This window comes from Carassius auratus, chromosome 12 (genome assembly GCF_003368295.1).
Source record: "Carassius auratus strain Wakin chromosome 12, ASM336829v1, whole genome shotgun sequence".
Taxonomy (NCBI): Eukaryota; Metazoa; Chordata; class Actinopteri; order Cypriniformes; family Cyprinidae; genus Carassius; species Carassius auratus.
The window spans coordinates 10862067-11150424 of NC_039254.1; the positions used below are offsets into that span (position 1 = coordinate 10862067).

Here is a 288358-nt window from a genome sequence, read left to right on the forward strand (position 1 = left end):
TGAAAAGGGGGTCTGTGTTGTTAACAGTGTTGTCATGTAGTTGCTTCTATTTGCAGTGTGACCACATAAGTTGCATCCACAGTGGACAGAATTCAGATGCATAGCTCGCTACATCTGAAAGGGCACAATTGCCTGAAGAGACTTCATTAGTACCGAATCCTGCGCTAATGTAGTGAATGGCAATAGTGTCTGTGCAGTGCTGTGTTCTCTGGAGGGCTTTTGTAGGACACAGCAAATGATCCCTTTGCTTATTGCTTCTCTCCTGGCATTAAACGGGAAATTAATTAGTCTCATTATGACTCTCACAATGATAGATAAGATCTGGCTCTTGGCTGTTTGCAGTTACTGTCCCACAAAAGCTGAAGAAATCTGAAATGCAGTCAAAACATTTAAACTCACGCACTCTTTCAACCAGGTTTCGGGTGTTTTTTATAGGCTAATATATGTGTGTGTGTGTGTGTGTAGATACATTTAGGTCTGAATATTTATTTTGTTTTATTAAATGTTTATTTTATTATTTTATTTATAGAGCCATTTAAACTTGGATGAACCTTTATTTTATTGATTTTTATTTTATTTATAAAGACATCCAAACTTAGTTTAAACAGTTTATTGTCATTTTGAATAAAATACAATTTATATATTATTTTCTGTATTAAGACATCCAAACCTTGTTAAACCTTGCAACCAAAAAAATATTTTATTATTATTTTAAATAAAGATTAAGAAGGAACACATATTTATATATATTTTTGTATTGTTTTATTCATTTATGACTGCCATCAAGCTTTTACCCTATAGTTTACCAAAGTTTGATGAGTGCATGGCAATAAAAAGTGTTAAGCAGCAGTCAACAACGGTTTAATCAAAATTCATAAACTGGCTTCCAGCTCAAGAAAAAAGAGTAGATTCTTCATTTTTTACTGCAAGAAGGGTTTAAAAAAACACCATCCGTCTTGTTGTAAAACCACAAATTTACGTTTGGCAACCCTTCCTGGTTGAGTGGCATAACATGTAAATGAACATGCAGTTGCTTTCCTCCAAAGACAACCCAGCTTAATGCTCACTTTAGTTTTTTTTTAGTAAAACTCATCAGCTTTTTCCAAACTCAATTGAAAAGCAAATTAAACTTATGTCCAAGCTTTAATGTGGCCTGTAACGACAGTGCCTTTGTTCGTTTACCCCCCTTCCTTCCTTCCACTCATTATACCTCCAGCTGCACATATTTCTCATCTGCTGTTAGCCTCTTTTTGTTCCTTGATGCCCTCAACGTTAGACCAGGAGGCGCAACTCACATCCCCAGGAGGCTATAATGCTGTGGTTGCCATGGCTACATGGTGACACCGGGGCGTGGTAATCAAATATAGGCGACTGCTCTGGATTTCAGTTGCAAATGTGTGCTTTTTTTCCTTCATTTGCCTGGACCGTGTCAGACCTCACGCCCTCCCCAACCCCCAACTCAACCTTGTGTTCTTAGACTTGGTCTGTCACACTCCTCCTCATTTAGTAACCTTCGTCTCCTTTGTAAAAGATTTAAGTCCGCAGAGCAGCCGGTGGGCAGTTAGGGCCCCTCTGTGCATTGACAGTGATGCTAATGTCAGGCAGTGCCTTGATGAGGAGAGCTCACCCAGTACCATAGCCTGTGTCATTCTGATCACAATAGCCTCCATTGTGTTGATCACTCCTGTGTGAATAAACAGGGTGTGTTTAATTGAGACTGTAGGGTGTGACAGTGGCATGGGACGAAGTCCAGACAGCACACTGTGGAGCTTGTGTGGCGGCTTGTATGTATGAATGCCTGTATGCCACTACCATGTAAAGAACTAAGAAACAGAAGCCCTGCTGATATCTTATTCATGTTTAGGTGCTTGTTTTTTAAAGGCCTATGTGAACATAACTTACCTAAAGTTGCAGCTATTTACAGAGTTTTTTTTTGTTTGGTTTTTTAAACTCTTAGGGTCTGTTTGTTTGTTTTCACTTTCATTACAAAAGTGATATCCAAAAGTTGAACATGTAATGAGATGATTCAGATTTTTTTGGTTAAGAATTCAGTTGCCTCTGTATCTGCGTTGCAAGTGAATGATGCAACAAATCAGAATACTCCTCTTTCAATGAAGTCCATTCACACTACAAAAAGAGTCAGTTCAGCAATATGCGTCTACACTGAGAGCATTTGGAGCAATGCAAAATCACGAATACTAAATATGTGCGAATACTAAATAAATATTCTTTCGTGAGCATAAGATGAGCAAAAATATTAAAAGTTCCATGCTGTTCCCTTTGCTTGTAGTGCAGAATGGGTGTAAAACATTTAATTGGTGTAGTGTTCAGTGACAGATTAATTCAGAAAATTCAAGCCTAATTTCTTGTAATATTCATAAATATATGCAAATATTGTCATTGATTGGTGCATAGTGACCGAGTTAAAACTGTGTTCCATTTAACAACCAAATTTTGTCATAAAAAGCACCAAAATGTTGAGCCTCAATGAAAAACCAAGGCAATTTAATGCCAAATGGATTTGTTTCTAAACTGCTGCATCCTATTAAAGATGAATCACAAATTATTGTAAATGTTTTTGGAATGTTAAGTATACAATTTTTACAAGTTGTCGAGAAGTTAACAAATGGGAAGCATTTTTGAAATTTAGGAGTGCAAATGTACATTGCATGTTTAAATGGACTTTGGCTACATTGATCAGAAAATTGAAAACATTTTTTCTGAGTTGAGTTTTGAAATGTTTAATATTTAAAATGGAAGGTGATATGAAACAACAAACTCAGGCATTGTACATGTGGTGTCTTTACTGCTTTGGATTATGGCTTTCAAGCTTCCAGGACCCTTGCAGCATATGAATGTGTTTAAGAAGCTTGAGCTTAGAAACGTGATTCAGAATTGTGGAGGAAACTAGCCATGAAAGAAGTAACAACAACAGGTTCTTTGTACTGTATGATCTGTTTTAAAGTTTCTTAAAGCTTATTGTGACTGGAAATAAATCCATTAGTTTGTCAGATGTTTCTGAAAAGTAAAAAAGCAGTTAATCTCCAGCAATTTTCTTATAAGGTTAGGTGATCTTACTGCTGGGCTTAGATTTCACAAAGCAACGGAGATGCACTGGGAGTCCTTGAGTCAGGACTGATACATGACAGACCAATACCAAATGCTTCAGGAATCAGGAAGGAAAAATCTCTGCTTGGTTTTCAGCAGAGAGCTCCAATTCAAATGGCTGTTTAAGCATGCTTAAACACGTAGAAGACCCCTTGATCTCCATCTCCAACTGTTTTATTACAGATGCACATGCTCTTCCCGTTGCTCTGTTCTGCAAACATCAGCAGTTCAATACGGAATAAATCCTCCTTCAGATTTTGATGGCAATTCGTTTATGAATGGTGGGGATGAAAGAGAAAAAACGGGTCGTTGTTTATAAAACCCTTTTAGATTTATGAAATTTCTTTATCAAATTATGTTTTACACATTAATTTTCTGGATTCCATTTTAATGGTTTCACTAAATAATAATAATCAAAGCATCTCTAATTAATTTATTTTATAAAAAAAAAAAGTATTTTTCCTGTTATTTTTCATATAAATTAAGTTGTCTATATTTTAGTAGATAGTAGATTGTGTTTAACAGGCAAAAGAGTGACAATCAGGTCCACACACAGAAGTTTAGAAATTCTACATTGATAAAAAAAAAAACTCCACTGGTATCGGATTGGAATCAGCCGATAGTCAGAATTTTCTGGATCAGATCTGAAAGAAATGGTATCGTTGCATCCCTACATATGACCCCTTTAAGTGTATTGACCTACTTTTGATGTATCCATTTAAATTTGGCATGTTCCATGATATTCTGCATTAAACAGTAAATTCAATTTTTATGACAGGATTTCGCGATTCGGTTGGGTTTTCTGTATCGCGAATATCATAGGGCCCTAGGTGCAAAGGTGCCCGTACTTTTTCCTATGAAGGGCTAAAAATCAAAACATGTTTGAGGGCTGTGGGCTTAAAGTAAATGTTGCATTATATCCAAATATATCATATTTAAAAATAGTAATTTCAATGGATCCGATCCACTTATGGGCTGCGGGCCCACTTTGGGCTTCTCTGGTTTAATGGATAATAGGATAATAGCTCATAGCACAAATCTTTTTGGCATGAAATAGAAAAATAAGGATGATTTTTAAATCTTTTTCATCATATTGTGACCAATTAATTTATGCTTACGTTTAATTTTTTATTTTTTACCTCGTCAATTACCTCATTTTAATCTGAAACTGCAGACTTCTCTCTGGTGATGAATGCCGGGCTGCTCCATCACAGCGTGGAAGGATCTGCCTTTACTTTGATTTCATTGCAACTTTAACGTCAAGTCTACATAAAATATTCTGGATATTTGTCAGTGACATTAAATAAATGCCAAAAGTTTCCCAGAGGGCCTGGTAATTAAAAGGCTAATTAGTTGTATTTCAAAGCTACACCTCCCATTGACAAAAGTTTACTCGTAGTCTGTTTGGGTGTATTTCTGTTCAAAGTAGTTTAGACTGGGAGAGTGTCAGCATTGTCTGTCTGTGTGAATGGAGGGTGAGGTGATGGGCTGATGAGCCTGTTGGAGGAGAGTTAGATTTGTCTTGCTAATGAGAGCTGCCATGAGTGCATGGATCAGGTCTCTGCCTGGAGCAGGATGGGAAGCAGACAGCACTAAATGTCCTATGAAGGACATACTGCTGTCGTACCTGCCCTTGAGTGCCCATGGAGAAAGACATCCAAAGAGGATGCTATTGGAAAACAAAACAGCATGTGGATGCACTACAGGAGCATAATAATGTGCACAAGGTTGACAGATGGTTTGATTTCAGGGCTGCATGAAATTGGAGAAAAACTTGGATTGCAATTTTGTTTGTTTGTTAGTATGTATAGTGCAATATGAAAAAAGGTAATTTTCAACAGATCATTTAAATAGTTATATTTGGAAAGAATTCAAAATTCTGTAACGACTGGGCTGATTTTGTAGGAGAGTGCACTTAAAAAGATAAAGTATTATTTTAAAGTACAACTGTAAAATTACAATACTAATATTTTACCTTCATTTTCAGTCCTTAAAGTAAAACAATTGAACTTTTATGTTTGTGGATGACCAGCCGTTTCCAGAGTGAAGCGTGGTACTGTGTTTTTGTGCACACTGAAACACCATATCTTTGAAATCACGGTGAATATTTATTTCTGCATTATATAAAATGTGCAATTAAGCGCATTATGAAAATATAAAATTTGGGTATTGTGCACTTTTTTCATTCAAAAGTACTGCTTTATGAACAAAAGTGCAATAACATTTGGTTTGAAAAAACTTTAAACTAATGTGCTTTTTCTACAGCAATATTCCTGTATTATAATGTATTTATGGTGCTTTAAAATGATTATGCTCTATTTTGGTTGAGACACGTGATTAAACCAATCCCAAGCCAGTACTGATCAACATCCCAACCCCTCCTGTGAATAATGAATAATGATTATAATAATAATAAAAAATACAATCATTTTGAAAAACCTTCTGAGATTTAAGGTGATGTTAGATTTATTTAAACATTTGTTTCTTATTTGGTTCCACAGTGTTTGCTGATTTCAGTGTATTTAATCTGTCAAAATTTTATTTTATTTTACATCAAGGTGTATGCCGTGCCTCCAGGCTTTCTCTGTTTTACTAAGAAATGTTTCTACTTTTATTTGTTTACTGATTTTCAGTTTTGTACACCTATTTAAGTTATTTAATTATGGTTCCTACAGTTCCTAATGTTATGCAAGTTATTTGCTATTTTGTATTTATTTGTTTTCATAATAATAATTCTGTGTTCTCTTTTGTATTTTGTATTTTGATTTGAATTCAAGCAATTGATCCTGAATTGCTGCTAATATAAAAGTAAAAAAGTTAAATTTGGATTGCGCTTTTAACAAGCTACTTATAACCAAAGGAAAGCAAGGAAAAGAGGGAAAACTCAAATGACCCCCCCCCCCCCCACCATCAACATGTTGTCCCACGTCGATTAACCGGTGGGAAAATTTCCTCACTATCACAACCCTAATGATAATGATTAAAAAAGAAAAAAAAAAAGAAAAGATAGTGACATCCCTAATTCCAGCTACATTAATCAAGAAAGCTTTCTGGAAAAAAAAAAACCATTAATAACATGTTGTACTGAGAAATGGTCATTTACACTCCCTCTTATGCTTCAAAAAACATTTAATAAATAAATAAAACATTATTAAATTATGACACAATTGTCATTATGGAGTGAACTATCCCTTTACCTTTGTCGAAAAGCTATTTTTTTGTTGACACCTTTTATTACAGTTCTCATGTGAAGAGGAAGACGTTTATTTGTGTCTGTTGTGTTCTGAACGGAATGAAAGAGGAAGTGGAACCCCCTCCCTGTGCCCTCCACTCTATTCTCCAGACTGGGAGAGAGAATGATTCAGAGCAGCACTTTATGTGATTATTTATTTATTGATGGGCTGTATGGTTTCCATGGCAGTGGGTATAATAGTGGGCAGAGAAACATTCACTTTCCTAGACACTCAGTCCTCTTTTACTTGAGCTGATGATTTATTTATAAATATTCTGTGTGCTTTTCATGGCTGTCCATTAAAGCCAGTTGCTTAGTCTGTGGCTGGTAGATTTCTAATTGATCTTTGTGAGTTTCTTCAAGCTGTATGGAGCCACCATCACTTATCCTCTCCGTCCTTGTCCGTCTTATTACATGGAGCTGATAACAGACTTGCACATCTTCAATTGATGTCTAAGAATCCTGGAGTGCACACTTTAGTTGTTCTGGTGTGGTATCATCTTGAAGATGAGGCTCATGGTATTCTTAGACACTTCAGTAGACACCTAAGAGGCCCTTAACTCTGTCCTAAAGGGCCTCTTAATTCCCTCAAGAGAAATGGTGCAGGCAAAGAGATTGCAGTGTTGTAGCAGTAAAAGAAATGGAAAACAATTTAGCCATCTAGTATGATGAATATAACAAATTTGACCCAAAATGTATGATTTCCTTGGTTCAGTGGTCATACTCTGGCACGCAATTCCCTTTAAATGTGGATCATAGTTCATCAATGCAACACAGAGGTGATTCTTCATTCGTGTCTCTTTGTGTTTGAACAGACACAAATACACAATATGTCAAAATGCCAGTCTCACCAGTCATTCTCGTAAACGCATACGAGATATAGTTATGTCAACAAAAACACTCGGGAAAGAAATTGGATGTATATCATTGTAGTAGATCCGTGAATCAGCTCTTAAAGGCACAGTGGCATATAAAGACCAGCTGCTGTCTTTCATTAATGTGTCAACAAAACACAGCTTTAACTAAGATTATTCTATATTTAATTTATACAGTGAACACTATGCAACACTAATGTTATTTTACACTTTATCACTGTTAGACCTTATTTTATTTGTAATTTTGTTATAATGTATTTATCTATGTGTGTAATTTGTGTGTTTTTTTTTTACTTGTCATGTTTAAAGTTTTTTAGTTTTTAATGTGGTATTGAAGAAATACTTAAAGTGTGCTATGTAATAGTAATACATGGAAGGCAAACTTACATTGAAATAAAATTATAAAATTAGAGATGAACCGAATGTAAAAAAAATATATATATATATATATATATATATATATATATATTTTGTTGTTTGAGAGAATAAGTGAAAAAAACCTTATAAATCGTACCAAACAATGATGTGATGCCATTAAATAGAGAAGCGCACTAATGCAGAAATCATGTTGTCAGTGAGTTTTAAATTCCATTTTATTTCACTTTACAAATTCACTTCCACAAATTCGCCAGAAAAATTGGCAGGAATAGTAATAGAGCACCGATGCATAGCTGCTGTCAGTCGCTCACCAGCAGGTGGCGCAAGTGGCTGCCGATGAAAACAAAAACAACCAGTAGTGGTGGTTAGTAGAAGTTATGATAATCAGGGCCAGTATCAAGTGCAGAAAAGCTGATGGTGTTTACATGTGTGCTTACTTTGAATGCTTGTGTGAGCTGGAGTTTCCCTCATACATCACATCCCAGGATTCCCCAACGACGCATAATGTGTCTTAATTAACAAATACAGTGATGGAAAAAGACCAAACTCAATATACACCTTACTGATGATGAAAACTATATCTTTATTTTAGTTTTGTGATTTGTTGAACCAAAAATATTTGTTGGCAGCCCAAAATATTTGTCTGAAGCGGCAAAAAAAAAAAAAAAAAAAAAAAAAATATATATATATATATATATATATATATATATATATATATAGTTGTCAATCATCAAGCAGACACCAAATCAGTTAAATTCAAGATTTACAGTTTTTACTATTATTCAAGCTTTTTGAACCAATTAGCATTTTTTATTGACTTAGTTTTTTGCACCAAAAATGTTAGTGTACTTTGTTGCCATTCATTTGCACCTATAATTTATTTAACATTTAATTGAAATATAGTATCCATATGTTGCTGAAATTTTAAGAGGCTTTTCTGAAGTACTTTACTACGACTGGTTTAATTTATCGCATGAGAACATGATATTCTGAACCGCATTAAAAGAAAGTTTACCCAAATTGAAATTTTTGAAACGTTATTTTCAGTTTCAGCCAAATGAAAACCTTCATTTCAATTTCTGCATTTCTATAAATAAATACACCCACCTTTTATTTGTGATTGAGAGTTGTAGTAACCAGTGCCCACTTTCTGTTTCTCTTCAATACCCTTCCCTTTTACAGACCCTCCTGGTTTGATGGGTCCGATAATCGGGATGTCTCCAGATAAGAAAGCAGAATCTCCCGGAGCGCAGGGTGTGTGTGGAGCTGGGACGCTACCTGAAGCAGAGAGTGCTTCCAGTCCCATGGCTACCAGTCTGGACCAGATTGGTCGGGCTGGAGCATTGAGTGTGGTGGCGGGTGAGTCTGAAGATGATGAATTAACCAACCTGAACTGGCTTCATGAGAACCTGCTGCAGAACTTCACGCTCGGAGGTGAAGCGCAACCCATCAACAGCCCGCTGTTTGACATCGAGGGAGGCGGTGGGTCGCCACACAGCAACACCACCTCGTCCACCTCCTCTATCTCTGCAGGAAGCGAGAGAGATCCTTACAAGTCAAAGCCTCCTTTCTCTTTCTCCTTACTGATATACATGGCTATCGAACAGTCACCCAGCAAATCTCTTCCAGTGAAGGACATCTATGGCTGGATCCTCAAACATTTTCCATATTTCTCCAGCGCCCCTACTGGCTGGAAGAACTCAGTGCGCCACAACCTGTCTCTCAACAAGTGCTTCCGCAAAGTAGAGCGAAGCATAGGAAAGGTAGGAATGCAAGAAAAATGGACATCCTCATGTGGTTTTTGTAAAGGGATAATGTACATTCTACGATTGCAGAGAAGTGCAAAACAAATCAAATAAGTCAGAAAACACAACGATATTTAAATTTAGTCATTTAGCAGACGCTTTTATCCAAAGAGACTTACAAGGGACTGGTAAGTGCAAGGGATTTTTAAATAATATAATAAGTGATAAGAAAACAGATAGAATATAAAATGTTCCATATTCCACTATGTTCTTGCCTCAACTCAGAAGAGTTGATGCGTACCTCTTCCAATCACTGTAGCTCGTGTCACCACTATGCTAGCATTTAGCTTAGCACCATTCATTCCTTAGCATCTAAACAGGGATGAATTTAGAAGCTACTAAACACTTCCATGTTTTCCCTATTTATTGACCGTTACACGAGTAGTTACACAAAATTGTATTTTGGTGACACAAAATAAATAGTGGCAAAATTAACTCCCCCTCCCTCTAACTTCAGTCAGTACAACCAATGTGATTGGGCTGGACGATTAATCGAAAAATAATCAAAACCGAAATTCATAACCTCTAACTGACGTAATTTTCCCATTTCGGTTTTTTAATCCTGTTAAGACTTCCCCCTTAAAAGTATCACTAGCGTGTGTGTAGCCACATGACTCTGCTCTCCAGTCAGTGGCATAAAAGCAAAGCGGTGTGAGCGGTGAGCCTTGCGTCTGCACTAAACTTTGTCAGTTGTATTTGTTTTATGGTTTGGACATTCAAGCGATTAGATGAATGGATGTGTATTCTTATATCGACCTGCCATGTTCGCGCAGCTGCATTGTGGCACGAACACTCATATAAACAGGAGCTGTGAAGATCGCGCGCACAGAGGAACACAGAAACTAGTTGTCTGCGCTGTCCTGTGATTTATCCCTAAAGAAGCTTAGAATCTCAAAACTTATTATAGCATGTTTGCGTGCAGCGCACATGAAGCACAAGCTATGGCATTTTTTTTTTAATCACAGGCAAAATTCCTCTTGCAGTGTTTTGTAGGCTGCTGATTTTTGCTCATGTTATTCAGCTGCAACAGAATGTTTTGTCTAAATGTTTGACTTAATTTTTTTTATATTGGATTTTTTATCTTATCGGAATCGAAACTAGGAATCGATAAGAATCAATAAAATTCAAACGATACCCAACCCTAGTAAGAAATGTTATGAACATAGATACAATAACTGCTGATAGTCAATCATATTTACAATACAAACCTTGTCAGTGAACTATTAGGGCAAAAAAAACAAAAAAACAACAACAAAATAATCGTTCAATAATCGTAATCGAGGCAAAATGTTCAATTAATCAAGGTTTTGATTTTAGGCCATAATCGTCCAGCCCTACAATGTGAGGAGTTTTCAGGATTGATGACATTACTGCGCCGAGGTCGAAGTGCTGCAAAATACTCTTCCGTCATACATTATAGTCATAATTTCCATCCGCTAGCATAGTTGTGCTGCACTCTACAGTGATTGAGTGCATGCACTGAGACAGGAAAGGTACGCATCAACTCGTCTAAGTTGAGGGAAGAACATACTGGAATGTGGAAAAACTGGCGTTTTCACTTTAAGGAAACAATTAGCAAATGAAGAGAGTGCAAGTCTAAAAGGGAGAAATGTTTAAGAATAGAATTAGGATAGAGAGTGCTACAGTTAGAGAGTCAAATAAAGATGGATGAGATGTATTTTTAGCCGATTCTTGAAGATGGCTAAGGACTTCTTTGGGATGGCACAATCAAGTGACATTCACTTGCAGAGCGCAAGCTTCTAGAGGGCATATAAGACTGAAGTAATGAATTTAGGTAAATGGGTGCAGAGCCAGTGGTGGTTTTGTGGGCAAACATCAATGCCTTGAATTTTATTTGAGCAGCTATTGGTAGCCAGTGCAAATTGATAAACAGTGGTGTGACATGCATTCATTTTGGTTAATTAAAAATGAATCTTTCTGCCGCGTTCTGGATTAATTGTAAAGGTTTGATAGAACTGGCTGGAAGACCTGCCAAGAGGGCATTGCAATAGTCCAGCCTGGACAGAACAAGAGCTTGAACAAAGAGTTGTGCAGCATGTTCCGAAAGAAAGGGCTTGATCTTCTTGATGTGGAATAAAGCAAATCTGCAGGATCAGACAGTTTTAGCAATGTGTTCTGAGAAAGTCAGCTGATCATCAATCATACCTCCAAGGTTTCTGACTAATTTTGAAGTGTGGTTCCTGAGATGCCCTTTGCCAGTAGGCATGATCGGAAGATCGGGTGGTTAACCGTGTCAAAAGCAGCAGACAGATCAAGCAGGATAATTACTGAAGATTTGCATTCCACTCTTGCTAGTCTTAGGGCTTCAACAACTGAGAGCAAGGCAGTCTCAGTTGAATGTCCACTTCTGAAGCCAGATCGGTTGCTGTCAAGGAAGTTGTTCTGTGTGAGAAATGCAGAGACTTGGTTGAACATAGCTCATTCAAGTGTTTTTGCAATGAAAGTTTGAAAGAAGGGAAACTGCAGTTCTCTAAAAGACATGGGCTGAGGGGGGTTTCTTAAGTAGTGGGGTCATACGAGCCTGTCTAAATGTTGAGGGAAAAACACCACAAATGTATGATCATATTTTGTATTGTACTTAAGTAATGCTCCAATGCCTAAATTCAGTCATATCATTTAAAATTATTTTTCATATAATAGCCAAAGTAGTATAAGACTTAAATTTTAGAAATATACTGGTTGTCGGCTGTAATCGATAAATGGCATAACATAATGTTTGGCTTTATATATATATAGACTTGAAATGTTAATGTGGGTTGAAATAGTTTTTATTTTGTGTGACTGCATAGTCCTACAAGATACGTGAAACTAGCACAGTGAGAACGGTTGCCAGGGACGACGCTCAAATGCAGTTTAGTTGCCATTAAAGAAAAAAACATTTGACCTCAGAGTGCTGCGACTGACCAATCAGAATAAAGTATTCCAGAGAGCCTTGTAATAAATTAGAATAGCATCTTTTCCTGAAGAACGGTTCACACAACATCACTGCGGAGCACTCGCTCAGACGTTTAACTAACTGGGTCAGTGTAGAAAGTAGTGCACGGCTGACTGCAGTGTGCTAACAGGGTTGTCAAGAGGGATATTGGTTTAGGGCGTTTTGAAAACCGCTGCGTTCAAAGCAGGGCACGCAGCCAGTTAAATGAAGCGAGGCAGATGTTTTCATTTCTTCTGCGTGAACCGTAGATGGTGAAATGATTTATGGAATGGTGAGGATGGTATGTTTCATTAACGTGTAACATTGCGTGTCAATCTGTGGGTTTCATATGTCTCAGCCTGGTGTCTGTTGCCATGGCAATGTTTCCTCTTTCCTGTTTATGAACACGGCTAGTGAAGTGAGTCAAGGTCATATTCCCCCTGCAGGACCACACCTCAGACAAAGGGTGATGAGTCCTTTTATTCACGCACACATATCCCAATGCAAACACAATAGGGGCCACCTTTCCACATGGTTCCCATGTGGTCATTATAGTTTCACCATGGCTTAAAATGATTTTACAGATAATGAATGATGTGCTTATGAATGTACAGTGCACCTACAGAGAGACAGATGGTCCTGTTGTCATTTAACCTGAGCTTTCTCCTCACACAAGCATGCTGATATCATTCTTGCTTCTTTCTGTTCTGACACCGCCCCTCTCTGTTTCTTCTAGACCAATGGGAAAGGCTCTCTGTGGTGTGTTCACCCCGAGTTCCGGCCCATGCTGATGCAAGCCCTGAAGAAACAGCACTTCCCGAATGCACATGCCTTCTGCACTCCTCCTGCCTCCCCTCCTAGGTATCAACACTGGCCTGATTATATGACAAATGCATATTTTTCAGACATTTATCAAGGCTTCAGTCAGTAGAAAGAATGCTTGTGTGTTGTTTACTAGGATTTCAGAGAAATACCTGTCATAGGAAGACACTTCCAGTGCAGACAGCTTTGTTAAATATAGTGGGAGTGATTTAGTTATGTGTCATGATGCTCCACTAATGTCTGGTGCAGGCCATCATGTCTAACGTAGGTTGTTTAGCAAAAATGTTGCAGCTTTGGTGCATTACTATAAAATTTATATTCAGCTGTCGGCACAGGTGTGTGAATGTTGCTTGTTCTAAATTTTAATTTTTTTTGTTTGGTTATATTTATAATGTAGTGGTGTGAATCTTTAAGTTCACAGCAAATAAATTCAGTGCACTGATTTTGATTTCAAGCCTTTTTTTCTGATTCAGAACAATTTGTTACACAATTTAATTCAATTTAATTAATGCATTTAAAATAACAACTAAAATGAAATTATTTATATAAATTTTTTTTTTTTTTTTACTAAAACTATGTTAATGTTTTATGTAATTTTCTTTGTTGCTATTAATTTGTTCATATAAAAAAATATGGGTATGTTTTTGTGACATATCAGGACACAACTTTGTATAATGAAATGGGTATGACACAGGTATTACAAGAAGTGGGTGACTTGTGAGGACATAACCCATGTCCCCATTTTTCAAAACGCTTATAAACCATACAGAATGAGTTTTTTTTTTTTTTTTTAGAAAGTAAAAATGCACAAAGTTTCCTGTGAGGGTTAGGGTTAGGTTTAGGGTTGGTGTAGGGCCATAGAATATATAGTTTGTAGGGCTGTGCAAAAAATCGAATGTGATTTTCAAGCGCATCTCATCAGTAAAGACGCTCTTGGACATAAAAACAACAGCAGACTTGTTGACTTGCAGACTCCCAAATGCGATTGGCTTTTGAGAAGCAATTGGGCAGGATTTGTTGTGAAAACCTGGCAACCCTGATCTGAAGATATACTTCTAATTACAGGAGCGTCTTTACTGATGTGATGCGCATGAAATTCGCATTCGATTTTTTCCACATCCCTAACAGATTGTACAGTATAAAAACCATTATGCCTATGGGATGTCCCCACTTTTTACTTAAACAAACGTGTGTGTGTGTGTGTGTGTGTGTGTGTGCGCACTGTATAATAGTACTTTAGTCAAAACCGTAGTTGTCTGTGTTGTACATTATGATAGAGATTTCACCTGTGGTTGCCTCTGAAGCTTGTGATATAACAGATTGTGGTGTAAGACTTCAGTCTAGAAAATATCTAACACTTTCTCTCTGTTCTGTAGTGCCTCGTCTCCTCCTCATCACCTTTTCACATCAGAGCAGTGCTGTGCCCTAAAAGGTTAGTAGAATTCATTAGGTCTCTTCAGAAAATCCATAACTCGGTCATATCTTTTAGACACCATTATCAGATGCATCATCACACGTTGAAGCCTATCACTCATCTCAGCTCTTTTTGTTCCACTCACCCCGTACTTGGTGCTTCTACGCCATGCACATAGATGCCATCTCTTTCCTGTATTTGGTAACCTTAGCAACCAAGGCACTTGTACTTCGAAATTAGAGAGCGACTGTTTTTCGCTCTTGGGTGGAAGTGACTCATTCACTTAAACACACACACAGACATCACATAGTCAATACTTGTGTGCATCAAACATTTCTTTCTCTTCACAGAATGTGATTTTGATGCTGCCACTGCCATGATGCTGTTAAAGTCTGCCTCTGAGCAGAACATTGACTCGTGTAAGAAAACACCATCACATACACCAACACCTCATTTCTGCCCTTTTATTTTGTTTGTTTCTTCTTTTATTCATGTTATACATCAGGTTTATTTTAGTCAAGTCATGCATCCAGGTATTTGTTCACATAATCACAGCAATCATGCACATGTGTAATTGGCTGAAATCAGGGATCATCCAATCCAAAATGTGTATTAAGTCATAAAATGTTTGTATTTCAAATGAAGGATGTTCTTTCAAAGGATTAGTTCTCCCAAAAATGAAAATTCTGTCGTTAATTACTCACCCTCATTTTGTTCCAAACCCAGAAGACCCTCGTTCATCTTCGGAACACAAATGAAGATGTTTTAGATGAATCCCGAGAGCTCTCTGACCCTCCATAGACAGCAACGCAACTGTAATGTTCCCAGGTCCAGAAATGTGGCAAGGACATCTTTAAAACAGCGCATGTGACATCAGTGGTTCAGTCGTACTTTTAAGAAGCTACGCAAATACTGTTTGTGTGCAAAGAAAACCATCAAAACATTGTTTATTCAACAGTTCTTGTCCCAGATTTACCATCTTCCGTCCATTTTGGAGATTACCTCAGAACTTAATCAGTGTTGTTTACATTGGGGATAAAGCGTGTGCATGCTGAACATAACGCTGACTGTGCTGATTACATTCTGGGGTAAGACGGTAACTCAGGGACAAGGCTTCTGGACCTGGGAACATTGCGCTTGCATTGCTGTCTATAGAGGGTCAGAGAGCTTTGAGATTCCATCAAAAATATCTTAAACTTTGTTCTGAAGATGTACAAAGGTCTTCCGGGTTTGGAACGACATGAGGGTGAGTAATGAATGACATCATTTTCATTTTTGGGTGAACTTTCCCTTTAAGACTTTCTGTTCTACTGTTGTTTTTGTTGTTTTCGTAGTTTTTAGCATTTTTAGTAATAAATCAAATATGTTTAAATTCAAATCTGGGTATTAGAGTTGATTTAATGCAGAAAAGGAGTGGAGTAATGGCAATAGGTAACACCTATTAGTTGCTTATTAGCATACATATTAATGATTATTAGCCATGTATTAGTGCTAATTAAGAACATATTAATGCCTTATTCTACTTGACCTTATTCTACATCTCTAATATTACCCAATACCTAAACATAACTACCTTACTAACTATTAATAAGAAGCAAATCAAGATATTATTGAGAAATTTCATAGTTAATAGTTAACAAGTGTTAACTATTCTAAAGTGTTACCAAATCAGCTTTTCCATCAAAGGGATGAATTACATTTTTAAATATATTAAAATAGGAAAACAGTCATTTTAAATCGTACAAATATTTCACAGTATTCAAATAACTGCAGCCTTGATGAGCATAGGAGACATCGAAAACATTATGTACAGTTTTGGTCATGCATCAATTATCCATCTGCTTATGATTTCTCAGACCCAGATGATCAAGAAGGACCCATAGATCTCTCCCGAAGGGACTTGGTGGTTGTGAGTCGGGATCCAAAGCAGGATCACAACTACAGCAGCACCCCTGTCCCGCCCTGCCCTCGCCAGATGCCTCCTTCACAACCGGTCAGCTTCAGTCTGGCTCTACACCACGATCAGGAGAGAGGAGGCGGGGCTCGATGGCCACGCAGCCCGCTACAGGCTCCACTTTTAGGAAAGAGGAGCAGAAGAGATCCTCGTCCAGATGTGGATGAGGAGCTCAAGGAGGCAGCCGGCTCGCTCTTACACCTGGCTGGTATTCGCACCAGTTTAGTCGCCTCAAGACGCAAGAGCAGGAAACTCAGTAGGAAATGAACCCGATTCTGTGACTCCATCCTGTGGCCTGCCCAACCTCTCTCTTCTGGTTTGGTGTATCTTCCTTCTTGTTTGTAATTGTTGGGGTGTTTTCTTTCCTTTCGTCTTTTTAACTGGGATGACGTCCCGGTCCACTCATCAAACATGGCAATACAAACACAGGAGAGAAAAGCCATACTGACATATTTTATGTACAGAAAAAGAATCCAATTTGAATGAACAGCCCACATCATTTGAGTTTAACGGTATGAGAGTTTGAAGATGTTAACCGTAAAAAAACTAAAAAAAAAAAACTTTAAGATTTGCATGCTTCCACTTCTAAATCAACACAAACTTATTTATATGGAAATGAATGCATGGATTTTACAAGCTCCCAAGATCTCGCACTTCTTAACCATAGAGAGAAAAAGCTTAAAAAAAAAAAAGAGAGAGAGAGAAATCTGAAAGTGCCATTGATTTTGGGTCATAATATAAACATTGATACAAAAGAAGAAATGCAATAATTAGTTGACCTAAATATCTTAGTTATTTTATTTTTGTACTGCTGGTTTATATCTCTTGTGGTGGTGACGGCATGCCCCTGGGAGCCTTCTGCTGCCGCTGTTATGATGTCAAAACCATGTGACTCCTCCAGTGCATCCTGATTGGATCAGTTTTGCATCCCCACCCTGATCATTATGACTGGAGAACAGCTGGAAGGAAACAGCTTTTTGTTGCATGCACATCAGCCTCAGTGTTTCTCGGATGCTAGTGATCAGGTGTTGTGCTATTCCACATGCACTGACTTGATTAAATCATTGCCCGTGTGCATATTGCTTGCTTTGAGAGTGTACTAAAAAGCGGCCAATCAAAACAAGAACCTCTTTACCTCTACTATATGATTAGAACCCGTATTTCCCTTTCCTGCTCATTGACTTTGTCGGCGTGAGTGTCACCTCTACCCAAATCAGGCCTTTGTCATCTGTTTCTTGGTTTAAACTGTGTGACGAAGCCTCCAGCAGGGGGAGCTCTGTGAAACGCCACTTCTTTCCATTGCAGCTTTTGAGCTGGCGCTGTGCTGCTCCAGACTTCAGAGAGTTCAGAAGAAACCAGAGACAATGTGAACTGCACAATAAATGCGCCTGCGAGCAGAGACAAAGACATTCTCCCATCGCTGCTGTTCACGGACGCTGGGAGAAAGGATCACAGGAAGTGAAACGGGAGCGTGGACAGTATATTGCTTGACTGTGATGGGAGAGCCAACTGGATGTGAACTGAGAACTGTGCCACTAAAAACTCTCTGGACTCCCGGCCATGTTTAACCCAGTTTTTTTTTTCGTCCCATTTGAGATCGCCAAAGTTGCTGCTCACAAAACTTGCCTGGCTGTGTGTTCCCAATAGTTTGTGTGTTTATGATTGGGTTTTTAAGTGTTTGTTTGAGGCTACATTAGGATTTTATATACCCAAGCATGTGAAATTGTGAACTATAGCTGCCACTTGCCCCTTTACACTGGAGAACCAGAACGTTCTGTTTGAGTCGAATACTTTAAAACTGCCTATCCTTGTGAAGCTCTTTCCCTGTCACTTTAACCATGGCTGCCAATTCGTCCCCTTCTAGCTGTACATAATGCTAATACAGAATGCAAGTATTAATGCAGGGAGGGGAGCCAAGCAGTAGTTTTAGAATTTGAGGCCAATTCTGAAAATAGCTGCCTATGAATTATTATATTATTGTTATTATTAAGATAAGGTCCACCGACTGAGTTGCCACTTCCCTGTCAGTTTTGTCATGTTCTTTTGCTGTATGTGGCAGCTGAACCTGATTTTTGATTTTGTAAGCTAACCTCTGTTAATAAAAGGTTTATAAAGTTTATTTTTGCCAAAGATATGCAATTGTTGCATTATATATGGTATTAAAGAATAAAAAAAGTTTTTTTTTCTTTTACTGATTTAGTGTTTGTTGTTCACTACATCATCAGACTGTAAAGGCACATTTTCAATATCTCTGACACACAAAAGACACGAAGACATTAATTCCCAGTGGAGCTATTATTTAAAATTATTCAAATTTCCAAATTCTGTTGAAATTTTTTTTTTTTTTTTTTTTTTACTATTTAAAAACAAAATGAGAATTATTATTTTATTTGTTTACACTAAAACATTATTTAATCGTTGTTTCTGTAAAATGTTTCATCCAGTTGTAATCTAAGAAACGAAAACTGTTTTATTAATTTTTTTGTCCAGTTTGTCAATGTCAACATTTTTTCAAGCAAACAGCGAGTCAACAAAGAGGTGTTAATCACAGCTCTTTCAGGATCATTCCTCACTGTGACAGGAAGGTCATGTCAAGCGCATTGCATTGTGGGATGTTCTTCCACAAGCTTTGTTCATCTTGGGTAATCTATGCATACATAATATTTGCATACCGTGCACAGTATAACTACCCTATTCTGTAGCAATAATAAGAGTAAATAACATGCAAGTATGCAATGTTTTTTATGACTTGCTTTATGCTTTTGATGGATAACACCGCCATCCAGTGGTCAGTTGAAGACATAGACTGATCACAGAAATACAGAATGATTCACAGTGCTGCTGAATTAATATAGTCATCTTACTTCTCATTGTGGGTTTTGGAACTAAAATGAGGTGACCCAGAGACATGGGTTTTTAAAAGTATTGATTATCTTTATTATTATTATTATTATTATTTTAAAGGTCTAATGATTGCAGTAGCTACTCTCTTCTTTCTCAGTGTGTGTGGCTTTCTTGCTGTCCACTGTTCCCTTGACTTACGGCATTGAACCCCCGGCCTTGATACATGAGCCATATCTTTGTAACAGATACCTCTTTTTTTTCAGCCCATTTGAGGTTTGAGTTCAGGGTGCTGTATTGCACAGCTGCTGTAACTTTCACACACTCCCATCACTCTACTCCAGCATTATTGCAGGTGCAAAGATAAGAACCGGGCCAAGACTTGGGACAGAATAAAACTCACCCCTAACTTGGGCTTTAAACTGGGCCTCAGTTCATGTGAAGCAGAAGCAGACCCTGCTGTGTGAATGTCCAGTAAAGGATTCACTGGAACCTTAAATCCATTCAACTTCAATTTCTCATACTCTCGCAGACATCCTCTCTCATTGTGCAGTTGGTTATAGTGACCTTGCACAAATCATTCCAGTGCTAAAGGACTGAAATATTTGTGACAAGAGGGTGATGGCAAGGGCTATAAATATCTTTTCAGTTTCAGCTTGCATGAGAACTAAAGTAATACAGAAAACCAAACCATCTGAATGGAACTGGAGTTTTTATATAGTGTAATTATTTTTAACATATTATTATTTTTGGTTATATAAAATAAACAAGCATCCAGAACACTCTTAATGGTTCACAATTTCTTTATTATTATTTCTTTAGTTTTTTGCATCAGCTAGCCTTGAAGGGCCTTAAAGTATCCTCTTTTCTGAACAAGTTTTAAGAAACATGATTCTGGAAATTTTGGATGCATAATCACTGTAAATTGATCAAGCTTTTCACTTCAGAAGTATGAATTAATTTGACAATATGTAATGCTGAATGCTTGTTGAAAGATGTAGAGATCTACATTATTCAAGCTAAAGATATCGTCTAATCTCAATTTTTCTGCACTCATCCATGCAGTATTTGTCAAAAGGTAAATCAAGCAGCATCTTGTGAATGGAGTATCTACTTCTAAATTACTTCTAATTATTAAATCTGAATCGTTTGACCAGAGAGGACAAGCACTGTGCGATGGAGTGCGATTATTTGGAGTGCGATGGAAAAGATTAGAAGCTCTCTCCATTAAATAAATAAATCTTAATCGATGGAATAGCTTCTCATTTAAATTAAAATGTTTATCATATTGTCTTGCCAAATATTCGTCTAGTTATGAACTATTTCTTTGACAATTTTTCAGCTTTTGCAGCATTTGTTGCTTTCTAATCACATTGTACGGAAAAGAGCAGCATCTCCTTTTGTAAAAGCAAGCCGAACAGCTTTGGAATAATATAAGGATGAGTAAATTATAACATGATTCACTTTTTTTTAATGCAGTGTGTAACTGACTTGTGCTTCTTGTAGCTTTATGAATGCACAGCAGTGGCTGGCGTAGGTCAGGTTGGCCTGCTTGAGCTCAGTAAACAGCTCTGGAATGGGAAGCTTTCTCAGAGGGTTTTCACGGGTGGCTGTCAGAAGCTTAAGAGTCCTCAGCATGTTTTCTGACAGGATGTGAACAGAAGTATGAGAGATGTCCCTGTAATTACAGCAGCCATTTCAGTGTTCAGAACAGGACTGGATGTATAGCTTGCTGCTGAACTACACAGGTAACAGAGGTTAGTGTGAGTGGAAAAAGGCATTGCTATAAGAGTTTGTGTTGAGGACATCGAGTGTGTGTGTGGTGCTCCAGCTGGTGAGTTGTATTGTTGTTGAAATGAGCGTTGTTCATGCTTACAGAATGATGGGGCCTATTCTATAAAAGCATATGTGTGGATATGACTCAACTGCTGGTTTCCCATGAGAAAGAGAGAGAGGGGATTAGATGAAAGATTAGAGGTTTTATGTGAGATGCTAATTTATGAATATATAAAGGATGTAACTGAACTCACAGTTTTTTAATTTTGGTACCATTGAGTGCATAGCTTACCTCACTGATCCCATTCTGTAGTAATCTCCTGCAATAGTACATAGTACATAGTTTGTTTAAAAAAAAAAGTAATGAAATAACTTTTCTGTTTTAATATATTTTGCAGCGTAAATTCCTGTGATGACAAAGCTGAATTTTTGCCATAATTCACTCCAGTCTTCAGTGTCACATGATCCTTAAGAAATCATTCTAATATGCTGATTTGGTGCTGAATAAATATTTCTCATTAACATCAATAATGAAGACAGTTGGGCTACTTAATATTTTTTGTGACAACCATGACGTTTTTTAAAAACTTTTTTTTTTTATTCTTTGAATGAATAGAGAGTTCAAAAGAACAGCATTTTTCTTAAATATACATACATGTCAATTTAATGTGCTGAATAAAACTTAACTTTCAACTGATAGTGAATACATTAAAAATCTGTTAATTTAATCTCTTCATAATTCTGGTAACTGAGAGTTCCATTTTTGTGTATTGTAAAAATGGAATTATACAAATCATGTAATATTGCCACAGTATTTTTTTTTAATAGTTTGAACAGGTTTTTTATTCACTCCAAGACTAACTATATTCAATTTAAGTGTGTGCATTCATTTTCACCAATTCAACAACCCATCATATTCACTCCTCATATAAAGGAATAATTAATTACACACTAGCACACTTACAGCTCAGTTATGGTGTCTGAGGAAAAGCCGTGACTAGGAATCCTATCTATGTGCATGTTATCTTGTAGATCACTGTAATGAAGATATGATACAACAGAGATTTAACATAGATCAGCTGTACTATATTGCTAAATTATTTTAAAATATTTACAAGTTGAGTTTTGGAATAGGAATCCACCCAAACCAATTGAAAATATACTTTAAAAAATGACTGTAAAAGACTGTAAATAATGCTACAGTAAAAACACTTTACTTACATTTAATGTGCTTTCTATGGACATAAAATCCCTTAAGTAAATTTATTTTAATGTGGACATCTTAATGTCTTTGACCCGTATACATTAAGACCGTGACAACATGAGTAGAGACTTACAATATAAATTCAAGAGCAGCAGAGTTGATCGCGGAGAAATCAGGCAGGAATTTAAGAGCAGTGTTTGATATATGTAGTCCTAAAGCAACACGCGCGCACACATACAGACAAGATTAATCAATGGAATATATATAACTCAATGAAAGACTGAAATTCTTGCGGGAATGTACTCCCTTTAAATTGCAGAACCACAGCATGAGACCAAAATGATTCAGATTTTACTAGAGAAGAGCAATGAAGACAGAAGAGAACTCACAGATAGCATGTAGCTTTGGAAGTCTCCAGAATACATATTTTAGGATCACAAGAATTTATAATAGTACTGTCAGATACTAAAATTATATTTAAAACTAAAACTAAAATTTGTGATTCAGATTTTAACTTACTACTTTTAATAGCTACAATATATTTTTTTGTCAAGAATGTAATTGGATGTAATTTCCACATTTTAGTGCAGCATACATTTATTTCCTTTAGCTCTGTCTGGTTGTAATCTGGTTGTGATGCATAATGAGCACTATTTGTTTTATGATTTCTCCCAAAAAATTACTCACCGAAACACGAAAATCTGATGAAAATTTAATTACCTTCAAGGCCATCCAAGATTTAGATCAGTTAAATTCTTCAATGGAACAGATTTTGGGGAAAAAATAGCAAAATATCACTGGCTGACCAATTCAGTTCACCTTGCAGTGAATGGCTGCCGTCAGAATGAGAGTTCAAACAGCTGATGAAAACTGCACAGTAATCCACAAGTAATACACATGATTACAGTCCATCAATTCATGGACTGATGGACGAAGCAGAAAGCTGTGTGCAAAAAAAAATCCATCATTAAGGTGTTTAGAACTTGAAATCATCACTTCTCGCTTAAATATTTATTAATATACTGTCCATAAAATAGCTTTCTCCAGTTAAAAAGTTGTCTCATCTGAATCAGGTGAGAAATATGAACAGATCAAGCACCATTTACATCAAATGTATGTATATATATATATATATATATATATATATATATATATATATATATATATATATATATATATATATGACAACAGGGATTGGACTTTTTCACTGGAGGGGAAACATTACTAGGGACATTATAAGAGTTTCATATTCTGGCGAGAAGCAACAGTGTAAAGTTAAACATCATAATTATGGATTTGATTCTTACAGACATGCAGCTTCTCAGATCAAGATATTAATTGATAGACTGGTGTCATGTAGATTACTTATGTCTTATTATGATGTTTATGTGATCTCTAAGATGGCACCCATTCAGTGTAAAGGTTATTGGTGAGCAAGTGACGTAATGCAAAATTCCTCCAAATCTGTTTCAATGAAGAAACAAACTAATCTATAAAATGGTTGGCCTGAGTATTTATTATTTTTAAGTGAATTATTCGTTTAAGGGCACTGGAAAAAATCAAACCACTATACAAATACCAACTTAATAACTTAACAAACTTATTCTGAGATTAATAATAATTATAAAATAATAAAAATAATAATAATAATAAAAGAGATTAATAATAATAATAATAATAATAATAATCTTTTAATAATAATAATAAAAACAAAACACTTGTCAATTATTCTGTCCTAGGTTTTGCAGTATTTTAATACTGTGATACATATCGGTAGTGTTTGGGTCACTGTTCCATATGAAAGTCTAAACATATTCTATCAAGCCAAAACTAAGCCAAAAGCCAAGAAGAGTTGTGAGCATTCAGTAGCAGTTTCTCTGGGATTGAATGCTTTGGATTCTTACTGAATGTACACTTCCAGGTTTTAATAGTAAACAGCTCGGTGTCCTTCACTCTTTGCATTCACATCCTCTTCAGCTCATGTAGTTCAGACAAGGCTGCTCGGTGAAGCACGCTGATCTGAGTCAGTTTGATCTCACTGTGCAAAATTAGACAGAAGAGATGTGATTCACCATCCATCAATGTGTTACAGTTATAAATAGTACAGTCTACTCAGAGGTGAGTGTGGTATTATAAGCAATCATATATAAAAGTTGACATGTCTATTTATCATATATCAAGTCATCTAAGTATAGCTTTTTTAATTGATTTATTTATCGCTTTCAATAGATTACCAATCACTTAATTTGTATTAGTGCAATCAAATGATTAATTGTGATTAATCGCATACACAATAAAAGTTTTTGTTTGTATCAAATATGCGTGTGTTCTGTGTATCTTTATTATGTATGTATAAATACACACACATACAGTATATATTTAGAAAATATTTACATGTCTATATTTAAACTAATTTAATTTATATTATAAAGCATAACATATTTTTCTGACATGTATACATGCATGTGTGTATTTATATATACATAATAATAAATATGTTATGTAAATAAATATTTAATTTTGAATGTGATTAATTGCAATTAATAATTTGACAGCATTAACTGATATCGAGTTTAATAAGATCGTAGACTCTGGAAACCTTTCAGCTTTTTTCTATGGGAACACAAACATTCTTTACTTAAATGGAAAGTATGCTACACATTCATAAACCTGATTATAATTTTGACACCAAGCAGAAACAGATTTACTGAAATCCAAACAAAATCACATTTTATCTGTTGACTAATTGGAATGAATTCAGATTTATCCATTTTTTTTTCTAAATATAAAATGTTTCCATACAAATCACATTGCACAAATTCATACAAATTAGTTCCCGCAAGCATACAAGCTTCATTTTCTCATGAGATCAGACTGGTTTAAATTTAAACTATCTCTGAGTGTGAGTGTGAGTGTGTGTGTCTAAAAACTCTTTCCAAGTATATTTGTGAACTTACACCAATCTTCCACTTCAGGAATCTAATAGGTTCTCATGAAAGTTAGTATGAGCAGAATGAGTCACAGCAGAAAGTAGGTCATTCAAGATGCGAGATGTTATGAGAAACGGAAACACAATTACCAGTAGCCTACTTACAGACTGCAAATAATCTATTTACTGTCAAGATTTTTGGTGTAATTCTTATCCCACGTTGTCATTAGTGTCTGCGTGTTCTCCCTGTGGATATTCATTCCATATGCAGACAGCACAATTACACAAAGCGCTCCGGACAAGAATCCTTGTAAAGCATGCAGGAAAGTAAATCTGGTACAAGACATGCAGATATTAAAAATGAGAAAAATCACTATATCTTTGTTAAATCATAATTTGACTGTTTTGAAACTGACGTATTTGTCCCTGATTGAGTTTGGGGAGTGGTTTTCTAAATGGCTGATGTAGGAAGTGTTTGAAAGCGAGCAATGTTTTTATTTTTGTGATTCCGGTTGGTATAAAGAGAAAAAACATCTGCAGCATGAACAATTCCTATGAAGGACTGTTTGTTCTTGCAGCGCAGAGTAGAAAGTCTGACAAGCTGAGGCACACAAACTGAAAAGCTCTTGATGCTTTTTCCAAAATGGAAAAGTAAAGAAGTCTGATGTAAAGAAAACAAAGCATAGACAGGCATAGTGAGGCTCAGAGCACAAAAAGGCCCTGTAAGGCTATCCATCTTCAGATAGACTGAGTTGTACAACATTATCTAAACTGAATGGCAGTTGGTTTAAAACAGAAATAGAATCCACGATTAACCTGCTTGAGGAGTCAATGATGGTTTTATTTCGTCTACACCTTTACCTCTCTATTATTTATTTATTTATTTATTGGCTGGTTGAAATAACAAATGACTTCATGCAATAAATAAAAAAAAAACACACTCCCACGTGACAGACTTGAGAATTTGTATGAGGGACAATAGCCTTGAGATTACAAAAATATTCTGTGTCACACAAAAGAATCATGGATTCTTTGTCAATCACACTCTCTCCAAACCACGATAACCATGCCACTGAGAATCTTAGGTTTTTAATGAGACTGTCAAGTTGTCAGTGTTGTTTATTACTTTCATTATTATACAACAAAATTTTTATTTATTGAATAATTTTGTTTTATTTAAAATAAATGTAAGAAAAGTAGTGAACAGATCTCTAATCATGATTAAAGAATACAATATAGTTCGTTTTGAATAACTAAAAGAAAAAAGCTAAATTAAATTATTTGTTAGCAATAAATGAAAATTGTTCATATTTTGTAGTGACGTTTCATAGTAATTTTTAATATTAATCTTTATAAGGAAGTATTCATTATACTGTTTTATGTACCTACATTATTTTTGGTATTATTTATATATATTATTATACTATTTATTCATATTTTGAAGTAGCTGTTCATTTTAGATTTTCAGTTTTACATTATTTTTATATTTGCTTTTGTCATTTTCCTTTTTTCTGTGTTTGTTTTATTTACGTTTTGATTTTAGAACTTTTTTTTGTTCAGCTAGTTGTTTATTTACCGATTTACTTTATTTATAACATAATAATATAGGAATTATTTATTTATAACATGAATCTAATATATAACATTTATTTCATTTGATTTCAACTCTATTTCAAGGAATGAAAACACATTTTTAAATAGTTTTCAACATCCAAAACAACTACAGCATCAAAATATTTGAAGTGAGGATTCTTATGTGGAATTCATAACTATGTATTTTATTGTGACTTTGTGTGTGTGTTTATACTCACAGAAATGTTGTATTTTTCGGTATATATCTTGGATTCTCATTCAACCTTGTTGCAGAAGAAATAGTTGAACCATTGAATGAATGGTAGAGCATTGCATTTGTAGCGCAAAAGGTTGTGGGTTCGATTCCCACATGTTAGGTAAAAAAAAGTAAAAGTGATAAAATTGTCTGCCAAATGAGTGCACTGTAAGTTGCTTCAGGTAATAGTGTCTGCCAAATGTGTGAATGTAATGTAAATGCATGAAGCAGCTGACACTAAAGTACAGCAGCAACACCATCATCTTCTCTTTCAGTTAGAAAGGTTTTGAACTGAGGCCTTTAGTTCAACTCCAGAGCTCTGCTGACGTCCAGGTGAGTTCAGGGTTGAACCGCTCAGGCTGGTCTTCATTAGGGGTCTGTTTGCTTGGTGTTTTCTGGTTGTAATGGGGTTAGGTTCTAGTGAAGCTGTAGGGAGGTTGATCTCTTTTAAAGAGGCGTTCTGATCCTCTGATAACCTCTCTCCCAAGTAACATCCCCTCCGAATCCTTATTTCTCTCTTTCTCTTATTCTTTTCTTCTTAAAGTGAATGGGGTCCTCCCTATCTATACTCACTTGAAAGCTATACAAAACAGTTTTCATTTTGTAGTTACCAGTGTGTTTTTTCCACACCTTGGCTGCCTTGAAGTTCTATTGGAAAATAATAAAATAATCAATTTAGAGTATTAATTGCTGTGCACTGCTGCTGTGTGTACTTGAGTTAAAGTGTTGTAAGAGCTGTGATTGGAATACAGCCATGACGGAGAGCCGTTCATCTGTGGGCTTTATAACACAGTCTGAATCAATGCATAACCTTGAGGAGCAGTTAGAAGGGAAAGGGTGTTTTTATTACTATTATTACTAAATTCTGTTTCTTTGACCTGAATGTAGAATTCAACTATAGTGGCTTCAAGAAAACTTTTTTTATTTTTATGATATGGTTCCCTTTGAGCACCAGTTTAATTATGACGATGAAATTTCAGTTTAAGATGTAATTCCCACAATACAACTGAAGCTTTAGATGCTTTTGAACGCGTAGAGTTTTGTAATGCCGCAATAATTAGAAACGATAGTGAAGCAAAGTGAATATTTAGGTCAATTCCTGTTTCATTACTACAGAGTCCCAAAAGCGAGAGTGAGGGAACGGGGGAAATGAGACTTGTGTCGCTGCATCTGTTTGAAATACGTAATTAAGCCCTCTCAGCAACATTCTTATTTTACCTTGATGATAAGGACGTGGAGGTGCTAAAAATAGCTGGCTGGGTTAGGCAATCGGAGGACTGTTCCTGTCTTATCAAGCCCAGGTGAATACACAACAGAGCGCGCAGGAAACAACAGAGCTTCTGTAATAAACAAAATGAAGAAGAGCAGAAAATGAATGTGAATGAAAGTGACACATTATTGCACCTATGCACACAGTGCAATAATATTAATAACAATAATAAGAAAAATAAGAATAAATATTATTACATTCATAATATAATAATAATAACAACATTATATACTATTGTTTTTTATTTATATTCAAATAAAATTGTCATTTTAATATTTACTTTAGCTTTTTTTTACATTACTATTTTTTTTATTTTATTAATACAATAATATTAACATTAAGTTATTTTAATGTTCCAGCTTTAAACTAAATGAGAAATTATGTTGCAACTAACTGAAATAAGTTTAGGTTTATGGTATTTCAGAATTTAGATTTATTTCAATTAACAAAAGTTTTAGTTTTGGTTCTAATTTTAGTCAACTTCAATAACCCTGTAAATTACTTGATATTGTTTTCAAACATAAGGCATTTTTAGGTATTTAGAAAATTTTCTGAAAAACAAAAAACAAAAAACGTAATAATAAATAACGCTTACACTGAGAAAAATAAATAAATACAAATCTTACAAATCTTACAAATGGATCCTAGGAAAAAAGAGAATTTGAAAAATAGAAATACAAATAAAGTTAATGTATAAAATAAGAAAATACATATTTGTGGGGTGAAAAATTGGGTTGTATTATTGTACAAACTTTACTTCTCAAGAAAACAGGACAAAACGACTAATAATTTAATAATAAAAAATGTTTTGCATCTCAGCACTGCAAATTGAACTTGACATTGCATTGTCATAACACACAACACGTCAGCAGGGGGCAGAAGAGAACCATGAAGGAGAACATCAACCCTTCTGTGTAGTAGCTCAGGGCGATGCTGTTGTAACCTATTCATGTCAACCTACATTTGTGCAACTGTTCATGTTTGCTTACACCCCAAACCCTGTTTAATATGTTTTGTTAAGCAGAGTAAGATTTCATGTTGATAATTTCGCAATGTTTATGCAAAGATATGTGGTAAAGTATATATATGTATAGTCTGGGGAAATTAACCCTAAAGCATATGCATATTTAAAATGAAACAACCTTTCAGCATTTGGCCTCACAGACAGTCACCTCTGGATGTTGTATTTAGCTTTGAGCCAGCTGCAAGCTGTGATCTGGATGTTCATAGCCTGATGCCTATCTGCCTGGAGCCTTGTGCTATCTGCCTACACACAGCGTAGGCTACGACATTCTGCATTCCTAGTGATGTGCTCCCTTGCTGATGAGATCTTCAATTTTGTTCTCGCTTCCGTGGATACAGTAGCCCCCAAAGATGTAGCATCTGATAATGGGGTTGAAAAAAAAGAGCATGTTTCTGCACAAAAAAGCATCTGCTCGGAGCAACGGTGTAAAGGATAAATGTAAATGAGTATGTATTACAACAAAACAAGAGTCATTTAATTGACGAGCACACGTGTACATCCTCTGAACTTGTCCGGACTGTTCTGTGGTTTAAGGACGAAAAACCTCGCAGATCTCATTCCGTTTTCAAGACCATCAGCAGAGACATATTGTGTCTTTCTGTGGAGACATGATAAGATACGCTCTGACAGCTACCTGATTCTCTTCACACTCTTTCATTGGCAGGAGCAAAAAAGCGCCCAGGGCTCAGGTGTACGGGGGCTTTGGGATAATGAAGGATTTTATAACTTTTTCCCCCTCAAGCATGTCTGAACATAGTGGATCTTGTCCAAAAAGCAGCATGCTAATGTATCAGTATCTGTTGTTTTTTTTCAATTTTGAGGAGGTGTCCGTTAGTAACAAATATGGCAGTATTCTGTATTTTTAACTTAAGGAATAGTTCACCTAAAAATGTAAACTGCTGAAAATTATGAGTTTGTTTCTTCACCGAGACAGATTTCTCACCAATTGATTCACTGCAGTGAATGGGTGCCGTCAGAATGAGAGTTCAAACAGAAAACACTACAGTAATCAACTGGTTATCCACATGACTCCAGTCCATCAATTAATGCATTTTCAATTCTAAAACTGAATGTTTGTAAATAACAAAGCCATCAATTTTTTTTTTTACTTCAAACCATTGCCTCCACATAAAATATAAAATCCTCTGTCTATAATATTATAGACAATATCTTGTCTGAATCGGAAGAGAAGAATGCACACCAAAACAGTTCTAAACAAATATGTTGATGGATTTTGATGTGAGAAGACAACAGGGCATGGATGGATTTTTGTCACTGGACGAAGCATTAATATGGATTAAGTTAAGTTAAAATGTTAAAGCAATGATGGATTTTTTCTTACAAATATGCAGTTTCGCACTTCACACAGTGTTATTTGATGGACTGGAGTCATATGGATTTCTTGTGGATTGTTATACTCAGCTGTTTGATCTCTCATTCTGACGGCACCCATTCACTACAGAGGATCCATTGGTGAGCAAGTCAGTAATGTTCAGTTTCTTCTAAACATCCGTTTGGATGAATAAATAAATACACTCCTTTGCACACTGGTGGCCTGTGATGTTCAGCAAATTGCCGTATTTGGATGAACTGTTCCTTTAATTTAATGTTACCTGACATTGCAAATATGGGAAATTAGCTCTGTGAATAAAATGAAAATAGGGACTAGGATGTCATGCAGGCTGTGACTCACTGAAAACACAGGGTGGCTTTTTCCTTGACGTATTATAACAGGTAGGGATGCTGTTGTGTGTATTGGCATGCGCTGGTAGTGAAGAAGCAGAGGAATATTGGATCTGTGGAATAAAACTTTCGAACAATGGTTGTTTCGGCAGTTGTTGACATCAGCAGATGACATGCAGCAAAACATGTTATGTCTTGGACTGGTGAAGTCAAACAAAGCCAGTTCTTCCCCCCCCCCCAGTCTATTATTGTATTATGAAAGGAGGGAGCGGTAAATTCTTATGAGCGACATACTCCTTCACGCTCTGGCAGTCTTCTCTTTCTCTGTCCCTCTTTTCCCTCTCTCTCTCTCAATCAAACCCATCAACCTCATTAACATTCCACATCCAGGAGCAAACCAAGCGTTCAGCTTTGAGAAGAGAGGACAAAAGTAGCATGCTCTCCTGAGGAAAACACATTGACATTTTGTCAAGTCAGAGTGTTGGTGAGGCTTTCTTCCGTGGAACTGGGTTCGTTGTAAAATGATGCCGTAAGGAAGATTTTCTCCTGTTGTACATCCACTATTTCTTGAAATTTTCTTGAATACTTTTTTAAGATTCCTCAAAATTCCTGTTACTGTAAGATATAGCATAAGCAGGGCAGTGTAGGCCATTTCATTCTACATGTTAGATTGCTTTTGCTTACTCTCACTGTATAAGACAGTATATTGATAATATTCATAATAAAGTTAATTTAAAAATAACTTTCAGACAGAGGATAAGCAGTATGGCAAATACATAAATGAATAGATAGTCCATATACACTCTCTCTCTGTCTCTTACATATGTGTATATGTATATGTATATATGTGTGTGTGTGTGTGTGTGTGTGTGTGTGTGTATATATATATATATATATATATATATATATATATATATATATATATATATTACATTTTTGTATAGTAACATATAATAAATATCATATAATAAAGTTGTCACATTTGTGTATAAACAAGATATGAATAGTAGGTTTTTATTAATTGATAAATGGTTTATGAAATGTTTTATTGAATATTTATGTTTTAATTTTAATTGAAAATGTTGCTTTTTTTATAATATAATACAATATCAGTTTTAATAGTTATATAATATTATATATTATAGTTTATTATATAGTATATTATATATTAATAGTTATATAATATAAGTATATAAATTATTACTATAATAAATGGTTAAAAGTTTTTGAACTTAAAACTAATAAAAATAAAAGAATGTATATATATATATATATATATATATATATATATATATATATATATATATATATATATATATATATATATATGTATAAATGCACTGTGTATAACACATTAAATGGTCTCAGGATGGACCCCAATGTATATAGTTATTAGTTAGATATTTAGATAATATTCTTATTTTTATCTACATAGCACCATAGGACAGTTTCATATCTCTGCATTGTTTGAGTTATGAATGGGTGACATGACAACAGCTGTATGAATTCAGCAGATGCTTTGAGAATCCAAGTCATGGCTGAATGTTTCTGCCATGTCCTTCATTTCATTACACAAGTCCTTCATAGTCATTACCTCTGCCTGAAGGAGGCTTGTTGCTCTTTAACTGCACTCCAGATAATCCTGTTTGATCAGACTGTAACTATGCTGTGTCATTTAATGAATACTAACTGGGCTGAGTTGAGTTTGAACTAAAAAATAAAAACAAACCGTGTCATTACAGATCTATGTTTGGATTTCATTAGCAATTGACTTAAATACAAGGCTCAAGGACTTAAAAGATTTTCAAGCACCTGGTTGTTTAGATGTTAAACAAAGTTAATTTAAGTGAGACCACATGACTAGGTTTTATCCTTGATTCAATGCATACAGAAGCTTACATGATTGCCTTAGTAAATTACCTTGGGATTAGATTATATGACATGCAAGCTGGGTTGTGCATCTTGACGGAGCTGACCGAAGATTTGCGTACATTTACAGGCGGCAGCTTTAGCGCCACTGAGATCAATGACCAGAGGTGAAAACCTCATCAATGCTCACTGGGCAAATGGTGACCTTCTGCAATAATGAACAGCAATCAATTTTACAGCCTCCTTTAAACTAGCCATGGGGAAAGGGATATGCTGAAAAAGCCTTTTTCTGTGAAACACGAGGGGTTAAAAACCAGCTCGAGATTGCATTTGCAGCGGCCGACCTGAATGAATACATAAATCATATAAATCTATGAAGAAGGTTAGGTGGGGTCAAGGCAACCGCAAACATGAAGCGTTCAATATTTCATGACTTCCAGAGTTCTTAGATAGAATTTGTGATGCAAGAATTTGCTTTTGTGAACAGCGAGTTATTGCTTTAACCGCTAAATGTCTTGGTGCACACCTTGCAGCTCACAGTTTTGAACTCCGTAGGATGCTGTCCACAGTCTGCCACACTGCAGGTATACATCTCAGGTGCGTGTTTCTTTGTTTTCCCCTACTCGAATGAAGCTAAAGGTATTTTTTTATTATTGTTTCCTTTTTGCACTGATGTCGATTCGCCCCTCTCCCTTAGGAGGGTACTAATGTTGTTTCTTTTTTTCTACTGAGATGAGTCAGCAAATCACACCATTATTTCACACTAACTTTCCTGGCTATAAATTCAGTTAGACGTTCATAAACTCTCCCTGCTGGCTATTTATGTCTGAGGTGTTTGTGGTGAAACAATGAGCTGCTGAGGTTTCTTGCTGAATTTATGGCCTGCCATGTCAGAGTCTCACATTGAATTGCCCCCTTGAAGTTTGACTCAAGACTCTGTTCTCCTCTACTTCTAATGAAGAGAGCGAGCTGGAGAGCGCTGCCTGAGTTGTTAGTTGCTGTCTCGGTTGAAGTTTGCTGTGCAAAATCTGTCCTCTCGCACAGAAGTAACACAAAAAGTCTCTCTCAAAGAATTGTCTCTGGAGAGAGAATCTAAAATTCTCTCTTAGGAAAGTACAGAGTGTTGCTTTTAACCCCCCATACTTAAAAATAGAAATGTGGGGTTTCATGACTTTGTTATGTGTAGGGAAAGATACCGAAACAAGACATTTGACAGCATCATCCTTCCAACTCAATCCCCCTTTTGTGTTCTCAAGGCAGACCCGGATGTTTGTGTACCCACTTAAAGGAGAAAAATCATTCTCTATTTGGTCTCAATCTTCACTGTTTCTGTGTTAGCTAGGCTATGTCAAAAGACCCATAGGCAAACATCTACATATAATACACAGTATGCTATTACTTACATAACTGTAATATGGGTCCATAAAAGGGTCATTTTATATTATACAGACTGATATGGCAGTCTTCTGACACCAGGGTTGTGCTAGGGCTGTCGCTATGTTAGATTTTCACTGCTTGATTATTGTGGCCAGAAAACTAACAAAAAAACTAAAACAAAAATATGATTAATAATAATTAAGCTATCAGTCAAAATAATATTAAAACTGGTTTATTTTAGTGATACATTGTTACAACCATACACCATTCAGATTTTTTTTCCAATTCAGTTCCTGAATCTGAATTGAAAATGAAATGGTGAACAGAATGCAGAACTGTAATCTGAACTAGGATGCAAGTTAAATTATAAACAGGACTGAAAGAATTTAAATTCAAGTTTATAGGCCTTACAGACTTCTGATTCACATCAGATAGATAGATAGATAGATAGATAGATAGATAGATAGATTTGTTCCATTGTTGCATTTGTTAACATTTAACTATATTACTAATATAACATTAACATAAACTAACAATGGAAAAATAATAAAGCATTTATCAGTCTTAATTAGTGTTGATTCAATAATTTCTAGTGCTCTAGTGGTTAATAAGCAGAACTGCTTGCATTTTGCGGAAGAACATCGTAGCCGGAACTACTTCTCTCTGTTTATATTATTATTATAAGTGTATTCTAGTGATTCAGGACAGGCTAAAAACACGGTTTGGAAAGTGGATTCATGGTGTACTCGCTTATCGACCGCAGCTCTGATTGGTTGTTTCTTACCGGGAGCGTTGTATTTCTGCAAATGGCAATAGGACCACTGGGAAGAGCCAGAGGAACTTGATTTTTTTCACAGATTATCCATCTCATATTCTACTGTCAGGACATAATGACAGGTTTAACAAATACGTAAAAAAAAATTTTTTTTTACAAAAGTTACATACTGCAGCTTTAATGGGCCTAAGCTAACATATACAAACAATAAACAGTTGTATTTTTATTAACAAAGATTAATAAATACTGTAACTTTGTTTTGCTCATTGTGAGTAATATTAATTAGCTACATGTACTTACTATACGGTTATGGTTTGGATAAGGGTTTGGTTTAGGGTTACTTGCATGTAATTCTGCATAATTTATTGTTTTCATTATAGTAAGTACACGTAATGAGAACACCTTAAAATAAAGTGTTACCGTAATTTGTGTCAATCTGTTTGAAATGAGCAAAAAAGGGAGAGGAAATATGATATTTGTTCAACTGGCTCTTAAAGCTTAGTGTCGATGCCGTGAGAGGAGAGCATCCAATGCTTGATCAGGATTAATGCATCTCTCTGGGTTACCTGTGGTCACAGTGTCATCTGCATGTCTGATATTTCTCACGTTACAGGTGTAAATACATTTCCTCACACCCATCTCTTCTTTTAGTACTTCATCCAGATATTTCTCTCTGAATTTAGCATACTAGCTTGTATTTAGAACAGTGGGGGTGTCTCATTAAATTTTCTAAAAATGGTAGGATACTAATAGGAGCTTTATAAAACCATAATGTAAAATGCTGCATAGAGAAAAGAAACTAAAGCTGTTGGTCATTTAAAATATGCATTATGTTAACACATTCTGAGATATTTAAAAAGAAAATAGTTTGTGTTTTCTTCAGTTGAACTATGTTGAGTTCTCTTTGCCACGACTCACGAGTCACAGAGTATCACTTTAAGAATATATATAGCAAGACTTTAAAATTGCAAACTAGATGTTAACTGGTTTTTATCATTTATTTTCAGTATAACTTTATATGAAACACTTTATTATTTTGAGTTGGAAGTCTCAACAAGCTGTTTGTACGGAAACATGATTATGATGATCCTCAAAATGTGTTTTTACTGTTCTGTGTCTTCACCATTATCTGCTTAGAATTATGAAAAAACAAAAGCAAAAAAATTTAATAATTAATTTAATTTAGACACTCTTTAGTGGAAGTGGAACTGCTACAGATACACATTTATTGAAGACAAGTGTCACATTCACATATCACATTTCAAGGAAAGAAAAAAACAACAACACTTGTGTTAAAATTAATATGTTCATTGCATATGTGTAAAAACATATAGTAGATTTCTAACAGTGTTCACACACAGGTACCACAAATGCAGAATGATGTTCCAGAAATGTCCAATACCTTTCTTAACAAGTTACTTTTTCTGCTGGCTTTCTAGCTCTCTTTAATGCTCATGAACATTACAATGTGTTTCATTGTTTAGGTGACAATTATTGTTGATACAGTAATATACAATTTGTGTTTCTCTTGTAAAAGTGTAAACATGTATAAAGAGTCTGACTTATCATGTATAAAAACTGACTGAGTTAACACAAAAATAACTTTGCTGAATTCAATTAACTGCACATGTTACACTTTTTAAATGTATGTCTGATCTTATGCAACTGCATCATTATATTCTCACAGCAGGTTTTCCCTTTCTTAAAATATCTGGCAGTATAGAGGATAGAGAATACTGGTTTATATCTAAGGGACAATATTTTAGAACTTTACGTCCAACGCATGGTTCCATTGCGACTGATGTTTTCCTCCTGTGTTTCTCACGCGTTTGAGGCTCACGGCCCTTTTATCCAAACAAACAACTGCAGAACATCCCTACCAAGACACACTCAATGCTCTACAGAGAGGCGGACTTCAAAGCACGTCTGTCAGCCGCTAGAAACCTCGCACCTTTCCTCTCTAAATGATTAATTCTTTACTCTGTCTCTCTTTTTAATCTGCACGAGCCCAAAACTCCCTGTGGAACAGGAAGGAGCTGAATTTCACTGTCACCAGGAGAAAAAGGACCATTCAGAGCAGACATAACCTTCAAAAGTGAATTAACAAAATAAAATGAAAAAAACATCAGTATTGCTGGAAATAAATTTTGGGATGGACAAAAGCTTCTTTTTTGTTGTTGTTTTACACCGTCTCCTCATTTCTATTCAAGGATGTCAACATATCAGTAGAGCTGACACTATTATTTATTGAGTGAAACGAATGAATAAAATTTCTTGCTGTGACAGACCACATACACACATGCCCTCATAACACAAGCCAAAGCTGTCAAAGTATTCATTAACATTCAAACCTACCCGCTGAGTCGCACGTCCTAACCTGCACACGTTAAAAAGCACCCACACACGAATCACATTTATTCACCTCATCTGTTTTTTTCCCGTCTTTTTGCTCCCAGAGACCCTTGCACGATGCATTAGATTGGCTGTCACATAACCGGCTGGTACGGAGAGGGTGGGACTGCCTGTGATTGATGGCATGAGGATAATGCATGATTGGCTCTATGACTAATGATCATGGTGAGTGAGAGTGACACAGTGGAAAAGAAACATGAAGTCAGGAAATGATTATGACGGGCCGAAACAAATGACAGCTACTCTGACATCACCCACTGCCCGATGACACGCAACAGAGCGATGAGGGCAGTCAGAGAGATTGAGCTGTTGCCTGCCTTCTCTTCTGTGATGAACAATGCACCATTTACCCAGGCTTCATAGCTTCTCTTCACGGTGAATACAAGTGAGCAGAGGTATGTCAATATGAAGTGATCTGTTTACCTGAAGTGATGCATTTGGGTTCATGCCGGTTTCATCAGCTCTGCTCCTAATGCCATACCTTAAAGGGATACTCCACACAACAATAAAAATCCTCTCATCATTTATTCTCCCTAATGCCATCCCATTGTTTCTTCTGTGGAACACAAAAAAAGATTTTTTAGAAAAATAATCCATCTCTGTCAGTGCATCTAATGCAAGTGGATGGGCCCCTCAAAATTGGCGTTTCAAAAACCACTAGGACTCCGGCTGAAAAATCTGCATCTTATGAAGCGGAACGATAGGGGTATGTATGTGTGAAAAATATGAATATTTCCAAAATTTTAAACTATGGACTATAGATTTGGGCCAACTTTCAGCATGTGGTGAAATGTGACGTATGCGTTTTGTGAAACTGGCATGTAAAGTGGCAGTCCTCTGTGCTTCTGTGATATCTTTTGCACTAGTTTCATCAAATATTTTATATAATTTAAGAATCTTCAACTTTGAGGGTCCCATACACATGCATTAAATTTATGGTGACTTAAAAAGCTGAAAAAACAACTTCTATAGAAGAATAAAAAAAGTTATGCAAATGCTCCAAAAGTGTGTGCAGCATGTTTCTGTATTTGTTTGCATTGTGAGTATTTGCAGCACGTTTCTGTATTAGTTTGTGTTCAGTACTTCCAGCATGTTTATGTATTTATTTGCACTGTGAGTATTTGCAAGGTGTTGTATTTGTTTGCATTGTGAGCATTTGTAGCATGTTTCTGTATTTGTTTGTATTGTGAATATTTGCAGCATTTTCTGTATTTGTTTGCATTCTGAGTATTTGTAGGACATTTCTTTGTTTGCATTGTGAGTATTTGCAGCATGTTTCTGTATTTGTTTGTATTGTGAGTATTTGCAGCATGTTTCTGTATTTGTTTGTGTTGTGAGTATTTGCAGCATGTTTCTATATTTGTTTGTGTTTTTTTATCAGCATGTTTCTTTATTTGTTTGCTTTGTGAGTATTTGCAGCATGTTTCTGTATTTGTTTGCATTGTATTTTCAGTATGTTTCTGTATTTGTGCTATGATCACTTTAGCATATTTTTGTATTTGCTTGCGTTGTTAGTATTTGCGACACGTTTCTGTATTTGTTTGTTTTGCGAGTATTTTCAGCATGTTTCTGTTTTTGTTTGCATTGTGAGTGTTTGCAGCTCGTTTCTGTATTCGGAATAGTCACAGAATATCACTTTAATGCATGACTTTTTGTTAAAATAGTAAAATAGATGTAATCTGTTTTTATTAATCGCTTTTAGTGTAGGTTTATATGACTTTATTATTTTGAGCTGGAAGTCTCAATAAGCCGTTTGCAGAGAAACATGATTATGATCCTAAAGTATTTACTGTTTTGTGTTTTAAATTGTGTTTATTTTTGATTTAACAAAATCTCTGCTTTGAAATGGTTAATTGTAATTTGATTAAAAAAAAAAAAAAAACTGTAATTTTGACGCTCTTTAAAGGTGCGTGGCAGATGTACTGCTGAAAGTATCCACATTTATAGAAGTCAAGAAATCACAGTGGCTTTCACACACAGCCCTTTTTGGAAAATTACTGGTAAATTACCGTTCAGAGATGAGGTGTGAACAGGACCTTTTGAAAAATACAAGGAATTCATTTAGCGCAATTTTCTGAGATTTGAAATTGCAGAATTACCAGGAAATTTCCATTTTGAAGTTTGAACAAAGCTTAAGATTACCCATCACTAGTTTGAACCAACACAATCTTATCGAAATTCAAAACTGTCTTAGGTTTTGGTGAATTGTTGGTGAATTCATATGCATTTTTGTGATCTGCAATTCTACATACACTCCAGTTATGGTTGTGTTCAGGAGTGAGGTTATGGGGTGGATCTTCATGCTTAATTATTTTTTTTTAAATCATGTTTTTGTATGATTCACATCATATGATTTACTGTATATGAAATCATCGCCTTTAAAATAGTTATGTTTTCCATAGTATCAATGACACAATGTGGGAATATTTGCATAACTTAACCCAAATGTTCATGCAAAGAAAGAAGGTGTAACTTTTATTCTTGCTGTTGCTGCCGCCGCCATGTGGTGGGTACGCTGTGTTTTGCTCTCTTCCAAAAGACACAACTAGAAATCAGTGGTTAAGTTGAATTTAGGGGGCAGCTGTGGCCTAATGGCTAGAGAGCTAGACTAGTTACCAGAAGGTCGCTGGTTCAAGTCCTGGGCGGTGGATCTATAGCTGCCCACTGCTCCGGGTTTGTGTTCACTGCTGTGTGTGTGCACTTGGATGGGTTAAATGCAGAGCACCAATTCCGAGTGGGTAACCATTCTTGGCAAATGTCAGGACTTTCACTTTACAACACTGTTCCAGTTCAACCCAAGTATTTGAGTGTGTGCAACACATTTTATGGAGGACTGTTTCCTGATCTTGGGAAAGTAGACTACAATGCTGGCTGTTCTGACTCACAGTCTGTAAGTACGTTTACATATGTAAAAGATTTAACACTGATGATTCAAACGCAAGTCTTGAGCAGTGTAGAGTAGCGCTTGTCATTTGTCATTTCTCTGATCACAAATGCAGACATGGTTTCATGTTTATGCAGCACGATACACAACTCAACGTGTAAAAAGACAGTATAAGTCATTATAATCAGTAATTATGCCCCCACTGGATGCAACAAATGCTTGGTTTGTAATGGGTTTTATTGGTTTTGTCTCATCACACCGGTGTCCTGACATTTTATCCTACCCATCAGGCACACACAGCATCACAGTATGTTAACGGGCGTAACATTGCCGTCACACGCTTGAGATATTCAGCCAATCAAAATGCACTGGATAGTTGGCCAATCAGAGCACACCATGGTTTTCAGAGCGAAGAGCTTTTTTAAAAATTGACATGTTTGAAAGGTAGGGCATAGAGGACAAACAATAATGTACATTGTGTGGAAAATAATGTTTTTTTTTTAACCTTAAACCACATAAAAACATTGCATTACATCATATACAAATATTTATGTTATTTTTAGCAACGTCATATGACCCCTATAAAACACCAGCTTATAAACATGTGCCATTATGTTTAGGTCTACCTCAGGAATGTAATTTAGTGTGAGTAGCTCATTATTAGTTAGCTAAGAAAATTTACTTTAGAGAAGATCATAATGCTAATATTGAGAAAATACTGTTTACGGTAATTTGCACAACAATATAAATGCTAGAAATCAGAGCATATTTTTACTTAACCAGTTACTGATGACTTAATTATTTCAAATATATAGCAGTTATCCTAACTCTGTCAAAAACTCTACTGAAGAATTATTACATGTGCAAATAGAGTAAAAATTCAGAGGCTCTTTATACAGTGCATAGAACTAAAAGTTTTTCTCGCATATTTACAATTAACATTTCTCTTATTTGACCATTTTTGATTTATCATCTTGTCGTAATGCATTCTGTCATTTCCTTCTCTATTAAGCATACATCTGATGTTGCCTTGGAATTTGGCCAAAAGCAGGTATCTTAGGATGCAGCATAATTAAGTTGCATAGTTTTTGGAACAGTCTTCGCACCAGGAGTGTGCCTATTATGTCTTGAAATTCTGCCTACAGAGATAACTCAGAGAAAACAGATTTTCACATATGAGACCTGCACACATTTCCTATGATTCTGGCGTTTAACGTCCCAATGCACTGCGGTTGGGTTTTGTTGGATGTTTTCATAGAAACACACACAAACACTGGTAAATACACACTTTAAAGGTTACAGCTGATAGGAAGCCCAATTTATTTTGTGATGGTAGGTGAAGAACATCTGAGCCGTTCATCTGTCAAGCTCCTTTCAAAATGTCAATGTAGTTCCTCAGTCAATCACCTGCGACGGTTGAGGTGTCCCACATGCCAGTCTGCCAGGTACACTCAGTGCATGAGAAGAGCTTCTCTCATCTTTTTGACTGGCTGGCCCCTGCGCTACCGAATCTGAGAGTATTTATTCAAATGTAGCACACAGTCATGCATATCATTGTGTGGACTCAACAGATAACATGAGGTGTGAAGCAGTTATTTGACAGAACTGGCAACATTCCCAACTATTATAAGTACCAGCCAAGTGCAGAGTAATTTCAAACAGAAAATCTTACTGGAGAAACTCTCTTGCATTACAGATGTTTCATTTTATCCTAAACGGACGGTTCAAACACACACACACACACACACACACACACACACACACACACACACACACACAAATCTATCATTCACTCACCCTCATGTTGCTCCAAAAACATTCTTCTTTTTAGATAATATTAAGGTAAGTGACAGAATTTACATTTTTGGCAGTATTCCTTTCAAATGTACATTGAGGTAACTATTGGTCAAATTTTTGGAATATATATATATATATATATATATATATATATATATATATATATATATATATATATATATATATATATATATATATATATATATAGTACAGTACAGACCAAAAGTTTGGACACACCTTCTCATTCAAAGAGTTTTCTTTATTTTCATGACTATGAAAATCATAGAGTCACACTGAAGGCATCAAGGGCTATTTGAACAAGAAGGAGAGTGATGGGGTGCTGCGCCAGATGACCTGGCCTCCACAGTCACCGGACCTGAACCCAATCGAGATGGTTTAGGGGTGAGCTGGACCGCAGACAGAAGGTAAAAGGGCCAACAAGTGCTAAGCATCTCTCTGGGAACTCCTTCAAAACTGTTGGAAGACCATTTCAGGTGACTACCTCTTGAAGCTCATCAAGAGAATGCCAAGAGTGTGCAAAGCAGTAATCAAAGCAAAAGGTGGCTACTTTGAAGAACCTAGAATATGACATATTTTCAGTTGTTTCACACTTTTTTGTTATGTATATAATTCCATGTATAATTCCACATGTGTTAATTCATAGTTTTGATGCCTTCAGTGTGAATCTACAATTTTCATAGTCATGAAAATAAAGAAAACTCTTTGAATGAGAAGGTGTGTCCAAACTTTTGGTCTGTACTGTATATATATATATATATATATATATATATATATATATATATATATATATATATACACACACACACACACACACACACACACACACACACACGCACATACACACACACACACACATACACATATATATATATATATATATATATATATATATATATATATATATATATATGCAGAGTTCAGATGCAAAAACCTCTAAATCCATCAGACTTATTTTCTTTAAATGAGCATTTTTTATTAGGTTCCTGTGTTCACGTTCATTAGTTTCATTTTAAAGGTACTGATAAGGTTATTAGTCAGTGAATAAAATAACTTTTTTTTTTAAAATGTCACTTCAGTCAATTCAGTGATTTTTAACAAATTAGATTTTCTTTTGCGTCAAAACCAGCTAAATCCACTTGTGCTTTTTTCGCAAAAACCTCTAAATCCACCTATTTGGAACAAGACATAGTAAATATTTAAACAATCACTAAAAATCACTAAAAATGTAACTAGAAACACTGAAAAAGATTAGAGCATAATCATTTCAAAACTAAACAGTACACAAACTTCTTTACAGGGGGGTTGAATGTGATCTTCGATTATTTGCAAATTCCACCTGATTTCTCTGCAGTCACCTTTCTGCCCTGTCTGAATAACGACACCCCCCCCCCCAAAAAAAAAAAATCTATATATACACATGTAAAAGAAAGATTCACACAGTATAACCACATTGGCAAAAAATGGCAGTACATTTATTTTAACAATTCAAAAAACAAATGTTGCACAAACATTAAATTAAAAATACATCTATCCAAGTAAGTGCATTAAGTCATTAACATTACATTGACATCAATAAAATTTTAACAATAACGTAATTTCTGATATTTGGGATTTATAAGTTGAACTATGTAAACATTGCAAACATTGATGTAAACAAAGCATATTCGATTCAGTATAATCAAGTATTAAACATCAATATCTGTGCATTTTGTATAAGAAGCTTATAAGACTTAAGCAGTGTAAAGTAATAATTTAATATAAAATTCAAGTATAAAAAAAATCAGTGCAAATAAACAGGTATTCTAAATGTAATTAAAAATGTAAAAGCCCTAAACAATTCCAATATAATGTTCCAATATAAACTGCATATCAGATGCAAGTAGAATAAATTAGATCATTAAATGTAAAGCGACATTAAGATAACAATAAAAATAGTACTTGACCTGTTTGTGAATTAGAAAAAAGCTTACACAAGCAAATAAAACACAAACAGTACTGTGCAATAAGAGGACATCTCTCAGAAACTTTTAGATGCTGTCATTCATTCATCCTCAAGGTCTTGTTCAATGTCCTTGCCACCACCATCACTTGCCAGGATGTTTTCATAGAACTCTTGTACAGCTTTTGGTGCTCCCAACTCACCCAGCAGCTTCAAGACATCAGTCCTCTTTGCTTCATTGACGCAGTTCACATCCGGAAGAAGAGCCGGCTTGAACTGAAACCACTTCTTTCCCCGCTTCAGCACAGAGTGCTGGCAAAATTCACCAGCAAAAGCAGGCTTTAGCCCCAGCTTATCTCCAGAGATTTGCAGCACTCTTGCTTCACTTATTTTGAATGATCTCTGAGTTGTTGTGAACCTGGCTGCTGCCTTTTTGAAGTCATAGCACTGCCAGTCCTTTCCATATTGATAGACAGTGCCATGCTTCAGCAAAATGTTGTTATACTCTTCTGGCAACAGAATTGTTGTATGCTTCCGGATATCTTGCTCAATCCTTCCAAACACTCTGTCAGCTGGAAGGAAACTGTGCCCTCGTATAGGAAAGAAGTAAGTGATGTTGAGCTGGGGGTACAGCTGAGAACACATGGCAAACAACATAGACAGAACATTAATGTTTTTATTCTGGCCGTAGCAAGAGTCAGAGAACAGTCGGAGGCTCTGACACTGTCGCAGATCAACTCCTGCCACTGAGGTGAAGTAGTGATGTAGAGCTGACGCGACAATGTTACTATCCTTTGAGTTCTCATATTCCAGCCAGGTGTACAGATTTATCTCATGCCGACTCTGGGGTTCTCCTCTGCCACGGTGACGGACCACACCGAATACATAAAAGTATACCTGCCTTGAGTAATACGTTTGACAGATGGCAGACCTAGGAAGGACCAGGTTCTCCATTATGTCAAAGCAGACAGTGAATGTATCACCCACGTCATTTAGTGTGTCATAAAACTGACGAGCTCGGCGACGGTGAAGTGTGTAAAGAAGAATCTTGTTCCGCTTCTCTTCTGCAGTCAGATCAGGATCATTGATTGCAATGCGGAATTTGACACACGAAGAGCACACATCTTTGGCAGGATGACCAAAAGCCAGGTTGAAGTCATACACAAAGATGCTCCAGTATAGTGAGTAGGAAACTTGTTGATGATTCTGCTCAAGAAACATCTGATGCATTTTTGCCACACTCAAGTCACTCGGCAGGAACTTTCTCCCAGGTGCACCACGGCGGGCATAGTGGCTTGCTCTACAATTAAAAGACTGTATGTGCTTTCGAACTATGTCCTTCTTTGCAGTTTGTGCTTCAATTTCCCTGGGACCACCACGATGTTCGGGACGTGCTTTGCCGTTCTCAAGCCAGTACTTTGCAATACTCTGAACTCTGTCTTTCTTGACACCTAAAATGAAAATAAACATGAAACCAATCATGCAGGCATATTACCCATATTACACAAAATTTAAAAACATGAATTGACAACAGTTATACAGTTTATTTTTTTGGAAAAGGTCTGCCCATATTAAATGCTCTCCCCATTGTGCAACAATACTATTTGTAATTTCACTTATATTTCTTTGATACCACCCAACTTAGTCCATCCCTATAACTTAATCCATCTATAACTCACCTGCACATACAATGTTTGTTCTATTTTTTATATATATATACATATGTATTTTATATGTGTTTGTATTTTTATTTACTTATTTTTATTTTTCATTATCTGTGTGTTGTTGTTGTCTCTGTTTACTGGAAGCTTTTGTCACTAGAACAAATTCCATGTATGTGCAAACATACTTGGCAATAAAGCTCTTTCTGATTCTGATATCGTTTTTAACAAATTTAGGTAGCCTATGACCATCAATGATAATAATTTAAATAAGATACATGGCATTTAATACTGCAGAGAGATGCATTACCAGATAATAACTGCTGAAAAATAGCCTGTGTAACGTTACTGAGCACGTACTAGAGGAAGATAATTGGATAAACACGGCTTTGATGAGGTAAAACAAAAATTAGAAAAATAAATAAAACACTAACAATAAAACAAATACTAAGCCACTAATGCAAAAATATGGAAAAAAAATATAAACTTGTGATGAGAAATTCATTGTACTTACAGAAAATGCTCAGGAATGAAGCGTGGCAGATGGGAACTTTTGTTTTATCTTCTTTCAAAACGGCATACTTTATCGATACATCTCTTTGCCTTCTTTTCTCTTCAGCCTCCACTTGTTGCCTCCTCCGTTTACATGGCATAGCATCCATATGAGACAGAAGAATGGCATCTTGTTCGACTTTGTCGTTGGTGGAATAGAGCTGTTGTTTGATGTAAAATAAATCAGATTCCTTCAAAGTAACAGCACCGCACCAAGAAGTGTTATGAGTGCATGCTACACTTGCGACCAAGCCATTTCCACTGTATCGATTTACTTTTGCCTTGTAACGGGAAGAGTTTTGAGGTAAACAACGTTTTCTTCTGCCATTTGATGTCATTAGGATAGGCTCATCCATTTCATCGTACTCCATCTTAAAAACGTAAAAAAATCTGAATCTGAATAAAACAAAAACAATCTCCTCAGACGTCTAAAAAAAGCCGTCTCCTCAGCGCGCCGCTATATTGAAACCGCCTGTATTGATTCGCGCCTTCTGATTGGTTCTCGGGATGTAGCGGCTTTTGCTGCCAAAGAGAAGTGGCGTCTAGAGGCTTTTGCCAACAAACTGATATTTCTGAATGGGCTGAGGGTGAGATTTAGAGTATTTGAAGCAAATATATTTGTTGAACGTGTACTATATGCAGATAGCTTTCACTCAATGTCATTATCTCATTTTTGACGGAGGTGGCGTTTAGCGGCTTTTGCATCTGAACTCTTCATATATATATATATATATATATATATATATATATATAGCTTATATATAGCATTTTTTTTTACATTTAAAATACAGTAATATAGTGATTACAGTTTAAAATAACTTACTATTTTATTTTTTTCTGTGCTGGCAAATTTCAGCATTTCAGCAGCCATTATGCCAGAAGACCCCCCCCCCCCTCCCCCCAACAAACAAATAAATAAATAATAAAATAAAATAAAGTATCAACATGGTTTCCTCTAAAATATGAAGTAGCACATGTAATGTTAAATAATTTGAATGCTGCCGAAAAGTCAACTGTGCCATCACAGGAATAAAAATATTAAGATATATTCAAATTGATAAATTATAAATTATAAATTCTAATAATATCCCACAGTACTACTTTTTTATTTTATAATTTTTTTTTACAGATGAAGTAAATCCTTGGTTAGCCTTTAAAAAAATGTAAAGATCTCAATTAACCCAAACTTTTGACTGGTAGTGGATACATTGATTTGGATTTTGATTGTACTCTACGTCTCAGTCAAAAGGCTTCATTGTCAATCCTCACAGGTGCCGGTATTATAATCTAGAACAGTTTCCTGGCACCCTGCCATTCATATTCCATCCAGAGAAATGTCAGGCCTCTGCAGTCTTCTCTAGGGTCAGTGCACGGGTAGACAGACAGCCCAGAGGCTCAGCTGTGCCATCGCCAGCGGAAATAGAAGAGGTCACTCTCTGACCTGTGAAAACACCTGAATGAAGATTTAGAAATCAATGGAACTCTCTCCCTTTGTGTTTTGATGTTTTTTTATTAGGTTTGCCTGAAAATACAATCCACTCACACAGACCACAAAATGTAAGCAAGTTTTCTCCTTGGAGGCTAAGGCTAAATTATGATTTAATATATCAAATATATTGAATAAATTTTTCTGAAAAATCCTGTCATATGCACATAAACTTACAGTCACCACTTCTATTAGCTACTACTAAATATTGTAGAAATTGTAGAATTTTCTGTAAAGTTGCTTTGTAATGATTTGTATCATAAAAAGTGCTATACTGTACAAATAAACTTGAATTGTATTGAATTTAATAAAAATAGCACAAAAATGTAGCTGGGAGCAATAATTATTTGGTTTTGGTACCACTTCACAAGTTAAATTCATTAACATTTATAATTGGTTAAATGAGAGCATATACAATATTTATTCATTTAATGGTAATTTATGAATATACTATTGTTCATTGTTAATTCATGTTCATTCATAATGCATGAAGTTGGCATATGTAGAAAAATATCATTGACCTAGATTAATAAATGCTGTAAAGGTAGTAAAATTGTAAGTTATAAAAACCCCTGAAATGATAACAAATTGAACCGCAGTTCTGTGCCTTTCCAAAGAATAGATGTCTCACTTTTGAGCTCATTAGGCACTGTGGAAGCACGTCATTGTGTAATTTCTTATTTATATACTGTCCCATAACTCTGAACATGAAAATATCCTGCCGCAGTATATCCCTGATCAGTGTGAAGAATCAATTATAAGCTGATGGCATCATCACCATGGCTTTAAAGCCTGCTGTCTTCACCAGAAAACCTACTCAACCCTTCCAGAAGATTTGGTCAAGCCTCAGGCAAACCTTCCCAATTTACCTTTCAGGTACAGCAGCGGGGATGAGAGGATAAAAAGAGATGCACTTCAAAACTGAAGTAGTGCTAATAATAAAGATGAAAAGAAAAAGATGGAAGAAATGACAAGCAGTAAGAAGATGATGTGTTGTACTTGGTGTCCTGGTTTAGCCATCCCTTTCATGCTTCTGTCTGAGTGATAAGCTTTTCCTTTGCCCTGCAGAGAAAAGAAGCCAGCTCTTTGTGTCTATTTCCACGCTGCAGAGATCATGAGATATCCGTTTATGATTAGTGTTCTATGCGGCATTGGCACCAATAACATAACATAAAAAAACCCCACTGAAAATACAAACAGGATCCGCTAGACTAATTGCATTGTGTACGATGATTACATTTCATAAGGCTCTAAACATGTACATTCTGATAATTATGAAACCATCTGGGATGTGGAACCGATCACAATGTAAATACTCTCTTGTTGCTTCTCAGCTCATGCATCGTCACCCCTCTTCACTACTGGAAGCGTGTGATTTGATGGGACGGCTTGCCATTCTGTCCTCTGGTTGGAAATCGTCCAACTGCAGTGATAGGACCATCTCATCAGAGGACAACAGAAGAAATACACAGAGCCCCTGCCGGTAGGCCATCTAGTGAACATAAATTGCATTATTTTATTTTCTTCAATGGTGTAATAGATCTATCTTAAGAAGCTTTGGAGATGGGGCATCATATGGAAGACAGGCAATGTCATCGACATCCAACCGCGTTTGTGATTGCAACGCCATTGGCATGGTACAGCCATCTTGAAATGAGATTGGTAACTGTGGTTCTGGTTGGAAAATCTTACTGTTTAAGTATTCACAATACTCAAGGTCATAGCATGTGGCTCCTTTGCGCTCACATGTTTAGCTTGGAGTTTTAAACTCTATTCTGCTTTTTACTATCCAGAGTAAAGCCATCCTATAATAAGAGTTATCTTAACAGCAACACACATAACTGCCTGGATGTCACGCTCTTGAGAGCAAGACATTTTTGATGGCTTACACAAGAGGTATATCTCTATAGGATCTGTGCTGATGCATTTCATTCATTTTATAGATAGTATAAGCGTAGCTTCATTCTACTTTCTCTGTATTTTAAAGGAATAGTTTGCACAAAATGGACTAGAAAATAGTGTTGGTTGGTTAAATTGCTTAAAATAGCTCCCTTCATGTTCCTCTGAAAAATAAATCCAACAACAGCACAACTGAGGCTGCATTAATGACAGATTTTTTTTTTGAGTGAAATATAACTTTTAATAACACAAATGAAACATTAATTTCAGTGCACTTATAATGCAGTCCTTTAAAGCCTAATGATTTTAGCAATCCTATAAGATTGTGATTGACTCGTATAGGCTACGACAGACGTTACTATAAAATAATAAAACGTCATCAGCATGCACTAATGATAAACAAAAACAGCTTGATAAATCATACTTCAGTAGTTGTATTTTTTATGTGTCCTGAGAAAAGGTTTTATGTTTTAGTGCCATGTCACATTGATTTCATGTTGCATTTTTATTGGTTGTTCAGTGAACGTGAATCGTTGCAGCGAACACACTGCGCGATGATCATGCTTGTATCGTAGATTAGCTTTGGTCGCACGATTACGACAACGGCCATCTTTGAACCTCTCTCGCTGTATGACACAGGACTACCGATTTGGACTACCGATTGTTTCACGATGCCAATCTTTTGTCTGGGACAGCTGAAACTCATGCAGTGTGTCTCAGGCTTTACTCAGCTTGCTTGGCAGCCATCTTGTTACTGCCCAAGGCGGCTATTTTCTATCTTGGCAACAGGAATGCAGCATAGCTTTTATTGACTTGATAAGACTGAAATCTCCTGTTGGCAAAGCTTATGTTTCAACAAGTCAAACCCCATTAAAATTTGACAAAATATTTAGCATGTAAATTCCAGAGTAACAACAAAAAAAGAGGGATCATATCAGAGTATTTTAAGCCTCATATACAGATTTATATTGGAAGGGCAATATTCCTACTAAATACCTCTGCAATTATTTCCAAATGTGCATGTGCATGTGGTCATTTAAATATATATAGTTTTTTCAGAAACCGAATTGTTTAAGATGAATACATGCACTGATTGACAGCTTATGCTTTCTAATTAGACCCAGACTCTCAAAAAGAGAGGAAAAAAATTGATTTTCTCTTCTTTGTATGTTATCATATTTTTGAGGGACAAAAAGGGACCCAGCTTTTTCAAGGTAACACCTTTGAGGAAATTGCCTGCCAAGAGAAAAAAGACAAAAAAAACTGTCCTTGGGTTGTCTGTTCAGTTTGAAAATGAACCACTGAAATGTGGCAGTAACGAAAAACCCACATTGCTCTGGCACATGTATGTTCATCATCTTAAACGATATTTATCATGTAAGATGTATGTGCCGCCATTCATCTACTTAAAAAAATGACATTTCCCAGGTTCATCATCAATACAATGTCTTGAAAGAATTCCCTGATTGATGACCATGTTGCTGAACATTATCTGAGATTTATGAGCTGATTTGACTGAGTTTAAGATGGAGAACGAGACATGGATCGGTCTGACCGCCGCCGGTGATGCCGTTGATGCTAGTCTCGCGCTTCCATCGACATCTCGCATTCACAACCGCAGGCGAGACAGCTCTCCTCCGATAAGGACGTCAACCCCACTCCAGTGCGCTCCGCCACAGCCATGCATGAAATATGACACTGCAGACTGTAATACCACAATACACAGAGCATTCAATTACAGCACTGCCATCACCAAGGTCCTTCTCCTCAAGCCAGGGGCCAATATTTACACCAGCCTGCCTATAGCTGTCCCCCCAGGCCTGAGTTATTGCCCCTACCCTGTGCACTGGAGCACAGATGAGTCTTGCACTCACATCTTCAAAAGCACACAAAACGTCTGCGCCAAAGCCCAGCATACTGATAGCAACCACCTCACATTTAATTAAAAACACACAATTATTTCATAATGATTTATAGAGCTGTCAGCAGGCTGGGAAGGAGATAGAGGAAGGAAGAATACCTCTCATTTTTTTTCTCTTGTTTTGACAGGTAAGGCAGAGCAAAGTCAATTGTTTTTTCCCCTTCCTTTTATAATCTGCCGGGCTCTTGAAGACTTGAGCAAAATGGAGAACCACATCACACTGTGACCTGCTATTTGTATTCATTGGAATTCAGAAGGATATATATATATATTTTTTTGTATTTAGAACTGTGGAAGAAAGATAAGACAAGCTTGCCTTTGTGGCCCTGAGCATATGATGAGTCAAAGAACATAATTATACAGAGATGGGCTTTTTCACAGTTAATAACACAGCTCTCATATCTAAAATTTGGGAAGATGGTAATAATTTTTGCTACTTTCATTCTCAGATCATTTCAGCAGCTTTTGACAGATTTGATGTGTTGGACCTAAAGTAATTAACCCAAAAAGTGAGTGTTTCAAGACTGTGTGCCCAAGATGAGTGATCACTTCAGCATAAACTCTCCCAGTCCTCCACCCTTCCCAGACGGAGAACAGCAATCATACAGTGGCTGGGACACCTGTAACAAGCTAATAAAAAAAAAAAATATCAAAATAAAATATGCAGAGAGGTCGACAAATGAATGTGGCTGGGTGCAGCTAAAAAAGGGGAGACTCAGTTCAGATATCATTGTAAAAACAGATGTTACACACTTAGTAAATGGAAAGTACAAGGAACAAAAGATGCAGAAATTGTTTTAGTTAATGGGTTTTGAGTGACCTCTGCTTGCTACATTAGCCATCTCTGACTTTTTTTTTTTTTGAGGATGACTGTCATTTTCTTTATTTTATTATTGTAAGTACTCCACTGATATCACTCAGATTGATAACAATCTCTGCTCTACTGATGCAGTGAGTAAGCAACAGAATCTCCAATGATCCCTTTCTCGCTTCAGATGTACACAGTTGTCCGTAGAGTTATCTGTCATCGCTGTCAGATAGCAGATGCAGCCTTTGATAAATCATGTTCGCTGCTAAGAGCGTCCACGTTTATTGAACTCAAGAAATCATTGCCTTAGTCACGCCAGCTTCTGAATAAGATTAAATCTCACATAAGGTCACTAAACGGAGCTAGGCAAAGAATTTTAAAGTAGCTAACACTATTTAATCCCTGAGTGTGTGTGATATCCATTATAATTCCAATCAGGTTTGCTATATTACAGTTTGTTACGGACCTCTAGTCTGATTGGACAAGGAGATAATAAAGATTTGAACAAATAAGAAAGCTTTTTAACAGTTTATTTATTTTTCTAAATAAAATAAAGTTACTAGAAATTTTATACAGCATGCATAGCTGCAGCCGCCTCAAGCCCTGTGTATACCAGTGACAGGCCAAGACTGCAAGTTTGGGTATTGGGACAGGCCCCAAATAAGTAGCCGAGCAGGTTGTTTTCCTGTTTTCTCGTAGTTTTTCTCAGTTAAAATGTGACAACAATATATGCCTTTTGGGTATTGCCGCCATTTGTAAGGTATCCAAGCTGAGAATTTCCGTAGTTGGAGAATTGACTTTTTCTGCTTATTGTCTGTTTTCTGAAGTAGCCAACATTATATTCACATGTTATTTAGGGTCAGTGCTATTAAACAGACAACCAGGGAGTGAGTGAGCAGAAACGGGTCATGTAACGTTACCATGAAATGTCTTGCAATCTTTTTATACATCGTTTAATGTAAAGAGTTATTTTATTTCACTAACGTTACTGAAAAAATTAAATATTGTTTTTGGGAGTTTGTACTCAACTCAAGTGGAATTTAAACTGAATACTTCACTAAAATACATTTTACTATTGTTTCTCATTGTTATTTCTTACAGTTTTAAAAAGTACTGACTACACTCTTGTACATTTTAATTTCATATAATTAGGCTGGGTATGACTAAACAGTAAATGGGAGCAGTTAGGAAAAAACACATTGCAGCTGGAGGAGATGGTCAGGTACACACTGAAGGCTGGAGCTGGAGGAGATGGTCAGGTACACACTGAAGGCTGGAGCTGGAGGAGATGGTCAGGTACACACTGAAGGCCGGAGGAGACGGTCAGCTTCACACTGAAGGCCGGAGGAGACGGTCAGCTTCACACCGAAGGCCAGAGGAGATGATCAGCTACACTTGTGTGTGCTCAGAAGAAACCTTACTGCTGTGCCGTAAACTCAGGATGTCTGATAGTTTTTCAGCTATCTTAAAATGCTCCTGAACAGGCTAACCAAGACCTTTATGATTACTAGAAAGTTACAAGCAGGTGAGTTTGACTGAGATTTGAGCTAAATTCTATAGGAAGTGTACTCTAAAGACTAAAGTTGAGAATCCCTGCTATAACGTTTTTTTATTGCCTTATGCTGCTTTTCATGTCAGACATAAGGAAAATTCTCACTTTGTTTTAAATACAGATTTCCACAGAGAAACCATTCAGTGTGAAAGTGTGTCAGAATGTCTTCTACCTACAAACATTATTTAGTATTTGACAGATTATCACTTCTAAGAATCCATGCAAACAGGGTCATCAGAAATGTTTGGCAGAAGAATCAAATCATCTTAACATTATTATTAATTTATTCAGCTTTCTTTGTAGTACATGTCCACTTAAGAAAACGTGTGTTGATGATTCATCATGCTTCTGTTATGGACTTTAAAACAGATTTTTAACACAGCATTGCATTAAAGTATGTATACTGCCATTTTCATAATTGTGTTTTTGATTGTCTCCTTGTTATTAGAACTTATCAGTACTTGTTATCAGCCAAATGAAGTACGGAAAATTGTAAACAAAGATGGTAAGGTTTAATAGTAGAGACTCAAACGATGTAATAATTTACAATTGTGCAAATTATGTGTGCAAACCAATGGTTGACAAAAGCAGAAAATATAAGTGTATAAATAAATAATATTTTTTATAGCCTACTGTAAGCAGGATAATCATATATCCAACGAGTTTGGAGGCAGTGATGTCTGCAGCACGCAACTTTTTGCGTCAGGTAGTATGGATCAGTGTAAATTGTTAATAATCAGTGACAACTTATATAAATTACGGTTCCTAAAAAAATTGCTGTGATTGTCTCGTAGGTTTGCATCTGTACACTTTCAGTTCACTGCTCAATACAAGACATCTTCAAAATGGCACCTCAGTGAGGTCGGAAATAAGAAATGATTTCGAAGCACTATGAATGTATAAATGATGTGTTTATATACTATAAGCAAACGAAACGCGAATAAATTGCAGTTGAATTGAAAGTGGCCCTTTAAGAGAGTCGATAACATACGCTGGAATCGACTCCACTCCAGCGTTTCGAATCAGCTCTCGATTACCAACACTTGTTTCGGTACTTGCACGGTAGGCTACATACTGGAACACGAGTAAACAGATCATCTCTTCATCCTACTGTTATTACTTAAGTGCGAAAAAAACACCACAAGGTATGTTGAAAGATATAGTACGACTGAAATGCAATTTTCCAATCACTTAATCACCTAATGAGTGCTGTGTCCGCGGGTAAATCACTGATAAAACAGCTTGAGATTAACGTCGCCTGGCGTTACGCTATATATTTACCTCAGGAAAGTCATTTGTGCATACAAAGTTTTTTATGACAGCAACTGTGTCTATTTTTGTATTTCTCAAGCTCGGAAAACAGTAATTATAGTGGAGTGGAAGCAGAGCAGGCTGGAAAATTGCTGTCAGTCTTTTGTGTTATAAACCCTTTGTATTTGCTGTTGTTCCTCAGTCACTTCGGCTCAATTCTCTAATGAGATTGTTTTCTGAAAACAATAAGTTCAGATCTCCAAACATTTAGATTCTTTCTCACACCAGACGTGAATTTCTTATTCATTTGAGCAAATTGCATGTGTTTTGGGAGGTGTGTAAAAGAGTAACAGTCTAAGCAGCCTACAACTGGCATACTAAATTCACATGGCTTGTTGATCAAAACTAGTTATTTTGATTCTCAGCAAAATTGTCATACTCTTCATAAGTTAAAAACATTGTTTTTCGATATAAGGACATCACACGCATCCAATCTGTGAGGAGTGGATGCAAATTCCATGAATGTTTTCAGTTTACATAAAGACAATGCATTACACTTTCCTGCTACACTTTTAAGACATGCATTAGAGTTGATGTCCCATAAAACAGTTGTAACAGTTACACTTACAATCGGGGAATAAAAAAACATCAGCCACAGTGATTGAGAAATACAAAATAATGGCCATTTCAGCTCATTCAAAAGTTGTGGACATAAAAAAATCTGAGGCAGACTAGTTCCATCCGTGTTTCCGAGTGAGTTTAAAAAAAAAAATGACCTAAAAAACTATAGCGATTGCCACAGACCCGTAACTTTCCACTATTCCCAGCAGTCCCTCAGGTCAAACCCTGCCGCTGGCATTGTACCCAATTAACTGAAATCATGTTAAATTAGAGCTATGATCAACTGTGTGTTTTGCTGAATTCCCATGTAAGATATTTGGCTCTTGTTCTGACAGCATGAGGTGATAAGACTCACTAGTGGGACCAAAAAATGGAAATGCTAAATTAATGATCGTTTTCAAACAGTTTTTTCAAAGTATTTATGCCTCTTCCACCCTGTCCTACCTTTGAATAAAAAGGTTGTCCCATCCCAAATACACTCAAACTCAGATTAGAGCCATGGTTATAGGGCCGAGGGCAGTATTAGTAGTTATGGGAGCAGAGTGTAAGAATGTTACAATGCATTGAAATTATAAAAGAAGATGAACGCTGAGTGGCATACATTTTGTAGCATTAATGGGGGCCGCAGTGATGTAATGATGGTATTGACAGTGGGGGTGTTTGGAACAGTGTGTATGAAATAAAATGATGTCAACTCACAGCACAAAGACAGTGTTGTGATGAGACTTGTAAATCGTTGCTTTTTTTTTTTTTTTATATATTTGATTCACCAAAAGCTGGTCAAGAATATTGGCATAAAATCTTTATTTGTATAAGCAATATTTTTAAACTCTTTAAAAGTCTAATATCCTGTTGGCAGATGATCATTTGCACAGGCACAGCACAGATGCTGTTAGATAAGTACCTGTGTAAAGAGCTAGTAAAATTCAAGGTGTGTTTTGAGTTTTTCGGTGCTCTGGGAAGTTTGCCTGCTAACAGATCGGTAGGAATAAAGATCCATCTGTTATATAAGTCCATCGTCAGGTTTATTAAATATTGATGCGTGCATTCTGAAGAATGTCTTTGCTTTAGCCCTTATCAAAATGAGAGCCGCACCAAGAAGCTTCTGCATCCGCTCAGCCCTTCAGCCATTTTCACACACTCATTTTCATGTGTCATTATTTTTAGTGAGTGATAATCGTAGCTAGTGTGGTATTCTGTGAATCGCTCCATATTCACATTAGATTTATTTTCAAAACAGTAAAAACTATTTGTACATTGTAAAAAAAGAAAATAAAAAAAGACACGTTTCCCTTACTAATGGCAGATATATAAACACTGACTATGACCAAAGGATAGTACATCTATCTTATTAAAAATAAATTATAAATAAAAAAACAAGGCTACTTGGATAGCAGGATTAGGGTTAAATGTTGAAATGGCTTGTTGAAGCATTGAAATTTGTGACCCTGGTCAACAAAACCAGACTTAAGGGTAAATTTCTTTTTACATTTAAGTTTATACAACCTCTAAAATCTGAATAAATAAGCTTTCCATTGACGTATGGTTTATTAGGATCGGACAATATTTGGCCGAGATAAAACTATTTGAAACTATGGAATCTGAGGGTGCAAAAAAATCAGAATACTGAGAAAATTGCCTTTAAAGTTGTCCTAATGAATTCTTAACAATGTATATTACTAATCAAAAATTAAGTTTCTATATATTTACGATAGGAAATTTACAAATATATCCAAGGAAGATGATGTTTTCTTAATATCCTAATGATTTTTGGCATAAAAGAAAAATGTATAATTTTGACCCGTACAGTTTTTTTTGGCTATTGCTACAAATATATCCCAGTGACTTAATACTGGTTTTGTGCTCCAGGGTCACATATGAGTAAAAATTAATTGAGTCATTTTTCATTAACATGTTATTTTTTGCATACAGCATGGAAATGAGAAACTTGTTCAAGTCCATTTCTGGCACTGAAAACATATGGGAAACTGGCTTTCCATTATAAAGAATATCTAGGTTTAATTGAATATATTTTTAGACCCAGGTAATGAGAGCCATTCATTAAACTAAGCCCACCATAGAAAGTTTTTTTTACATTTACAGAATGGTGATGAATGCTTAATTCATGTTCATATGTCAGGCTGAAAAAAAAAATAGCAAGTTGTGGACACAGAACAGGGCGTTAAATTCAAGGTGCTATGTCACGAAATCAATCATAAAGGACCTTCAAGGTGAAGCCGCATGATGAATGATGTCAGTACTGAAAGAGATGGGGTCTTTTTATATTTCTATCTTAAAACCGCATGTAATATTTTTTAAAACCTTCATTGAAAACCACATTTGAATCCTAAAGCTACATATTCTGTTTTCAAATGTATTGATATTAGTTATATCATCCATGCATATTTGTTCCTGCCAACTTTGATTATGACATTTAAATAAAACCATCACAGAGGTTTTCTCAAGGCCAACTGTGACAAACCTCCAGCCCAGCTGCCCCTCGCTCCCACACTCCCTCTGCAAAGTGTGTTGAAATGAGGCCTGATGAAAAGTCTATGGCGGGTGTGAATAATTCATGAATCATAAATTACAGCGCATGCCTCCCTGTAGGGGTAGTTATTTCACACCAGCTGTTCTGTAGCCTCCTCCTGTGCGGAAAATTAAAGAGAGGCGGTATCCTCAACCGTCCACCATCAGCCGCGTCTCAGCACTGTCCACCTCTGCCAGAGCTTTTATCATGACATCTTGTTCTTCGATACAAAAGGAACAGAATTGTGTGTTTTATTTGTTACGCCCGATCGATAGCTTCCTTCAATATCTGCACACAGCACGACTGGCCCCCTGGGGCTCCCTGCGAGAATTTTTTGTGTGAGCCATAAAGCAGCAGTTTTTTGTTTATTAACATGCCATTATAGTGAAACTAATTACTAAGTGAAACTAAAAAGAGCTGACGCCGAGAAAAAAGTCCTATTCCTGATGTCACACGCAGGTAATTTAAAAAATGAAGTATTTTTGAGTTAACATAAGATGGCTCTTAAAAAAATAATGATTTTAACAAAAAGAAAAAACAAACTGGGACCCACAAAACCCTCTAAAGCCCTTTAATGTGATTTATTTATGTAAAGAACAAAGAACAAAAGCTTTCATAGGTCTTAATATTTTATTTGTTCATTTGATTTTTCAAAACTATTTTTTCATAATAAATCTTCACTTTGAGGTCATCAAAGAATTGTCACAATAAAAACAAAAGAAGGTATTATAGAAAAAGTGTACACAAATAAAAAAACACACAAAAACAAAAAGCAACATTTTATTCAGAATGTCATATATTGTATACCTCTTGTACATTCCACACAGTACAAGATAGCAGAGAGAAGAATGTTTGCAAACACTTTTGAAGGGTTGTTTTTGCTATCTTTGTGCTTTTTAGCTATAATCCAATACTCGGTTTTTGAGGGGGCTGAATTCATTTGTTACTTTTTGAGATTATGATATTGTCTCTCAGTAGAATCGGAGTCCTAAATACCATGCATAATTTGTTTGGTCACTAAGACAAGCAAGAGGATATTGCTTAAACAGTCCAAAATCGTATTTTCCACATGTCCGGTTGCTTTCCAAAACCTATACTCACACTCATCTTTTAATGTCGACACAACAGCAAAAACAAAGAAAAAATTAAAACGAACAAAAAAGGAGTATGTCAAAAAGAATAGATGTTGGAGATGCACATTAAGGGGGGGAAATAAAATCTGTATAGCTAATGGCAGAAACGGTTCTATCGCTATAGCAACACATTAACATTTATTTTCTGTTTTTCCTTTATTTTCGCATGGGATTTTTCTTAAAAAAAAAAAAAAAAAAAGTTTGAAGAGCAGGTATACTGTAGTTGGCATCATCTATATAACAGGCTATAAAACACCACTTCAGCCACAGTCCAGAGAGCACACAGATAGTCTTTGCACCGTATATAAACATGTAATAAGATACTTTACGTGCATGGAGATTTTCCTCAATCTATCCCGAATGGCCCCGGTATTCCTTGTTATCATCTGTCATTGTTTTGACAAACATAAACAGAAGAAAATCCATCAACCTTTACACTTGGATTGATATTTAAGGCCTCCGCAATTCTCTTTGACACCAAGGGTTCTATCCACCAAATGGAAATCAGTTCGGATCCCACAAGGAGCGGTCCTTTCTCATCCAAACGCGCAATAAAGCCATCAGAAAAGGGAGTCAAATACTTTGGCTGATTTAACAATCATAGGTAGCATCTCATTTTAAAGTCCTTCGTTCCTTTTCCGTCTGTCCCATCGGTGAATGTCTGTTTGGATTGTTGCAGGTGGTTTGTCTGGCTTTAGCGGGAAAATGTTCCGGAAACACATATACAGGCAACATAATATGAAATACACTTAATTCTAACCAGCGGCCTTGTCTCTCAGTGATCCACAACTGTAGTGACTATGTGGAGTCTTCTTGCACAGTTCTGTTTCGTTTTGTACACACTTTTCAGCTTAGTAAAGTTCTGGTGTGCTTGGTTATAAAGTATGTTTTCTTGTTGTTAGTAACAGTATATTGTGTCTTAGGTCAAACCAAGACTGTTTTGTCTTTTTCGATGTATTTTTTTTCTCAATTGCTATACACAGGTGGATCTCCCTCCCCTTTTGAATGTAAGTTCGGAGCACAGGATCTGTGGGTTGGTTGTAAGGGGGGGAGAAAGTCTGTGAGATCAGACGTAGTACTCCTTGTCCTTGTTCTTTTTATCTTTTTTATTTTTGGGCACGCCAATGGGCTTTTCTTTGACGGCGGCTCCGTTGGGCTGTGTGGCGGAATTACTAATGTAGTTACGGCTCTCGTCCACGTGGTATGAGCCCTCGTCGCGATTTCGGTATTTGTACATGGCGTAGAGCAGGATTAGGATGCAGAGGGCGGCTGCGGCGACAATGCCTACGACCATGCCCGTGGTGCTGCTAGACTCCCGAATCACCTCCGGGCTGGGGTAACCCTTGGCCTCGGGCAGTGGAGGATGAGCTGTGGACATACAAGAAGGGAAAAGAGAGAGAGAGAACGATCATTTGCAGCCATAGGGATGCTCATTTTACTTCAAATCTAACTGCATCACTTCTTTGATGTTCCATTTATTTAACATATATTGCTCCTAAATCACTGCATTAGGCTTGTTGCGATAGTCGGTGTTACCGGTGATACACAGTGTTTAACCCACCTACCGGTCATAGCACTTGACCACCGGCACCGTCCCCATCGTGTTGAAGTTTTAGCCTATAGCAATAAAGCACTTAATTCAGTTAGTGACTACGTGCCTTCGTAATTTAGCGTAAGCGGAACGAGCGCCGCAGTAAAGCAGCAGGTGTCCGATTTCATTTATCATTTGAGGAGAGTGAGGTGAGCTAACTGGCAAAGGGTGGCGGAAGATCTGGTTTCAAAGCGAAATGCAAAATCACCTATTTGGAAATATCAAAATAGGCTCCCCGTTTTGGCAAAAGTAGCCAAAAATATCTTTGTGTTTGTGCAACAAGCTGCGCATCCGAGAGAGTGTTCAGCACGATGGGAAACATAATCACCCCAACAAGATCTCTTTTGAAACCAGAAATGGTAAATATGTTGGCTTTTCTGGCCAGGAATATGTAAGAATGCAACAAGCAGTGTGATCACGTTTAGTTTCCTGTTGCAATTTAAAATGAAGGTTTTTCGTTTATTGTTTCTCATTTAGCCTATTTATATTTTTTTTGTACGGTGTATGCAGTTAATAGGCCTACCTCCTTTTTTAACAGCTTAACGTGAGTTAAATTTTTATATTAGTTTTTTTGCACTTAAGTGTCCAGTGATTATATGGGTAGGCTACCTTATTTAACGAAGTTTTTGATGTTCGTTCGTTTCATATTCTATGGTTGTGCGGTGTTTTTTTTTTTTTTTTTTTTGCTGAAAAAGGCAGTTACTTTATTTAACGAATAGTTAATTTTTTACATAATTTCTTGTTTAATACTTGCACGATGTGTGCAGTGGTTCGTTTTGTTAATAAATGCACTTTAAAGGTGTTTCATAAGTGCTTTTGTTTAGTTTTTGCATGGTGTGTTAAGTTATTATTCATTTTGCAATAAAGATGTGTGTAATACAAGCGAGTGTCTTATTGTTTTGTGTATTTTTATTAAGAATAAAATAAATTAAGCTATGATTAATTCAAACAAATGCTACTGAATTGCCGCTAATTAAAGTGAAAGTAAATTGAGACGTGTGCACGTCTGCACGACTGCATTTTCGGCCACCCGAAATCCCCGACACATAACCCCGGTGACACCGGGATTACAGTTTTTTTTCACAGGGCGATTAACCGGTGGAAAAAATCCGTCACCGCAACATCCCTACACTGCATATGAAAAAAATTCAGTGTTCAGTTGAATTGAGGTGATCATTTTTTTAAAAGTTACCCTATTTTGAAGACACAAATAGCCTACACAGAATAAGCAAATGTTTAAGACTGATTTTTGCAATGGTAATTGAACAATGTTTTTATGTATATTGTTTATCATATAAAGCGTGCGTGTCTTTTTAGAAGACTTGGATTAAACCACTCAAAGCTTGAAATAATGATTGCCTTAAAAAAAAAAATGAGATATTAAAATGTCTATATGGCAGTATACAGTATGTGGTAGTTTTGCCAGTGGTATTGAAAGTTATTGTTGAAAAAGTCGTCATGAAGTCAAAAATGACCCTATTACTTTTTTTAATGCACATTACTAGTCTTGTGGTGAACAAGTCAAATACAATTAAAAAACTAAAAAAACTAAATGTCTGCCGTCCTGTCGTAATCTTTCATCTAAAACTGAAATTGGCTTCTGCTCTGGAACGGCGTTCTCGCTCTGATGATGTCAGTTTGATGGCTTCAAGAAAATCTTCTTGTTAAGTCGCGACAGGACTCCTGTTTCTGGGTTCAAGCCTCTACTCATTTCACTTGAGCAGATAACTTCATCAGCCATTTATGAGCACAATTTAATTAACATTACATATTTAAGCTAAGCTTTTAAAAATTAGCTGTGCACACTACAGTCTCCGTGCTCACAGTGTCTCAGACACCAATATTTAGTCTGATTCACTGTCTGGCCATCTGGGATTTCAGTACGGAGAAAAAGGTTAGGGTTATAATTCTTCAGTATTACATGACATTGTGGGTGTATATTAGCACAGTTTGTTGTTTTCTTGGAACGTCTAGCAGAGCGTTAGGACATAAAGCGGGGAAACATGACTTCAGAGGTAGCAAGCAGATATTCTTAACAACTCCTATCCAACCGTGAATCTGCTATGAGCAAGGGGTGGATTAGAGGTGCACCAAAATAAAACCCAGCCATTTATTCAATATTCCGTTTCACTTGGAAATAGATCACAACACTGAAGTCAGTTGCAACTTCCAGTTCACGGGAACTTTAATATTGATATTTTTTAGAAATTCCTGTATCGTGACCACCAATTTCATGTAATTTGTCAATAAGATAAAAGTGGGTTTTTTCAAAGTCTATTATCCACATAAATCTTTGATATGAATTCAATTTTTTTTGGTAATTCATAAAAACAATCTCTAGCTAAAAAGTAACTAGTAACTACAGTAGTAGTTTTTGAGAAGAGTAATTGTACTTTTACTTAAACACTGTTCTGACACCAGTACTTTTACTTGTAATTGAGTATTATTTTAGCAATGTAACAGTACTTTTACTTAAGTACAAATTTTGAGTACCGTATTTTTAACCAAGTGAAAACATTACCGTCTACAGCCGCGAGAGGGCGCTCTATACTGTTCAGCTGTTCAGTGGTAGACTACACAAGCAATGAGCAGCATGGAGCGCCCTTTCATGGCTGTAGACGGTAATGTTTCTCTTGGTTAATTTCTCTGTTCATTTCAAATTAATTTTGATAAGTAAGTCGATGAAAAAAAGTGTGACTTATAGTCCGGAAAATACGGTAGTCTTTCCACCACTGCCAAAACTCACTTCAAAACGTGAATGTTTGAAATAAATCCTTCTGTGAGACAATTCTTACACAGAATAAGGCACCCAACATATTTCATAGTATTCTAAGCAGTGATAAAGCTATGTCGATCATTGCATGAATATATACTATATTAAAATGAAAAGCAGAATAAGACAAACTAAGATATTGTAGTATTCGTTTGTTTATTAGTCATGTTGAATAAATAAAAGCAGTTAATTAATAATAAATAAAAGTTGTTTATTCAGCTACTGCTATAGGGATTTCCTGGATTTCTTCCGTGGAGCTTATTTGGAGATTCAGCGCGATATCGCCCTCTAGCCTTTAGACAGAGATTTAGTGCTGATCACAGAACCATGCTTCACTGACAAGATGTGCATGACCATCGCAGCTAATTGCGATTTAATTTTGATGAATCGTGCAGCCCTATTCGGTCAAATATAGCATATATAACAAATATTGTTATAGCGTTCATCTTTTTGTTAATCTATTTATTCCATTTGTTTTTTTTTATTTTCCTTAGCTTTAAAAATATAATTTTAACATCAATATTTCATGTCCATGTTTTTATTGTATTTATTTAGTCAAAAGCCATTTAATTAACTCCATGTTGGTGTCCTCCATTACCTTGTCAAGGGTTAATTTTCATGAATGACAAGCTTTCTGCTTATTATCCCTTTCTTAAAAACCTTAAACCATTTAAGTAATTGTTCTTATTGATTATGAAAGTTAATTTAAAAGTATATATTACTGTAATGTCAATATTGCAGCTTCTTTCACACCAGTAATGATAATATTCAGTTCTGAGCTGACTAGAAATACTAAGAAAGTCAATATGTCTTTGCTAAATTGATTTCTCTCCTGATGAGATTAGATATCCCACTGAGAAACTGCTTCACGGCACAGTACAGTCACTTGAGTAAACAGGATATAAACCACTAAAATGACACCCAGCCTTGCAATATATGTATAGTGTGTACTGCTGCTGAACGGACAAACTTGTACTGTAAGCTTGTGCTAACTAACTTTGCTTATCAAACCGTCGCAAAATATCTGGCTGACACAGAGCGATCAGAATGGATATATTGCACATTTTCCATTAGCCGTGACCATTGAGTGAACCTTGCTTCCTGGCTATTTATTCCTGGCAGAAAGTAGCATGCTGGGTGGAATAGTGTGGTATAGTTTCTTCTGATTTATGTCACTTGGAGAGGGGACAGTAACTGCGAGACAGCGCGGCTGCAGGCTGAGTGCAAATGCTCGACAAAACAACACCTGCGACAAAGCCGTTTACAGCTTAAGCTCGATCCACTGCAACCCGCAGGTGCAGGAAATGAGATGATGACAAAGTACAGCAGGGAATTATGGATGGCGACCTCTGTTCAAACATCTGTTTTTAGAAATGTCGCGATTTTAGGAGGACACTTTGGGGATCCGTAACATGGTTTATCTGAGACCTTCTGAGCTTTGGCCAACATTTTCTTTTTTTCTGTGCTTATTAACAAGATCACTGCATGACTTGTCAGCATGTTTTTCCATTATGTCTTGGATATGCTTTAATTTCCCTATGTATAAGTGCTGCATGGGCCACTGGAGTCTGTAACTATGCCAACTGAAGGAATCCAGATTGGGTTAACCTTTGTGCTTCATTTTTCATGTCGAAAGTGGTTTGCGCAGTCGACTGAGTAACCAGGATGCACCCGCTTCGTGGAGTAATGGGAAACGCAGTATGTGTTACACTAGCATGCTCGCTGGCCTTTTCTGAATTTATACCTCAACAAAATTTGCCAGGTCTCTTTAACCCACACACAATTAAAATAGGGATTATGGGTAAAATAATCAAAGATAGAGACTTTGGCATATGTAACTGCATAAAACTTGCAAAAACGGCACATAAACAGGGTAAAGACTTTAATGTAGTGTAATGAGGTATTAACGTTTGTTTAAAGAGGCAAAGATAGATTATACAAACCTATATTTCAGTGCACACTGTGAATACTTTGATACATAAGCAAGAGCACAGCTCAGGTAACAGCAAGTCCTAACCGGCAAACAAAACGATAAAAGCTCTTTCGAGTTAATCTGAGCTCCTGTTCGAACTAGCTGCGACAAGCGCTGAACGTCACTACATTTTGTCAGACGCTCAGTTTCTATTTCTGCACCATCGTGTTGGATTATTAAACATCAAATATGGATGAGCCTAGGAGAGGTTGTTTTTGGAAGCTGAGAAACATCGGAAATGACAAATCCCTCAAGATCAACAAGGAACACCGCAAAATGGATGGCGCCTCTCGGAACTGCTGAAAATACAAGTGTTCTAGGTTTTACGCTCTTCAGTTTGCCCTCGCTGTTAAGTTTAGCTGTTTTGTTGCGTAAAATTTTTGCATTCAGGAAAATTACTTTTCACTGCAATCATGTTGCGCTTGACACAACGGACACATTATTTCTAGACTGTTTTTATTTTTCTGCTGTAAAATGTGCCCGCTTGGCTCAATTTGTGAGAAATGATACCTTTCGGTATTATAACACTAGTTTTATCAGTGCATTTGGCAAAATGCCAAATCTAAGGATAGTTTCACCCCCAAATTATTGTGAACAGACACTACACAGAAAATGGATTTGTGCTCTCTTAACATGTACCACAGTTGAATAATCTTTCATGGAGTGGTTTCAAACAGAATGATGAAAAAATGGCAAACAACTTTGGAGGAAAATAACAAGTGGACAGTAATAATATAAAAGAAAGATGACTAACCTAACCCACCTGAACTTGGGTCGCATGGGTCAATGTCCTCATCGTCGCTGGGACATTCTGCCGACGCTACCAGAAGATCATCCTGTACAAGAGAGCCACAGAAGAGATGAAGGGTTAGTCAAAAACACCTAGTGACATCGTTACAGTTTTATAGGACTGCTGTGTCATTTAAGGCCTCATGCTGCGAAAGAGAGAGAGAGGAGCGAAAAAAAGGAAATGTCCTTTCCACTGCCACTCTGACATCTCTCACAGGTCCTCTGAGCTTTGACTCACAGGTGTGATCAAAGGTGTCCTAACCGTAAAAGGTCACAACATTTCAACAAAAACGACCGTGTCTGTGGATTATAACACACCAAATCGCATTATAGTACAGTCTGGAGAGACTTCCACATCAAGGTTGGAAAAATCGATTGGAGCAGCACAAACACATACACGCGCATACACAAAAATTTCACAAATCTTTTGACGAATACAATTTAGCTGGCAGTTGCTTTATAAAGACAGTCACACAGAAACATGTGGTGTGAGGAGCATCAAATCCCCTCACATCCTTCCATCCCGCTGAAAACAATCTCATCAAATGTGCCTTTTAATCTGAAATAAAACCATAGGAAGCAAATCTAAAGACAAGCCCTATCTATGACAACACACTGCGCTGAGACGTGCACTACACAACATACTGAAGGAAATCTTGCCTCTGCTCCAGTGATGGTTCCGAAGGGAAAGAAAGCCATGTTGAGATTTCACGGTTTGAATTCCAAAGATGGTATCCGACTGTGGTTTAATAGCTCAGAACGTCTCTCCGTGCAGTAATTCTCCATCAACTATGCAAAAAGGCAGCGAGTTCGACGTTCCTCTCAGTGCTACAGCAGAAAATTCCATCTGACAACGTCGCTTTGGTGGCATCCATTTAGTGCCAGTCTTCACACTTTTCTCTCTCTCTCTCTGCAATTAGCCAGAGTGTGTATACATTTGCCAGCTGGCCAAACGTGTACATGCATGTGTGTTTGTCCCAATAGAAACGGAGGACTAGCTGAATGTGTGTGCATGCAGGGAGGAAAGACATCGATTTCTCTCTGAGCTCACACAGTCTGCCCACAGGCTGCGGGGCAATGCCCACGCCAATCAGGACCTTTCACCATCATCACAGCCACACAGACCACACGAAACAACACGGGATGAGAAAGAGACTGAGAAGAAAGGGTGAGCAAAGTGGGAGTGGGAGGGCACCTTGCACGCTTGTTTCAAAGTGGTTGCTATAACCACATGGTTACCATTTTCCTTGCAGCGATATCTGTTCAACTCCCAGCTCTCAAACACCCTGCAAGTAGGTCAGTGCGGGTGAATAATTTAGATCCCTGACGTTACAGTGCTGGTTTGTGTGCTGCTGCTGGAAGGCTGGGAGACATGGAGGTAATGTATTGCAGCAGGAGTGCACAACAGAGCCCTTGCTAAAGGCCAGCAGCGGCATGTGTCTGCTTGACTCGAGAGAGAGACCGAATAATAACACTGAGGTCCTGGGAGCCACGGGCCGATGCGTGAAGTCATCCATACCACTAGATCTCTCACTCTGCGAGCTGACATGGAAGGGATGAAAGACCACAGCTATCATATACATAGAGATTAGTAGTCAACTGAAATTTTGTTATGCTTTTGATATAAAATGGGTGGGGGAAAGTACAGTCTTTATAATGCATTGGGTTTAGCGAGAGACAACTTAGACTCAATGTTCCTTTTCTTGACATGAACACAGAGAGAAAAAAGGGAGCTCTAGAACAGGGATGAAGGAGTGAGATAAAGGTGTGGGATAACGGTTAAAGATGTCAGCAGGAAACTGAAAACACATGGAGATCCATGAGGTATCACCATTGTGCCGGAACAATCATCTCAAGTTGCAAGTAAAGCTTGGCAACATATATTGAATTTTCACAACATATACTACTGTTCAAAGTCTTAGGGTTGGAAAGATTTTTCAATATTTTTGAAAAAAATCCCTTATGCTCACCCAGGCTGAATTAATTTGATCAAAAATCAGGAAAACAGTAATAATGTGAATATTACAATTTAAAATGATTTATTTTAAAAATATTTTAAAAGGTTATGTATTCCTTTAGTCTACAGTGTCTCATGATACTTCAGAAATCATACCACTATGTTCAAATAACATTTCTTATCATTGTGTAAAAGTTCAAAATCAATAGAAAAAAAGAACATCTACAGAAATGCTATAAATGTCTTTATTTTCATAATTGATAAATTTAATGCAACTTTTGTGAATACGTTTCTTAAAAAAAGAAAAAAAAAGAAAAAAAAAAAAAAAATATATATATATATATATATATGTAATGACCCCTTACTTTTAAGAAGTAGTGTATTTTCAATTATTCTGTTAGCAATATTAAATAAAATTTGAATTGTTTCCTAACTAATGTCATTACACTAATTTTGAGATCGTTCCTTGCATTCCTATGTTTTAGTTTTAACTATCCTTTTCTATTAATTGATTCAAAACTCTTATTTACATATTTTTTTTCCTCATTCAAAAATGTTGAAGGACATACTCGAGTGGAATTTTTTATATATTAAAATACATGTAATAGAAAACATGCCTTGACTAATTTAACTAGATTATTTATGCTTTGAATTTGTAGATCTTGCATTGAAATGTTTCTAATCTATTTGGCAACACTTAGGTTGCAGTTAGGGCTGGATATCGATTCAGATGTCCCGATTCAATGTTGATTCTCAAACTCTCGATTCGATTCTCTATTTTTTTTTTAATGACATTCAGTGAATATAGTTTAAATAACAAATGCTATTGATATTTAAATAATAAAAAAATAATAATAAAATTAAAAACCACAGGCCTGTTTTTTAAACCTATGTTTAGAATACAGGGTCCTTTTTTTAAACAATAATAGGGCCCTATACAATTTTATTCTTATTTTTTTCTGTTAATCAGATGAAGGAATAAAACATTAATTTAATTTATCCTAATCAAATGAAAATTAAACCCTTTTATTTTTTGGCAAAAAAAAAAAAATGCTGCATAACAGAGGTTTACTGTTAAAAAAAAGTGATTATTCTTTTACAAATAAAGATTTATTTATATGTATTAGCAGTAGTAGCAGTAAGTCTTAAGACTGGTAAATAGTAATATATTCTGACATTTAACATTAATCTAAACTTTTATTTTGACGGGTTGCCATGAGGAACTTGCAGCTGCTGCATATGTGATATGATGGTAGTTTTCTCAAGTGAATCGATAAATTGCTAATCAAGAGAATCTCAGAGCAGCTGAAGATGATATTTGTGTATTCATATCATCATAGTGAGACAGCAGAAGCTGAAAACACAGCGAGCGTCGTCCACGCTTTAGTATGCGTGTAAGTTACATCATGAAAAAAAACAGTTCGCTGCGCCATCCCCCATTCATTAATTGATTGCGGAAATCATGGCGCCTTATGCGTGATATCAAATGCTTCTGCAGATTTATAGCATTTCACCTGAGCATTCACACATATGGCTTTGTTCTTGGTTCTCCTCAACAGTATCTCCGCCATGATATGTGCTGTATAATGATAAGATTCACATTAATCAGATCTTGTTTTAAATGTGTACTGAAATAAATACAGGAAAAGATTGCTTCGTGGCTTTTGAGAATTGATATAGAATCAATGTAATTAAAAAAAAACGATAAATCGGAAAATCTTTTTTTATTGCCCAGCCCTAGTAGCAGTAATGGTATCAACCTGTTCTCCAACCAATATGCTTGTATAGTTCGTTTGTCCAAATCCCTGAAATACGACACATCAGAGCTTATACTACAATTGTGCCCATATCGGCAAAAGGTCGTTTTCATATTAATGTTTTGTACGCTTTTATTTGCCTCTGGTTTGCATTTCGTGTAGCTCAGTTAGCAGTCAATATGTAATCATGCTATCATGGGTTCGATCCCAGGGAACAGACGTGCACGAAAATGTATATGCTCAATAAATCATAATTTAGCATGATTTCTGTGAGGGTTAGGTTTAGGGGTGGGGTTAGTTGTGGTCATTCGAAAGAATAAGCCACCTACAGTAGTAAAATATGTAGGAAATACTGTGAGATTAATTTAAAACGGCCACACATTGCATTTAAATAAACGTGCGTTTTGATTGGTAATGATGTTATACGTCAATTCATGACGACAGATGCAACGCGACTAGAGGGCGCTTAACTTTAAAACGTAAATATAGGTCGTAATAAATGCTTGCACAAACAACCTATATGGTCGTTTTTTGTTGGAGGACAGGCTCAATGGTATATATAAAATAATATATATGGAATTAGATTGGGGTAGATTTAAAGCATTTGAATGTATTCATATCTAAAATTACCTAAATTAATAAACTGATATATCATCTAGCCCTAATTGCATAGGGCAGATAGGAACCTGCTAAATGACTACATGCCATTGTGACTGGCGGCTTTACTTGAACATTCTCCACCCAAGCCTTTGTTTGGATCTGAATTTGAATTCATCTCACACAGCTGAGCGCCTGAAACCATCCTTCTCTTTCACTCTCTTTCCTCTTTTGGAAACACTGCCCCTCAGCAAAGTGTCAAAACTCGAATCTAAGTCCTCAGATGTGGCGTTACACAAGCACTTGGGCATGAGGCTGTTTTCTGCAGAAAAGTCACGTATGACTAAGACCGAGCCTTCAGCATCCATCTGCCTGAGATCACCATTCTCCTCCATCCACTGCCCACTCAACAGCTGTGCTGAGGCGGATGAAGGGGACAGAAGCGGCCTACATTATGACTGTCCATTTCCTCCTGCTGAATAACTACGGTGTAGCATGTTAGTGACAGTGGGTATGCTATGAGAATATCATTGACGTGTGCACACAGACACCGCATGCACAGTATTAGACTCCCTGTTTTGCTTGCTCTTAATTACTGCACTGCCAACAGGCACAATAAGGGATGTGACACAGAGCCAAAATGGGCGGGAGAGCAGAGGGAGAGAGAGAGAGAGAGAGTGAGAGACGATGGCGCTCGGTTCACCTGTGAACGCAGCGGGGGAACCAGCTGTGCCCTAATGAGAAAGGAGTTACCTCAACACAAGCTCTCACAAAAACAGACTTTTCAAGCTCCACCTCCATTCAGCCCATTCCAATTACCTCACAGCTGCCAGACTCATCTACATCGACACAAATTAAAAGTAGGACCTGACTGAGCCAGCTGTACATGCCCTGGATAAGACAGGAGCAGGAAGTGGGTGGATCTAAACCGATGACCCTTCCAACCCTAAACTGTTTTACCTCGTGTAAGTCGATTTTATGTTATTACCTTAGGTAAGTGTATCATATATTGTTCCAGTAACACTCATATTCGGCTCTCGCTCTTAATTTTGTAGTCTGTATGTACGTACTGACCCTCAAAACCCTCTAATGGTTCCTTCAATTTCCATCTAAAATAGATCACATTTCTCAAGCCCTTGTTCTGTAATCATTTGCACTCAAAAAACAATATCAATTTTTATAGACGGTCTGAGATGGCCAGGCTCAGACGCTCAAATTCACCTCTATCTCTCCATCTCTTTCAGTCATGAAGATACTAGTATTCCACCACGAATACGAATATCTCAGAACAGTGCACCGTCTGTTGTTGTTGCCATGGTGACATGAAGATTCAGTCTGTTCAAAATGATAGGAAATAAAAAACGAATCGCCTCGGTGGCTCAGCTGGGACCTGCAAAGCAAACCATTGATTTCTCGCTATCTGATTTTCCTTTTTCTTTTTCTCTGTGTATCTTTCCTTCAGCCAGTATGACGGAGAGAATGAAAGGGTGAGAGAAAGCACAAGAACATCAAAGTCTGCCAGCTAACTTAGCTGCACTGCAAATGAAGTGTGAATATTCATAGAGAGGTCCTGGTGCTAAATGCAGCCTCAGTTCGCTGAGAGTTGTGTGTTTAAAATTCTGAGAGCTCATACAATGAATAAAAAATGGCCACTGATGCACTGCAGTATTCTCTAACAAGAACAGTTAAAAAAGAAAACAATTATTGCAAGAAACTCAATGGGGATACGCCTGCTAGTATAAGTATATACAGGGCCTCTACAGTATATACACTCACGGACATCCTGTACATGAGTTTCATTTAGATTTAAAAGCGCTAAAAAAAACATGCAATGAGAGAGCACAGGTTGAATATCTCAGTTTCTCATCTTCTAATGCCGTGCTGAGATGAGTAATAGAGAATCTGGAGCTTTCATTGAAGATGGAAATTAAGATGGCTTCCTGTGCAAGTGTTCACAAATCAGATCAAGAATCATTCTCATTTGGGCAGGCTATTTTAGCACATTCAAAAGCTATAAAAATGCCTTGGTTACTGTTCTCTTAGTGAACGCAACATAAAATCAAAATGAACCCAGTTAGTTCAATGTTTCATTAATGCTAGTACTGTGAATGGTACTTCGGTGCTTTTTATTCCAAAGGAAGCGGTTTTTGTCCTCATAAATATTAATTGTTGGATAATTTTACATAAATAGTTGTTTTCAGTCTGGTTTTTATTTTGGTTGGTATCACACTTTGTTGTCTAGTCAATTCTAGGTGGGTAAAATCAAGTTTAGTCCTATTTATCCTTTTAGTTTCATGTTTCACTAAGAAATATGAAAAAAAGGCAATTCAAATTGACTGTACTAAATGAAAGGGTTTAAAAAAAAATCCAAATGATATTTTTAAAGATAAATAACACTGAGGACTTTATACTACAAACATCAAATATTAACAAAGGCGAATGCATCAAGACTGACCGTATAAGTACTCAAACAACTCTTGACTCACTCTGAGAAGATGTGAGTCACAAGTAGCCACAAGTAACTCCTAGAGGTCATCTAAGTGGGCATAAATAAATCTGCCCACAGACAAAACACGCTGTGACAGACTGAAACTCTAGATTTTATACAAAGAGAGAGAGCGGGCAATCTGCAGACTTCACGCAACACAATACAGACTAGTTGACAGCATACTGAGCTGAACTTTACTGGAGGACAGCACTTGATCTTCACACACTTTTAATGAGGGGCAGAATAAAATGAGATGCAGATCAAAAAAAGGACGGCACAAATGACAGCGTAAGTGGGCATTCGAGATGACCGAAGAAAGCATCTCATTAGAGATGAGAAAAAAAATGTGCATGCCATGATTCGCTGCAACAGATGTGGACATCGGCGACTAACGACGCCGACCACATGCACACTCGCAAAGGCACTGCAACTTTTCTTTCTTTTCCTGTTAACTCTCTCCCTGCTGCCCCAATTGCCCCCCCTCCCTCTCTCTCTCTCTCTCTCTCTCTCTCACTTGCTCTACGTGCAGAGCGCTGCAGACAAATGGTGCATGCCTCTTTCGCAGCATGGATATGACAACATCAAAGACTCTGCATGCGATGATGGCTGGATGGAGAAGGACCATGAGAAAGAGAGACTACCTGGGATGAGGAACAATGCCACCTCGCATCCATGATGGCAGCCTGGCTACACTGTCTGCTTCCTCTACACAGCTTTGCTGTTCTGTTTAGGTGAGAGTTTGTCCTCTCCCCCTCTCTGATTTCACCGTCCCTGCTCCTAGAGCAGTAAAAAAGCCCCACACCAGTAAAATAAAGTCCACTCTGTCAGATCAAAAGTGATGACTGGAGAAGTCCTACTTTGATAAGCAGATAGGGATGATAAATTGTCTGTGCATCAGGAGAGACTATGAGTGCCTTCTGCAGACTAGGAGAGAGAGCGAGAGAGGGAGGGAAGGCGTAAGCGAGGGAGAAGAGAAAACGAAAAAGATACACACGGATAGAGGCGGGAGAGAGGGAAAATACGGTACGACTGCAAGCTGATCACCTGACTCATCTCAGCCAATCGCCATCGGCGCTCGTTTTGAGGTTGCTAAGGGTTTGCTCAGTTGAAGACATTTTTATTACAGCGTTTTTTTTAGAAAAGAGATTGATGTGTGTATATGGAGGGGGAGGGGGGGTTGCACACCTTCTGCCCTGCCATGAAACTCCACAGAGACACAACCTACAATCTAACATCAAACACACATGCACACTCTGAAAATACATTCGAGAAAGGGTACGTTACACAACGGATGGCAAAAGCTCCATGTTTTTATCTCAACCGGCCCTCCTGATCCTCTGGGACCTTGGGTTATTCAGCTCCATCTAAATACCTCTGCCAGCTAAATTAACCAGTTTGAATGCTCGTTTAACTCTCATTCAAATTTGTGCTTTGGGCACATACACGACTACTGAGAAAGGTGGGGCGGAACAGATAAAGACAGATATGTTTTATTCGCACCATGGTCAGTCTCAAAGGACTCGATTTGACCCCTGCATCTGCAGAATCTGTGCACAGGCACGGGCACGAAATGCAACCATACATTATGAATGTGACAGAATTCATGAAAAGAAACAAAAACCGAGCCAAGGTCTTGACGGCGACGCAGATTAGAGATCACAGGTTGGAATACAAATATCTGGTTCATAATAAAGACTACACAAGCCTTTTGTGAATTAACAGGATCGTCATTACCCAAAAGCACACATATTAATACTTGTTTGGAATCTCTGGAGAGAGAGAGAGAGAGAGAGAGAGAGAGGGAGAGCGAGAGAGGGAGGGGAAAAAAGAAACCCATGAAAAGTAGCTGAGCAGCAGTCCATTTTATTACTCGCTTTGTGCCAGTTCAAACAATCGTATTGATTGACTGATTTAAGTGGTCAGTGTAAATGAGCACTGGGACAACAGTGCATGCAGGGCAAGTCACCGGATCCATTAATTGGACAGGAGTGGAAAAAAGGCACAGGAATCTGGACCAGTTTAAATCTATATTTGCTGAACATTGTCCTGACCTCATGATGCAACAGAATGAAATGAGTGGGTACCTCATTAGAGTACACGTGAAGCTTTATGCAGGACTGTTGTATTTTGGGAGTTGTGACACACACATGCACATCTAATTGAGGTCAATGTACAACACTTAAAATAAGATATTTATGATAACTACTGGGTAATATATAGGTGCATCTCAATAAATTAGAATGTTTTGCAAAAGATCATTTATTTCAGTAATTCAACTCAAATTGTGAAACTCGTGTATTAAATTCATAGCGCACACACTGAAGTAGTTTTTAGTCTTTGGTTCTTTAAATTGTGATGAATTTGGCTCACATTTAACAAAAACCCATCTCAACAAATTAGAATGTGGTGACATGCCAATCAACTAATCAACTCAAAACACCTGCAAAGGTTTCCTGAGCCTTCAAAATCTCTCGGTTTGGTTTACTAGGTTACACGATCATGGGAAAGACTGCTGATCTGACAGTTGTCCAGAACACAATCAATGACACCCTTCACAAGGAGTGTAAGCCACAAACATTCATTGCCAAAGAAGCTGGCTGTTCACAGAGTGAAGAGTGAGTCTAGAGGAAGGGTAAAGAAGCTCATTGAAGTCCAGTGTTAAGTTTCCACAGTCTGTGATGATTTGAGGTGCCATGTCATCTGCTAGTATTGGTTCAATTGTGTTTTTGAAAACCAAAGTCACTGCACCCGTTTACCAAGAAATTTTGGAGCACTTCATCCTTCCTTCTGCTGACCAGCTTTTTGAAGATGCTGATTTCATTTTCCAGCAGGATTTGGCACGTGCCCTCACTGCCAAAAGCACCAAAAGTTGGTTAAATGACTATGGTGTTGGTGTGCTTAACTGGCCGGTAGGGGTGTAACGGTATGCAAAAATCATGGTTCGGTACCTACCTCGGTTTTAAAATCACGGTTTGGTTCATTTTCGGTACAGTAAGGGAAAGAAATGCAAACATTAAACTGCAGGTTGTTTATTACTATAATTTTTTTTTTTTTTTTTTTTTTTTTACAATTTTTTTACACTTTTTTAAAATACTTTTTAATAAAAATAAATATAAAATAAAAAAAAGAATAATAAATAAAATACTGCTGCAAAGTTCTTCACTAAATAGAATACTCTGTCACAAACCAATATCATATAATTAAATATAATGAAAAATATAAATAAATAACTATGATTACAGTGCAGCATTACCAATCCCAGCTTGTATGCCTGCTCATATTTAAAAAAATATATATCACTTTTCCAGCATCAACAGTTTCAGTTTTTAGACCTGCTCAGATTTCGTTATAGCGTTGGACCGATCGGAATTAAGAGCAAAGGTCTGTTTAAATGCTGACGGGAGCTGCATTTGAATTACAATCGTTTTTTTCCTAGTTGTAGAGATGTTCACACTCGCTTGATGCCTTTTGAAAAACTTAGACCATTGATACACTAGCATATTGCACCATAATACATTTAGTTCCATAATTTGAGTTGAATTACTGAAATAAATAAACTTTTCCATGACATTCTAATTTGAGATGTTTATAGACTAGTTTTGTGTTCACTTTTGTGATTTATTTTCCTGAATGTGTGTATATACAGTAATGCTGTTTAGGATTAATCGCAATTTAATTGAATCCAAAATAAATGTTTACATATTAAAACACACACACACACACACACACACACACACACACACACACACACACACACACACACACACATACATATATATATATATATATATATATATATATATATATATATATATATATATTATTATTATTATTATTATTATTTTAAAAAAAATATTTACATGTATTTACATGTATATGTTAATATTCATATAATTAATATTACATATAATTAGTATATAAACAACATATTTCTCAAATATATACGTGCATGTGTATTTATATATACGTAATATATGCAGTACACATACATTTATTTTGTAAACAAAAAAAAATATTTTGGATGTGATTAATCACCATTAATCACTTGACAGCACTAATCTATAGCTTTCATTAGAAAACGTGTGTCGCATTCTTTAACGTTCCATCTGGAAACAAAGATACCGTGGCGCCAAACACCACACCAAAAAAGAAAGCCATCGTGTTTACAACTGTGATGACGAGCGCTTATCAGGATCAACTAACGCTGGATTTGCAAAAGTATGTGATTCACACACACACACACACACACACAGACACTGTTTGCATTATTTGAAATCACAAAGGCAAAACAAAACGAATTTAAAATCATTTTCCACATACGATTTCCATACAGTATATATTCCCACTATGCTAGAACTGATTTGTAATGACACCAGAACCACACACTGTAAACACATTGCAGTAATTCTCAGTGAATTTTCCCACAAAGAGAAAAAAAAAAACTATGACCTATTTTGCATCTGATGGAATCAAAAACACTATGCGCCAACACAGGGCATCTATAAATGCATGACTCTCACGTGGCACACGCCCACGCTGCCATTTTCTAGGCAGAGAAGTGGCGCTTCAGTGCCCTCTGCCCATCTCTAGATCTAAAAGATACCCCGGGCTGTTTAATGACATGAACAGCTCAAACAGTAAATGCTAATTTATTATTTAAAGCCCAGCACATAGCCTGACAGCCTGCTGCAGCAAGATCAGAACAAACACACAGGTTCATGGCATGCCAAATCCAATCGAGCCGGACACCACAGCTGCAGATTTGAAGAAATTTCAGAAACAAGACAGACCACATATCCATAAACGAGGTGATGTAACAGGTAAAATGCAGGGAAAGTATACTTCAGAGAAGAAAATCCAAAGAGAAGGAGTGGGACAGAGGATAAGGAAGATAATAAAAAAGCTGTCACTTCTGAACATCAGTCGTGCGGGGGGTAGTCACAAAGGAAATCAACTTCTGATAGAAATATTAAACATCTCATCTGTCAGTCTCAAGCAGACGGTGCATGCATGTGTTTTTTCGAAGCATGTTGGGCTCCTTTGAGACGACCTCAGTTGTTTGTTTGTTATGGCGGCTGTTTGAACAGAAACGAGTAAAACACAATGCTTCTCCTCTTGCTGGCTTTCGATCATTAACGCTACTTTAAAAGCTTATATGCTCAGAGCCACTGTCAGACAATAGCAGAACCAGTTTATCTGAGGATAATCCAAGCTCCAAATGTCATTTTAAGATTAAGTATGCTCACAGAGCAGATCTGAAGCCATTAAATGAAAAAACTGGTCATGCAAAGTATGCTAAATTATTCCAAAGACTACAGACCTCATTTACACTACATACAAATTTGCTGTATTACAAGCAAATCAATTGATCTGCATGAAATACTATTTCCTTCTTAGCTATTCGTTTGTCAAGCGTTTGTACAATAAAAAATCATCTCTATTATCTACAGTGCCTTTTTCTACAAAGGCCATGCTGACAATCTGGGACTCGCAATCTTTTTTAAAGCAGGAAATAAACTGAAAGTTTTAGGATTTTTATATTTTAAACAAAGCAAGATTATGAAATAAAATAGATTAAGAGCTCACTTATCAAACATTAATTATATTGGTCAGTGCTCTGATGCTCTCCTAGTTTATTCAGAAATATATAAAAAATGCAATTCATATAGAAAATGACTCAAATGCTTTGATATGATTGGTTAGCTCAGACTCCTGCAAAAACAATTACATTTGATTAAATATCATAAATAAAATTAATCATACACCACATTACATATTTAACAATTAGGTGACACTACATTTTTTCTTTAAAATTCCTCAAAACCAGTATCATAAATACAATTCTATAACTTGACAGGTGTTTTAAACTAGATTTTCTCTTCATTTTAAATACACCCCCCTCCATTTCTTTCCTGTGATCACTTTTATACACCACTGACCCATATAATGTAATATATTCAAATTTTAATCAGTAAATTTTTCAGTTCCTCCAATTTATAAACTTTTCATATAGATTGTACAATTAGGTATCTACGCATCTCACTATTTCTTAGCATAATGCACAGCAATTTTCACACTCTCAAGCACCACTTAAATTCCGTCAGCCCTTCTTCATTCAGATCTCGGCTAATTCGAGGATGCTTAAGGGGGAGACCTCGACGGACACTCTGGAAAAGTGTTAGGAAGATGGAGAGCCCAAGAAATTCCATTAGCTCTTATTACAGAGAGCTCTCCGGTCTAATGGCCGCTCCAGTCTAATGGGCATCACAAAGGCCTGTAATCAAAGAACCACAAACTCCTCTTTGATTTCGCATCCCTCTCTATCCAGCTTTTATCATTAATTAGATATAAAAAAAAATCCATCTTAAAAAAAAAGAAGCCGTTGGTTTGGACAGCGCAATTGTGCTGAGAGAGAGAAAGAGATTGTAATGGATGATAATGGAGCGCAGATGGCGCAAACTTAGAGAGTGGTGTAGACGCCGCTGTGCCGAGAAGAAAGGAGTCTCAGATTTCAATGGCAACATTTACCATCATCGACGGTGTGCGGAGGGCAGCGAGCCCACCATTTTGTAATGCAATCCACACACAAGGCCATGATAAGCCAACATCACGATTGAGCACTAATAGATCGAAATATCTGTTATTGCACAACTATCGCTTTCACGCGTCGTGCCTGGAGTGCCCTTCAGCAGGGAGGTAATTTAATATGCAAGGCCAGAATCAGTTTTAACCATATCGAATTACGATTTTATTGTTGTGGAAGCTAAATCACAGTGCGTAAAGTCACGCACGAGGAGACGAGACTGAACTGGCCTTGGCAAGCCTGTCAATCACCCCGCTCAGCCTCCTGCTCTGACATGTAATTACAGCGCCACTGTAATTAGAGCTCACTGTCAGGGTCCTGAATGATGCCTCGCGCTTGCCTCGGAGAGAGACAGACTGGCAAGAGAGAACCTGTGAGTTGTAAAGGAGAAAGCAAGTCCACCTATACGGCGCTCATCTTCCCCACTGATTTCCCCCCTGTTCCATTTGCCTGTGGGTTCTCTCTGTTCATAAAGACTTATTGACTGACTCTAGTGTCCTGGCACTCTCTCTCACCCTGAGCCACAGCACATCTTCAAAAGAAACAGGCCAATCACTTTACGTCTGAAAGCAATTGAATTGTGCCGGGCCGAAACCCTTTGGCGGTTCGATAATGTGCGATCCAGCCACGGGCTCGTCTTTAAGCGCCCTGGTCTTAGTCTTGAGGCCTCTTTTGCTTGAGAGAGCACAAAGTTCAGTTTAAACTTGCCTTATTGCTGTCTGGGTCACTTATTGAAACACTACTTTTAATGTTTTGGATGGTGAAAGAGAAACCGAGCGAGTGTATGCGAGAGGAATAAAGAGCGAGTTCGAGAGCAATGATGTAGACGGCCAGTAACAGCACAGAGATTAAACACAACACACGGCCTGTCTCTTGCAATCTAAACGCACCAACAGGTTAAGAATCTTCATGACCTCTTCATGACCTTTTCAGTTCTTGATGTTACTGTAACTGGACAAAATCATTCAAAGCAAGACCTATTCAAATTAATCATTTAGTCCAGTTTGTCAAATGAAGATTAATTTGCTCAGATATCAGACATCGCTGTGATCTGCAAGTTCCTCTCTACCTAAAAGCAACACCTAGCATATTGATAACAGAACTAGCACAACATGTTTAATGGCTTGAGTAATTTCTAGACTTTTCAAAGCCAGAAAATCCGTATTTTAAAGGAGCACTCAGCCATTTTTTCCTCATTGAAAATTTTTACACATGAGCAAACAAATTGGAAAAAAGTTTATGTAAACATACAAAATAACATCATAGGCACTCAAATGGGATCAAGACATGATAATGTTAATAATAATACTAGTAATGTAATAAAAGCTGCTTTATTTAAAATGAAGCAGGGTGCTTCATGGGGGCAGATTTCTCGCACACTTTTGCTTGTGGAAGAAATGAAACGTCTGACAGTAAACAGTACGCTTCATAAAATCAGCGGCAATGCAAACCTTCGTCACTGCATGATAAATCCAAAGTAACTGCCATAAATGTACAACAATCACTGAGTGCATCTGTTAAATTCCCAGTTTATTCCAAGTTTTTCATGAATGCAAAACCCTAGTGTTTTCCCATTCATGTCACAATCTGACAAGGAAGAACAAAAATATACCGAACCCCAGCATCAGCTTTCACAGAATAGTGAAGTAGAATAAAGTGGCCGCTGACCTGTGGAGTTGTGGTCTGCTTGCCCTGCCGGTTGGATGCAGTCGTAGTGGTGATGTCGGTGATGGAGGGCGACGTTTCTGAGCGGTTGCCCGTGGCGGAGGCGCTGGACTGGGGTGTAATAGAAGAAGAGGGCATATCTCCCACCAGCCGAGCGCTACCCTCCACACGTACGTTGGGGTCGCCCTCGGCGGCCATGTTGAGCACTTTTAGGCCATTGTAGTACAGGCCCGAGAGCTGGCCCTGGAAGGGCCGACTGCCCTTCTCCCAGCCTCCGATCTTTATGGTAGTCTGACTGTTGAAGATGGTGAGCTGCCGACCTGCCGGGGAAGAACGTTACAGAAAATACAAGGGTGTTCAACAGCCCGCTCCCCCACGTCATAGAGACGCACACATACACATGCACACGCTAACAAACAGACACGCACACGCACACACACGCACACGCACACGAAAACAGAACTGATGGAAGTCCTGATGGTAAAACACACAACAACCGTAACCTTATTTTCCCTGGGGATCATGAAGCAATAAATTACACTAATGCTAACAGCAACACTGGTAATTTATCGACTGTAATTTAATGGCTGCTGTTGGCACAAAGTAAAAAAATGAAGGGGATGAGAAAGCTGGGTCCCAAAACAAATCAATGGGACTTTGCTAAAAGGACAATCAAATACATACTAAGATGAGAGACAAAATATTCTTCATCTGTAGAAATTACAAATTTCCCCCTTTTTTGTGTGAGAAAATTACTGGTAATCCTTAAATACAGCAGTTTATTGCAAATCACAAAGCCTGTATGCACAGGTCGAGCAAATTTTATTGAGATTGCCTTTCAGCAAGGGCATTGGCAATTAAAATTAATTAGACTGAAATAAGGTTTATGTGAGAATGGCTTTACAACTACATGAGACATTACAAATGATTCATCATGGTTATAATTCCATTGAAAAGGGAAAGCAAGAAAACAAGCAAACTTGGAAAACAAATCACTTTGAACGATTCAATTTGTTACATACATTGCAGCATGCATTCAAGTCTTTTCCCTACTTGTGTGTTTAACTTGCTTGTTAAAGGGACTTCATATCTGATGCCAATAATCATTGAAGCTATTTAAGAGACATTTGCTTCGAGATTTTAACTGTGCACTTTAGCAGCTTCCAAAAGAAATATGTTTAGCATGACAAGATATGCATATATACATTAAATAGTGTGTGTACATCACTATGAATTCAAATAATTTCCACTGTGGACATGTACTTTAATTAGTCATTTAGATTATTACAGCTGCAAAATAACATTATTTAAATAGGTATTTTAATGATGTAAACATATTTTGTTAATGATTAAACTAACTTCAGTTATCAGTATATTACCAGTCCCTTTAACCTCTGACAGGTTTACAAGTACAGTATAACAACACATTATTGAATTGTACAGTGCATATATTACAAACTACATTTGTTTAATTTTTAAACTTGGTTATACAGGGGATTTATGTTTTAGATGGTTTATTTGCTGTGCAAAATATCACTTGCTTATGATCAAATTATCTTTTATTTAAAGTTTTAATCAGTGTTTTTACCTTTGTCGAGTAGCCATTCGTCAACTACTCGACCAAGCCGATATGGGATTCGCTGTCTAGCAATCGCCAGGCGTTCGTTATCAATGTTGCCTTTAAAGTTTAAAGAGACATTACATTGTTAAAAATCTGAAAGGTCAAAGATTAAAACCTACAGTGAGACATATACCTTAACTGTCTGTTTTTTTCTTCTTTTTTTTCCTCTTATTTTCTCTCTTTCATTTTTTTTTTATTTGGAACACCAAGGTTGCATACATAAGAATGATGAAGCTTTTCATTCAAATTAAAATTTAAGCAAACAAATTAACCCTATTTTAATAGAAGCACTATGTTAAATATTCACCTACTCTTCACTCACCAACCAAACTCAATCACGTTTATACACAATATCACTCCTTTACATAGTACATTTACAAAATAGTAATCTTTTAAATCTTTTTAGCAATTTTTCATCTAGTTATACATGAAAACTAGCTCATTTTAATCGAAATATTGACATTACAGTACATTCCAGCGTTTTGCAACCAATTTGATTTTAGCTTCACATTTGCTATCTAATCTAAAAAGTCTATTTTCAGTCATTTTTGATATGATAAATCTCACATTATCAGATCACAATACATTTAAAAACATCAAAGTAGCAGAAAAAACACTCAAAGGATTAAAGCAACAGGAAGATTATCAGTTCATCAGTAATGCATGTAAGATCAGCTCATGTTCATGTTCCCCATGTGAAGTTGAAATTGCTCTGACAAAAGCTTTGACCTCAGAGATGTCTACAGTATATGCAAACATTTAGATGCTTGTTTCGCTACGGTGAGCGCCACGTGATCTCGAGCAGAAGCTGTGCTTAAATGCAGATATTTATGCAACATGTCCAGGTTTAACCAGGTACGGTAGCGGTATTGAATTGAGATTATTTGAAAACATTTACTTCACTCCCATTACGGCCCACACATAATTACCACTCCTGACTTCGCTGGAAAATTCAACATGAAACCTGACTTGCTCAGATTTCCAAAGAGTATAATTACGCCTCACAATTTTTACTCTATGAGCTATTAACTCGTTATTTGTCAATCAGAAAGGAATCTCGCTCTCTCTCTATGTATAAAAATGTTTCCTCAATAAGAAAATCAGCCTGAAAGGCTATGATGTGAGAAATTCAGTGTGAGAATTACCAGCAAATTTCCATTCTAATGTGTTCTCGTTTCTTATATACATATGCACAAATACTGACAGAATTGAAAATTCTTTCATCAAACCTGTAAGACTTGCTTTCTTCGGTGGAACACAAAAAGGAAAATCTTGTAAAAAATATATTGGATTCTCTTTTTCAAGTAATGAAAGTGAATGTGAAATATCCCCATGAAATATCTTGTTATATCTGAGTTAGATCTTTATTCATACTAATTATGTGGAAAATAGCAGCAAAGACATGAGTCAAACAATTTCCTTTTGTGTTCTGCAGAAGAATGAATATCATACAGTTTTGACAAAGCAAGGTGAACAATTTTGACAAATTATTCATTTAAAGCACCAAATTTAAGCTTATGCCACCTCACGTGAGTATGACTGCTCTAGTCGACAGCACTTTTGAGGTAAAGCTCTTTATTCTGTATCTGACACTGAAATGACATGACTAAATTGCTTCTCAAACACAGTACAATACTGTTTTTGATGGGTGATTGCAGAAGAAGAACACCTGTGGACAAGGAAATAAGCCTTCCACAGGGCTGCACGTAAGGACAGGTGGAGTGCTCGACTCTAAATTTGAGTTTGAGAGCGCCAATATTCTGCTGTGAGAGCGGAAAGAAGTTTGAAACTCAGTCCCCCCCTTTCCTTTTACTTTCATTCATTTGTATTTTTTCCCCTTCTTTAATTCTGTCATTTTCTCCCTCCTACCATGTGCAGTCGGGTCTAACTGTGATTTATGTCCACTTGTGCACTTTACCTAGAGTAATCAAGAGTGAAAGGAGTCATTTTTCTCAAATCATAGCTTAAAAGAAACAAGACAAGAAGGGGAAAAAAGCAATAGGAGTTCTTGAAGCGGGATGGTCCAGATGACTAAGGGCAAGTTGTGTGCATGATTGCACAAACACACGCACGCACACCCACCCACTCACACACATACATACACATGCAGTGGTCATGTTCTGTTTAAATGAGGGGCAGTTGCCTGAGGCGTTCTTGGGTAAAGTGAAAATGACTGCCTAGTTAGCTTAGCATGCTAACAGTCTGAACACCCTTTCTTTGTAAATATTAGACATTTTTATTATAATATTTTTTTAGACACTAGGCATCTAAACAATAATAATATAAAAACACATTTCTGTTGTTTTAGATCTGTTCTGCATCCAGTACACAGTGATTTTCAAGGACAGCAACAACATCTCAATTTGTCCCTCCGCCAGTCCAAACCTCACGCTGTGGCCATTTTGTGCCCAGCAGTAGCTGTGTGGTGGTAATTCTGTCAGGAACATTATTTTTTTCTTTTATGAAAAAGGTGTACTTAAGTGCTAATTGCGTCCATTTAAGAATGTCTACAACTGGACATAAAGCATAGGTGATTTTAGATGCTATATAGAGGGTTTCGCCCCTCACCTTTCATCAAAGTGCTTTTAAAAATCTGTGATTTTCTGAGCTGTCAGAACTCTTAAAAGTCTTTCCATCACATTCACTGAAAGTATGCAGTATGTTTCACTTTCAATCCTTCCTTTAACAGTCAGAAACATTTTTACATTAAAGGGATAATTCACCTAAAAATTAATATTGTGCCATCATTTACTCACCCTCATGTTGTCCCAAACCTTTATGACTTTTGCTGAACACAAAATATATTTTCTTTGTTAATTAAGATAAATACAGTGAGTGGGATCCTGTGTTGATTTGGTTTCCATTTAATATAAAAACAGCCAAAAATCAAGTTCTGCAGAAGAAAAAGCTTGATGGCATAATATGAATTTTTTGGTGAAATATTCCTTTCAGTCAGTTTACGAACAAAGACCTCCCTGTTCTACTAAAATAACAATATGCAATACAAAACACTCCTGATGTAGGCTACATTCAGGGACATTTAGATGTTATTTTGATAAGTTTTATTTTATTAATTTTCTTTTTTCAAGTAAAATGGACAAGACTTCAGGGAGATGAATTGAGCAGGGAGTTGAATAAGTTTCACAATGAAAATTCAATTTCTTAGTTTAATACATTCTTTATTGCTATTTGTTATTACTACATTACAATTGCATGACAATCCAGTCGTTTAGGTTAAAGAATGATAGCATAGGTTAAGAGTGGGTGGAAAAATTGCATGCTTTCTTTTTATGCTAAAGCTATTTTAGTTACAGAACTAATCATTCAAGATAAACAAGCTCCCCATTTTGTTCTCCCTCGTTGTCAATTTAAATTCAATGCATTTATTATCTCGTCTAACGCAGAGCAGAGTCAATCAAGCGCTGATTAAAATGAAGCCGTCATGACTAGTTTTCTTTTTTTTTAAATATATTCCAGTGGAAAAGTTTCTTCCATTCTGCCATGGACATGAGATGCATTAGTATTCAGACAATCACTAGCGCACCCCTCTCTAAATCCACAGACACAATGGAAACAGGAAGCTGAGAGAAAATGGCACATTACATTGGCTCCATTTTAACAAGCAATTGTCTTCCACTCCAAATGAAAGACGCTGCTGATATTTGGGTTGTTTGTTTACACTAAAACAATGAGTGGGTCTCGGCGAAGAAAAACAGTACCTCTTTTTCCGTGTCTGTTTCTATTTCTATCCCTCTGTATTCTTTATAGTTCTGTTTCCAAGAACTTATGTGTGTTTCTATGATATTTTTTTAGTGTATAGTGTATGTCCTAGTTTGTCTGAGTTGTTTTAAATACAAAATGCCAACTCTTGGTTTTAGGATAATCCTGTTAAGATTCTTACGGTTCTCCCGATTAAATTATACAAAATGCAATTCTGTGCAACCAGTCAGTGTATCAACAGCCGAATCTAGTGCGTCTCACGATTATACATTTGCATTTTCCCAGCACATTTTGAATTGAATGACAAGCCGTATTGAACGCAATGATGAGCAACCGACGACAGCGGAGCATTTATGGGAAGCATGAGATTTTCCGAGCTTCATTACCACTTCAGTCGTCGAACACTCGACATTTCAACAGTCTATCACGTCTGCTCCCAAGAAGAAAGACGTTTGCGAAGATCGAGAGCAAATAATCTCTGTAAAGGAAGAGATGGTTTAAGAAGAGCTTGAAGGAAGATACAAATTAAAAGACTAATACAGCCGCCTCCTTTTCATCATGATTGACAAACGAGTGCAATGGGATTATTTCTCATCGCTGATCTCTTGTCAAGCTTTTGTCAGGGCTTTTCAGGCGACTGAGAGGCTGGCGAATTTGATAACCCTGGATCTGACATTTTCAGCCTTCTAAAGCCCCAAGAGCAATCATCTCTGCTGACATTTGGAAAGGATACCAGGGTTACCTTTTTTTAACAGTGAGAAACCACAATCACAGACAAAGGCATTTTGTCCTTAACCCTGTGATTCAGACTCTTTTTCCTGAGCTCTGCCAGCCTTTTATTGTTCCCATTGTGAATAGCTGCATGGCTGAGATTGTGTGTGTGTGTGTGTGTGTGTGTGAACATGCGTATAAAGGCTGAGGGCTCTTACCCGTTGGGTAGCGCTCAATGACTGGCAGATCATCCACCTGCAAGGTGGCGTTACCACCACTTCTCGTAAAGCGAACTATGTGGTACTTTCCATCATTTACAAACTTTGAGGTTTCTTCGATGTTTATGTCATCGGTGCCCACATTGAACACCACTTTGATATTGCCTCTTTCCTGTAAAAATAGAGAGAGAGAGAAAGAAAAAGAGGGAGGGAGATAAAGAAAGAGGACTTTAAGATTATATCATAACCATTCTTTTCTGATTCACTCCGCCAACATAAAGTGCTCAGGTTATATGCACTGGCTTATTTTAGCATATGAACATCACATTTAATGACCATCACTCTGTCTTAGCAACCTTGCGGAAGACAATTTTTGATTATTAATAAAGGCTCTCATAGAGAGGCAGCTGTACTCCATCTTAACTGGCAGAATAACAGATGTACCGAATTTATTGAGGACCAAACAAGGTGATAGTTTATCAGCCTGGGCACAATTTCTCCTGACAGCACAGTGCATCAGAAAGATTTACCACTGCTTTAATTCGCCAGAAAAAAAAAGCGGCATTCATATTTAATAACGAAAATATCTATAATTTATGTTTTAATGAGCCCATTACATGAAGGAAATGGATAGCAATAAAGAAACCGCCATGTATTTTTTTCCATTTTTGAAGTTTTGTGATTTTCTTTCGATAATAATTAGTGGGGATATATTTGTTCTGTCTGTGTATATAGAGAGAATACCACGGTTTTAGTTCAGACGTTTAGTAAATCTTACATTAAATCAAATTCAGTGTGTATTATTGCATTTGCAATGTGATATGTAAGTGATAAAGTACAGTCAGCCTGTCATTATGACAAAATAAATCCTGACAGGTTGATCAGGACACCATCATTCAGCAGGAGCTCTCGTATCACCCTAAAGTAGTTTATTTTGGATTAATGACCGGCTGACTGTACACCATCCTGCTCATTACATGATTACTTACCAATTAAAGAAATAAATGGACATGAAATATTGATTGCAGCTGAAATTATTCAATTACAAGAAAGAAAATGCTGAGTGATATGAGAGACGTACTGCAGCTGATGCTTTGTACAATGTTCATTAAACAAGCCACTGCGGATTATACAAAAACATTATACAGCTTTGTGGAAAACTGCAGTTCAAAAATTGTAAAAGATGACAGCTGCACTGTATAACTGCCTGTTGTCTCTCATATCACAATGTATCCTCTTTCTTAACATTTTGTAAAATAATTTCAACTCAATCCCCTTTGAATCAGATACAAAACCCTTCAGCTTCTGATTTCTAATATATATATATATATATATATATATATATATATATATATATATATATATATATATATATATATATATGCATATATGCATATATGCATACAACACAGATGGAATCTGTAATTTTAAAGGGGTGGCATGACTGTTGCAGATGTCAAAGTAAAATTTGCTGTGCCACACATTAAGCCTTGTAAACTAAATAATACTACTTTTTCATTCCTGTTCATGTTCAAAAGTTTTTCAACAGGCCTGCAGGCGGATAACATAATCGAATCACAGGAAATCACAGGAAAAAATAACCTTATAAGATTTTTCCCTCTTGAAATCAGTGCCTCAAGGCAATATGCTGGTCATACAGAATAATGTGTGACAGTCTCAGTGAAACGGAATCTAATCTGTATTCTGATGCGCTGCTTGTCATTTTCAGTGTAAATTCTCATCGATGCATGTTTCTGTCTTATTAATGCAAGCAGTGAGAGTGAAATAACTCTGTGTGGTTCACATCCACACCACTAGATGGCGTCAATCCTTAATGGTTTCCTATTTGATGCAGCTCAGTGGGTGGGATTGTCTTTTGCTAATTACAATCAAACGTATTCATGTGCAAACAATCTTCTCTTATGAAAGCACATGCTAATAATACTCGCTCGATCCACTTGCTGCTCGTCTTATATAAAACAGTAACTATGCCCACTCTATGCTCTCCTTGATGACCTGTGTGCCCACATGCACTACTTAGTTAACTAAAAACTTGTTGCAAACTTGTTAGAAACATTATTACAAGCCTGCACATGAGCACAAGCAATGGTGAAAATTGTTATTTGACATATTTACAACAGATGGAGGCCATTAGTTTAAAAAACTCAAAAAAAAAAAAAAAAAGGCTGCTGTGGGAACTAGTCCTTTCGACTGATTTATTGCAGATTGCAAAAGCTACATGTGGCATTTCAAAATAATGAAATGGGGTGTGTATGAGAAGATCCCTTCGTGAATTCCCCTAATGCACACCTATCTGCCAGAAGAGAGCAAGGAGAGGACAAATCGCAACACCAGACTTCATTATACCCTCCCAGGAGATGTGTGTTTTTGTCTGGATACTCACAAGCTCTCTTTTTCTGACACACGCACACACACACACGCCCCATGTTGTCATCTCCAGCTGGATGCTCCTTCCGCCTCTCACACCCCATAATGAAGACAGATTCTGCCCGTTAGCCCTATCCTCTTCCCATCACCGGGAACAATGGGGCAGCGTCTCCTTCACCCTCCTCTGTGCTCTCTAACAGTATTTCTCCAGGGCCAATCTCTCACTCCCTGCACATCTTTTCAGCTTTGTGGTCAGAGCAGTCATGTGAGAGCTTGGCCCGCCACGCCCTCCTCTAATTGGAGAACGACCTCTCTTTCACCCTTCCGTCCAGGCCATCCTTTGGGTAGCTGACCTCATTCTTCATTCGGGATGAGGCGGCTGGGACCAGCACCAAGGGTGGTAGGCCTTTTGAACTCTCGGAAATGACAGCGTTGACTCAATCACATCAGGCAAGGGGGAATGTGTTAATGGTAATGAAGATACTTTTAGATTTAGTTTTTTACCTATCTTGTTTTTCACATTGATTTAAATAGGATAATCTTATACCATATTGACATAAAAATACAAAGAGTAAGAAAATATATTCCATTTGTTGTTATCAACAAAATTAAGGGCATTAATATTACATTGCAAGGTTTCCCAAACTGGGTTTATGAAGGTTCTGCAGGGGGTTTATGAGTTTAATGAAAAGCTAATAATTGATTAAATGTGACTCTGGACCACAAATCCAGTCATAAGGGTCAATTTTTTGAAACTGAGATTTATACACTGTCAGAAAGCTGAATAAACAAGCTTTCTATTGATTTGTTAGTACAGGAAAATATTTGGCTGAGATACAGCAATTTGTAAATCTTGAATCTGAGAGTGCAAAAAAAAAAAAAAAAAAGAAATAAACAAACAAAAAATTCGAAATATTGAGAAAATCATTTTTAAAGTTGTTCAAATGAAGTTCTTAGCATTGCATATTACTTTTAAATGGAGTTTTAATATATTTATATATTTACAGAAGAACATTTACAAAATATCTTCATGGAACATGATCTTTAATTAATATCCAACAGATTATTGGCATAAAAGAAAAATCAATAATTGTGACCCACACAATGTGTTGCTGGATATTGCTACAAATACACCCGTGCAATTTATGGCTGGTTTTGTGTTCAAGGATCACAAATCATAAGAATGTTACGTTAAAATAAATATATTTTAAAATGAATCAAAATATAACATTCACTGAAGTTTTTTAAATATTTTATTTGTTCATCTGCATGTCATGTGACACGTCACAGAAGCGTGAACATGCAAATGTAATATTTCACTATTAAAATATTTAATCCAATAAAAAATATATTAGGTGAAAGAGAATCAGATGACAAAATATTTGTGCCTTTTTAATGTGTTTGAAAGACAAACACCATCCAAAGTAATGCACGGTAAAAAATAAACGACTAATTGATCATTTAAATAAATTAGTGTATGGTTGATGTAATTAGTTGATGCAATGTTGAAACACTTTTTAAACCTGAAATGATTTTTGTAAATCCAGATGCCACCGAACTAATGACAGATCTCTGTGTAAATGTCCACAAAACTGGAAGACCTTCTGAGTGTCTAGAAGTGGTAGGCTATTTTAGAAAGGAATATTTAAATTATGAAAAACAGGAATCCAGGGATAATCAATAAAATTTGAATAAATGAATGCTATCGTGTACATGGTATGTAATCTTGTAATCCATAAAAAGTAACTGTAACCTGATTACGAATATTTTAAAACGTAATTTAATCTAATTACTTTACGTAATCCAGATTACATGTAATCAATTCTGGAAATCTGTAAGCATTTTTTGGAAAGTTGGAAAAGGGGGCTCAGACTTCTACAGGGGGCTTCTTCGTGCAACTTAAAGTGGGCATAGTTTAAGAGAGACACCCTACGCCCTACATTCAGTCCCAGGTGTGATAGTGTCCCAGATTCGCAGAATTTCTATAAAAAAAAAAAAAAAAAAGAAAGAAAGAAAAGAGAGAAGGCGGCTCTATTATGAATGCCTCAGGGGCTAAACATACTGGAGGGGAGAGCAAAATTGAGCCGTGACACCAAATCCCAGATTATCAAAGAATAACAAATGTTTTGGGTGCTGTGCTCAGGATTCTGTGTTCGGTAAATGATCCCTAAAGCGAGCGAAGGATGGGGTGTCATTTAAAAGGAGGGCCTGGTTCCACACGGCTGCGTCTTGGCTGTTCCTGTCCATCTCAAGCTTCAGGTCACCTCTCCACTGAGGCCTGCAGTGCTGCTCTAAATATAAAGAACTAATACAACTGGATTCTCATTAGACTCAGTGGGGGTTGTTATAGCAACACTGTTCTCTAGGGTTCTCTCGTTTCTTGTAGGCAATTAGATGACAACCACGCTGCCATCCTGATTGACAGAGCATTCATCTACTCTGGAACTGCAGCGGCCTCCTCTTGCCAGACACAAAAATAATTCAGTTGTTCTTAACTTCACAATATGTAGTTTAGAGCTGTACGTTTCTTCTGCTTATAAAATATGCTTGTTATATTTATGACTTAATACAAGACACTACAGGTCATAATCATCACCATACCCCAATTTGCATATTCATAGTACATTAAGTGAATTTTGTATTACAAGTTTTTAAAAATGTTGTTTAAATATGCAAATGAGCCATTACCTATTTAAAATACACTCATTTGCATACATTTGTCAGGAAATCTGAATATTGGATAAAGCCAGGTTAAAAATTTGTTTTGTTGATATATTAGAGATAAGTGTTCTCACAGAGGGGATTCAGAATTTTTTCAACCCTCTAAAAATACTGTCAATAGCCAAAAATAATTATTTTGACCAGGAATGGAATGTAGTTTAGTGCATATTTCTGGTTTGTTCTTGAGAAAAAAAAAAAAAAAACTTTAAAGATCAGTATTGTAATTGAAATTAACAGACTTAAATATATATTATGGAAGGAAGACAAGTTGTGGTGGCACAATCTTAAAATTGACTGGTGCTTTAAAAAAGTGGCAGTTTACCAAAAAAATTAAGCTCTATCATAATTTACTCACCCTAATTGTCATTCCAAACCTGACTTTTTCCCTCTGTGAAACACAAGCTGTCGATAAGCTGGAGCTGTTTTTTTCTATATAATAAATGTCAATGGGGTCCAAAACCACCACATCAAAGACAGTTTCCTTAGTTCCACAAAGAACGGTGCACAACATGAGGGTAAATTATGACAGATTTTTGGGTGAACTATCACTTTAAGCTCTAAATAAATCAATGGAATAACTGATATTAATAACAGGCAGAATGTTCCATCACGAGCAGCCAAACACACACATGCACACACACACTTAGGGCTGGGACGGTTGCACCAGAAACCTGGAAGACAGAAGAGGCACTAATGATGTGTCTTATTTAGGTAAAGGTGCAGGTAGAAGCTTATGGTGTATGACAGAGTATGTGTACCAAATCGGGGATCCTGATCTGCCATGGTATTCAGCTTAAATGAGCTGGTGCATCCAGGAAACTTCAGCCACTTTACATAAAGAGCCTCTCAGTAATGCTCAAGCTAATACCAAGGGAATGCGTTTAATTGGATAGAACACCCAGACATGCAATATCTGCTCTCATAAATAACTTGTGTTTGATATTAGATCAAAATATCACACCGTGTGTGACACACTCCAGAGTGCATGTGCCCTTATGTTTTGAGAACTGCAGGTTTAGTGGAACAGATAAATGTGTTTTGTCCACAGAATAATTCCACTTTGGCAAGCAGTTCTTGTTGTTTCACCCCCTCCTTCTCCTCTCTTTATTTGTGTCTCTCTCTCTCACGCACGCCAGCATTCGCGCACTCTTGCAAACTCTCTTTATCTTCTGGTAAGGACTGGATCTGGTGAGATCATGAATCTTTTTGGCAGCAGAGAATTCTTTTCCAAGTTCTCTAAAAAACGAAAATAGCACTCTGTCCTTGTTCCTCCCGAACCTGAAAACCACATGCTTTCATGGGCGTTGTCTACAGAAGCTATCCAAGACCTCATGCATATTGTCTCCCTACTGCTGAGGGAAAAAACACAAAAGGCATACAAATACAAACGGCGGCCTGAATGCAGTATCTCTCGCAGACAATATCATTTCATATTACAATCCACATATCTAAGGCAGACTGCAGCGCTGCTATTTTTGTAGTGATCCTTGTCAACCCGTCACTGGGCTTCAATAGTAACACGTTCTTTCATGCATTGACTCTAATCTGAAGAAAAAAGCGTCGTAAATATTTTTTTTTTAAATGCAGAGGAACGAGTGGGCTGGGTTTGTCACAAAGAGAGCGTTTAAAAGAACACCTGTCTCTTTTATTTTGATAAATAAATTGAAATATTCGGCTTTCACTTATTCTGCCATCTGTCTTCAGATACTAAAGATAGCAGAGGCATGGTTTGCCATATGGTGCACTTTTTCAAGAAAAAATGGCTGACGAAGACCAAACATTAAATCGTCTGTGGCCAGTCAAACTGTTCTCCACGCCACTTGCAAATTGCATAATGACCTGGCATATAGTTTGACGGTATGTAAAAATGACAGAGTGCATGAATGACTTGTACTCAAATTATGCGGGTAAGTGGATAGAGGAAGCAAGTGTCGCTGAGTTTCGACTGAGAGAAACAAAATGGCATTTTTCCAAAGCCCTGGCTGTTTCTATCTAAGCTGCTGGGTGGAGACAGGCTTAGTCTGCACTGACGGTATGAGGTCAGCAGACACTTTGCTGTCACTCAGAGCCATGTCACACGTCACTCATGTCTGACCAGGTATGTCCTGCCCACTCAGACACAAGTGAAGCAGAAAATCAGCATCTGTCACTCTCTTTCACTTTCACCTCCATCCAAATGTGAGTGAGTGTGCATGCATGTGTGAGTCTCTCGGGCTGTCCGGAGTCACTTTGACTGGAGACATCTAAAGTATATACAACATATACAACAAACTATGGGGAATTTATATATATATATATTGAACGCAAAGAGTGATTTAAAAAAAAAATATATCCAGTTTATTCTTTTTCATACAATGAAAGTGAATGGAACTTAATCTGTAATGCTCTACAACAACAAAAATGCAGCATAATCTTGTCCATATAAACTGTGTTCTATATTATATCCAGTCTTCTGCTGCCGTATGTTTTGCCATACGAAAGTCTAAAATGTAAGTTATGAAAGTTAATGCACTGATCTCTGTTTAATGGACTACATACACCACTGTTGAAAAATGTGGGTCTTTTTTGAAATAGTAATTTAGGCTTTTATTCAAAATGCATGGAACACTTTCAAAAGCAACATTAAAGACTTCTACATAATAAATGCTTTTTTATTTTTCTCACAGTTTCCACAAAAAATAAACAATTATTAAGCAGCACAACTGTTTCCAACATTGATAATAATAATAAAAAAATGTTTCTTGGGCACCACATCAGCATATTAGTATAATTTCTGAAGGATTGTTTCACTGAAAACTGGAGTAATGCATGCTGAAAATCCAGCTCTGCTATCACAGAAATAAATATATTAAATAAATATATATCACATTTTAAAATATATTCAAGTAGAAAATATTAACATTTTTTAGTATTATTTCAAAACATTACTTTTTTTTACTGATTAAATAAATGCAGCCAACATTAAAAATCATACCGAACCTAAACTTTTCAATGGTAGTGTCTACAAAAATGGCATATTGATGCATTACACTATTGGTTCTCTCATCATAAAATGTCTTTAGTGGTAATGACACCACTATAATCAAGACTGTGATAGTATATGTTTATATAAAAAAAAATGTTCATGATTTTTATTTTTTTCTTTCAAAAAATTTAGTCTCCATTCACTTCCATTTCATTCTTCAAAAATTCACACTTTGTGCACCATGGAAGAAAAAGTCATACGAGTTTGAAACAAATAGGGTGAGTAGCAATTTTTGAGTGAACTATCCCTTTAACATGGTCAATGTCATCTCAGCACAAGTGTTCTCTGAAAGCTGTTTCCTTTCACATCCTTTCTCTCCTTCTCTCACACACACATTCCCTATCCCCCTGTCAGTACTACTGTTCACACCTCTGTACCTCTCACTGCTGAGTTAGCTGTGATCCTCACCATTCTTCAATTGGACTGATGTGCTCATTAGACTGCCCACACGCTCACACACACCCACCCACACACACACACACACGCTTACACACACACTTTTGGCATTGAAAGTGTGAGAGGTCAGAAAGTGCTAATGATTTGGTCAAACCCCAGGGGTATAATCACTTGGCTTTGACTCGTTTACAGTCATCATCCATTTCTCTTTCACTCCTGTCTTGCTTGGCGGCTTGCACGGCTGCCACAAATGACCGGGCGGTCCGCAGGGCATTTGGCCATGGGTTCGAGCAGCTGGCAAGCTCATCTTGAGCAGAAGAAATGTATTTAATAGGCCATTACCCCTTAAAATGTGCCGTTATGCTGAGTGAAAGAATGTATACCAATGGGTTTCTTTTCTGTACAGTGCCTGTCTCACCGTTCCTTACAGTTCTCGCTCTCAGTCTTATTTCTCTCTCGCTCTCTCTCTGCATGAGCAAGTGGCTCAACGATTTGGGGTGAACGATGACTAATGATAATCCCCAGTGATGGTGATATGATGAGATTTAAATGAACTCTGTCACAAATGGTTAGGGTCATACGCAGAAATGGGGCGGGGGATTGAGGAGGGACGCCACTGTCTGTTTGAAAAATCAGGACATCAAGGGCCGCTCGTTAACATGGTCAATGATCCTAAGTTAATTCACTTTCAGAAAGGCAGTCTCTGGATAATGATATCCTCCCAGCCTACAGACAGGTTTATCAAAACATTCCGTTACATCACTGAACTGTCTTGCCATTAATGTCAATACTGACATACTTAATCTTGTCAGTGCCTTAATAGAATTTACGAAAATGGCAGGGACATTTTTTCCCCTTGTTAATTATGGGGTAAAAACGGTACTGGATATCTATAATGATTTCAACTGCTTTATGGATGGTTAGTGGTGTAGGTACAGCTAATTTACCCTCCTACACAAGGCTGATTCATTTAGTAAATACCTTTTATGCTGGCTTAGCAGTCATCAGTTCAACAAGCATCAAAAATGGCAGACGAAGCACTGCAGAGACTCCACCAGTCACACATTAGAATTAGCCTAGATATCCACCGCTAATCGCATCAAGACATTAAGGGCCTTTAATTTGCTCATAAACATTCCCTGCCATCCCTATGCCAAAAAGCCATATATCAGTCACGGATGCCTGATTAATTGTCACGCCAATATATGGAAATATATAATCTGTGATAATCTTAATTACAGGCATTATGTAAAGTGTTACATATCTTGGACTTACGCAACTCCTGCAAGTTCATTTTATGATGCATTTCACGAAGACATCACTGCTACCTACCACCTTGCATTCTTAAGTCAATATCTGAGCTGAGATGCGAGGAACACAATGTTCTGATTACATGAGATGGTAAATCATAACCCAGTCTACTGGGCATCTGATATCACAAGCTCTGAGCTTGTGTGATTTTGTTGATTGATAACACATACTGAAACAACATATCCGTGCTGCAAATTTACATAGGGCACAGGGTTCGAGAATAAAATGTATTACAAAAATAAAAACCTTACCAAAATCACTTTTCATTTTTGTCAAGAAATATTATTGAGGACTGCTGTACATGACTCTACTACGAGAGCGTTCATGTGTGCATTTGCCAGATTTCAAGAGTTCAAATCCCCGAATAAGAGCTTCTCTGTTACAAGGAAACATCTTCTGCCCAGTGTTTTATTTATTTTTTGCAATCTGGCAACCATGCGCAGGTGCTTGCTCTTCATTGTGAAAGCACCGCTGACGATACTCCGAAAACAGTGACAAGCAAACTGGAGTTTAGCAATCTTAATGAAAGTGTCATTCAGCCGGTCTGTGTTCTGTCATGAGACCTGGACTATAATGTTTGTGATTGTGTGGTCGCTGAATAAATGTATATACTCAACCGCTGTTGTTTTAATAGAGAAACCTAGGCTATTTCAATATGGAATTATTGTAATTACTATTAGGAATGGTATCGAGCTTACACACACATATACATATCTGTGTGTGTGTGTGTGTGTGTGTGTGTGTGTGTGTTTTGCTTTTTTGAAAATATAATTTATCTTAAGCAATTTTCTCATAATTTGTAAATTTACACTGAAAAATACAACTGCATTAAATAAAATATGGCGGGCCATCACAACTAAATTAATGTATAGGAAACACTGCTTTTCAACTAAAGTAAAACACCAGTAGGTGCCAGTAGTGAGCGATTAATTATCAAATGGCAGATTCATCAGATGCTTATGAATGGGCTAATTAAACTTTGACTCAACCGATTTGACTCAACCGATGTGCTGTGTTTCCGCCTAAAATGTAAGTGACCTAACATAACTGTATTTGCTTACAGAACTGTTTATAGAACAATTAAACAGTTTAAATCGTAATGGTGAAAACGTTGTGTGATGGTGCCCAACTAACTGTATTTTAAAAATAAAAACTTTCCAATTTTAATTTTTACATCAGAATGCTTAGTTTCTTATATAGACGAAAATATGATTTCACTGACTAAATCTACACTAAAATGCTCAGACATTTTGTCAACTAGAACTAATCATTGAATTAAATAATTGACTAATCAAAAACAGGACAAGGTTCACTAAATATGATAATAACTAAAACATACATTTGAAACAGGATTAAGACAAAAAAATGGCTGCCAAAATTAACACTAGGTCACATTTTCCCCTGCAATTAAAAGTGATGAGGATTGAAGCTTTTAAGCGCAAAATGAACATAAAAGATTATATAATCATAAAAAGATAGACAAACCTAATTCGGTTTTTTTTTCAGTGCTCAATTACTTTTATTTTATTAAACCGAATGGTCAGGATACTCTTTTAAATAAATTTTTAGGTGAACTGACCCTTTAAATAAAAGTATGAAGTACATGGGGGCATTGCAGCACTGTAGCTGAAGTCATATTTAGACACCAGCAAGTATCGTAAACTCCAGGGCTCAGCTGGAGAAACCATTACCTCACCGCGCTCGGAACGCATTTGCTGAGGCAGTCGTGCAACAGTCATGCCATGATGCCACCCCTGAGAGAACTCGCTGGTTCTTCTGGGAATCAAGTTTGTGATTACAGCAGGAGTGGGCGTCGAAAAAATAGAACGCAGGAAAAATAAATAAATAAAAACACATACAACTCTTCGAACCTCAGTGCCAAATACTTTCCCGTCCCCCTTGCCTCCACCTCCTCCACCTCCCACTCCTTAAGCACAGCGTGTCATAGGAAATGCGGGTTCTATCAAATAGCATCTTCTGAGCAAGCGTTGGTAGCGCCTTCTGTTCTGAACATTATACAGATTTTATTCATGAGGGCGGTCTAAGGCGCTGGAACTTTCTAAAACAGACCAGCACTTTGAGTGCTGGAGGAGGCGTAGAACACTATGATTACCCTAATGATCATTCAGGGCTCGTCAGGAGCATGATTTTCTGTGAATTTCCACTCTGGGATTTGTGTGAGAATGAATGAACAGCGGGAATTCTCAGGGGAATGTGTATAAGTTTGAGCAAGTTCAGAAGTCTGAGACCATTTAAACCTGCAAATAAACTTTTAAGGTTTTGAATCATTTAAAACAAAACAGAAATTTTGGTACGAAATAAACAAGAACCACACAGTAACTTTTTTATTTTTTCTAGTCTACTTCAAAATTTTAAGTTTAAATCAATGTTTTATTTGCTGAATAATTGTAATTATTTGTGAGATTTAGCAACAATTTCTGAGTAAAAAGCTTTAACACCTAATTTTCATTACATAATATATATATATATATATATATATATATATACACATATATAAAACATTTCAGAGTTCTTTTTAAGTAAAAATATTTCAACAGCAAGTTTACATGACATAAAATGTAAAATAAAATAAAATAAAACTAAATAAAATTTGAGTTGAAAATAAAATAAAGATTAATTTAGTACATTTTACAAGACAATACTCCCAGTCATTCTGCTTCAGAATTCCAAGTTTAAATCAATGCGTTATTTGCCGAATCATAATTATTTGTGAAATTTAGTAACAATTTCTAAGCAAAAACAGTTTCAACACCAAATTTTCATGACATAAGAGGAAAAAATAAAAGAGTTGAAAATAAAACAAAGTTTAATGGAGTACATTTTACGAGACAATACTCTGACTCACCAAGTTTAAATCAGTGTGTACTTGCAGATTATTTTCAAATATTTGTTACATTTACTAGTTATTTCTGAGTGAAAATAGTTTCAAGCCCAATACTCTTCACATGTATATAAGATTCTGTAACAGTTTCTGGTCTAAATGACTTTACTTGTGGCACCAGTCATGCGACTCTTTGCAACTCACTGGATAATTCTCAAATAATGCAGGATAACAAGACCATCAGGTTTGCAAACTTGTAAATTTAATGCAGCTCATTGCTGTTGCATTAAAGAAATTCTGATAATTTATTGAAATTAAATGTTCACTTGAATTGTTATGTTTTGAAAGAAAGATGCATTTTTACTAGTGGCCTCAAAGTTTGTAACCCAACAATAAGTGTGTGTTTGTTTGTGTGAGACTCACAATCTGAAGTTGCAGGTAGTCTCCCAGACCGGAAGAGCTGTCCACCCTAACCAGCACTGCATCCTTCTGCTGGGTGCTAAAGCCGACAGCCAGTCTGTCGGCTCGTGTGCTCGGTCTGTCGTTGGGTGGCCATGTGTACACAATGAGCCCTCCATCACGTCCGAATATGTATGTGGTTCCCACTGCAGAACGAGAGAGAGAGAGAAACAGAATATTAAATGCAAGAACATCAAAGTAAGTGGGAAAAGTATTTCCATTTTGCTTGTGTGTGCATGCATATGCAGGGCTCTGCTCCATTACACAAAGCGCGGGAGTATCTTGATGAACCCATCAGAGTGCCAGACAGCCCCTGCTGGTCCCTGATTGGCTAAATTATAGCCCTTATGTGACCCTCGCTACGCTGATGTCACCAGGAGCACCTGTGTCTGCCGAAGCATGAGCTAAACAGAGTCGCTCTCGCTACAACCACTCAACGCACGCAACCCCCCATCCAAGCCTGGGGCTGATTGAGCTGATTACAGCCGCTCTCTTCACCCGCCGACACACCGGACAATCAATCCAGCCCCACGGCCCCCGGCCCAGCGCCTACTTCTGCATGCATTTATTCTGCCAAAGGTGGGCAAACACGGCACGGACTAGACAGCTATTCCTGCTCGGCGAGACGCATGCTAATGCCTGATGGAGCTAATTACAGTGTCAGAGGCAGGTAGCTTACTGTGAGCAGGGTCACTGCGATTAAACGCCTGCAGGAAGGTTTCTCTGGGTTTTTGCATCGGGAGATAGAGAGAAACGCTACTAATGGAGTTGATCTCATTAACTGGCGGACAGCGCTAGCTCTTTTGATCAGGCGTGACTTCAATTGCAAAATGGGGTGAAAACGCTTCGATTGTGGCAGGTGCAGTCGGGGTAATGTTCGCAGAGCAAAGAGCCCATCAACCTCAAGATAACAGCTTCGGGAGATGCGAGACGCACTTCTACACTCTCCTCTCGGCGGAGCGTGACTGCTGCGCTTCTGAGCTCCAGATGCAGATAAGATGGATGGCGAAGCAACATGGAGAAAAAACCCAGAGGAGGCCGGAGCTCTCAGAAGAGCAAGAGGCCCCCCGAATTAAAGTGCTGAGAGTCGTTTCAAAAGGGCTGGGTTATTTCCTGGCACGTTCCTATATTTGCAGAGCCGTGCTCATTAGCTCCACTCTGTGTGATTTTCACCAGAGGGCTCTCGCCGGCACCCCTTGAACGCATCTCATTGAGCCTGTTTCACACCGTGTCAGCGATCGGCTTGACCCCCTCCGGGGCAGGCACATTTGCTTACAAGGGTACACAAATGTTCACGAGCGCACACGGATTCACGCGCAAACTAACGCCCGGTTAGTGACGACTCCCTTGACAGGCTCGTTCCAAACGCTGGGATGTGAGCTCTGCTCATTAGCGGGGCTCAGATGGTTGAACTTCACACACACATATGCGCACAGGCCATCATGGTTGTGAAGCGGATAGGGATGAGATTTCGGCTCTGTTGAAATCTGTTTCGTGCGAACCGCTACGGCTGCCTGCCCCATATCTGTCGCTCAGTATGACGGCAATTCACAGCTGTGGGTGAGTGAATGGATTTGCCGGGAAGGGAAGCATAAAGCTGTGCAGAGATTTATGGGCACAAATGGGAAATACACAGTGCACTGAAAGTTAAAATCAGTGCAATCAACTTTTAAAAATACAAGATGACATCTGACTCATACATGCATTTAAAGGGATAGTTCACCCAAAGATGAAAAGTCAGCATGTCCTTCCAAACATCTACAACTCCTTTCTTTTTGTGAACATCAAATTATATTTTGAAAAATGTCTCACCTTATTTTGTCTATACAGAGGGAGTCAGTCAACTGTGTAGACAAATAAAACCCAAATATCTTTGGTTACACTAAACTGGTAACACTTTATTTTAAGGTGTCCTTGTTACATGCTACATGCACTTAATATTATAATAACAATTCATTATGCATAATTATATCCAAGTAGCAATAAACCAAACCCTAACCATATAGGAAGTACATGTTGTTACTTAATATTATTAATAAAGAGTAACCCTAAAATGTAAGTTAACCTTGTTAAAGAGTAATTACACAAATAAGTATTGAGTGATATTTAACATGCTAACTTTAATGTATAATGGATTTTGTTGGGGATCAGTTGGAAAATTTACTGTTATACACTGTGAAATAAAGTGTTTCCATATCTTATGTTGTGTTTCCCAGAAGAAAGTAAGTCTTGCAGGCATAGAACGACATGAAGGTGAGTAAATAATGAAATGTTTGAGCCACCTATCCCTTTTAAGGACAACAGAACATAAAATAAACCCCTAAAAGACTGATTATTACTTTATTCAGAAGGGGCTGACTGAACTTTCTTTTTTTAATGCAGCCACTCACCAAGTAAATAAATAGGCAAGATTTATTTATTTATTTTTTGATGAAAAAAAAATTGTCACTGAAAAAAGGGACTGCAAATTGGTATGAGAGAAAAAAAAAAGTGGAATAGTGACACGTTTCAAAACCAATATTTGTAGCAAAAAGTGGGAAATCTGGGTTTGAATCTGGCCTGCGTTAAGCCTTGATCCTGTTCTCCCCTTTTCTCACCATCACTTGCTGTCATATCTCCACATTCACTATCAAATAAATGGCGAAATGATGAAAAATTCTTCTGGATTCTGTGTTCGTGTAGTCTACTCTTATCCCAGCTACTTGGGAGCTTCTCCAAGACACCCTCTTTTCTTTTCTTTCTTTCTTTTCTTATCTCCCTCAGCCTGACTTTTCACTCCCATCCCTGATGTGGTTAAGGAGCTTGCTGCCCTCCCTCTAACGGGGTTAAACCTCTTCTCTGAAGTCTATTTTCTGATGCTGTTAAATGAGGCAGGCTCTTTGTGCAAGCCAGACCATTAGCCCCTTAAATATGTTCCATCATCTCGGCTGGGTGGGCAGCTGGGTCTGGGTTTTAAAGAAGACCCTCGCTACCTAACAACTGTGCGGGTCTTTCCACTCCAGTGCCCTTCTAAGGTCAATCAGCAGGAACAAGCAAAGGAGAGAGGGCCGACTGCTGCCCAATAGAAGAGCTGAGTGTGAATGCTTGGGAGAGCTGTTCTAATGAGATAGATATTACCTGGCCCTCTGGAATCCCATCATAGCCTTAATCTCCTTTATGTGCTGGTGAAATTAAATTACACACCAGCTTCTTCTTCTGCCAGGGTCTCAGAGGCTCCATATGGATCCATCTCCACTTTTATACACAAGCTAAAAGACTACTTTTGCTTAAAGGAATAGTTCACCCAAAAACGAACACTCATTTAATAGCCCTCCTGCTGTTGGCTTCCTTTTTTGAAACAACATATGGGTTATTAACTAATGGCAGAATTTTAATTTTTCCGTGAATTATACCTTTAAGATGCTTTATTTGCATAAGGCTGTGAATGTTCCAGTAAATGCTTCGTCATTTATGACAGAATTTTCATTTTTGGATGAACTATGCCTTTGAAGACCCTTTCAACACCAAGGAGTGGAATGATAAATAAATAGGAATAGCTTAGTTGGTAAAGCATCATGTTATATGACAATATGCAATCATGTGATCATGCGATCATGGGTTTGATACCAGAGAACGCACATATGCACTGTAAATTACGATTTTGCATGACTTCTGTGAGGGTAGGTTTAGGAGTGGGGTTAGGTGTGACCATTCATATGCATTTGTATGAACTAGCCACCTAGTTAAATATGTACGAATTGCCGTGAGATCAGGTTGGACCATGTAAAAAGTCCAAACATTGCATTTAAATAAACCAGCATCTTGATTGGTAATGACAGTCATATGTCATTTCATGATGATAGACTCAACACAACACTGTCATCATTTTTATACCCACTAGAGGGGATTTAACTTTAAAACGTAAATATAGGTTTTAATAAGATGCTTTCACAAATTACTTACAGGGTCGTTTTTTTTTTTTTTTTGGAGGACAGTCTGCTTTGTAATTATTGTTCTTAGTGTGACTGTGCCTTAAGACTCTTTATTTGCACAAAATGTTCCTATCAATGTAGCCTATCAGTTAGCATATGTGCTCTGACACTGAAACATAATGAGACATCCCCTTGCCCACTCTTCGACCTATAATTTAATGCATAAAAAAAGTTATGAGGATGAAACAATTCAGATTTTATCATCTGATCTCTTGGATCCATGTTTAAATGTAAAATCAATGACATCCAACACAGTCATAGTCTTGGGGGTTTATACGCAGTAAATCATACTGCTGAAAACACAATATTTATAAGCTGCGCTGAGCTGACTTTCCATCAATAAACGTTTCAGAAACACAAAACATTGTGCTCGTGTCTTGGAATGGGGAATGAATTGAGCTCCCACTCTATTCTGCTTCATGTCCCTAGATGCCTCTTTCCTTAGAACAGACGTATTGTGAAGGCCCTGGCAGTTTGGTCTAAAATTATGGTGCATTGTGTTGGGTTGCCCACCTCCTACTTGCATGCTAGAATGAGGAACATCAGTCAAACTCTGCAGGGTTGGAGTCATTCACCCGGTGGGCAAACACACACATACACTACAATACAGTTCTGCACATCAAGTGTGTACACGTAAGTACACACATACACAAGCAAACACACATGCACCCCACTGGTATGAAAATGCTGTCAAAATAAACAGAAGGCAAAGTGAAGACCCCACATAGAGAAGTATACAAAAATCTAAAAGTAACACTTCAAACCACCAAAAATGAAATGACGTGATGCACTATAACCTTCACAAGTCTCAAGAGCATTGCAAGTGACTCAAGTATGTTTCAAACCATATGGATAAAAATGAAAAAAATTATGGTTTTCTTATGTTAAAAATACATATATATTTTTTCAGCATTAAAACGGAATGAGATTAATTGGACAATGAACTCAATTCATTCATTCATTCATTTTTTTCTTTCCAGGTTAAAACAAAAAGGTTCTAGACCCTGCTGGATGTTTTACAGGTATGTGGTGCATTGTTTTCTGTGTGTTGTGCTAGCTTATCCACCTGGCAGGTTATAGACAGAAAATTGTTTTTTGTTCCATTATGCTGAGAAGAATAGGTATGTGTGTGTGTTTGTGTGTGTGTGGGCGAAAGTGAGTGTGTTGATGGTTTTTTATGTGAAGCAATTATAATGTTTACGTGAAATATGAGTCTGTGACATTGTATTTGTTTATTAAACATTCAGTGCGAGCTGTGCTGCAACTACAAAACTGGGGCTTCTGCAATAATAAACAGGCAATTAAAAAGTGAATTACTGCAGCTCCAATTACCAGACTGACACCACAGCGCTCCACACCAACTGGGTAATTACAGGCAACAGCTCGAGCGGAACACTGGCCAACCTAAGAGCGTGCAGAAGTGTAGATGAATGTGTGTATCTTTGCATATGTGTGTATTTGATGCTAGTAAACGGGTCGTTATCTTCAGTAGAAGCAGCCAGAGAGAAACGTTTGTAAATTTGATTGTGGTTTCTCTCTTCCTCCCTCCAGGAATTGACTTAAGGTGCAGGTTTCAAAACGAGACGTCATGTTTATGACGGGTCTTGCGCAACGCATGGTTTTATTGTCTGCCCGTGAAGGAATCCACCGGCTGACTGACAGAGACTCAGTCTCCGGTTGGGAGAGTTTAGGCTCTATGGTGGGTGGGTGGCAGCCTCGGGACGCAGTCGAGAGTCTACACGGACAGCTCTAATACTGTTCAGTTCCTGCACGCCTCATGGGTTTGATTTTTACATGCATCATTGGCACTGTCAAAACATTTTCCTTTCCTTTCTTTAATACTCTCTTCAGTTTTTATTGTCAGACCTGAGGGGGCTGAATGAATCAAAACTAATAAAACAATAAAACCCATTGTGAAATGTAAAGTCATCTGATTTATTTCATGTTTAGTGCAATGTAATTCAAGCACAATAGCCTGGCACAAACTGAATTTTCTACAAATCTGGATAGCAGTGAGTTATAGCACATTACAGCAGTACAATTTACATGTTGAGGATACTAGCTGCAGCAGACTCTGTGCTGCTTCACAGACCCAGTCAACACAATGAGCCATGGCTGGAGAAAAACCAGCGGTTCATACGTGAAAAGAGACCACTGAAGAGTAAAAGACGCAGGGAGCACTGGGGTTTGTGGTCGTGGTAGAGCTTTTCTATTTCTCCTGCTGACCTTTCCAGGGCCAATTAGGGGAGAGCTGGGAATGAGCGGTCAGTGCTGTGCTGGCTGAAAGCCTGTCTTCTGTGGCACTTTAGTGGATGTTGTTTTGATTTGCTTTGTGTTTTTATAACGAGCTTTCGGCTCCTAAACTCCTCCAGGGGGTTTAGGAGATGTTGAAGCTAAGGCTCGGGGTGTGTGAGCGTGTAAATTATTCTGTGAGTGAATATATATATGTGTGTTGATCTTTGTATATGATTTGCATTTTGTATTGACTACAATAAAGGCAGAGAAAACAGTGAAAAAAGTAAAGATGGGATGACAGAGAAATTACAGTAAGGAAGAAATATTTAGGAATGGAAATGGACAAGAAATGAAGATGGAGAACGAAAAATAAAAGAAAAAGGTAAAAAGAAAGAAAGTTAAGAAGGAAGGAAGTAATGACAATGACAGGAAAGAATTTAAGTGTAGAAGAAAAAAAATAAATTTGGGGATTATAGAAAGAAATAAAGAAAGAAAGAGACAGAAAAATAAAAAAAAGATTTACAGATGAAAAAATGAAAGGAATGAATGAAGCAGAGCAGGAGGAAAAAGGAGGAGGAAAGAAAGAAATTAGAAATTAAGATTAAAGAGATGAAAGTAAAGGCGGTAGAGGAAAAAAAGAAAAGAAAGAAAGAAAGAAAAACAAAGGGAACAAGTGAAGGAATAAACGAAGAGGCAGAAAAAAGTGGAAAAGGGTAATGAAGAGAGAAAAAATGAAAGGAGGAAACATTAGGAAGAAAGTAAAGATGGAGAGAAGGAAGGAGGAAAGGAGGACAAGCAGGAGGAAAGAAGGTGAGAAAGCAAATTATGAGGAAGTAAAGAAGGAAGGAAGGAATGAATGCCAGAAGGAAGGGAAGGTAAAGAAATAAAAACATTGAGGAATAAAAGAAAGTGCTGTGTCGACTTTGAGTGATGACTTCACAAATAACTGTTTTATTAGACAGAAGCATGTGTAATAATCTCTGCAGGTGTGTGTGTGTGTGTGTGTGATTGTGTGTGCGTCAATGCGTCCAGTCTAAGCCTCCCTGAGCCCCATGTGCAAGCTACAGTGACATAATGAGAAATCTCTCTAGAGGTTTGGCTTGACTGGGTTTAGATTACACACCACAGCTATTGTTCCTTCTATCTCTCTCTCACTTTCTGCAGATTCTCTTGGGAGAGTGTATAGCATTTAAAGAATCAATCACCTCCATACTATCAAGGGGATGATATGTCTTTCTCATATAAACTCACACACACATACACAATGCACCCACTATAGAGTGCAACTTGCAGCCCTGTACAGTCACTCACTGTCTTGCTGTGTTTGCTGGTGGAGATGCTGTATTGTTCCCAGTGGAACATTACTGTCAAGTCAAGTGCATGTAGTCTTGACCACTCTGCTCATCCCTTTGCCTCTTTTAATTCCCTCCATCTCCCTCTTAGTCAGGACAGCCTACCCTACCATTCTCAGCTTCTTGGAGTATCATATTTAACTGGGCAGTGGGCACATCACCATTCACCAGCAAATCCATGCTTCCCTCTCATTACAGCAATTCGGGCCTCTCAAACTATAGCTCTGACATACAGTAAAAGAGCCGGAGAGATAGATTACTCAACCCCATGAGCTTACTTACTCCAACTCTACTCAGAACTCTACTCAGATCTACTTATATTTGCAGTGATGGAGGAGAGAGGCAGCAAACTAAAGCAGCTCACATAGTCATTAATAGCCTTTGGAAACATATGCAAGCACACACAAACATGTCTTTTTAAAGAACGAGGGGGAGTGATGTTAAACATACACTGTTCGATTTTACACCGCAAGTTACATAGGATCCATTTTTCTGTAGGTGTGAGAGAACGCAGCGTTCTTCTACTGTATAACTTCATCTAAATGTAGCCTCTGTTATATTTGTCAGTGAAAATGTGGAAGAAAGGGGCGATAAAAGTGCAAGACTGCAGCAAAATGAGAGGGAAAATGGAAAAAAAAGGGGATGGGTTAGACTTGAAAAACACTGTGCTGGAGCCCAGGGTAACTTCTGATGATTTGCCTCGCTTTCTGCTTTCATTTTTTTAGTTTTCATTCAATCTTTTCAGTGGGAGAGAGGGCACATTTACTGGTACACACAGACAAGGGTGTGCACACACACTTTTCTGCACTCCACATAACCTACTGTTAATGGTTTTTAAATGGTAATTTTGCTGCAACAACAGAACTCGTGCTGTTCTCAAACTCCTCGTCGCGGCATACTAAAACAGTGCTGGAAGCAGGTAGGGCTGGACAGATTTGCAGTTCGGCTGAGAAGGTATCTGCTGGTGCTGTAAATAGCGAAGCAGACACATAGCTGGAAGCGACTTTGGTTTTAGTTTATTATTATCAGAGCTCGTAAATTATGCTCAGCTGTGAACAATATAGCCTAATATTCTCAGGCAAAAGAGGTCCGGAGGTTTGAGAGGTTTCGATGAGATTGGCTAGGAGGGGGGTGGAGGCAGAAGCAATGGACTCTGATGCGCTGCCTCGCCGCCTGGGGGGACACATGCGATCAACGGGGCTCTGTGATCTCAGCACACCCTGCCATTAGAGATGCCAGCTGTGTCACACACACACACACACACACACAAATGGAAAAGAAGTACATGACAAAGACAGAAGGAAGAGTGATAGGGAGAAAGGCAAGGAGGTAGAGAAGACAAACTAAGAGCCTTTCAGAAAGGAGGATAAATGACTCGTCTCACTTCACAAGCTTCCGCTTTCTTCCTCCTGCCTCTATTGAATAGTGTTTTTTTTATTTTTTTTATCAAAGCATAATCTGTGAGGATAATGCTGAGAGGCAGCCAGGTCTCGTTATATAAGTGCAGTGGATCACATACTGACAGCTCAAGCCCCTCTGCACACACAGCGTGGAAATCGCCCTGATAGTTTTAAACAGCCAGCCGCAATGAGACATTACAACACAAACTGGTGAAAAACATCGGGTGCAATAAAGCAGAAGGTGTTCAATTTATACTGTTTACCAGTCGCAGGAGTGGTGGCCAGTGGGATTTAATGGCAATATGGAATTTACAGAGTCTCAACGGAGGTGTTTGGGGGGGGGGGGGGGGTGCACAAGTGTGGAAATCTCTGGATGGCCCAGGGTTCCAACAGTCGCATAAAAGTCTGTCCACTATCCCTTCTAGACCTAATACATTCAATTTGGCTGGTTTGCTGCATTAAATCAATGCACGCACACACACAACACGGAACGGTGACTTTAATGCAATATGAATATAATTTCATCATGTCAAAGGTCAGCTCGAGTCAGCATGCAAGGATGTGGCCTTTCGAACCGGAGAGGTTAAGGACGTTGACCCGGTGCTTATATAAACACAGCCCCCTCGATGGCCCCTAGAAATAACACAAAGACGCATGCATTCAAGCATAGTCAGCATAACGGGAGGCTGTATTGCTAGTCGCTAAGTGATCGTGGTGCAGCCAACATTATGCTCTCAACATTTGTACTCTGCATAATGCATCTGCATAATGTTCACAAACACCTCTTAAAGATCGCATTTGCATCCTGAACACATAATTGTGCAAGTACACTAATAGACCTCGGCCAATTACCATGAGATTACAAGAGCATGATATCGTTTCTTATGCTAAAATCTCGGCACACAGAAAACAGATGCTCTATGAACTAAAGGTTACAGAATGGCAAAGAGGTGAGAGGGTGAATGTGGCAGTCGAATGAGCTACGCACCATGTCCTGCCCGTAGGGGGGCGTGGGATCTGGCGGCAGGCACGAGGTGATGAGGCATATGTTGAGGGACGTACAGCTCCCCAGGCCCTTCTGCCAGAGCCAGGGCTGACCCCAAAGTCAGCGGTGGCATCCAGAGAGCTAGGCGCAGACTGACGCGGAGCAGGATGGAAGCAAGACCAGGAGGAGCCCCGCAGGGCCACAGACGCAGCATGCTACTGGAGTGCAAGGACTTTAAAGAGGGGTGTCCTTAGACCACCCAGCAACCCATGTCCTGCTCAAGCCTCGGATCCTGACCATGCAACAGCCCAATTATTGACGGAGAGGCAGAACAACAGCACGTGCTGAATCCGCATGGAGAGGGAACTTCCACAAAGAAAAGAAAAGAAAAAGAAAAGAGTTCTCCCGCAAAGAAAAGAGCACGGATGAGGTAAACTTCAGAAGGATAATGATCCTGGATTAAATTCCTCTCTTCATGGCATTTAAAAAAACACGAAATCCTCCACAATGAAACCACGGAATCCGATCCAGTACTCCAGTAAGGTAGGTGTAGTGGTGTATATGAGAAGAGGGAGAAAAGCGTGAGCAGCCTTTGTTACAGACCTCCCAGCAGTCCTGGACTTTTCCTACCGCCTAAATCCCAGCTGAATCCCATGAAGACAAGACTGAATCCCTCGTTGAGAGAATAGGAGAGGAGAAGGGAGACTACCAGAAACGATGGCACACACAAGACGAGATCGCTGCTGCAGCATTTAACTCAATACAGAGTGCCTCTCCCCCTCCCCAAACGACAAACACACTCTCTCTCACACACACACCACACAAGAGCTGCTGCTGCTGCTTCTGCTGCTGCCTGGCTGGCTGAGACCGCACTGACTCTCAGAGGAAACATTAGCAGACACACCAAGGGAGGACAGGAAGAGAGAACCAAGAAAGGTCAAGAGTAGTCAAGTGCTCTTCATGCGAAAAAGGTGCTCAGAGTTTCTAAAAATGTCAGCGTTAAGAAAGTCCTTCCTCTTCTCTCACTCCTTACAGCGTCTCTGTAGCGGAAGCGTTTCTAAGCATCATGCTTGGAGGAAAAGACCCTCTGAATGAAGAGAAGGGGAAACTGACAACGGTGAAGCTTGGCTGAGTTTTCCTCCCCCTCTTTTTCCCTCCCCCTCGATCATCAGGGAGGTGCGTGCAGCTGTGGAAAGCGGGGTCTCATGTCTCGTCCTCCTAATCGTTCTTTCTCTCTTCCTGTCTTCGTTTCTCCTTGACAGAGGGGTGGCTCAAGAACAGTCCAGCTGGAATTCAGAGAGTGTGGGCTCTCTCTCCCTTCACAAACTAGTCGAACCTTGATATACTCCTCCCTCTTTGGCCATTGTGTAGCTGAATGAGTTCTCTTACCGGAAGGACAGTCATTGGGTGCACTTCAGCACCACGGACAGCGCCTGACTTGATTCAATAGCTGTCTTTCTTACTTGCGAGATTCAACAATAGCTTCAAGGCTTCAAGCAAGGCTTAAAAAGCAATTGTAATTGGTTTTTATCTGAATAAATCTGCAATGTTTTTGACATTTTGTTTGCAGATTTTGTTATGGAACTGATTAATTTGACTGTTTATGAAAATGAGGGCAAGTCATGTAACCCAAACATGTTGCCATCTGCCTAATTTGTACCAAGTGACAAATATGATAAGATAAAATTCTGTTACAAATAAAAATATCAAAATACTGTTTAGGTGGATGCCAAGGTTTTGACATCAAAAACAAAAAGACACATGCAACGTTTTCTTAAAGGGACAGTTCACAAAAACATAAATTTGGTCATCATTTACTCACCTTCCATTTTGTATGACTTTATTTCTTCTGTGCAACATGAAAGAAAATATTTAAAAAATGTTCAACCACTTTTGCTTATACAATGAAAGTCTGTGAAGAACAAAACTATGTTGAGCCCCACAAACTTCATTCCACTGAAGAAAGTAAGTCAAGGTTTAGAATGACTTCTTGACTATTCACTTTGCATGATTATATTTAGCATGTATTTTTTAGCCTGCTGTCCAAGACTGGCCATAACCCCCCAGTTAGAGAACTAAACACCCAATCTAGTCTGCTAGAAAGTAGAATAGGGTGTGCAAGTGTGCAGTTTAAAAGTGTAATTAATCAAAACCCCAAATCTAGTGGGTCTTTGATTTGTTTTGTCTCTAACAAATGAAGTAAAAAAGAACATATTCAATTAATATGGTGTAAGATTCACCCTCTCCCTAATGTGCACTCCATGTTGTTTCCTTGTTGGTTCAAGGAGGAAGTCTGCAGGTGTGTTTCTCCACATAGACTTCAGTTGGAGTGTGAAAGAAGCACTAAAAGTGACACACTGGTGTCATCTCCTCTCACACAAGGAGATCGTTGCTTCTCCCTCCTCTCAGCTTTGAGCATCGTTAGCACTGTATAATTAAAGTTGACAAAGCCGGGTGATCAGAGCCGCCTCGCCAGGGGCTCCAAGACAGACTGCAGCAGAAGCTGATATTGCTCTATTTGAAAGACAATTTTATCACTGTGACTTTAGCAATACCCAGTGTTGTACGTAATGAAACATCATTTCACAACTTCAGAGGTTTATGAAACAATTTGCGAACCAGTCTGCTGCATTCACAGCAAGCTAATTGTTTCCTGCGCTATTAAAAGAATGCGAGAACACAGCCTGCGAAATGAACATGTGCTTTCTGTTTACGAGGCTGCCACCTAATGGTGAACGCTGGGTGTCGCTTTGAGCAGCGGACCCTCGCCATTCTCTGGCAGTCACATGTTTGAGCCAATCCATTTCTTTTTTCAGCTGACCTCAAAAGCAGATTCAAAGGAAGTAGAGCATGTTTTAATACTGGTGCTTTCATTCTGCGGAGGAAAAAAGGCTTCAAGTATTTTAAACAGTAGGGGAGAGATCTGTTTTTGCTTCCCTCCACTCGTTTCGCTCCAGCTTTTGTGTTCAATTTTTACTGTGTTCTGCCCTTCTTTTTTATCAAGGAAGGAGGAATGATTCATGCAGTGAAAAGAGAACAAATAAATAATGAACCCTCTCCCTATCTAACCACTGAGTACAGGAAGCATGTATCAACTCTCCCCACCCATGAAGCTCCAGTAACCGGTGGGATGTTGTTTATTAAGAAACAAGATCGCCGATAAGCAACAAGCTAATTAAAAATGAAGCACATCTTTAAATATGTATTGTTCGGTTAGAGAGCAGACGGATGTGTTGCCGTCGATAAATTGTGCAATTCATTGGGTTTAATATCACATTTCTCATGTGAGAATCAGGTTATCTCTTAACGTTTTTCTCTATAGCTGTGGTCATTTTTAATCTCGTAATTCTTTCGTCTCTTATCTATGCTCTGCCTCTTTAACAGTATTTATACCACGCAAATCAGCTTTGCATTCATTGGAGAAAACCCCGGCTCTGCCATTTCTCGTGGCTAGTTTTCTCCGCTGCTGATGAGCTTAATGGACACATGCACCCAACCAGTGTTCAGAATTATCTTTTACTAAAAAGGCCAATGATGAAGAAATTGTTCAATTATACCAGCATAATTTTTCCTACAATGAAACTGAACAATTTTTTTCTTTATTGTTAACTTAACACTTTATGTTAATATGTGAATTAATATTATGATGACTATGAAAATTAGAGTTAGTTTTTTTCTTGCATAGAAATACAAATTGAGAAATTGTAATATTTCCAACAGTCCATAAAACCACATTATTTTCTGTATTTTTATTTAAACATTAAAAAATAATACATAAACATGTATTAACCTTGCATTAAAAAAAGAGGAAAAATAAATTGAGAAAATGGACCAGCCTTCTACAGGCCATCAATCCATATTTTCCAGTATTTTTTATAAAAATATGAATATGAATAATGAAGCATAACATTCAATCATTCGCCAGCATGAAAATTTGATATTTTTTTGTTTTCTTGAGACAATTGAGAAACTCTACCGGCCAAATATTTCATACAGACCATGAAACAGAACATTTACTTTCTTTATTATAATTAACATTTAATATAACTATGTAAACATATTTGCCATTTTGAAAATAAGATTTTTTTCTTCTTGCATTGAAAAAGAAATGGGGAAAATTTACCAACTTAACATTTCCTACAGTCCATAAAACTGTACTTTTTTTTTTATATTATTAATCAAACATTTAAAATTAATACATACAATATATTTTTCATTATGAAAGTTGTATTCCTTTTTTCCTTGCACAAAAATATAAAGTGAGAACATTTACCATCCTACAGTTTCCTACAGTCCATGAAACCATATTTGTTTTTCTGTATTGTAACTAAAATATGAATATGAATAATAAAGCTTAACAATATTCATGCTTTTCTCATCATGAAAAATCTATTATTCATTTTTTTTAGGTAAAAATAGAAATTGAGAAAATTGATCAGCCTAATATTTCCTACAGACAATGAAACCAAATTTTTTTCTGCATTTTACATTCAAATATGAATATGAATAATAAAATATAATCATATTTATGCATGTAATTATAAATTTTTTATATTGGTGAATTAATATAATAACCTTGCTGCGTATGTTCCTACAAATGTAATCAAACCATATATATAGCTGCATTTACAAATAAAGTTCTCTGTCAATTTTACTCACACTTAGCACGTGGCAACTGTTAATTCTTGACCCTGCACGCACGCTGCAGGGATCGTTGTGTTGATCAGTACACACACACGTGTATGTTTTAGTGAGAGCTTGTTTCAGAGATGGAGAATTGATACTGAGTATAGGTCTGTAGTATGTCTAGTGCAGGTCTTGAGGAATAATGTGGTCATACATGTCCACAGCTGAGTCTAAAACCCAGGCTTTCCTCTCTGCCACTATTCTCAAACAAAGCCTCTTTCTCTTTGCACTGCCTTCACGGCCTGATGATCACTGGGCTTCTACACATCTAAATGAGCCTTTGTGTGTGTGCGCATGAGCACACGATCATTCAGGAACATTAATATTGTGTGCACATATCATTCTGTCTGCTCCTTGCTCAAATAATTGGCCAGTAAAAGATGGACTCAGTCTGTAATCATTAACCATTGGGCTTCACAATAATGAAAGCAAGATCCACCAATGTATTCATTTATCGATCTGAATCGCTGTAGATATGTGAGGGGGTAAGGTAAAAGAAATGTGTTTTTCTTTATAATTCTAATTAGGTAGCAAAAGCGATCCTATCGTCCTCTGCCATTCTCATCTCTAAAAACACACTGAATAGATTCCGGCGAGGTGTGGGGATGCGGATGATGTAATGCAAGCCGTCTATGTGGTTTCTTCCTTCTGAACAAAGGCGGGCTCTTATCAGTTTGGCAAACCCGCAGAATGGATTAGCTGTGCATGGCTTGAGCCTGTAATAGATCTCAAGGACTTTCACTCTGCTTCAGATTCCTGGCACTCAGCACTTTCAAAGGCTACAAGCACTAGGGGGTTTTACACCAAATTCAGTCAGTGCTCTTCTTGGGGTACAGCTTAATATTACAAACCCATTCAGAAATGTGTCCCTGTACATATAATTTATATCTATGAGAAACAGTCCACTAAATTATTATCTTTATTCATTATTTATTCATGCGTATTGTGATATACAGCATGGTGCAGATCCCCAGCTTTGCAGCGTCCACCAACTCCCTCTAGTGGTGTAGCAGAAGACTGCACAGTTTTAGCAGTGTTCACAATGGTCACAATGGGATTCTAACATAACCCAGTATAGACTGTAATACTATAAATAATATGGTTGATATGATTTTTCCCATATGCATAAAAAAACAGGATGACCTAGTATGTATATTGGCCACAATGATCACAAATTGGCATAATGTGTGAACGTGCACAATTACTTTAAAAAAGATAACTAGACTTCTCTCAGGTCATCTGACAACATTGAAGCATACTATTTTGAAATATTTGTTTTTCACAATGCGCACACATGCTGCTGCACAATTCCACATGCTATTTTTAAAAACAGCGAGAGCATGTGGTGTATTCTGTGCTAGTATGCAGTACACAGCATGCTAGTATTCTGTTCTGAAAATAGCTACTTTCTAAGGGTCACTGAGATTCCAAGTTAATTCAGTGTGACATGTCACATCTGATGCATCAGTGGAATCTCATGTTTTCTGACTTCAGTCCTTGTATTGTGTAGTATAGTAGGCCTATGTGGGTTTTGAATATGAATCGTTCTATTTATTTTTCACAGTTTATATATTCAATTCCATTTTCTAAAAATATGATCAAAGTGGCTGACGTTTTTTAGAATACCATAAATAATAGCGGCCCAAGTGCTCTCATCCATTGACAAACCAATTTAGGTGGTTCTGGATCAGTGTACTGGGTTTTCCTACAGTAGCTGTAAAGAAGGAGAGATGATAGACTCACGGTCATTGCAGAGCGGCCCTCCAAATGATGTCATGCTGCAGTCGCAACTGAACCCCTCCCACTGCTGCAGACACACGCCCTGATTGGAGCAGGAATCCTCTTGACAGGTAGTGCTGGGGCCTGAAGAGACCGATGACAGAGTAGTGTACAGAGAGAGAGAGAAACAAACAGACAGGAAGAAAAAGAGAAGGGTATATAAATTAATAGGCCCCTTACGACATAAAAATCCACACTAGTCAAAAGCTTTTATTGCAGCAGAAACAGCCACACAGAACCGTCCCATCTGCTCGCTCCCCTAGATGAAAAACCAACTACTGTACCAGTGAGGACAAAATCTTCTGTTTAACTTAATATTCATCTTTCTCAGACACTCTTCAGGGATTGGGTGAAGACAAATCGTGTATAAGTATATTAAATGTAGTACAAATAATATCATTTATTAAATAAATATTCACACAAACATTCATGTAAATGTATTACATTCACATGTGACTATTGTACAAGAAACATAAAGCTATAAATCTTTTCAGTTTCAGTATGATTTCATATAGCATAATGAGAGTGCTTATTTTAGCTTATATTATGTCATTATCTTAGATTCATGAACCCTGGTGATCACCAAATAAAGTCATGTACAAAATATTAGAAGGTACACTCTGAGTATGTACTATAGTTGATGAAAGAATTACTTCATGACTGTTAAAAGTTACATTCTGTAATTATGCATATGCGTAGCATGTAACACAACCTAGACACACCATATTGGTTATGTATGACCTCAGCTACACCATTTATGAATATAATAGGATAATAAAATGTCCACTGAATGCATTTTTATGAATACTACATTTTCAGACATGCCATTCATGTGACATACTGCTTTTCACATGATATATTAATAAGTCAGTTACAGTTACAGTTAGACTTACACTGACACCTAGTGGTTTAGATGTACACTCCTGCTCAAAAGTTTAGGTCGCTAAGATTTTTAATGTTTTGATAGGAGCCTCTTATGCTTACCAAAGCTGCATTTATTTAATATAAAATAAAATTAAGACAGAACTACTGTGAAAAAAGATAACAATATAACATAGCTGTTTTCTATTTCAATATATTTTGAATACCTCATTTCTATGATGGCAAAGCTGAAGTTTTATAGTATGCCATCACTCAGGTCTTCAGAGTCACATGATCCTTCAGAAATCATTCTAATATAATAGTTTGTAACATTTCTAATTATAATGAAAGTTGAAAACATGCTTAATAATGTTAATATTATCAATACTGCAATCAATGCTTATTAAACTGCTAATTTAATGTTAATTTAATTTAATTTACATTAATTTATTTATGATTCTTTGATCTAATTGTAACAACAGAAACATGCTATTTCCAGTAAGTCGTGATTAACTTATTTCACGAGCAAAAGTATATAATAATAAGTGACCTGCTACATGTAAAATAATTACGACATTTGCATATTAGTACTTTAAAGGTACATTTTAATATCTTTTTAAAAGGTATTAAGCCCAGTAACAGATTTTCTACTTTTATTTCTAAAAGTATAGTATTGAGTCTTTGTCACAGGTAAGAATGATTTTTAAAAAGTACTATTTAAAACTTTTTTAACAAGGTGAAAAAAAAAAGACTGAGTGTGCCTTTAATCGGTCTCATTACTCAAGAAGACATTAAATGTGGACAGGTTACTTGATTTTAAAGTGCAATCCAAGCATTGCTCCAGTGGCTGTGTGACAGAGGAACACTGGCGGTAATGCGCAGTGTATTGGCTGCAGTAATAATACAGGCCCCCGTGTGATAATAACATCTGCTCCTAGTATTGCTGAGGTGGGTTTAAAGCAGCAGCACTCCCTGGGGACTCGGGGCTGAAAGATAAATGGGGGCCGTCTGGAACACCTCATTTTGTGTTCGGTCTACAGAAGCGAAGCGACGGGCGACGGGCGACGGGCCAGGCATATTACAGCCTGCGGAAACACTTCTGTTCTCATTTCTCTCATTACTTCAGCCGGCATGTAAAACAGGCCCCTGGCCCTCAAACGCTCGCTCCTCTCCATCACTCAGCCATTTGGCCAATCAGTCGCACATTTGGGGCTTGGCCACTTGACTCGGAAGTGAAGCGAGTCTGGCAGGGAGAAAGAGGAGGAGAGAGAGAGCCACCGGTACGATCCCGATGAGCTGCGTTCTTCCCGTCTCACCTGATCTGTCTGAGCGGAGCTCATTTAAAGTCTCAGGCAGAGAAACAGAGGGTTGGCTCGCTCCCCTGACGAGCTTCTCTCGAACCGAGTCTTATATATCTGAGCGGAGTAATCTGACTTCGAGAGATTCCCTAACCGCTTGGGAAATTCCATCTAGTTTCAAGGCCCTTATCAGGGGGTAAAGGCTATAGACTATTTCCATCACCGAAGGAGCTGAAACGGCATGCAGTGGGTGGAAGGGGGGCACTGTTGGAACTGGGAAGGGAGATGCATGCCTTCAGTAAACAACAGAACAGTACGCTCCAATGAAAAGAGCAGTGATGGGTAAGTGAGGGAAAACTATGACACAGGACACTCTGAGACAGTTTAAGACCGGGAGTCTGTAAATACAAGGTATTTACGGTGATGTAGTTACTAGACCGGCTGCCGGGCAAACGTGATCTATGACATCAGACACTTACATTGGAGGGGGGGAAGAGGGGGCATCGGTTAAGACAAACATATGGCTATCTACCTTGCAAGTCAGCTTTCAGCAATGCAACTTTTGTCAGCCAAAACAAAACAAAATATATAAGATGTTAGTAGAGGCACTGGAATGTCTGTGATTATAACAAATTAAGGCGTTTAAAATAGAAGGGAACAGAGAGAGGACATGAAGAAAGCAGACAGAGACCCAGGGAAAAAAGAGAGGTGGAGTTAGAGATGACGAGAGAGACAGAGTCAGTCAGGTACAGATACATGATAAAAGCCAGTAGTGTAGGTTTGGTTTGAACAGAAGGACATTTTTTTCAGCCATGATCACTCCCTGTTAATGGGATCCCAAAATGACTTTATTAAAAACAAACGTACATATATAACATAAGGTTTATATGCATGTAATATATTGGGGTTCTTAGCAAATATTAGCATTCTTCTAACAGTGTTACAGATAGTCTGTTGTTAAGATAATTCAATTTATTTTAAAATAATTGCAGTCTATGATAAGGTTCCTTTTAGATATCCAGGTAAACATATTTATTATAGGACTGCTATATTATTGTAGTGTTGGGCTTTAACAAAAGCTGCTGTTGTTCACGTTTTTGAATGTTTTTTTATTTGATCCAGAATTTATAATAGTAATATTATGAAATATAATTATTTAAAATAACTGTAATATATTTCTGTCATAGCAAAGCTGAATTTACAATCTTCACGTCACATGATCCTTCAGAAATCATTTTAATATGCTGTTTTTGGTGCTCAAGGAACATTTCACATTATTATTAATGTTGGAAACAGTTGAACTGCTTAATTTTGTTTTGCATAAACCTCGAAAAACATTTCTCAGGATTTTCTGATGAATAGAAAGAGCAATAGAAAAGCATTTATTTGAAGTCAAATTTTCTGTCATAACATTATCAATATATTAATTTCTCAAAAAAGCAAACAACTTTTGAATCTAACTTTGTAAGCTTAAAAATTACTGCATCAATCCATTTTTTTATTTACATATCTCATAAACATCACTTTAAATAGGCACAATATCATTGCTAATAAATCTCATAACTATTTTTCTATTCCCGTTTTTAATTAGTTTTCCCTTATTGAATGATTGGACTGCATTCAGTTTTAATGCATTCAATTAATCTTTTTAGGAAAGAAGACAAAATGGCATATTTTTGCTAGCTCTCGCAGCAGTCCTGTGGGCCATCCTCAGTTATGTTACATGACTTGCTTTTATGATGTTGTTTTCTTTCTGAGCTTCAATGCAAAAAGGATTACTGGTAACTATTTTTCATTAATTAAAAGCTACTTGCTTACCAGTCTCTTTCCTATTTAGCTTCATCATAGTTACAGCTTGGAAAAAACACAAGATCTCTTAACAAAGAAAGGAACATGTCCATATCGTTCACCCCTAATCTACACTCCTGTTGCCAACAGAGAAACACAGAAGCCTGAAACTGGTTAAAAATGGCCCAGCATGAAGAAAACACAGAACAGATGAAGAGAACAAGATGTGGAAAGGATGAACAAGTGCATGAGAGGAGACAAGGATTGGGGATTGCAGTCATCAAGCAAAGAACCTCGCTAAGCCGAGCTGTTGTATGTTTCATTCATACCGTTTTCCTCACCTTCGCATCCTCTCTCCACCTGGCCGGCGTTGGACAGTGCGTCTGACAGCAGGTCTGGCAAACGGCCGTTCAGGTCGACAGATGCCAAGCAGCCCTGGAAGCCCTCTTTAGAATGCACCAGCTTTGGCAAGTCCTTATACATCTCTTTGGCCACACCTCCCACATACAAATCACCTGTAGAGACAGGAAATATTATGCTCTGACTGACAATGTCTTTTCAAGTCAACTATCAAGGGAGCATGTTATGTAAATTGCCTTAGAAAAGACACACCACTGCCCCCTGCTGGTTCACTTGTTTGTTGCAATACTGAGGTAGAGAATGCATACAGCCTACATTTAGTTCGGGGTCAACGTTTTTTTTTTTTTTTTTAAGGAAATCATTTATTTTATCCAGCAAATATGCATTTAATTGATCAAACCTGAGAATACAAATAATTACAATGTTACAAATAACTTAGATTTAAAATAATAAAATAAAATGCTGTCCTTTTAAATTATATTTTCGTCATATAATCCAATATATATATATATATATATATATATATATATATAAAATAATGTTATTGTTAATTAATAATAAAAAAAGAAATGTTTCTGAAGCACAAAATCATTCTAGAGTAATGGCTGTAGAATATAAAGCTTTAATCACATGAATTAATGAAAAATAATATTTCACTTTTTGATTAAAAAAATTCTTACTGTCTAAAAACAATTGAATAGTAGTCTACACCCAATATAATATAATATAATAATTTTAGTATTTTATTTTAGATAATTCTTGTGTCTTGTTAAGCTCTAATGTTCAGTTAAAATCATCCAGAAAAATCATTCTCATTAAGAAAACCTCAAAAGTACCTTTCAGATCCAGGTTCTTGGCTCCCATGGTAGTCTGTGTGGTGATTTTGGTGTCTATTTTGACCGTATGGAGGTTGTTTGTATCTCGTGAGATCATCACATTGTGCCAGTGATTGTCATTCAGTGGTGTGTTGGAATTCCCTTTGATGAGATGAGCTCCATTTCCCAGGTCTGACACATAATGGAGATATCTGCATGCAAACAGTCATGAAAACAATTAGTGAAGGACTCATTACAGTTCATGTTCTATGCATTCAAATCAATAGAGCTCACCCTTTAACCAGCTCTACTACTATGAAGTCATTGCCATCTCCTCGGTTGTACAGGATGAGCCCATCTGGTGAAGTGGTCTTAAACTGGAAGAACAGGTGCATGGAGTAGTAGGCCTGAAGCGTGGGCAAGGTCACATAGCTAGAGCGGGACTTGAAGGTCACCGGGTCTGCCACGATGCTCCTGTAGCCGATCATGGCGTTCAATTCGCAGTAGTCAATGTCACCGTTCTTGCACAGGTCAATGTAGGACATGCCATTGAAGGACAAACCCTGCAGGTGTCCAATGAAGTTGGAGGGCACGGCAGGCATATAACGCTTCTCTGTTACGATTCCCGTTTCCACATTGTGGAACTCCAGCTGTGTGTGGTCTCCCGTGATTTGACCTTACCAGAATGAATAATCGAAAACCGTTTTAATGTGGGAAGGGGACAGTGTCAAAAGGATGACAATGCTGCATACTATACAGACGATCATGTAGTAGACAAATGGGATACCGTACAGACTTACGGAATTCACAGAGCACACGAACACAAAGTGTGCTATCTGGGACAGGGCTGCTGCATTGCCAAATGGGCCGACTCAAATTTACTGCAGCTAAATTTTATTTATATATATATATATATATATATATATATATATATATATGGAAGACTAGAAAAACATGAAGCATCAACAGCTGAAAGAATTTTAGAAGTATTTTAGGGAATTTGAAGGAAAAAAATGTAACTTCATATTTCTGCGATCCAGTGGGAGAGGAAGTATATTTTATTTTATATATATAAAAAATAAAAATAACCCTTTTAAAGCCTCCCAAGAGGAAGTTCTTCCACTCTAAAATCAGTAAGGTTATGTGAGAATAATGTATTCCCTCAGTGGTTTGGCCTCTGAATGCTTCAGCATTAAGTGAAATACCAAGTCAAAGTGTTGAACACACACCAGTAAGAAACTAAAGATGATTGTACTGCACTTTGGGAAAGCACTACCTTTTTCATATGACGCTTCGTTCAGTGGAGAGATTGCAAAAGGTGTTTTTGCCCTTGAGGAGCATTGAGGGAGGCTATTGGAAGTGAGTCACTGAATCTCTTCAGGGAAGGCCCTTCCTCAAGACCGTTAGCAAAGAGTACATGCAATTACTTAAAGGAAATAATTATGACCATGTGGTGCATCGCTGAGATTTATCTTATCACTACAGATGATTTAACTTATATGGGATTTTAAAGCAGTCATGCAGTGCATTTTAATTGACTGCTCCAGTGGTTATATAATGAGAGCGATTTTTTAATTGCTTGCTGTATATAAAATAATCAAAATATAGACAACACGAAAGGGACAGAGTGAAGTTAATCGTTTAGTCATTGTGATGTCACAATTGTCCCGATTTCAAATTCAGTGATCAAAAGAATAATTCATATTTCAAACTGGAGAGTTAGTTTTGAAATGTGCGGTATGTTTTTTATGTGTAATTTATGTGTAAATATCGAGAACATTTTGATTCTCAATTTCATGACCCCTTTAAAATTCTCTCATACACCCATTTGCAAAAAAATAAAAATACAATTTATATACAATATAAAATACCTGTGGTTTCATATTTGAAAATCAAAGGTTATTTATTTATGTTTTTATTTTTATTGCATGGAAACTTCAATGAAATTTGTACCTATTTTATATGATTTGTATTTATAGGATTACACTACTATTCCAAGTTTGGGGATTTTTTTATTTATACTTAAATGGTGTTGTATTAAGCAGTACAACTGTTTTTAGTGACAGTTATAAGAATAATAAGAAACTGAAGCCATCATATGAATAAATTACATTCTAAAATATATTTCAATAGAAAAGTTATTTTAAAATAGAATAATATTTCACAATATTAATGTTTTTACAGTATTTTTCATCAAATTATACCGACCCAAAACTTTTGAATGACAGTGTACATGTTAATAGATATCCTATTAATAGTTAATAGGTCATATTTAAATAGGTAAATTTTATTCGCCACAGGGAACCTGAATCTTTGGTATGATTTGCAATTCAAAATAAAGCATTAATCATATACATATATTCGTACTGTATATGGTGAGACAATAACCTTCATCCTTCAAACTTCCCACTTCAAGCGCTCTACACTTCATAACAGGACACAACACGCTCACAACTTACAAATTGTCATGTGTGTTAGTCTTAAGATGGTAAAATACTTGAGAATGTGCTGTACCTTCAGAGGGCTGCAGGTCATCCACCGTTAGCTTCAGACTTTTGCCTCTTCTGACGACACGAACTGTGTGCCATTCGTTGTCATTCAAGTTCTGGCCCGCAAATATGGTCTCTGGACCTTTACCTATAACATGTCCCACACAGCGGTTAACACAAAGAGCAGAGAGAGAGAGAGTGATAGAGAGACAGAGGAAGAAAGGGGCTGTGAAACGGGATAAACTAAAAAAGGGGTGTAGAGGTGACTGATATCCATGTAGAGAAAAAGAATAAATAGCAGAGGAAATGATACTCTCACACATCACATACACACACTTAGATCTATCTGCATCCTCTGGTCCATTTCATGATCTCTGTAACAGCCCTGTTATGAATCTGGCCTTGTCTTAAATAATGGATTTGTTAGTATACACCGAGTTCAGTGAACAGAATGATCCCACTTCCACCACCAGATGGAGCCATGCAACTGTTTTCTAACGGCCCTTCTTGAGGTAACCCGTCTGCGTTCGTCTGTGATGTCAGTCGAGATGTTCGGCTGCATATGTGTCTCACGTTCTTCCAACTCCTGAGTGGTTTAGCAAGCACATCCCTAAAATCTACAGACTGTAAACTCTACTCGAGAAAGCAATTTCTCGCCTGTAGAGCCTCCCCTTATCCCGTGTGCGCGTGCGGCGAGTTCGACGGGACCCCTGGACCTCCAGGCTCCAATCGAGCTTCCACTGGATGATCAGAGCGTGCGAAGAGGAGCCTGCAGGCTTTGTGATTTCAACCGCTCTGCCTCTCTTTGACACGTCGTTGTCTCTCCTAATCAGTCAAACTGCTGCTAAGAGGGCAGCGTGTCATTGTCAGGGGCCCCTGCAGCCCATCTCACTTGATAACAGGTAAAAAGAGTTGCCATTAAAGAACTGCCAGGCTCCCAATCGATTTTCTATCCCTCCCTGCTCTCAATTACTATGAATCCAGAATGGCCGGCAATGAGCCTGCTCTGAAGGAAAGAAAAGCAGCAGCAGGTAAGGTTTCAGACAGCGCAACAGCGACCCCTAAAGGAATCTTTTTCGATCTAAGGAAAAGAAAAAGCCACCACTGAGAGGTAACACTAAGGGGCTGTACTGTTAAGCCTCCGGCGATACATAAGACATGACATGTGCTTTTTATAGGCCTCTGACCATCGCTGCAAAAGGACGTATGTGAAAAGGTGACAGCGTGTGATTGGACAGCTGGAGAGACAGCTAAAGGTCCAGGGCTGCTATGCCTTTATTAGAAAGACATGTTCAGATAAACTCACAAGCAGCAAAGACAAAAAGCCTCTCTCTCTGTCTGGGAGGGCAGCTTGTTGCCATGGAACTGGGGCAGATGGTTGCGTGTGTCCGGTCACTTTGATTCTCATCTCCCAGGGTGGAGAGAGAGGGCAGAGTTAAATAAGACAGAGGCGGGCAGGGGCTGGCTAGAGCGCTTTGACAGGACAGGGCTAGCAGGAGAAAACAGACCAGACGCGCGCACACAGACACACACACACTTGTTTCGTCTCGGCCAGTAGAGATGAGATATATTCATATTTAGCTCATCCAGCAGAGAACGATACCCATGTGAAACAAGCACAGGCAGCCATTTTGAGGCAGGACGAGCTTCATATTGAGGACAGAGTAACTCAGCTCTACTGGGACTGACGAATCAGCAATGCTAAAGGCTTTACAGTTACAGTTACAGTTTTCTATTTTTACTATGTGTCGTGTATAGTAATTAACCAGGGATCAGGTCAAAAATCCTGTCAAAATTGACAAATAGCACGGACATTTAAAATGTGTGCCATAAATAAATAAATGTAATAAAAATAAATAAATATAAGAATGTAATAAAAATGTGAGCCATTTATTCACCCTCCCCTTTAAAATGAAATTCATTTCTGACACCGGTATTGACTGTGTCTTATACGATCTTGTCTGCAACCGCCTGTGTGTGAGGGAATTTAATTTATTAAAAGTTATGGTTATGGTTTAAAACAAAAAGGTACTGCTGGGTGACATTACAATTCACACTTGAAGAAACAGGCTGTCTTTCTATTTATTAACAAAACATTCACTTTCATATCACGGCATAATAAATAACCACAGCATAAAACTACAACCTTAAACCAATACGCCTCACATTTCATTCTATCCTATGAAGCAGTTTTTATAGAAAATAATTTAAAGGTCATCAAAATCCGAACAGCCGAACCATTTCGATGGTGCAACTGTAAATTTCAGAGACCCAAGGTGAAAATATGGATGTGCAAACCTCTAACCAGCCAAAATGCCGCTCTCAACCTATAGCCTGATTTAGCCATGAGCGTATCGTGACCTCACTAGTTTCTAAATATGCATCTTTCATCCTGCTGACACTCAGACCATATTAACAACCCATGAGCTGATGTGACAGCACTCTCTTAGTTGAACACACTGTCACCCCGGGGGAGGCAGAGTCCCTAATTGGCAACGGCTTGTTCTTCGTGTCAGAAGAGGAACAACGCTCATAAACACACACACACGCACCAATGACAGGAGTAGCTATGGCTGACACAGATAATTAATGAGGATACAAAAAGAGAGAGATGAGATAGCAGGCTGTTCAAACATGTAAAGCCCCTGCTTCTGTTTCTCCACAGGAGCTTAAATAAAACATCTCCTTTCGCTCGGAATCCCTGATTCTGTCTATTTGTCATAGATTCAGACAATTAGAAGCCGTGTCCTTGAGCACAATGACGCTCGCATGGAAAACGATGTAACAAGATAGATATCACCACAAAATCTCATATATTTTGAAGGTTGGATTGATTTAGTCATTTATGAACGCCCACACGTGCTAGAAAAACAAAACGGCCACCATCCATGGCCTGTTTCTGATGCCTAAATTTATCAAACTGAAAAAGACTCTCACTTCCTGAGTGGGGCGGAAAATGTATGACTAAAACAGAAAGAAATGAAAAAATGATTTTTAGGAAGGATAACAGAAGGAATAAGAACAGAACAAGCGAAGATATTACCATTGAAGCACATATATTTTAAAGACTGGGTTAAATTAAAAACCAACTAAATTCTCATTTGTTAGGAAAAAACAGAATGACTGCAATCACCTTTTCTGATGTTGAAAAGAAAGATTTAGCAATACTTTGGAGGAAATCTACATTTATTTGATGAATAGTACAGTATAAAAAGTGATATTATGAAATATCATTACAATTTAAAACAACTGTTTTCTATTTGGATAGCAGAGCTGAATTTTCAGCAGCCATTAATCCAGCCTTCACTATCACATGATCCTTCAGAAATCTTTCCAATGTACTGAACTGGTGCTCGATAAACTTGTTTTTTGTTATTAATGTTGAAAACAGTTGCTTCTTAATATTTGTGAGGGAACCGTTATTTTCATTGGGCCTATTCTTTGATGAACAGAAATTATGAAAGAACAGCATTTACTTCATGACTCAAAACATCATAAATGACTTTGCAGTCATGTTTGAATAATTCAATGCATCCTTGCTGAATAAAAGTATTAATTTCTTCAAATTAAATAAAATAAAGACATCTTACTGACCCCAAACCTTTGTTAGCCTGTTTGATATCTGTTTGATACATGTGCACATCAGAAACAGTTTTTCTCTTTCAGTTCCTCAGTTGAAAAAAATGCAATAAACACAACAAAATGAATGACACAAGGGTTCATAATAGTTCTGAAAAACATCTTTCTCAATTTGCTTCAAGCGTGACTTGTAAATTGAAATAACAGAATGTAAACAAGCAACACAGCACAGAGTCAGACATGTTGTGTTGAAAGGTGAACTCTCAGCAGGGGACTACAGTGCAAAACTTTTCCATTTCTGATTTGTTTACAAGACCCTGCACCCAACTGTACCGGCTGGTGACAAACCACTCTTTAGAAATATCCCAGCTTCCTTCTCCACTATCGATGTGGAATTGGTTCCTGTGGTTTTCATGGGACCATTCACACCTTTCCCGACTTCCTCTGTGTTCATATGTTCAGTGGTTGTGTATAATTATCTCCCAAGGCTCCTTACTGTGTGGGTAGATGCCCAACTGTGAGGGAGATGTGGAGGATCCTGACAGCTCCCGGCAACTGTGTTCCGCACATCGTCAAGCTAGAGCTGTTTTGCTTCTTCAATGCCAAAATACCCATGCAATCACCAAGACTCTGTGCTTCGTGGAGGTGAATGCTTGATAACCTGGGCCCATTTCAAATTTTTCCTTCTAAGGAATAGATGCAGGTGAGAACGTTCTGGTAACTTTATTTAGCATCACCAGAATGTAGTCCCATCGAGTTAAAAGAACATAAATTTGGTACACAAATGATGCCTCTGATGTGCAGTATGAGTATCTCTTCGACCCCATGGGACTCCTGATGGCTAGCTTTTGGAGATAAATTGGATCTTCATTAGGAAGAAACAAATAATTTAAAGAGCCAATCATGTGGGATAAAAGGTTTCGGGTCCGATGCCCAGTGGTTCAAACAAAGTCAGCCATCCTGCCCAGATCTGAACATCACTGTGGAAAACTGGGGTACTGAGGCTGTGATGGAGCAGGGGGCATCATAATGTGACCATCTGCTCCATCACTCTGAGACTGTGGAACCTGAATAAATAAACAGCCTTTTAATACAGTCAGCCACAGCATGTAAAGATCAGACAAACAAACAAGAACCCAAATAGTGGTGTGTCTTGCTCAGGCTCGGAGGGCTAGCATTGCTTTTCACCCTGCTGTTCTATCTGGATCACAAATGAAACAGGAGCATCGCCACTGCATATTTATGAACACGGTCGCTTCAGTAAATGGCAACGCTTCTGCATATTTATAGTAGGTTGTTTCCTTGAAATGAGGTCCTTTTGAATTCACATGAATCTCTTGATTCTGGTAAAGGATGTTCTGAATGGATCAAAATGTCTTCCACTTGTCATCGGTAAACACATTTCTGCGTAGATCGAGTGCAAGGTGTTATTAAATAATCAGACTGGAGTTTGTTCATGAGATCTGCTGTTAGGGGACATGTCAATGCCCAAGAGGCCGGTCGCATAGGACATCATATTGAGTTTTTTGGAAAATATAATTAAACTTTTGATATGAAGCTTTTTAAAAATACAGACCAATCAGATCATTCTGGGGTGGCATATGCATCTTAAATGTATTCAGTTTGCACATTATCTCTGGTGTATGGGCATTAATGTGCCAATAAAAACACCTTCTGTTCAATTATGTCAGCTATTTTTGATCAAAAAATCATCCTGTGTGAATTTCTCCTATGTGCAGTACATCTCTGTGTAAGTACATTTACATTCACAGCTATAATTGAGCTAGAGCTGGTTATTGCATAATCGAGCTACAGTCTTTATCTGTTTAAGCATACATGACACAATGCATAATCAAATATCCGAAGGATTAAATACATACTGTGAGTCACCTCTGTGTCTCAGAGCAGATTGCTGAGGCCAATTGTAGTCTGTTTCATGTGTATACACTTCTGCTTAAAAGCTTGAGGTCAGTAAGATTAAAAAAGAATGCTTTATTTATTTAGCAAGGATGCATTAAATTGATCAGATCTGATGGAAAAGACACACACACACACACAAACGAACAAATAACTGAAACTGAGTGCTTGTAAATGCTTTGTAGCTACGAATGCAGCTTGTCAGATTGCATGACATGAGCCAAGTGAGAAAAGCCAAGACAGATTGTGTGACATCAACAGATTTTACGATATACATCATTGACTGGGCAGTCTGCGTCCGGTCTGACATCCTTATTTGAGCATGAGCATGTCACTCTAAGTGATTCAAGACTGCTGGATTCACCCTACGATGACAGAAATAGAAAATAAATATATTTTTCAATATTCAAAATTTGTCTCTGGCCGCAAAAACCTTATAACGTGTCCCCTAATTTGTCACTGGCCTGTTAATAAGACTAGAGAGAGTGTCTGAGAGAGTGTTGTGCTCCCATAATTCAGAGGGAGTAGACGAAAGATGTGGCAAAGCCCCTCGAGGAAGCTCAGGTGCTTTGTTATCTTTGGCATTCAGGTTAACACAGATGACTGCCTTATTGTCAAATTGGCCAATATACTGAGATCAGGGTCGCAATGAAATAACAAAACAATAACATGCTCACAAAAGCCTGTATAGACTCACATGCAAAATATACTTAGTAAGACCAAGGGACAAAGCACTTTATCAGATGATGTGATAAAAGGTAAAAATCCTTGACATGATTGGACAGGGAACTCAGGATTGCTTACTTCTGTAAATTAACACATTTGCTGTTGTTACTATGCAACAGTACAACTTGAGGAACCGTGCAGAACCGTATTAGTTTGATGATGAAGGAGCTGATCATTACGTTCATTCTTTGAATGTGAATGAGCAATGGCAGTTTGGGGACACAACACTCTATGATGAGTCACTCAGAGAGATACGTACCGGAAACTAGCAAACACAAAAACAAACAAAGACTCCTTTGAAAGAGCCTTTAGAGACTGCTATTAATTACCCTGGGGCTTTCGGAGAATCAATGCCAGGGAAGGCTTTAGCTCTCAAATAAAAAAAAAAAAGAGAGAAAAAAATAGATTGGCAAAGCCTGCAGTGATGGAAAACACCTATCTGTCTCATCACATCTCTTTGTTTCTTCTTCCAGTACCTTCCTTAACACAAAGCATGTCTATTTACTATAAAAAGGAGGGTTCAAGAAAAGAGTAGAAATCTGTCATCATTAACTCATCCTCACATTGCTCCACATCTGTATGCTGCTATTTATTTATTTTTTTTGTGGAAAACATTGTGAATGTTTAGAATATGCATGTCAATATGACATAAATAACTAACATAAGCAATTAATGTACTTGTAAAATATCCTATCTGTTAAGCTCCAAAGAAAGTGACCAGATCATTAAGTCAGTAAACTGAATCAGTGCACAATGAAACCTTTTATAGTACAGTAGTTTGATTGGTTAATCCAGTCTTAGCTGTTCTCCAATTAACAGCACACTGGAGAGAGAGGAAGATTGTCTTTACATTTAAATATAGTAGTGTATGTCTTCAGAAGAGTTGGAATGTAGCACATGCCATATATAGTAGACTACTTTCATCAAGATTTTTCCCCTTTTTTATTTTGGAGTGCAACAGCTGTGTGTCACTGTATGGAAAAGACAAAGTGAATATCCTAATGCCTATTTTATTTATATTTTTTTTTCCAAGGAAGAAATAATTCATATACATATGGAACAACACAACGGTGAGTAAACGGTTGCACAATTCTCAAGAAAAAGTCAAATTTTCCTCTTCCGGCCGAAAATCAAACACTTCCTGATGGTCGCTCCTTCTGCAGTGATCAGGAAGCAACAAAAAGGCGACGGAAGGAAAACAAGAAGCAGTCATTGGCTGTCAAGCTCGGGGCTGAGGAAGGATTTGAGGAGAGGCTCTCGGAGGAAATGATCTTTTGGAGGGTTATTGGAAACGGCGTGAGCTGGAGTGTGATCTGTGGGTGAGAAACTTAATCTCATTCCAGTCAGCTCCATTTCTCACATTCCTAGAAAATGGCTGCCAGGGAGCCCGAAGGCTCCTGCAGCCCACAGGCAAAAACTAGCCGCACCTGACATCTCGCTCGCACTTTGGAAACACCACTCAAAGCTCTGCTGGCCACAAAACAGAGGCCTTGTAACCGCAAAGTCTTACACTTCTGAAAGCATACACGCACACACACATACATACAAATGAACAGTACACACAGAGGAAGGCGCTTTGGTTCAGTATCATAGAGGCAGAGAGAAGAGGAAGAGAGGGGATAAGTCACTTACTGGTAGTACAGTTTATCCTGATACAGTCTAGATGGGGAAGAACAGACAAGATGTAAATTCAGCCTTCAAGGTTACGACTGCAGACATCCATTACAACACATCGCCCACAAACTGGGGACAGACACGCAAACTAGGTGGAGTGGCGAGGCGCTGTTTCACTGACCAGATACGCACTCTTTCTTTTCTACCTCCTGTGTGCTGATAATGAACCCCAGGTGGAGTGGATACGGACTCGCTGTCTGCGCTAATGAATATTCATGCCTTCACTGTGCCATAATATATTTAGAATTAGGGAAATTTGGCATGTATTGAAATGTGATTATACCCAGTTCCATACTAGTCTCAAGACTACTGAATATTCAGAGGTAATTGATTAATTTGCTCTCTGGGTTAGCTCAGAAAGCGGCTCAGGAAGCAGAAAAGAGAGAGAATCTTGCCAGAGAAACAGTCTGTCCTCGCCAGGGGCGCTGCTGATGCTCTCATATTCACATTTTTTAAAACCATTTCCCTTTTAATGAGCAAAAACAGAGGAATTAAAGAATGACTCGTATTTGACGAAACTGGAAATGGGAAAAGGGCCGCCAGATAACGGGGAGAGGAAAAACTTTTGTTTATGGACATGTCGCAGCAGAGCACCAGAGCGTGTCCACGGTAAGCCTTAGCCTCCTGGGAGAAGAGCTGAATTCAGAATGCACCTGTAGATAAAAACACTCCAAAAACTCACAGCCCTTGACGTGATGCTCTCTTTACCTGCTCGCATGTGAGAAGAACCCCACGTGCATGAATAAACATAGGAATAACACATTTTATAGTAGGCTCTCATAGTGAAGCTTCAAGGAAAGCCAATTTGTGAGCACATAAAAAAAAAAAAAAAAAAAAAAAAAAAAAAGGACTAATCTGTTGGTAATTTCCCTAAAGACAGTACACTGACACAATCATTATTAATTCTACTAATACTGCTTTGAAATAAATTCTCTTCAGCGTTCAACAATAAGGATTTTCCTTTAAGCTGTTTTTACTTGCCTTGCCAGCATCTTAAATGTTTGCTAGAAATATATTTTATGTGCTAAACATGAAATGCTAGAAATCAATTTTTATTTTCAATTGAAATGCTAAATTCAATTTGCTAGAAAACAAATTGTACGCATAACTAAATCATAATCATTGTTACTGTAGACTTTCTTTTAGGGATGCACCAAAATGAAAATTATTGTCCGAAGCCGATTGAAATGAAATGCTGGGCTAAATCCCGAACAGGTTTTTTTTTTTTTTTTTTTTTTTAATTTAAATTTTATTACAGAATCCAGTTTGAACACTATGTGTGAATGCTATAATAAATGTATTAATGGAGCTGTGGTAATTATTATTATCATTATTATTGTCTTTTTATTTTATTCTATTGAACAATAGTAAAATTACAATAATCACCTTTATTACTGCTGATGGAGTTCTTGCTTTTTCTCAGCTTTTATTTTGGCAGAAACCCACAGGAAGGTCTCAGTGCTTGTTTTTGTTGACAACAGCAGATTTATAAATGATTCTCATTACTAATTTGGGAAGACGTTTGTTTGCAATGTCAAGTGCCTTGCAAAAATTCCTAAAAATTTTACTGAGCAACTGATGAATAACATTGTTCAGAATAATTTTGGTTGCTGAACATTCGGTGCATCCATATTTTCATCTAGATATAAATATCTTAGTGAAAAATCTGCAGAATTTGTAACAACATTGTTGAGTATATCAAATAAAACCAAACGGTTAGGTTTTCAAGGCATAAAAATCAATGTACAAAATCAATGGCCTGTCAAATGGCCCAAAACTCTTTCATACTTACTGTCCTTGAACCCTGATATCACTTAACATTCAAGATGTTAACAGCTTTTCCAAACCCAGTGTTCCCATTGGAATTTGACTTAACACTAAAAAACGAAAACGAAAAACGAAAAAAAAGAAAAAGAAAAAAAAACTCAAGGTGAACTGTCTTTAAAACACAAAAAGAACAGTACCGCTGAGACTCCTTGCTGAACTGCTTTTGTTCTGCCTGGTACTGTATAATATAAAACCTTGCTTGAATGCTGGTAGGAGGCCTCCCTTTTCCATTACTATCTTTTGCAAAGTGTACTTGTAGAATGGAGAATCGATATTTTCTCGTGCACAGCCTGGGCTGTCCCATGCTTCAGCGTGTGCTATGATGGAGTGGAGGGCCGAGAGGAATTCATAGCATTACACAAATCCAGCTCTATCGTATTCCCATGAGGCTGCAGCCCGTCGCGTGTCGTCAACCACAGTGAAAATCGTGGCCGCAAACAGCCAGAGAGCAACGTGTGTCCACCCTAACAGGGAGTGCAGTACCCTCCAGAACAGAAGGAATGATTGGTGTTTGTGTGGGTGCATGTCTGTTTGTGTATGCAGAGGAGTGCAGGTTTGAGCCAGCTGGGACTACTGGAAGGTTTTAGACATGCTATATGCAAGCGGACATGTTAAATGGCACAGTGTATGTCACACTGCCAAATGGGAATGGCTGACATTCATTTTAGCGAGAGAATGTTTGGTTCTGCACATTTTAGCAGAGGCTTTTTTTTTTTTTAGCTCATTTTGAAAGAGAAATACCTGACATGATGTGGGAGGACAGTTAAAGACTGATGTTCAAATTTACTTACTGTGAACTAGCTTGAACTCGTGAATAGCAGAGGTGGTGCTTTATGAGTAGAGCAAGACTGTATAATATTAAGCTGTGCCAACGAGGGAGGAAAGCTTAGTGGCTTGTGGGGAGATGTAAATGAAACGTATTGGGAGGAACAATGGCTTGTCAGTACTCCTGACACATGTAACGCTCTAGTGGGGAGTCTGTAGTATGCAGGTGTAGGAATATTGTGTATCAGTACAAGGCAGGGACTGTGCACTCTCTGGTAGGGAACGTCTACAGCGTGCTCATCTGGGAGTAAGCGCTTGGCCGCAGACTCTGGCCGTTGAAGGTTCTACATCCTTCTCTTCAACACACAAGGATTTGAAAATGTTTAATGTCTGTGTGTGTGTGTACATACTTAGCTATATTTTAGGGACAAACGTATCCCCAAAAATGAGCTAACTGGACAAAACCTTAGTTTAGGTACACCCAGGAATGTTCTCATTTGTAAAAATATAATATAATATAATATACCGTTCAAAAGTTTGAGTTTGGTAATATATGCTTTAGAAAGAAGTTTCTTATGTTCAACAAGGCTGCATTTATTTGATAGAAATTCAATAAAAACATGAATAACATAAGATACATTACAATTTACAACTTGTAAATGTAATTTATTCCTGCAATGCAAAGCTGAATTTTCAGCAGCAGCTTCAGTGTCACATGATCCTTAAGAAAGCTTTCCTGTTCAACATTTTGTATTATGATGTTAAAAACCGATGAGCTGCTTAATGTTTTCAAGCAAATCATGATACAATTTATTTTCAGGATTCTTTGGTGACTAGAAAGTTCAAAAGAACAGCATTTACTAGAATGCATTCAGATTTATTAGAATTGATTTATTATGAATAGAAATAGTTTGTTTTTACAGTCATTTTTATCTTATTTAATCATTCTTCATTAATACAATTATTAACTGTTGAGGTCTTACTGACTTTACAAGCTTTTGAACGGTATTATAATATAAATAATATAATAATTAGTCTACAGTGCAGTATAATTAGCTGTATATATATATATATATATATATATAAAAAACAATAGCTAGAAGTCAATGATATGTTCTCATAGCCAACTAAATTGTGGGTACAACCTGAATAATAAAAGGGAAATGTTTGCATAAAATAAATCTTGTTACTTATTAACATATACTATAGATGAAGATATAATGTACTCATGTGCCTGCAAATTGAAAACAAATTATTCCATGCTTTGTTGTTTGACATGTACGTTCGATATCTATGTGTGGTGTTAACTATTAAGGTGAGGAGTGCTCCAATTGGCTGATGTACCTAGATTGACAGTGAGTCGGACACGCCCTCCGTCCAGCTCCAGTCTCAGAGTGTCTGCTGAGTTCCGGGATGTGGTTGCCATGAGAACACCATAGGCACGCTGGGAACGGAAGCGCAGCGACACGTCCTCTGCTTCTGTGTGCATCACTACTGGCAACTGGATCTTCATGAACTTACTGCCGTCATAACTGAGGATGGTGGCATCTGAGAGAGAGGAAGAGAGAGATTTTAGGAAACCCTAAATAAAGAAGGTGCTGGGCATTGACAGCAGCTCTGTGGCTGATCATAAACCCTAGTGTTGATTGCGACAGATGAATGACTGGTTACTAAAATGTTTTACAGCCAGACACTGAAATTCTCCACAGCATTTCACACCATTAGCACAGAGCTGCTCAGTCTAACCAGAAGATAAATGCCATAAAAAAAGATTCATTATACACAAGGTTTTATTTGTTCTTTTTATTGAAAAGCAGTATTTATGAAGACACCATGTAATGTTTTCCTGCTGAGGGGCTTTTGAAGCACCGTTTACTGCCGTCCATTGCTTTAATCTGTTTATTCGTATCACAATTATTTTATCGAGCAATTCAATTTAGTGGGCCGGATCTCAAGACATCTCATTTGCAATGGGAGATAGTGGAGGTCTCAGAGCGACTGGCATAATCTCACCAGCTGCTCAATCAAAGATATAAAGTCCAGAAAGAGAGGAGGAGACACACATGTGCCTCTGCCTGATCTGCACGTCCACTTCATAAAAGCTGATTCTGGGCCAGAATAAAAAATAAATAAAATAAATACTATATCCACATAACTTTACCACCCCATTATTTTGCTTGCTTGCTTAACTGTTGTTTTTCATGGCAAAAAATGTAAATAAAATAAGTAAATCAACATATAATACAAGTGATAAAAATTAAAGCCATAACAATATAAGACCAACTAATAATAATTCAAGATTTTTAAATCTTATCTTTGATAAAATCTCTAATACTAAACTTTGATTTCTATCAAAAATATTTTTAAAAGAGTGAAATAGTGAATAAACAAAAATCCTCAGCAAATTAAAACCATTTAATTGTCCAGTAAAGACATTCCCAAAAATATAAATATATTTGAATTGATTGCTATGAATTTTATTAGATATTATTTGTTAGATGATTGCATCATCTTGATATAATGTACTGTAATGTAGTAATATAATATAATATAATATAATATAATATAATATAATATAATATAATATAATATAATATAATATAATATAATATAATATAATATAATATAATATAATATAATATAATATAATTAGGTCTGGTTAACGCATTATCATCGCGTTAATGCATTAATTGATTAACACCAAGAATTAATTTATTGCGCATTAACACAGTTTTTTTATTTTTATGAAAGTCTGTTGCTCACTGGCTCTGAATACACGTACAGCTCTAAATACACATACAATTCAGTACCTCCGTGTAGGTAGGGAAATAATATACTACATTTGTGGAATAAAGGGGTAACAACCTGTAAAATTTCAAATTATTTATACTGTGAGTATTTTGAAACTAATAGATACATATTCTAATTTTAGTCTACTTGCCTTATGTAAGCGTATTCACCGATCTCAGCAACTACACACCAGCAACTTCTCAACACCACTATCACCAAATAACTTTGCATGATATACTGTACCATCAAGGTTCAATGCAGCTTAAAACAAGCTTACTGCTCTCCAGCTGTTTGCAGAAAAAATACATAATACAACATTTGTATTTCAATGGATGTATACTGTGGTGTTTTTATAGACAACAACAAAAAGTTTAAGAGGGTTTAATTTGGCCATTGAACAATTACAACAAATTTTCTCTGTAATTACTGTGCAAACATACACTTGTTCCTCCCTTGTTCCATGTAGTTACAAGGTAAATACAACTTTTGTGGGCTGTAAATTAAAGTGGTGTTGTGTTACCCCCTTGTTCCATGTAGTTACAGGGTAAGTGGCTACAACAAATTGTTCTGAAACAATTGTTTATACAGCAGGTCATACATGTATAATACATATATTATATATCAGATAATATATGAAAAAACATGGTGGACTGTTTTATTTATTTCAAATATTGTTTGAAATTTACTATTAGGCCTACTGCTGGTTTAAATGTACCAAAAATGGGTTTTAAAATTAAAATCACACACAATATGAAAACAGTAACAACACAGACGAAAGATAGCCTGATAAAAGATTAAAATTTATTACACCAGTTCAAAAAAAGCTAAGCAACTCCATACTTATACAGCTTATACAGCAATGTACAGCAAATTTTTATTTAGTTTTAGTCATAGTTTTTTGACTAAATGCCATTTAGTTATAGTCATATTTTAGTCATCTAAACTGCTTTTAGTTTTAGTCTAGATCATAAGATTTTAGTTGACTAAATCTACAGTAAGTTTAGTGGGCTTAAACCTAATGGGTTTAGTTACAGATCATTTATTAAGCATTTCTCTAAAATTTCAAAACTCATGATATACTGTAGCCCTAGATTTGATATTATGGTTTTATTATGATATACACTGATTTAACTGCTGTGAAACACAACATGCCTTAATGCTAAAATTAAATAAAATCACTTATCATAAAGAAAAAGAACATGGTCTTCTTGAAATACTAATGGTTATATAGGCTAATAATGCATTCTTTATAGTAACTTGGATACCATATACTTTATTCTTTCAAGCAGACATAATCAGTACTGCTTATGTTCACTTAAGACATAATCAACTGTGTTTATGTGAATACTCCTCAAAACGGACAATTCAACATCATTTTGTGTGTAATTCTCCATTCATGTGACATGCGCGTTTTGAGACATGCTCTCTGTGTATGCTTCAGGGTCTGCGCTCAGAAACCCGGACCAAACTGAGTTCTCTCCCATATGTCTGCTCTTCTCAAAAAAATGTTTACGTTTTATGCAACGTGCAGAAAAGTGTGTTAGCTTATGTCCCGCCGATTCATATATACACACAAGTTACGTCATAGCTTTTGTCTTTCAAAAAGAGTTTTAGTTCGTTATCGTCTTGTTGTCATCGGTGAAAAAAATATCGTTGATGGCAATTATGACGGAAATTATTTGTCAATGAAATTAACACTGTTATACAGTTACACACAATTATTTTTAAAAGTTTAAGATTTTGTTCAATTTGTTCATGTTTTTCACCCACTGATGGAGCCAAACCATCATGCCAATAAACACACAGTGATAAACACTGAAAATCAAGATTAAACTGTTACAGCGAACTGACAGGATTTTCTGTCTTCGATTTTACCGTTTTGATCCACGTCAGCACTATTTTGACTAGTTCACAGTTTTACCACTCATCAGTCGCCAATCAATATTGTGAGAACATACTCGGACAAAACCCTCCAGTTTTAAAAGAACACATTGCAGTCAGTACGCTTCGATTCGTTTTCTTGTATTTTCTACACATATTCCGTCATGAGCGACGCAAACACCGACTCGATCATCTTCGGCCCCATTCTGTTTCCAGTTCACACTCACCACATTCACAGCTCCAGTTTTAAAGGACCACACTCCAGAAGTTGTCCCTCGCCTACACTCTGATTAGTTTTCTCCTATTTTTCACACATTCCTGTCTTAAGCACTGCAGTCATGGAATTTGTTGCACACAGAACCATTCACGTTTTAACTCAAGTGTCTTGCTGCATGATCTCTTTCGCGTCCCCCACATTCCTAACCCAGAACCTTCAGGTTACTTATTACTACAGCTGCATGATTAATCTCTTGCGATTGTCATGTGTGTCTCTTTAGTAAAGCTGGTTCTTTGATTAGTACTAAATATCCATCACCTGCTTTCAAATGGAGCTGCACTTACTACACAGAGCCGTAGCTTGCTGACAAGCTATGTAATATCGCATTCATAATCGCAGATGAATCACATTCGGTTATTCGGCGAACTACGGCTCTGTATATTAAGTGTCGCTCCATTTGAAAGCAGGTGATGGATATTTAGGACTAATCACAGAACTAGCTTTACTAAAAGGACAAGCATGACAGTCGCATACAATTAATCATGCAGCCCTACCTATTACTGATATCAACCCAAAATGGGTCAATTCAAGCCAGCTTTCTATCTTTGTTTTGTTCTCGGGGCAGAAAAAAGGGAGAGAAGTTTGCAGATTGCTAGAACAGTTTTGTTGGGAAAGGTGAAGAGAAACACAAAAGTGCTGAGTTGTGTTTAAAATATAAAGTAAAAGAGACAGAAAAAAAAACGAATAGGTCCAATGAGGTGCTTGGTACTGTGTATATGCCTAGATAATTTGACACGATAATGGAGGCCGGACACATCTGCTTCTGTGCAAAGACTGGCCTCACAGCCAGAGGACAACATCTGGCATGGAACCAGTACAGAGACATCACTCGCTTGTGAGGGAGCTCTGGAGATGACGAGGCTGCAGGCTATCACCAATTAGGCTGCCCTCTTCTTCACACACACACACACACACTCTTCCTGTAATTTTGGTGCTTGTCTCGTCTCAGCATCCCCTGTTTCTGTTACACCATTGTCAAGCCTGAGATCACAATAGAGAGAGTGAGACGGTGGAAAACAAGATGAAGACAGGAACACAAGTACGACATGCATACTAATCAGCGCAGTGATGTACACTCACCTTCTTAGTAAAAGAGAGTGTGTGAGACACAATATAGCCATTAGAAAAGGTACCGTAGTCATGTTGCTTGAGTATTGTGTCTCAACTCTTGCAAAAAATTGATTTACCCAACAAGCTCCACCTTACAGCAGTTTGTCATTGTAACTTCAATCAGTTTCTGAATGCATAATGTTAGCTTTTTTTTCTCATAGCTTCTCACCCATTTTCTCCAACATGCATTTCTACTACTTCTATTCTATATCTTGCCCAGTGTTGTTCTCCATAGGATGTGCAAATCTCAGGATGTATCCATGTAGGTTATGCTATAAATTACCTGCCATTTTAAAAGATAAACCTTGCAGAAAGCACAAACTGTGTTAATAGCTAAGCAGTAAAATGTATTGCATGAATAGACAAAATTCACTTTTCTAATCATAGTAATTGTATTAGTATTATTTATTTTTCTTGTAAATGTAGACTTCTTACATTTATATTAGTAGGAAGCATTAGTTAATTTGTAAGAATAGTTTTACTTGCACTGATTTGTACAGATGTATTTTTAAAACATTACATCTATATATATTTTTTTAAATGTTCCTGGTCTTATTGGGCAACATTTACTGCATGTTATTCAAAAGGTTAAAAAAAACCCCTGTAATCTTACATTAAAAAAAAAAAAAAAGCCAATAGTCAAACAGATGTTAAGGTTTTGTTTGAGTATGGTTTTAATTACTGATAATTACAGACTTGCTAAAATCATAAGCACAACAATGCTATGTCAGTTCACATTAATAGAATAAAAGTAAATGGTAAAGAAGCTGCAACATTACATAATCTCCAAGTTCCACAATCAAATTTCCAACTTGCATCTGTCTTTGGCTTTTTCAGGTATTTAACTTTTCACTATCCAATCAGTTATCAAATGATAAAATCAAGTCCCACCCAACATTACAGAAGTTAGATCTTAACAGTGAGGAATCACAAGTCATGTCGACTTTAACAATCTGTAGGATGCACCACAAAGTAGGTGCCCACCTACTCGGAGCTGGAGCTCCCACTGTGGCCTTTAACCCTAAACCCCAATCTTTAGCCCTCCCCACCGAGACCTGCTCCAGAGAAGAGGCAGCCTCAAAACAATGACAGCTTGACAAACGAGCCCCCCTCTCATCTCCAGAGCAGTAGTCTCACACCAGGGGAGAGGATAATGAAAAGAGAGGTATGGCCAGTGGTTCAGAAAGACCCTCATTGCCTCCTCAAACAGCACTATGCTGTCACACAGCGGGGGAGCGCAGCAGTATGGCATCTGCACCGCTCGACAGCCCACACATCACATCCAATCTGGACAAGATGGAAGCGACGCTCTCTGTGCCTTGCAGAGGTCTGCCGAGGTTTCAAATGAAGAAACATGCTAGGAAAACAGCATGGAGATGGAACAGAGGGAGGACGGGAAACGACAGAATTGAGGGAGTGAGCAACAGAGCTCAGCAAGAAAAGGATGTTTCTTCAGCTATAGGCACTTCTGGAACCTGTGCACTTCAAATAATTCTCTTCGGGTAGTTTAATCTTCTAACAATTCCCAACAGTGCAGGACAGCTGTGTAATGGAAATGTTGTCCATTTTCTGAAACGTCCTGAATATTTCCATCATAATGCCACTTTTTAACAACATATCAAATCATTTAGTGTGTTTAACAACATTATAATAGAAAGTAAATAGTAAACATTTTTAGACTTGTTTAATTTTACACCATACTATAAATCCACAAAACATATAATCAAAATATAAATATACACCATAAAAATTTTGTTCACAATGGATCTATTTACCATTTTTATATTTTATTTTTCATATTTTACATAAATGGCATTTCTTTTTATGAAAATGATGCTAGTCACAACTGGAAAGTCAAAAATTGTGTAAGAATAATGATGTAAACAATTTACACACAATAAACATTAGAATCACATATTTTAGGCTGAAGATCTGGACCTGGGCAGAGTGTAATATAGGAAATTTAAAACAAAGCCAAAAAAGCAGATAATAATGCTTTTAATGCTACCTTAAATTACCATTTGGATAACAACAGGTAACATCTGTTTTTGCAAATAAACTCTTCATATATACATAACTAATTTAATATGTTTACCCTCTCTCTCTCTCTCTCTCTCTCTCTCTCTCTCTCTCTATATATATATATATATATATATATATATATATATATTGTTTTGTTTATTCAATTTTTTTTTAAAGTCTGGATCTGGGTACAGTGTAAAATATATACATAAGACTTTTAAAAAGTCACATAACTAAATGATAAATGAATGGTTTTAATGTAAGCTTAATATAACAAAAATGGTAAAATCTTAGTTTTATAGTGCCCATAGCTGTAGAAAAACCCATGAAGATTTAATTTTATTTTTTTGAATGACACAGATCTCTCAATTAGAGGCCAATCTTGTCACAACAAGCACTGAGCAGTCACGAATGCTCCTCAAACTGCCGCTCTCCTGGTCTGTAATGAGAGAGACGGAACTGGAGGACCGCAGGTAGAAAGGAGTGTACATGGCTGGTCACTCTCTCCATCTGCCCCTCCATCTGCTGTTACTTCCATTTAGTGCTCTGTGGCTCCAGCTCCTCTGATATGCAGGATCAGCCCAACACATGCAAATGGAGACACTCAGTTACGCAGGGATGTATATATCTCATCCGTTTCTGTCTCGCTTTCCATCTAGCTCCCACACAATCTCACATGTAGCACATTTAGCACATAAATTAATTAATTAATAAAACTGGCCTGGTAAAACTCTAATTTAATCTAATAAATAAATAGCCTTATCAAAATTAATCATATACCAATGTTATTTTAGTATAATTGATATGCTATTAGGGTTTTAAAAATGATTATTTAATTACTATTTTGAATTAGATTTAATATTTTTGTGTTTTTTATTTTTTAAATATGTCTATATAGTTTTTGTGAAGTTTATGTTTTAGTTCTAGTTTATACATATATACATACAATATTATCACATAATATTTTCACATACTTTTCTTTCCCCAAATAATTTTTACATTGTTCAATACCATTTTAAAACAGTAAGTGTTTTACACAGTTTTCTGGACATATATAGCAGGCTCCACAATAGTTTGTAAACTTGACAGCCCCCAAAATAAGCTTATTATTTAATTTTTTTTTTGGCCTTTTTGCCAATTAATTGATAGGGATAATAGAACTGGAAATGCTGACAGCAAGGGAGAACAGTTTCAGGAAATGAGACAAGCAAGACTCAAACTTGCATCACCTGCATGGATGCTCAACGTTTCAGAGTGCATTTGTTAATCACTTCAAGGCCAAGCTCTCCACCTCTCATGCACAAACATGCAAATGGCCTAATCTGCCTACATCTGAATACACTCTCCCCAAATTGTGAAGTTCTTTGAGTTTAGCTCACTAGGTGACATCCGGAGAGTTAGCAGTCACATGATGGAGCTGAAGGCCCTCCCTGCTAGAATACTGCAGCGCACAGGAGCTATGGCTGCCACAGGGATTAGGGAAATGTATGTTCAACAATCATGATAAACAGGATGAGTTGGCTCTGAGGCATCATACATTATTCAAGTTTGCTCGTGGTGAGTTCTCGCATGCCAATGGAACCTTCACCGTAAATGCATGTTACAATTTTTCTGCACGCAACACGACACCTCATGAAGTCTAAAAGCGCGCAGCGGCCGGGGCAATGAAACATATACTGACTTGGGAATCCACATGAACGACCTGCCAAGCGTGCAATCAAGCAGGTGTGGCTGTGGGAAATAAAAGTGAAGTCTATTACGACTCGGCTGTTTGAACCCGCTTGTAGCACATCCAAATGAACGCTGTAGGGTAAAACTCTGTTTGCAGAACTATCAGGTACTGAGGGATGAGCAGAGGTTATGTGCTAAGTTTAGTCACTGTAAGAGCCCATTAGGACCCTTGGAGAAATTACAGGAAATTAGGGCAGTTGTTCTTCTGGGGCATTTGTTTTCTTTTGATGCTTTGTTCAAGTAAATCAAGCTCTGAGAGCAGCTGGACGGTTATGGATTTATGTTTATTTCACCTCTCACAGCTGGGCAGGGACAACTGTGAACGTAATGACATGCTCCAAGAAGGTTTTTTGTGTTTTTGTTTTTTTTTTTTGCTCACCCTAACTCACCCTGTGTACATGGTTTTTATTTTCAGATATATTTTTCTTTCTATCATCCTGCAATTTTGTCCAGTATACTGAATATATATAATATTATAAATATCAAATCTATCAGATTGTTATGCACAAAACTAATAATGCAATCAAAGGTAGTGTATTGTGCACTTTTTTCACTTAAAACTACTGCTATATGAACCAAAGTTTAATAACATTTGGTTTGCAAACACTTTAAACAAATAAGGTGCTATTTCACAGAAGTATTCCTTTTACATAGTAGCAGTTAAAATATTTATTGTAAATATAAACTTATAACATTATTTTAATTAAATTAAATATAAAACAAGTTATTTGTCACTGAAACGACATTAACATTTTTATAGAAAATATTTATGGTTTGTTATAGAAAAACAAGTTATGCTCAGAGTCCAGAGCCTTTATCATAGCATTATAACGCATGATCACGGGACCCATCACAGCACAGTGCGGCGCGGGACAACACTTGATGGGTGGGTAGAGACTCATGTGTGCACGATGCGGGAGAATAATTAGGGTGTGCTCACACTAGGCAATCTTAACCCCCAAAGCCTGGTTCGTTTGACTAGTGTGATCGCTCCGTTTAGCAGTCCTTGGCTCGGTTGGAAGAGGTGGACAAGAGCACGGTTCATTTATATGTAGATCAGTGAGTGTGAGCGCTCATCACACCAGAGTGCAGATTCTGGAGCCTGTCCTCCAACAAAAAACGACCATATAGGTCGTTTGTGCAAGCACCTTATTACAACCTATATTTACGTTTTAAAGTTAAAAATAATGACAGTATCGCGTTGCGTCTGTCATCATGAATTGACGTGTAACGTCATTACCAATCAAAACGCACATTTATTTAAATGCAATTTGTGGGCGTTTTACACCGATCTCACAGTATTTCCTACATATATTACTACTGTAGGTGGCTTATTCGTTCGAATGACCACACCTAACCCCACCCCTAAACCTAACCCTCACAGAAATCATGCTAAATTATGATTTATTGAGCATACTTTTTCGTGCACGTCCATTCCTGGGATCGAACCCACGATAGCATGATTACATATCAAGGTATAACGCAATAATCTACTAACTAAGCTACACGAAACGCAAACCATAGGGCAAATAAAAGAGTACAAAACATTAATATGAAAACGACCTTTTGCCTATAGGGGCGCAATTGTAGTATACGCTCTGCAGTGGCGTAGCCAGGGGAGGGGCCATGGGGGCACTGGCCCCTCCTGAAAACTGATTGGCCCCCCAGTGTGCCCCCACCCTTCTACTTGTCTGTCACTCACAAATTCAAATTATAATCTTTCAGTTTAGTAAATAACTCATGATTGCGTCGCGATGCTTCTCAAGGAGGACCAAGAATAGCAAGCTGCTGTTTTCCAACGAAAAAACCACCTATTTTAAATAGCTTATGTTTTTCGATTAGCGATTGTTGCAGTGCAAGAAGTATTTGGTACTAACGTTAACGTCTTTCGGTGTTAGACAGACCAGGTTCGATGACGATGTTATCTCCTAGAGCAGACCAAGATGCTAATCATTATATTTACTATGCTCCTCTGATGCTGAATGTAAAAGGGGTTTACTGCGTTACGATTTACTTATTTTTCAGCCAAAAGCGCCGATATAGGCAACAACGCAATTTAAAGCAAAGGTTTAAAAAAAACTATAATAGCAATTCTAATAAATTAATTATTGAATCATGTAGTCGATTAGCGACTTTTTTCACTCAAGTGAGGTGACGAAACAAATCGTGTAATGTTTATCTAACGCTCCACACTTGAGACTTTTTTTTTAAAGTCTATATGGGTGAGACACTTGCAAAAACATCGTTTTTTTTACAGGTAAATTTTGAGATTTGGGGCTGTTTGTCTTCAGTAACATTTCTTCTTTCAGACTTGTGGTGAAAAAAAGTCCAAAATACACATATAGGTCTTTATTTTTCTACACCTTTAGTCTATTTGCGTCTGTAGATTCCTAATAAATTCAGTTGGTGTTCTAAATCACCATGGTGCTCCGCTATTGCTGTCTGCACCCTGGAAAGCTCTCTCTCTAGCTCTCTCTCCCTCCCTTCACAGAAGTTATTGACAAAAGGTCATTTGATGACACCCAGAAACATTCTCAAAAAAATCATAAATAATTATTTAATGCATGATTAAATAGCAAAATAAATAACTAATAGGCCTATAAATATTTCATAACGCCAGTTAAATGTAAGAAGAGTTTAAATGTCTCCAAACCTCGAATAATGAACGCGGGAACGAGCGCGCAAGCACGCGCTTTGATTTTAGACACACTGAGGGAAATATTTAATTAAGCTATTCTAAACTGTTTTATAGGATCCACATATTTTACATGTTAAATTAAAGCTACCTTTTTGAACAAGTAGCTTTCTAAAAAAGTATGGATATATGATATTTTTAAATCAATATGCTCAAGATTAATTAGCCTTGACATAAGTTGATTTTGTTTATTCATCAATGCAAATTTACTGCAACTGCTGTTATGCAAATTGAATTGGGATGTGGATAATAAACAAAAACATATAATGAAATTATATTAAATGTATATTAGTTATATTAATTAATTAATTGTGTATTTATTTCTATGAATTATTAATGTTATTCTGCATTTATATAAATACGGCTATTATATATATATTATATAAGGCTATTATAAATCAATTATATTATTATTTGTGAGTTGTACACTATTCATACGTTAGATTATTTTATTTATTACAGTTTTTCTTTCACTTTTGTAAAGTGAAAAGTTAATACAAATTGGATTAGATTTTTTTTGTTTTTTAGAGCAGTGAATACCTGCTATTAAAATATAATAGGGTATCACTGTTTATTACTGATTTTAAAGGTTACTGAACTCTTGAAATGATTTGGATATACAGTTCAAACAACACAAGATTGGCCCCTCTGTATTAATCGTCGCCCCTCTTGTGCCCCCCAGTTGAAAAAATCCTAGAATCGCCCCTGACGCTCTGATGTGTCGTATTTCAGGGATTTGAACAAACGACCTATACAAGCGTATTGGTTGGAGGACAGGTTGGATTCTGATATGTGCTGCATGATTGTGTGAATATTTCTGAGCGGCAAAAGTGATAGATGTGTAAAGCAATATATTGTGAGAGGACGTGTGTTACCGCGTCCCATATGATTCAAAATAATAAACCCCAAAGGTAACAAAACGATTCACTCTAGAGCGCTTCTCTGCTGTCTTTATGTGCTATCGAAAACTTCCTATTTCCAACATGAAGTCATGATTACGAGCTTGTTGCATTCTTTTTTTTATAAAAAATACCAGTGGACAGTGGTTTGTGAATGTTGATGCTTAGCCTAAATAATTTGATTGGGAGCATCCCCTCCTGTGACCCATGATTTGTCTGTATGTGTATTCAGAGCCAGTGAGCAACGAACTTTCATAAAAATAAAAAACTGTGTTAATGTTCAATATAATAATTATCAGTTTTAATCAATTAATGTGTTAATGCTATAATAATGCGTTAACTTGCCCAACCCTACTAATAATATAAAAAAAAACACTTGTTTTTTGTATACCACACATTTAACAAAAAACTTTTGCATTTCAGTAATGTCAAATCTTTCACATTTTAGTTACATTTTAGACTGAAATATACAGTATATAAAATAAGCATATAATCTTTTGAAATTATCTAATATAATTATATAAAATCAAAATGAAATGTAATAAGTTTTAGTTTAATCAAACCTTGAAAAAATATTGTGTGCATTAAAAAAAAAAAACTAAAACTATATTTCTGTAACTGCAACTACTATCAAATCATAGTTATGGCAAAAATGACTTGCACATTCTGATAGATCTCAAGTTTGTCAGTTTTTCATTACCTGTGCAAAGAAATTGGGCTTCATTGTTCAGCTCTTTTAGCTTCAATTCTTTCAATATACTATTATTAGATAATTTCACCCGGTTCTTTTTATTTTCTTCAAAAATCATTTACTGCATTATTTTCTTAGTTATATTTCCCTCACCATATTTCAAACATGTTTTAAATAAAACTGTTTAATTATTGTCATTAAGCATCTTTAATGACAATAATCATCTCATCTTCTCTCATCTTCATTATCACTGACAAATATGTATGTATGTATATATATATATATATATATATATATATATATATATATATATATATATATATATATATATATATATATATATATATATATATATATATATATATATAAACTTTAACATGTACTTCCATAATTAATTTTCCTGTCTCTTTTTGTCTCTCAGTCTCTTTCTCAATGTGTCTATCCCATTACATTTCTCCATTCCACCATTGCACAAAAAGCTGTTCTCTGAGACTGGAGTCTTATAAATGTGCATCTGGAGGAAGCTGGCAACACCTATAACAGGGGACCAGACTGCACCATTCTCTTTCTGATGGGTATTTGTGGTGAACTTTGCTCGGGCGATGACAAAGCAAGTCATCTTTGATGGATTAACGGACTGAATCATTTCCATAATTCCTGCACAGAGCTTTAACAATGCGCATATAATTGATTGTATTTTCCCACAGTAGCGACTTTGCTGCAGGGTGATATCAGTGTCCAGACAACAGCAACAAGCTTAGGAGAGATGCATTTCCATTAAAGAATTAGCCACTATAGCTTCAAGCACTTCCAGAATGAATATACAGAGGTGCCTATGAGGGGTAAAAATGCATTGCTGGACTTAGAGCTCCCCCAGACTCCTGAGTGAACGCTGGCCATTTTGTTCATGTGGAAAAACAACAGAATTAAAATTCTGCTAGGAAGGGTGACAAAATCAAAAACAAAATCCATGCTTGAGTGGCTCTCTCTGAAGATGACATGGACTGAAGAGAAACACAATTACCACGGTAACAGTAACGTCAGCTCAGCTGCACTTTCTTCCTCACTGTCAAGGATGAGCTGACAAAGAGAGATATTTTTCTATGCTACGGCCGAGGCGACAAAGCGGTGAATGTCGCCCTCCCCTACGCAACATAATGGAAAAAATATCTCTGAATGAGTGCCACGTCTTTACACGTCATGAGAGAAAGAATGAGCGTACAGATCTTTCGTAGAAGCAGTGATTCTTCTAGCTAATGAGAACATACAGTATGTGGTGTTTATCCCTAAAAAGTATTTGGCTCTTTAAGCCACACTTTAAAACGTACTATATGAATGAAAAATCAAGTGGCATTTATTTGATAGAAATACGGTGCACTTCTTAAACAAAGCATTTCAATTGAACAGGATAAACTTTTAAACCAACAGATATCAGCGTTAAATTAATCACAGCATTTGTTTTGTATGACAAGCTTTCTGAAATGTTATGTTTAACTATGCAAATGAGGCATTGTCTAAATATAAACTGAATTGCAAACATAGAACAGAATTCTGAACACTGGTTGATGATATGTTAATTTTTTTCCCCTCTCATTTTGTTGACATATTAAAGGTTTTTACAGAGTAAACATCTTTTTATCACTCCATGAATCAGAAAATACAGGTGGTAAAAAAAAACTTCTCATCATGTTTACATTTTTTTTTAAAGAAAAGGTTGTTTGAATTATATCAGTTGAATCATATATGAACAAACCCCTCTGTTATAACATTATTGTATATACCGTAAGTGCTACTGAAGTAGAGATTTTAGATTTTTAGAAAACAAATATGTATTGTAATTGAAATATACCGACACAAATAGATTTTTAAAATAAACCTTTAAATGTGTATTTTGGAGGTTTTCTTTCCACTAATCAGAAAGAAAGGTTATGTAAGCAAAATCTCTAAACTGATTATGAAAACAATGGTTTTACCAATAGTTCTAGGTTTTAAGAAATAAACAATTAACTAAAAACAAAATCACTCTCATGCAATTGGTTATATCCAAAGTTAAGTGTTGCCATCATAGTTTATGTGCATATTTTCTAACGGGATAATACATTTATCTGACTTTTGAGAGCAATTTTTAGAATTCATGTACATTTTGCCGTTTCCATCCAGCGTATTTTTATGCAATATACCAAAATGCGCATTAGAATCGGTGAATGGAAACACAGCTAATGAGACTGATGTGGGTAGAACTACCCAGCACAACACAGCAAAAATAAAAGACAATCTCATCTAGGGTGACCACACATCCCATTTTTCCAGGATAGTCTCGTATTCCAGCTCTGTTTTTAGTGTTTTAACTTAGTTTGAAAAAAATCATGTTTTGTCCCGTATTTCAAAATTTCTTTACGACTGGGTGATCAGAGTGAGTAGTAGAAGTGTTCTGTCATGCGAGAACAGCTTAATCAAAGATAACTAAGCTTGACGTAGAACAAAATTACCATCCAATCACAATTCGTTATCGAATTCGTTATTTTCGTTATTTTTCATTCAAATAAATGTATGTTTAAGTTTATATAAAAATAACTATATACATGTGTGTATGTGTATTTTACACACACCGTCTCCGTGTCCCGTATTGAACCATGAGAAATCTGGTCACCATATCAAAAGTCCACCGAACCTTGACTCGACATGCAAAATACAGGTACTCACCTCTCTCGCAGGAGCGTCCCAGATAGCCCGTCCCTGAGCAGTCACACACATATCGGTTCCAGCCCTCTCTGCAGGTGCCGCTGTTCAGGCAGGGGTTGCTTAGACACTGTTTGGGAGGTTCCTTAGAGCAGGACGGCTTCACCCCGACTGCTCTCTGGGCCTCCGCTATCCGCCGGATGTCCTTGCTCTGGCCGTCCATGAACAGATCTCGCACGCAGCCCACATAGCCGTAGTTTAGGAGCGCAGTCCAGACCTCTGTAGGGAAGATCAGACCAGCACGGTCCTCTGGCAGGCCGCCCAGATAAAGTATGTCTTCCAAGTCCAGGATTTCACTCTCACCGGGAGCGTTGTAGGGAGTACGGATCGAGTTGACGGAAATGGTGCCTGTCACAAAACCACGAGAAGCAAATTTAATTTTGTTAACTTTGTGTTTAGATGCCATTTCAGCAACTTCTAAAAAGTTTGATTCAGTTTTAATGAGAAATTATATATGCAAATTGCGGACTATGCAAATGAGGCTCTGTTAAGGGTATTGAAATTATCTTTCATTCTTTCCTCTGTAAATAAAACCCCCTTTGCTTTCAAAGCACACAACGCAGACAGAAATCTCTCAGTTTCAGTCTCCTCAAAGTAAATCAGAAATGATGTTGCTGCTGTATATTCATGTTTAAGCCTGGAAGAAGATTTCAGAGCAACACTTTGTCACCATTTGTCAGAACAGCGCCTATAGCATTGATTTGTCAGTTTTGCATTTGCAGGTATGTGTCGAGTATAAAATCGTTCTGCGGATGATCAAATCAGCTTGATGTAGATGTCAATAGCAAAAATATGATTTATGAACAAGACTGGAGCTAGAAAAAAAAATAAAAAGCCTGGGACAAAACTTGGGCCTTTGGCACTCTGAGAAATCTTTAGCATAATTTCTGGTTAAGGTATGCACTTATTTAATGTATTCAAAACTAATTTAAATAATATTCAAAATAATTGTTTATTACTTCTGCTTGGTGAATATAATATAATATAATATAATATAATATAATATAATATAATATAATATAATATAATATAATATAATATAATATAATATATAATGACGTTTTATTTTATTACAAACATCTTTTTGCTGTGGGAATCTGTATAATAAAGTCCTCTGTACAGTACTATATTGGGTGTATACTAATACTGGATGTGTATAGTCGTAATTTAAATGTTACATATTGTTGGAAATGGGGCTTCACAGTCACAAATACATTATAGAGTGACTGACATTCATATATGTGCACATGCTTTCATATTTTCATCTGATTTGGGCTGTCTTGAACTCACAGTGCAAACCCTCACACAAAGACAAAGATTTAAAAAGCAGTCTCCATAGCAACAGCATACAATATGTACCAGATTCACTGGATAGTCATCACTATCAAAAGGGCATAGAACAGAATAAACTCTGAGCTCTATTCATATCTAATTTATTAGCTGTGACTGATACAGTTCTCACAAATTATTTGTGTTCCCTTTCAAGACATGTTTCAGTCTTCCCTCTTCTTTTATGGTTTATGTCTAAAATACCGCTTTTACAACAGTGGTTAATATAAAGAGCAAAAAGACAGCACTCTCAGGTGAGATGAGCCTTTCATAGTCTAATAACGTTAAAACACTTTCATGAGTTCCATAATCACCCTCATTGTTTTTTTACTGGCGACTCCAACAAACAGGCATTTATACGCAGCCGGCGATTCAGAATTTTCCTTCTCATTTTCCACCACTGTGCACTGCCATTATTCAAGCCTTGAAGGCAGTTACTAAAGAAAAGCCATTACTGGCAAGATAGGAGAGAACAGGCAGGGATTAACGCAAAGCGTTGGCCACTGCTGAATCCTGTTTATTAGTGTCCAACACTGAGTCCAAACTCAATAAAAGGCGGCTTAGAATTAAAGATGCTGCCTTTTCGGTGCCAAAACAGTGCTCCTTTAATGACAAAAATGCAGCTTCTGTTATAAAAGCAAATTAGTGTGAATGCAACCGAGGGGTCAGCTGGAGGTGGCACTGCGAGGCATGCAACATGTTAAAGGGACAGCTCATTTAACGAAGCACTAAAGCAAACGCACATCTCATGGAAGTGCCAGGCTTAGTGAAGAAAAATATATAACTGCAGACTTTTTTACCAATGTTTGGACAACAAGCAGTTTTCATAACTGTAGATGTGTTTTGATATGTTTATGTGGCTGACTTATGAGATATTTTTTTCAAGCAGTGGTGGTCATTTATGACTAGCTTACTGTATACTTCGTTGTTTCCCGAGAGTATCAGTCAGTGACCTTAATTGTTTCAGTAGATTAAGACAAGGTCTGTTAACTGATTATTGAACACTGATTGTGATGTTACAATTTTCCGCCTCGGATTAATTATTTACATTACTTATCCATTATCGACTTTACTTACAGTACTATTTACCTTTTTTCTAGTTTGAGGAAATCGTCTCAAAGATTTGTTGCTGATATATCAGGCCATTCTCATCTCAAGGCGTCATATACTGACACTTTTGACATTTCGTCAACATCCTACGCACATGACACCCTCTAGCGTCAATATTAGAACCCTAACCCTAACCCTAACCCTAAACCTAATCCATAATCTGCGTCTATTATTGACGCTAGAGGGTGCCATGTGCGTAGGATGTTGACAAAATGTCAAAAGTGTCAGTATATGACGTCTTGGGATGAGAATGCGTTAGATATATGTGTAAAATCAATTAAATGAGTGTGCAGTTACAGTTTTTACAGAAGAGCAGAACATTCTGTCATTTACTCGCTTTTCTGTAATCCAAACCTGTATGACTTTCTTTGCTTTCTGGGTAACACACACTCAGAAAGAGACATTGGGTATCCATGTTTTATTGGGACATTCCATAGGCTTACATTTAAGCTTTACAAACATTACTTTCTATTCTCTTACCCTAACCCTACCCATCACAGAAAACTTTCTTCTATATTAGATTTTCCAAAAAGATCATTCTGTATGGTTTATAAGCTTGTTCCTTATGGGAACCAAAGAATGTCCCCACAAGGTCAAAATTTACTAGTATTACTATCCCTGTGTACATTTGGTTCCTATAACATAGGGAATACCGGGATCACACACACAATACAGAGCTGTTTGTTTTGAACCCCACTGCCTTTCATTATATGGACAAAAACTGTTCTTCACAATACCTTATTTTATGTAACACACATCAAAGAAAGTCATTCAGGTTTGAAACAAGAGTTAATTATGGCAGATTTTTCATTTTTTGGTGACTCGCGACGTTAAGTCAATCTGCAAATACTAACTTGGATTTTAAATGCCTCTAAAATCGAAACAAATATTGGCCAAAAATGTATGGATTTTCATTATAATTTGTTTGTGAATAGATCACAGGAAAAAAACAGCAGGACCATTAGTGAGTATAGTGGACATTTATATTAGTGCCAAGCTCCAGTAAAGGATGTATTTGTTCTCAGATCTGTGATTTATTTTCATCATTAATGGCTATTGTGGGATTTGAATGAATAGCTGCAGTATCGTTCTGCTGTGCTTTCCAGTCTGTGATGTAGAGCTCTGGGACAGAACTCAGATCTGCGTCACATACCTCGAGAGGGAGAAAAATTCACTTTGAGATTAAATGTGATTGCATAGACTGATTACGGCCTTCTGTATCTGACTCATTATTCACAGGCACACCCAAAGAACAGGGAGAAACACTAAACGGCCAGATATGGTGGCACAGTAAATTATAATTATGCTCTGTGCAACTTGTTCCCTGCCAAGCATTTGAACGAATATGCTGAAATAGTGCTTTCCGTTCTATTCTGCTTGATACATCACTGCAGAGATGCCACTTGTAACATTATAACAATGTTAGTAAATAAGAATTTCATTTTCCTCTAAGCCTGTAATACGTCTTTGTGGATTTGATGAGGCATAGCGGCACTTTCTCCTCTTGCACTCTCACACCCGCACACACACACATACACACACATTATCTTGTCCTGTGTTGCGCACTTGGCGACTGTACCCCTAAACAGCAGCCAAGCATCTCCCCCGGGTCATCAGTAATGAGCATTCTCCATCATCTCGACTTCCATTCACTCTGCTCAGTGATTACACAGCACGGCCTAATGCCGGGCCGGTTTTACTTTATGTACACACGCACCAGTGGGGTAGAGTGGATTTCTGAAAAAGAAGGCTAAGTCTCTTTCATGTTTCATTTTCCAGTTCATTTGATGTTGCATGGTTGCAGCTTGAAGTGTGAATGGAATTCACTTTATTGTACACCATCAACAAACAATCAATATTATATTATTTTTATATGCATTATATTAACATACTATATTTATAAATAGTAATAATGCAGAATACTAACAAAGAAAAAAAACTTTGAACTGGTCTAGGATGAGTTCTAAGATAATTTCAACTGTTTGCTATTTCTTTACTTATGTTTAAACATTCAAGAGTGAGATATCACTTTTCAATTTTTCTTCATTAAAGTTGTAATAATAATAATAAAATAAATGTAAATATTTTAGTATACAATAAATAAATAAATAAATAAATAAATAAATAAATAAATAAATAAATAAATAAATAAATAAATAAATAAATAAATAAATTGCTATATGGAAACTAAACCACCATTTAAAAGTTGACATGGAATTGTAATTTTTTTTTCACATTTTTACTGAATTTACTGCATTTTAATTTTGATTAAGCCTTCACATGAGATTTCTTTCAAAACATTAAGAAAAATCAATATCTTAAATCAATCACTTAATAGTGCTGTCAAACAATTAATCGCGATTTTATCGCATCCAAAATATATATATTTTTTTTACAGAATTTGTGTGTTTACTGTTTATTTATTATGTATATATAAATACACACACACACACACACACACACACATGTATACATATATATATACGTAAAAAATATACACAATACACACACATATTATGTAAACAAGATTAATCAATCAATTGACAGCACTGATACTTAAGTTATGAGTATACTAAGTAATACTAAGTTATAAACTACAAACTTTTTAATTGTAGTGTATAAATGAACATAGTTGAAAATTGTCTCTTCATTTAGTTTTGACACACTGATTCTATTTGAATTCAGATAAAGATATTATTATTTGTCAATGCAACATATACAAATAGAAATAATGATTTAAACATTTTTAAACTTTATTTTTTATCATTCCTTCAAAAGGAATCACTGCAGTAGTATAGTATTAAAAGCATACATCATGTGGCTTGTTACTGGTAACTGATGTTTGGTTATTATTATTAATAGTCACCTTCTTTTTGGACCATTAGTCAACAAATTCTCTGTAAACACCGCAGGTCTCATGTCGGTCACAGAAACGGAAGTACCGCTTTCATTTAACTGAGCTAAATGGTCACTAAAATTTCACTCATAGATCACTTCCAGTTCATTTCAATTCAGAAATGACCGAAAGTGGTGAGATCTGAGTGGGTGTGTTTACTTTGTACTTAGCCTGTCCATTTCCACCAGACTGACCCACTCATTCAGGCCAATTTGTGGCCTGGCTGCCTGTCACTTTAGAAAAATAAGTGGTTCATATACTCCCAACCTCATATAGCAGAAAACTTCTTTATTGTCTCATCCTACTTTTTTTTGCAGAGGCACAAAAACGCCCCTGACGCATATCTATATGTCTACATATGTCCATTCTCATTAATAGATGCATTTGCAGATGCACAACCATACATGTTTGCATACACGCACGCAAAAACACCAGCATGCCCACACACGCACGCACCCTGCACCAGGATGGCTGCCCATATAAGATCAAACGAGTGGCGTAGGCAGGGAATTCGCGCAGGCGGGAGAGTGACACAGCTCATTCTGCAGGCCTGACATGCAAGGTCCCATCTGTCAATGGCGTTTCAGAGTTCCATGAAATGCTACTTAGAGAAAAGGTTTATTCTCGCTTTATACAGCCAGTGGATTGTGCAGCAATAAAGCATAGAGAATAACATCAAACCAAGCCATGTGGATAAAAATGATGATTTGATGAAAAATAAGATTTAAAACCGTGAAAAAAAAAAAAAAAAAAAAAAAAAACCTGCGCTCCTAACAAAACCATATCCAATCCCAATTGAATAGTGGCATGAAACAAAAATACCACTCCTGCTTTAGAAATCTGATTTCATAAGTGCTCCAAAAGCTATTTAATTTTCTCCTAATAACTTTCACAGTTTAATCTCACAGTGTATGTCAAAACTAATACAGGTGACTGGCGTTTCTATATCTGGAAATGGAAAAGAATAGATATTCGCAATAACAGCGGATCAATAGAGCCTTTTCCCACTTTTTCCTTTGACTCCAGGCAAACGGCATCGACGTGTGAGGAAAAGGGGAATAGCGGGAGCATTAGGGATGAACGTCTTTACTTGGTAGAGCTGTGCACTAACTCACTCTCTCCTTTGGGAAACCAAATCTGGTTTCCATAGCAACTCCGCCAGAGAAGACAGAGCAAGAAAGGAGGGGGAAGACAGGAAGGACTGCAGGTCCTGTTCATATTCAAATGCCTGCTTGACAGTGCGCTCCGGAAGGCACGGATACGACTGTGTTCAAGCGAGCGTGAGAGAACACTGCTGTCTCGGCTATGTCAATATTTTCGTAAACCTTGAATGCCAGCTTACGTCTAACCATACACTGAATACATCAAAAATACATTAGCAGAACAGAACCAAATTCTACCTGATCTCCCATCTCTCTGGAAGTCCACGTGGTACCATTCCCCGTCATTGACTTTTTTGTTGACGGCACGGGTTTTGGTGGTGCCCGACCCCATGTCCAGCAGAAGGTACAGGTGGCCGTCCAGCATCTCAATGGCAAAGAAATCCACCTTCAGGGTTTTGGGGCTCTTTGGGTCTTTCTGCTGCTGCGGTTTGGGTTTTCCGTGGCTGAAGAGGAGAAGTCCGTTGGGCTCAGTGGTGCGGAAGTCGAAGGAGATGGAACCGGCTTTTTTGGCGGACCACTTGTCAAGGGTAATGAATGACTCTGGTGTCTCGAAGGTGACAGGATCTAGGGTAGCCACGTTCTCACATTTGAAGGCCACCACGCCGCTCACCTTCATTTTAGGGTCGCCTAGCTTGGCCAGTCGAGACAGCTCGAGCCTTACATCGTTGTTCTTGTACACAACCTTTATGTGAAAAGAGAAAATATCTAGTGAGTTCACAAAAAAATACATTCACAATTTATACCACATTTATGTTACTGGACAAGGTTGGACAAGGGGTTGAAATCATATTAATAGTGTTAAACTCTGTTCCGATATTATTTCAACCAAGAAGACCTGAATCAGTAAAGTGTACAAGATGTCCAGTAACCCTACAGTAACGACTCTGATTGGAGCTGCTACTAAATATAATTTGTTAGTATTATTTTAATAAATTAATTTTTACATGTAATATGTGCATTTGTATAGAGGACCAAACCTGCAGAAAATTAAATAAATGTAATAATAGGAAAAAAAAATGATCTGATCAAATAAATTTAATTTATTTGTAATAACTTTAATCCTGAATTTATTATCACCTCTTTATTTATTATTATCTATATTTATTACTTATATTATTAATTATTGTCTTTTTTATTATTTTTATTTATTTACTTTTTTATTATTTTATATTTATTTTTTATGCACTAGATTATTTTTATATTTATTTTTTATTAAAATAAAATAAAATAAAATAAAATAAAGATCCACATTCTATCTACATGTACTCATCTATGTTTTGAAGAATTCCATTCTCCACTTTTTCATTGTCATTAAATCCTTAAAATATTAAATAATCAATATTTTGACTACATGTGAAATCCTCTTTTTGACTACTACATTAACCACAAACAGGTTCAATGACACTAAAAGTTTTTTTTTGAGACGTAACTGATAATGATGCAACAAACTTCATGTCTTTGCCTTTTTCTGGTACATTTTTGACAGAAACAAATAACTATCAGTCTCCTCTGGCATCCGTGCAGTAATTAAAACTGATAATATTGCCGCATAAACAAAAATACATCATTCTACATTTTAAATAAATAAATTGTCACTTCAGTCGTTACGCTCATTAATCAATACATTTGTATGGAGAATACATCTCAAATGTGTCATTTTTGTGAAGCTTTTGTCAAAGAAACTTTGACATTCAAACTGGTGTCTTGAAATGAAAAGTACATATCCTTAGACTATATTTATCTTGTGCTATAGTGGGTATGTAATCATTCACGCTTCCCGGTGTCGTTTTACTATTCAATCTGAATGGAATCAAATAGCAGAGCATTTTTCTGCCCTCTTAAAATGTGGGGCACTATTCTTTCCCTCTCTCCTTCACAAGGCCAGAAACCTGTGATATAAACCCGAGCACCAGACTGTGAAGTGTTCACGATAACCCTCTTTTAATTCAGTTTCGATTTCATTTGAGCCCTTGCCAGGAAAGAAGATAATGGTATGCGGATGCAATAAAAAGCTTATTGATGATGCTTCAGAAATGCCAATCACAGGCCGGCACAAGAGCCTTACCAGCCATTAACGGGCCACAGGAGTGAACCCCTCCTCCTTTTTTCTCACACGGGGGAAAAACACAAGCGATCTGTGATAAAACACTGCACAACATGGCCGCCGGAGAAGAGCGCATTACAGATGAGAGTTTAGGGGCAGGGACAGCAGGTGGAGGACGACGCATCTGTCTGTGCCACCTGATCTGAACGATCAGGAGCCAGGAAAGCACTGACCAAATGCCCCTGAGAAGAGGGGCGCATTAAAACAAATGCACTAATGATGAATGGGCTTCTTGTGCACCCTGCTCTAAACGCCTGAATAAATCAACCTCGGCATAAATAACTACTCGTGTACGGTAACAAACACACATCTAGAGGTCCTCTATGTACCTCACACACACTCATAATGCTTGAAAATATTAAACATGACCTTTGCAAATGTTAAAATGGTAAAAGGTCCCTTGTACCACCTATGCACAGTCGTCCTTTTAAAGCCTGTGAATGATAAAAGAAGAGAATCTATTCAGAATCCTCTTAGTATGAATTCTTGTTCATGAGTTCAAAGCACTGGAGTGTTTGTTAACACAGGTCAATGACCTCAGGCCTCCCTCTAATCTGTGGAAATGATAGTGCCTTAGCGCAGACAAGAGACACCAAACGCCTACACGCGGCAGCAGACCACAGCATACACAAGTCTGCACTTTCATGTTTTGACACTGATTGATTGCTTGTGGATTGGTTTTGAAATGAAAGCTGGAGGCTGGGAAGGGAAACAAATGGTGAGTCTGCACTGCTCCAATGCCTCCAAAATCTGACAAAATGACACATTTTGTCATGTTTGTGCCTCTTGTAAGAATTTGTAAGCATTTAAAGTGTTACATTTGCATTAAGAAAGGCACTAGTATCATCACTGTCTATTTGATGCATTAGATGCCTCTGTCTAAAACCAGGATTTACATTTAAACTAGGTTCCACAAATTGTTTTTTAAGAATGTTCTAACAGAGCTGCAAACAGCTAAGAAAATAGATGCTAAATGCAAATAAAAAATTAATCAAATATTGTTACAAACCACAGACTTATAAGTGCATTATTGCCACCTATCTCTCAAATGGACCATTGACACTCGATCTACAATCTCAATTGGGAGTGTCAATGGTCCTTTTGAGAGATAGGTGGTGGTAATGCACTTACTGTATACATCTGTGATCTGCTGTAAAGCAAGAAGAAGAAGACGTGTCACATGCCGGCTGTTGAGAATCTTAGTTTGGGTGAACTATCCCTTTAATCTATAGAAACCATCAGAAAAAACTATGCAATTTTATTAGATTCCTTTTTTTTATGACATGTGTGCAATAAACAATTTGGATTCTGTGTTGGGTCAGATGGTGACCAATGAAAAAACTACTTCTGAGGAAAAGCCAGTTGAGATCCACTGACCTACTTTTGTGTAAGATTGGACATGATAAATAGACTAACAAGGTAAATGCCAGTGAGCATCCCTCACTAATTGTGGGTCTAAAGGTTAATGAATGAATCACCAAGAGCTACAGCACCTTAAGTTCAACCAAGTAAAAGGCATTGTTTCCCTGTTTCATAAATCAATCACAATCAGCTTGATTTAACTGCTTTCCACAAGCATACCGAAGTGAGCTAAAGATGAATTTATCTATATATAAAACAAAAATGGCTGGTGTTTAATGTCTGTTCATAACATCAAAAGCATTTCCGACTTCCTGGCAGTCAGAAAAGCTCTTTACTTCACCAGCTGGTGTATCAGAGGACATCCCATTCCACAGGGATGCTAGTCTAACATGGAGAATGGAAGCTGATGGATGAGACAACATGTTCTCTACAGTTTTCCTCTGAGGAGTATTAGGATCACAGATAGCTCATGTCAAGAGCATGTGAGGTAGTGGACCAGTGATCTGTCACGCAGACCTATCAAATATTGCTGGAAACTGAGTGATCTGAATGTATTTCATTAAATGTATTATTTACTTATTTATCCTATTTGTCACACGCTTGTTTATTTGTTAGTTCTGTCACTGTTGACGATCTGTGACCCATTTTCAAATTAACAGTCTTTAGATGTGAGGAAACCTCATCAGCAATGTTAATTAAAGAATGCATTTCAACTCTGCCGTTGTGTTTCGGCTCCTGAGTCCGTGGCGACTGATAAATAATTCCCTCAGTTGTTGGTGTACGAGACATGTTACAAGTTTATACAGCGCAGAGAGAGAGAGAGCAGTGCAACCATAACGGCAGGATCAGGAAAGGTTCTCAAGCCGAGATTAGAATTTGTAAGGGCCGAAATGCAATGACGATATATGTCGGCACACTAGAATTTATAAAGCTAAATATGCAAAGCTATATTTGTAACAGACATTACTACATATATCAAGTAATGTTTCTTATTATTACCAATAGTGAAACAGTTGCTATGCTTTAAATTTTTGTGATACTTTTTTTTTTAAGGATTCCTAAATGAAAAGAAACTTCGAAAGAACAGCACTGATTTGAAACAAATATTTTTGTAATGTTATATAGCCCTTTCTCTATAAAAAAAATGAAAGTGTGTGTGTGTGTGTGTGTGTGTGACATATCAGGACACAATTCTGTATAATGACATGGGTATGACACAGGTACTACAAGTAGAGGGTGACTTATGAGCACATAACCTATGTCCCCATTTTTCAAAACGCTTATAAATCATACCGAATTAGTTTTTTTTTTTTTTTGAGAAAGTAAAAATGCACAAAGTTTCCTGTGAGGGTTAGGGTTAGGTGTATGGTTGGTGTAGGGCCATAGAATATACAGTTTGTACAGTATAAAAACCATTACACCTATGGGATGTCCCCACTTTTCACAAAAAAGTATATATATATATATATATATATATATATATATATATATATATATATATATATATATATATATATAGCAGGTAAAATAAGTATTGAACACATTATACATTTTTCTCGGTAAATATATTTCTAAAGGTGCTGTTGATATGAAATTTTCTCCATATGTCAGAAACAAATCCAAGCAATCCATACATACAAAGAAAGCAATACAAATAAGTTCAGAAATTAAGTTCTGTGTAATAAAGAAATACATTATAAGAAGAGTTTTCCAAGAAACAAGAATCACTTGTGGAAAGCTTCAGAAAGACATTGAATTAGCATGTATAATTGTTTTAAAGAAAATAATAAGTACAATAAGTTATGCATTCAACCACCGTGGCCTCTATACATGCTCACCACGTAAGACTCCATCACTGAATAAAATCATGTTGAAGCTCATTTAAAGTTTGCTGCACCACATTTAGACAAGCCTGTGAAATACTGGGAGAATATATTCTGGTCAGAGGAGACAAAAATTCAACTCTTTGGATGCCATAATATACGGTTTAGAGGTCAAATTCCATTGCACATCACCCCAAAAACATCACGTAGCACTGGCAAAATTCATATAATTGAAGGAAGGGTGAATGGAAAAATTTACAGATAAAATTCTTGATAAAACTTTTGTTGTCATCTTCCAGGATGATGAAGATGAAACAAGGGTAGACATTCCAGTGAGACAATGATCCGAAACACACAGCCAATGAAACTCTCATTTCTATTCAGAGAAAGAAAGTAAAGCTTTTAGAATGGCCCAGCCAATCACTTGACTTTAATCCAATAGAAAATCAAGGGAAAGAACTAACGATTAGAGTTCATAGAAAGAGGCCCATGGAACCTTCAAGATTTGAAGACTGTTTGTGTGGAAGAATGGGCCAAAAACACACTTGAGTAATTCATGTGACTAGTTTCTCCATATAGAAGGCATCTTGAAGCTGTCATTAACAATAAAGGCTTTTGTACAAAGCATTAAATACATTTCAGTAAGAATGTTCAATACTTTTCCCCTGGGTCCTTCCATTTTATTACACAGGACGTAATTTCTGAACTTATTTGCATTGTTTTCTTTGTATGTATGGATTTCTTGGGTTGTTCCCGACATCTGGTGAAAATTTCATGTTAACAGCACCTTTAGAAATATATTTACTGAGAAAAATGGTGATGTGTTCAGTACTTATTTTAACCACTTTATGGATGTATATAAATGCTCCCACATGCACGCGCACACACACACACACACACACACACACACACGCATGCATGCACGCACACACACACTCACACATTCATTACCTTTTTTTTAATTAAGACACATATATGGGCATATTAGCTTCAAGGTCGTATCTCTCTTTTTCATTCCAAAAGTAAAATAATATTTTTAGAGGATTTTTTCAATAAAAATAAACTAGTTAAATATATCTCAAATCAGTAATTTGCGAATCAATTTAGTGAATTAGCTGCAAGGTTGTATCTTTCTATGATTCAAAAAGTAATTGAATACATGTAATATAGTAGCAACAGAAGGGAATTAAATTACTAGAAGATTTCTGGATGGAATTACTTTTTTCAAGAAGCAATTTTCAGTGCACTTACCTCTTTCAGGCATCCCATAAAGTTGTTGCTAACGGGGGATCCAGGCAGATCGGCAGTGCTGGGACTACCCCCGACATAGAAAAAGTCATCGGAGCCTAGCATGGTGTAGTCCTCTTGTGTATATCCAGTGGTGGTCAGAATTCCATCCACGGATATTGTCACCTAGACAACAAAGCACAGGGAAAGGACACGCTATACTCACATATAACTTGAATACTGTTACAGGGCTTTGGTCCCCCTCGTAAGGATTTGGATGCTTGGCTTTGTTTTGTTTTAGCCTTTAATGCTTCTTATTTACAGATTTATTTTTAGCTTTTCTCTTTTTATTGATTTAAGGTGAACCCATTTTCATGTCTGTTTCAGAAATTCTTATTTATTTATTGTTTAATTTTTTTTTTTTTTTTTTTTCCTTTCTAGATTTACGTTTTTGGTATGAACTTCTAGCAAGTCTGAGCTGAGGAAGTCTGCGGCATATTAGCCCAGGCTCAATGTTAGCGGTGCCTTTAATAAAGCACAAAAAGTAAATCAGCAGACACAAAAATGGTGTTAGTAGTATGTGTGTTTCTGAGAGTTAGTATCACTTGAATCCAGTGCATGTAAGTAGTTTTAGCAGTTTTCAATGTTATTATATGAGGTGAAACAAAGAATACGGCGTGTTAAGAGGTTAGAAATGAAAGCACAGGCAATTAGAGGCACATCTCTCACAGATCTGGTTGAATGGATGCATGCTTCATTATCCCTCTCTCTCCACATGCAAACAATGTTTAGTTAGAGAGAATGATTCTTCTTACAGATTAGACTGCACAGGAATGAGTAAAGAGAGAAGGGTAGGGAGAAGGACACAAACACGACGCAGCTCATGAGACCAGTCACAGCAGAAGTGTTAGCATGCATAAGCGTGTTCACATAAAGGAAGAAAGCAAAAACTACAACAGACAAGATGACCGGCCACCCATGCCAGCCTCGAATGTACTGATGGAGCAGAGGTGTTAGTACACGGGGTGGCCAGGATGCACACCATGCTGAACAATGGGCCTCAAAGCTAGCTGGACCAATGAAAAAACTCAGAGCCAGCCAGCCGAGACCGATCGGTGAGCAAAACCTTATGCAAAAGAACCCAACGAAGGAAAAGATGCAAGATAACCTAAGAGGGAAAAAAAAGAGAAGATGGACGGGACATAAAGAGCTGAGGAAACCCAACCAATGAGAAGAAAAAGAAAAGGGGAATTTGGGCAGGGCAGGGGAAGTAAGCGTAAAGAGTACCAACCGCATTTTCCCCCTTTTTTTGTTTAGTATTGATGTCTACGGTTCAAAAAAAGGAAAATAGACACACGGCAAACCCAAACTAAGAAACAATTAGAATGATATCTACCGAACAATGTAGTTTGTTTACCATAGCGTGTCCAATGCCTGAGTGCTTTGTGGAAAAGGGGGGAGAAAGGAAATTAAAAAACTGTGAACAGAACACCGTTCCTCATTCAAAAAAGATGGTCTCTTGCCAAGGTTAGTACATCAGCGTTGCACGTTAGTAAGAGGTAACAGGTTAGTAAATGACACATTCCATGGATGAAAGGTTAGTTTCTTTCCCCAAAAGCAGGTTAGTAAACATTTAAAAAGGGCAAAAGAAGAGAAGGAAAGGAGAAGCAGACAAGATCTGCACCGTGGAGTTCCTCTGGGACGGAGCTAGTCTACTCTGTTCCAAACACTGTCTCTTCCTATTCCTGGCACTCGCTAACTTTACTGGTGACGGAACGCATCACCGAGCTTTTTATGTTTACTGCCTGTCCTATCCAACTTCGTGCCACACGTCTAGGATCTTTTCAGAGTCTTGACACTTCAAACGCTTTCTGCACTGACAGGTGACACACTCATGTAATGTAGTGTGAGGTGGCGCTATCAAATAGTGATGATAGATGCCATAGCGTCTGAGGTTGAATTTAAATATTAGTCGAGGGACATGGTGTATAAAGTACGTTCAATCGTCTCTGAAAGCTGAATTCATAGCTGCTTAATGAATACTTTAATCTCAGGAGCGTCTTTTTTACATCAGCTACATAAATGAGCGCTAGTGCTAATTTAAAATGATAAAAGCGGACCAAATTCCTAACAAATTCCTTTATTCCAAATTCCTAACAAATTCTCAACTTTCTCTTTTAGTCTTATCTTTAAGCAACTTTCAAATACATCATTTGGAAACCTGAACTATTTTAAATAGAAGTATGTCTCGATCAGGGTCGGAAATTAACAGGCCCCTGCACAGTTATTCAAGATCTATTACAATCTGTCAAGCTTAAAGTGAAATGAATAGAAAGTGTCTAATTTAATTGACGAATTGTTTGCAGAATTGAGCATAACAACCAAACCACACACTTCTGTTGAGTTTAGGAATGCAATGTCAAATCAGAGGTGTTTGGATTCGTCATCACGGAGAACGCAAGAACTATTCAATATGCAAGCTCACTGACAGAACTCTGAATCTGCATTCGCATATTCTCTCATCTTCATAAACAACAAAGTGCAGAAACTATGCAAGAGATTGAATTAGCAGTGTAGATAGCCTTAGTGATTATATTCCAGCAAAAGCTTTCTATTAATCAACATTAATAATCATTATTACAGAGCAATAATCAACAATAATGATTTTATCATGTTATTGCAGCTTCATGTTGTAATTAGTTTTAATTTATAAGCCATTACTATGCAAATGTTTGCATAATTACATGTACTGTACATGAGCAGCATTAAACAGCCATGCTTTATTAGTAACAGTCTATAGAGTTGGAACTGATTGAAGCAACTGGTTAAATTTAAGCACAGATACATTTGATTAGGTAAATATAAAAATTGCCCTTACAAAGTTAAAAAATGCCCCTGAGAATCAACTCCAGAGGGCAAATATTGTTAATTTCTGACCCTGGTATTAATTAAAATGGTTAAATACGGTTAAATCTAGTCTGTGGGTTAGTTTGAGGCGATGCTAATCGGAATCTGAATGTATCCAATCTCGACCTCTGCCTTTTCTGCGCGGTTACCTGACGAAGGTTCCTGGTAACCTTCACATCATGCCAGGCATTGTCATTAAATTTCCCATTGACGGGCTCCACCAGGGCCTCGAAGGCCCCAGAGCCCAGGTTGATGACCAGTGAGACGGCACCATTCTTCAGCGCCAGGTTGACGTAGTCTGCAGATTTTCCGGTGTGGAGCATCAGTCCATTGCGCTGCAGGGTCTTGAAGGAGAGCGTGATCTCATCGCTACTGCTCTGGATGGGGTTCGGGGAAAGGTCGTAACAGAAATACTCTGAACCCTTGAAGGTGGCCACATACTCTTCCCTCTCTGCAATAAAATGGATAAACAAAGCAGGTAAGCTGGGAGCATACCAATGCTTCGCATTAGAAGAGATGCATTAATACCAATACAGTGCAATATAAAAGTTTTCTTGGAAAGAAGAGCAAAATAGGGGTCAATGACATGATTTTTTGATCTATCTATTGATTTATTAAAAAACACATAAAAAATGTGATTCATGAATACAACGCAGAATCAAACCTAGGACACATTTTAAATTTCTGAAATAAAATTACTTTATGGACATAAAGATGTCGAGGTGATGCAATGTAGTGATTATTGATTAAAAACTTTGTCATGATCCTTTATTACTATGTCTGAAAGATTATTACTGCATATGAATGAAAACCATATGTCTGTAAAATCAACAGTAAAGTTCTCCAACCAAAATGCTAGAAAAAAAGGAAGTGATATCATAGAAAGGACACCTGCTGACCCTTGTGACTGTGTGTCAAGATCAATACGTCTCTTAAAATATCACATAATTTGAACTTTTCATTAAAAAGCAAGTTTGGAAAATGCCAGGTGCATGCGGCTTCCCAAAAGCATGGTATTTATGATACTTATGAAATAATAATTCATGACATTTAAAAAAAAGTGTAGAAAACAATAAAGTTTGTAACAAAATACATGAAAAAATATTCACACCTGTATTCAAGATTTAAGAAAAATATGCTATTTCTTCTTTGTTGGATCATATGACATTTTTAGAGTCATTAAAATTAAAACTTTTCTTGAAAATGCTATAAAAGTTGTCCAACACTAAAGCACCTTTACTTTGTCGTGGACAATCTTATACGTCATTGACCCTGTAGCCCTCCATCACATAGTAATACAGAGCAGCTCACTTACCGTCATCTATCTGCTCCCACACTTACTGGACACAAGACTTGCTAATTTCAAATGACCTACTTATACAAAGCCAAAAGTCAATCTGAAGTCATACTGAAGGGGTCAAACATAGTGTAAACTCACCACAGTCAATCTGAGAGTGATTGGTTGCTGTCAGTACACACACCTACACACCTACGAGATTGAGGTCAGGGCCATCTTGCTCATAAATGAGAACCAAGGTCCTTGATAATGGTGACCATAAATAAAGCAGCCACACATATCAGGACATAATTACCAAATCAGTCAGCGAGACCCATTACTGTAAGCATCCTGGCACAGAACCCAGGCGTGCGCACACTCTCACTCCTCTTCCCACTTGCGCAAACAACTCCGACTGTCACCCAGATCCGAGTGTATTTTGGGAACTTGGTTAAAATATTAACTGAAGAGGCGCCCATTAATAAAGTGTGAAGTCCTATCTCCACAGCTACTTTCTTACCGGTAAATACAATTACATTATTACAGAGCAGAGCTGAGTCTACTTCTCATCAGGAATATTAATGACTTTAACAGGCAATTTACAGCAAGACTGAACCAAATTACCATAAATCCAGGAATCTGCAACACAATTAACCTAACACACCATAAGACCAGCTCATTTGCTCTGGAATTATCTGGAATATTCTTAAGATAAACCCTGGAGATATCAACAAGGCTCATTTACTCCATCTCTTTCTCCATTCTTCATCGCCCTTTCTGTGTCCACAGCGAGTTAAATAAGCTTTTTGCTTCGGCTGATGAAGTGTGTGTGTGTTTGTGCACAAAGAGCCAAAGGGTGGTGCTGTATCTGGCTCTCTTCCACCTCCTCTACATACCACTGAGTCAGCTATAATGTGACTCAGCGCAGGAAGGCGCCCACAGAGTCGCACCAGCACACACAAACTGGCTTTTGCACCAACACACACACACATTAAGCCATACACACAATGTAACACACAGGTATATATATTGGATGCCCAGAATAACTCCAAAACGGCCTTCAGATCTCCATTTCGATGCCAGTAACAGAGTGCTTTATGAGTCTTTCATCGCCAACGGTCTCTGTTGTGACTTCCCAGTCCCAACTCTCATCAGATTTGATCTCTGCAATACTCTTACAGGAAATCAAATCTTCATCTTCAAGAGTAAATAACCAGGAAAGCTCATTTAAATACAGCATTAGACTATCTGTTGGATAAAAGTGGCCTCCAATCACCTCTCCGCTCAATAGCACCTAGCAATTTGCTCTGATTTCTGCCTTACATAATATATATTTTCTGTTTGTGCTTTAAAAAGCCATATCCTACCTATTCTTATCATTTATTTTTGCCAGTGTCTATTTACACCAACCTTGGTAAAGGCTATTTTCTCTAACCGCCCCTGCTCAGGCAATTTACCCTTCGTACAAACAGCACATTACTTCCATTTGAACTAAATGCAAACAAGATGTTATTTGTTGCCATTTACCCCTGGCGAAACCTATATGTACTGTAGCTTTTATTTCTATAATGTAACTGTAGTACATTTTCACTTTAGTCAATTTTCTTTGCGTCATTTAGTTTAATATATTTTCCATCCTTTCTCTTCCATATAGGATTAAACTGTCTGTTTTTGATACTGTGGCTTTAAGAAAATATGTATTAGATGAGAACTAAACCAATTGAGAACCACCGCTTTAGCTTCTGTTTGCACTTGTGGAGTGATGCCTTGTATGCTACTGACTGAGCAATTATCTCTTCATCAGCTTAAATTTAGACAGGAACGTTGGGGGCAGCACGTCTGTGGGCTTGTTACCTCAAAGTTGCTACAGGCGACAGCCTGTGAACGCCAAACACAGCCAGTCAAGCATTGAGAACTCCCATGCTACAGGAAGACAAGCTGTACTATGGTTTCCTGTATGGTTCTCCCTCACCATTTCAAATAAAACTCTTTTGAAAGCTATAATTTAATGACCCCCCAGTAAGGGTGGAATATAAAAAAAGAACATCTGACAATAGTGTCAACTTTAATTATCTGTATATTGCTGCACGTGATATGACAGAATTTGTCTAATTAGCAGTACTGCAGGGGTGGTAATGAATTAATAAATATTTTTATTCAACAACAGACATCTCAAACTCATTTTGACATACCCATATCTTATTCTATCTAAGCCTGAGGATTTTTTTATATATATATATATTTTAAATGGACAAAAAATATTTTGTAATCACATTATACAATGGCACAATCTCCAAGGGTCTCAGCCAAGAGGGTCAAGAAAAACTAAATAACAATGTCAATTGCAATCGCTACTTGCACTCTCCGCTACCTGCGACACTTGCAATCGACACAAATCGTGCATGTTTCCAATGGAGACAAGACACTGTGGTGGTGATTAAACGATAAACCTAATTTAGTACTATAACTTACAGGGGGGTCCTGCAAGAAAAAGACAAGACCGGCTTATCCGTGGCCAGAACAGCATAATATGAACGCCTGCGCAAAGTCTCTCGCTAAACGTTTTCCTCCCGTAGAAAAACATAAACACTTAACATGGCTTAATGTATTAAGATGCTATTAAAATAGCAAATTAAACATACAGTTCACTATTTTATTGAATATGTATATAGCATTTTCCTCACATACCACAAAATGTGGCATAATGGACTAAGATGATAAAGGCCAAACTCAATATGCTTCTCTACATTAATAAAATACATAACTAATACATTATGCCATATTAAGTGTTTGTTTTTTCTACAGAAGGGAAAACGCTTAACGAAAGACATTGGGTTCATATTCTGCTGTTCTGTGGCCATGGATTTGCCGGTCTTGTCTTTTCCTTGCAGGAACCTGTACGTTATAGTAGTAAGCCTATTAATTTAGTTTTAATTGTTTAATCACCACCACAGTGTCTTGTCTCCATTGGAAACATGCACTATTTGTGTTGATTGCAAGTGACGTCACAGGTAGCGGAGAGTGCAAGTGGCGATCGCAAGTGACATTGTTATTTAGTTTCTTTTTTCTTGTCTTCACCACCTGGCTACTGTTGTAAAATGTTTATAGAGATTCAAACAAAAAGTTATCAATAAATAGAACAAACAAAAAAAATAAAGACTGAGAGTGACATCACTAGTGGAAGCACAAATGTCTGAGAGTGCAAGTCTGAGAGTGCAAGTGCAAGTCTGCAGCCAGACCCTTCTCGTCTCAGCACTAACAAAGCTGCTTCACAAAACAGTCAGCATTAATAATTTACGCTGAACATAAAACTAATTAATTTGGGGCTTTTAATATGTCCTTATAAAACTACCCCAAAATGACACTGTAAAATAAAATCTGAATGTGTCTAGTTAAGAAAAAAAAAGAAAAGAAAATCACAGTAGCTTCTCTGACAGCAGGGTGATTTTTAACTATCAGTGAATGTTTGGTGTCAGACTGAACAGGGACTAAGCACCAGATAAACTGTCAAAGCTGTCTACACTGATTTTTCATAAGGTGCAAGTTCGTTCACAGTTATGGGAAATTAATATGTAAGAAAAAGTAGAGCAATTTCAGCACAAGCCCACAGAGAAATACTGCACTGTCATTGACTAAAGTGTAAATGATACACCTGTCATTCATGTACCTCTGTGGCCACAGCTACCTTGTGCATTCATTTTATCTAGGCTTTGATTCTTCCTGTCTTTGTGTTTCAGCCAAACGTCCTTTATAGGCTCTCCAGAGGTATGTTATGGCGAATCACATATAGCTTTCCCACCATGACCCCCGCTCACGCTGTAGGGAATACAAGAGCGGAGATAAACGACAGTGGGGCTGAAAGGGAGACTGAGGCTCTGGGCACAGATAAATCTAGTGGGAGGATACACTACTTCAAGCTAGCCCACTAGATCAAGATTACTTACAAACCCATTCAAGTAATAGCTTAGCCACTTGTATTTTATCTGCTTGGGAAGGGGGTTAGGGTAACAGCATACAGTACCATTAAACACAAGCTATCATGTTTTTTATTTAATAATGATGTCTAACTGGACCACAGTATTAAATCACATCTCTCTACACAACATTCTGTAGCCTAACTGTTTGGGGTTTAAAATTCCTTTCTCTTTCAGTCTTTCCAAATGTCACACTTAATTCAACTAGTTTCTTGCCATTTAAAAAAAATTTATAATTATAATTTCTGAAGGAAAACTGATGCACCATTTTTTTATATATAAGGAGCTTGTTTGTTCTGTCTTACATGCACAAAAGAAAGTCAAATTGATTTTGGATGACATAAATAAATTTCTGGCTAAACTAATTTTGAAATATTTTAGTTATGACCTTCATAAAAGAATGTCATCTTTTTCTAAATAAAAACCTTGTTGCATTGTCGTAATGTTGTGAGGAAACTCCCTTCAAATCTCTTGGAAATACTGAAGTTGCAATGCATTCTGGGGAGAAGCAGAAGCAATTAAGTAAGCTTATATTGCATGCATGTGTATTCACACATTTCTTTCTCTCTCTTCCATAACACATCCACTCTTCCTATCATTTAGCACCAGCCTTTACTTCGCCTCACTCCATTTTTCACACCTTCTTTCCCTGAGCCTCAAGCCTTAAAATTCGAGCAAAATATTGTCCTCCAATCTAATTCATAGTAGGTGCAGAACATCCCCAAACAATTTGCACTCAGTTTGTGTGTGTGTGTGTGTGTGGTTTGAATGTTAATTGTGTGACACTCACCTCACCTTCACAAGATTAAATGTAATCTGTTGACAACGACTCAGTGTGCCATAAAATATACACTTCAGCATCTAAATTTATAGTACAGTATGTACCCGTTGCAAGATGTTTCCAATTGTATTTGTTTACTATATTTAGTACGGCCATAATGAAACCATTATGTAAACTTTTGAACAATATAAATGTATATACAGCATATATAGAGTTAATTTTGTTTGATTAATTAATTTTTTTATTCAGCAATTAATAAGACTGCATTAAATATATAAAAAGTGACAGTAAATACAATTATAATATTTTCTATTCAAACACTTTTTATTAAAAATAATTAACTTTTTTTTTTTTTAAACTTACCATTCGTAAAGGAGTGTGGTTTCCAAAAAACAAAACACATTAACACATTCCTTATTTTAAATTGCAATACGATTATACAGTATTACTGTTTTAATGCATGTCTGATCAAATGAATGTGGTCTTTGTGAGCACTAGAAACGTATTTAAAAATATATATATATTTATATAAAAAATAAATATATTTTCTGTGGTTTCTTCAGGGCAACAATAATAAAAATAAAAAAATAAAAAACAGATTATGCAAGAGGTACACTGTAAAAAGTATATTAAAAGAATTTTGAAGTATGTTTTACAAGGAAATAATAATTCAGTTATATTTCAAAATTTAATGTTTAAATTGTGTTACTTTTTTTTGGTAATTATTTAGGAAACTTGCTAGCAATTTCTGAGTGAAAATGGTTTCGAACCAAATCCTACAGAGGAGTATGTAAACCAAATGTACATCACTGCAGATCCAGTATGTATAGGGGCTATAAGAGTAAAGGAGAGGAGAGGTTTAAGTGGCTCCCAGTGAGCAGTACACTCACTCAGGAGGCTTGTTTTGCCACTGGAGATGATAGCACAGTGAGTTAATGAGAGCAGCTCCAAAGCCGCAGCCGAGTCTCAATCTAACAACGGCAAGAAAAACAACAGGAGTGACAACAACAGAAGATAATAACACCGCAATTACCCAAGCTAAATATATACCGGGGGCTATGGACCGTGGACAGCAACAATACCATTAAACTGACTGTGAGGTCTAGTTACACTGCCAGTGAGCTCTTTAAGATACTAAGAAGTGCCTCAAGTACATTCACTGAATCAACTGACATAATATAAATACATATTGTCGGATAGCAAGGAACCATTACGTCCATAATTCCAATTAATTTCCTTGTGTGATGATATTCCCCCCCAACGTTCAGACTGAGTGCTATATTACATGTGACAAGTTTATTCAGTTTGCTCAGCCGCTCCTTGATAAGGCCAGTTATCAAAATTTCTCCATCTCAGAGCGCCGCCGAAACCCGTCAAGCTATTCTGAGCCGGCGCTATGGAGGAGCGTCTCACACTTGACTGGCCACAGATGTGTTTTGTTCAATATTGATTTATTATTTGATTGATTATTCCTCACATCATAAATCCGCCAGTGAATGGGATCCGACGGCGAAAGACACAAAAAGCACAAAAGACTGGCTGCCCCATTATTTCTCCAAATGGCAGCATTTCCATTTTAGGGAGAGAAATGATATTTGAGTCTGAGATAAGAGCTTGTATCTGTTAAAAATAAAATTGGTTTAGAATATCATTCTAATGATGCAGTATTGATGAGACTGAAATCACATCTTTTACAAATTTTTTACGTGCAAATACTGCGCTTTTCCACCTTAAAACATGAAATGCATAATCGATTTTGTCAAACTGATCTCCAAAAAACATAATTCATAATGTTTTTCCATTCAAAAACGACAAGGCTGGGTTCTTTTTTGGAGGTTGAAAATGCATTCACTCATCTGAGATTCACTGAAAAAAAAATCCAAGTTTCATAGCTGCAGTGTTTGTGAACAATGAGTCCGATTATCATTCAGAGAAATGGCACTATTAAATGTCTTCCTATATTCAGCTGTGACCAGACACCTTTAGCTAAATGCTCCAAACACATATCTCTCAAAAAATAGCTGTGAATCTGTGGAACACGCAGTGCGAAGTCACAACTCACTTCAAAAACGCTCTATCCACCTCCACAGCATCTCATTACAGCCTTTCTTATGCAAATTCAAGGAGACAAACCGGCGTCACACAGACACACAGCCTGCCGTCCTACGGGCATCTCTTCCTCTCCTAACGAATCTGTCTCAACTTTTGAACTCCCTTTTTTTCTAGCTCTCTCTTTCTTGCAGGTGTGGAAGCTCAGCATTTTTACACGCTGGCATTTTCTAGGACACCACATTAATTCGAGAAGCCCGTGGTTGAGTGACGTAAAATCCTCAGATCTCATCTCAATTTCACGGAGAAGATTCAGTTCATACAGCATCTGGAAACCAGCCAAGAGGATGATAGAAAACAGATTCTTCCACTAACGTTATTTATTTCACAGCTCTTCTCGAGAAACCCATGCGGGCACTTTTATTTTGGAAAGTCCTCCTCCATGCGTTGGGACCTGTCCGACCTGTCAGAGCCAGCTACCTCTCTGGAGCATCAAACCAGCAGCCAACCCTCTCACTCAGTCCCTGCCATATGTCCCAGTGTTCTGCCAATTCCTTGCACACAAGACCTCAGAGCACCCCATTAGTGAATGTGTGTGTGTGTGTGTGTGAGAGAGAGAGAGAGAGAGAGAGAGAGAGAGAGAAAGAGAGAGAGAAAGAGAAGAGGGGGAGATGGGGAGTGAGACGTGGTTATAAACATACATCGAGAAAAACAGAGGTTGGGAGATGGAGAGATCAGCAGAAAAAAAGAGCATCAGAGAGAGCAAAAGTAGAACAGAAACACGCTGAACTGAGCAACAGAGAGGATCAATCAGGAGAGAGAAAGATAGATGTTAAATAATAATAAATAACTCATCCATATACTTATTTTTAGAAGTCGCAACACTGCTATACAATGATTGGCCTGACTATATTATATTCATAAAATAATATTGACTAAAAACATAAGGTTTATCTTTAGTCATCTGTAGTGTCATTATTTCAGGAATCTGATTATATTGACTGTGCTGTATAATTTTGATTCACTAAAAAGAGCCTGCTTGTAAAACTCATTTATTTGGGAAATTGGACTTCACTGGTTGCCCAGTTTCATTTTGATTCACTGAAAATAACCAACTTTGTGTCTTTCGCTTAGGAATTGGACTACACTGGTTAAGCTGCATGTTTTTGATTCACTAAAAAGACCTGGCTTATAACAGTTATTCATTTGGAATTTGAGCTATAGGCCTACTGGTTAAAATGGGCTCATAAGAGTCTTCCATTTTGTGCTTCACACGCAGAATCAATAGAGGAGTTGCACTGCCATTGAAGAAGTTATTTCCAGAAACCCTTTTGGAGCCATTCAGAAAGTACTGTAAGCACATGCAAAACAAAACTGACCATATTTTAATGATGGAAAAGAAAGCCAGTGATATCCTTAAACAAAAAACTCAATTTGTGTCTAACAGAGGTCAGTCAGTCATTCAGGTTTGGAATGGCACAAGGTTAAGAAAATATGAGATTTCTGTTTGGGGTGAACTGTTCCTAAAAGAAAAACAGGAGGTGGGCGTATTCAGACCGTCAAGATTCCCACGGACAGAAGGAGAGATTTTGAAAAAGGTGTTCTTTGTAAACTCAGTCAGAGCTCAGTGCTGGATGAGTGTAATTTGATGTCATTGTCAGAGCGTGAATGTGGATACATGGGTCTGTGCTGATATTGAATAACAGCAGGGAGGAAAGCTCAGAATCTCAGTACTCAGAGCTCTACTCTCTCTGCTGAAGCTCTCCAGCATGGACGCAATATGGCATACAGTCCATACGTGCCAGAACAGCTTCGCAACTGATCAATCCACACACGTACACAAACACACACGTTCATTATAGACCTTCCCATTACACCAGAGAGTGCCTATAGAGCCAGCATGCAGTGCTCTCTCATCCCTACTGCATATCAATGCCATTATCTCAGACCTGTATTTCCAACCCCACTGCAGATTGCTAAAGTAAGCTCTGTTTGACGCTGTGTGGAAAGCTGTCCTCTCAGCACTGGTGTATTTTTAGAAGCTTGAATATGATAACGTAACACAGTTCTCTGCTAGTTTGCATCTTTAAATGCATTTCTCTGCTTTTGTCAGTTAGACTGTAGGTTATCGATCCTGTACTTTTACACTAGATCTGTGTAAGGTAACCACTAATGGAGTGACCACATCGTTTGTACCATTTCTCCCAGGTGTGACCCTCAAAGAGTTGCTACCATTTCTTCTCTACTTTCCTTCATGAAGCTCTCTGAACTCCATATGGAGGAGTCACTCTCCCATGCAAGCCAAAATTGGCAAATGTTAATAATGAGTTACATTTGCCAATATTCTATTAATAGACATAACAGGAGTAAGAGTGCTGGTGTTGCTGTGGTGATACTCTGGCCAACAGACCAGACGTTAATTCTGAGACGGTAATAATAGAATAGACGTTAATTTTGAGTGACTCACATTTTAGGCATCATACTGTCAGTTGGTTATTTTTGCTTGGCCAGGAAGAATTGCTCAAAATGAAGAACAGCAGAAGGAATTAGTTGAGCTAATTCAATGATTTGCTCATAAAGAAAGTGACTTGTTTAGTTCCAGAATGAATCCGTGTTTAGGAATGGATTGGTTGAATGATTCACTCATAAGACAGGCGTCTCTGAATGAATCGGTGTTTTTGAGTGAATTAGCCAAGTAAATGGTTTCCTGACTCACTCACAGAGTCACTTGCCTGTCTAAAATTCGGCCTTTCTTTCCAGTTAAAATCTTAATATTAAAATAAGATGAATTGAGAAGCAAAATTGTGAACCACTGTGTAACCACAATTACCATTTTTCAGCACGTTTTTGTGAGCAATACCAGTCATTTAAATAGTTAAGGAAAAAAAAAAAAAAATTCCATGCAGATTTTGTTAATCAAGAAAATTACTTCTCTGTGAGTTCACTTCAAAAATTAACTATGGATTAAAAAAAAAAGAAAAACATGGTTACTATAGTTAAATCATGTTATCCACAAACTCACAAAGGTTTTGCTACACTATCCATAGTTTAAATATGATATTTATAGTAAATTGGTTATTATACAAGTAATCAATACGCCAAAAACAACATGGTAACTACACTTTTGCTACAATAAAATCATGACTGATTTTAGTAAGGTTGCCACCCAATTGACAACAGATAATAGACATATTTGCCCATTTAATATTGTTGAAATTTTACCACATCTTATAACAATAAGACTTGTTTTCACTGAATAGAGCTTTGTAGAGCTTCCCCACTGGCAAATTTGTGATGTTGTTGTTCTTAAATTCAGTTAAATGTATGCTTAAGAGAGAGAGAGAGTGATGAAGAGAAAGCCAGCAGGGTAAGAAAAATACATTAGGAAAAATAAACATTCAAGGCATTCTCTTATGCAATCTTGTTTTAACGATATTCAAATTTCACTGGATAATGAAACAAAAATACTGATTAAGAAAATGTTTTGCAGTTTGTTGGGTCAGTGTGAACCAGATATAGCTTTGCCTGCTCCCTCTTTTCTCTCCTCTCACAGAAAGTGTGCATGCTTCTGTCGCTCCAATAGCCATTTTACAATCCATGATGGAAGACTTGATGGTTGGCGCTGCGGTGCTGCACACTGCTTCACAGCGAGACAGCACCACCCGAACACACTGCAAAATGTGATTAACACATCAGTGTGCTTTACACATGTGCTCTTCTCCTTCAATTCTCCAGAGAGACTACAGACTGGGGAGGGAAGGATGGAGGGAGGGTGTCGCAAGCCCCAATGGTAACTGGTACAGGGGAAAACAAGAGCAGGTTGAGACAGTTGGGAAGGGAGACGCAACCGCTCATTTTCTGTGCGAAAGCTCCCCTCTGTGCTTAACAGATCAAAGAAGGGAATTTATTGGACCACCCATAGAGTCGGATGACAGCGTAGGCAGAACATGGGACAGATCTGCTTCAGAACAACCAAGTCACTGAATCGCAAATGCAACAGAACGTTCTCCCAACTGAAGATATCAAAGTGTATTTGTACCTTATGGTGGTTATGAAACACTTAGTTAGAGCACAGAACTACCTTTCATTTCCAAACACAAGCCGAGACAGACAAGACGATTACGCTCGGGTCTGCATCTCCTCCTTCTAAACGCCATGGTAATCAAATTCTCCACAGCGTGAAGACCGAAAGCAACAAAATGCCAAAGCTACTGGAATAATAAATAGGGGACCAAGTAGCTTGGCAGGAAGACTAAATGACGGGATGAGGCAGTTGAAAGCTACACCCTCCTCAGGTAGAGGTTCAGTCTCACTCCGGGCCCCAGCTTCTTCCATCTCCATAAACACAGACGTAAACACACGTAAACACCTCGGCTAGGGCTTTATGAATGACTCCTGATCCATAAACACACACACCCAGAGACGAGCTGAGGGAGCAGCCCTGCCGCTCTCTGATAAGCTCCTCTTCCTTCTACCTTCGCTTCATTTACATAATTCTGCCTCTGTAAAATATGCAATTGTTCATTTCATGCCTCAAGTGTTTATGTGCTTATATAAGTTAAAGTAGAGACTGGGGCTTCTCTGTCTTTACTTCTCTCAATCTCCTCGTCTTTAATTTTCTCTCAGCCACTTCATTTCAATTTTTCATATTACTTGCTGGAATAAATCATGGAGCTTTTGGACAGGGGAAGTCGACCAGACTTGTGGAGTGACAGAATATATGGTGTTACGTAATCAGGGTACAAAAAAAGGTAGCTGTATTTTGTTAGAATTACATTAAAATATAATCAGATCATAGTTACATTTAAAAGACCATTTTAAGTGTATAATGAAAAAATAGTGGCTTGCTTCACTGTGAAAATGAACTGTGAAGTCCAATGTTACAATGAAATAGGTTTCTTTTTAGCATTCTATTCATTTAAGAATATTGTATATGCAAAACTACCAGCAAAATACACTTATAGAGACATATCCTCTCAAAACCAACCTTTTTCTTATGTAGAGTTGTTCTCAAGTAAATTTGTCTAGTTTTAACGATTTTCGGATGTTTCAAACTGAAAGTTAGACTTTTTGCAGTGCAGAAAGGCATTTAAGAAACATCCCTCTCATCTCTGTGTCATCTGGGAATGTTACCTTCACAGCTCGGCTCTCCCGATGGATGGAAGGTGACCTGGCTTGTAGCCCCTGCGATGCACATGTTTTTAAAGTGACTACTGGCTGTGCCAACACATGCTTCACTGCTCAACGTACACACGAGCACAGCCCCCGTCACTTATCTCATTCCACATGGCTGCTCTGCTAACAAAATCCTCTGTCACAGTTCTCAAGCTCCTGCATTCTCTCCTGTCTACGCCGTTGAAAATAAATAAATAAATAAACACAACAACCAAAGCCATGCATTTACAGATAAAACGGAGTTGAAAGACATCAGTGTCTTTGATTGGATGGACGTGATTGGGCTTTGACAGAAAGTAGAAATCTGTCATTCATCTTGGTCGACCTGCCTTCACAGAAACCGGTTTCTGATTTCAGGGCGCAAGAAATAAAAGTTATCTTTCACAGCACGCTTCAAATGGTATCCAATAAGAGAGAAAATGTAATTCCTACCCCAGCCCCTGTAGGTTTGTGGCGAGTTTGCGGTCTTACAAATATTGGTGTATTTGTAATGGGAAAGCCATTATCTTGGTTGGGCTCCTGAGGCGAGTTTTACTGCTAAGATGGGGGGGGGGGGGGGTTATGTTGGGTAAGGGGCTGATTTAATAGCATCCACTGTGTGTAACACTTGGTGTGGAAATCTCAACAGATGTCTCTCCCTCGACAGCAATCATCACAGACGTGTGAACCATGTAGCAGCAAGTGTAATTCCATGACAGGCTGTCAGTCAAATATCACTGTGCTAAAATGAGCATGGGGAGGGAATGAGCAACTCATCATTTATCATGGTACATTATCAAAGATCAACATTGTCCTTCTGAGAAACAAAAGGGAGAGAAAGATCCAAGATACACAATTTACATCCCACCGGAGGCTATAACAGATGTTTATCGCTATTCTGAACAACACAGTTCTGGTGAATTGAATAAAATCTTTACACAAAAAATAATGATAGGACATGTTAATTATAGAAATGTATTCACATATTTGTCATTTAGTTGTCCTTTCCTACTAATATCAAATAATAAATAAATAAAAGCAAATAATTTATTTAATAAACATGATTTTTTTTTATGTGCACGTTATTGTCCAAAAGTTTTTTTTTTTATTTACTTTGAAAGTGTCTAGAAAGAATCACACCATAAACGTATCCACCCTTAAGACACTCAAAAGTTATGATTTCCTCTCATAAAACAAAAAAAGAGCTGCTCTTTTCCATATATTAAAAATACAAGGTGTTGATGGGAACAATGAGGCATGCTCAACAAACCTATTTCATACTGCAATAATTAAAATAGTTATTGAACAAATTGAGGTAATGGCCTCTGGTCAGAATCTGTCTAGGGACTGGACTGCTACTTGAACCCAAAAACATAAATGAATAGGTGCATGGCACCTTAAATTAACCTAAAACAAACCCCCACAGCATTCATTGCAATGACGCTAAAAGTAGGTGACTCCTAACAGGAACACAGCATTGAGAGGAGGGTGGGAGATGTGACTGACACACTTGCTCTATTATCAGGCTCTCCAGATTCAGACCCAGACTGCGCTATAGTGCGTGAGTCACACGACCCCACGGCCCAAATTGGCACTTTCTTTGAGAGGGATTGGGGTTATGACAGTGAACCAGTTTCATGGAGAAATGGAAAAGAGATTATATTTCACCCCACCTATCGAAGCTCTCAGCGCCAAACAGAAGACAATTTACAGACATTCACACACAAGCACAGACACCCTCGAAGCATGTGTCTGACAGACACACACACTCATTCCTGCGGCTGTCTGTCATTGTGATTTAAGACACCCACTCGTGTTCTCTCTCTGACACACATAGACACACATAGACAGTTAAGAAAATTTATGTGTGTTTTAGTCAGTTTCCTGTAGAGAGGGAGCCAAGTGCGGGGAAAAAAGTACATCAGCTGTCATTCGCTAACAGAAGTGTTAAACGGGTCCCAATAAGATGCACGACGCGGTACAGTAAACAGATGTGAGGTTGAACCCACTCTGGGAGAACATACTTCCAAAAGCCACTATAGGAGCTGCAGCCATCGCCCTTCCATGCTGGGAATTTACAGCCGTGTCATTAGATCAGACTGCTGGACATAAAGCATCACTGAATCAATCTCGGCGAGCTGTCTGCAGCCTGGTAAACACTGCGGACGCTGGCGGACGCTCCCTATTATGCTGGGGATTAATGGTGTTGACAGAGTATTAACTCACATTGAAAGGTAAACAGGAACACTATGGAGAAATGCCGAGGCTGACACTGAGCCAGGCTTCCCAGAGGATAAATTCTCTCCTGGACTCAGCAGGTCATGAAGGAGAAAGGAAAAAAGGTGAGAGAGAGAGAGAGAGAGAGATTCAGGAAAAATCTCATATCTTTGGAAAATCAACGATCCTGGGATACAGAAAAAGAAGTGAGTGAAAATAGATTGACAGATTGTGCTGGGGTGAGAATGTAAAGGTTAAAAAATGCTGTTTTGTATGGATATCTCATCCCATTCTCCCTGGCCATCTCAACGGGCACGCCAAGGTCACTTAGTCCACTCTGCATGCGAGCTGACATCAGCCTTGGCTCTCTAAAGCCAATTGACCAGCTGTCAGCTTTGCTAGGAGTAGCAGCAGCCCCAGTGGTCACCCCGAACAGAGAGGGCCCAGCATAGGGCCATTGTGCATGTCCGACGTGACTGGCAGGTCAGGGCAGAGACTTCACAAGGGACGCCCAGTCAATGTGCCACAGCCGATGCTTCCGTTGCTGTTCGGCTCTGGTTGAATATCAGCTGCATTCGCTGATTTTAACACTGCTTTGTCACCCATTCTTCTGAAGTTATGCACTCCGTCTGATCGCTGCGCAGTGAATGGACACTGTACAGACTTTGGGTCAATGGCCACAGGTTTTAATGAGCTGTGCTAAAAGGCTGAGATGTTCCAGAAGCCAGCCAAAAACTCCCTAATTACCTGGCACTGTGTTCGTCTCATTCAACAGCAAAGAATGCTGAAAGAAGATACACAAAAGACCGATAATATGCTCCGCTAACAAGAGGTAAACGGTTCTAAGCTAATGAACTAGCCAAGGCTGTTTGGGAAAAAACTTTTTTTTTTAAATATATTAATACACACATTGCATCTGATTACCTTACTTAAGAACAAACCAAACTCAAGCAGAACTATACAGGAAATACACTGTAGATACACGTAGATACACTGTAGATACGAAAATTTATTAAAAAAATTATAAACCTGTTTATTGGTTAATAGTAAGTTTCAATGCTATATACAGTAAATAACTGTAATTATATTTAATGTGATTGCAGGGAAAAATAGTGTTAAAATTATGGGTTTTGGAAGTGAAAAAAACATCATTATATAATTTACAGTGAAAAATCATAAATTAACACTGTCCGAATTCCCTGCATGATGCTTCACATTTGATGTTTTTTCATAAAAATAACTTTCTTCTTAGTTTACTTTTCTTATCAGTTGTGTACATTAGGGTTTTATCTTACATGCAATGTTGCTAAATTAATATTTACTGCATTATTTCAGTGTCATGGGTGTTACCATGATGGTGTTCAATATGTGTTTTAATGACACTGCACACCTATATGTATATTTGTATTTTCCTTCTCAGCTTGTGGAAAAGCTGTTTTTGATAAACTTTGATTTATCATGTGACTTCCTCATCCCCATCTATTTTTGGTGTATTACAATGTTACAAAACAGATAATAATCCTTGAATAGAATGGTATTATATTCTAGTATTATATTATATAGTATTATTATAGTATATTATTTTAGTATTACAGATAATTGTATTATATCAGTTAATGAAATATGTTTTTTTTAATTGCACATCTAAGTCTGTAAAATCAAAAGTTTTGATACCATTTTTTTTTTTTTTTTTTTTTTAATCGTAAGGTTCTGACTATATTTTAATGTAAATGTCACAGATTCTTTTTTACAGTGTATGTTAAGAAGCAGTCAGTTAAGGGTTGTTTGCATTAAGGACAATAACTATACTAATAACTATTAACTGTAATGTTTTAATAGTAGTCCACATCACAGCTACAATAATATTGAAACAGAGGAACAAGGAAAATCATTTTAGAATTATATTTTCTACCTAATAAACAATAATCAGCAGTCAATCAGAGTTCACCCAAGGAGCATTTAACATGGCAGATGTAACAGATATGCAGGTCAGCGATTCATGGGTTAAATTCTGTTTTATAAATTCAGACTGTTGGTACTAAATGCCAGCCTGGCTGGACTTAAATTACTTTACGATGCCCATGCGAGCTTCAAAGAAGAAACGAAAACCCCCAACCCAAATTCCTCCAACACACTGGAGACAAAGGAAACCTTTTTGTATAAGTTCCTTACTTTCATTTTATTATTAATATGTATTTTAATTATGTTTTTGGATTGCATAAAATGGTTAATCCTGGGTAAATGGTTAAAGTGCTGACTTATAAGTGGAAATGCTTGTTTTCAATCTTATACTTTCTCAAAAAGAAATGTTCTGCAACCCCCACACTCCTTGGTAGCTCGTAAAATTTTACGACCACACAGGACAGGAGAGAAGCCAAGTCACTGGCTTCTTTTGAACAATGCATTCTATGGAATGTATTCATTAACTTTCTGTTTTCAGGTTTTATAAATGTATTACGTATTCCCTTTTGGTACATTTAGATGTTTCCCAACATCTGCAGTGTTATCATGTGTTAAACAAATCTTTAAATGTGTAATTCGATCTAAAAATTAGATCTTTGGTCATATATATATTATGTCTAGTCTTGTTCTAATCGTCATGCTTTGACAGACCCATTTATCTAGAGCAAAGTAATGAAAAATGTATTTAATCTGGAATAATGAACTTGCTTTAATATTCCTGATGAAATCGGACAGGCCCTAAATCATCAGGGGGTTGTCTCAACAGAGACAAAGGAACTTTCCCGCCGCTTCAGATCGCGGATGTTCATTGGGTGGTTCACGCGAAAAGAGGCGTGAACATCTCAAGCTATAAGAGTCGACCGAACAAGGTCCGCCTCTCTCTTCTTGCTCTTCTGCTCTTCTTCCCGTTCTCCGTTCTCGGACACGTCGCTCCGCGCGGCCTCGGGCCGCGCTCAGTTCTCCTCCCCCCTCAGCACACGGACTGAGGAGAGGAAAGCCATTTTCATGGCTCATTTGGAAACTTTCATTTTCGTTGTTTTCTTTTCTTTTCTTTACTAAGTTTATACAACTATTCGCCTCTCCACACAATGAAGACGAATTCTGGAACATTGTTTGTTGAACCTTTCAAATACCGCGCGAAGATGAACGAACACCTCTTTGCAACAAAGGAACATGTGACTCCACGCTCACGCCAAGATCCAGCGCAGCTTGCACGCGCGTCACACGGCCTCCGGCCCACGCGCGCAGTTTTCAAAGGACCACGTGACATCACACGTGCGTCGCCGGTACCACGCTCACCCACTGGGCCATGCAAGTATCGTTTTCTATGGAGATTTAAATGCTGCTTTAAAGTGTTGCTATTATTTGATTCGTTGTTGGTTCCACTAAGGTTTACTGACTGATTTTCATACCTGAGCTCATTCTGTGATCTCTCTCGCTTTCTCCACTTCTCTCTCTCTCTCTCTCTCTCTCTCGCTCTCTAATTCTCTCTCTCTCTTTTATTTGGATTCCATTATGTCTTGTAAATGTTTATTGTCTGTATTTTCGTACGCATATTTACTCTGTGTGATTTGTAGTTTGATGTATTACTAGTTGAATTATTAAAAAACCATATATAAAATGATTGGCCTGGACTCCACCCCACTCACATTACGAGTCACTGAAATGTTTTGGTCTTTAGCTACAAGCTCTAAATTTAGAAACTAAATTTATCATAAGGATAGGATAATATTTTCATGGCCAGAGAATACTTTTCCTTGAATTATAAGGCGTGATAACTTTATTGAAAATTGATAGGTCTACAGTGGTGTGCTGGACATACCACGGTTTGATCTGCAGTAATTCACAGTAAGAGATATCACAATAATTGATATGAAGAATGTAATATTGACATATTAATGAGTAAATTACAGTGCCCTGTGATTAGTATTGGTATTGGCAATTGAGCTATTTTTCATAATCAATAAAATTAAATGTAACTGTCATCTGAGATATATATTAATCAAATTCTTGATTAATTATTCAAATTCCCTATATATCATTTGAGTTAATTACTATGTAAAACTCATTGTTGTTACACAGACAATATAACTGTAGTGTGTACTCATAATCAACAAAACATTACTGTGCCTTGGTATATAGTTATTATCCTTATAGATCTTGATGTGAATGGCCATTTAAAAAGCACTGTCATAGACACCAGTCAACAATTTTGTATATGGACATTTTTTGTTGTTACAATCTTAACCAATCAGAATCAAGTTTCCAGAATGCCTTACAGGTCATAATTGGTCACAAGGTATATCAGTCTTAAATCTCTTACACTCATGTCACTCCAAATCTATATGACTTTTTGAAAGTCATAGAGGTTTGGAATGACATGAGGGTGATTAAATATTGACAGAATTTTAATTTTTTGCATAAATTGTCCCTTTAAAGACTTGACCCCCCTTTTAGCTGTTTTTGACTAAATGTCATTGCTTGTTGAACTACTTCAACTCTGTGTAGCTCGTGGCTTAGCAAGCAGCTTTAGCAGCACAGTCAATGGCAAACACACCGTTGCATAACTGGACATGTGCGATATAACATACATTGCATACGAATTTACGCTGCTCCACTTTGCTACACTAGCCTCTAGATATACCTTCACAGCAGCCACTTTCTCTCACTAACAAGTGTGTCAACACACAGTTGAGCCAACCAGGCCAAAAGCACTTCAAAAAAGATCAGCACGAGTGATAATGACACTTTGCTGCCAAAAAAGGAAAAATAAAACAACGACTTGAGTCACCAGTGGGCCACATAAACTAATTAGAAAGTGTTGCCTTGGGCTTATCGTGTTCAAGGGAAAGTGTTTGAATCTAATGAGAGGTTTCATATCAGCAAACAGCGCACACAGCACAGGAGAGGATAACAGCCTTTGCTTTAGATCTAAGACCATAATACCAGAGTTTATCTCTCATTTTCCCTTCTAGACTAACTACACTCTTTGATTGCATGTGTTCAGGGGTTGCAGAAGGAGCCCCATTTTGGAAGGAATCAGTTTTGTCTCCATGTGAGTCATGAATCTCAAATAGACTTGTGCATTGTGTGAATACAGATATCAGCCCATCGCTGTTCTAAAGTGTGAAGGCAAATATATTTATCCAAAGCGCACACACGCGCACACATATCACACTGGGGGCCTACGCAGCGCATGGTGCACCACAGATAAAGGGTTTAACATATCCAGAGAGTTCCAGAAGGGATGTAGTGGCTTTCCTTTTTTTTACGCCATGTTTGGGTCACATTCACATTCGTCAAGACTTTTATCTGTGTTAGCTCACTCTCCACTCCAGGGAAACAGCACAGCTTTCTTCACGCATACTTGCACTTCTAGGGGTTAAATTGGTCTGGAAAGGCATTCCTCCACCTCTGAATCATTAAAGAAACAGCTCTTCAATCCATTTCATTACCTGCATGATTCTGTTTTGTCCAAGTCACAAATCTCCAGCTAGGGAGAATATTTGCTAAAAAAAAGTCCTTCAAGTTTGTTACACTAAGTATTATCCTCCACTCTAGTCATTGATGGCTCCACTCATTCGCATCCTTTCTGGTCCAGTAAAATCACAAAATAAAGTGCAACCTGTTTAAAAAAAAAAAAAAAAAACCATTACATTTTGTGTTTTGTTTTGTGGCATTTAACCGAGCATTTAACAACCACTCTTGGTCCAGCTCGGCTCTGGGTTCACAATTTCCCGCTCCCGCGACACTCCACACTCACTGATACCAGAAACACCGCTCCGCCTTCGCTTCGTGGTTAAAGTATTTCAGTATGTTTGAAATGTTATGTTCATAATGTAGCCTATATTAAAATAAAACAATAGAATATATAAAATAACAGGAGAGTTTCAAAGTGGCTTTGGCTATTGTGTGAAAATCTTTTTTACCTACCACACGCCAACAACAACATAACATGGTTGTCAGCATTAAAAGGTATAACTGCTGCTTTCTGTTGTTCACATTTTGTTTATTTTACGGCATTTCACAGTTTATTTCATCTACAGATCGATGCATTTCTGACAGATTTCTGCTCATTCAAAATCAGATACAGATGAAGTAGCACTGTAAGATTGCATTTATTTGAATGCATTATTGCGAAAAGCGATTGCATGTGAATGTGAATGTGCTGTACCAGTTTAAATAATGTTTTAACCCGAAAATATTCAGTAAAATGAACAGACAAACTCTTTGAGAACTAACCTGTAACTTCACGCTCTGCATTTGCTGTCATTATAACCTTCTGATTTGAGAGATCCATCTGTATCACGCTATAGCTAAATATGTTTAACGTGAATTCTTGCTAAATATGCAGTTAAATTAAGGGCCGTTGGCATGAATTGTACTCATGATGGATTTAAAAGAAAACTGCTCCTCGTTCCAGTCAAAATCACATCACTCCACTCACATACTCTGGTATCCCTATACCTTTGTATAGCTAATATAAAGACGAGGAAAAAGACATATAATAGTAAAAAAAAAAAAAAAATATATATATATATATATATATATATATATGTAAATAAGTATACAAAATAAGTAATTTTATGGATAATAACAGATAATAATTGCCATTTTGAATTTTTTTATTTAGTATTTTTTCTTATTCATTTATTTTCAAATGATTTATTCATAATGTATTTAGATATAATGTGAAATAATATACATTTCATTTTAGCATGTGTGATTTGTTACCTTTAAATTCAACAACAGTACAATATCATTGTAATAAACAAATCTCCATATTCATCGGGAAGAAGGAGGCGGGAACCGGCGCACAATCAAAAACTCATTTTAATAATCAAAAGTAAATACAAAACGGCGCACCAGCCCCTCACGGACGACTGGTGCGCATAAATAAAAGCCAAACACATAAACTAATGTCCCAGGCCTGGTCCTCTCTCGTCCTTCACGGTCGTCACTCCAGTTTTATATCCTTCCATCTCCTACGTGGGACTCGATACTAGCGGTGGGGCTCAGGTGTAGCTCATCTCCAATAACTAAACCTGGCCTCACTCCTCGTTCCTACGCCTCTCGGCCCCGCCCCACTCGCCACATACCCCCATCGCCCCTCGCAGGCCGGGGGGTACCCTCGAGACTGCGCTCTACTCCCCCCCCCCCCTTCCCTCCGGGGGGGACCGCTCACGGGGACCTGCAGGAACCTGGGGGTAGGACAGACGAGGCGAGAGAAAAGGAGATGGAAGGAGGAGCGACAAGGACGAGAGAGGGGAGAGAGGAAAAAAAAAAAAATCCGGTTCCCAGACGCACTGCTGCTCGGCCCTCCACCAGCTGGGTGATCTCCTCCGCGGTGCCTGGCGGTGGCACTGGACGGCCCTCGGCGGACGGCGCGACACTCCTCCGCCGCCCGATGGACGGCGACGGCTCCTCCGGTTTTGGGCAGCCGGCAGGAGTCCCCCGTTCCCTGCCCCTCCGGATTCCTTCGCGGAGGCAGCAGGCTCCGGCCCCCTGGCGAACGACGCCGACTCCTCCGCTCCCTCACGGACGGCAGCCGCCCCTCCTTGTCGTGGGCGGTCGGCAGCGAGCTCGCCCGTCCCCGGCAACTCGCTCCAGCCCACCGCCTCGAGCGTCCCTGGCGGCACATACCTCGCCTGCTCGAGGGCACCGCGGATTCACCACAGCGGCGAGGGATCTTCAGCAGCGCGTCCCTCCTTCTCCCGGGCTTCGGCACCACTGTAACAAACAAATCTCCATATTCATCGGGAAGAAGGAGGCGGGAACCGGCGCACAATCAAAACTCATTTTAATTATTCAAAATAAACACAAAACAGCGCGTCAGCCCCTCACGGCGACTGACGCGCACAAATAAAAACCAAAACATAAAATAATGTCCCAGGCCTGGTCCTCTCTCGTCCTTCACGGTCGTCACTCCAGTTTTATATCCTTCCATCTCCTACGTGGGACTCGATACTAGCGGTGGGGCTCAGGTGTAGCTCATCTCCAATAACTACACCTGGCCTCACTCCTCGTTCCCACGCCTCTCGGCCCCGCCCCACTCGCCACAATCATACTGTATATTGACTTTTGATATTTATTAAAGCCGTCCGCCACCCTGCTCTGGTATCGACTATCAAAAAAATCCATATTGGTTGACCACTAATAAAAACAGAAGAAAAAGAATACACTTTAAACTAAAATAACACCATGCAATCAGTATTCAGTCAATGGGTGTTCTTTTTTTCTTTTTTCTTTTCTTTTTTTTCTTGTAAACAACATAGCTACAGTACCATCTAAACCAGCATTAACCAAAATAAACCTGCCTAAAACAGCATGGAAATTCATGCTGGTTTAATCTTTAAACTATATTTTAATTACATTTATTTAGTTTTTTCACATGTATTTCAGTTTGAACCGGTCTTCTGTTGTTCTGATCTTCTGTCATCAATGTGACCATACGGCACACATTCCCTCCAAAATCTCAGGTAAGCCAGTATGAAAAATATACCATCATGATCATATTTCCTTCACATTAGCTTCAATGAGTTCATTAAGTGCAAAGGGCAGGACTTTCATCTGTCTGCCAGTTGTGTGGACCAAAACAGATGGACTCGAGGAAGAGGTCAGGAATTAAATGTGTCCACAACACACCCAGGTAAGACTTCAACGACTAATTCATTTCTCGGTTGCCGGGCAACCTCCCCCTCTGGTGAACCTAAAGGAATGCGTCCAGCTGGGAAATTTGCCTGCATGCTAATTGACTTATTTGATTTCCTTCACCCTGGTTTTCAGCAGGTGTGACATTCTTCGGCCCATGACAAGCCATTGACATGTCTGGATCAATTTCAGTGATTGTATTTCCTGAGACGGGTGACCTATTAATACTTCAGTCGATAATGGAACACACTTTTGCCCAATGCGAAATCAGACGAAATCTTTTAGCGCTTCCTTAGCATCGGTGTCTGGCATTAAGTGTATCTCTCTGCTAAAAAAACAAGCATTTGATAGGCTCCAAATAATTTACTTGGCGTTCACAATGGCGCTTGTGTGGCGGGGGAAGTTTGTTTGCGTGTAATCCCCGCCGTATTTTCTGGTCTGATTAGCGTGTGGAATGCGGTAGGGCTAATCTGACCGTAGGCTTGTAATAGGCTTTCTGAGTTCTGAACATTCATGTTATAATGCCTCCGTCAATGTCAGCCCCACCACCTCGGAGTGACCTTTAAAAATGAAGCGTGTTCTCCGACAACCTAATCTCTGCCTTCATGTTGTCTTGACACGTTCTATAGCATATCAAATCACGAGGCTTTGTTCTGTCGCTTTCACCCTTCTGTCCCCCGTCACGACTTCATCACATCTGTCTATCGCCTGCTGGAAACATCTTCTGCTTTCTATTTCTCTCAGCCTAAACTCCTCCTGTCCCTCTCTAGCATTTCATTCCATTTGTACGTTGTTTCACTAACCTCCTCTGCTCTCTCCTCCCCTCCTCCCTTCTTTCTTTCACCCTCCCAGGTGGGAGACCATCTACGCTTGGCTGCTGGAAAACTAATTTGGGTCATCTTCGAAAGTACGGGTGTTTCTATAGCAACCCAATGCTAAGGGGCTCCATCAGACAGTCAGTCTAAGTGTTCATTTGTGATGAGGAAGGAAAAAGACAGTGTGTCTCCACATCCACATCGCTCGGCTCCAAAACTCCAAAGCTACGTAGACGGTAACTCGTTATCGGCATACAAATAGAGCTCAACACACAAAGAAGCTGATTTCACAATGGACTTCAATAGTTAATAAAGTGATACTAATTTATAATTATGAATGAAAAGATAGTTTGTCTCCAAATCTGCTCTGTTCCAAAACCTAGAACGTCACCTTGTTGTCTGATGCTCATTGGCAGATGTGTTCAAAGGAAGCTAACTGAAATAGAAACTCACAAGTGACCAATTTGGAATACTGCAGATTGGCAAGAATTCTGTGAGTCACATAAACAGCACTCCTCACACAAACCACATCGAAAATACTTATAATGATTTCAATTGGGTCTAGACAATATGAACAAAAATAGGATCACAATATTTTTATACTGTATTGATATTTTTCATGATATTCATTCAATGCCGTTGATTTTGAAGGTCTGGTAAACATGTGGAATACTTTCCTTCCTCATTAATATAAACATAAATTGTTTGAGAGTAAGGTACTTTTTTAAAAAGTAAAGGCCCATGATATCCTATACATTCCTTCATCATATATATATATATATATATATATATATATATATATATATATTTTTATTTTATAAAACAATTTGACAATAGCTTTTATCAAATGAAATGGTGAAATGTTCGTGAACACAGATAATTTTTTAAAATCATGTACCTGATTGTCTAGATATAGACTAAATATCAAAAATGGTAACACTTCAGTATAGGGAGTAACTATTAACTATTATCAAACATATTAAAGCATGTCCATATTCTACATTCCTAATCCTACACAATTCCTAAACATAACAACTACCTTACTAACTATTGATAAGCAGCAAATTGGAAGTTTATTGAGGCAAATGTTACAGAGAGAACTATTAAAGGGGGGAGGGGGGGGGTGAAATGCTATTTCATGCATACTGAGTTTTTTACACTGTTAAAGAGTTGGATTCCCATGCTAAACATGGACAAAGTTTCAAAAATTAAGTTGTACGTTTGAAGGAGTATTTTTTTTTCCCAAAATACTCCTTCCGGTTTGTCACAAGTTTCGGAAAGTTTTTTTTCGAGTATGGCTCTGTGTGACGTTAGATGGAGCGGAATTTCCTTATATGGGTCCTAAGGGCACTTCTGCCGAAAGGGCGCGCGCTCCCGTATAGCGAGGCTGAACACAGACTTTTCACTGATCAGAGCGATTCACTCATCAGAGAGAGAGAGTGTCGCGAAATGTCACAAAAGAAGTGTATTTTTGGTTGCCAGGGCAAGACAACCCTGCACAGATTACCAAAAAAAAACAGCATTAAGGGACCAGTGGATGGAGTTTATTTTTACAGAGCATCAACGGAGTTGTGCAAGTGTTGTTCCCTGCATTTCGAAGATGCTTGTTTTACAAACAAGGCCCAGTTTGACGACGGATTTGCGTATCGTTTATTTCTTAAGGATGATGCAATCCCAACGAAAAAGGGTCACGATCGTGTGTTGGAACCACATGCGGTGAGTAAAACTGCTTAAAATATCGCTGCCTCCTTGTTAGTGCGTCACCTCCCATGCCGGAGACCCGGGTTCGAGCCCCGCTCGGAGCGAGTCGTTGCTGCTGCTGGTCTTGTTCAGTTTCAGCCTCGGATCTGATTCTGGATCATAAATAAACGGCTGAATCTGACTGTTAGCCATGGTTTGTTTTGGATGATGGTTTTTCCCTCACAGTAATGTCACAGCTTCCACATTCTCTAAACGCAAAAGCCTACTGGTGCATGTGATTCTTTAGCTCCGCCCACACGTCACGCCTCCAGCCGGTCGTGTTTTTCCGGGAAAAATCGGTACAGACTATCTTTCTCTTATGAATATAATAAAACTAAAGACTTTTTGGAGTTATGAAGGATGCAGTACTACTCTATAGGTACTCAAGATTAACAGGATATTGAGTGAAAACGAGCATTTCACCCCCCCTTTAATAAATATTAGGTAAAACAGATGGTTTTTAATTAGAATGACATTGTATTCAACACTTTCCCTGCTTCATTTCTCTTTTTTTCCCCCCAATGTGCATGCTGTCTACGTAGCCAGCACACTAGGTTTTGGAACAGAGCCATCCACACCATCTTCCTCTGTGCATGAGCAAACGAGCGAGTGTTTACGTCTCCCTCCATTATTTCAAGGATGACTTTGCCTGAGCCCTTCTGAGAAAGACTGAATTCAAACTTGCTTGACAACCACTGCACCTTAGATTGTGTGTGTGTGCTGCTATAGTCACAGGAGTGTGTCGGTGTGCATGCCTCAGCGCATATCTGCTTGGACAGCACCACTGAATCAAAATGGAGGACGCAGGAAACGGAGGCAGCACGCTGCTTTATCACTGCTGGCGCTCATCCTGCCCAGACTAAGCAATACATCATTTAGTGATAGTCAAGAGACGGACATGAAGAGAGGAGAGATAGATAAATGGATAGGTAAAATGCAAACAAGAAAGAAGAGGAGTGAGGAACCGAGAGAGAGATAGAGGCAGAAGGAGAAAAATATTCGGTCGAGAGACAGCTAGTGTGAAAAACAGAGAAAAGAGGAGAGAAGAAGAGAGGATATTCAGAGCTGTGATGTGCAAACTCTTGAGGGGTGCTTCTTTCGGTCTCGACCATCATGACTAATTGATGTGCCTCTTGAATACACAATTCAGTTTGATGCACTTGCGCCTCTTCTGAGCTTATTTTTAGAGGTAACAGAGATGGTCTGCCTTTGGCACACATTTGAGATGCGCACCAGTAAGCTAACTGACAGCAATTGGAGCAAGCTGCAAGAAAAGTATTGCAAAACCTCGCTCTTAAAGGAATAGTGCACCCAATTGTGTTTTTAAGTACTTATATACTAACATAGTATTTATTTATATTTTTCAATTAGTTTTTAATTGTTATATTTTCAGATTGAATTTAATTTTAAGTAATTTTGTGCTTTTTAATATTTCTGTTTAGCTTTAATTTAATTTCAGTTTTAGCTTTAGTAATTTTAGTACAAAAGATCAATGCAAAAGTTTTACCATTTAATATTATTTATTATTTTATTTCAGCTCTATTTCAATTAACAACAATTATTTTATTTTTTTATAGGTTTACTTTACAGTCACGACACAGGCACCCAAAAATTAAAATTCTGTCTTTAGTCTTTTGAAACCAACACAACTTTCAGTGAATAATGACAATCGTTCAGTCTCAGCCTAGAGAATTCCTCACACAAAGCCATCATATACATTTAAAGTAGCTGAAAAACTGTTTGTGAGCCATTTGAAATAGTTTTATGATGCATTGTTTTCCTTTTTAGAACTTGGCAGCCACCATCCCTATCCATTTTCACTGTATGCAAGAGAGATGCAAAAAAAAAAAAAAAAACATTCTAAAAAACAGGGCAGCACTTTTTGGGGAGAAAAAAAATCCGATTTATAATTTTTCAAAATCTGATTATATTATAATATTTTTTTTTTTACAGTACAAATGCATTAATATTACAGTCAATATTATTGCTATATACTTCAAAACATCTCAATTTGCATTCTAGAAAGTCATCATAAATGTTTTAAATGACATGAGGATGAGCAAACGAAAACAGAAAAAAAATGATAATTCACGGCTTGAAGCTGAGCATATTCTGTGTTTGGATGCCTAGCAGGCAGGCAATAATCATTTTAGTGCTGTGCAAGCATTGAACTGAGGTAAAGTAACATACGATTTATGTACAGGGGTCCAAAATTCCCACCAGTAAACAAACCCTGAATCCAGTGATTAAAAAATAATAAGTAATCCACCAGAATCAGACTCTGCACTGCACTCGCAGCGGGCAACAAACGCATAGTCACACATACGGACGTCGAGCTGTCAGCGACTGGGTGACAGTAATGCATTGAAATCTCATCAGCCACCATGTTGAGGACACAGTATAAACAGATAACAGGATTAGGATCAAAAGCTACCGCTGTCTGTCAGAGAGCAAAATCGATTGAGTATGGAATCGAAATGGGGGAAGAGGGGAAGATGTCAAAGAGAGGGAGTCTGAAGACACATAGACAGAGGCGGATGGAGGAAGGGAATGGACACAGTCACACTCCCACATCGTATCTAACCCCCCCCCCCCCCCCCCCCCCCCCCCCCCCCCGAAAAAAAGAAAAGACTTCAATTATGGCAGATCCATCACCATGTGGATTGCTGGTCGCAAACACCAGCAAATGTCCTCCATCACAGAGCATTTTTTTCAGGGATTCATTTCCGCCCACGTTGCATTTTTCATATCTCGGCTGGTCTCAAACCTTCACATCTTCCTTCTGAACTCTGCTTAAGAAATGCCACAAAGGCAGGTACGAGCGCTCCATTATTTTCCAGCTAAACAAGAGAAAATTGACGCACTGACAGAAATGCCTCGAATACAATCATGACTTAAAAGGCGCAACGTCTGTGAAAGGATGAAGCTACAGTAACCTTAACCTGTAATAACTGTTTTCCATTCATGGTAGCACCTCAAAGACAGTTGCAATGGGGTTGGGCATGAGGCTACATTGCAATGTGGTATACCAATACTTCAAATGCATATTTAATAAGTAAAGTAAATGCTGTTTTTGATATGCGCACATGCTCCCACTCGTATCTTAGCTGAACTATGAAACCCAATAATACTGAAAAATGCAGATGCAATGGCATACTGTAAATGCCTGAATCCCTCTCCATGCGCTTAATATGATATGCATGTGAAATTGCATGCTTCCATGTTTATTTTAAAATGTAACAACATATTTGCGTGAAATGAGGACTGTTATTTATTCCACACATAGCACAACCCCAAACCACAGGTGTACGGCTTAAGGCATCTCAAAACCAGCTGTTTGTGATGTTCGTTTAGAGTTGGTTTGCAATTAAATGTAGGTCTGAATGTGCCATATGCACCATGTGCCAAAGTGACACTTCTGCGATACGTGTGCACGCAAGTTTGTCAATTGCCAACACGTGTTCCATGTGCACAGTGTTATGTATATGTTGTGTGTAAATGTGTTAATAAGGAAGGATTTGCATAGCTGTTACTGAGTTTACAGATATGTGGTTGACAAGCACAGAGAGAGAAGAGAGGTGAACAACGTGTGACACAGATTTGATGAGTAATAAAGGAAGTATGAAGGTAAGATGGAGCAAGATCATCTACATATTAAATCAGCATGAATTATAATAATTGTTCAGGCTAGTTAATGCTGGTTTGGTGTAAAATACTGGATGACTGAGAAACTCTTGCTGGTTAAACTGGTTAAATTAGCAGTTTATGCACAAATACACTTTCCCAATTCTAACTATTGACTAGTTGCTTATTAGCATTCCTATTATTAACATATAGGTTGTTTATTAGGGCTTATAAAGCACATATTTCGCATGAATATATTCTGCATCCCTAATCCAACCCAATACTTAAAGTTTACAACTACCTCCATAACTATTAATAAACCGCAAATGAGAAGTTTCTCGAGGCTAAAGTCATAGTTAAAGGTATAGTTCATCCAACAATGAAAATGCTATCATTAAATACTCACCCTTATGTTGTTCCAAACCTGTAAGACTTTCGTTCATCTTTGGAACACAAATAAAAATATTTTTGATGAAATCCAAGTGTTTCTGTCCCTGCATAGAGAGCAATGCAACTGAAATGATCCCAGACTCAGAAAGTCCATGTGACAATTTTACGAAGCTTCAGGAATACTTTTTGTGCACAAAGAAAACTAAAATAATTACTTTTTTCAAAGATTTCTTCTCTTTCCTGAATGTAAAAAACTTTTGACTTAGAACGCATCAAATAATGAGTACAGTGTACTTATTGTGTTCATACTGTATTGCAAAACACTTTTGCTGCTATTGAGGTGTGATATTGTTAAGGTTAGGGACAGGTTTGGTGGTCGGTTAAGGTGTAAGGGATTGCTGTCTATGGAGGGTCAGAGAGCTCTTGGATTTCATCAAAAATATCTTAATTAATGTTCCATTTTCATATTCGGGAGCACAATCGCATCAAGAATCAAGATGGTTACTCTCTCCCCCGCATTATTATGTACTGATGCCACCAGTAAAAGATACGTTTGCAACTCTCTTATAATCTTACCCATAATCTGTAAGGATATATATTATTCTTTTCACCCAGTGTGGCCTTAACAGTTTGGAGCTCTTTCTCCCTCCCTCCCTCCCTCATTCCTTCTCTCTCTCTCACTCCCTCTCCAATTTTCTTCATTGACTCCCCCCTCCCTCTTTTATAATATAATTTATTTATACCCTTTCAATTTCCCAGAGAAGAGGCTGTAATATTTTCTCTTCCCATCAGTAAAAGCAATCTTACGCTTCTATCAGTCAGGGTGATTTGTCATTATTTAAACCCACATTTTTCCTCTCTCTATTTTCTCTGCGAATCCCTCCCCACCTCCCACCTCGAAACATGGCACCTCCCCAAATGGGTTTCAATAGCTCATTAGTCCCAGTCACAGGCCGGGGTTAAAATAATAACCAAACAAAATAAATAAATTGGAAGGGAATGGGCTGTTTCTCTCTGCTATATTTCGTGTCTAATTTATCTTAATTAAAGAGTACCATCTCATCAGGAGGACGAGAAAGGGTTAGACTGCTGCAAATAACAAATAAAAAGTTTTAAACATTTCTACCCTGATTGAAGTTTGTAATTAAATACACTCTCAAATCAATCCTGACCTCTTGCCGGCACCCATATGCCACCTACCCAATGGTTCAGTGTACAATTTCGAACCGCAACACACTCATTTCACATCCTGAGCATCCTTTCTCCCCATCCAATTACTCCTGAGGGCTTCTCTCCTCCCCAACCCACCCTTCTTCCCACTTCACCATGCTCTCCGACAACCTTTACCACTTCCTCCCCATGGCTGCATGCCCATTCAATAGACACCTTGATGAATGAAGTTCAACCAGAAGCATGAAATTCTATATTTTGCAGCGGTGAATTTCCCTCTCTCTCTCTCTGGCACTCACTCTCTCACTGTGACCTTGCAACCTGATTACGGTGTAATCCTCTCCCCCATGACATGTCCTGGGCTATTTCAGTGGGTTGCCAGGCGACAGGGCCTGCCTAGGACCCCCATCGGAGGCGAAGGAGGGCGGCGTGACCGCGTGCTCCTCAAACCTCATGCTCACATCCACGGATGTTCACTCTCACTCATGCACAGCAGCTGCATCAGACTCAACGTCTGCCGTTCACTACTTTGTGGTGGTCTGCAGTAACCTGATAGCATATGAGATCACACTCTTACACTCACATATGCGATCGATCACCGGTGAGGTCACATTTCTGAGTGCTCACAGATTCATTCACTCATCTGCTGTCTCTCTCACACATCACTTACTGCTCTCTCTTGAACCGTACGCAGATGGATGGCCCGTTACTGTCAATGGATGCAAATGTATGCAAATGAATGCACACTCCAGATATTAACCTTCAATCCAATTCTGTCTTTTAGCAGAGTTCACAAAAAATAATCAGGGCCAGAGTTTATGAGGGCATCAAAGTTAATCTCGCTTTTTAGATGTATAAGTTCCATTCAGTTATTGTGACACATTACCAGGTTTTCTGAAAGTGATCCATGGAGCCACACTTTGGTATAATGACATAAACAGAGAACAACAGCAAACAAAAGTCTAGATCCCTTGTTATGCAGAGTAATTATTGTGGAGGAAAAGATTTGAGTACTGTTGTACTGCTAATTTATGCTTGTAAAGACCAAGTACTCGAAGCAATAAAAGCTTCACATACATATAAACAGCCTTTAATGTTCAATCAATACCGTAAAGCTGCCACATACTGTACATCAGGCAATAAATCTAACATTTACTAACAATTGTCACATGTCTCAATACTTACTACACTTTCTTTCAAACTCCTCAAATTTTCACAAGACAAAGTCTGACACATCAGTTATCTCACTTTCAAAGTGCACCAAATCACTACCTGGTGTAAAACCAATATTTGTCATAAACTCCTTTAACCGTTAAAATGCAAACACTCTCAGCCGGCAAGAACATTTTGTCACTCAAAGCACATGTACCTTAAAATACTAAATACAGGTAGCCTTATACAAAATGTAGCAGATTATTTGCTAATGCATTAGTTATCATTATCTAACAATAAACAACATTTCAATTTAATTTAGAGTTACACTTTATTTTAAGGTGCACTTCTTACAGTGTAATTATATATGTAAGCACCACATAATATTAATTAACTACTTTAATATTAATATTAGTTAAATACTATGTACTATATGGTTAGGGTTAGGATCAGAGTTTGTTTTAGGGTTACTTGCATTTGCACTTACAAAAAACAAATTGAAATGCTAAATATGTACTTACATAAAAAATAAAGGATTGATCATTCTTAATTCATTAAATAATGTTTATTTGTATAAACTGTGATGCTGTGATGTGTTACAGATGTTTCATTTAGTTATCTAGGATCTGAACAGCATATACTGTATATTGTAATGCATCACATGCACAATCTCTTTGCATGCTTGATCCGTCCTTGACAGTCCTATGCATTTAAGTCTGGATATCCTGCATTTATTGCATCTAGAAGGGACATCTGATCATATGGATAGTGGCCTTATACTTTTCACCTCCATGAGGAAAATACATTTCTGGGATTAAGGAATGCAGAGTGAGGTTGAAAGTCATATTATTCTGCTAATCTGCAACTGCTAGACAGTGGTGAAATGCCATTTTATTCACTTACTCTTCACCACGCACAAGTCTTGCATGAAGGTCATCCTAGAATTAAATAAGGCATTCTAAGTTGTGACCCAATTACAGATGCATCCAGTCACTACTTTCTCTGTCAGCCATGTTTAGGTAACAGAATCATTCTAAAAAAGGTAGGCAATTTCAGGTTTTTAAGTAAACTATTACAAAATGTATCAAAATGTTCTCAGCTTCAGGGTGGTTTTAAGGTAAAAATGAAATCAGCTGTCATAAACCTAATTGTGTAACACTTTACAATAAGGACTCATTTGTAACCATTTGTTAATACATTCCGATCACGATCGGCCGATCGTTAATGCGCATCTCGTCAGTAAAGCCGGTTCTCTAATCAGCGGTTAATTCCATCAGGTGCTTGATTTCACATAGAGCAGCTGTTACTACACAGAGCCGTTGTTAACTGAGAAGATGCGCCAATAAACGCTGAAAATGAAGTGGATTTGCGCATCTTCTCTATTAACAATGGCTCTGTGTAGTAACAGCTGCTCAATGTGAAATCACGCACCTGATGGAATTAACCGCTGATTAAATAACCGGCTGTACTGACGAGATACGCATAACGATCGGCCGATCGTTATACGCATAACGATCGGAGCACCCCTAATGACCAATACATTTTAACAGCATTAATTTCTCCTTGTTAATGTTAGTTAATAAAAATACAATTGATCATGGTTTATTCACTAATGTTAACACATTTATTCAAATTTATTTGAAGGTGTCCTTGTTACATGTTACATGTACTTACTATTATAATAACAATTATGCATAATTACATGCAAGTAACCCTAAACCAAACCCTAATCCTAATCCTTACCACATCTAAATACACGTAGTTAATTAATATTACTCAGCACTTAAATATAATTACACTTTAACAAGGATACCTTAAAATTAAGTGTAACCACATTTTGTATACAATGTTTTCTATAAATCCTAAAATGTGCATCAAAGATTAATTACTGCTGGAGTAGAAGTACTCTTTCATTGTTAGATGTGTAAATTAAATAATGTAGCTAAATAATTTTAACAAAGAAAAGCTTTTTTTAGATTTAGAATATTCTTCCATACTGTACAAAAAAGCACAGTGATGCAAAAACGTATAAATAACAATCTGAAAATGTGTGCAGACACAGTTTATACGTAGAATTTTGTTAGTGATGGAGTTGGCTCAGAAAAACAAATTTGAATGATACGGTCATTGAATGCACTCTGTATCAAAGCAATTGAAAAGCAATTAGCAACTTTAGATCGCAGACACTGTGTGAAGAGCTTTAAAGGCGTATCTTCGTCATTGAGTAATGCACATAATCAATTGTAAAAAACTAATCTGCATAGAGAACACAACTCTTTGCACAGTCCTGATTTTAAGTCACTTTTTCTACAAGAACAAAGAACCCTGCGAAATGAAGTGTGACTTGACTTTCCATCACGTCCCTGAAAATGTAGATCACACTTCAGTTTTAATCGCACATGCTTTAGTAGGAGCGTGAACCGCTCCATCACGACAAGGTCCAGATATAAACATGACTGTGAAGCAGCTATGCCCACTGCATCTTCAAAAGTGCCGACAATTAATCATCACTCGGCCTGCTGGAGCCCTATAATGCACTGTCTATTCTTGAATTACCGGAATGAGTAATCCTTTGAAATGTATGTGCAAAACAATACTTCCTCTGAGAGTGGATGGAGATTTATACCTCCTTCTGAGAGAAGTGGGTGCGATGATATAATTGCTGGCTCCTTCCATCCTCTTCACCATGAGCCACCCTGGTCATCCTGTGGCGCGCGGGCCCACGCTAGCATACAGTAGCTGTTATAATCGGCAGTGTTGCGTATTGTAAAATCAGATCACACGGCGCGCATCACGTTTCACGTAAACGGCAGCTTGAATAATCATTAAAATGTAAATTCTCGCCTAAATGGGTTTCGTTTTTGCAAGGAACATCTACTGTTCCCGAGAAGGGTAATAAATGCGTTACTGGGAGGCTTAATTTTAATGATGAGCCATAAAGGTAGGAAATTAAAGCTAATTACCGGGTCTGGCATAGAAATGTGTCTGGTTGGCCCTCCCTTCGCACACCAGGGTTGCCTCAAATTTATCGAGGTCAATCACCATTTACGCGACACTGCCCTACTTCTCGCCAGGTTCAATTAACCGAACTGGAGAACGAGGACTGGATTGCTCGGCTAAATATTATGACTTGCCTCTGACACAATGTAAAATATTACCAAAGCTGGTTCGTACGCACACCAAACGCCCTTGCGGGTCACGAGTCCGGTCTTATCAAAAAGTGTTCTACTGTATTCTCTATAGCGAAGCAGCGTGAAGCAGGCACTCTGTGGAGATATAGCGCCGGTGGCATATCTACCAGCTTTCAGTCTAATTTCCTGTCAATCTGTCAGATCATCTGTCTCTGCCTCAGGCTCTCCGTGGCCTCTTTGCGCATTCTATCACCCCAAGTCTTCTCACCGTGCTGCCCACTGGACCGGTCGGCCCTCCCTCTCTGCTGACCTCCTCTCTGAGCGCCTATGGTCCTTGGGGGTGCGACCACAGCCAGGAGGGACATTAATAACAGGCAGTGCTCTTCGTTACGCCTCCCTGTCGCCCCAGCAACAAATTAATTCCACTTATTTATCTCTCTCGCCAAGGTCGGTGCGGATGGAACAACTGTTTATGGAGCAAAAAGGACGAGGAATTATGGGTGATGTGCCGTGGCTGACAGCGCCGTTTGTTTTCTCTGGCGCACTGCGAGCGAGATAAAGCTTATAATGATCAATTTGATAACAAAAACTCTGCAGTCTCACTTTTCCCTGCTCGTTTTGATGAACATATTTTTTTTTTGTAAGCACACTAACTGCATAAAATGAGAATATAGAGTTAACAGCAAATGATAAAGAGCCAGCCATTTTGAGAGCATTTATCATGATCATTGTCATCGTCTTGCGAGAAAATTCTCGTCAGGCACTTTTGTCTAGGCAACAAAAGTGGGAGTCAGGACTGATGAAATCTGTTTCCCCGACCACAGCAGCCCACAGACCCTCTCCCTTCTGCTGACATGAACAGTCCGCCTATGAAAAATCATACAAACCGTCTTTATACATCATACTTCACCGCTCTCGTGATTCACCTCCGGAGCGAGAAGGACAGCAAGGTCTTTAAACAGGAAAATCCTGGCGAGTCAGGCTGTTTTCCTGTATCTTGCGCATGACAGCATAAAACAACTCTACACGTAGAAATTAAACTCGTGAGGTACGGGATAAGCGTTCAAGAGGATTTAGGGAGTTAATAACCAGAGAGTGTGAGAGATCGGAGATCTTCAAGGCAACAGCACTCCTTGTCATCTATAAGTGGCAGCACCAGATGTTGTGATTGTGATATATATAGTATAGCATGACATTTTCTACAGACTTGAAGAGGATCTCTGAAGTAGCTATTCAAGGTGAAGTGTGACCTGCTCCATCAGACGGAATTGTTTTCACCCAGAAACACATTTGGAGATTTATTTACTGAATGAAAACAGAAATTCATTCTAATGATACAAGTACTGCGTTTCTATGCATTTCAATTGTGGTTGCAATAAAAAAAAAATAGTAATGTGTAAAAACACTACTGTGGTATATTGTGATTTAAAATAACAGTTTTCCTTTTTTACATTTTCTATTTGAAAGGTTAATTTTCAGGATCCATCAGAAACACATCCCGGTTCGTCTTCAGTAACACATCCTGATCATTCTGAAATCATCCTAATACTGTATGCTGATTTGAAGCTTGAAGAAATTATGAATTACTCACACACACACACTGACCCCAAACGTTCGAAAAGTAGTGCATACAATAAAAAGGATTAGATAAATCCAAAACAAAAGTTCAAATTCGAGTTCTGTGCTTGTAATCACATTTCTTCACAAACGGTTCTCCCATGACTTCTAATTCAAAATGAAATGACATCTCACATTGAGGAACTGACATTTTCCACAGAATCTATAAGGGAATCGTCAAGCTAGCTGTTGAAAGGTGAATTATTTAACAAAACCTCTCTACAGATCCTCTATTATGCTACGCTAAACCATGGTTCAAAATGGTCGAAAGCGAAACAAACAATGAGACTCCAGGTCTTCCTTTCACAAGGAAGCTTCCAGCAATCATTTTCCACATTGATTTTCCTCGCTGCAGCTTCGTTTGAGCAATTTGAGTCCTCTATTATTAATGTGGCTGACAGGCCTCTCTGTAAGGCTGGGCCTCCCGTACCCTGACACTCACACAGACCATTTGAGTCAGGAAATGAGCTCGCAGCTCCACGCTTTTATAACAAAGCTAGTGAGGATGGTAAAGTGAAACAACATCCAAATGCCTTGGATTACATCCTTGGCTGTTAAAGGAAAAGAATGGACAGTTCAGTGACCTCCCCCTCCCATCTCTCCCATGGCATCAAGTGCGCAGAGGTGAAGATGAGTCAATCACAGAACCATAAAATATTGAGGCATTGTGTACATGAGTGCTATAATGAACAGCTGGACAAATAGGCAAGTGCCTGGACACACACACACACACACACACACACACACACAGAGTTTTGGCTGCAGGCTGTGTCTGGATGTAGTATTTTTTCCCTTAGGCTCAGTGGTTGCCCAGGTCCCTAATGGCCTCGAACACTGGCATCTCTGCTCCGCATCCTGTGGTTCCTGCATCTGCAGTGGCAGTGAGAAATGGCTGCAATATCCCAGTCACCACAGCAAAGTCTGTCAGCGGTAACGGCACCACCTTAACGGATCTCTCGCCACTCTTCTACCTCTCTTCCTCCCCGCTTTCAATTTAGTTAAAGCCCTGACAAACTAAATCCATTTGGGAAGACAAATTAGTCCCCTTCCCCAATGAAGTATCAGGCGTAGGTCATGTAGAACTGTACGAGCAGTTATTCACGTCACGAGCGGGATTAAAGCGCCACCGTCAGACGTATATACTCCTGCGAATGGCTGCGGCACATTTACAATTTCTCTGAATCAGTGAGTGACTTCCTGAACTCAAAGGGTGCATTTCTTAGAAATATACATCCTTGAGGTCTGCTGATGTTTGTTATTGCATTATTGCAGACTGTGGTTTGAAAGTTTTGACAAGTATTACAGTTTCAGTGTTGGGACAGGCACCAAATATGACTTCTGTCACTAACTTCTGCTTATGTCATTCCAAACCTGTCTTTTCTTTATTTCTTCTGTGGGGTTCAAAACAAGCATTGTGCCCTAATTTCTTTTTTTCTTTTTTTTTTTACGAACAAAAATATTTTTTGTACCAGGCAAGGCCTATAGTACATTTGTTGAAAATGGTAAGTGTTGTACATAAATAAAGATTTAGAAATAATCATAAAATAATCATCAAAGAGGACTAAGAAATCAAATTAACAATAAAGTAAAAAATAAAGATTCAAATAAAAACTGATTTAAATATATATATTTTTTTATATTTAACATATGATGTATTACACAGAACAAAGTAAGTCATAAAATAATGATAAAATGCTCACAACAGATTAAGAAATAAAATTAACAATAAAAAGTAAAAACGTAGGTTTTGCTTCCACTTATCATATGAACAGAAAAAAAGAAACAAGATTTTTTTATTCCTTTTTACTAGAAAAGGCCTACTGTACATTTGATGGTAATTCAAAGTATTTTGCATAAAAAAGTATTTAAAATAATCATAAAATAATCATAAGAGAGTATTAAGAAGTAAAATTAACACTTTATTAACAATTTTTTTTGTTAAATTAATTTTTTTTTAACAAAATTAAAGATTCATTTTTATTATTATTATTATTATTATTATTATTATTATTATTTTATTTTTATTTTTTTTGCATATGATGTATTACACAGAACAAAGTAAGTTGTACAGGTTTTGAATGACATGTTGGTGAGAAAATAATGACATCTTTTTCAATCTTGGGTGATTTTGTCCCTTTAAAGTCACTCTGAGTAGGAGATCCGAAGCCAAACTTCAGTTTTCAGGAACATGAGGTATGATCCACATCATAAAAGGAGGAGTATAATTCACAGAGAAGAGCACACAACATGAACCCTGTCGGTATGCCCTTGTTACATTAGAAAGAGGCCTGCTCTGTTTCAGCACAGGCTACAGAGCAAAGTTGCTCTTTTGACATCAGTTCCATTTGCTCTTCTCAGTTCGCTGAGTGCTTTCTCTATGAGGTATTCTGCTTTTTGGCACACGCTGTAGATGCCAGCCTGCTCTCTTCTCTCTCTCTCTCTCTTGCTCCGTTTCTCACTCAAATCATGGTATGAATGCACAAATGCACACATCTGAAGACAGAATGAACAGGAAAGAAATCAGAATCGAGGCTGTTTTTGCCAGGTTTGGCACAGGCACGATTTGTATAATTGCTTTTGACAAAAATGCTTTGCCTATCAAATATCATTCTTCATTAAATTGCCCAGGATTCAATAAGCTGTCATATTTCCATATTTCCAATTTGACAGGTTGTTCTTGTGGTGGGAATCTAAATGTATTCCAGAGCTCGCTCTCCACTCGAGCGCGGCGTGGCTCACACTTATCACTGAGGAGCGAAGAGGAGAGGGAGAACTCATTTCTACTCAGCGTAAAGAGCTCCAATTCATTAACATAACACCATACCAGACATGAATATGGATTATTGGAAATCTTATGAAAGAAAACAGCCTCGCTTATCCAATCTTTGCCCTCCGTTTTAAAAAGCATTAATCGGAGATACGGATTCAAAGGAAGAAAGACTCAATTAAAAAGCAATTAGAATCCAGACGGACCAATGCAGCCAGAACATGTTAGACCTTTCAGCAATCACCTTTTAATCAATTAGCAAAAGCATTATGAAATCGGATTAATAAAGATCGCTTCGCGCTTCATTGTCAGCAAATACAGGAGGAACAAAAAGACGGGACAAGAGATGCATCGTTCTTTGTATCCGTCATCCATTTACGTGCCTAGATCCCCGGAACTTCAAATATTGAAGACCCGAAAGTGCTTTCATTTGAATATGACTAGATATACTTTGAATAGCACTGCCTTCCGTAACCAATCGTACAACTACTCCTCCGGCATTGCTAGGCAACCCTTCTCCGTGTGACGCTAGTCTTCTCCTCAGTCCCAAGGGGAACATCGCCTATTGTTTAAGACCTTTTCTGGTAACCACGACAACTCCTCTCACATCAAATCTTTTGTTTTACATCATTCAAGCATCATACGGCTCTTTTATAGTTTCGGCACAACCCACACCAACAGCACTCTTTGCATCTTCCCACTTCCCACCCAAATTAAAAAGGGATCTCAGAAACCAAAACAAGCTAATGGATGAATATTGAATAGATCTTAGTGCAAAAGGATGCAGAGCAGAATCAATATGCCTTCAGTTGCAAGAAAAGAGTAAACAACATGCATTTAAATCATTTGCAAGGATGGAACATGCATACATAGAGGTGTATAATATCCTTCCTGTCTGTGTAAACAAAGCCAGCAGGAGAGAGCAGCTGAAGGGTAAAGCGACAGGGTGGAGGCATCTATCTCTCTCTGGTTAGAGTAAAGTTCAAGGTGAATATGAGTGAAAAGAACAAAAGCAGAGTGGAAATATAATTCTGTACTGTACAAAAGCCTACTGTCTTATTTGGAAAGGCAAAGTCGACTTTATTTTACTGTGTCTTTGTTACACAGCATGTTACATGTAGTTACTGTTGTAAAAACAATAAACTATGCATAAATACATGCAGCAAGTGACACTAAGCCAAACCCTAAGGACATGCAGTTAATAATTATTACTCAGCACTAAATGTATACTTACACGGTAACAAGGAAATCTGTGCCATATCTACTTTGAAATCTATTTGAATGTTATTTAGACTGATAAATAATATTTTATATTAATATATTAATCAGTCAAAAATGTAGAAGATATTTTTAATAAGCGTCGCTTATACTGTATTAAAGAAAATACAGTAAAATAATTGTAATTTATGAAATATTATTACATATTTAAATAAGCTATTTTCTATTTTAATATGTAATGTATTCCTGTGGTGGCAAAGCTACATTTTCAGCATCATTATTCCAGTCTTCAGTGTCACATGATCCTGCAGAAATAATTTTAATATGCCCATTTTTTTTGCTCAAGAAACATTTCTTATGCTGAAAACAGTTGCTCTGCTTAATATTTTTGGGGAAAGCATGACACATGCCATTCAAAAGTTATTAAAGTTAAAAGTTATTCATAGTTTCCTTAAAAATAGCAGCAAAAGTTTGTAAAACTGATAATAATAATGTTAATTGGTAATAACTAAGCACCTATAGTAACTGAGCAGCATATTAGAATGATTTCTGAATGATCATGTGACAATGAAAACTGACATAATGGCTGCTGAAAATGTAGATATTAATATAGTTGTGAAGCCACACCTTCGTTTCAATTATAGATACAAAAACGATCAATGCAAGAGATAAAATTGCGGTTTCACTGCACAGCTATCTGGCATTTCATTAAAATTCTTGCTTCAAGACAAATAAAAAGGCAGCAATGAGTTTCTAAGCAGGGATGTACGTTAAGCACTCCCATTTCCCATACCACTCACACCTACTGTACATAAACACAAACCACTACCCCAATAATCCACTGCACTGTAAGATGACGTGACAAAAACCAATACCATTCCACTATTCTTCACAGACTGCTTGTCATATTCTTATTCAACTGAAAATCACCACATAAAATTCTTTAGAACACCTTCTTAAAAGTTTGCTGCTCAAGGATAATTACCACCTAAACCAGCCCAGGACGTCATTTAACACAGCAAAATGTTTCCAGTTCCAGTCTTGACTCAGGGTTCTGTTTTTGTGTTTCCTATACTTTTACATTTGCATCCGCCTTTGCCATGATTTATGGCCTAATGATCCCCGACCCAGTTTCTCCGAAACAGAATGAGCACAAATTATCCCCGTCCAAGACGTGACATTCCCAGGCAGGGCTGATTTACTGCCCCCCTCTCCACACGAGACGAATGATCAGCCCCAGAGTCACTGTGGTGGTGAGCCCATCTTGTGTTTGCTATTAAAGATGTGATGGGCCATACGTTTAGTTTGAGACAGCCAATCCAAGAGGTCTCTCTGTTAAGTCAACTTAAATGAATTGGCAGGGCAACAGCACTTTGGTGGCTTCAACTGACAAGCACAGGAAAACATGTCTTGTATGTTTATAAAACTTGGCTGGCATAGTTTGCCACTTCAATCAACTTTATATTCAATTACATTTATGCATTTAGCAGACGCAGTGCATTCAGGCTATAATTTTTATTTTTTTTTCTAATCAGTATGTGTTTTCCCTGGGAATCAAACCCACAACCTTTTGTGGTGCTAATGCAATGCTCTACCACTGAGCCACAGGAACACACAGTTTCGATCATGTCACCGTTGTTTGTTTTTCAAGACATTCCTGTGCTTCCAGAACTGGCTCTGTCATCATTTACTCACACTTTTGTTGCTCTGAACCTGTTTGACTTCTTTTCTTCTGTAGGGTTCAAAACACACATTGGTCCCTATTGGCTTTCATTGTAAGAACAAATTAACCCCCAAAGACATTGTTCAAAATATCTTTGTATTACAAAAGCAATAATAAAAAAAAAAATAATAAATAAAAAATGTCTCAGTGTTTTTTGCTGTACGATAAGTCATTGTGGTCCAATTATGTTTTGGACCCAACTACAGTTATGCAAAATATGTTCCACAGAAGAAAGAAATTCATACAGGTTTGGAATGGCATGAAATAATGACAGAATTGTAATTTTTGGGTGAACCTTCCCTTAAAGAGATTCTGACTACATTCATTCATCCACTGAATTGTGAGAAAAAAAAACATCCCGAACAGAAAGCCTGAAGATTGAATGGCTGAAACATCCCTTCCGGAGCAATGGCTTAATTGGCCTGGAAGGTTTTAATGACAAGAGGTTTCCGTTTTAATAAGGGGGTAACTACAGCCAGACCATGGCCCGAAATCAATTATACCCTAATATATATTTAGCAATCCACACTCATTGAAATTCAGATTGCTCCCAGCCCATGTCAGAAATATAAATGGCAACATATTTTTAGAGTTGACATATAGAGTGGCAAACATTATGCCATTACAGGATAATTAGCAAAACAATTAAGCAAACAGAAGGAATATCAGCGAGGGCAAGGCACACAACACTTTCCGTGTGAAACATGTCACTGCAGTTCGTCATTAAAACACACACAATGTCAATCATGGTTCATTATTATATCAGTGATGTAGTTGTGTCATTGAGCAAATTACACACTCATTAGAAATGTCACACGGATACCCTTATTATGTGCAGCTGGCCGTGCAGTACGCCGGATATCCATAAAGCCCTGGACGTGTCGCGTGAATAAATACGTGCATTAATGTAGAGAGACACTGATGACCTCATAAATGTCAAATGGAGAGAATCATGATCTCACAGTATCTACTATTAAACAATTACTCTGCCCCCTTTGGGACAGCTGGACAGAGATTAATGAGTACCCGTGCACCCCCAGGGAGGCCGACTGGTGCTGGCCGCCACAGATTTGGCAGGTCAAGAGGAATGGGGAAATGGCAGAGCTCATTCTCCCACGGGGGCGCTCCCCTTCCCTTCAGTGCAAGAAATTTCAAATTCATCAAAGTGGGCTAAACGGAAGGATTTAAATATGTATTTTCCCTTCTGAGGCCTTTACGCATTCATGTGTTCTGTTAATTAAGGTGTTACAATTACCTCCAGAGGACGGCTTGAATTTGCACTTGAATCTGTGATGGGGCAAAACAATTCTGTGTATGGTTTCATTAAAATACCTGTCAATCAATCGCACAGAAGCTGTCTGTCTGTTTATCTTTTCGCATCGCAAACCTTTAAGGGCAACTAGCCGCAGGGATCCAACTGGTTATTTATATTTTTTTTTTATCACCATATTCAACCTGAATCTGAAGTTCACATATGGCACTTAAAGGGGCGACTGTGAATGCATAAGCTTTATGACTCATGAGATGTGAGTCACACAATCCACATCTTTCTTCACAATCCACCGACTGTGAAGAGGAAAATGCTTAGCAGCCTTTCTCATGCATATTTACTGCTTTTCAATACACAAGCTGTCATCACGCATCACTTCAGAGCGTAAAAAAAAAATGTCTGCGCGCGCGTGTGTGTGTGTATTTAAGATTAATTTTCAAATACGCATGTTTGTATGTTTAATCGCTTTTAAAGGTCATGCTGGCTACAGTGCTTTATTGTAGGAGCTCTATCAGAAATTAGAATACAGATAAGCGCCCTGTTTATTCCTGGCATCAACTTGCTGAAATAACAATAAATCACAATATCATGAGGTATAAAAGAATAAATAAAGTAAAAAAAAAAAATTATCTCTTGACAATTTGGCTGCTAGCAAACGATGCTCTATGAAGATAAGTGGCACAACAGGGAGTGAGATACTGCCAGATCTACTCAAGGGAGATTTATGCTGATCTTAAATAACCAAGGTCGGACGTATTCCCGCTAAAAATGCTCAGCTTTGGGCCCCATCCCTCCGCCTCAGGGACTGTGCCCTCACTCGTCTACCCAGGATATAGTTTTCCATCACCTCAGTCGCTCTACTCTATTGACTGCAGGCTATCGATCCAACGTCTGATCTCCATCTTGCTCACCTGGGGAGCTTGTGTGTCCGTTGTGTATTGATTTGTGTTGCCAATGATTTTTCTTTTTTTTTTTCATTCTTTTTTCCACTTTTCGTTTCTTAGATGGTTGTCACGGCTTCCTACTTCTATGTTTAATGCAAAGCTCAATAAACACAGTTCTATCTTTTGGTCAGTGATTCGCAGGTACAGGATCCAAAACACCAATAATACCAGGAGAAAACCATCCATTCTTCTCATTCTGGTGTCTTTTTGATTTTAGCTATATTTGGTGCGACAAATTGAAGATTTAGCTCCATTCAATGGAGTGCATATGAATTTATTTTAATGTAAATTTAGAGCAATGTTTATTTTTCAAAAATCTCTAAAAATACAAAAACATGCATTTAAAAAAATACCTCAGTCTATGGACCATTCGTCCATCACTAGCACTTCCTGTTAATGTTGTATTTGAACTAAGCTCACTATACACCCATTGTCAAGTACTGCCACTCTACCTTACTAAGCATTCTTTTACATGCCCTGGTTTTCAAAATGTGCATTGTCATCTTTTGCCTGACCTTTAGTTTATTCCCTGTGTAATTACTGATTTGGATTTATTTGCAGATTGTCTGCTCTACTGTGTTGTGAACTTTGCCCGGACCATGTTTTTCTGCCTGCTGTTTTTTATTGTTTGCTGTCTACTTTTTCCAATAAAGGCAAATGGATTCTAACACCATGAACATCATTCACCTCCTGCCATGTCTACACTATACATAACAAAAGATGTGTTCTAAAAAAAAAGTTCTACACACTTTTATGCAGTGACTTGTATTGTACATTTAAAAAAAATTCAAAAGAAACACTTGTTTGTAGTTGAACCACTATAATTATGACTTGCTTGCAGCTCGCAAAGCTTCAATTTCTAATACTGCACAAAAATCAAGAATGCCAATCACTTTTAAAAGCCAGCGATGGACTTTAACTAATTAAATGTTTACAGACAAATATCCTAAATCTCCTCCAAAAGGTTATATCAGCTATCAACTCACCCCAGCATGCATGTGAGCGTGCAGTGCAGTGGATGAGGATAGAACCCACCTACCAATACTGGTAATGACATTCTGGCAGGCACACCACAACAATGAGTCCAAGCACTATCACACCTTGAGGGTATTTCAAAATAGCTTGACCTGATGGAAAAATACTGCCAGAAAGCATTGCTCCAGCAAATTAGGCTCAGCATGTTCCTCTCCTTCAACGAGACAAAAGTGTTGCTTCAACTCCAAAGAAGAGAAAGACAGAGCCTATCCATTCCTTCTTCTCATTACACAGTCTTTTTTGCCCTATTTTTTGCCTCACTGATTGCAATATAACACTTTGTAGTGTAACGTGTGGCTATAATATCTGGTAATATCACACACTGTTTTTATGGGGATCATGTAGGTCTCAATGTAATTCTTGAAATAAATATGCTATTAAACATAACTAAATGCATAATTATATATAATAATCTAATGTTGCTAGCTATTTGACGATGGCATGGCTCACAGCAAATATAAATAGCACTCTTAAATAATATTGTATAATTGCGCTTCACTGGAATAGAGAAAAATCTTTAATTTGCATAGAAAAACAAGAAAGAAAACCTTCCAACTCAATTAGAAAAATATTGCACCTCATAAATTAAAAACCATCTGCACAATATTGTGGCTTGATTCTCTAAATATCAATGGTAAATATCACATTCCTAGATTTCAGTACACTGCATTCATACTGGCAAATTGGGGGCACTAATGTCAGTGTTCAGATGAAATCCATTTAGAAGAGGTGGGTAATACATTTTGAATTGGTCTAGCATAGTGGCATTTGAGATTAAAGTGTCTCTCAGCGTCTAGACTGACCTATCAAGAAATCCTTTCGCCTTTCCCAAAGATAAATCCCCCATCCCAAAAACACATGAATGACATCTGCTGATTACTTTATAATTTCATTACAGGAGTTTAATGAGAAAATCATCTAATTAACAATGATCGGCTCTACGTAAATGGCGATGGTGAACTCATTGTGGTCCCCTGAGTGTCTGAGTATTCAGCACCTTTAGCCCAGACACAATCCTAAAATGTCTGCTCCTCTTATGGGGTTAGCCATGCCTCTGAACCCCATGAAGTGAGATGTCCTCCATTACAGACTGCTCCAATTAAATGTTGGGAAATAACCACTGCCATAAATCATTTGTATTATCTGCTGAAAACACCGGCAAACTGTAGGTGTTGGATGAATACATACTGTATAAAGTGGGACACTTGGGCTTAATTACACATTATTTTGTGTCTATTTTTCAGGAACACTTTACAGTAAGGTTAAATTCATTACAGTTGGTTCATGCAATAGATATACTAGCAATGGAATTTTTTTTTTTTTACATTTACTAATTCATTTATAAATATTTTTAATTCATGGTTGTTCAGAATACCTCAACTAAAATGATGACGTAGCTATCTGGCATGCTCAACTCTGATTGGTCAATTACTGCAATCAGGGGTCCTATTAAATTTACTAATAGTCTAATTATCCATGATGATAATACTGCATATTATACCCTCATCTGATAATTGCATTAAATTCATGTTTTGGGTAAGCTGATATAAATGCATTTTCATGGAACTGATAAAATTTAGCTTAAAAAAAATTATATCTTAAAATAGTCTCTACAATGAATGACAAGTTATTCTCTCTCCAAATATTAATTCAAGACTTTTCATTACAGTAAATTAAACCATAAACAAATCACTCTGCATCAAATGCAGATTATGATCATTATAAACATTAATACGTCAATGGAAAATACCATTGCATCAAACATCTACTCACCTATGTGTGTCCATTTTTATGGTCTCATAAATTTGTATTTCATCAATATCTTTAGCTAAATTGGATAGCTTCCCTTCACATGTTGCCTTATCCACAAATGTGTTTCATGACATGCTAATGAAAAAGATTGGCTTAAATGGATTCCTAAGACAATGATTGGTTAAATATTTAAAAGAAGGCAAACCAAACTACATTCCATTATTTGAACATCCATTTTGATTGGTTGTTTTGTAACGAGAGGAGCGTTTATACTGGCAGTAGTCGAAATGCACTTGATGCAAATGCAATGAGTTACCATAAAAAGTTACATTTTTATTTTTATTTATCATGTACATCTATACCACTTGTTTTGTCCATCATAATGACATTTTTATTTTAAGAGGAAGCTTTAAGATCTAATTTACATACAGTAAAATAGTGAGTAAAACTGTATTCAGTCTGAAGTGGTTTGAAAAGATTTGTGAAGAGTGCTTAAGAATTGAATTAGAAAGAATGACCCCTCCATCATTACATGACTGTTAATGAGCAGAGGAAATTCCTACAAACAAAATTCTTCTGTCACAGAAAAAAATTGGCATTAGGCCACTTGACATTGACGTTCTAATGCTCTTTTTCTCATTTATTTATATCTTTTGAGAGAAATATCATCTGAAATGATTCCAACTGAAACTCTGCGTTTGATTGAAATGTGCACCCAATTTAAGATAAGGTCTAGCATAGGACTGGTGTCTTGTAGATATGAAGACTGCAAGTCTGGAGGCAGTATTAAATCCATAAATAACACAACATACTCTTCCTCCAGATTCCTTTCTTTCTTGGCTTTTTTTGGTACTTCAAGACACACAGCATCAGTTCCAACTGGCGGCATGCCTGAAACACTGCTTCTCTTCCTTATAAAAAGTCTTTGAAGTTTTGTGTCAAAGAGTGCTGAATGAAAACAGAGTAAGGTGATGGGATTTGTGATGGATGAGCAGCTGTTAGATTGCAGGAACTACATAAAACCGAAATGGGTAACCTTGTGTGACCTATGCTACAATTAAGATAAAAAGTTGATCAGTTAGTACTTGTTTTTTAGCCTGTACACAAAGTCTCACATAAAGCCAAAGTACAAAGTAGATTACCATCTTTTAATCTTTAGTCACATAGTGATATTGATTTATTTCTAAATATTGACATTGTGGCATAGCTAGCAGGTTAGTGAGGTTTTTTTGACAACATCCGCTGGCATTTTCCACCACCATTTCTCTGCGTTTCATTTAATACAATAGAGCGTATGAATGAATGCGACAGTGGCAAGTCAGCAAAGGTACGGTTGTAGTAATTTAAGAGGCTGTTCCACTTTTGTAATTACATTAACGAGGCATCTGATGTGCAACGGCAGGCGTAATGGGATTTTAAATACGTATTGATCAACACGTCACAGCGGGCTTTCTTCTTCCTATCACACACAGGGTCATCTGTGACAATGACACAAGTGAATGATGGTATCTGAGGTGCATTTCTTGGCAAAGCAGAAACGACTGGAAGCAGCTAGCGCAGCATTTTTCTAAATTATAGCGAAAGCTAAACATGCTAAATGGAAAAGGCTGCCTGGATGATTTCACTCGCTACAAAAATAAGAGCTAATGCACAAAGACCTTTCAGGAAGAGAACAAATTTGACACTTCTACCACAACATTGCTCATTTAAACAGATACAGGAGGTTACAATTCAGAGGATTTACTATAAATACTCAAGCTGTTGGTATTCTTTATGCCGCCACGTCAATTAGACTTTAAGAATTCTAATTTGGAGTCAGTGAAGTCCCACCTGTGAACCGGGCTTTACAGTGCCTGCAGCAACGATTCAACTTCACAAGCTCTCTCCGTGTGAAATGACAGCAATTAGACCCACTGGCATTCTGCGCACCACCCGTATTACCGCACGTCTTTTATCCTCCCCAAAGCAACTTAGCATAAGAACGACGGTAATACGGCTGCAAAGACCAGACAAGCTCAATCTCACAGACGCACACTTCATCTATGCTGTTTGGCACTTATTTTAATAAGATATTTGCACTTGTCTTCGATCCGGCTAATGTCACGTAAAAATGGGTTTATGCATTCCCCACGGGAAGCACACATATAAACATAAAATAGTCTATGTGAGGGCTTAGAGTTAATTCATACTGAAAGTAAGGACACTGCTCAAAGGACCCCTGATCTTCAAAGGTCTCTAAACATATGACCTACAGTAGTATTAAATTAAAGGGATCTGGATTACAAACACGGAGAAACTTAAAACGGTTAAAATACCGGTAAAACAGGAGGATACATGCAATTATGTCTACCATATCTGGCCTTTAAAAATTTTTTTTAGTGATGAGACTTTAGATTAGATTTAGATTTAGAGACTAGAGAATTTATATTTGACAATGTAACCCTAACAAATGGACTTAATCATAGAAATGAATAATTATTTAACATTGGGTTTTGTTCTTAAATTTAAATGTTAAATGTTTAAATGAGTTTTATTAACTAAACTTCTCCTCGTGCTGCTGTAGGAAGTTTGCATAGACTGTTTTTGTAACATTTCAAATCCTGTGAGGCTCTTTGTGAAAACCAGCCCAAACTTTCATTATGAATGCTAAGACGACAAGCATGTGAAATTGCAGGGTGATAGATGCGCTTTTCCTATTTTTCACTTAAGAACTTTATCTCACGTTTAAACACCACTTTATGAGAAACAGCAAAAAAGCTTATACTAAAACTTTTTTTTCATAACTTCAGTAATCATATGTGGTCATAGGTTAATTAAAATGTAAAACTGCAACTGAAAATGTTTACTCTGTTATTTAGTTCTGGCACTCTTTAACTGCCTTCTCACCATTTAACATGCACATGAAAGTAATAAGAAAATAGATTTCTTATGTATCTATTTATTGACTTACGATGAATTTCAGACATGCCGGTAATTTATATTCTCAGCCGTGCAGAGCTCAACTGAACGTCCCAATATTAGGAATGAGATGAAACAGAAGTTTTCCTGAATCTCTGATTATATTATGTGCTGCCTTGTGATTAATTAGTCTCCAATTATTGGTAAATTTGTGTTGTAATTGTTTCAATTTAATTGCAGGACTTCACTGAAGCACGTAACGAAATGTGTGCAATTAGGAAGATGCAATGAGAACAGTAAACAGAATATAAATGAACAAGAAATGCTAATGCTAAATGCTAATTTCACTCCATTTCCTTTCTCTATAACAACTGTGCTCCCCACACACACAAACATATATCCACAGAAAAATAACACAATGCAAAATTCATTTGATAATGCCAGCGTGACCCTGCTGGCAAGGTCAGCCGCCACACGCACCATTTCATTCAATTTTACAGACAGATGAAAACCAATTTTCTATGAGAAAATGGAATGAGAGAAAATATAAATGCCTCTGAGAATGTATTCAAATGTGCTAAGAGAAGCCTGAAGCCCCCACATCTTGTGTGGGCATTAGCCCATTCAGGATAGTGTGATAGCCTGGGTGTCAATGCCTTGCAGAGCACAATCAAAGAGACCCGCAAAAGACAGAAAGCACACCTACCTGCTCCGCCTAGCACGGATCCCTCACATTTCAAACCAAGGTGAATAACCCCGTCGGTCTATTTGTGTTTAAAGTTCAGTGGATATACCAGCATGCAGTGGTCTGTGAGCCGAGAGCAGGATGTGAGTGCTTGTAGTTGTGATAGTGCCAGGTACTGTCCACTTACCTTAGCTGGATCTCACCGGGCTCTTCAAAAATTTTAATTTAATATCAAAGAGCAGTAAAGTGCTACTAAATGAATATGCATTGGTGCGTAAAGGCTGTATGGAATGCTCTAAAAGATATAACTGCCTGCAGAATATGAAAATCTGAATATCTTGAAGTGCTCTTACCTGATATTTTTGTGATGATCTGACAACATATTTGTATTTATATTGAATGCTTTAAGAATGCATTTGTCAACTAATTTGTGTGGTCAATATTTTATGCAATTTTTTCTATCTGATTTATTTTTCTTTTTTGAAATACTGTAAATTATGACAAATGGTTATTTGTGTATAGAGATTAATAAATCTTATGTGCATTGGTTTTCTTAATAACAGTAGCAAACTAATTCAAAGATGCAATTATTCTTCCTAACCCTACATTACATTTGTTGACACATTGCACAATGACGCATTTCCATGACATCTCACCTACCTTCCAGCCCCTCATCATATTTGTAGAGAGTGACACAGAAAAATCAGTGTGACTTCGGTACCACAAACACACAAATAAACAGATGCATGTGTAATACCACAGGTACAGGAATATACATGGAGAGCCTAAAGAGTTCAAGTTAAACTACATCATTACATAGTATGAAAGAAGCATTATATACCTTTTCTTTTGCCTATGATATTGATATAATGGTTCCATGAAGAGAAAGTCCAGAGAGATACAGGAAAATACAAAGGAGAGGAAAGAGGCAACAGTCAGAATCATGACCGCGTGTTAGATTCAGAGACAGAAAAATGAAAGGTTACGTTCAGAAGAGACTCCATGCATTGCAGACAAAAAGAGAAGAGGGCAGGCAAGAGGAGATGGAAGCTTGCTATTGCGATACATGCCAGAACATGACGATGAGAGAGATGAGGGAGAATGTATGAATATCGAACAGATGGCTAATGCTTTCCAGTTTCAGAGTTCGAGAATACAGACTAGCACATTTACAAAGAGTGAACAAACCCCTGAGAGAAGTCCCTGTAACTCACATCATCCACTGGGTTGAAAGTATTTTTCCCCCTCTATATGAAAATGAAGTTGGCAAGCGGCAATGGAATAGTGAGGCTGTTGAGAGGATGACAGAGAGAAAAACTAAAGTGCAAAAGAAGCGGCAAGATGGGTTGAAGGGAAGTTAAAGAAAATTGACAGAGAGAGAAAGAGAGAGAGAGAGAGAGAGAGAGAGAGAGAAGAGACAGAGAATGAGAGACTGAGGACAAGGCTGGAAAAAAATGGAAAAGACCAAACCATCCATTGACATCAGCGCCAAGCCAGAAAGAAAGCAGCCCCAGAAATCCCTACCAGCAGTGAAGGGAGATGAGGGGGATTCAGCACAAGGCAGTGAGAGAGAGAGGCAAAGAGATGGAGGAGGGAGTGGCAGATGGAGGCAAAAAGGTAAGAAATTAAACCCATACCTTGGTCGCCCATCATCAGGTGCGCAAGACCTTAAGGGAAGACAAGAGCACAGTCAGCACAGAGAACGGGATCATGGGAAGGTTTTCTGTCACATTGACTCGCGGGCATCATCTGAACGGAGGATGCCCGCGGTGTGGGGTGGGGGAGGGGAGGGGGATGGGGTCAAGAGGTGAGGGAGAGAGTGGGCGTGAGGGAACATTCAAAAAGCATTTCCTCAACCCAGCGGTTGCAATGCTTTATCGGTCACACTCGAAAGAGACAAATCTAGATTAGAAAAGAAAAGAAATATCACTTCGCTGTCGCCATACACAAACATGTCGTCCGCCTGGTCAACCTTCCACAGGAAGAAGATGACACATGCACAGATTGGATCTTAACAAAATTAAGTTAGGTTGCACTCAAAAATGTGTCAATGCAATAACAAAATACCAACAGGTTATACTGGGATGAATACATTTTACCCGTCTTTAATAGGATGTCCTAGTTCCTGTGAGCCACAGCCAAAAATATATAATAATGCCTCCAGAATAATGAATAGAGAACGATAACTATAGTAAACTGCATTTGGAACTGTTAGTAAGAAATAAAAGATTTTGTCATTTGTATATGGTACTTACCTATCAGACTTTCCAGATTTTCCATTATAGTGAACACTTTATGTGTATGTATGTCAGATTCCATGAATTGTATTCACTATGTGAGATTTCAGAAGTTCATAATGGGAGCTACAGTAATGTGTCTGTATCCTTAGATGGAATTTAAACAGGTTGGCGTCCATTTTGCTCCAGCCTCTGGTTTCTGCTTGGCAGAACACTCCAATTTGAGTGAAGCGTGTGTTAACTGACAACCTCTAATTAAGGAAGTGCTCTCAATTATAAAGCTGAATGAAGTTGTATACCTTTTACCTGTGTTGTGCACCAGCTCCACTCACTGTTTGTGTACCGTATTCAAATAAAATAGGAAATATAGAATATTTGTAAAAGAACAGGTTGAAATATGAAGACAGAGAGAAGTACATGAGTAGGGAAAGGGGTCAGATGAAAAGAAAATAGGAAAGAAAAAAAGTCTACCCACCTCCTACATAGGCCTCTTCTGGAGGGGCGGCCGAGGCGTGAAGAGAGAGAAGGAGACATTGATTAAGAAGCATGCAGACTGGAAGGTGGCCCAGCCTTGAGGATTACCGTGGTTACCATGCGTCTTATCATCCTGTGCCCAGGCCAAACATTCATTACCATGGAAAATGTGGAGACTAGAGGGTTTATTTGACTTTAAATGTCCTCTGTCCTCCTCAAGATCTAATCTCATTGAGTCTATAGTACTCAGAAAAAGTGTTGTTCCGTGGTGAGATGATGATAACACATTATTAAGTCGTTCAAAAGCTGATAAAACACATGGTGAAATTGACTCTTCACAGTATATCAATGAACATGCGCAAACATGCAAATCGTAATTAAAAGTCAACTGAAAGACGGAGAATAATGGCAGGACCCCTTACAGCTACAATTTTACTTCAAAAATAAATATGCTGTTTTCCCTCTGGAAAATAATACAATTTCCAGTTTTATGATGGGATTTGAAAGACAATTTGTATCTTCTGAATTCAAATGTATCATTTTGAATGGCTATCATGGCTGTGTGTGAGGGGAAATTACACGGGCTAGATGTTAAGCATGCACGTGTTTGGAAATCAAAATGCTGGTAGATGATGCAACATGAACCTACTAAGAGAAAACAACAACAACATTCAGTCAGGTCAGTATTAAAGTAATGTACAATACCTGAATATGCATATGCATGTCATGTTATTACTCCGTTTCCATTGAAATGTAAATTTATTTAACTCCAAGTGACCTTTTCTGTTCTAAATAAAAAAGGGTACATTACCTTCATTCATGCATTCAATCAACACACCTTTTACTTCTGGTGACACTTTCAGTCTCTGGATCAACTCACCCAAGACTCCCTAAAAATGGACTTGGCTATCTTAAAGTTAAAGCATCCAATCCTACCTCCATGTTTTGCATCTTGAGGAGGAGAATAATGACCCGGGACTTACCGCAGCCGGATCCTCCACCCGACCAAATACAAATTGCATGCACCACTACTGCCACGAAAACAAAAATGCTGATGAATGTATGAATAAACAAACCAAAGGGGGAAAAAATAAATGAAAAAAGAAAAAAATAAACAGAAAAGGGTGCCATGCCAGAACATATGACAAAGAAATATTTTGCTGTTAGTGTTGCAGTGATAAATGGCAGGTGATTTTCTATCCTCTCTTATCAGCTTATGAAGAGACTGACAAACTCTACTTGCTTTGACAAATGTGCAAACTTAGCCCACTGACAAAAACAGCTTGGAGAGATAAAAATAACGCTACAAAACAGTTTAATTAGCTTAAACCATCACAAAACACTAACTAGCCATCTGCATTGACTCTACAGCAGTTTATAGATTATTGTGCTTCAACCCATCCTACGTACTGCAGAGATATGTGTCACGTCCTCTCTTACAAAACCTGCCAGACCAAGGCCGGAATGTAGATATACACTATTTGAGTGTGTGGAAGTAGCAGCCATTTTGGAAGAACACCACACACACACATATACGCACAGCCTGGCCTTCTCAGAGGCCGGCTGACCGAACAGCGGTTGTATTTACATTTCACTGACTGACAGATCAGGATCATGTAGCCTCTCCTTAGCACTGCAGAGCTCACATGTAGCCAGCGACATTCAGGCTTTCATCGAGCTGACAGCTTCTTTTAAATGCTGGCCTTGCATACTTATCTGAAGTTGGCAGAAAATAAGAGATAGAAATTGAGAATGACCTACACGAGCACACGCTTGCCCTTACTCGGTGCGGGCCGGCACAGGCAGGGGGCAAACACGATGTGACGCCCGCACTCATGCAGCCCTTTACAAACAGGACTGCAACTCCAGATGCTCGTTTAAAGCAGTTTTCAGTAAGTCAGAGCATGTTACTCTCAAACGCACACGCGTGGAACTCGCCCAAAGGGATCGTATGATGAGCGTACGCTCCACATAGCGCAGCGGCAAAGTCACTAAAGATGTAGCTGTCAACAACAATTTAATAAAACAACAAAAAACTCGAATAATGACCATCCCGTTGGAATGGACTGAATCTGCGGGACAGGTTCCAATGCACATGATACCTAAAGAAGCATCCAATTCACTAAATATTAGACAGTCCAGCAGAAACCACTAGTAAATTTGTCCAAAACAAGAGTACTTATTGTAAAAGCTTCTAAATATAGCGCTACGTCATTGATGTATTGTCATTGCACCAGTGATGGGGATTTTAATCCTCTTCACCACATCTAGTTTAACATTTCCCCCACAGGGAGCAATGTGCAGCATGTTCCATATTGCAGTCATCTACAGCACAGAGAGATTAGTGAGCTTAGTCCATCTGGAAAGGGTTCATCCGACACTGATAGGGGAATTCTCAATATACAATGTATTTGACACGGCTCCCCCTCCATTCAAGATTATTAAGCGATGTTGTCGGATCAAGGAAGGTAAAAGTCTATTGCAAAACACGGGGAGGACCAATAGATATTATAATAGGCAAGAGATTTCATACTCGCACGCCTAATGCATTTTCTGTTTTTGACCTACATTTTTAGCATTCACTTAATTTAAGTATTGTAATGTGCAGATTACAAAAATGTCTTGTGGCTAAAAAAATCATTTACCCAAAATAAAAATTATATTGTTATTTACTCAAACCTGTATCACAAATTTGCTCTTTGGAGCACAAAATCAATTTTTTCCATACAGTGAGTCGTTGGGGTTTAATAATCAAGAGATTTTCATACTGGTGAGCCTTACTGAATTCATCTATTTATTGCTTTTGATCTGGATTATTAGTATTTGCTAGTGTATTGCATTGTATTGTATTGTACAAATTTCAAGAATGTCTTAAAGAGACAGTTCACCTAAAATATAAACTCTGTTATTATTAATTGATTTGATTATTAATCAAACCTGTGTTTTGTTCTGTGTAACACAAAATACTTTTTTTGCCCCTACTGTGAAAAACAACAAGGTCCCATTTTTTTTGGCCTCCAATGATTTTTTCATTAAATGGACCAAAACAGTTTAAAATATTTTGCATGTTTGACAGAAGAAAGTGGTACAGGTTTGGAATTACATGAGGACAAGTAAATGGCATAATTGTGAACTATCCTTTTAAAATCTATCTTTTGTGAACTTCATAATAGGCCCCTGGTGATATGATTAAATGAGTCCCTAAAATGAATATGCTGATGTATGCAATTAAAACAGGCCCTTTATTTTGTTAGTAAGAGGTTAATGGGCTTACACTGCACTACACCACCCTAATGAATTTGCATAGGTCCAATAGCAGAGGTAAAAAATGCATTTACAGCATGACGGCATCATTAATCGACAGCGCACAGCCATGAACCAACCCTTACGACGTTAGCTCACACCACAAAAGAAAAGAGATGAGGTGAAACAATCTAATCGCTGTTGTAAACAAGCCCTCCAACACAATCCAATTCTCCAACCAAAGTCTCCTAGCATATGAAACCGCACGGATGTCAATTGCAGATCCCTTACAGCCATCTTTAACCAGGGAGACGGAGCACATTATACAGTTAATAGAGCATAAAGATAAGGTATCAATGGCTGGAAGCTGATACAGAGCAGACCCTTTTGGCTTTCCAATTTAGATTTGTAAGAGCATTAACCATAATAACACAAAATAAGGCCCTTTCTCTAACCCCAGCAGGGCAAAAATATCTCATTACCTATAGCACTGTTATTCTTTGCGGTGCAGACTGCCTCACCCGCTGAGAGCCCCACACCTGCTTTGCTAAAGAAGGTTATTACCACAACTGCCTGTCGAGAGAATGACGGAGTGGACATGCTGAGAGAAAGGACATATTTAATCCACATACCACCCTTTCCTGCCTGAGATCTGCAAACACGTACACACGCTCTCACGGAACTGCACATTTTTCCATGACGACGGAGATAAAGCGAGCAGCACATATATCTAAATGAAAAAGCTAGTCATTCATCAATGAGCCGTTTAATATGCAGCTATCCCTTTTTTATCCGCGTAAAATACGAGTCTGGGTATTTTATTGCCAACAGCGGTCGGTGGTCAGCTGACAGATCACCTCGGTGATAAAGCTGACAACACACAAAATAACAAAAAGTTGCCTGCTTTCCCCTCAGCAGGAGTTTCGTGGGCCAGATTTGCATTAATAACCAAAGCAAGGACAGATTTTGGCTAAGAGGAGTTAAAACCAATGCTGTTGTTTTAATGAACACCACATTGGCTCTATGACTATTTCAGCTGAAGAATAATGCCTTCATAATGGCTTTCCTGTCCTGCATAGTGCCATTTAGGAGATTTGTCATCGCGCTAACAAAAAAACATGCAAAGACGTAACAAAAGGTCATCTGCACATTTCAGACAGAAAAAAGAGGGATCGTACATTCTTAAAAATAAAGATTCTTAATTGGAATCTATGGTTCCATAAACAACCTTTAACCATTACATTGCACAAAATGTTCTTATTAGTGCAAAAATGTTCTTTAGATTATTTAAATATTCTTTGCACCAAATTTCCTCCAAAAAATACCAATAAAAACATCAAGTCATTCTAAAGTGATAAAAGAAAGCAGGCAGCGCCAACGCCTAGCACCGCTAGCCTCAAGATCTTGCAATGTTAAATAAATAACGCTAATGATTCAGAGAGACACGTCCCGTGGCCTCCACCATCTCCACATATCCTTATGTGTCATCCAAAAGCGTGTGACAAAGGCCACTCGAAGCTGCGTGGGCAGGTCTGTTCTGACTCACCCGGCAAAGATGCGCATTTCTACCAGCACAGGGGCTGGAGAGTGGCAAGTCTCGCTTTTTTAAACAAGCTGCCGAGCATCTGTGGGCCCTGCCCTTTTGTCATGATCTCATCAAATCCACTAGACGATGCATTTCGCTGAGAGCCCGGCAAACACTGTGCCACGAAGCGACTGCTATTCTACAGTAGTTTGAACATTTGTCAGTGAAACGTACTGTCTCTCTGTTGTGCTTTAGGAGGGCAAAATTTACTCAGTGGGTATGTAGTTTCCTTGGCAACATGGTGCCTCTTTCGGCTTACGGCCTAACCCAGGCAATATCCATCAACATCAAGATCAGTCCACAGAGACGGTTGTAAAAATGAAGAAAAAGATGGAAAGAACATAAAAACAGTGAAATCGGACACCAAGGGAGTAAGTCAAACTAGGAAACCAACCAGAACATACATATTCAAAAGGGAACAGACTTTATATGAAAATCTGAATCATTGTAATATGAGCACAACCATCTGTTTTCAAAAGATAGAAGCAGAGACGGCCTCCCCCTATTTAGTTACATCATCAATCGTTCTAATCGCTTGTGTAATTAAAATAACTCTGTAAGTGCAGTACTGGAGGTTTACTTGTAAAGCTGGATTAATAAATGCTTTGTGATGGTTGCTGAATGCTGTATTGAGTATGTCATTATTTTTCCTGTGATGTTGAAATTGCAACTTTGGCTAAGTCATTACAGTGACTCTATGAAACATCTGGCTAATTACGTAATTAGAGCAACCAACCCCTTAAATTTGGAGGGAGAATAATATTCAAATCATCATACTTCAATCATGGGCTTGTGTGCATGTATTCAACTCATCATTTTCAGACTTAATTGTAATGCCAGTGCAGTGTCAAGAGTGTATTAAGTTAATTTAGCATAAAAAAGAGGGCGAGAAGCCTCTGCTGACGTCATGTTATCAAAAGCACAGGCTTTCGTGGATGCTCCAGAATTGACACAGATGGCACTAAAGCCTATTTAAATGATCTCCTTCAGATCAACGGCTTTCTCTGACTGAAATCAGAGGTAAACTAATCATGTAATGTACTAGGCCTGTAGTGGAGGCCGGGAACAAACATGATGTAGCATGCACTGCCTCTGAGGAACTAGTGCAATGTTAAAACAAAACCAAAAAAAAAGAAGTGAAAGGGCTGTGTTTGAAAAGACATTTCAACACCTCAACAACGGTGACGACGAATCCAGGCCTCTTACCTTCACTGCAGTCTTTTCCCTGGAATCCCGTTTCGGAGCAGTCACAAATGGGCGCATCGTTGACGATGCTGCAGACTCCTCCATTCAGGCAAATGTGGTCGGCTTCGCAAACGTCGCTGTTGATTCCCTCGCTACCGATAAGCGGCGGCTCAGAACCGTTCACCCTCAGATTGGTTATCCATCCTTTGTAGGGGACCTGATCTTTGATGGCTGAAGATGTGAGGCGCAATGCTACAGATCGCAGTTCAGGAGGTATCCCTCCTAAGAATAAAGGGGTGAAGACTGTCATGTCCCTCCTTTTTGACTTAACCTCCACCCACTTGATCTCTTCGTCCACAACTAACGTAGTGTTTTTGAAATTCCTGCGCAAGGTCACGGCATGCCAGCGGCTGTCGTTGACGGCGGTATCAGAGAGCACCGTCGCCGGCTCAGCACAGAAGATGGAGAACCGCAAACTGAGTCTGCCGTTGTGGATGAGCAGTTCCAAGAAGTCACAGAATCCCTCGTCGTCAAAGTACACTAAAAGTCCATGAGCGCTTTTGGTCTTCATGTTGAAACTCATTTCGCTTTCACAGCAGGCGTTCCACATAGGAAACCTTGCCCACTGGCCTTCTGCGCCGGTGAACTCCATGCTGGCCCCCATGTCGACAAGGCAGCAAACCAGCAAGCCTATCCAGATTAGATGTGCGCCGTTCCGCATTGAGAAGCTCATTGTGAATGGTAAAGGAAGTTAGAACTAACAATAGAACTAATCGAAAACTAAAGTGAGTCGGCTCTCTTAGTGATGTGCTTCTAAATTGTAACAGAGCTCTCTATGACATACAGGACTGCTATGCATTTGGGGTGATTTACTCATTATTCAATAAAAGAGGGAGAGGGCCTGCGTTACGGCTGACTCTTAAATCTAAATACACAAATCAGGACAACAAAGGGAGACACTAAGGCCTAAATATTGGTGTACAGAAAAAAAAAAATAAGGCTACTGTTTAGCTTTAAAAAACCTTCAGTGGGATCCAGGTGTGCTACAGTGGGGCCAAGTCATCAAACCATCTTTAAATTGCAGCCATGTGTAGTATTGTACAGCAGAGAGTCCATTAGGAGTATATAGGTTCATTAATGTCAGGGTCATTTAAGTCTAGTTAAAAGTCATTGTGTAGGCCTAAAGTCAGCGCTAATCAAAAGGAGACAAAAAGTGCACTTTGCAGTGGCCCGAATAGGGCCCTCAGTGTTCAACAACCTTCAATTCACATCCGTTTTGACATACTGATCCATAATCTGAAAAGAATGAAAAAGAATATCTTAATTTCTTCATAGGAAAAGAAAGAGAAGATGGCCTCTTTTAAAAAGATAGATACTGTAGCATAGGCTACACACAATACAATCATTCACACACAAAACCACAATTTCATAGTGATATTGATATTGAAACCACCAATTTCACACTGATATTGATTGCATTAATCTTCAATTACAGAAGTACTTTTTATTTGCTTTTCTCCATTTTTCTTTTCTCACTATAATTCTCAATAATTAGAATTCATGGCTTATGAACCAGAAAGCTCCAGAGCATTTCATCATGTGTCTGCTGTTTTCTTCCCCCTCAGTATCAAATATTCTGATTTAATGATCAGAAAAGGCAAAAATAAATATATACTTTTCAGATGTATTTATGGTTAGATCAGAGTAGCTTGAACTAAGATAAAATGGTATCTAATTGAAAACAACACCCTTTTTTCATTTTCAAGAGATTCTCTAATGGCATTTACTCTTGAGTACCATTAAATACAGCTTCTGATGCAAAATGGGTGTGTAAAGTATAACTTTTTCATTAAATGTACAGTAAAAGAAAAAAAAAACCTTTACTGTAAAATTACAGTGATGTTACAAGCATTACATGAAGCATTCTGGTCATTATATATTTTACACTTACAGATAAACTACTGTATATATAGGCTTAATATGCCAACCTAATATAAAATCATCTTGTTTCTGTATATAGAAATTCTAATAACACAGTTAAAATAATGGAAGACCACATGACAGCTTAAACGTCATCAAAATTAGTCTCTTCAGCAATTGTGTCATTAATAATATAAAGACAGAACACAGTGTTGCCACACTAAAACACAAAACAATATTATGATAAAACACATAAACTAAAGCAGTAAATATTAATATGACATGCAAAATAAATCCCTCCAATGAGCATACCATACACTGTAACAAAATAATTAAGGTTATTCATGAAATGTATTTTTTATACTTATTTGTATTAAAAATACATAATGAATAAATGTAAATCATCTACAGAAAATATTTAATGTATATTTCTTTTTCTTTTCTTTTTGACATATAAAAAAGTGTTACAATATTTTACTCACATCGTATGGTAAAGTTAACTTACAATTAACCACCTAAAAAGTTGTTCCCCTTGTAATTACGATTCTTTTTATGCAGCCGAGTCAGACGTACAGGCAATCATATTTACAGTTATTTCAGCAGGAGGTTCTGTGCAGTTTGATTAAAGGTCGAAACGGGCGTTAGCATCGAAACTGTGTAATGGGGAAATCTCGTTTGATTCAGTGAACCTCGCTCAGTTGAAGTCCTGCATCCCAAAATGTGCCCAGGGCGGGGGCTTATCGCGCGCCTCTTAAGCATTAATGACACTGCAATTGTCTGGCCTCTGGGCTGTCTGTCATCTGATCTCAACCAATCATTTCATGCTTGAATTCCTATGTGTTTACTGTCAGGTTTACACTGGGCTACTTAGCAAGATAACAACCGACCCCTTTCACAGATGGATCTTGCACAACATATCATATACGATTAATGTAGAGTAGGCAGTCTTATTTACCGTATTCGCGTACGGTAATGTCTTGCTATCAGTCGCTACTGTAAGATGGAGTTTCGAACAATACACAATCATCCTAATAGCCCAGCGCATACGATTTACAGTCGGGATCATACATTACACATATCTGCCATTTAAAATCTAAACTTTTAAAGTATAACAATTTTCGTCCATTTTTTTTCTTTCCTTTGATTAAAATTGGCGATGACTCAGATGCGCAAAATATAGCCAATAATCAACCACCATCTGCTCAAACTGAGCGAGAAAGACACATTTAACACGCCTCTTCCGCGCTCTCTTCCAGACGCCGAGGACAGGAAATATAGGGAGTCATCAAATATCGCTTAAGATGAAGCAAAGGCCAGCTGTAAACACAAACGAATCGGCCGTAGAGCGAAATTAAACAGAAATAAAGCCCAGCTGCATCATCTCACCTGCGCGTGACTGCATCGAGCGACCATAACTCTCACCAAAAACAGCACATAACCTCAAATACACATTCGAATTACATTTACATAATTCTTAATTAATTTACCTTGAGAAATGGACCATTGTGCCTCCCTCGACAGGTCAATCTCACCGATGAACTTAGTTGATTTCCTCCACATCGATTGAGGCTTTCATCTGATTAAAAAAAAATAAAAAAAATTCACTGCATCGGTGTCGAATGAGCAGAAGAAATGGGAGCGATAAAATTGCGTATGCGGATCTCCAAAGTCCCAATTGATTTAAAAGCAAAAATAAAAAAATGGAGTCAACAGTCAATTAAGATTCAGTACAAAACGGTTCATGCTTAAGAAATTCTCCAATGTAAATGTCATTTTTTTTTCGTTGTATATAAAATAGAAGATATCGCTCCCTGTTCTGTGTGCAAGAAAAGGTGCGATGTGTTTCTCAGGCAAGCTCTGCCAGGGACTGTCAGCACATCGCGTCACGTGTCTCCCGGTTAGTGTGTGATGGAGACGGGCGGGGCGAGAGCGCTGCAGCACCTTGGACAGCGCTCACCGTTATTAGCAACTTCACATACAAATGAGGAAACAGCTTTATCCGTGATCGTGTGCGCCAAGAATAAAAGCATTTCTTACACTTTACATCACAGCGTGCATGCTGATAACTAATAACGTCAGTTAAGAAGTCATTTATTTGTAATTTATTTTATAAATGTGTTTTTAATAATAAAATTGTCCTTAATTAATAGGCTGTTACTATTTAATGAAACGTTTAATTATACTTTAATTGATTATGCACCCTATACGTGTTTCATGGTCAATGAAATCTAAACTGTCAGTGTGCACTTATATTAAGTAAAATGGAAGAATAATATCAGCATGGCTGTCATTTGGCCGTAGGCAGGATCCCATGGGTAATCACAGTCGTGCTAACATTCAGTGCTGCTGAAATGCTTAGATACGAGGATTCTTCAAACAAGTACACCACTTAATATCCAGTAACTTACGTTCCAGACTGATTAGTCCGTATATTTGTTATTCGCCAACTAAATTAGTTCCAAAAGAAATGTCAAGCTGTGTGTGTCGCCAAGCAACACCAAGACTAAAAGACGGTCTGGAATAGTGTATACGAATGGACCAGGGTGACAGATTGCTGATTCCTTTTGAAAGGATATTATAATCACACGGATCCATTCCGGGTTTTTTTTTTCTTTTAAAGCTCCTAATAAAAGAAACTCCGGCCTGAACGTTGCTATCGAATCACGACGTTATAAAAATGGCTGCAGATGGAAATAACTAGTACCTAGACATTTAAAAATCACGTTTCCCAGAATTTTTAAATAGAAAAAAAAAAAATCATGATTTATATTAAGTTTATTTTAAGTATATGTAGCCTAAAAAAAACACCTGCGAGGTCTGGTAATTTAACAGGATTTGTGGCATAATGCTGTAATCTTTCGCAAAAAAAATAAATAAAATAAAAATAAAATTGTGAATGAGGCCAAACTCTAAATGTCAATGTGTAAATAATATGCATGTTAACACAATTTCACTGTCAAAATGACTTAAAAATGATGACGCAATGCCATAAGAAGCATGATATAAACAGCTTTACAGGTTAAATTGTACACAAGTTTTAGAATATGAATGTGCAGTTCTAAAATATAAAGCTGCACACTTCTACTTTTTCATTAAACATTTTCAAACATTTAAAGCAATACACATATTGTGAACACAACTAAATTTGTAGATTGCATCTACAAAGGTTAAGATGAGCATTATGGGTAGGGTCACCGCAGGACTCCAAATAAAGGTAGTGTATGAATATTGCATGCGAACCTTCCAAGCAGTTCGCTACCATGTAGCCATCCACCACCTCATTCTTCTCCCCATCGTTTGTAGTCTTCACTGCCACTATCTAAAATGATTTTTTTGCATTTTGCACTCTACATCTACAACACCCAAGTATCCAATATGTTTACTGTAATCAGTTTGAATACATGTACAGTGCATAGTAGCTAAAATCACCTAATATGAGGAGGGACTAAGTTCATTCATTCAAATTAATCTGTAAATAGCTGTTTGGGCACCATCTTGTGGGAATGGGATTTTTTCTAGAGGAACACCAAACAGGATGCTCAGAAACTAATATGTTCGATGTCCCCTCTTCTGCTCAGTTAGCTATCTTTTGACAAGAAAAGTGGGCCAAAGCTCCCTTGGGAACATACAGCTTTGTACTCAATAGTTGCATGGTTCAATAAGTTGTCCCTCCATGTCAAAAAATTGCATTGGTAACTGGCCCAGTCGCTACACGTGTGAGACCGGAGGTGTTTTAATACACAAGGTGTGAGTTCCTCAGGCACTTATGGTGAGGCGTGAGATGACATGCGTGCTTTCTTGGAATCAACACGTATGTTGTTTGGGATGAGAATAAAACCTCATTTGGAGTGTGTGACTGTTGTGAAAAGGGCTAGAATGAATCAGCTGTTTTGGTCTTCTTTGGCATCTGTAAAAAAATCATAAGAAAGGGGACAAATTAAGGATGTTTTTACAGTAATCTACATTACTGTACATAATTAATATTCATCAGTTTTGTGTTTTTATTCCTTTTTGATAGACCTGTATCTTGATTCCATTTTATGAGTTCCCCAGAGTTCTTTCTAATTTCAGCGAAGTAATTATTTCCTCATTTAGACGTTGAAAATTCAAAGTCATTACTCAATACAAGATTATGTTAAGACAGCATTTTAATGGGTCTTCCCATTACATGTCATAACATCATATTCACTTATGTATTTATATCCCAAATGTTTACTATAACTACTTACAACATACAACACTATTATTATGTCAGTTGTGCAGTGCATTCAATCTGAGCATTATGATTCCTCTTCCAAAGCCTCATGCTCTGTTCGCTCTTGAGCCTTTAAAGGTACATGAGAGAGAATTCATGAAAGTCTGATAACCGTAAACACAATCAAATGCAAAAGATGTGTCTTCAGGCGTATTCACAGTGGGCCTCACTATATCCTTGCGGTTCATTTGTCTTTTAAAAGCATGGCTGAAAGAATGCTGCATCCCAATACCGTCTTATGGGCCTTATTTAAAATCATGGTATTAATTATTTATGAGGAATCTTTGTTTTAACATTGCTGCCTTGATGACATGGCCTGCCCTGGTTTGGACCATAGTGCGAATAAAAATAGCTGGAATAGCACAGTTTAAAAGCTGCTCTAAATGCATAGTTATTGAATAATGTAAAAGAATGAAGCATTGTATCCTTAATCTTCTGTTATAGGATAATACATTTCTAATAAGCTGCAGCACAGTTTGGTGTCTGTTTGGCTCTGGATAGTTCAGGGCATCATTTTCATGACGTCGAGGAGGTACTAATTATGTCATGCTGTTTGCAGACTGCATATTATTCTGTATTGCAACAGAGCCCTTTAGTTATGATGTCAATTTGTAGGTCAAACCGGAAGGATAATGCTCAATAGTTTTCCCTCAGGAATTTGTAATGGCTTTTTAAAATAGTGGTTTTGTATACATGAGTAAAATAATGTCTGTGGTTAACATTGCTTGAAGTGACATTCCCACTGTGTTCCACAACATGATTTACAATGAGTCATAGCTCAAATGTGGATTTTTTAACCACTGTATAGAAAATGTGAAATAATAATAATTGTGTAATAATAACAACAATAATTAATTACACCAAATGAGACCCTGGTTAAAATAATGTTTTAGTAATGGTAATACAGACCATAATTTACTCATAAATATAATAAAAAGAAGACAACAAGAAATAGGGGTAACACTTTAACACTTAACTAGTTGGTTGTTAGCATGTTTATTACTAGCATATTGACTGTTTATTAGCACTTATAAAGTGCACATTAATGGCTTATTCTGTATGACTATATTTTAGACCTTAACATTAAACCATTAAATCTTAACAACTTACTATTAACAAGCAGCAAATTAGGAGTTTATTAGTAGTTAGTTAATAGTGACAACTGGTTCACAAAATAAAGTGTTACCGAAATAAGGAACCAATGGTTCAAAACTTGTTGGACTATAAAGTGAACATCTCCATTTTACATAATTATGAACATGAAAAGAACACTGTATTATAAAGAAGCTTTCTAAGCAGATGCAACACAGTCTTCTCTTGATTTGAATTCTGAAACATTTGAGATTCTGGGAAATCATGGAAATCATTTTCATGTTGATGTAAACATATGTTGAGAAGATTATACTAATCATGCCATACTGTTCTCTTTACCACCATCGGTTCCTGATAAGGAATGTCAGACTGTTAAGCTCCCAATAAGAGTTTCACTGGAGAGTATTACAAGTATAAACCCAAGCCCAGGCTTTAGGAACTATAGTCAGCAATCACTCTAGAATTGAGCCTTTAAATATTAGCAATAAAACAAACTGAAAAATAAATAGCTGGGACAGTCTTGTAATAGGAATAGCTATAGTGGCAGCCACTGGGACATGACCAGAAGTCTTCTGAGGATGTGGCATGTGTAATGCAATGCATTAGAGCTAGACTGTAATGTAGACCTTTGTCTTGTGTCCATCAGATAAGCAGAACTGAAAGCATTTCCACTATTTTCCAGTGTGTTCCCTTTCCTGTGTGCATTAGGTTGTATGTAGGGGGATGGGGTCACTTACATTCATGTGGAATTGTTTTCAAGCAGTGTTGAAGGAGTCGACAGGGTCTTATCTGGTGTTGGCTTTGTTTACTTGCAGAACAAGGTGGCAGGTTGACGAATGCAATAATCAGATTGGGCAGAGATCCCTCGGCGACTGCAGTGGGGAGATGTTTCTTGTTTCCCCAATACTGGCATCCAGTTGACTACGCCAACTCCCTCACAACTATACTGCCTGTGCTGCTACTGTGAGCATGAGCAAAAAGTTATTCCTTACTAAACTGAACAGAAATTCATGTTGTTTTTCAGTTCAGCTTTTTTTTTCGGGTGTCCAAAAATAAATTTTTGTGTTGCATTTTTTCAAATATTCAAATGTTATTTCATTACAAATTATTTTATCAGCATAACAATTTCAATAAATTCTTAAATGCTGATAATATAATTTGTAATGAAAATGTCAAAAATGTATACATTTTCACAGTGTATTTTGAACCCCGAAGCAGATCCATTTACATCCCGTGGTAACTAGGATTTACACAAGCTCCAGTCTGGATCCAGAACACCTGAGAAAAGATGATGCTGACCCTCAGAGGACCTCAGATGATGCTAACCCTGAATCAACAACAGAACTAACAAATATTGCTACAAGTGTGACTGAATCATATAATAATTATTAATAATATTAATAATGTTCATCATCTGGCTGACACCGATTTGTATAAATTTTCCTACAAATCCTGTCATACGTGCACAAACTGACAGTCACCCCTTATAAGCTATTACTAAATATTGTAGAAACATAATTTTCTATAAAGTTGCTTTGTAACGATTTGTATTGTAAAAAAGTGCTATACAAATAAACTTGAATTGAATACAGAAAAATATGTTCAAAATATGAAGAAATTTTGCCACTAATAACTCATTCCAGTGGAATGGTGGGCAAACATACCTTCTTGTGCTGTTGCATGGTTCAAAGGTCTTTGAAAATTTGTGTCAAGCATCTCAAGAGACAATGACTTGTGGAATGGTGGGCAAACATACATATATATATATATATAATTACATTGAAGTTTTACAACAAGAAGTTACTTTGTCTAAATGTTTCAGTTCCATCAGGATCACTACTACTAATACTACTACATGTAATAAATAATATCATGATAAAACAATAAAAATGTGTTATAGTGTGTTAAATTTTTCCCAAATTATTCATTCTAATTATTATTATTGCAAATGTTATAATAATTATAATTTTTACAATATTTATGTATATAGATATAATCCTACATATATTTTTAAATAAAACATTAGTAATTAGATTATTAACTAATTTAAAGGCATATTGAAGAGAATTTGCGAATACAATATTTGATGCATTATGAAGTTTTGAGAAGCAACATTTTACACCAATCAAATTTGACAGTGGGTGGGGCCACCCAGCACTACACCACATAAATACACATCGTGGATTAGGACAAAAGAGAAATTTTATCTTTTTATAGTCCTGTCATGTTAGGACACATAAAGGTGCCTCCAACAAGCATGTCTCAGATCATTACATAAGATTTAATGGCTTTCATGTGTAGGTTCTAAACTACTGTCAGCCACAAGTGGCATTCAAGAGCAGCCTGCTGGATCAGCTGTGTTCATATAGAACACTGAGACTCACGCTAAGGGACAGTTGAGCGCATTGATTTAACTCTCTGAGTCAGTCGCATTCACTGTTGAAGGCTGAATCAGTGCTGGAACGTCCCTTCAGGGCTATGTGTGCATGTGATGGGTTGTTTTAGGGATGCGCGCTGGATGGGTCGGCTGCCCTGACTGGTTGTGGGGTGTTTAACAGGCCAAGTGTGTCTAGTCTGCTATGTGTTGCGTGCAGGACTGGCGCACATTCCCAGGGAGGATAAAAAGGGAGGGTTTTGTCAGTGGTGAAGGCCATGGAGGAGCACTGCTGTCAGTGATTAATGGCTGGCAGGGTTTACTGTTCTCTGGGTTATGGATTTCCTGTCTCTCTCTCTCTGTGGTGGCTGCCTCTCATTAAACACCGCAATCAAAGAGGCCCCGGCAAGACCCGCAGCTCAAGGAGGGGAAGAGAGTTCACAAACGGACCGAGTGTAGGTGCCGGACAGATGAGGCGAGCGTAATGACCTGAGGACAGGAGAGGAATGGGTTAATAAGTGTTATAAATCAAATCGCCCACCAAACCCAAAAGATCCATGTCCTGAGAGAAGCCGGAGATTATGTCAGGAGATGGATATATTTTAGCAGAACAAAACAGGGAGGGAGTGGCTCTGCACTCTGTCTTGACATGTCCGTATGGTGTTTTGATTGAGAGAGCATGCCCAAATCTAATGAAGTCATCAGAGAGGGAGAGGAAAAACCAGCTATGGAGAGAGGAAATGAGTCAAAGCACATTTGAGTGACAGATAGTGTCTCATGACAGCCAAAGGCCCACACCTCATAGTCTTGTCAACATTAGACAGCAAATGAAGGATGCATGCAAGCCGAAAGTGATAGAAACAAGATCCATTTTCAAGCTACTGAATTTCCAAGGTCAAAGATGGCAGATGCTGGTTGCTGACGTCAAGACACTAAAATGATATCTAACATACTTCAGCACTGGACACTGCAGTATCAAAACCATCTGACAAAACCCCAAATATCAAACATGCAACTCATAAGGAAACTAAATGTGGCATATCTATTATTGGCTTATGAACAAAGCCAATCTCCGAGAGATAAAAAAAAAACTATATAGGTTAATAGTGGATATTCAATTATGCATGCTTTGTGCTTGACTTGCAACATATGATATGAGCAACAATGTATTTTATCAAGCAACTACACTGAGGTTCAAAAAGGTCAAAAAACAGAGACTAAATATTGATTTAATAAAACAGCAAAGAAATATTCTCATATGAATAATATAGTAAATAAAACAAAGTAATACAAATTATAAAAAAATAAATAAATTAAAGAATTAAGATCCTGTTAGAGATGCAGTGTGTGTGTGTGTGTGTGTGTTTGTTCATTTGTTCAAAAAAAAAAAACACATCCAATATACTGACCAACTAAAATATACACTTTTTAAATATACTAGCATACTGTATATCAATATTTTCATAGTCATTTGGCAATAATACATATGCTATATGATATTGGGTTATGTTATACTGATTTGAAAATGCAGTGTCATATAAATATTCAATATAACATAATAATGGTGCAAGTTCATTTAAACTATTTTTGCATTTTTATTTATTTTGCCATCATTTATCACTCACTTAAAATTTAAAAATACTAACAATTTAATAACACTCTTAGCAACACTTTAACAATTCACAAAATATATGTTCTATTAATATTACCAGAAATAAAACAATTTTATATTTTATATTAGACAGATTTGAGTATATATTGTTTTATTGGTCACACTTTATTCTGCCTCAATGAATTCCCAATTACTGCTTAATAAATAGCTGTTAAGTTTAGGTATTGGGTAAGTTTACGGATGTAAAATATGGTCATGTAGAATATGTGCTTTATAATTACTAAAAAGCAAATATGCCAGTAATATACATGCTAATAAGCAATTAGTTAACAGTGAGAATTGGCCCCTATACCAAAGTGTTATAAAATATTTTAAAAAAATATTTTCACCTATAACATCAGCGCATCCCTGTATAATCTGAACAACTCAAAATCATTTGTAGGCAAATTTGATTGTCTTTTGTGATGTTGATTAGTTTGCACTAAAGCTTTTTGATAAAACATGCAAACATCTATAAATAAAAATTGTGAACGAGCAAATTGCCAGCAATATCTATGGATGGCGCTTTGAAGTCAGACAAAATAGCATCTTTGACATTTTAACAAAGCTATTCAGATTACAGGGAATTTACACACCAGTAAACATGAATTAGAGATATCCCCGTGTATTGCTGTGCTCCCTGGCAAAATTAATTGCTAATAAAAATCTGAGCAGCAAATAGAACCTCACAGTTAAACATGCAGGGTTCTTGTCTATGATTCAAATAGCTGTCAATCATTCCTCCCCATGTAGCCATGTGATGCTAGCATCTTAGAGTAGTCTGTCTGGACAATGACCAATCACTGGTGTTCTTACTAATCATGACAAAAAACGGATAACCTGCAATACAAAAGACTTCAATAATCTTCTCAGAATGACTTCTATCCATCTCACTCACTTTTCAAAACAAGTGTTTTTTACACCACAAACCGAGAGTCGAGTCAATGTTTGGCCACAGGCAATGAGTTAACATGCGTAGGCAGTTCTGAGGGAAAGACAGCGCTAGTTCAGGGTCTTAAGAAGAGAGCAAGCTTAAAGTAAAAACAAAACAAAAAGAAGAATAGGGGGAAAAGCACATATCTAGGCTGCACTTTGAAACTGTACATCCCATTACATCCCAGTAACCAGTTTTATGATACTCATCGTCACTGGATTGCAGTCGTTGGGCTGTTTTCTGCCTATCTACCTCGTTTTTCTCCCGTTTATCCTCCTTTTTTAAAGTGTGCATTGATTACTGAACATGCCTGTGGGCTCTAGAGGAGCCTAGCCATCTTCTCCATCAGTCTACAATCCCATCGCTCAACGGCTATAAATGTCTGCCAGCTTCCCTCACAGAAACTGACACGTTCTTTAGTGCTCAGACAGACTCTGAAACAAACCTCACACTGCCATCATGTCTTAACAATACCTCAACACTTACATTTCTGAAGCAGGCACAGCTGGAATCCCGGCGTTTGTAGTCTACTGAGCTATATGTATGTAAGCAAGGGTTATATAATTATACATTAGTATAATCATACGGTGTGCGGTTCATGTCACACAGATGGGCAAGCATTTAGGCACCAGGCAGTTGACAACTGGGTGAATAATCGAGTGCTCTTTCAAAGACGGTGTATAGCGTGGCATTCATATCAATGCTATTAGACACAATTCCTTTTATGAGTTCAGAGTTCTCGTCTAATGGAACTGAATGTCGTGGGACATAAAGCATCAGACGTGAGTAATGTCTTCGCGGCTCTTTCGTATAGTGAGCACACTTGTCACTGTTTTGTGTCAATTTCATGAGCTGTTTCAACAAAAAATATGTTAAAGGGTAGGTCGATTTATAGTTGCGGCACGCCAGTTGTGACGACTGCTGAGTGTCAGGGTGTGTCACATGGTACAGTTGCTCTGAATGCTTATCTAATCACGCCTCTCTTTCTTGTGTCAGGGTGCACTTTATTACATTAGCCATGACATGGATCAGAGCACATCTAATTCTACTACGCGAACAAGATGGACGTTAAAAAGCAATGACATGTGGGACAGCCTGAATCTAAATCCTGCAGCGGTGGCTGGGAGCTCAGAATGCTGATTTTGGCAATGGCCAGACTCACAGGCAGGAATTTGCTGGTACAATTGGCTTGGATGAGATCAATGAGGCGCTTAATATAATAGCACATGTAAAACTGGCAAATCCATGGGAAATCAACTGATTTAACTCCAAAAGAGAGTCAGTCTGTGGGACTTACATCCAGACAGTATTTCATGGCGGTTTCATTGCTGACTGTGACTATTGTTCCACTTGATTGATTAGACACTAGCCTAATGATGAAAGTGATCTGGGACGGAGCTAAGGCAGTGCTCGCAGAGAGGTTACATGGCTCAGTGGCCAGAGCTTTAAAAATGCCAACCACCAGCAGCTTGAGTCTCCACTGGAGATGGTTTCAGACACAATACAGTAGGCTTCTAAAGCCTATTTTTTAAAAATGCTCCTTTTTTTGCATTTTCCTAATTTAATACCATTTTTAAAATGACAAAATATATAATGTGCATAATATTTGTGAAGGTGAATTGAAAATGAATTTTGAATATGTCTCCCTTTTGCGCTTTTTAAAGTTACGGCTAATAATCAGTAAAGGAATACTACATTTCTAATAATTACATTTAATTAAAACATCACAGTATTAAAATGTACAATTTAAAAATATAATTATTTTTATAAAAATTTACTTTACATGAGCATTACATTACAGCAAAAGTCATTTAAATTTAAAATTGAAACACCAAAAACTAAAATCAATAATGCTACAAATTAATGTAGGCATCACATCATAATGTACAGTCTGGAAAATGGATTATTGTGGTAAAAATAATTTTGTATGATATATTATTTATATGATTCCTTAATCGAAAAATAAATGCATTAAAAAAATCTGAATTTAAAATTTAAAAACAAATGAAGGCAAATGAGCTCAATTAAACAGCCCAATATCAACCGATACAGACAAATACTGGTGTTGTTATTTTTGTGTACTATATCTGGATCACTATCTATCTATCTATCTATCTATCTATCTATCTATACACACACACACATACTGTACATCTCTTAATCTTCTGACTGTGGCCTTTTGGACCCCACTTTATTCGCTCAGAATAAATCAGACAATGACAAAAGTTGTCACTCACACCTTATGATAAAAATCTTCCCACATAAACTCACTGTACATGAATTCTGTGTTGAACCATACAAACCCATACACAGAATCACATCAGGACACGTGCAGTGTCACAGAGTAGATCACACGGTGCATTTCCCTTCAGACCAGGCTCGGCTCATCTTCCAGCAGTGCACAGAAATCGCAGTGCTGGGTTTGAGTGATGTCAGTCAGCGACATGTTTATCCTGAGGCGCTCGTCGCCTGCTCTTTAAACACAGGACTACAAGCATGACTCACATTTGCACTCCATGCAACAGGCCACCAAACCTCTTTAGTGCATGATGAACCTTTAACAATACCCTTGCTTACATTTGTTATTGTTCTTTAAGGTAATTTCTGTATCTTGCTCCTTGAAGCATGGTGGAATTGGAAGTGGCTGCTTTGAATAAAAGCTAAATTACTGTCTGTCCTTAGCAAACATTCACACATAAACAAACGTGCACGCTCACTCGCAAACCTCTTTTACTCTTGACAAGATTGTTGATTATGATTCTTGCATTATCCTTTCGGGTGTTATCATTAAAGAGGGGATGTTCTTGATTGTCTTGGCTTGGCTGAGAGAGCATTGATACTCAGTGGTAATTAATCTTTCACAGAGTCAAAGTTAGCAGAGGAGTCAAAACAGGCACTACCACACTCCCCCAAATAGTGTGAGGTTTTTCATCTAAAATTGTTTTTTTTTTCCATCAGATTATGCATATCCACCATCTTTTATAGCATTACTGTAAATAAAAAGATAGTGACACTTCAAAAGCCAGCCTAGATCATTTAGTACAAGGCTGGGAGGAGAATGCAGCAGTAAATACAACAGGGTTACCTGCTACCATCTCTGGCCAGAACCAGGAACTGCAAAAATAGCAGCACCTGACATAGTCTGCCAATTTCTACAAATTACTCCTCTGACCTCCACTTTCCATGTGCGACGGTTGAGAGCCAAATGATGGCAATTTCCCCCCAAATGCTCTCAGCTGTCTTGTGCTTTGGCAAGTGATATTGCAATCCCATCCATTTAAATTAGCTACACTAAATAAGGAATGACAAAATGAACAAGCGATGTAGTTTGTGTAATATTTATAACGGGAGTAACTTAAATGTGCTTTATTGATTTTCCTATGCATGCATGCATCTCACACCGGGGAACAACAGAAATGTATACTGAACATCAGAAACAGTGGTCGACTGCAATGAATTTTAAAAGCAGATCTGTGCAGAGGTGAGAATGATGGGTTTATTCTTAAAATGGAGAAACTATGGGTATGCATCATAATGGCCGTGTGCCCTGTCGGAGAATAAATCTATCACGTCATTTTTCTGTACCACCACAAATCCAACGCCAGTCAGCCAATGCAAGAATGACAGCAGTAATTTTCCCACTGTCCCACTGTGGAGGAGCCTCATCTCCACGACGATGCACAGTCAGCGAAATATGGAGCCGGAGTGCAGGAGCAAACCACCCATGCATGGCACATAATGCACACACACAGAAACAGATGCACATATCCCACATAAGGGACCGAAAAGATTCAAAGTAATGCTGTTTGGGTGGTCAGCTTCAAGTCAGGGGGCAATAATGCAGCCTGTGCAATTAGCCCAAACATGAAGACTAGCTGGAAGAAGGTGAGGATTTATGGCCTGCAGTTCAGCTCTTATCAGCCCAGGGCTCTTTCTGATGCAGGATTAATGGGAAATGGTTTTTACATGCCTCACTGGTCTCCTGAACAAACTCAATGAGTTCCAACAAAAAGTACATATTTAAGTTATTGAAACAAATGTATAGGATTTTCTTTCCGTCTTTGCTAACATTATCTTGGGAGATGAACAATCAGAGGGATTAAGGATCATTAAAAATATGTTGATAATCCTGATATTGATTGTTTAAATCTCAAGAAGAACAAATTTTCAATTAATTTAAATATTTTAAAGTTTGTACTGCATGCAAAGCAAATAAATAAATGTGACCTGCACAATAATGGCAGAATTTTTTCTTTTTAATAAATGTATTTGTTTACACTGGATTTGATGCACACTGAGAATTAAACTATATATTAAAAATGTATAAACGATGCTTTGCATTATTTTGTATCGAACTTATACGTACACACACACACACACACACAAAGACAATTGATATTACTTACAATACACCCAAATATAAATCAAAAAACCCAGAATATGAGTCAAAACATGATATCTGTACTGGTACCATCCCTCCAACAAATTTTTATGTATTTCTTTGTTGCTTAAAATAGAGGTGGTTAAATCTTAATGTAGAAAGGCTGCGTGATTGGCACTGTGCAGTGTTTAATATGATATGACTCCATCCACTACACAGTGAACTCTGAGCTACAAGCATCATACATTGTCACGATGAAAAATTAATCTTTTTGACAGCACTCATAAATTCCTTATTGTCTCTGCCATCTTTGTATCTGTTGCTTCCGGTGTCATGGCATTTGCATGAGAAGAGGGAGGAGCTGTGGACACCAGGACAACTCTGACTCTAAAGGTTAATGACATTTTGACCTACTGAAGCCATTTTTCAGGGTCCACACCATCAGATGTCCTTTGATCTTCTGTAACACAAGGCAAAAAAAGTCCACATACCCATTTTAATCACAATATACATTTTCACTACAAGGCAGCAAAATGTCATTCTGCTCTTTTGTTATTGCAAATCACAACAAAATATATGATCCAGTCAACTGTGCCAAATCTCATGAAAGATTCATTTTCATTTTTCATCATTCCTTACAAAGGACCCCGAGGACATTCACGGAACAGCTTTTTAATACCCCCGCATAAAGAGCATCAATGCAGACTCCACTGCAAGCTGAGCCAAACCTCATTTAAACTTCTCTTAATCATCAGACTCAGAGCACAATCAGTAGGGCTGCATTCATCGTTGTCACCGCTGCTGAGTGACCTTCATCAGAGGTGCCAGGGCAGATGCCAGACAGGCTGCCATGTCATCTTTGACAAGGCCGATTTCTCTGAGCACACACCCACAAGGATGAAAGGCTCACAATGGCGGCGAGGCTGAAATACTGCACATTAACATTCATTATTGACCCTCTTCCTCTGTTTGGATTCTGTAATTAGATCTCCACCACTGGACTCGATGGGAGAAGAGAGAAGAGTGAGCCTTGAACTCAGCATGTTAATGCTCCTCTTCCATCCATCTCCCAGCCTCTACGGAATGGCTGTAAAACTAAATGTGGTTTCAGGAGAACGCAAGCTGTTCGGGAGTGATTTAGCCATCAGTTAGGGATATCCGAGATGCGGGGAGGTAATGAGGGTGTGACAGAGACCGGGGGAGCCATTAAACATGGGCGGAGAGGCTAAAAGAACCGAGACGATTTGGCACTCAGTTAGAATTTAGTCCCCTTGGTCCAAAAATATATTTATGGGGACTCTTTTTAGGTGCCTGTTTACAAATGACAGAAAATCACTTTATGATGAATGAAGTCATTTAAAACATGCAAAAAAATGTATTTTAAACAACATACGGTCAGTGGCAGAACTAGAGTTTTATACATAGGATGGCAAGCGAAAATTTGTCCGTAGGGAGAGCGGGGCACAAGCTAACATTTTTTGGTTGTGCCGTTTAAATTAATTTGGGGTTCAGAGTTTTTTTTTTTTTTGGTCAAGTCTACTACAAATGACTAACAAAAATATCTGGTCTTGTTTAATTAATAAACAATTTTTTTTTCTGTATTTACCCTGAAAGAAAGAATGATGTTAACTGTAATAGAGCAACAGGTTTAATGTTAACTTACACAGTGACTCAATTATTGTAGATGTTGTTCAAGTAAGATGTTGTTCTTTTTTTTTTTAGAATACTGTAGCCTATTTTAATCACGCAGTGTTTTGTATGGGTTTGTGTAGTGTATTTTAAAACAAACCAATGGCTCGGCAGCAGAGCCCACCAATATGGGTGGGGCATCTGGCTATATAACGTGCACTTCGCCATAGGATCCTCAGATTTTTTATCCTTCAGCGATGTCTACAAGATCTTCACATTACGAGGCTATAAGCCTTCGGCGTGAACAAGCCTCACAGCGGATCAAGACCCCTCTCTGCTCGGCTGACTTTGCCGTTCTTCAGCTGCCTTCGGTGTCTGCAGCGGCCTGGTCTTCCGGTCCCCTGCCGCTATCCGATGACTATAAGAACAAATTTCTAAATAGGCTAATCTCGCCATTGTTCCAAATGCCACACCACTACTGTTGCCCGTGCAGGGCTCTTCTGCATGCTGCTGACGTCACGGCCAGTGCGTTTAATGTTTGGGCACTGCCCACGCTGAAGCTGCACTTAAGATGGAATGTCCTTATTGCAAGGATACAGGTCTCTCCTCTCTGTGCTCGTGGATAGCTTATTTTAAAACAAGCCCCAAATCAAATAAATGACACAAATAAAATAAATCTCTTCATAAAAACAAAATAAGGCTTTGCCTGTGTTATTTCCATTTAAAATTAGAGGAAACGACTGCATTTTAATCATGACCCAAACAAAGATGCTATATACATGCAACATGAGCAGTTTTTAATCTAAATTAGATTTTATAATTTTGAAATTTGAAGCAAGAACAATGTTTTGACTTTAGTTTTGCCTCCAATGCCCCATGCGATTAAGAGCCCACTCTACAAGAGACATTGTCTCTTCCTGGATTTGGTCTAGCAGGATTTCCATTGCAGAGATTTGTGTAGCAGCCGTTAGTGCCTCGCCATCCATATTTACCAGGTTTTGTAATCTGGTCATCCTGGCCTAATAGGCCCGGGTCCTTTCTCCTCAAATGTACTTTAGCAAAACCAGTGTTGAATCAGCCATTTCCCTCCTTTGTATTCTCACTACCCCCACTGGGTTCCGAGGCTGTTCTATTTTTCTTGGAACGATTACTTAGTGCCGGGCCGACCTCTGTGAGTTTGGCCCTATCGCTTCCTGTGAGTCTTCATTAAAAATATTTGGGCCCTTGGTGCTCAAGGCAAGTTTAAACATTGGTCGTTAATCTAACATAGCATGACAGGATTGTACTGGTTTCCCAAAGCATTTAATCAAGACACAGTAAAAGTGAAGTATCGATAGGGAATGTACACTGTTACTGACGTAACCTCGGTTCCCTGAGATACAGGAATGAGTACTGCGTTGTTGGCCGTGCTATGTAGCTGCACAACTCGTTTGTCATTACATTAGTAACCAAGTACCTTTTCACATTCAAAGCAACAGTCCAAAATCTAATCACCATACAGACACAAACTTCACTTCAACAATGAAAAAAAAAAAAAAAAACGGAAAGAAATGGGGGTCAATGAGTTTTGTTATATAAACACAGCAAATGGAAACAATAATGGCTATCTACATTATCTCTCCATATGAGGCATGGACTTTACTCAGTCCACAGACAGACAAATGCATTATTGAAAAATGTCTACACACACTCTTTCAGCCTAGGGTGAAGTCATTATGTACATTAACAATGATGTGAGACAAATATAATGTAATTTAATGCAAAACTATGTGAGTGGCATGGCAGGATTTTGAACAGCACTGCACTTCTTGTACAGTGTGGGTACAACTTATTCTTCTCTCTCTTAATATTAATGTTAATATATTAACAATGTACAAGGTTGCAGCACATCAAAATAAATACTTTCTCAAGAGGTGAAATGAAATGTCAATCATCAAACTGCCAGAAGTAAATGAAATGTTATGGTGGCACATGGTAAGTAATAAAGTAAGTAAAATGTAAAAAAATAATTTTTGATTTAAAGGAAGGGAGGGACTAGTGGAAATGAACTTATGTGGTAATCAACATTACGTCACACATGCTCTCAATTGCACTTAACTTGAACTGATCCTAGAATATTCCCTGAGGTAAATAATTATGTCAGTATAAAATTAGTGAAATCTTTCACATTGTTCTGCATTCCCCCTACAGCTTCGAATAAATAATTCTGACAGGGATAGAGAAATCAATCAGTTTGCTGAATTCTATTTGCATTCCAATAGTCGTCAATCTCAGAGGAAAACCCAAGCAGCATCCAAACAAAGCTTCATGCTGAGGCATATCTGGGCTGCGGAAGGCAGTTAAACTGAACTCAGACGTGTGATGTGTTCTGCTTGCCGCACTCTTTCACGCCGCTCGCCCTTTTAAAGCATCCCACATCAAAGTGCAAATGTGTGGCAGCGGCTGCCATAAACACTCTGATGAAACAATACAGAGAGTGTAAACTATTCCACGGTGACTCTAATATCAGTTCTAAGAGAAACTCTGCCTGCAGGAGTCCTCTTGGTTCCAGAACCTTTTCACTCTGCCCTTCCATCATCTCTCTCTCCCTCTCAGGCGGTAGGCCGGGGTGACAGATGGAGGTGTGTGGCCTCTGCTTTCCAACTTCCGACTTTCTCTTTAGTGTTTTATTTTGCCTCGTATATTTAATGGGACGCTCTGTGGTGCCTCAGCCCTGACCTCACAGAAGTGCTGACTGGCAGTGATGGAGGGTCGACACGGGTCACCAATGCCTCTATCAGCTGCTGACGCGTCTGTCAGGCCATTGCACAGGGAGGAAGATAAAGCAGAGCAAGGGATTGCGGGACAGCACTAATTTCAATACCTTTAGTTACTAATTTGCCTGAGTAGTCAATGCCTCTTCACGCAGGTGGGCAGTTACAGTAGTTGACCACAGCGATGAGGAAAAAACAAATGACTCCGACAGAGAAGGAAAAATCAATCTGTTTGCAGTAAATTAATCTACATTACCACTGCAGCAGATCCCGCGGCAACCGGGAGGAACATCCATTATCTTTTGTGCAAGGGACTCTGTTATTGGCTAAGTAAAATGATGTATTGACTGATAAAAGAAGCAGTGTGCATGGTTAGCGCTACTCCAGAATACCATAGCTCGCTGGTCTCGCTCTGCGGTCCAGGCGGATGTTCGTCTTTCCATCCTTTCCAACTCCCCAGCCGAAATCGAAATCCCACCGCTCCAAGTGCATATGCTGACCACAGATATTGATTTTTACATTATTTGTATAAAAAAGGAATTGGAAGAAAGGCACACAGTCAAACCCCATTTCTGGAGAGCTAAAATCTGCACCTCACACCCACACGGCATTCATTTGAATTGATCTGGGAATGACTCAGCATCTGTGTCAGATATTTCCTTGCATGTTGCAAGGAAAAGTGAAAATGGGAAAAACAGATGGCAGGAGGTAATAGACCCAAGGCAATATCCCTTTAGTTCTGGATGGTGCATTTAGAGAGAACATTAATACTCAGGATAAGAATCATGTTCAAAGAGGCCACGCTGTGGCAGATGGCCATTATCTGCAGATCTACCGTGAGTAAGTGACACAGGCGTTTCTGTATCCACAGACATATGCAGCAATTACAATCTGAGTGGTGAGCATTGAGCTCTAAATGGCTTTTTTCATTATCTGGCTAAATGGTTTAAAATGAATAAATTCATTAACTGTGTTTGTAATTCAAATCATTCATCCACTTGTACCACTGAAAAGCCAAAGTGATGATATCATAACATCACTGCCAGAGCCCTTAAGCTTTTAAATGTCAGTGACCTGAGGAAATTAATTTACACTATATTGCTATTGCCGATACATTAGTTTGTCTCTTATTTGCGGCTATTTCCATCCGCTTTTTGCACCTTCATTGCTTATAAATAATTAATTGACAGTTCTTAGTGTTCTCTACATCATGAATGCAGCTCATTTTTAGTATGTAACGTTACTCAGGTCTTTCAAGCTAGATTCAGTCCCCCCAAGGGATCATTGTTTGTAATGCCTGATCTATTGTATTCCTTGCTCTTCTAATCAAAATCGCCTTTCTGCTTTTCCTTTGAATCAGTGGTAGCTTCTTGTAACTGTACTGCTAATTCACGCTGATGCTGACCAAAGCTGATAATCACCAGATTACAGTGCAGTACATCACTCACATTCCACGACATGACAAACAGCGACTGAACATTTCACACATTTAATTAATCTTGAATGTGATTTTGAATTAGCATTGAAAGGTACTGCTTGTCAAAAAAAAAAAAAAAAAAAAAATTGAGATTTATACATCATCTGAAAGCTGGAAAAATAAGCTTTCCATTGATGTATGGTTTGTTAGGATAAAACTATTTGAATAACTGGAATCTTAGCGTGCAAAAAGTCGAAATATTGAGAAAATTGCCTTTACACCTGTCTGAATGAATTAATTAGCAATGCATATTACTTATCAAAAATGAAGCTTTAATATATTTATGGTGAGAAATGTACAAAATACCTTCATCGAACATGTTCTTTACTTGATATCCTAATGATTTCTGGCATAAAAGAAAAATCTATAATTTTGACGAATGTTTTTTGGACATTTCTCCAAATATACCCATATTAGCATTCAGTTATTGTTATGATTATTATGCTTTCCAATGTGTAGGATAGGCTAGGAGACCAGAATAGTCGGCTAGCACCAAGTTATCATGCCTACCAGTTAGTGTTATTCTGAGAGGTAATTTTTTGTAGTTCATGATCTAAGTCTGACATCCCACCCTGCAATAAAAAACAGGAGATTTCCAGATGGCAACACCCCCCCCCACCCCACCCTATCTTAATACCAGCTAAAAAAAGTGATTCTCTCTCACACCCTCAATTTCCAAGGTATTGAACATAATTTGTCGGCGTCAGTGAGCTGCTATCAATACATGGAAGACTCCTAGACCTTCGGAGAGAGGTTCTAGCTAATCATAAAAGGGTTTCCACTTCTCCTTTTGTTGCAGTAGTTGCTTCTCTCATTGCTGTACTTACTCTCTTTACACTATGTTTGCAGTATTTTTGCTATCATACAAGTGACACTTTTAATTGTTAACATTTAAAAACTGTTATTTTCATGTCAAGTAACACGTAGGACATGCTAAGAGAGCAGAAATATCAGTTAGCACTATTCTAACTGGTAGGGAAGAGTAAATATTAGCTTGCAAACTATATATATACTAACTGTTTACAATGTATACAAACTGTTTATATACTAACAAGTATGCTTCTAACCACAGATTAAGAGCTAGAGTTCCAAACAGTTACCTTACTATGCTGCTCATGAATGTTTGATGGAATGATAATTTTGGTAAACACTGAATTGGTTAACGACAGAACTTATATAGTTGGCTAACGATGCATGTACGAAACACACTGGTCTCTGCTTTCAGCATGTTTTTTTTCAGCAGGGGGACCATATGCAGTGACAGAACCAGAGGGGTGTCCAGGATGGATTGGATTTTTGATTGTCACTTTAAACATGAGAACAGGATGCCTTGACACTTTCCAGTGTGAAGTAAGTGGTTTACCTTCGGCTTACGAATGGTGAGTCACTGTGCAAGTTAACGTTAGGCCTATTGCTTTAGTTAATTAGATATGAGAGATAAGATCATTCCAAACATGGCTTAACATACACATTTGGCTTATAATAGACTGTAAGCATTGCAGTCATTGTTTTTGTTGTGCAACTCTTGTTTTTGTGACATATCAGGACACAACTCTGTATAATGACATGGGTATGACACAGGTATTACAAGGAGAGGGTGACTTATGAGGACATAACCCATGTCCCCATTTTTCAAAACGCTTATAAACCATACAGAATGAGGTTTTTTTTTGAGAAAGTAAAAATGCACAAAGTTTCCTGTGTGTGAGGGTTAGGGTTAGGTGTAGGGTTGGTGTAGGGCCATAGAATATAGAGTTTCTACAGTATAAAAACCATTACGCCTATGGGATGTCCCCACTTTTCACAAAAACAAACGTTTGTGTGTGTGTGTGTGTGTGTGTGTGTTTTATATACCTTTCCATACCTTTATATATTGACTGATTACATTCTTGTTTTCTCTTCCAAACTTGTTTTAAAAATAAATCTATGAAAGAAATATGAAGGGATACTGCAACTTTTGTCACTTCATTTCAATGATCAGTTTGAGTTCACTGTATCTATTCATGTGTATTAGTGTGAGTGTGTACATGCCTCAAAGCCCATGTCCTCCACGCCTCAATCTCTCCGTCTCCTCTGGTCCAGGTGGATCTCCCATGGCTGCTGCATTGTTTATGAGCAGCAGATTGCCATGGTGATAAGAAGGCCTCACCAGCACTCTAATAAGGCAGAGTGGGACTGCTGGAGCCAGGCTGAGGGGCATAAGAGCCCAGGCCCCTGATGAGCACCACTCTGATAAGGTCGATGAATATGGTACATGCCTGTTGATGTTTGCAGAGTGCAATGAGATGCTCTCTCCCTCTCCTCAATGCAGCCTCGCCTGCAGATTACTAATTCATTCGTCTGGGGAGGCAAACGGGTTGTCAATACATTGGGAGTCGACGGCAGCCTTTAGCGAGAACAATCTCAAATGGGAAGGGATAGAGGAGCAATTTCTAGGCAAATAAGGTTGAGAGAGATTGATGGTCAGATATTCAGAAAATTTTCTACTGAGTTTGTCTCTAGAGCAGAGCTTCACCGTGTAGCTTCCTGTTTACACTAAGAGCAAATGCACGTTCATTTCTAGTGTGAGTTGAAAATTTCAACTTTTGTGCAAACTTAACGTTTGTGAAAAGTCATTCTGAAGTGCACAGGAAAGGTTAAAACTGTAATATGCTTTTAATGAGCTCCATCGTATACATAATATTTCATCATTTTCACTGCCAATACAACATGTAGTTCACGCACCAGTCAATCTGAAAAAAAAGCAGGTTTAGTGTTAATGGCCTTTTCCATCACACTACAACCTGAGCTGCCATCACTTGGAGGCAAGCGTAAAACCGACTGGTCTTTTGATTATCACTTAACCATTTAACATGTACATTTGTAATAATTATAGACCAGAGAGCCAGAGCTCTCAGACAATGCCTCCGACTGTAAATAGGAGACGTAAGTTTGTGTATTTTGGAGAGTGTGTGCTGTGCATGTGGATATTCCAAGCAGATATGAAGCACAAAAGCAGATTTATGCATTTACATCTGTTTGAGCTCAAGAGAATAAAACACTTTCCACATAAAGCCCTCTGATTATTTTTCTCTCCCTCCTGATATTGTTCTAAGGGAATTGAATTTCCTGCAGGTTAAAGTGTGAGGTGGAAACTGAACAACTGGGCATGTAGACATAGATGGCAAACAATGAACAATAAAGAATTTATCAAACCACTTGCCACTATAACACTAAGGAAGGCAATAAAAAATGTGCCTACGGTTTATTTACATGTGCTATGCTGCTTTAGCACCTTACTTAGTTTTTGAATGTCCAGTTGTGAAAGATCCTGTGAACTATCTGTACAGGTGACAATTTGGAGGAGCCGGGGGAAATTATTTTATATTCATTATGTCAATTTCATTATTTATTTATTTTTTACTTGTATTACTGTTATGAGTAGAATGCTGTCTGATAAATAATTAGACAGTAATTAGCTGCCAGAAACATAATCATTCTGTGTAAATGTAGATTCTGAATTACTGCATATGGATAGGTAATTAACATAATTAACACTCAATATGCACAAAATTTGATGGAAATTTGACTTGCGATTGAAGTAAACATAATGGAGTTATAGGTGATAATTGAATTGAATTTCAAGAACGGTATTTTGACCTTCACTATTTTTATCTGAAATAAGTGGCAAGTGAAGACTTATTTACATACAAAGAAGATTTAGGTTTAAAAGTTTGATTTCTACTAGACTAAAGCAATAATTCAATTAGCTTGTTCCTGAGACTACGTACAGACCCAGTGTAGCTTGATTATGACTACATTTGTAAATGCAACAACACATAAAAGCTTCTCTTTCTTACAAAAAATAAATAAATAAATGGAATATTTTCTTACACCAGTGACAAACCCAAAAGGCTGGTTTACCTGCATTTACCAATCTTGTTCTCAGAGAGAGGCCCTGCCATTATCATCAACATCTTAAAAGCTTTTGTTGCTCTTTCCTTTGGATTTGAGGCTGTTGATGCGTTAGAGACCAGGCTAATAGTTCATGCTGATGAGAAAGGATGAGATAGCCTGATGATAATTCTTAGACTCAGGAAGGGGCCAGTCATCATTGGCAACGAATGTACGTGATCACTGCATGCACGATTGTGACTTACCGAGGGGACAACAATAGCTCCTAATGTGTCAGACACTCTGCAACTGAGAAAAACAAGTGCTGTCATCATTTGTCAGCAAGGATGGAAAGCAAATCAGGTCTCTTCATGATTCTGTGTCTGTGTCTCTGGAAAATTGTTCTCACACCATCTCTACATGGCATGTTCCAATGCTGATGTAAGAAATACAAGTGGCTTCTGTTCCCGGTTCTGAAGCTAAGGCTTCCTGAAAAAATAAAAGTAATTTGCATTAATATGCAAATAAGTCTAGAAAACATACAGTACATGTCATGTGTGTACAGTAAGTGTTAATTATTTTGAACAAACAAGTTATGTGAAGATTGCATGTTGACATTTTCACTTGCTTTATTGTATCAAAAGTGACGTGCTGACTATGTTTACACAGTGGAATCACTTGCAAATCACATGCTATCAAAAAATTAAAAATAAATACACACTACCATCAGAAAGCTTTTTTTGGGGGGGGGGTGCATTTATTTGATACACATTAAAAAAAAAAACATAAAATGGTAAAAACATTAATACAATTTAAAATATTCGTTTAATATTTTAATATATTTTAAGATCTAAATTTCTATTGTGCCAAAGGTGAACTATCAGCAGCTATTACTCCAGTCCAGTCTTTAGTAACACATGATCCTTCAGAAATATTCACATGTGCTATTTTTATGCTCAAGTAACATAGCTTATTATCACAGTTGAAACTGGTTGTGCTGCTTAATATTTTTGTTAAAAATTGTATATACATGTCACTTTTCACTCAGGAAAGAGTGAGAAGATGCAAGAGAATATTTTGAGATGTAGCATTTAATCATCAACAGTAGGGCTGTGAATCTTTGGGAAGACAACTATTCAATTCGATTCGATTCACGATTCATAGGTTTTCTATTCGATTCAAGAGCGACTTTTGTTAATTTAGAACGATTCGATTCGATTCTGCATTCTTTTAGTGCATTCACAGGATTATTTAAATGTTTCCCCTAAATTCTTTAAATGCTTAGTCAGGGTGCAAATTACAGCAGCCTTTATGGTTAGAGAACAGTAGGTTAGAAAAAAATGCTATTGTTAAATGCTAGTTTAATGATGCGACATGGCATATGTAAAAAATGTATGTAAGCCAAGATTTTTCCATCATTTCAGAAGTGACAGAAATGTTGAATACAATTATTTTATACATTATTATTTTATGTTTATGTATTATCTTAATTATTATAATTTTTATTTTAATAAAAAAAATTTTTACAAGGAATTTTTTTTTTTTATTACTTTTAATTAGCTGTAAGAAATCAAGTACATTGCTGGACAATAATTAATCATTTGTAATCGATAATTTTTTCCTAATGGCAATTTTATGATTGTTTTAATACTACATTTAATTAGCTATTATTTTAATTTTCTGCACAGAATAAGGTATAAAATATACTTTATAGTTTCTGTACTGTAATAAATGATATGTCAATTAGCACTGCATCATTCATAAATTGTATTTATTTTTTTAATTTACATCAGTTCATTCTGCTTTTATTCAGTTTAGCTGCAGATAAAGCCTGGCACATCTATGAGAGCGAGATCACTTCTCTTTCATAGTGAAAACTTCTTTATCTAATTTTAGACACTTACATTTCTGCTCCGTCCATGCAATAAATACAGCTTTCGACTGCTCAGGTAATGACATTGGTAAGATGCTGAGAGCAGAGACAAACTAAACTACAGAAAAGTAAAGCTATTTCACTTTAGTATTACTGGCCATGAGTCCTATAGATCGCACGTCAGCTGAGTAACTTAATGTGTATTTTGAAATATATTTTGAAAGCATTGAATCGCAATAAAAATCGTGATTCATTCGATTCTTAGCATTTTGAATCGATGACTGTCCGAGATTGGCGATTCACGATTCGAAAATCATGTTTCAAGATCGATGCATATACATCATTAGGGTTTGTAATCGATGCATCGAGAAAATGAATTAATCGCTACAGCCCTAATTAACAGGTATACACAGGAACTAAAAGACATTTAACAGCAGACAGAGAACACTATTTAAAACACATGACACAATGGAAAACACCTGGGAACAAATAAACGAATTAATGACTCACAGCTGGAACCAAATAAACTAAACGAGAAACACCTAGAACTAATAGAACTCAGGACAGGAAACATGACCAAATAAGGAAAACCGGAACAAACATGTGACAGATCGCCCCCATTCCGGACGGCGTGTCCTGCGCCATAACAATACCATGGGGGGGGGGGGGGGCTTCCTGGAGGCTGGTGCAGGACTGGGAGAGGCTGGTGCAGGACTGGGACTAGGCAGAGACAAGGAGTGCATCAGTGCAGAAGTCAGAGCAGGCAGTTCGGGTTGCCATGGCAGATTTGGAAACTCGGGAGACCATTGCGGATCAGTGGACTCAGGAGACCATGGCGGATCTGGACACTCGAAGGCCATGGCAGATCTGGAGACTCAGGAGGCCATGGCATAAAAAAAATCATCCTCTGAGGCTAGAGTCGACACTGGGGCGAGCTCTGGGGCTGACCTGACTGGAGATCTGGAGCCCTTTCTGGATGGAACTGGGGATCTGGAGCCCTCCCTGGGCTTAACGGTGGAAACAGGAGCCCTTCCTGGGCTTAACAGGAAAACCGGAGCCCTTCCTGGGCTGAACTGGGGATCAGGAGTCCTTCTTGGGCTCAATGGGGGATTGAGAGCCCTTCCTGGGCTTAACAGGGGATTAGGAGCCCTCCCTGGGATAAACAGGGAATCAGGAGCCCATCCTGGGCCTAACTCAGGAACAGAAGCCCATCCTGGACCTGACTCGGGAACAGGAGCCCTTCATGGCCTTAACTCAGGAACAGGAGCCCTCCGTGGGCTTAGCTCGGAAACAGGAGCCCCTCCTGGGCTGAACTGGGGATCAGGAAATCCTCCTGGGCTTAACTGGGGATCAGGAACTTCTGGCTGACTGAACTTGGGAACTGCCAGTTGACTGGTTCCGGATTGGGATTGGAGACTCTACAGACACCGGATGACTGCTTGCTTCCAGCCAAGGTTGGTCATGTCTGGAAGCTCTGTGGGACAGTAGGAAGTTCCCAATCCGGGACATTGTCACGAGCATTCCCCCCTCAAGGGAGCCGGTGAGGGCGAGCTGCGAACACCCTCGTAAAGTCAATGGGGTCTGGGCTCGCTTGAGCCAGTGAGATGTATAGGGCTCTTTCCTCCATTGCCGAGGGGAGAAACAGACAGGAAAAAACACTTTTCAGAAGAAACGGAAAATAAAACACAGGGATAAAAAAGGCGCCGATTTACTTTATGGTCTACTATTCTGTCACGTTTCACTCGGGAAGGAGTGAGGAGACGCAGGAGAATTCTTCAGATTTAGAATTTAATCATCAACAGAGATACAGGAACTAAAAGACATTTATCAGCAGACAGAGAATTCAACACAAGGAACACCATTTAAAAACGACACAATGGGACACATCTGGGAACAAATAAACTAATTAATGACACACAGCTGGAACCAAATTAACTAAACGGGGAACACCTAGAACTAATAGAACTGAGAACAGGAAACATGACCACATAAGGAAAACCAGAACAAACATGCTTCACACATTTTATTCTTTGACAAATTCAACGTTGAAAATAACAGTATTTACTTAAAATTAGACCTTTCTAAATGTTTACAAAGCCTTTATAGTCATATATATTTTTTTACCTTTTAGAGTATATGTATATATGATGGATATTTCCATACTGAAATATTTCCAAAATAAATGCAATCAGATTTAAATTGAATCTGAGCGTGTAAATAGGAATCAAAAAGGAACATCTGCATCAATACTTTGTTCCATGATGTGCCAAGTTTGAATGAGCAAGATAGAGATTTGAAAGCTATGGTTGAGAGGAAGAAGCTTCAGAAGACTTAAATTACAGAGCATGAAACATATGGGCTACTTTAATGGTGCTTTTTTGATAATTTTTACAGCTCGACAAGCTGAGTCTCCAGTCATCTTGTTGTATGAAAAAGTAGCATCTGCTTTTGAGTTCCTCAAAAGAAAGAAAGTCACACAGGTTGGGAATGGCATAACGGCAAGTATACGACGACAGTGTTTTCAACAGTTACAATAAAAGTGATTTAATTACAAAAAAATAAAAATAAACTGTCATAATAAATGCTGACAGTCTCATTTGTCTAAATTAAAGTATCCAAACAGCACACAACGTGACAGCTGTAATTAATGAAAGCAAATATAACAAACTAAATGACGGCTTAGGGTCTATGTATGCGTGTGTTTATTTGTCCGTTAGCGAGTGGGTAAGTGTGGCGCTCGAGTAGGCTCCCAGGACCCGGTCTAAATCCTGCAGCAGCCCTGGATGAGTGGAGCAGCTGGCCAAGGGGTTTGTTACGGTGTGCTGGGCTTCAAATAAGCACAGCCATCTGGATCTCCTCCACCCTGAACACTATCACATGCCTGCACAGGGGTGAGAACAAGGGTGTATTACTATCAAAAAAATTGAGAATGCTTCCTCCATACTTAGAGAAGCCACATGAGGAGGATTATGGGTATCCTTCACCAGAGGTTTGATTCTCTTTTGAGAGAGTGTTATTTTCCCTGGCAGATAACAGAAGAATACAGCTAAGTAGTCTTAAACGTCTCAGGCTATTTGATGAGAGCGGAGCAGCAACCTTTTGTAGAGATTAAGAATGCAGATCCTTTTTTTTTTTCCTTAAGAATGGCAGCTGAAAGCCTCTGAAACTGTTCTCGCTTCGAATCCTAAACAAGAGGATCTTGGCACATGTCCCACATGGTGTTAGAGGCACATAGCATCTCTGAAAAGATCATACATCCCCATGGGCTCCCTAACAGAACGGAACATCGAGCCCACACAGACCACAAGGAGTGAGATTGCGTAAATTAGACATCTGAATGGTTGCAAAAGAACCACGCTTGAACAACTGCCCAAATGTGGGCTCACAACGCATACGCATGCGGGGCGAGATGTTCATTCGGTGACGTTCAGAGATCTAGGCAGTTCGGTGCGATTACGCTGAAAAGTTCTCTGCACCCCCGGCCTGCCTGCGTCTCCATCCTGAGTGGCTGCGTAATTGATTTTTGCTAGGCTTGTAGCTGTTGTTTAAGAAGTGATAAATGTTGGATCAGGTGTCCTGCGTTATATGCACTCTGGAGAGCGTCAGCTCCTCTATAACTCTTCTGTGTGTGGAAGCCTGAATGACCAGATTTAATGGCTTCTCTATCTTTGCCATAGTAAATTACACTCCAGCACATGAGAAGGATCGTCCCCTCTGCTGATACTATACAGCCAATAATAACTGAAACAATCCCTTAGGGAGAATGAGTATTGGTCTGAAAGATGTGATTGACACCGCCTTTCAAAACATATTAATGTGCAGTTAACATCAAGAGGATTTAGGGAATAAGAACTTGTCAATCAAATGCACACTTTTTGACCTGAAATTGGCTCTCATAGTGGTAGTCTCTTAAAGTGATGCCAGATGCTGTTAGTTTTGCTTCAGTGTATCAGCAATAGGGCAGATGTTATCAAAAGACACATAGTGTAATGATGCTGACTACTGCATTTTTCAAGCTTTAAAGGGATCATTTCGACTGAATTTATGTTATTCTAAACACGTATGACAGAACACACTGTTTCTTTTTAGAGAAACGTTGACCAAAAGCACCATAAAATAAATGCATCACCATGGGTGCCATATTTGATTTGAGTTTTAAGACTTACCAAAAGACTTACTATGGGTAAAAGTGTGTTCTGCTTCAGAAGACTTGTGAAAAAGAATGAACTAGTTTAATAATATTATTTTGTACTTTTTGGTAAAGTATGGCCAGTTGGTTATTAAACTTACAGTATTATGCAGCTTCAGTAACAAATAGACAAACTCGTTGGACTTGAGTTGAACTTTAGCTTATTTGTACAGACTACTGGAAGACAGAACACAAACACACCTATCTATGAAGGACATATGGACAATGGCTATTGTGGAGAAATATTTCACCACTAAATGCCATTATTGATTATCATGTATTCCATATATATAAAAATTATAGAGCGCATTATAGTTCCCATCCACTTTTTAGTCCTGTTAAACACTTAAACCAAACCAACAAGCACTGAGGTAATTCAAAACATTACAACCGTTGACCTGAAGCAAAAAAAAAAAAAAAAAGTATTTGAAAATCGGACAAAAAGACAAAAGGTACTCAACTGTATACTTAACAGCTTTAAGAACTACAATCCTGTACAACACTTTATTTTGATGGGTCCACAACACATAACATACTGACTATGATAAACTGTAAAAGTATTTGTCAACTTATTCTACTAACCCTAACCTAACCTAACAGTCTAATCTGAGATTTAGTAAACATATAGTTGCAAATGAATAAGAATTCGTTGACGTGGTTGCAAAGTTAATGGACTATCAAAATAAAGTGTAACCAAAATTATAAATGCAAAACAAATATGCACGACTAAATAACAGATTTAAATGTAATTAAACAATACATTTTACGCTTATTGCAAAATACACACTCATCATGGGAATGGACAGGCAATAGAGAGTTCTTTTGGTGTGATTTACCTGTTTCGGTTTCAATTTCTTTGAAGAATCTTGCCATGATCTAGTTTTCCCTGTTAAATAAGATTATTTAAAAATAAGTTGAAATAATGCAGGCTAATATATACTATTGATTAACAACCTTGAAGCTCACAGTAGGGTTTGTCTTTAAAGCTTTATAGGTTATCGTTAAAAAAATCAATTCCCTTGAGGAGAAGATGAATGGGATTTTTGCTTCCGAAACACAACTATTGCAATCCACTGTTGTATGAAAAGAATCCACAGTACAAGAAGATCCTTTTGGACAAACTGAGCTTCATACAGATTTGTAACATCAAAGTAGAATTCTTGGCTTGAATTTTCCATCAAAGGCTAGAATTTCCCCATGATGAGAAAAAAAGCTTTTCAACAGTGTTTAAAGGGTCAAACCTCAGAATTTACTACCCATTACAATCCAGCCATTAGTAGCTGTTCAACAATGACTGGCTTCTAACAATAATGGCTCTACTGTAGGCCAATACTTTTACTGTGTGCTTCCAACAGAAATGTTATACAAGCACAATACTCACATGTAAATAATGATTTTCTAAACAAACTAATCATTTTAGTGAAGGACAGCTTATTTGGATCGTGGACCATCTAGAATACAATTTAGCCAATTGAAAAGAGCTTTGACTTCTTGACTTATTTCTGTCCAGCTGAGTGTAAAAAACTACTCCATTGCGTCTTTTGTTTTGTTCAATAGAGTGCACTTATTGACAAATAGGTGTCTATATATAGGAGAATGACATCTGACCAGTTGGAAACATGACAGTAAAATAATTGGCACAAGTGTTGTCAGAAAGTCTTTTGTCTTCAGTGTTCAGACAGTTACCACATTCTCCCAAACAAAAACCACTGAAAGCATACAAAAATAACAATACATAACAGAAAGAGGGTTGTTTGGTTTACTGAAGAGCTAAGCTGTATGCTCGTCTCCCATATTAGCTGACATTTACATAGCATTATAGATTTTGGTGAGTGTGGGAAGTAACTGTTATCTGGGTGCAGAACTGGCGGTCTAGTTAAGAAAAAGTGCTCTTATTTAACAGAAAATCTTATGCACTTTATAGTAAAGTCTAATATCTACTCCGCTATTGCACACAATATTTCCAATACAGCCTGTTATGGACTAATGGAGAAGAGTTCATTGAACAGTGTCTTTATGAGACCATTTGCTCAAGCAGTGTTGATGGCGCAGTGGAAGATTATCCAACCTACAATTCCATCTTACTGCATGCAGGTTATTTTCCTTCACATTTATTTAAACGTACCATTAGGTTTCCTGTATTTAAAGGAACATCTCCCTCAGGGGTAAGGTGATGTAGATTTTGTGTGACAGAGGCTGCTCAGCACTACTTTTTTTTTTCTACTGAACACATCTGACTGTGAATCACGCAGAGTGATGTTTAGAGGTAAAAAGGGGATTTGCACAAACATTTTCATTTCAGGAACAATTAATTGTAATTTACCTATTTTAGCATGCAAAAAGAAAATGGGGGAAGAATAGATACGCTGTATAATTTTTTGCCAGGTTTCTTCTGAAATCGTTTCATTTAGGTCTGTTTCCCATTTAATTCTAAGTGTGATCGGTGCAGACAGGCTCCTGCCACACTATCACACATGTTTTGGTTGTGCCCTAAGCTGCATAATTTTTGGCAGTCCATCTTTGAGGCATTCTCTGAAATATGTGGAAGAACAATACAACCATCTCCTTTGATTTCATTGTTTGGTGTGGCTCCGGTAGATGCCACCTTTTCTGGGCGCTATCTAAATATGATGGCCTTCTGCTCTTTGTTGGCTAGGAGGCTTATTCTTTTCAAATGGAAAGATGCTCTCCCCCCAACATATGGCCAATGGATTAGGGAGGTTATGAGTTATGTTCACTTAGAAAAAATTAGATATACTGTAAGAGGGTCCACTAGAAAATTCTATACAATCTGGCAGCCTTTTATCTACTTTGTAGAAGGCACGGCAGCTATCAACATGTCTATGTAACCCAATTGTGTGTGCAATGCATATGTGTATGTATTTTTTTTTATTTTTTATTTTTATTTTTTTATTAATTAATTTATTTTTTTATGGATGATGTCATTTTATTTTATTTAGATATTTTAATTATATATGTATGAATCTGCAGACTCATATCTGAGTATGTCTGGTTGCATGGTAATTTGTTGGGGTCCAGTACATGTGGGTGGGGGGCATTGGGGAGCTGTTTGGGTTGTTTGTATTTACAGGAACTAGACTTGACTATTTCATGTGAATATTGTTTATCTTTTGTTTGTTATCTTTGAAAATAAAAGAGACCTTGATCAAAAAAAAAAAAAAATGCAAATGGGGGTATCAAAGACTCTTAAAGGGGTAAATCCCTTGGAATCTGCTCTGCATAATGACAGTTATTTATTTTTCCGTCATTAATAGCAACAGCAGAGTAGCGTGTGATGCTTGTGTATGCAATGGAGCCATGATCTGAGATTATTTTTTGTATCTCTCTGCAGAGAGGCTAATCAACCACCAGAAACAGGGAGTCAAATAAGGCAGCGAGTGTGAGGCGTATGTACACGGGTGACTGTGTGTAAGCCTGCGTCAGGAATACAAATGAGACACAGCCTTGTTTAAATCTATACCGGTTAACGGTTCTCGCGTTCTGGCTTCCCGAAAGCCGTGCAGTCAGCAAACAGCTCAGTGCTAAAAACAACAACAGTAAAATGGATCTCTTTCAACTGTAACACGAAGTGAGAGTTAATTACATATTCAAATCCTCCACATCTATCATCTTCATTGGATTCTAGCTGTATTTTGTTTGTTAAGCAATCATTAGTTTAATTACGTGCAGATGCAGTATAACCACTGTTTTATTGGGCTTGTTAGTTTAGTTCAGAGATTACAAAACAGCGTGTGGGTAATATGATACAAAAGATGCCAAACAGAAGCCTGAAGATCCCTCTGTGTACAGAGGAATAAAGAGAATTATTTGCTATGATGTTTATGTCTGCTCTATTTTACTGATGTTTTTTCTCAAATTCCAGTTCCATTTATGAATACACCATAATAAAATAAAAACTGTAGAACAAAGGACAAGGATATATATATATATAAACACACACACACACACACACACTCACTTTTAAACTGTCATAATTTTGTTACACTAAATGTAAAGTGTCCTTGTTATATGATGGCTTGGTTTAAGGCAGGTTTATATGATGGTTTGGTTTAATTAGGGTTTCAAAAATCTCCGGAAGAGTTCCAAAATTTCTAGAATTCTTCCAAAATTTACTGGACATTGAAAGTGAAAGTGACATGACATAAAGCCAAGAACTCGTGCGCTGCATTTAACCCATGTGCACACACTCAGCAGTGAACACACACGCACCCGAAGCAGTGGGCAGCCATTTATGCTGCGGCGCCCGAGGAGCAGTTGGGGGTTCGGTGCCTTGCTCTAACCATTAGGCCACGATTTACCACGACATTGTCCATCTTTTTTCAACCCTACATGTAATTATGCATAATTTATTGCTATTACTGCAGTAAGTAGATGTATGTGTACATGCATTATTTAATTTTAAAATAATTTTAAATAATCATTAAATAATCAAAAATATTATTTTCCAATATTTGTGCTGTACAACCTTGGTGAGTATAAGAAACTTCTTTCAAAAACATCATAAAATACAGGTGCAGCTCAATAATTAAAATGTTGTGGAAAAGTTTATTTCAGTCATTCAATTCAAATTTTGAAACTTGTGTATTAAATAAATACAATGCACACAGACTGAAGTAGTTTAAGTCTTTGGTTCTTTTAATTGTGATGATTTCGGCTCACATTTAAACAAAAAACCACCAATTCATCATCTCAACAAACTAAAATACTTCATAAGGCCAATAAATATAAATATATATATATATATATATATATATATATATATATATATATATATATATATATATATATATATATATATATATATATATATATATAATTAAAAAAACATTCTTAGTAAATTATTGGCCTTCTGGAAAGGATGTAATTTACTGTACATGTACTCAATACTTGGTAGGGGCTTTTTTGTTGCCTTAATTCAGTCTCAATTCAGTGGGCATGGAGGTGATCAGTTTGTGGCACTGCTGAGGTGGTATGGAAGCCCAAGATTCTTTGAAAGTGGCCTTCAGCTCATCTGCATTTTTTGGTCTTTTGTCTCTCATTTTCCTCTTGACAATACCCCACAGATTCTCTCTGGGGTTCAGGTCTGGTGAGTTTGCTGGCCAAGCACACCAACACCATGGCCATTTAACCAACTGTTGGTGCTTTTGCCAGTGTGGGCAGGTGCCAAATCCTGCTTGAAAATGAAATCAGCATCTTCAAAAAGCTGGTCAGCAGAAGGAAGCATGAAGTGCTCCAAAATTTCTTGGTTAAACGAGTGGTTTTCAAAAAACACAATGGACCAACACCAGCAGATGACACTGCACCCAAATCATCACAGACTGTGGAAACGTAACACTGGACTTCAAGCAACTTGGGCTATGATCTTCTCCACCCTTGCTCCAGATTCTAGGACCTTGGTTTCCAATATACAAAAACTTGCTCTCATCAAAAAAGAGGACTTTGGAGCACTGGGCAACAGTCCAGTTCTTCTTCTCCTTAGCCCATTTAATGGCACATTTCCACTGAAATTACCCGGAACATTTGTACCAGGAACTTTTTTTCCCAGGAACAATTTTCCCCCCAGACCTGCTGCTTTCTGTGTTTCCACTGCAGTGTAAAGTACCGGGAAGATTAGGCAAATAGACTGGTGACGTAGATCTGTGCGCGTTTCTCAATACAAAGTACGCTGATTTTAGACGTGCATTCTCAGTAGCTCAGACTTTGCGTATTCGACTAGGGAGTTTGATGTCCGCGACGACGGTAATTCTACAAACAGCAGCGTACTTGATAACATCAGTCAGCTCGCCTTGACTACTCCAATTTTCCTCATTTACTATAAAACAAAATATGATATCAAATACCACTGCCTCCTTTCGTTTTCATTTAAACATAATAACAGCTGCAGAAATGTTCTTAGTTCAGGGATATGAGTATATATACAGCCATTACAATGAAACGATATAAATTTGCCTTTTTTATTTTCAAGATAAAATGAATACAGACCAAAGATTACCTGTTAGATTTACCCAAAACGAATAATATTTTATGTTTAACCACTAGAAGGACTAGCCGAGGTGAGGCTGCTCTCGGCGGATACATGAGCTCTGAGCACCCGCTGATCACGTGGAGCGATTGTGTGGAGCTCCGAGATCGGCGAAACACATTTTTAAATAGGCGCTGTCTTTGTAAATAAACCACAGATTTGAGTTTTAAACTACATTCTCGCCTTAAATACTTTTAAAATTAAATTTCATGACTCAATAACAGTAATATTTTGAAAATGTTGATCTGAAAAAATGGTTGTTGGATTCAACCAATGCTGTGTGAACTCAACCAATCAGGGTGTTTAGCGCCCAAGTTCCGCCCCCGAAAGTTCCAGAACTTTGAAAAAGTACTACCCCGCCAGCAGGGACTTTCTGAGGGGCATTTTTTTACACGGAACTTTATTTAGTTCCTGGTTCCTGCGGTGGAAACACAGAGAACCAGGCCGAAATCCCTAGTTCCTGGGTAAAGTTCCTGCGGTGGAAACGCGGCTTATGACGCTTCTGACATTGTCTGTGGTTCAGCAAATTCCTTCACACATCTGTGTGTGGTGGCTCTTGATGCCTTGAGCCAAGCCTCAGTCCTTTTCTTGTGAAGTTCACTCAAATTCTTGAATCAATTTTGCTTGATAATCCTCATAAGGCTGCAGTTCTCTCGGTTGGTTGTGCATCTTTTTCCCAACACTTTTTCCTTCCACTCAACTTTCTGTTAACATGCTTGGATACAGCACTATGTGAATAGCCGGCTTTCTTTGGCAATGAATGTTTGTGGCTTACACTCCTTGTGAGGGGTGTGAATGATTGTCTTGTGGACAACTGTCAGATCAGCAGTCTTCCCCATGATTGTGTAGCCTAGTAAACTAAACTGAGAGACCATTTTGAAGGCTCAGGAAACCTTTGCAGGTGTTTTGAGTTGATTAGCTGATTGACATGTCCCCATATTCTAATTTGTTGGGATAGTGAATTGGTGGGTTATTGTTAAATGTAAGCCAAAATCATTACAATTAAAAGAACCAAAGACTTAAACTACTTCAGTCTGTGTGCACTGTATTTATTTAATACACAAGTTTCACAATTTGAGTTGAATTACTGAAATAAATTTACTTTTCCATAACATTCTAATTTATTGAGATTCACCTGTATTACCAACCCAAAAGCACAGATGTTTGTTTTAACTTATTAATATTTTTAACTGGTTAATATTTGAAAGTCAATTTCCATATACCATAAATTTTTTGCTACCAAAAAAATATATATATATATATTTTTAATATTTACACCACTATTGTCACAAGAAATAGCTCACTTTAATTTAAGGTCCAATTCTCACCATTAAAGGGGGGGGGGGTGAAATGCTATTTCATGCATATTGAGTTTTTTACACTGTTAAAGAGTTGGATTCCCATGCTAAACATGGACAAAGTTTAAAAAATTAAGTTGTATTTTTGTTCCCAAATACAAAAGTTTTTTTTGAGTATGGCTCTGTGTGAGGTTACATGGAGCGGAATTTCCTTATATGGGTCCTTAGGGCACTTCTGCCGGAAGAGCACGCGCTCCCGTATAGCGAGGCTGAGCAGCACACATTTCACTGATCAGAGCGATTCACTGATCAGAGCGAGAGCGTCGCGAAAAGTCACAAAAGAAGTGTGTTTTTGGTTGCCAGGGCAAGACAACCCTGCACAGATTACCAAAAAAAAAACAGCATTAAGGGACCAGTGGATGGAGTTTATTTTTACAGAGCATCAACGGAGTTGTGCAAGTGTTTGTGTTTGTTCCCTGCATTTCGAAGATGCTTGTTTTACAAACAAGGCCCAGTTTGACGACGGATTTGCGTATCGTTTATTTCTTAAGGATGATGCAATCCCAAAGAAAATGGGTCACGATCGTGTGTTGGAACCGCATGCGGTGAGTAAAACTGCTTAAAATATCGCTGCCTCCTTGTTAGTGCGTCCCCTCCCATGCCGGAGACCCGGGTTCGAGCCCCGCTCGGAGCGAGTCGTTGCTGCTACTACTCTCGTTCAGTTTCAGCCTCGGCATCTGATTCTGGATCATAAATAAACGGCTGAATCTGATTGTAAGCCATGGTTTGTTTTGGATGATGGTTTTTCCCTCACGGTCAAAAGCTTCCACATGCTCTCAACGCAAAAGCCTATTCGCGCTCGTGATTCTTTAGCTCCGCCCACACGTCACGCCTCCAGCCGGTCGTGTTTTTCCGGGAAAAATCGGTACAGACTATCTTTCTCTTATGAATATAATAAAACTAAAGACTTTTTGGAGTTATGAAGGATGCAGTACTACTCTATAGGTACTCAAGATTAACAGGATATTGAGTGAAAACGAGCATTTCACCCCCCCTTTAACAAACCATTAACTATGACTTTTGATATCTTGTGGATGGACGTAGAATATGAACAAGCACAATACTGTATGTGCTTTTTGTGCTTTATAGGAACTAATAAATACATAAGAATGCCAATATGTTAATAATAGGCATGTTAATAAGGAAATAGTTAACTTAATACTGAGAACTGCTGACATTTTGTGACAAACTGCATCAATAGTGGAACATAATATATGCAGTAAGTTGTTACAAAGGCAATCTGCCATTTAACAGCCCATTATAGGTTTTTCAGTAAAACATAAAAAAGTTTAAAACATTCCCAATTTAAATGTGAAAAAAAAAACACAGTGCAAAAGAAAATTGGTTAATTTTTACATCTAAAAGAGTCCCAAACTGCAGTAATGACTCTCTTTCTTAATTCAACCCTGTGTTGCTCACATCCATTCTGCCTGTCCATTCCTTCTTTATGCCCTTAATCTCCAGTGTGGTGTGTGTTCGATAAGGAGAAGTGGCTTGGTGTGAAGAGACTGGCTCTGCTAAAAGGAAAGGTTAATAAAGGGGCCATGCCTTCCCATCCATTCGGTGTCAAAGGCCCTCATCTGTGAGGAATGTCCAGCTAAGATGTTTTAACTGAGAAAGCAACAGAGGAAGAGAGAGCAAGAAAAGGGAGAGAGATACAGAAATTCGGCCATCTTCCCATTAACAAAATGAAAGCTTCCGACTGCCTCCTTCAGAGTGAAGATGTCTACATAGATCACAATTTATTAGTTCAACAGTTTAATATACAATCTATACAATCTTCAAAGCTGCTTATCAAACAAAATAAAACATGACTGAAGTGAGTGTGGAGGTGGGGGTGGGTGTGCTATATGTGGGTCACCACCTTTCAGAGACAGGACACCGTGGCTAACTAATTAAACCAATTCGGTTGAATCCAATATAAAATGTTCCTACATATTCTATGCAGTTTAAAGTGAATGAAGATAAATGAGCACATTTAACATGTTGAGCATTTCCAAGCTAAGACTTCTCATGTCTAGAGGTGCCTTTTGATTTATCATAGGATTCAACTTCAATTTAAATTGGACTGCAGATCAACAAATCAGACAGGATCAGAATGAATACAAAAAGACTTTAGGCATATGTTTACATGCCTGCATCTACATACATGTACACAGCACTAAGTCAGCACATCAGTTAGAAGCACACCTTACCACAGGTCGGAAGTCCTGAGGTCTTTTTTATTGCGTGTGCTCATCATTATCATAACAACTGTATTACTAGAATAATCCTCTCCAGGCACAGACACAAACAGCTTTTCATAATCTCACTAGGCTTGACGTATCTACTAGTACTACTCTAAAGTCCAACTTTTCTCTCCCTTATTGTACCTGCCTGTTATTGAGCAAAAAATAAATAAATTAAAATTTGACTGAATCCATTTTCCCCCTTTTAATTCTCCAGAAGTGTTTAAGAGTAATTAACATGTTCCAGAAGGCATGCTGTGATGCATGAATCACAATACTGCACCAGACTTGTAAACAAACCCAATACGGTGAACCAGGGTTATTTTATTTTACCTAACCCTAACCATAAAAAGATCTTCAATTAAAATAAAACAATCCAAAAAGTGACAGTCCAATAAAAAATTATTCTAAATTCTTTTATCAATTGTTCATCATCAAAGAAGGTATTTGAAGAATATTGGTAATCAAACAGGTGTCTGTTCCCCTCTGATTACCACAGTATGGAAATAAAGGTAACACTTTATATTAAGGTCCAATTCTCATAATATTTGCTTACTAGCATGCATTTTACATAGTGGCTGTTTATTATTACTTATAAATCACATAATAATGCCTTATTCTGCATGAACATGTTCTAGATCCCTTAACCCGGCCCAGTACCTAAACATAACAAGCTTAGCAAATTAGGTGTTTATTGAGTAATTAAACTCTTAATGAATAGTGAATATCAGTAAGCCGTTCTCTCTTTTAACATATATTTGGCTGTTTATTCATGTTTATTTCATGCTGAAACTGGTATTAAAGTGGAGGAGATGAACAGTTCAGTGGCTGTTCTCTTGAACAAAATGGCATTTATTGTTTAAAAACTGTAATATAAAACAGTAAGAATTAGAAATCTGAAAAGTATATCAAAAGTAACAAAGCTCATTGCGATTTTTGGATGCAATGTGCACTACAATGTTCCGTTCATTAAATGAAAACAGGCTAGACTAATCAATTCTTGTGATTTACGAATCTTTATTTTTCCGTAAAATTGAGAATCAACTCAAATCGAGAAATCAGTATTTTTACCCAGCCCTAGTGGTTGTAGTAATTATGTTTAGGTATTAGGGTAGAATTAAGGGATCTAAATATGGTTATGCAGAATAAGGTTTTATTACAGTACTTTATAATTACTAATAATCAGCAAATATGCTAATAATGCAAGCTAATTAAGCAACTAGTTAATAGTGAATAGCGTTCCCAAAGTGTTACCAAAATGTAAACTACAAGTAAAATGAAAACAGAAAATATAAAATAAAAACTAATTAAAAATATGTATTAAACTATAACGGATCTCATTCATACGACAAAAGCACTGTTGCAAACTGCCAGCAGACATATACAGAGCTCATCTCTAGATGACTGACATTTTTTAATAAACACTTGTTATACTGTATACGTCTGTCTTAATTAACCATAAAAACAACCTTCGAATCGCTTCCATTGGCAGGCGGCGAACAGGCTTGTGGGGGAGATCAACAAATGAGAATCTAATGAAAGTGTGAGCTGCCTGCTTTTCCTCTGCCTAGGGGACAAAAGCACGAAAGCCCTGAACGCTCTCAGTGAGCCGCAGCAGGAGTTAGAATGCAACAGTGCGGCGTATTTACTTCAAAAAGCTTAATTAGGTCCAAACTCAGTGAGCCACCATGGTAGAGCTGGTACCAAGGGAATAGAGCCTACGCCTGTGCAATTTCTTCCCAAGCAGGAGGAACGAAACACCCCACAATAACACTGACAACAAAAAAAAAATGCCTCAACCTGATTGGACAAGTGACATCACAAAGACGCAGGAGTGACATCAGTAAGTGTTATTGTGAAGGATGCAGAGTTTTAAAGGCTGTAAGGATGGACCTTCTGATGTACCAAGGCCGATAACTCTGCAAAAGTTGGAAGCTGTGGGTGGAGGAGGACCGATTAGCAAAGCGAACACTGCAATGTCCTCTACTTTTTATCCTGCACCTATCCTCCAGGACCTGGACTCTATTAATCATATTTAGTTAGATCACTTCCCCAGAGCATCTCCATCCCAGGAGGTTACGTGCATGAGAGCAAAGGTGGAACTCTACATTAGACCAGGGAGAGTGTAATTATAACCTAATGATAGCATTTATACAAAAATGGAGCATTATGGAAATGACTACAGTGAATGGAAAGAGTCAGTATCATTATGTTAGTATGGCGTTAGCAGATTTATTTTAATATCATTTAATTAGATATTCTTTGGGGGAAGTCAGTATTATTTAAACGACTTTTGTAAAGAAATCAAATGCAGAATAAAAGTGTTAAAATAGAGGAAATTCTTCCCATGAGCACCCATTCCCTCTACTAGATGAGAGGATCAGGTGGTGGGCTTCCCGTTGAGAGACAGACCCATATGGTGCAACACATCAAGCCCACAGACAAACATTACCAACAAAATGTGTGGGTGTACAAGGATACGAACATTTCTAGATAACACCAACTGCGTCATAGACATAGATTTGAGGGACAGTAGGACATGACCTTCTCAGAAAATCCTATATTTGTACCATAAAAGGACTTTTGAATAACTTAATGTATTTTCCTACAACCAGATGGTTCCTTTAACTTTAAAGTTAAGTGCTTGGTCTCCATTCATCCATTTATCCATCACTGATTGTATAGTGTTACTTATTTCAATTAAAGGGCCCCTATTATCCAAAATCCACTTTTACATGGTGTCTGGATAAAAATGTGTGTTGGCAGTCTGTGTACACAACCACCCTATAATGATAAAAAATGACATCACTTTGTACAGGCCCCACCCATGACTACTGACAGACACTGCTGTGTTAGCAGAGACCCAATCCTGAGTGAGCCACACACAATCCGCCATGTTTATCTTCACGCTAGAGAATTTAAAAGCAGCATTCAAGAAGTGTCTTCTTATTAAGGCAACAGAAGTTATTCAGGCAAGAGTAGTGAATGATTTTCTGTTTTTATTTTATTGTTTGAGTCGTATTAACAACATAGAACGCAGAAGGTACTGTATATTATTCTACTTACACACGTTCACAGTCATATCCGACTGTGTTTATGTTAATTATATGTATTTTGTATAATAGTCGAATATTCAATGCTTCTATTGGAGAAGCCTGTCGAATATTCGCAGAGGTGTTATTATCATGCCGTTCTAGCTATGGGGGGAAAGGGGGTGCTCAATGTCTGATTTCACATAGAACAACTGTTTTTCTCCCAATAAGTTAATATACAGCCTATTATGATAATGCTGTAAATAAGAATCTGAAATGTTTTTATAAATATTTTTAACATACATTAATAAATCCAACCACACCTGCGACAGATTTAAGGTTAACTTTTTAGAAATTGTGACAGATTTTTAGTAATTTTAAACGTAGTGCTTGTTGTTTGCTTTATAGGCTATAATGCACTCAGAATTTTTATATAACTGTTATTTTTCGGCCACATACATGATGTAAAGTTTCAGGAATATGTCATTTATATTAACATGTATATTTATGTTGGAAAACACTCGAAAGAGCAATGGACTGGACAAGAATATACGTGAAAATATATGTGAATTGAGGCTGGGGCCAGCTTCAGACATGGGCAGCAAATTACTCTTGCCCATCCTATCCTAATTTTTTTTTTTTTTTTTTTTTTTGCAGTAATTAAAACCGATCTGAAGCAGACTGTATTTTGAGAAGTTTAAGATATAGCTGGACACTGCCCCAACAATAATAAAATAACACCAGAAAATTGTAGCATTTTACTTTTATTGGCTGAATGCAAGATGCACTGAATTCACGCTTCAGTCTGTTGCAGAAATGCAAAGGCATGACAACGAGCGAAAATAGGCTGAAATATTTGCCTGCTATCATGGGGAGTTTGCGAGTTACAGGAAGTAATAGGCTACTGTACATGAATATGTATCATAGCCTATCACTGAAATTACCTGAACAAATTTTTATGTTCTAAAAATCCTGTTCACTCCATAACGTGCATTCATTGCATGGACGGGGCAAGAGAGTAAGCATCTAAAACGCATGTAGGCTATTACAGTTCAGTTGAAACCCCTTGTGGTTGCTGTTAATGCTGAATGTAAGAATGAAAACTGAAAGTAAAGATCTTGTGCAATGAAAGTTGTGTTCATTACTATAGCAACAGTCGGCTTGACTGTAAGAAACGTAGCATTCCCCTTATATCACATAAACCAGCAGTGATGCAAACTATTTGACTTTTTATGTCAAATTCTGCAGTTTTGAATAGAAAGTAGGTCTGTCATTTATGATAAATTTAGCCTAATTCATAATTATGACAATAGCATTTTTCTGTTTTGCGTTTTCAGCAATAGAATGAAATTGAATGGGTGCATATTTTAAAATATAAATATTATTTGCAGTTCAAATGATTACAAAAAGTCTTTTATTGCCATAGAGGTATGGTCTTTATATTTTCCTCAGAGCAATTGGTCCCTCCAATGCTGTAGACATGATTATGGCCTTGTTTGGTATAAATAAAAAAGTTAGTTGAAAAGAATCACCAGTGTTGAAACAATGATCCAGAATAAGAGAACAAAGAGGGCTTGTTTTTTTGTTTTTTTACTAATTATTATTGCTGTGAAAGTGCATGATTTTCTAAGCTGCCCATGAAGGCTTTTTCAGTGTACATATAGTTAATACTGTAATATCTACATTATAAACATCTTCTAGACTATATGATGATATCCCACCTGTAACGAGGAGTCGGGGCATTCGGATCCATGTGCAATGTTTATTGAGAACTCATAGTGATAACAGGCAGGGTTTGGCTGCAGCTTAAATAGGGCGTGGAATGAGGAACACCTGGTGGTGATTAGTCCGAGGTACGGGCCGCTGGGTAATGTAGTCCATAAGAATGTCAATATTCAGGTGAAGGTGCCCTCCAGTGGCTGTCGGAGAGAGCCACAGAGGCCCGAGTTGTAACACCACGTAACACCAGGATATCTGCCAGTAACACCAGGATATCTGCCAGCCCACCCTTCTATAGCCTACAAGAACCAGGCCTGATTTAGGCTACAGCACACTTTCTATAGCATCCTCAGTATTTAATTCTGGGAGCGGAACTGGATTTTTATCTAGCTGAAATTGAGGAGTTTTCACTGCTGCTCATTGTTTAGGTGATCACATGGAGTTTCATGTGGCATTAGGCTTAGCTTTATAGGTCTAAAAAATTGGCAGGATAATTGTTAATTTCCTCCATGAAAATCTCTATACAGTTAGAGTATACATGCAAACAGGCTTCTTCGAATACTGCCTGCATCTGTTGATTTCATCTTATGTGTGAATTATTTGGTTTTAGTGCAAATCTCCAGTTTCATCAGCTTTGATATATGTAATAAACAACATGATGTGCGATCGGCTGTTAACTAGCCTATCTTTTAATCAAAACATAAATCATTATTTACCCAGTTTGTTTCTCCGAGGTGTCTGTTACACATTTTGCCTGTGTGTTAACATCAGAGTTTATGATCATCGAATATCTGACTATGTGTAAGGGAAACAGGTCAATTTATCTAAAAGGGAATTATTTTAGATTTTATAGGGAATTTGAACAGAATCACTGTTTTATGGATGATCAACTTAATCAGCCAATGATTAATTGAATGAGCCATATAACATCAACTCTTAGATGGATATTAAAATCCAAAATATAGTGAAAACACTATTAATCAGCACAGTAACAAGATCGGCAGTTTAAGACACTAACTTGTAAGCACAAAACACAAGATACTTCTCTTTTCAATATAAATAAGACTTTATTGGATAAATCTAAAACAATCTAAACTAATCTAACACAAAAACACAGGCAATCACACATTTATACAAGCTGCAGTGAGTCATGAGTTTAAGAGAATGAAAATCTAAAATCCCACGTTTATAGCAATATGTGCAATTTCACAGACCTGAACAACCATCAATCACTTAATTAACCATCGCACTGAGTTTCTCAATGAAGTTAAAATTTATATTAAATGCACCAGTTCAGCTAGGATCTGGAGGTACTTGCTGCTCGCTTATGGGGTTCCCTTGTTGTAGTTTTTGCAGAAAGGGGTTTCCCAAGGTTGCTGATTGGCTGGAAGCTAAGCAGTCATTGAAGCGAATTCTTGGGAAGCCAGTGGTTGGGTGCTGGCTGAGGATGAGGAGTTGTGAGCTGTTTGACGTTTTAAAGCTGTCAAAGATCTATCCCCTCATGGTTTTAGAGGAGCTGCTGGCTTGTGAGCCAGAGCACCCTGGAATGGTGCTCGAAGAATTCAAGGGCAAAAAGCATGGCTAAAAGCCCTAATCCAAAAAGCAAAGACTAAAAGCAATGGCCAAAAGCCGACAATGCAAAAGTATAATTTGATGGTGTCCTGAGTTTTCAAACCTGGCTGTTGGACATATCCCAAATGGTGTCTTGACGAATTAAACACTGTCTTAGCTTGGGGTGTTGCTATGTTTCTCCTCCCAATACAGAAATCAACATGTTATCTTATCACTAACATTGTCTGAATTTTCCCGCTCTTGCAAAGTATAATTTGGACATGATTTCTATAAAAAGAATATAATGCATTTTATAAAGTATTGATTGATAGAAACATTTAATGCATGAATTTTCAAACTACATACATACCCAACATGAATATAAACCTATAAGCTATGCAATAGTTATTCAAAAGAAATACACAACAAGTGATTAGTACATAATAGTGAGATGGGTGGTTCCATACATAATGGGGAGTTATGCATACAAATGATTAGTTGCTTATAAGTCCTTTCAGCATAATTTAGGTGGATATATCTGTAAAAGACAGTATCTCTTTTGATTTTTGAACATGGGGATGTGCTTTGTGAGGAACAAAAAGATCAAAAGGTCAAGAAGGAGCCTGGTCTTTGTCCTGGGTGGTGGAAACCACCCAACAAACTTTTCTACTGATGGTTTTACTTATGTCATGGTCATGATGTTGTCTCTTCAATCATTAATCTTGGGTTTCTTGCCCCAAAGTTGACAATCTCCTTCCTGAGTTGGGATTATCAATAAGTGTTCTTTTGTTTTAATGATGCAAGCTGTCCTGTGAAAGAGTTGGTTGGTTAGGCTTGCTTCAGACTGGCTGGTGCTAGGGTATCATGGACAGATTTATGTCATTGTCTTGTTGTCCTGGGCCTCTTTGTGGAATTTGGTTCTTTGGGTTGTTTTAACACCAATCTGATCGATTCTTAAATTGTCCGATTCACTGTGATACACTACACTCTTGGAAATGTCTTTTCCCCCGCCCCCAAACATATAAGTCAATGAGTCAATTATCCACAAGTTTCGACTATTCTTATTTGACTATGTAAACCATATATATATATATATATATATATATATACAGTTCCACTTAGATGAACAGAAAAGCGATCAAATTAACATTGCAGATGGCACAACAGGGACACAGGTGGTTTATAATAAGAGTTTAGTAAATGTTAGACCCATTTTGAGAGTGCAGCACAAATATAAAATAGTTATAGGCAATTAAGCAAATGAAGCAATGCAAGAGGGAAGTACAAAACACTTGGCTCAGATCCACAATGTCACAAATGCACAAAAAAAAAAAGTTTCCTATGTCCATTAGGAAAAAATTGACCTTTTTGATATCATAAATTTTAGATTTTTATGTACACCTGATATTATGATAGTTAGCGTCACTTATTGTATTTAATACAAAATACAAAACCAGCCTTCACCACTTAACAAAACCACGAGCACTGTAATAGATGAACTCCCCCTCACACACACTCACAAGTATTTTATGGGAAATGTTCTGAGGGCACGACAACCGTTTTAGATGTTTCACTGTCAGAAGGAGGTTTATCCAGAAATGTCAGCATTCTCAATCGCCTTGGATAAAGTGTCATGCCGAGATAAAGCAGTAACCCCACCTACCTCTGATCCATGCTGCTGTTTCTTGTTCTCAACTTTAAACAGCAGCATGGCCCCTGAGGAGACCGTGTATAGCCTATGCATGCCTCAGACCCGCTCGGCCCTTCTGGCCCCTGCATCTTCCATGGCACTGTCAGAGAGAGAGACGGAGAGACAGAAAGCACAGAGCCCACAACACCAATTATCTAATAGGGTGCTAGAGGCCCTGACAAAAGAGCAGCAGAAAGAATTATTTTTGTTCCTTGCTTTTCTGTCTCACTCACTCGCTCTTTGTCTGTCTGCCAATCTGGGTGAGGGGCTGCTGTGCCATTGTGCTCTAATTCCACTTCCTGTTCATAAAGCTTGTCTCTTATTCAGCTATTTCAAAACTCTAGCTTATCAGGGTACAAGGTACTCATACATTAAAAGGATAGTTCATCCAAAAATGAAAATTCTGTCATTAATTACTCACCCTCATGTTGTTCCAAACCTGTAAAATTTCTGTACATTTTCGCAACACAGAAAGGATATTTTTGATGAAATCTGAGAGCTTCCTTGCCCTGTATAGACTGCAATGCAAATGAAACATTCAAGGCCCAGAAAGTTAGTGAGGACATCATTAAAATAGTCCATATGACATCATTGTAATTCATTCAACCATAATTGCATGAAACTACAAAAAGCTATGTCATGTGGACTATTTTAACAATGTCCTACCTTTCTGGGACTTGAACATTTTTAGTTTCTCTCTGAGCTCTCCGAAAATATCTGTATTCAAAAAAATTGGTGCTCTAAAGATGAAGGAAGGTCTTACAGGTTTGGAACGACATGAGGGTGAGAATTTTCATTTCCGGGTGAATTATCCCGGAAAACTACAATCAAGCTAGTCATTTAAAACTTCAGATAGCTACACTACTTGCCACAAATAAAAAGTGCTGTAGAAAGTTACACTAAAGCTAATTCAAGGAGCAATATCTTTTTATTTTGTATATAACTATTCAGTTATATTGCTTAACACTCACTTAACAACTAACAATAAATCACACAACATCGTTTGACCTTTTATGACTTGTATGATATGGTACAACAGGATGTGACAATGATTTTTCCGATTTTTATTACCATTACATGACTTTGAGCCCCCTATTTGAGAAACACAGTTTTAGATTAATTTTCCCCAACACCTATACTTTCACCAATAACTTTTTAGTTTAGTCAATAACAGTAACACTTACATATAAAGAGAGAGAGAGAAAGGGAAAAAACCTTGTTAAATTTAAACATGAAACAAATGATAAGGTTTATCAAAACTCAAAGAACTTTTAATATAATAAACAATATGCAAAGATACTTTGTATTCAGCGAAAAGTCTGCTCGACAAAATGACTGCTGTTTGAACGTTCAAACGATATTGGCAGACAGTATTTGTCCATCTTCCTAAAATGCTGTTTGGACACATGTCTTTTTTCCTCATTTCCTTTTCAGTCACATGTTTTCCTAATTTTTTTTTATGTTCCGTAATTATGACCGGCTTTGAAAGGCTGAAAGGAATTTAATTGAGCAAGCATTACCCTCGTGCAAATTGCGGAGCAAAAAAAAATTAGCACAGGCAGCAGTTCGCTTTGGAGATAATTCATCAGAAGATGAAATGCTTAATGCAAAGAACGTAATTTGTAAAGATAAACGTGCATTTCCTTCTCCACGCACTTTCACACAGATTTAATAGAGCTGACAGCACAAGAAAAAAAAACGAAGGAGGGAAGTGGGGATGAGGGAGAGTGGGAGAGAAGATAAAGCCTCTATTTTGCTTCTCCCGCTGTACATTCACCGCTGCTTCTCTGTGCTGCAGAGAGTGAACCGCTGACACACACATTGAGAGAAGGTGAGAAATTTCCCTGCTGACAATGGCTAGACTTGTGATGTATTAACAATGTTTGCACCCTCCACATGTTACTATTTCAGAGTATTCAGCACCGCCACACAAACTAGATAATGATGAGAGACAGACGTAAATATACAGATGTTTAAGATGTACTGTAGGTGTATTTATGGAGCAAATTTTTATATAGCGAAGGTAGCGATAGCCTACAGGTTTTTGACAGAGCAAATGAAGTTGTCAAATAGAAGCCATTTTGAGTTCTTTCTCTCCCTCTCTGCAACGTTAACCATTGCTGCCCTCCCTTTTCCCTCTTTTCTTTCCCAACGGAGAGAACCTGCTCTATGATGTTTGCTATGCACGCCATAGCCGTGACAACGTCTCAATAGCTCGGTTCTCCCTGATGATCAATGGTGTGTCAGAATGACTAACTGAATTAGCTGAGGAGGTATGCCATGTTAATCTCCATCAAAAGGTCACTTTGAATATGAGCATAATTTGCTCTGCGCTGGTGTCGCAGAAAAGAGGAGGAGGCATCTGAATCATGGATTTTGGTGCCATTCTATTTTTTCTTCAAAGGTCTGACTTGTGACAAACCACAACAAGTCCGCGTTCCTTGTCAACGGATCGAGACTAGCCAAACTACAGTAGCTTGGGAAATCTCCAGTTAAGTGTTTATTTTACCCCGTCATTCTGAGGCATATTTCACAGCATGTGACTAAAAGCAAACATACGTGGGTTTCTTGAACACTTTATTGTGTGTTAGCATGCTAATATGCTAGAATGACCACCAGTAGGTGATACTGTTACAAAATAAAAGGAATGATACTGTTTCAAAACGTAGATAAAGAAAATATGGTATCTTTCTAGATACTTTTGAGGTCCCACTTTATATTACAGTAGGTGGCATTAACTACTGTGTACTTGCATCAAAAAATAAGCACAGCGTACTTATTGTGTTCATACTGAATTGCAGAAAACTTCTACTGCTATTGATCTGGGATATGGGTATGGTTAGGGACAGGTTTGGTGTTATGGATAGGTTTAAAGGGTTGAGTTGCTGTCTATGGGAGGGTCAGAGAGCTCTCAGATTCCATCAAAAATATCTTAATTTATGTTACGAAGATGATAAATTTTATAAGAATTTTATATTGTACTAACAAAGGTCTTACAGGTTTGGAATGACATGAGTAATAATGACAAAATTTTAATTTTGGGGTGAACTAACCCTTTAAGGGCGAGCTAAGGTGTAATAAGTTTTAATTACAGAATTGAAATAAGTATAATGTAAAGAAATGTACACAATAATTGCATTGTACCGAATTATTAATTAAAATGTTAGTACATAGTAGTTAAGTGGGACCGCTTTTGAAACAATATTAAAGATGTACTAGCAAACAGTACTAGAAAACAGATTCACATTATTTACATTTACATTTAGTCATTTTGCACACGCTTTTATCCAAAGCGACTTACAACTGGGGGATTGGGGGACATCATCCTCTTCAAATCAGATCTTGTTTAACCCTCTTGTTCTGTTTAGGTTCTCACAGCCTCTATGGCCCTTGTAAAAGTAAAAAATAAAATAAAATAAAAAAGGTTCAGGTTCATACTTCAGGTCTTTTTAAAAATCATAACACCTATACAAGAAAATATAAAGTTCACCCAAAAATTTATAATTCATGATTGATTTCATTATTTTTCCCCATACAGTTGAAGTCAAAACTGTTTGGTTACCAAAATGCATCAAAATATCTTTTTTATATTATGCTGGGACTACAGGTGACTCATGAGGGTTAGTAAATGATGCCAGAATTCTTGAACAACTTATAACATTAAATGTACTACTTGTGTTTGGGGTCTTAAGAGACCACAGATATGTTTTTACTGGTGTGTATTGGACCTCAACAAACCAACTATAACAAATGCTACACTATATTAGTACTATACTAATCCAGCTATATTGGATAACAGTCATATTTCCCAAAAGTTATAAACACAGTACTGCGGTCTCTGGCCCCCCAAATTTAAAGGCGGTACAGTCAATAACAATAGACCCTGAGGGTTAATGAATGTTTGAATTTTTATTATCTGTTGTGCGTTGCCAGGTATTTGATTACCCTGCACAAACAAGTCACTGCAGATCTATTAAGATTGATTATAATATTAAATAAATTATTTCTTCTCTAAATCCTGTTGTAATAATGTCAGCTGCCGTCAGTGTGTCAAATAATAAATCACACATAAAGGTTACATAACCATTAATAACTATGTCATCACACTGCACTTGATTCAGTGTGACACAGTCAAATACATCAGACTTAAAATAATGAGCTACACCAGACAGCTCTTTATATTTCAAATAATGGGATTGCACAAGCCTTGAAGGCAAATTGAAAGATCCTGTCAGCTCACAGTCAGCTGAGGCTTATATTCAATCTAATGCAAAGTATTAAAAAATATAATCACTGAATAAAAATATTACTGCTGCTCAAGAAATCATCTTATTAGTGCCTAAAATGGACTTGCACTTTTTTCATGTTGTACTATTACATACAGTGGGTTGAAACTACTACTGCTGGCGGGATGTTTGTGTGTGTGTGTGTGTGTGCACGCACTAAAATGCTGCATTTTTGCGTGGTTCATGTAGTTTTAATCTGCTCGGCCTTGATGTGTATGTTTTTGATTCACAACGAAACAAAGAGACTTTTGCCTAAGGAGAGAACAATGGAAAACTTTACAGTTCATATACAATTCAAAAAGGCATTATGATTATATGACTCAGTCAGTGCATAATGATTGGCCCATGTTGTCAGCAAAGTGCAAGCAAATGCACTTTCAGATGTGCTTTAAAAAAAATACAAATTATTATAAACTTCACTTTTGACTAAAATCACAAATTATTATTATTATTATGCAATTTGTAAAACATATTTAGGATGGCAGACATGATCTCTCATTTAAAGACAGAAATAGAAATCCTCTTTTAGAGTGTTTTAGCAGCTTGACAGAAAACATGACAAAAATTGCATACTTCACACTTAGGTAAAAGCACAAGACAATACCAAGAGAGAAAAAATAAACTCCAGGAGGTTTAAATATGTCACCTTCCCCCTCATAGCTTAGTCTCCTAGGGATTGTGTGTGTGTGTGTGTGAATGAGAAACAGAAAGGGACAGAGTGACAGACTAAATAAATTGTAAATTCTTGTTTGCCTAAAAATACTTAATATTTTAAAGAATACTTTCATAATTTATCGAATATTATTATTATTTATTAGCATTTTAAATAATTATTCATTTCTTTATCCATATATTTAAGATAACAATAGAATTAAAAAAATCTAGGTATAATAAAAAATAGCGTTGTACACAGATTATATGAATTATGGCCTAACCTTATCCTTCAGATTAAAATCACACAATTAATCACATGAACATATAAACCATTAAAAAAATCATGACACTATGCTGTTCTGTCATTTAAGATAAAGGTTTAGAAGATCAGCTCAGTCTGTGTGCTGTAATTTTGCTTTTCCTTCAGAGAGAGATAGACAGAGAGAGAGAGAATGAATTCCTGCTGGGGCTGCTAGGGACAGCAGGCTGGCAGACGCAGCACGTTGTACTGTGTTCTCTTTCATGGTTTTTAATTAACAGCCTGGGAATTTCCAAATTCCGAGGGAAAAGAACTTGAATAAATGAACAGTTCTATGAGACAGCTGTTCTGCTGCGCCACAAAGTGAGAGAAATAGGGAGGTGAAAAACTCTATAAACATCCCATGCACATCAATCAGCATATATTTATCTTAACATGGGAAAAAGCACAACATTCATGTCAATAAAATTGAGCTTGGTTTTATTTAATATTCAATGGATGACGTCCACTCTATCAACTTAGCTTCAAAACTGCATGTGGGTTCGAGAGTCTTTGCCATAGTTGAAGGTACGGTATCGACAATGTCTATAAGAGTTTATCCTCTGGAGTCAAAGTTGCTAAAGACAGCAAGACAAACATTTTCACAATATTATGTGTACTGATCACAATCGATGCAAGACCTTCAAGTCAAATGAAATATACAATTTTGAGACACTGCAGAACTGTATCTGTAGAGTAGACCAAAAACTTGACAGATTTACTAAATTAAAAAACGAAGAACAGTAAAAAAGTATAATGAATATGTTATATAGTGCATATATTTAGCAAAATGCTCCTCTCTAGAGATATTTTTTTAGCTGACTAACAAATTTATGGTCACTGAATATGTTTTTTCTGAGGTAAATGTGGTGTTACGTGACATATTATTTACAAACTTATATATGCGTCTTTACATCGTTGAAATGATTGAGCGATTACATGAGACAGAATACAGATTTCGGTATGTTGTATTCTTTTGATTACATTTTAATTGACAAATTACTGAACTGCTTTCTTATAAAAAAAAAAAAACAAACATTTAAATACCATAGTTGCCAAGTTCGCTTATAATACTTTATTTTATTTTTTTATTTTTTTTGTAAGTCGCGTTAAAACAGCATGGGTTGCGTTTTTTTGGGGGCTTATTAAAAATATATGGTTGCCTGTTAGGAAAATCTGACAAGCAACTTCGTTTTCTTTACATCTATGGTGGTTGCCATTTTTTTCAATCTCCAATACATTGATTGACACTGTCTGCTCACAGATATAGCCAATCAGTGCATTCATATAAGTGCTGTGGCATAACATTCGTCAAAACATTCCGCTGAATCTGCCCCCTTATCCCCCTCATTGGAGAAAAATCATGTTCAACGTGCAGGCGGCACGCGCGACGCTGTATTCCTGCTATGATCGAAAGAAATACACATATTTCCATTTCTACAAATTCTCACAGGTGATCGGAGATGAGGAAAGTGCGTGCCCTCCGCTTTGTTGCAGTTCGATTATTATTATTTTTTTATCCTTTTTTTCCTAATGAGTTTATCCTTTTCAAATAAAGGAGTGGTTTCAGTTTAATATGTTAATATGTTGTTAATATGTAGGCTCATTTATTGGTAATAAATGATAATGCGGAAAATAAATAATCGAATAATATTGGCCTTGTTTTTGAAGCTCCAGTTGTGTATTTGTCTCGCGAGAGTTGGCAACTGTGTTAAAATACCATACAACAAAACTCTGTGAGAAGTCAGAAGTTTTAAATAAGACATAGCAGAAAATGTATTCACAGTTTCATGAAGTACTAAGTAATGACTCTGAATGATTGATTCACCGACACAATGAGCCTGATTCAAACCACTAACTCACAAGTAAGTTTGAGGCAGTTTCATGAATCATTAAATATGAATATAGAAGTCATTGGTTGTTTGCTAATCAGACTCAGACATCATCGCTAGTGCATGAGAGATGATATCTGGCAAAACCACATTTGTATGGACACACAAGCTCTCCAATGGCAAATAGATTTTTAATTATTAACAGTCAATTCTATTTATATTGAACCTATTGTATGAAACAATTAGCTGGCATATAAGTTAATATCTGTCATGCAAGACATGAACATTATCATGTATTATGGGAAATAATGGTCTAAAAGAAAATTACGATTTTGTTGACTGCTCGTTTATTAATATTTAATCATTTTAATGGCCATGTCTTCTAAAATGCACAGGAACAAAATGGAAATGCTAACAGCATTGTACTAAACAGCATACTAAACATAGCTGCTTGTTCCTGTCTGTTCTTAATTTCACTTGGTAACATGGTAACATGGTAAAATAAGACGGGGGCCGGGGCCACGGTGAACACTAAGGTTCATTATTATAGACCTCTAGCTTGTAGGTTTGCAAGGCTTCCTGATAAATGGTTAATTTTTCAGATATTCTCATTAATCACTGAACTGAGATGCTGCCTCAAAACTAGAACTTTGATTTGACTCACACTTTAGTCATAAATTTGAAGAGCTTGGATATCATTTTGGCAAAAACTTCATCACAATTACTTACGTCTTGGCTTGACTTCAGAAACTCAACCCTCCGCCTACTTCAGTTCACTGTAGTGTTAAAGTTGATCAGACAATAAAAATAATTGGATCACATTCACCGCACTCTTAAAAATAAAGGTTTAAAAAGGGGTTTTATATAGCAGTTCAAAAGAAACAACATTTTGCATTACCCTAGGTGAACATTTCTTAAAAGCAATCATTTTACTTAGTTTGAAAAATTGAGCATTGCGTTAGTTCAGTCAGGCCACGTTAGTCACGCTTGCATCAGCTGTTCCTGACGTGTACCAATCCAGTCTTGACACCGATCCCTTGCGGTCTATTAAAATTCCCATTCTTCAGTCCATCGCATCGCTGCTGGCAATTAACTCCCTCCTCCAACCCCAACTCCACCACCTGAAACTGTAATCTGATCTGTGTTCTTTTTTTACAGTCTCTTCATTGGAAGCAGTCTCTATCACATTTTGTTTACAAATTATGTAATTGTGAATTGTAATTATGTATGCTTATAATGGTTCTGTTCTGTACCCTAGTGGGGTTTGTCTTGCTGGTCTCCCCGCTCTGTCCAAGCATGGCTGCATGTACAGGCGTGTGGAGTGTTGCCCAGAACATAACCATACCGCCAACACTAACTATATGCAATATAATTGCCATTAATATACTTGACGGAAGTGGTCCTGATTGAAATACTATGATAAACAAAAGAAGAACCTTTTTCTACTCTAAAGAACATTTAGTGCTATTGAACACTTCCATCGATCTTAAAATTTTTTCGAAGAACCATCTATGTTAATGCATAGTAATGCAGTAATAATGCAATTTTTTTTTTCAAAGTGTGTCCAACTGATAAGTCCACCCAACCACAGCCAACTCTGAAAGAAAACACACCCTACTGTTACTAGGAGACTCAAGCCATCATGCCATTTGGATGTAAACAAACATGGCTATATAGGAGCTGGCTGCTGTTGCTGTAAGAAGAAAACATAATTAAGTATTTATAAAGTTAGTATAACTTTATTATTTTAAACTGGACTTAATTGCTTGCCTGTGCATAATCAAATGCACCAAGGGAGACTGATGACTCATTAGAGTTTACATCTTTGCCTTGGACAAAAGTTTGTTCCGGTCCAGGGTTGCTAGGTCTATGTAAAAAAACAGCCCAACTATTGTACTTTTACTGGCCCCCCTCATAAAAATCTAATTTTTTATTTTTACCCAGCCCAAGCATTGTTCATATTTGATTGAGTTTTAGTGGCCTCCGCTGTCACTGCAGGGGAAAAAAAACATTCATCTGCTTTGTGGTGTTGCAAATTCTCTATTCATCTGTTCTCTTTTTAAATAAATATATGCATAAGCAAATTATAGGAAGAGAATAATTAAATTAATCATAACTAACATCCCTTTTCCTT

General features: G+C 37.6%; 2 protein-coding genes, 1 long non-coding RNA gene and 1 pseudogene across 25 annotated transcripts in view; 1 reads left to right on the forward strand and 3 right to left on the reverse strand.

Moving 5' to 3' along the window:
• Window positions 1–17215, forward strand: part of LOC113111828 (forkhead box protein N2-like) — an 18811-nt gene extending 1596 nt beyond the window's left edge. The window contains exons 2-6 of the mRNA XM_026276932.1: window positions 8776–9356; window positions 13070–13194; window positions 14532–14587; window positions 14920–14988; window positions 16426–17215. Of these exons, the coding sequence (XP_026132717.1) occupies window positions 8776–9356; window positions 13070–13194; window positions 14532–14587; window positions 14920–14988; window positions 16426–16790 (1196 nt within the window). The 3' untranslated portion in view covers window positions 16791–17215. The remainder of the gene's footprint in view (window positions 1–8775; window positions 9357–13069; window positions 13195–14531; window positions 14588–14919; window positions 14989–16425) is intronic.
• Window positions 17216–20834: 3619 nt separating this feature from the next.
• On the reverse strand, window positions 20835–39657 carry LOC113112172 (lutropin-choriogonadotropic hormone receptor-like; annotated as a pseudogene).
• A 19392-nt stretch (window positions 39658–59049) lies between these two features.
• nrxn1a (neurexin 1a) lies at window positions 59050–232927 on the reverse strand. 23 transcript variants are annotated; one of them, XM_026276936.1, is made up of 23 exons: window positions 232540–232926; window positions 229154–230428; window positions 223121–223135; window positions 222046–222075; window positions 221250–221261; window positions 168563–168864; window positions 166924–166947; window positions 165531–165692; window positions 159228–159672; window positions 152457–152840; window positions 137002–137205; window positions 133024–133050; window positions 125195–125317; window positions 122975–123356; window positions 122702–122892; window positions 121835–122020; window positions 117523–117642; window positions 101115–101296; window positions 88009–88180; window positions 83327–83416; window positions 81742–82058; window positions 66657–66738; window positions 59050–60934 (listed from the first exon to the last, which is right to left on the reverse strand). In XM_026276936.1, the coding sequence occupies exons 2-23, from the start codon at window positions 229863–229865 to the stop codon at window positions 60633–60635; spliced, it is 4464 nt and encodes a 1487-aa protein (XP_026132721.1). In that variant the 5' UTR covers window positions 229866–230428; window positions 232540–232926; the 3' UTR covers window positions 59050–60632. The 23 variants fall into 23 exon arrangements, with proteins under 23 accessions (XP_026132721.1, XP_026132718.1, XP_026132720.1 ...); XM_026276933.1 differs by having other exon boundaries at window positions 223121–223138; XM_026276935.1 differs by lacking the exon at window positions 232540–232926 and adding an exon at window positions 231558–231689 and having other exon boundaries at window positions 223121–223138.
• LOC113111831 (uncharacterized) lies at window positions 132498–133015 on the reverse strand. The gene is made up of 2 exons (XR_003293366.1): window positions 132819–133015; window positions 132498–132704 (listed from the first exon to the last, which is right to left on the reverse strand). It is a non-coding gene; the product is annotated as an uncharacterized LOC113111831 (long non-coding RNA).
• Window positions 232928–288358: the final 55431 nt, after the last annotated feature.

What these genes read in the sequence shown, in the direction of transcription:
- nrxn1a (XM_026276933.1), bottom strand. Translation starts at nt 229,865, where the DNA reads ATGAGCTTCTCAATGCGGAACGGCGCACATCTAATCTGGATAGGCTTG. An exon ending in CAGGCATTGGACACGCTATG is followed by an intron (nt 165,693 to 166,923) that starts GTAAACAAACTA and finishes TTTGTTGTCTAG; the next exon opens with GTGACAATATCCGTGGATGG. An exon ending in GTAGTAGAGCTGGTTAAAGG is followed by an intron (nt 122,893 to 122,974) that starts GTGAGCTCTATT and finishes GTTTGCATGCAG; the next exon opens with ATATCTCCATTATGTGTCAG.